This window comes from Eleutherodactylus coqui, chromosome 5, assembly GCF_035609145.1.
Source record: "Eleutherodactylus coqui strain aEleCoq1 chromosome 5, aEleCoq1.hap1, whole genome shotgun sequence".
Taxonomy (NCBI): domain Eukaryota; kingdom Metazoa; phylum Chordata; class Amphibia; order Anura; family Eleutherodactylidae; genus Eleutherodactylus; species Eleutherodactylus coqui.
Genome location: NC_089841.1, coordinates 240,225,379 through 240,513,736, shown reverse-complemented (window position 1 = coordinate 240,513,736; position 288,358 = coordinate 240,225,379).

The following is a 288,358-nucleotide window of genomic DNA, read 5'->3' as shown; positions in this document are numbered from 1 at the left end:
CATCCACCAGCAGCTCCAAGAACTCAATATCTATGAACATAATCTAGCTCTGAGAAAACTAAAGACCTGCACAGCTAATACATGCATACCCTTTATCCACAATACAAGGGATGTCAAAATATTTGACCCCCAAGGCATTGTTGATGTCTTAGCAAACTATTATTCTTTATACAAACTAAATTCTGATAGCTCCACAACCCAACCCACGCTTGAGAATATAACTTCATTTTTGGACAACTTTAATTAATCCACTTTATCTTCCACTGAGCTATATACCATATCCCAGCCATTTAACTCAGCTAACGTCCTTGCACCTGTCCAGAACCTCAAACCCAACGAATCACCTGACTCTGATGGCCTTACCAATGAGTATTATAAAGCCTAAAGATTCTCCCTAACCCCTATTTAACCAGGGTATTTACTAAAATAGCCACAAATGGACACACCACAAGAGATGCTAAAAGCACTTATTATTGCCCTGCCCAAACAGGACAAACTCCCAGACTACCCATCTTACTTTAGGCCTATCTCCCTCCTAAATGTGGACATTAAATATATGCTAAAACAGTATCAAACAGATTATCCAAAATCATGACAAGCCTAATTGGAATAGACTAGGTTGGCTTTATCTGGGATCATCAGACTTCAGACGGCACACATTGATACATTAATATCATTTCTGCAGCATCAACCAAACGAATGCCCTCCCTGCTCCTTACTCTGGATGGAGAAAAGGCATTTGATTGTGCGCACTGGGGTTATCTCAGGGAGGTACTCTTAAGATTTGGAGGACAGCTACTTTCCTCCACAATGGCCTTGTACTCCTCCCCCTCAGCATAAGTATTTGTCTCTGGTACTATCTCTAACTCATTTAAAATTTCAAATGGAACCCGCCAAGGATGCCTGCAGTCGCCGACTATATTTACATTAGTGATGGAGCCATTTGCTCAATTGATTCATTCATCTTTGGACATATGTGGCAATACTATGAGAAATAAAAGAGCATCACATTGGCCTTTTTGCAGATAATGTCAACTCCAGCTTGACAACCCCAGAAACGTCCCTTAGCAGAATCTCTGGAATTATTGGAAAGTTGAGGCAGGGGAGCTATTACAAACTCAATGCCACCAAGTCTCTTGTCCTTAAAGGGGTTGTCCCGCGGCAGCAAGTGGGTCTATACACTTCTGTATGGCCATATTAATGCACTTTGTAATGTACATTGTGCATTAATTATGAGCCATACAGAAGTTATCAAAAGTTTTATACTTACCTGCTCCGTTGCTGGCGTCCTCGTCTCCATGGTGCCGACTAATTTTCGGCCTCTAATGGCCAAATTAGCCGCGCTTGCACAGTCCGGGTCTTCTGCTGTCTTCAATGGGGCCGCTCGTGCAGAATGCCGGCTCCGTGTAGCTCCGCCCCGTCACGTGCCGATTCCAGCCAATCAGAAGGCTGGAATCGGCAATGGACCGCACAGAAGAGCTGCGGTCCACGGAGGGAGCAGACCCCGGCGGCCATCTTCAGCAGGTGAGTATGAAGACGCCGGACCGCCGGGATTCAGGTAGGCACTCTCCGGTTTGTTTTTTTAACCCCTGCATCGGGGTTGTCTCGCGCCGAACGGGGGGGGTTAAAAAAAAAAACGTTTCGGCGCGGGACAACCCCTTTAACGTGAGAATTCCTGAAACCCAGCAAGCAAAGTTACTGTGTCTTTACCCCTACAAGTGGTCAAATGGACAGGTCCTGTATCTGGGTGTCACCCTGACGAATCCCATCAGGCAACGAGGCCCCACTAATTTTAAGTCTTTACTAATGAAACTAGAAAAAGAAATAAAAAAATACATCAACTTATGGATCTCATGGATAGGCCATATTGCCATTGTTAAGATGTTTCTATTGTGTAAAATCCTATATGTCTCGCAACCTTCCGGTGGTTATACATAATATCATCTTAGATCAAATACAAAGCCTGCTAATGAATTACATTTTGCACAATCAGAAAGCAAAGGTATCCTCAAAAGTATTATTCTTCCACCTCTCACAAAAATATTATTATGCTGCATTGCTCAACCAACTAAAAAACTGGTGAATAGATGACTCATCTAAACATTGGATGCAAATCGAATCCAATATCACTGGATATTCTAAACTCTCAAACCTGTTATGGGTTTCCAGATTAACAAAGAAATTCCCCACATCTATCTCCCCCACAGTATCCGCCACAATGTATGGATTCATTAACACGACCATATATTGGCCCAGTATTCACGCCCCCCGGCTGATATACGGTGTCCCTCTCTGCAGGGGGAGGAGGCTGGAAGAGCTGGGAGCAGTGCACTGAGCTCCCACCCCCTCTCCGCCTCCTCTCCACCCCCTCTCCACTCCTCGGCACTATTTGCAATAGGAGGGAGCAGGACGGGGGGTGGAGCTAAGTCTCTGGAACTTAGCTCCAACCCCTTTCATTGCAAATAGTGCCAAGGGGTGGAGAGGAGGCGGAGAGGGGGCGAGAGCTCAGTGCACTGCTCCCGGCTTTTCCAGCCTCCTTCCCCTGTAGAGAGGGACACTGTATATCGGCCGGGCGGGAATACCCGGCCGATATATGGTTGTCTGAATAAGCCCTATATCTGGAAAAAAGTATCCTACCTCCCTGTCTTTCTCCCCTTTCAAAAATTTAATATACCCATAGAAGTCATCCAACTCTTACTACCAGATATACATCTAGATGCATAGCGAGCTAAAGGCATCACCAAGGTTGAGGATTTATATGAAGGACCAATCATGAAACCCTTCACACAACTACATGAGACACACCAATTACTGCACAAAGACCTTTATAGATACTTACAGATACAACATTTTCTCTCATCATTAGATCCCTTGACTACAGCCTTGCTCACAAAATATGAAATCTTTTTATATAACTACGGAAATCAGGCTAAAGGTATTTTCAAAGCCTATATAACCTTATCACAAATCTCCCCATCCACTCTCCAGTTCTAAATTAATTGTGAAAAAGACCTCCAAGAATCTTTCAGTACAGACAAGTGGGAAATGGTATTTCAACTTAACCTTAAAACTTTCCACTGTATAAACCATTTTGACACCAACAGAAAGCTGATGTACAGATGGCACTTGACTCCCTATCGTTTTGCTCAATTTTCACCCAATATTCCAATATTTGCTGCAGATATCAGAAACAAATTGGTACACTGTTACATATATGGTGGTCATGTGAACTTCTTAAAACATTATGGGATCAAGTACACTTAGTATTGTGTTCAATTTTGCACTCTAACCTTAATTGGAAACCAGATGTGGCCCTTTTATCATTGAGTATAGAAAATTGAACCTCCCCCCCCCCCCCGACTTTTCTATTATATCACATGTGTGAACAATGACTAGATATTCTATAGCTAAAAATTGGAAGACCCCTGAGGTCCCAACATTGACTGAGATCTTTCCAGGAGTCCAACATAACTGCGTAATGAAACACCTGATTGCAAACACATTTGGCCAATTGGGAAAAGTTAAAAACTACTGGGCAAAGTGGCTTTTTTTCTCAGGATACTCATGTTAATTTTCTTGCCTCAAAAATGAATCCATTGGGTACAAAAGAAAATATATCCTTAGGCATAGTTGTTTTAAGCATTGCCTCATTTAGGTATTGATTATGATGTAATAATACAGCCGAGTTATTATCCAGGTGGACACTCATGACAGAGTAACCTATTGTTAGGGTCTGTAATACTTGTTGTTCCTTTTTCCTTTACTCTCCTCTCTTCAATAGTATTGTCATATTAAGCTTTGTCCATGCTAGCCCTCGATCCTCACAAAGATAATTGATGGGACCAACACAACCCAATATAAGCATATCGAGCAAAGGTAAACTCTTCCACCCACTTGGGCATGTACAGGTTCAGATTCTAACAAGTTAGCCAGTCAACATCATACCCAGGTCCCATTATATGTTGGAATGTGCACCACATGTTGACTTACTTGATTGTCTATACTAAAGGTTCTAAATTGTGTATTGTAAACCCTATGCACTGGGTAAATTTTACAATATGTAATTTACATGTTCTCTTATTTCATGTTAAAAAATCCAATAAAATATTTGTTGCTAAAAAAAAAAAAGATTTATATTGTTTTTAAAACAAGCAGTACACCTACTGTCTAACATGACAAACATTTTGGCACCTCTACAGCTATTCCTTGGAGTAGGCTGGAGGCCTCCTACACACCAGTGAGAGCGATATCGGGCCATGATTGATGGCCCGATATTGCTCTCGCAGCCCTTAAAAGCCCTGGTTGTCGGGCGTTTTTGCATGTAAACAACCTTGCATCACAACAGGGCTGAAGGAATCTCCTGCTGTGGCTGTCACAGCCGCAGGCGATAGCGATATTCTCCCAGTGATTTTAATGGGACAAGATCACTAAAGGAATCCTCTGCTGCAGCTGTCACAGCTTCAGCAGGGGATTGTGATGTTCTCCCAGTGTTCTCAATGGGGCCAATCAGAGGCAGCGCTCAGTCATATCAAAGAGTGGCTGAGTGCTGCCTCCGATTGGTCATAGTGCTCAACCAATCAGAAGCAGCGCTTTCAGGAGGTGGGAATTTTTCAATTCCCGGCCAGAAGAGATGCAGGAAAAGAGTGTCGGGGATCTGCAAGAAGACGCGTCGGAGATTACAGCGTTTCTAACGTGATGTTTTTTTTCTGCAGCTAGGGCTTATTTTCAGGCTGGGGCTAATATTTCAAGCCCCCTCCATCCTAAAAAAAACCTCACTATGGAGGGTCCCCTCATCAATGAACACTGTGACTGCACTGATGAAGGAATAATCTCCCATTGCTTCCAATGAGCCAGCGCTGCTGCCGCCGGCCCTATTGAAGACGATGGGTGAGATCGCAAAAAGATAGGACATGCTGTAATTTTGTTTTCATGATGCATTGCAAGAGTGAAAACATTGCACATGTGAATGGAGCCATTGGTTTCTTAGTTTTGTAATTCTCGCAGCCTCACATCGCTGTTAAATTGTGCAATTTCGTCATCAGCGTGAAGGCACCGTCATTGTTTTTATCTTGCAGAATTTCTTGTAGAATTAACCCTTTTCAATCCACTGTCTAACCTCTGAAGACATTATGGTTTAGGGCTGTACAGCTCCGATGTAGGAAGGCATCCGCCGGGGTTCTCTTACTGTATATTGCCAGCCTCTCTGCTGTCAGAGCCTATGCAATTTGTCACCTCATGCAATACTGGCTTTGGCCAGCATATAGCACTGTTGTATAATGGCAGAAAAAGAGTAAGCCCCCTAGGAAAACTAGGATACAAATTTGATTGGAAAGGGTTAAGGCAAAGTCAGACAAACAGTTTTTTTTTCCGCAAAAAACCCCACGTCTAATAGAACCATTGGTTTGCTATGATGTGTTCACATGTCCATTTTTTACAGGTGCAAAATACTCACACCTGCAAAAGATAGGACATCTATGCATCACGAAGGTCTGTGCTGCGTTTAAAGATTCCCCGCTGGAAGTCCCCTCATCACTGAACAATGTGATAGCACTGTCCCAGTGTTCAGTGATGATGGGACTCCCCGCGGGAATGAAAGAATCCCCTGCCACATCTATCACAGCTGTGGCAGAGGACTGCAATGCCATCCCACTGCTTTCAAGGGGGCTGGCATTACTGCTGCCATACTGAAAGCAATGGGAGCATATCGCTAACCCCTGCTGCAGCTTAACAGCTGCAGCAGGTGATTCCTTTGATGTGAAACCCCTGCTGTCACATCCAGGGGTTTCACCTTGTTGTCAATGGGCCAGCGGCAGCCCTGCTGAAAACACACAGAGAAGATCTAAATCCTCTGCTACAGCTGTGATAGCTGTGGAAAAGAAACGCAGTGTTCTTCCATTGCTTTCAATGTGTCCATTACTGCTGCCGCTGACCCCATTGAAAGCAAGAGGATGCAGGCAACCCTGTAGTGATTTTCAGGAAACGGCTTTAAATATAAGCCCTTCCCTGAAAATAATTTGTAGCTTTACTGAAAAAAAAAAATCACCTAGAAGCGCTGTGCATCTCTTCTCCCTGTCCCCAGCAGTCTTCATCCATTTTCTGGTTGCGGGAGATTGAAAAATTCTCACCTCCAGAAAGCGCTGCCTCTGATTGGCCGAGCATTGGGACCAATCACAGGCAGCGCTCAGCTGTCATTCAATGAATGGCTGAACGCTGCCTGTAATTGGCTAAGCACTCAGCCAATCAGACTCAGCTCTTTCAGGAGGTGGGGATTTTTAAATCCCAGCAGAAGAAAGAACTTCACAACAGTGATGGGGAGCCAGCGAGAAGACACGCCAGAGCTGCACAGAGGCGGAGAGGTGATGTATATATATTTTTTTTATTTTTTACAGCAGCCGGGGATGATTATCAAGGAAAGGCTGAAATTCACTGTGGGGGTTGCCTTCATCCTATTGCTTTTAATGGGGCTGGCTGCAGTTGCGCCAGCCGCATTAAAAGCAATAGGCATGGAGCTTTTGTCACACGCATTTTTAACATGCATAGAGCGCATTTCTTTTGTGCAAATAGGTGCGCAATAAAAAAGCTTGTCTGACTGAGCCCTTAATTACATTGCTTTTGCACCACACCTGCTGTCTCCCTTGGTGCAATTTCTGATGTAGCGAACGCTACGTGGGCCTTCTTTTATTTTCAGTCTTCTACAATTATTTTCCACTTACACTATTTTGACCAATTTTTGGGAGGAGTACAGTGTTCTCCAGATGTGTGGCTGTATTTCCATGAAATTTGCAGAGCTTTGGCTACATTGTGGACCTTCTGGAGGACAAATTAGCTAACATTATTTTTACTCCCACTGATGTATATTAGCTCATATCATCAATATTACTAGACAGGAAGATACACCATTGGCTAATCATGTCAGAATGTGTCATGGGGGAATACCAATGCCATACGTTTCCAAGGTATTGAAATGCTGAAATCAAATGGAAGAGGAGGGGATCTGGATAGAAGACTTAAGCCTCATTCACACGAGCATGGTTTTAGCGCAGTATAGGTGCGTGAAAAAATTGCATCTAATAGAACCAATGGTTTCCTATAGGAACATTAATATGAAGGAATTTTAGGCTTGCATCTAAGGTCTGTGCTGCAAGAAAAGATAGGATCTGACCTATCTTTGGTGCGTGCTGTACAGGAGTTTCCATGGACTCCTATGGGAGTTGGATAACATGCACCACACAGCTCCTGATTGTGTGAATGGGCAATTTTACTGCTAATTAAGCTCAAGACTTAATAGCTGGAAATCACCTGTTCACGCAATTTTAGAGCTGTATAGCCGTGATCTTTTCACGCGCCTATATTGTGCTAAAACCAAGCTCATATGATCGAGCCCTTACACAAAAGGAAGCTGAGTGGATATATCACATAGATTGTTGACATCCTAAGGGCCTAAATAAAACCCTTTCTGTCATTTCATTTATATCCTAAACAGCTATGCCCCAATTTGATTTGACCCCTGTGAACATATTGGCGCGGTCTACATATCACTATGCATACCATTACAAATCTTCATATATAATGTGTCTCTCGATATCAGATTTGCCCAACATCTATAATAATCTCTGCAATAAGGCAACACTGCTCAGATGAATTGGTTTTATGCAGTTCCCCTTATCCCATCCCCATGGCCACTGTTGTGTAAAGTGGATAATTACAAGCAGGGGAACACTCTCCAAGGCCTTTGCCAGCTTTATGGCTCCCCAGCAAGACTGTGTCACACCTCCCAGTCCAGGCTAAGTCGGAGGGAGCACTGTAAGAAGATGGTGAGGGAGTACGTAGCCGATCGCACCACCGTCCTCCGTGACGCCTCTGCTCCGTACAACCATGGGTGTCAAAGCTGGACACGTGGCCCAAACTCGCGCTGTATACCCTGGAGGTGCTGGCTTGCCCTGCGGCTAGCGTCTTGTCAGAGAGAGTGTTTAGTGCAGCTGGGGGAATCATCACGGACAAGCGTACCCACCTGTCAACTGACTTCTCTTCTCCACCAGCGGACAGCAGCGGTACGTAAAGACCTTTGTCAATCTGTGTATGATATTCGTCCTTCTTCTCCGGCTCCTCCTCCTGAAACCTCACGCAATCACCCAGAATGGGCAATTTTTCTGTGGGCCAAAAGGCTCATATAACTTTTCTAAATAATATTTATCTGTTTCAATTCTCATTAAAGCATTGAAACTTCCACCTGAACCAATTTTTATTTTGACTGGGCTGCCTCCAGGCCTAGTTAAAAATTAAGCCACAGTAAGCTAAGCGATTAATGGGTTTCACCTGCCCTCTGGGTTGGCCATGGGCAATTTTGTCTGGGGTACATTTGTACTGTCGGTACATCAATTTTTTGGGCCCTCGCCTACAATGTAATCCAAGTAATTTTAATGGTCTTCGCCTGCACTCATGGTACACCACTGTGTCTGGGGTTGGCCTACACTTTTGCTACAGAAATGTAACTCTGTTTTGCCTACCTATACTCCTGCCTCAGTAATGCTAGAGGGGTCTGACTATACTTCTGCAACAGAAATGCAACTTTGGTCGGCCGATACTTCTGCTCCTGAAATGTTATCTTGGTTGGTGCATACTGTTACTACTGTAATTTTACTAATACTGGGCTCTGCCCATACTGCTTCAACGGAAATGTTACTGGGGCCTGTCTATACTGCTATAACAGAAATGTAACTAATAGTGGGCTCTGCCCATACTGCTTCTACGTAAATGTTACTTGGGCCTGTTTTACTGCTACTACTGAAATGTTACAAATACTATGCTCTCCCTACACTGCTGCCAGGGAAATGTTTATCTGCTGCTTTGCCCATACTGCTTCTACGTAAATGTTACTGGGGCCTGTCTATACTGCTACTACTGAAATGTTACAAATGCTGTGCTCTCCCTACACTGCTGCAAGGGGAATGCTAATCTGCTGCTTTGCCCATACTGCTTCTGCGTAAATGTTACTGGGGTCTGTCTATACTCCTACTACTGAAATGTTACAAATGCTGTGCTCTCCCTACACTGCTGCAAGGGAAATGTAAATCTGCTGCTTTGCCCATACTGCTTCTACGTAAATGTTACTAGGGTCTGACTATACTGCTACTACTGAAATGTTACAAATACTATGCTCTCCCTACACTGCTGCAAGGGAAATGTTAATCTGCTGCTTTGCCCATACTGCTTCTACGTAAATGTTACTGGGGTCTGACTATACTGCTACTACTGAAATGTTACAAATACTATGCTCTCCATACACTGCTGCAAGGGAAATGTTAATCTGCTGCTTTGCCCATACTGCTTCTACGTAAATGTTATTGGGGCCTGTCTATTCTGCTACTACTAAAATGTTACAAATGCTGTGCTCTCCCTACACTGCTGCAAGGGTATTGTGAATCTGCTGCTTTGCCCATACTGCTTCTACGTAAAGCTAACTGGGGCCTGTCTATACTGCTACTACTGAAATGTTACAAATGCTGTGCTCTCCCCACACTGCTGCAAGGAAAATGTTAATCTGCTGCTTTGCCCATATTGCTTCTACGTAAATGTTACTGGGTAGAGATGAGCGAGCATACTCGTCCGAGCTTGATGCTCGTTCGAGTATTAGGGTGCTGGAGATGCTCGTTACTCGAGACGAGCACCACGCGGTACTCGTCTCGATTAAACGAGCACTGACCATTGAATTCAATGGAGCCAGCAATACAGCCGCCTCCATTGAAAGCAATGGGCTGCCGGCGAGCGCGGGATGAATTTTCAGGAAGGGCTTAAATATATAAGCCCTTCCCTGCAATTCATCCAGAAATGTGTAAAAACAAAAAATATATATATACTCACCCTGTCCCGGCAGACGGAGTTCAGCCGCGGCGGGCAGCAGTTCTCCTGAACTGCTCTCTGTAGTATTCAGCAGCCGGGGATTTAAAATCCCCGCCTGCTGAATGAGCTGCCTCTGATTGGTCACAGCCTGACCAATCAGAGGCAGCTCTCACTCACACCCATTCATGAATTCATGAATGACAGCTGAGAGCTGCCCCTGATTGGTCCCTGCGCTGCGCCAATCAGAGGCAGCACTTACTCACCCATTCATGAATTCATGAATGGGTGTGAGTGAGAGCTCCCTCTGATTGGTCAGGCTGTGACCAATCAGAGGCAGCTCATTCAGCAGGTGGGGATTTTAAATCCCCGGCTGCTGAATACTACAGAGAGCAGTTCAGGAGAACTGCTGCCGGCCGCGGCTGAACTCTGTCTGCCGGGACCGGGTGAGTATATATATATATATATATATATATATATATATATATATATATATATATATATATATATATATATATATATATATATTTTTACACATTTCTGGATGAATTTCAGGGAAAGGCTTATATTTTTAAGCCCTTCCCGAAAATTCATCCCGCGCTCGCCGGCAGCCCATTGCTTTCAATGGAGCCGGCTGTATTGCCGGCTCCATTGAATTCAATGGGCTAACATCATTCTTCTCTGCCACAGCTCTTACAGCTGTGGCAGAGGAGAACGATCTTTATGCTGACAGTGCGGGGGGGGGGTCTCACTCTTGCCGCTATTGTGGCTGAATAGTGGGACCTGGGAACCTGAAATGCAGCACAGCATGTAGCCCCTCGCCTGCCCTATCCGTTCTGTGTCGTTCCCATCACTTTCTTGAATTTCCCAGATTTTCACAAATGAAAACCTTAGCGAGCATCGGCGATATACAAAAATGCTTGATTCGCCCATTGACTTCAATGGGGTTTGTTACTCGAAGCGAACCCTCGAGAATCGCGGGAAGTTCGACTCGAGTAACGAGCATTTTGGTTCTCGCTCATCTCTACTACTGGGGTCTGACTATACTGCTACTACTGAAATGTAAAAAAAAAATGCTTCACCGTAAATGTTACTGGGGTCTGTCTATACTGTTACCACAACTGGAAAGTTACTGCACTCTGTCAATACTGCTGCAAATGAAATGTTACTGGGTTCAGCCTACACTGCTGCAATGGAAATGTTAAAGGGCTGTGTCTATACTGTTACTACTACTGAAATGTTACTGGGGTCTGTCCGCACTGCTGGAACTGAAATGTTACTGGGGCAGGACACAACTAATACTACTGAAATGTTACTGGGGTCTGTCTGCACTGCTGGAACTGAAATGTTACTGGGGTCTGTCAATACTGCTGTAAATGAAATGTTACTGGGGTCTGTCTATACTGTTGCTACTGAAATGTTACTGGGGTCTGTCTCTACTGTTGCTACTGAAATGTTACTGGGGCCTGTCCCTAATGATACTACTGAAATGTTACTGGGGTCTGTCCACACTGCTGAAACTGAAATGTTACTGGGGCATGTCGCAACTGATACAACTGAAATGTTACTGGGGTCCGTCTACACTGCTGGAATTGAAATGTTACTGGGGTCTGTCTAGACTTATACTACTGAACTGTTACTGGGGTCTGTCTATACTTATACTACTGAAATGTTACTGGGGTTTGTCTATACTTATACTACTGAACTGTTACTGGGGTCTGTCTATACTGATGCAAATTAAATGTTAGTGGGGTCTGTCCCTACTGCTGCCAATGAAATGTTACTGGGGTCTGTCCATACTCTTACCACTGAAATGTTACTAATTCTCGGCTCTGCCTATACTGCTGCTACTGCTATGTTACAGGGTTGTGGAAATGGAGGCTTGCCAAAGACATGATGGTGGAGAGGCCACGCTATTAGGTCCCCAGGCGCGTCATTCTTGGCAAATGCTTTCGCAGTGGTCCGTCTGGTGGCAGTCCAAGAATTTCACCTTAAATGACACAATAAGAAAGTCCCCCCCCCCTCACCACCACTACGGCCCACTTAATCCTGGCCACATTCTGAAAACCAAGTAAATAAAACCGCGCTATTATATCAACACTCCACTGCTTCATCCTGGCCACATTCCGAAAACCAACTTAATAAAACCACGCTAATAGGTCCACAGTCACGAACACTTTCCCACCAACGCGGTTACTGGTAAGGTGCATATAACCACGGATACGGGGACAGGACACGTACTGCCTCAAACAATCCCCCTCCTTCTCCTTCAACAATGAAAACATTCTTGGCAAATACTTTCGCAGTGGTCCGTCTGGCGGCTGTCCTAGAATTTCACCTTAAACGACACAATAAGAAAGCCCCCCCATGACCCCCCCGCCACGGCCCACTTAATCCTGGCCACACCCTGAAAACCAACTAAATACAACCGCGGTAGTATTCCGTTATCCCTAGCTGAAGCTTTCAGCCGACTGGTAGAGCAATGGGGGCGTCCAACTTGTTGGTACTGCTAAGTCCAAAGATTAGTGTACAGCTGAGGTCGGAATACAGGTGACTATAGAACACACCATCCCTGCAAGGCAAGGGACTGAGTTGCAGTAGGTACCGACCCTAAATGGAAGCAGGCCAGCTGAGAACTACATACTCCCTGAATGATTTTGGACTGACCGATGATGAGGCCTTTACTTGTGATCATCTTTGGTAATTCCTAAGAAAGATGCTTGCGTGGTAGTAGCCGGAAACTTGGATTGCTATTTGCTAACACTTTGAAATGGACAACGGAAACCATAGGAATGAAGCCTTTCCATTTTTCAGCTTGAGATGAGAAGGAGTGCAGACTTTCAGTACCTTGAGTATTCTTTTCATTGCAACCAAATGCCCTTCTCTTGTCTTAGAAAATACTAGCTTTTCAACATAGGTGTTGTCAATCTGTTTATACTGTTACTACTGAAATCCCACTAATACTGGGCTATGCCTATCATGCTGTTACGGAAATGTTACAGGGTTCTGTCGATACCATTACTACTGAAATGTAACTGATACGGTGCTCTGCCTATACTGCAGCTACTGAAATGTTACTGGGGTCCGTCTATACTGTAACTAAAGAAGTCCTAATAGGGTCTCCCTAGACTTCTGCAACATCACTGTTAGTGGTGTGTGCGTATACCTTAGCTACAGGAGTATTACAGGGGTTGGTGTATACTATGGGTGCACTAAGTGTTCCCATCGCGGGGTTCCACGTACATGGCCCAAAACAAAATTACCCAGTCTGACTAGGGCATGCAGTGTGGGCCGAAGCCCACCTGTATGTAATCTGACGTTAGCTCTGCTGTCCAGGGCACTGCAATGGGATATAGTTATGTACCGCCGGTGGGTTCCAGGGAGCCACCCATGCTGTGGGTCCACAGGGACTTCACATTGGGGATTTGTACCTGCCTGTGTCTATGTATTAAAAACCCCGGTCTGACTGGGGCATGCAGTGTGGACCAAAGCCCACCTGTATTTTATCTGACGTTACCTCAGCTGTGCGGGGCAATGCAATGGGATTTACTTATGTACCGCCGGTGGCTTCCTGGGACCCACCCATGCTGTCGGTCCACACGGACTTCACATTAGGGAGTTGCACCTGCCTGTGTCGACTTATAAAGAACCCCAGTCAGACTGGGGCGTGCAGTGTGGCCCGAAGCCCACCTGTATTTAATCTGACGTTTGCTCTGCTGTCCAGGGCACTGCAATGGGATATAGTTATGTACCGCCGGTGGGTTCCAGGGAGCCACCCATGCTGTCAGTCCACAGGGACTTCACATAGGGGATTTGTACCTGCCTGTGTCTATGTATTAAAAACCCCGGTCTGACTGGGGCATGCAGTGTGGGCCAAAACCCACCTGTATTTTATCTGATGTTAACTCAGCTGTGCTGGGTAATGCAGTGGGATTTATTTATGTACCGCCGGTGGCTTCCTGGGACCCACCCATGCTGTCGGTCCACACGGAGTTGTACCTGCCTGTGTCTACTTATAAAAACCCCAGTCTGACTGGGGCATGCAGTGTGGGCCGAAGCCCACCTGCATTTAATCTGATGTTAGCTCTGCTGTCCAGGGCACTGCAATGGGATGTATTTATGTACCGCCGGTGGGTTCCAGGGAGCCACCCCTGCTGTGGTTGCACACGGAATTCCCATTGCGGAGTTGTACCTGCCTGTGACTATTTATAAAAAGAAACAGTCTGACTGGGGCATGCAGTGTGGGCCGAAGCCCACCTGTATTTCATCTGACGTTAGCTCTACTATCTGGGGCACTGCATTGGGATAAACTACAGGAGCAATACAGCGCTAATGAGACGTGCACAGCTACACTAGCATTGGAGTCTGCTGTAGGCCCGCGACTGCTGAGGGTTTGTGCAGAGGCCTATATCCTGCGTGCAGTGAAAGTCCGCTTCCTGCCTACGATTGCTGAAGCTGTGGGCCGAGACCTATGTCATGGGCGCGGTGCAAATCTGCCATGTTTGGCCGCTCAGATTTATTCTTTGTTCATGTCTTGGGTTTCCTAAGATCCACCTATGGTGTTGGTGCCCACTTAGTTCCCATCGCAGTGTTTGACCTGTCTGGCACAAAGACACTGATTGACTTGGGTAGGGGCCAGAGTGCAGATGGCTTTCCCCTTGTGGTGTCGATTGAGCAATGTGACATCTTGACAGATTGAATACTGTGTGGGCACATGGATTCCCCTTATTGCAATGCCCACGTTTGCAGCTCCTGACGGAGGTGGCACAGGATTGGATTTCTCATTGCCTCTATACAGCATTGTGGGCTATCGCCCCGCCCCTTTTACAGAGGGTCGCTGCCTGGCCCTACCAACCCTCTGCAGTGTGTGCCTCCGGTTCCTCCTGATCGCAGACACACTTATAAATAGACATGAGGGTGGTGTGGCTATGCAGCCAGCGTGTGGCATGAGGGCAGCTGAAGGCTGCGCAGGTACACTTTGGTGTGCGCTGTGGACGCTGGGTTGTGCGGGGGGTTGGGCAGCATGTAACCCAGGAGAAGAGGCAGCGGTGTGTCCCGCAGGCAGTGCTTGCGCTTAGTTGGAGGTAGTGTGGTGCTTAGCTAAGGTATGCCCTTCTAATGAGGGTTTGTCCGAAGTAAAAATTGTTAGGGGGGGTGGCACTCTTGCCGCTATTGTGGCTTAATAGTGGGACCTGGGAACCTGAAATGCAGCCCAGGATGTTGCCCCTCACCTGCCCTATCCGTTTCTGTGTCGTTTCCATCACTTTCTTGGGTTTTGCAGATTTTCACCAATGAAAACGATAGCGGAGCATGGGTGATATACAAAAATGCTTGATTCACCCATTGACTTCAATGGGGTTCGTTACTCGAAACGAACCCTCGAGCATCGCGGAAAGTTCGACTTGAGCAACGAGCACCCGAGCATTTTGGTGCTCGCTCATCTCTAATCGCAATCATTTTAAATGTCTTCTGTGTCGGAAATCCACATACAAAATCCAACCTGTCCATGTGCAGATGGCCTAAATCTGAATTGTCAAAACTGAGATCACGTGACCATCTGAGGAGAAAGAGACCAGGAGTTTCAGATAGAAGAGCATAGCTAACCAAAGTAACACTGGCCAACTTATATATACTGAGGCATAGATAAATAATGAATGAAAATAATAATTGGAGTGCCACCTAAAATGTTTATTGCCATAATATTTGGGATAGATCTTAGCTCTTGGTATCTTATAAAAGCTCATACTAGTATATGATACAAGGCTCAATATCCTAGGTATAATACTCAGAGTACAGCACTTTTTGAAGTTGGTTAGCAGGAAAAAAAAAAATTCTTAATTCTTTGCCACTAGAAGAGCAGGTTGAGAGATGGTAAGAAGGATGTGATATCAAGAACAAGGATAGTAGCGAATTATTGTTATCTCTACTCTGGGGGTAAAATAGGAACTTTATTACCACTCACCTTACCATTTAGACACCTTTAGTAAAGAAGGGTGTTTTTTAAACCTATACCACAGCATGTTTAAGAATATATATGACTATTATTAATTTATTGATTATTTTATCATGGCTCCTCTATTTAAAACAAAAACGTGCATACTCTAATGTATGTATGAAAAGTTATTTTATGCCTCTAATTTTAATTCAGTATTCAAATTATCCAACAAAATGAAATAAGCTATAAAACTAAAGTAAATTAACAGTATTAAATTGCTTACAATAACAAATATAAAAATTTTAATATTTTGCAGCAGAGCTCCCATATGCATGCTTGAAGAGGCTATAGATAAATCAGTTAATGAAATAATTCTGTAATATTAAAGTAGCAGAATTTATCCAGTGAAGTAGAAAAAGATGGAAATATCTATTTTCACTCCAACAAGTTACTGACAAGACCTAAATTTGGAATGTCTTTTTAAGTTCAGTACAAAGTTAAGGCTTAATTGAACACAGCAGAATCTTTGCATGAGATGAGCAGTGGGCGGGCAAACACCCTTTCACCCTTTCTAATTAGACTACACCAGTACTGACGCAAATATTAATAATGTTGGTGGGTTGATATAAATCTGAAAAGAATATACTGTAAATCTTAATAGAATATTGAGATTCAAGTAAATGTAAATTAAACATAAACAGTATGGACTATAATTCATCCAATCCCATTTGTCTTTTGCTCCAACACTCTAGAAGCATGCATGCAAATGTGATGGCTTAAAATGTGTTGGATTTTGATGTACAAGTATAAAATGGAAAATAAATAATTAAAATCATGTAGCTGTAGATTTTATTCAAAAACAATTTTGAAAATATGCTCTAATTGCTGTATATGTAACCAAGGTTATATTCACATGTAGCAAGCAAATTTTCTGCAGTGGCAAAAATACAAAGTAAATCTGTACCAAAATTTATACCATTTGGTGGAAATGTTGGTGCAGATTTCTTGCAGATTCTGTCAACTACCTAGAGTTTTGTATCACAGCAATCTAACTAGTAAAACACAGGCACTTGTACCATTCATGTATTTTATTGAGAATATCGAGAAAACATCCACAGTGCAGGATGAAACTGTAAGTGAAATCTTGAATTTATTAACCTGTGAGTGCAAGTAGAAATCACCTCTACCAAGCATTTGCTGTTGTTGCAAACAAGATTTTCACTGTGAGGATAAATTTTGAACTTTATTTCTTGCAAATGTGTTTCTGTTAATCAGTATTTCTGGGATGCCTTGCATGCACAGCCCTCTTCAGGTCATGTCACAGCATCTCAATATTGTTAGAACTAGTGTTGAATGAACCAAAACAGTTGAATCCAGTTGCACTTTGCTAAACGTTCCTTGTGAACATGAACCTCGAGTAATTTGTCAAGGCCAAACCCACTAAAATGGTTTTCCTCTTCTCCTTCTTATTCTCTCTTTTATATTGATAAGGTTTCAGTTCAGTTCAAACTGAACTTTTTGCTGAAATTTGGCAAATCAGCCTAACTGAACTTTTCAAAAGTTTGATTATCACTAGTCAATACTTTGACTTGGGCAATCCAAAGAACCAAAAGAGGCTCTAAAACAGCAAAGCTGTACAATTGGGATGAGATTTTGATGTTGGGGTGCAGTGTTTTTCAACCAGCAGTTTTGGACAAGGTCTGTTTGTTTTGCAGGGAAAGGACAGTAGAGATAAGGATAAAGCTCATTCTACTATTAAGAGTCTTGGCTTTAAAATAATAGTAAAACCATATTCATAGTTCTTACAGGACTGGAGTTACAGCCATTTTAAGTGGAGTCAAGAATCCTGAATTTACAGCTGTAATTTTTTAGTGTGTGGAGAGGAGAGAGGAAGGGGAGGAGGGACCAGTGGCAGCAGAGAAGATCTGTTGTTCTTCTGTAAATCTCCATGTCCCACAGGAGGGGTCAAATGAAACTTTTGCTTATGTTATTACCTTCCCATCAATCAGAGAGCATATTTGCTCTCTGATTATCACATTTTCCAACAAAAGGAGTGAACTGATGATGACTTGCTCATCTAATCGCTCCTTTACACCAATTAATCCTGCAGATCCTGCAGTCATTGCTGACTTGGTATCTAAAGATTTTCGTAAAAAGACGGTTTTAAAACTTTTTGTCCCTTACACAAGGCTTAAAAAGAAAAAAACTGCACATGATTGGCATCACCACATCTATAACAATTTTTACTATAAAATATTACATTGTTTATCACGTATGAAAAATAAAATAGCCATTTTCTGATCCTCGCACTTCCCCTTAACAGAGATAAAAAAATAATTTAAAATATCGTAAATACCTCAAAATGGTACCAATAAAAAAATGGTTCTTATCTAAACTAGAATTTGTCCCGTTAAATAAAAGATATCATATAGTTACACCTACATAAAAATAAAAAGTTATGACTACTGGAACATAAACGGGAATATGATTAACTGGCCTTTAAGGCTGAAATAAGTTCTATCACTATGGGGTTAAAAATGCACTTATGGCAACTGTGTTCTGCATCAAATATATTTACATTCAAAATCTACCATATAAACAAGTGACATTTTCAGGAGGGTAATTCTAATTTTAACGTGACCCTTGGGGAGGGTAAATAGTTTCACTATTGTTTAACCTGTACAGGTGCTATCGTTATAAGATAATCAATGTTATTAATTTCATTTGTTAGTGGTTTTACTTGTATGGCTGATCATTCTATATATTAAACAAAGCAAAATTTAATTACAATGATTATTTAAAGAATTAAATTATAAAAATCTGTTCAATAGTTTGGTGCTATCATATCTAGCCTGGAGTTTGGAATATTTATACTAAAGCATTAAGTTGATCACTGAGCTGTGGAATTTCCCATTTACCTCCAGCTATGTATACTCGTTAATCCTACATTCATCAATTAACTCATTTATGCCACCTACTAAAGCAATTTCTATGACAGGCAATATCAAAATAATCACAGTATAACTAAAATAGTGCTGCATTTTAACTCAATTTACTTAAACATTTGATTTAAATTTGCTTATTCCAGTTGGATCATTCCCTCTCTATTTATTCAAACTGAACTCCTAAATACACACTGCATCTTATTTTTTACAATAAAACATTCAAGTGGTTCTTTTTAGATCCAGTCAGGAAACACTTTAAAGTATACTTGTTTTGTATTTTAAAAATATGTAGATTAGGGAACCACTTCTGCAAAATGGATATGTACAATTTTGAATGCAAGCACATGCACTAACATCCATTCAGAACCACTGCTCAAAGCTTGAGGGTTCAGATATAAAATATATGGTGGCTACTACAAATATCACTTCCTATTTCTAGTTTCCAGGGCTCCATTGTGACTGAAATCTCTGTACCTGTTATAGCTATATTGACAACCCGCACATGATGAGGAACCAGTTATTTGAGGTTTTACGGTACAAAAGCTGCATTAAAGGGGTTGTCCCGCGCCGAAACGGGTTTTTTTTTTTTCAACCCCCCCCCCCCCCCCCCGTTCGGCGCGAGACAACCCCGATGCAGGGGTTAAAAAAGAACACCGGACAGCGCTTACCTTAATCCCCGTATCCCCGTGCTCTGGTGACTTCTTACTTACCCGGTGAAGATGGCCGCCGGGATCTTCTACCTCCGTGGACCGCAGCTCTTCTGTGCGGCCCATTGCCAATTGCAGCCTCCTGATTGGCTGGAATCGGCACGTGACGGGGCGGAGCTACACCGAGCCCCATTGAGAAGAGAAGAAGACCCGGACTGCGCAAGCGCGGCTAATTTGGCCATTAGACGGCGAAAATTAGTCGGCTCCATAGGAACGAGGACGCCAGCAACGGAGCAGGTAAGTGAAAAACTTCTTATAACTTCTGTATGGCTCATAATTAATGCACAATGTACATTACAAAGTGCATTAATATGGCCATACAGAAGTGTATAGACCCACTTGCTGCCGCGGGACAACCCCTTTAAGTTTTAATACACATCACATACATGTACTTGGCACAAAGGCATTAACAATTGGCACCCAACATCATCTCTATACCAGTGCAGTAAAATTCTTTGATGGGAAAAGCAATCACTCACCTTTTTAGGTACTCTCCTTAAGGAGAAACGATACCATTCCCGAACAAGATTATAGGTCTCTCACTAGCCAAGCCAGAAATGCATGCTGATGAGGGGAAAAAAATCAGAAACAGCTGTCTGTGTATGGATTCTATCTTGGTTTTTAATTCCCAGTCATTGTTATAAGGCTTGTATAAAGAGTCTAACATTGGCACAACGCGTGTCCACAGTCACAGCACACAGGAGGATTAGTCAAAGTGTCTGTGGACCAATATATATTGTAATGATACATTATGGACAAAGAAATGCCAATAGCTCTCATCAAGTCCAGGTCCACACACAATATGTTCCAGTGTCGATTGATAATATATCTTATATATTGGGCAGCTCCATTAAACATAATGATGGTTTATTCAGACTCTTTATCCTGTTGTTAATCATGTAAAAGAGTAGTCATCGCGGTGCTAGACTATGAGGTGTTTGCATGAGGTCTGTTGACTAATTCTCCTCCTCTATTTGCATCTGAACTGCCGACACTATTACCATGATGCTGCCGGTTCTTTTCTTCTAAAATGACTGCGGGTGCTTATACATTGCATCATGTTATGGCATTGCTGTGTGATGCAAAATGCATCCGAGTGTCGCTCTATGACAAAATATCATAGCGCTGCTTTATGTTTGGCTCCTCCTCTATTACAGCTGGACCTCCGATGCTGTGCATCATTACATCATGATGCCACAGGTCCCCACATTCAGGAAGATTGCAGGTTTAGTTATATAGCAGTGACACCCTCAGGTATGTGATCTATCTACTTTTGGGAGCTAACTAGTTCACTTTTATCAGTACTGGCTATCAAGCCAGGTTATCCTCCCACATCTAATTTGTTTATACCACATGGCATTCATTGCCTAAGTAACTTGAGGTGGTGGAGTGCGCTTTCATTCTCTGTCAGATGTTACCGCCCCTTTTGGGTGTAATGAATGCCTGCTATTGAACCCTATGACAAAGCCCCTTTAAGGGGAATTGATTAATTTGGTCTATTTAAACCTGAGCACACATACTTGGCTCAGATGCTACACTTTCTTTGTCAGTCTACTATCAGGGCTGACAGCTAGACTGTTTGTAATTTTTCTATCTCTCTTGTCAGTCTATCATTAGGGCTGACATTTGCTCTATTTGCTATTACACTAGGGTTGATATTTCCACTCCTGCTTTTATAGTTTTGCAGGTTCGTTAGTACTATTTTTATATCAGTAATTCAGGTAGGGATTTTTGGTCCTTTGTAGCCCTGTGACTCCATTATACTAGAACACATACCCTTGGATTGATATACAGTTGCGATTACTAGTCAGTTTAACCATGGATCTAGCCCTATACATTTTTGTACAGGCTGTGACTTTCCACTACAGTCGTGATCGATTTGAGGAGGATGATTTCTTTCTATATCCTATTGAATCTTGGTCCTATTGAATCAAACACATTGAACTGAACTTGAACCTATCCTTTTTTTTCGCATTTACCTTTTAAGCTCTGACTTTTCAGTCAAGCTTTGAACCCAATCAAATTGAACCTAATCCATCTTTCATCATATTTATTATCAAACTTTGAATTTTCAGTCGCTCTTTGTACCCAACCTGAAGTTTTCATTAATAACACTGTGTAACAAGATTTTGTTTAGGTTGATTTTTTTTTGTTTCTGATTCATTAGGTCACCAAACCATGAAAACATCCAAAATTTTATCAGTGAGATCGTTTTTAGAGTCAGGTCGACTTTTCAAAATTCGAGAAAATTCCTTTCTTTTCTTTGTTCAAATTGAATTGTGGTGTTGTATAAAAATATTTAATGACAATAAAATTGCCCAAACTTTCTTAAACATGTAAAATATGCATCAGTGCATGAAAAATCACTTGAGGGTATTTAAATGTCATTAAACACATAATAATAACAACCTCTAAAAGTAGTTTTCCTACTCTTCCTCTATACTGTCCTTGATACTTCCTTTCAAACTCTTTAATGTTTTTGTGGAATGTTTCCCCCTGTTCCTCTGAATATGTACCCATGTTTGACCTGAACACTTCTAGATGTGAGTGGAGAACATGGAACTTGAGTGACATTCTGCATCCCATCTTGTGGTAGTTGTTAAGAAGATTCTGAACCACATTTTTATAACTCTTCACCTTGTGATTGCCCAAAAACCATCTACATCATTAATGAAGCTCTTCCATGCTTTCCTTTCAATTGGTAGCAACCTCTTCATGAATTCGTCATCATGCATTAATTTTCTCACCTGTAGGCCCACAAAAATTCCACCTCTGATCTTTGCTTCTGAAAGTTGTGGGAAAACAGTCTTTAGGTATTGGAAAGCTTCAGAATTAGGGTTTAATTCTTTGACAAATTGTTTTTAGAAGTCATACTTTTTGCAAAGGGCTTTCTATTAATTTTCAGACTTCTCTGCTCTAGTGACTTTTACACAATAAAACCCCTTTTTTAAAATTATTCTTTTAAAATCATCTCGTAACTTCTTGATTTTTCCATGGACAGAGCTCTGTTAGGGCTTTTTTTATTTTTTTAATGACAACCTGTATTTTTTATTAGAAACATTTTGTGGAAGGCAAAATAAACAAAATAAACATTTTGTCTCCATTTTTAAGGTGTTTTTTATTGTTTTTTTTCATGCTGAATAAATAGTGTGTTCAATTTATTGTGCTGGTCATTATGGATATGATGATACAAAATATGTGGGGTATTAATAATGTTTTATTTTTTTCCCATACAAACAGGAAAGTGCACAGAAAGACGGTTTTTGTTTTCTTACGAGTTTTTTTTAAAATTCCCTGTAGGGGACTTGCACTATTAAAGCTATGATTGCTCTGATAATGAATTGCAGTACTTCTGTACTGTAATGCCTTATCACTTGCAATACTGATCATAGGCCACAGCAGGCTGAGACACAATTGTCTGGTGTCCATGGGCCCCCTAGTGGAGTGCCAATGATGTCTTACAATGGGAGCCGGCTGTGACTGATACCCTTTACATGCCATGATGTACTTTGATATCTGCATGTAGGCGGTTAACATCGGGGATTGCTGTTCTCATTGATCCCCACAGTTGCAGCGGTAGGCCAGGTATCAGTCACAGCCAGCTCCTGCTGCAGGATGGTGTGGTTCACTTCTGATCTCTTGCCATCCACAAGACATAACTTTAGGTCCTGTTGCATTAAATACCATACACTCAGGATGTAAACTTACATCCTGTAGCGTTAAGAGTTTAAGGACTCTATAGTGAGATGATCTGTTCCATGGGATTGATGCCTAGGAAATGTGGTGATAATGTTCAAAAAGGAGTCTAAAATAAACCTGGAAACTATAGGCCTCTAAGTTTAACTTATATTCTGAGTTTAAAATATGAATTATTTCTAAGAGATGATATGAGTATCTTAATGGAAATAGTTGGATAACTGCATAGGGTTTATGAGGCATTGGTTCTGTCAAATCAATCTGATATTGATTCTACAAGGAGGTAAGTTCTAGACTAGACCAGGGAGATTCCATGGATGGGATATATTTCAATTTTATCAAAGCCTTTGATACTGTGCCATTTAAAAGGTTGGTATATAAAATGAGAACACTTGGTTTAAGGGAAAAAGCTGGGCAAAACTAGCATGAAAAAGGACTTGGAGATTTCAGTGAACTGTAAACTTAATTGGAGCAACCAGTGTCAGGGACAACTGCTGCCAATGCAAACCGGGTCATGAAGTTCATCAAAATAGGTCTGGAGGCAAATGACAAGAACATTATTGTTCCATTTTACAAATCACTGATCAGATACATGTATAATATGTACAGTATTGGGTAGCACAATAAAGACATCGCTTTAGCTTAATTCCCTGGAGTGCTGCTCTTCTCTATTTCGTTTGGCTACAGTATTGGGTAGCGGTACTCAAGAAAACATATCAGAGCTTGAGCAGGTTTAAAGGTGGGTAACTAAAGTAATAAATATAATACTGTAGGTGAACTGTAGTGTGCAGAGAGATTATTGAAATTAGGGTTATTTAGTGTATAAAAAATGATAAAAGGTGACCTAATAACTACATATACACTACCGTTCAAAAGTTTGGGGTCACATTGAAATGTCCTTATTTTTGAAGGAAAAGCACTGTACTTTTCAATGAAGATAACTTTAAACTAGTCCTAACTTTAAACAAATGCACTCTATACATTGCTAATGTGGTAAATGACTATTCTAGCTGCAAATGCCTGTTTTTTTGTGCAAAATCTACAAAGGTGAATAGAGGCCCATTTCCAGCAACTATCACTCCAGTGTTCTAATGGTACAATGTGTTTGCTCATTGGCTCAGAAGGCTAATTGATGATTAGAAAACCCTTGTGCAATCATGTTCACACATCTGAAAACAGTCTAGCTCCTTACAGAAGCTACAAAACTGACCTTCCTGTGAGCAGATTGAATTTCTGGAGCATCACATTTGTGGGGTCAATTAAAAGCTCAAAATGGCAAGAAAAAGAGAACTTTCATCTGAAACTCGACAGTCTATTCTTGTTCTTAGAAATGAAGGCTATTCCATGCAAGAAATTGCTAAGAAATTGAAGATTTCCTACAACGGTGTGTACTACTCCCTTCAGAGGACAGCACAAACAGGCTCTAACCAGAGTAGAAAAAGAAGTGGGAGGCCGCGTTGCACAACTAAGCAAGAAGATAAGCACATTAGAGTCTCTAGTTTGAGAAACAGACGCCTCACAGGTACCCAACTGGCATCTTCATTAAATAGTACAAGCAAAACACCAGTGTCAACATCTACAGTGAAGAGGCGGCTGCGGGATTTTGGGCTTCAGGGCAGAGTGGCAAAGAAAAAGCCATATCTGAGACTGGCCAATAAAAGAAAAAGATTAAGATGGGCAAAAGAACACAGACATTGGACAGAGGAAGACTGGAAAAAAGTGTTGTGGACAGATGAATCCAAGTTTGAGGTGTTTGGATCACAAAGAAGAACGTTTGTGAGACGCAGAACAAATGAAAAGATGCTGGAAGAATGCCTGACGCCATCTGTTAAGCATGGTGGAGGTAATGTGATGGTCTGGGGTTGCTTTGGTGCTGGTAAGGTGGGAGATTTGTACAGGGTAAAAGGGATTCTGAATAAGGAAGGCTATCACTCCATTTTGCAACGCCATGCCATACCCAGTGGACAGCGCTTGATTGGAACCAATTTCATCCTACAACAGGACAATGACCCTAAACACACCTCCAAATTGTGCAAGAATTATTTACAGCAGAAGCAGGCAGCTGGTATTCTATCGGTAATGGAGTGGCCAGCGCAGTCACCAGATCTGAACCCCATTGAGCTGTTGTGGGAGCAGCTTGACCGTATGGTACGCCAGAAGTGCCCATCCAACCAATCCAACTTGTGGGAGATGCTTCTAGAAGCGTGGGGTGCAATTTCCCAAGCTTACCTCAACAAATTAACAGCTAGAAAGGTGTGCAATGCTGTAATTGCTGCAAAAGAAGGATTCTTTGACGAAAGCAAAGTTTGATGTAAAAACAATGTTATTTCAAATACAAATCATTATTTCTAACCTTGTCAATGTCTTGACTCTATTTTCTATTCATTTCACAACGCATGGTGGTGAATAAGTGTGACTTTTCATGGAAAACACAAAATTGTTTGGGTGACCCCAAACTTTTGAACGGTAGTGTATATTTATTAGGGGACAATACAGGGATCTCTCCCATGATAGCAAGGACTGTAAATCTTCTATGTGTAGAAAAGAAAGATTTTATTTCAACATGGAAGGGTGTATTTACTGGGGTCATCACTTTATTCACATTATTCATCCCCTCCAGTGTTTGCCATGCTACCCTCTGTTGCTGACTGATTTCAGTGTAAGGGGAAAGTGGCCAGTGGAGGGGGCATGAAAAAGGAGATGACGTCATGACTCGAGGCTCCAGCGGCCCAACTCCATGACCTGAGACAGGTCAATTTGCATACATCATGCCACAATATAAATGCAGGTTTTTGATGTGGCAACCATTCTTCTGTGTCATATGAGCATATCTAATCAGGACATATGAAGAGGGCAAGTTCAGCAGTCCAAGTTCAAATTAAAAATAAAAAAACTTTATTCCAACATTTTAAAAAAGCATGTGCACTAATTGAATGATTTATGCATTTCAGCTCAGATGAGTTTTAGGCATCCTTATAGTCTGTAGATAATGGAAGACTCTTTTATGTATCCATCACACCTTTTAACATATACATTGAGGGCTTTCCAGGCATATACTGTACATTAAACAATGGCAAAAATGTGATAGGCACAGGACCTTAGAGATAAGAAAAGAATAAACATCAGTTAAAGAAACAGCTTGTTAGCAAATATTTCCTCTGGAAAGGCAATACATAGTCATGTCATAAGTACACTTATTGTAGATTTAAGGAACAATAAATATAATTACCACTAGCATCAGTCTGGATGTTCCACTTACATTACAGTAGATAATCCAATTATCTTTTTACTGTCTGTTCTCAGAATTTCCCATCTTGTGAAACATCTGGAATTGTTTTTCAGAGATTTCTTTAGAGCAAATAATTGAAGGACTGTAGCAATAGGAAACTCTTCATTTATTTATATATTTTTACTCAGTGTGTTTCAGTACTTGCACTTTCCTTAATTTCACAAATGATTTATTCATAGTGATATGAAAACATGGCAACTGTAGAAAAAACTTCTGGGCTATCAGCTTAGCTAAGGCTCATGGGCCTTGTATAAAAGTTTAGTTTGCCCCCCCCCCCCCACCCCCTTACCTTCACAACTAATCTTCATAGCTACTGACTATGATACTCTTGGCGCTTTCTACTGCATCATTCAGTCTCTTTTAAGTGACCCATTGATGTAGCATTAGCAGCCAAGGGTGTTGCTAGGGTCTTAAAAAAATATCCATTTTACCATTTTAACACAAAGAACTAACAATGGCAAAGGGAAAGACACAGAATATGCTACATTAACTGCTTAAGACTTGACTTTTTATTAAGACAATTCAAATTTATATTTATATTTTTACAATCCCTGGTTTCAGCAGTCTGGAACCATACACTACTGAAGCCAGTGAAAGACTGCAGCAGACATATGTATGTGTGTATATATATGTATATATAAATATATATATGTGTGTGTATATATATATATGGGACATCTGCGTTAAACACAGACTGCAATGCTGGATTGACAGGAGATCAGAATGGTGAGTATAGTTTAGTTTGTTATTTTTAACAATTTCCTTCCCTTTATAAGGGTTTAGTTACACGGGCCGATTTCCTGCATGAAGAAGACGGCCGCACTGCAGGTACGGACGACTCTGCGCAGCGCCGGAAGAAAGAACACATGACCGGCAATGGAGCCAGTCATGTGTTCTTTCTACGCACCTACAGTGCAACCGTCTTATCCTGCAGGAAGATGGGCGCATTGGCGCCCGGATGCACCTGTGTGACTAAGCCCTAAGTCATAAAACCTATTTAAGGCAAGTTTAAAACATCTATAAGGGAGATTTCACACACAGCTTTTTGTGCAGTTTTTCTTCCAGTTTTTTGAACCAAAGCCAGAAGAGGATTCAAAAGATACTGGAAATATAAAGGAAAGACTTATACTTTTCCTTTCTGCTGACTCCACATCTGGATTTGGATTAAAAAAACTGGCAGAAAAACTGCCAGAAAAAAACAGTACATGAAATCACCCTAACAGTGTCTAGATTTTAGGGTCCATATTACAGAACATCTGGCCAGACATGAATATTGTCACCATTAGATGATCTAATTCCCATTAAGTAGGTCTCTCAGGGATGTGATTTAATTTCCATTAAGTAAGACTTCCAGGGATGTAGTGACCTCATGGTTTTATTGGTCCTGACAATAGTACCAGAATAAATATGACATTAATATAATGTATTCATATTCAGTATAGAAGAAATTGTTTACTTAAGTGCATACTGTACATACATGTTTAAGGGCACAAGTCTGGAAACCAGAATTAAAATATTCAATATTATGAGCTACATTTAAATAAAAAAAACAATGATGAACAACTGTACAAAATACTGCAAAGATACTACTTTATTCCTGATTAAACAGGATTTTTGTAAGGCCTTAGTCACACGGGCGTAAATACGCGCGTATATACGCGCATAAAAACCCACGGGCGTATATACGTGCGTAAAAACGCACCTACAAAAGATAGAACATATTGGTGGCAATGGACTTGGTCACGCGTTTTTTTTTACGCGCGTATATACGCGAGTATTTACGCCCGTGTGACTAAGGCCTAAGAAGGATATAGCCGCTTTAATGTAGAACTCTGACATTGTTCATCTATGCACTTACAATATATTGAATAGATTAAATAACTCAACATACAACAAATGGGATGCCTGCTTAGTTACTACATCTTTAAGGAGTGTATTCATAACAGCATTATACTGGAATCAGAAGGTAAACATATGCATTCTGTTGAATCCAGGAATATTGCAATAATTTCCCTTTGTTGATGCTTATTGCTGTAACTCACAAAAAAATTGCTTTTTGAAGGAATGATATTCTCCTGGTATAAAAGTGTTCTTCTTATACTGAAACTAAACTTTAAATTAATAATACTGCAATAGAAATCAATATTGTATGAGGTCCCCAAAATGGGACCATCTCTACTATTGATTGTAACTTGAAATCTGAGTGACAAAATAAAAACTGAACTGCACACTGCATGAGAACACCATGTTAAAATGAGACTTATGCTACAATCTCAACTTAGTCTATGAAAACATTCTGTGAAACATCAACAAACTGTTCATACATTAAATGATAAATAACATACAAAGAATATTTATATGTACATATAACTTTATTTGGTATATATAAATTATTCTGTTCACTGTCACAACTGCTTAACTTCAAAAATGACTTCATAGCTATAACAGTAGTTTTCTAGGACTTTTTTTTTTAATTAAAGACTAAAGATGTGTGAATTTTTGAAAAGTTGATTTGGGACTGTTCAAAATCCAGAAAAAAGTTTGTTTCAGATGAAAACTTCACCAATACCCCTGAAATGTGGTGGCCATGGTTCTCATGTCTCTCTGCATGGATTAAGGAATGTTATTATGATTCATACACCTTTATATGGCACTGCATTAAAAACCTGGCACAGGTTTCCGTGCCACAGGAAGAGCGGAATCGGTTGTCTGATCCCATCCAAGCTCCAGCTCTAAAAACTGGGAGTGGAGAAACTGCCAATCCTAGCTTTTCTAATCTTTGCATGCTACAGTTAATGCTACCACAGTTTATAAGCGGTTGACAAAGGAATGAGGCACTTTCTATCATCCATCAGATACCCACAATGTCATCACAGGATCCTGATAGGGTGCTACAGCACCATGAGACTTGAAGAAGACCTCTTGGTCTACCATCAACAATGCCCTAAGAGGCTCAGGAAAAAGCAGAATCTCATGGGCCAATATTGTACATTACAACTCTGCAGTATTGCAGTGTATTATGGAAACATTCAAAAGTTTTAAAAAATGAAGTCCCTTATTGGGTCTAAAATAGAAAGTTATAAAAATAGCAAAAACTATATTTAAAAGAAAATAAAATTCCAAACCTTTCCCTTTTTATAACAAAAAACCTATATACATATAAAACCCTTGCATATTTTGTATCAACATTGGAAGTGACTTACGTAAAAAGATTAACACATTATTTAAAATTTTAAAAGAATGGCAAAAATAGCTGATTTTTGCCTATCTCTCCAAAAAAATGGTATAGAAAACAATACAAAAGTCTGATGTATCACCAAATTGTACCAGTAAGACATATACAACTTGTCCCACAAAGAGAAAACACTTCACACAGCACTGTTGCAAAAAAAAATGTTAGGGGTCTTTGAATGTGGCGATAGAAAAAAATACATTTAAATACATGTAAAAAAGTAGTAAAACATTTTCTAAAAACTTTATAAATTCACTATTAATGCAAGTATATCTACCCACAAAATTAAAGATATTATTTATATTGCATGGTGAATGCCTTAAAAAAAATACAGAAATGCAATATTTTGTTAATATTCCCCAATATTAGATCAATGAAGACTAGAGCTCATCCCACAAAAAAAAACAAGTCCCTCTAGAGCTCCATCAATGGAAAAATAAAAATGATTCTTAAAACAAAACAGAAGCAAATCTTTTAAAAAATGTTATTCAATGTAAAAAATAGCAAAACCTAGAAAAGCTGAAACTGAGAATCACATTATTTATTCTGCATGCCTAATGCCTTAAAAATGAGATCCAAAAAACAATAGTGCAATGTCCTTATTCCCCAATCCCTTCCAAAACATTTCAGAAAATTATACAATACATTATATGTAGAGATGAGCGAACGTACATGTCCGAGCTTGATGCTCGGGCGAATATTAGGGTGTTCGGGATGCTCGTTACTTGTAACGAGTACCACGCGATGTTCGGGTTACTTTCACTTTCATCTCTGAGACGTTAGCGCGCTTTTCTGGCCAATTGAAAGACAGGGAAGGCATTACAACTTCCCCCTGTGATGTTCCAGCCCTATACCACCCCCCTGCTGTGAGTGGCTGGGGAGATCAGGTGTCACCCGAGTATAAAAGTCGGCCCCTCCCGCGGCTCGCCTCAGATGCGTTGTGACAGAGATCAGGGACAGTGGTATCGTGTTGGAGCTGCTGTAGGGAGAGTGTTAGGAGTTAGTGTAGGTTTCAAGAACCCCAACGGTCCTTCTTAGGGCCACATCTAACCGTGTGCAGTACTGTGAAGGCTGCCTTTTGCAGTGGTGCACATTTTTTTTTTTTCCAAATCGGCCGTGCAGAGCATTGCGCCCTGCAGTAATACTACAGGGACAGAAGTGGTGGTTAGGCAGGGAGAGTGTTAGGAGTTAGTGTAGGCTTCAAGAACCCCAACGGTCCTTCTTAGGGCCACATCTAACCGTGTGCAGTACTGTGGAGGCTGCTGTTAGCAGTGTTGCACATTTTTTTTTTCCAAATCGGCCGTGCAGAGCATTGCGCCCTGCAGTAATACTCCAGGGACAGAATTGTGTAGGCAGGGCCAGAAGACATATATTATTGATTGAATATAGGCAGTGGGCCTTTCCTTTAAAAAAAAGGGGCAAAAATTCTATTTGGCCTGCCTCTGACAGTCCTCAGCGTTCTGGGTACGTGTGTGCTGGGTGGAGAACGTAAAAAAAATCATACGCAGCCAGCTAAGTTTAACAGCAGGCTTGCGCCAATTTATTTCCTGGCTGGGAAATCACCGCTCTGCTGCAGTTAATAACAGTGCAACACTGCAGTTCTGTGACACACAGCAGGGCCACACAACACATTTATTAATTGACTAGCGTACCCGTCGCGCGTTGCTGCGAAGACAGACAGACATACATACATTCGTTTTTATATATCTAGATGACGGCAGCAGCGACCACTGAGGTTTTGTAGGCGGCTGCTTCCCCCCTTGCAGGCTGAATAAAATAGCCGTTGTGTGGAACATCCAATTTATCCGGCTGCTGTGGCTTCTTGGGAAGATAGCCTAGTACATGTTTGCCCACTTCCAACTCCAATGGAGACTGACTGTAAATGGCTGGCGTGCTCTAGTATTTATGGTTCCAAGCTGTACGTGTCATTGCATACAGTCTATCTATCTATCTATCTATCTATCTATCTATCTATCTGGGTTATTGCATACAGTCTATCTATCTATCTATCTATCTATCTATCTATCTATCTATGACATCAGGAAATGAGAGAATTAGATTCCGTACGTAAAATTTGAACGCTAATTCTTTGGCGCTTTGAATTGAATAATCGAGTTGGGACCCATTAACTTTTCCTATTTATGACATAATCAATGCTCGAGCCAAATTTCAAGTTTCTATGACATTGGGAAGTGAGAGAGTTAAATTCCGTACATAAAATTTGGACGCTAATTCTTTTGCGCTTAGAATTGAATAATCGAGTTGGGATGAGACATAAGGCCTTGCCCATAAGCATTCCCCAACCTCCAAGAACTGAACCTACCTACCTGAATGAGATTTTGTAGGCCGCTGCTTCCCCCTTGCGGGCTGAATAAAATAGCCGTTGGGTGGAACATACAATTTATCCGGCTGCTGTGGCTTCTTAGGAAGATATCCTAGTACTTGTTTACCCACTTCCAACTCCAATGGTAATTGGCTGGCGTGCTCTAGTGGTTCCAAGCTGTACGTGTCATAATAGAGCCTTAATGACATCACAATGCAGCTTATGAGAACATGTTGGGGCATGTTCGCGCGTTGCTGCGAAGACAGACATACATACATACTACGTTTTTATATATCTAGATGACGGCAGCAGCGACCACTGAGGTTTACCGCTGGGGTATGTCACTCTTATTACTAATGGGGGGAGTGTCACTATTATTACTGCTGTGGGATGTCACTATTATCGCTGGGGTGAAGGTGTCACTATTACCGCTGGGGTATGTGTACATGTGGCAGAAATGGGCAGGGCTCTTTCAGAATAGACCGGGTGCAGATTTTGACTGCTTTTTAGATGCGGAAATGCTGCAGAATTTTCCACAGAAATCTCCGCTGAGCACATTCTGCAGTATTTCCGCGTCCAAAAAGCAGTCAGAATCTGCACCCGGTCTATTCTGAAACAGCCTTGTCCTTTTTAGAACGACGGGGGTAAAATCATACGTTGTGATAAGCCCCGCCCCCTGACGTGTTGGCACTTTGCGATACATAAGTGGGTTTTGGGTTGTAGTTTGGGCACTCGGTCCCTAAAAGGTTCGCCATCACTGGCCTAGTACATGTTTGCCCACTTCCAACTTCAATGGAGACTGACTGTAAATGGCTGGCGTGCTCTAGTATTTATGGTTTCAAGCTGTACGTGTCATTGCATACAGTCTATCTATCTATCTATCTATCTATCAGGGTTATTGCATACAGTCTATCTATCTATCTATCTATCTATCTATGACATCAGGAAATGAGAGAATTAGATTTTGTAGGCCGCTGCTTCCCCCTTGCGGGCTGAATAAAATAGCCGTTGGGTGGAACATACAATTTATCCGGCTGCTGTGGCTTCTTAGGAAGATATCCTAGTACTTGTTTACCCACTTCCAACTCCAATGGTAATTGGCTGGCGTGCTCTAGTGGTTCCAAGCTGTACGTGTCATAATAGAGCCTTAATGACATCACAATGCAGCTTTATAGAACATGTTGGGGCATGTTCAAGGGCGTCCGATGTTGATGACATCAGTGATGACATCACAATAGCAGGTGGCTTACTTATTCGATCTACGTGGGGGGGGGGCGTAACTTTCGACGACGCTCGCGCGCCATTTATCGTAGGATATTTGTACTATGCCTATAATCTTCCCAGGAGTGTACTCAACAACTTCCCAAAGTTTCATGGCGATCGGATGAATGGTGTAGTAGCGCATAAAGGACAAACACGCACGCAGACACGCACGCACGCACGCAGACAGACATACATTCAATTTTATATATATAGATGGTCACTTTTATTCGTTTTAGGGCTTATTTACACGAAGGTATGTCGGCCAGCATTTCAAAGGCTTCCTGATATGTGCTTGCATCTGAGCAGCCCCCACCCTTCCCTCCCCATCACAGACTCTGTGTCTCTCTCCTCCCCTCCGAGTGGTTTGCAATGGGAGTGGGCAGAGCAGGGCAAAGCTAGGCCCCGCCCCTCCCCAACCCTTGTCCACAGACAGCAATGAGAGTGGGAGGGACAGAGCGTAGCTTCGCTCCACCCCTTCCCACACACTCTCATTGAAAATGCTGGAGTGGAGGAGAAAGGCAGAGAGTCGGTGAGGGGGAGGGAAGGGGGACTGCTTAGATGGAAGTGTATATCGGCCGGCCATGAAAACGCTGGCCGATATACGCTCGTGTAAATAAACCTTAACATGAGTTTATTTTTACGTTAAAACATTTTTATTTACTTTTTACCACATTTATTAGTCCTATTAGGGAACTTGAAGATGTATTAATACACTGCACTACTAATGTGGTGCAGTGTATTACTTTATATTGTCACTTTTTGTTTTGTACATGTTACATCAACATGTTTTTGAATAAAACATATAAATAACTAGCGTACCCGTCGCGCGTTGCTGCGAAGACAGACAGACATACATACATTCGTTTTTATATATCTAGATGACGGCAGCAGCGACCACTGAGGTTTTGTAGGCGGCTGCTTCCCCCCTTGCAGGCTGAATAAAATAGCCGTTGTGTGGAACATCCAATTTATCCGGCTGCTGTAGCTTCTTGGGAAGATAGCCTAGTACATGTTTGCCCACTTCCAACTCCAATGGAGACTGACTGTAAATGGCTGGCGTGCTCTAGTATTTATGGTTCCAAGCTGTACGTGTCATTGCATACAGTCTATCTATCTATCTATCTATCTATCTATCTATCTATCTGGGTTATTGCATACAGTCTATCTATCTATCTATCTATCTATCTATCTATCTATCTATCTATCTATCTATCTATGACATCAGGAAATGAGAGAATTAGATTCCGTACGTAAAATTTGAACGCTAATTCTTTGGCGCTTTGAATTGAATAATCGAGTTGGGACCCATTAACTTTTCCTATTTATGACATAATCAATGCTCGAGCCAAATTTCAAGTTTCTATGACATTGGGAAGTGAGAGAATTAAATTCCGTACATAAAATTTGGACGCTAATTCTTTTGCGCTTAGAATTGAATAATCGAGTTGGGATGAGACATAAGGCCTTGCCCATAAGCATTCCCCAACCTCCAAGAACTGAACCTACCTACCTGAATGAGATTTTGTAGGCCGCTGCTTCCCCCTTGCGGGCTGAATAAAATAGCCGTTGGGTGGAACATACAATTTATCCGGCTGCTGTGGCTTCTTAGGAAGATATCCTAGTACTTGTTTACCCACTTCCAACTCCAATGGTAATTGGCTGGCGTGCTCTAGTGGTTCCAAGCTGTACGTGTCATAATAGAGCCTTAATGACATCACAATGCAGCTTATGAGAACATGTTGGGGCATGTTCGCGCGTTGCTGCGAAGACAGACATACATACATACTACGTTTTTATATATCTAGATGACGGCAGCAGCGACCAATGAGGTTTACCGCTGGGGTATGTCACTCTTATTACTAATGGGGGGAGTGTCACTATTATTACTGCTGTGGGATGTCACTATTATCGCTGGGGTGAAGGTGTCACTATTACCGCTGGGGTATGTGTACATGTGGCAGAAATGGGCAGGGCTCTTTCAGAATAGACCGGGTGCAGATTTTGACTGCTTTTTAGATGCGGAAATGCTGCAGAATTTTCCACAGAAATCTCCGCTGAGCACATTCTGCAGTATTTCCGCGTCCAAAAAGCAGTCAGAATCTGCACCCGGTCTATTCTGAAACAGCCTTGTCCTTTTTAGAACGACGGGGGTAAAATCATACGTTGTGATAAGCCCCGCCCCCTGACATGTTGGCACTTTGCGATACATAAGTGGGTTTTGGGTTGTAGTTTGGGCACTCGGTCCCTAAAAGGTTCGCCATCACTGGCCTAGTACATGTTTGCCCACTTCCAACTTCAATGGAGACTGACTGTAAATGGCTGGCGTGCTCTAGTATTTATGGTTTCAAGCTGTACGTGTCATTGCATACAGTCTATCTATCTATCTATCTATCTATCTATCTATCTATCTATCTATCTATCAGGGTTATTGCATACAGTCTATCTATCTATCTATCTATCTATCTATCTATCTATCTATGACATCAGGAAATGAGAGAATTAGATTTTGTAGGCCGCTGCTTCCCCCTTGCGGGCTGAATAAAATAGCCGTTGGGTGGAACATACAATTTATCCGGCTGCTGTGGCTTCTTAGGAAGATATCCTAGTACTTGTTTACCCACTTCCAACTCCAATGGTAATTGGCTGGCGTGCTCTAGTGGTTCCAAGCTGTACGTGTCATAATAGAGCCTTAATGACATCACAATGCAGCTTTATAGAACATGTTGGGGCATGTTCAAGGGCGTCCGATGTTGATGACATCAGTGATGACATCACAATAGCAGGTGGCTTACTTATTCGATCTACGTGGGGGGGGGGCGTAACTTTCGACGACGCTCGCGCGCCATTTATCGTAGGATATTTGTACTATGCCTATAATCTTCCCAGGAGTGTACTCAACAACTTCCCAAAGTTTCATGGCGATCGGATGAATGGTGTAGTAGCGCATAAAGGACAAACACGCACGCAGACACGCACGCAGACAGACATACATTCAATTTTATATATATAGATTGAATATAGTCAGTGGGCCTTTCCTTTAAAAAAAAAAGGGCAAAAATTCTATTTGGCCTGCAGGCTTGCGCCAATTTATTTCCTGGCTGGGAAATCACCGCTCTGCTGCAGTTAATAACAGTGCAACACTGCAGTTCTGTGACACACAGCAGGGCCACACAACACATTTATTAATTGATTGAATATAGTCAGTGGGCCTTTCCTTTAAAAAAAAAGGGCAAAAATTCTATTTGGCCTGCAGGCTTGCGCCAATTTATTTCCTGGCTGGGAAATCACCTCTCTGCTGCAGTTAATAACAGTGCAACACTGCAGTTCTGTGACACACAGCAGGGCCACACAACACATTTATTATTGATTGAATATAGTCAGTGGGCCTTTCCTTTAAAAAAAAAGGGCAAAAATTGTATTTGGCCTGCCTCTGACAGTCCTCAGAGTTCTGGGTACGTGTGTGCTGCGTGGAGAACGTAAAAAAAATCATACGCAGCCAGCTAAGTTTAACAGCAGGCTTGCGCCAATTTATTTCCTGGCTGGGAAATCACCGCTCTGCTGCAGTTAATAACAGTGCAACACTGCAGTTCTGTGACACACAGCAGGGCCACAACACATTTATTATTGATTGAATATACGCAGTGGGCCTTTCCTTTAAAAAAAAAGGGCAAAAATTCTATTTGGCCTTCAGGCTTGCGCCAATTTATTTCCTGGCTGGGAAATCACCGCTCTGCTGCAGTTTATAACAGTGCAAGACTGCAGTTCTGTGACACACTGCAGGGCCACAACACATTTATTATTGATTGAATATAGGCAGTGGGCCTTTCCTTTAAAAAAAAAAGGGCAACTATTCTATTTGGCCTGCCTCTGACAGTCCTCAGCATTCTGGGTACGTGTGTGCTGGGTGGAGAACTTAAACAAAAATCATACGCAGCCAGCTAAGTTTAACAGCAGGCTTACGCCAATTTATTTCCTGGCTGGGAAATCAAATCACTGCTAATACAGCATGCTGAGGGGTAGGGGTAGGCCTAGAGGACGTGGACGCGGCCGAGGACGCGTAGGCCCAAGTGAGGGTGTGGGCACAGGCCGAACTCCTGATCCAGGTGTATCGCAGCCGACTGCTGCGCGATTAGGAGAGAGGCACGTTGAAACTTTAACTTGAACTACTTTTTCGTTAAACTGGGCTGCCTCCAGGCCTAGTTACCACTTAAGCCACATTAACCAAAGCGATTAATGGGTTTCACCTGCCATCTTGGTTGGGCATGGCCAATTTTTTCTGAGGTACATTAGTACTGTTGGTACACCAATTTTTTTGGGCCCTCACCTACAGTGTAATCATAGTAATTTCTATGTTCTTCGCCTGCACTCATGGTACAGAAAGGTGTGTGGGGTTGGCCTACACTTTAGCTACATAAATGTAACTGGGGCCTTGTCTGTACTGCAGCTACTGAAATGTGAAAGAGACTGTTATCTCCCTAAACTGCTGCAATGGGAATGTTACTGGGGCCTGTCTTGAGTGCTACTATTACTGAAATGGAACTAAGACTGCGCTCCCCCTATACTGCTGCTAGTGATATGTTAGTGGGGCCTGTCCCTAATGCTACCGCTGAAATGTTAATAATTCTGGGCTCTGCCTATACCGCTGCTAATGGTATGTCACTGGGGTGTGGAAACAGAGGCTTCACAAAGACATGATGGCGGCGAGGCCATTTCCCACCAACGCTGTTACTGTTAAGGTGCATATAACCACGGACACGTGTAGAGGACACATAGTGCCTCCAAAACATCCCCCTCCTCCTCCAACAATGAAAACATTCTTGGCAAATACCTTTGTATTGGTCCGTCTGGTGGCAGTCCAAGAATTTCACCTTTAACGACACAACAAGAGAGCACCACCACCATCCCCCCGCCACGGCCCACTTAATCCTGGCCACATTCCGAAAACCAACTACATAAAACCGCGCTACCAGGTCCGCAGTCACCACCACATTACCACCAACGAGGTTACTGTTAAGGTACATATTACCAGTCTGACTGGGGCATGCAGTGTGGGCCGAAGCCCACCTGTATTGTATCTGACGTTAGCTCTGCTGAGTAGGGCACTGCAATGGGATATATTTATGTACCGCCGATGGGTTCCAGGGAGCCACCCATGCTGTGGGTCCACACGGAGTTGTAAATGCATCTGTCCACTTGTAAAGAACCCCAGTCTGACTGGGGCATGCAGTGTGGGCCGAAGCCCACCTGCATTAACCACGACATTACCTCAGCTGTGATGGGCAATGCAATGGGATATTTTTATGTACCACCGGTGGGTTCCAGGGAGCCACCCATGCTGTTGGTGCACACGGAGTTTAACCTACATCTGTCCACTTGTAAAGAACCCCAGTCAGACTGGGGCATGCAGTGTGGGCCGAAGCCCACCTGTATTAAGCACGACATTACCTCAGCTGTGATGGGCAATGCAATGGGATATTTTTATGTGCCGCCGGTGGGTTCCAGGGAGCCACCCATGCTGTGGGTGCACACGGAATTCCCATTGCGGAGTTGTACCTGCCTGTGACTATTTATAAAAAACCGCGGTTTGACTGGGGCATGCAGACACCTTGACAGAATGAATAGTGTGTGGCACATAGGTTCCCCATTGCTATGCCCACGTGTGCAGCTCCAGATGGAGGTGGCACAGGATTGGATTTCTCATTGCTTCTGTACAGCATTGTGGACTATCGGCCCGCCCCTTTTATGGGGGGGTCGCTGCCTAGCCATGCCAACCCTCTGCAGTGTGTGCCTGCTTTTCCTCTGCGAGACGCACTTATAAATAGACATGAGGGTGGCGTGGCATGAGGGCAGCTGAAGGCTGGGCAGGGACAATTTGGTGTACGCTGTGGACACTGTCGTGCGGGGGGGGGGGGTTGGGCAGCATGTAACCCAGGAGAAGTGGCAGCGGAGTTTCATGCAGGTAGTGATTGTGCTTTGTTGTAGCTAGTGTGGTGCTTAGCTAAGGTATGCATTGCTAATGAGGGCTTTTCAGAAATAAAAGTTGTTGGGAGGGGGGGGGGCCCACTCTTGCCGGTATTGTGGCTTAATAGTGGGACCTGTGAACGTGAGATGCAGCCCAACATGTAGCCCCTCGCCTGCCCTATCCGTTGCTGTGTCGTTCCCATCACTTTCTTGAATTGCCCAGATTTTCACACATGAAAACCTTAGCGAGCATCGGTGAAATACAAAAATGCTCGGGTCGCCCATTGACTTCAATGGGGTTCGTTACTCGAAACGAACCCTCGAGCATCGCGATAATTTCATCCCGAGTAACGAGCACCCGAGCATTTTGGTGCTCGCTCATCTCTAATTATATGTACTACAAAATGATTGCACTAAAAATGCAACTTGTCCCATTAAAAATAAGCCCTCATATGGCTATGCTGCTGAAAAAAATAAAAAGTTATGGCTCTAGGATTGTAATGATGGAAAAAAAAGGTAAATTATTTCGTTATTAATGTTGAAATGGACTAACTAATATGGGTTTAAGGCCATCTGTAAGAAAAATAGTAAAACATTAACCCCTTAATAACACCATAGCTAATTTTCACTTTCATAACACAGCCCTAATTTTCAAATCTGAGATCTCTCTCACTCTCTCCCCGGCTAACTCCCGAGCACGCTCGGACAAGAATGCAGTTACTCGCGAAGAGCAAGGCTTGCTTGAGTATTTGACTTATCCGAGCGTGCTCGCTCATCTCTATTAGGGACCATTCCAGTTATGAAATTGCTTTGAGGTATTAGAACCCACCCATATATTACTGCATTTTAAAAACCAAAACACTTAAAGTTTTTAAAATTTAATTTAAGATGGGGGCATGAAATGACTGCAGACCAAGACAGCAGCTGCACACTGAGCTCTGCTCAGATACAGCCTTCATAGCAACAAAAACCAGAGTCCCAGCAGCAAAAGAGAAGCCCTTCCACAGAGAGTCATGATGAAAAGTAAACCTTCTAAAGCCCAGCCGCAGTGGGTTTTGGACTTTTTTGCGGCACATGGTGCCTTCCATGGCCATGCTCCAAGGAACCGTGGGCTGCCAAAGGCTCAGGAGTGAATGATGCAGCGAGACCTGATTCACCTTACCTGTTGTATGGAGCTGCAAGCGCCACTGACAGTATGGAGACATCAGACAGCCACAGACTGGAGCAGTCTCTCCAAGAAGGAGTGAATCACACCATAGTCCCACTGCCCACAGCAAAACTAAAACTCCATTTATTTTAAAAGCAGAAGATCATAAAACAAAATTATCCTATCCACAAGACAAAGTGCAAGAATTCGGCTCATTTATCGCTAAGCTCTATAATTTGAAGGATGACCTATCTGTAGCTCAACGAAATAATGTGATAATTAGCTATTTTTTAATAAAAATGAACCTCACCAAAGTAGATAAAATACATGAAGCAAATAGGCCCCTTTCCACAGCAGAAGTCAATAAAATCATTGGAATTCTCAAATTATAAATACTAAGGCCTGGATGGGTTTTTTAATGAATACTATAAAATCTCCTCAAATATATTATCTCCACACCTTGCCCCAACTTTCAACAAGGCTATGTCCACCGGTAGTCTCCCAGAGGAAATGTTACAAGCCATTATTGTCGCCATCCCCAAACCAGGTAAAGCAACAGATTCCCCAGCAAACTTCAGACCGATCTTGTTACTAAACACAGATGCATAATTTTATAGAATTAGGTTTGCTTGAAAAAAAAGAACCATCATGGTTTGGCAGAACAGTTTGGTACAAGATGCTAATATTAGCAAAAATGTATTTATTTGGTACAATGGCTTGTCCAGTCCCACAAAATGCAATAGAAGAATTCCAGCATCAACTACTGAAATTTGTGTGGGAAGGAAAGAGGCCCAGAGTTGCAGTGGGTATTTTATATCTTAACCGCAAGCAGGGTGGATTGGGAGTACCCAACTTATGGTCTTATTGTCAAGCAAAAAATGTAAATCAATTGACCTTGTGGTTGGAAGGCCCACAATTACCATAATGAAGCTATAGGGAAAGGCATCTTAATGGAAACAAATCTCTAGATTCTCTTCTCCGGGCTTCAATTCTCAATATTTTATACCCAAACCTTCAAATATCCCTAGACTTGCAGTCCCTGTTTTCTCCCATGCTAGCATTTCTTAAAGTCTGGAGTATATATACACAAATTTATAAATGCCCCTGGAAAAAAAACCTTGAAACTCCCCCTGGAGGTGCTTACCTACTTTATTCCTAACCTATCCGTTATGAGTTAGGTTAGACGAGGCATCAAACTAGTCTATGATCTTATAGAGAATCAAAGGAATATTCTATTTCGAACTCTTAAAGAAATATTCAATCTCTCCACTAATGATGTCTATTAATACTGTCAAATCCAATCCTTTACAAACAAATCTCATGTAATGGAATGTACAGTCCCAAGTGGGATGTAATCCAGAGGGCTATCATGAGGAAATGTTATAACACATTTCCAGGAGACATGGAGGTATCAAAGAGGGTCTATTTGCTAATAAAAAATCTTTTTGATCATGAAATCACCCTTTTATTAGGACATTTTGTGGGCGTCATTTCGGGTTTGTAGAGGCTATGATGTGCCAAACAGAAGTATAACCCCTCCAAAAGACTCCAGGTTTGGGAACTATACCACTCAGGGTATTCATATAGATGTGTAAGAAACAGTAGTTTTGTATGGTGTTCTACTTGTATGTCAATTTATGAGGGCATTGACTACAGCATGAAAGGTATTAAAGAGATTAGAGACCAATACTATTTGTCTTCAGTCCCTCTCTGATGCCTGTTGCTATATGGTGGTCAATATGGGGTTAACCATAGCAAATCCGAAACCATAAAGGGATGAACGACTAATTAAAAATTACCATTTTCTAAGTATGCATTAAAATATTCATATACTTAAAGGGGTTGTCCCGCGCCAAAACGGGTTTGTTTGTTTTTTCAATAGGCCCCCCGTTCGGCGCGAGACAAACCCAATGCATGTGTTAAAAAAAAACAACGTTTAGTACTTACCCGAATCCCCACACTGCGGCGACTTCTTCTTTACCTTAGCAAGATGGCCGCCGGGATCTTCACCCACGATGCACCGCGGGTCTTCTCCCATGGTGTACTGTGGGCTCTGTGCGGTCCATTGCCGATTCCAGCCTCCTGATTGGCTAGAATCGGCACACGTGACGGGGCGGAGCTACGAGGACCAGCTCTCCGGCACGAGCGGCCCCATTCACCAGGGAGAAGACAGGACTGCGCAAGCGCGTCTAATCGGGCGATTAGACGCTGAAATTAGACGGCACCATGGAGACGAGGACGCTAGCAACGGAACAGGTAAGTGAATAACTTCTGTATGGCTCATAATTAATGCACAATGTACATTACAAAGTGCATTAATATGGCCATACAGAAGTGTATAACCCCACTTGCTTTCGCGGGACAACCCCTTTAATGCCCTGATGTACGTAGTAAAAGATATAATGAAGCAGGTATATAACCCTTCAAAGTGACTCTATATTAACAACAGAACTGTTTCTTGTAATCACAGGCAAAATTCTTAGATACTAGACCCCATATATAAATGATAGAATAACACATGGTCACTATAAGATTATACGACAAAGTAACAAAAATAGCCCAAAGGTGTCACTATAAAACAGCCACCAGTAATCGAAGGCACTGAAATGAAACATAAAAAACATGCCTATCACCTCTACATATATGTTTGGTACAATCAAATTCATAAACGCAATAATATAGGAGATCGATCACAGTACCTGCAACACTTCAGAGCCTGTAACTCTCTCTTACTGCTATGCAGGAAATCCTAGTGCCAGAATGAGTCCAAGCAAGGAGAGGTAGTACTATTGCACAGTAGTCAGACGCTGAAAGCTAAACAGACCTGAAAAGTAAAGGGTGCATCCCTCTGGAAACAGCAGCCCCATCCGGATGTGGCCGGGGTCTAAAAGGCCTTAATTAACCCTATATCTGTGAGCACAGAAGGAGTATCTTGGGAAATTGCGGCATCGCCCAATACCGGCACATGCACGCCGGCCGAGTAGCTTGTGGTGAATCCAGAGAGGTGAGTATGGGTTCTCGAGGTGGCGCCGGGTCTGATTCTGCTGCGAGATTTCGCCTGCGTAATACGACCCGGCTTTGGGCATGAGGCTTTAAAAGTAGTGTTTTCTGCTATCTTAAAATAATTCAACACTGTAAGCTATTGTCCTTTTCAAAATTTGCTACAGATGGGACCTTTATTGATCAGTTGTAGTGTATGAGGGAGCCTCAAAGCAAGTGTTAAAATTCTCTACAGCACCACCACAAGCATTAAGTAAATAAAGTATTGCACAGTTTCTGATGAAATCAGTGGATTTTCTATGTAATGCACAGACACGTCGGGTCCTCCTCTTACAGTAGCTAGTCTATGCAGTAACTACTGCTAGGGGTTTTCTGAGCAAAGATGTCTTCCCCTAATAAAGTTGAATTCTCTGCACTTTAAACCAAATAAAAACAAAACCAGTATAAACTTAAAAATGTTTCACAGTGAGAGATCTGTGTAAATTTATAACCAGTAATACCCTAAATACATCTTCCTTGGATCCAAAATCAATTGCAAGAGGCAATCTGGACCCGAGATCAAGAAACAAATTACACTTGGTAGGACTGCAATGCAAGGAATGGAAAAGATCTGGATGACAGCTGAGAGCTGCCCCTGATTGGTCCCTGCGCTGAGCCAATCAGAGGCAGCACTCACTCACCCATTCATGAATTCATGAATGGGTGAGTGAGAGCTGCCTCTGATTGGTGAGGCTGTGACCAATCAGAGGCAGCTCATTCAGCAGCCGGGGATTTCAAATCCCCGGTTGCTGAATACTACTCACAGCAGTTCAGGAGAACTGCCGGCCGGCCGCGGCTGAACTCCGTCTGCCGGGACCAGGTGAGTATATATATTTTTTTTATTTTTACACAGTTTTGGATGATTTTCAGGGAAGGGCTTATATTTTTAAGCCCTTCCCGAAAATTCATCCCGCGCTCGCCGGCAGCCCATTGCATTTAATGGAGCTGGCTGTATTGCCGGCTCCATTGAATTCAATGGGCTAACATCATTCTTCTCTGCCACAGCTGTTACAGCTGTGGCAGAGGAGAACGATCTTTATGCTGACAGTGCGGGGGTGGGGAGTGGGGTCTCACTCTTGCCACTATTGTGGCTTAATAGTAAGACCTCGGAGCCCGAAATTCAGCCCTGCATGTTGCTCCTCGCCTGCCCTATCCATTTCTGTGTTTTTTACATGACTTTGGTGATTTGCTAAGATTTTCACAAATGAAAACCTTAGCGGAGCACCAGTCATATACAAAAATGCTCGAGTCGCCCATTGACTTCAATGGGGTTCGTTACTCGAAACGAACTCTCGAGCATCACTGAAAGTTCGACTCGAGTAACGAGCACTCGAGCATTTTGGTGCTCGCTCATCTCTAATCGCGTCAAACCGAAAATATCACTAGAGGGCAAAATCATCAAACAGACTCAGTATAAGGGCTTAAACAGCTTATGTCTCAATACACTCACTTCTGAGCAATTTATTTTGTGCAGTGAGCGAGTGTATTTTGCACACGTGTCTGCACAAATACTGAGCGTATTTGTACAGGCACCTCTTATTCACATGGGAGCAGGATACACCCTGCCCTGATTTAAATGGCCAGTTAGGGCGCCCACCCACTGGCGATTTTTTTTTCTTTGCGTTTTGCGTTTTTTCTCAAGAGCAATTAGAATTGAATGTACTCCTGTCCACTGGCGTTTTTTTTTGCGTTGCGTTGCGTTTTTTAACATAGGAACTGTCAGTTGCATATGTGTCCTTATTTTTCTCCTAATGCGCCCATGAAAGTCAATGGAAATTAATGGAAAAGCCGCAAAAACGCGGCAAAAAACGCCGCTAAAAACGCGCGGAAAACGCGGGAAAAACACCGCGAAAACGCTGCGTTTTTCACGCACGAAAATCGCAAACGCCAGTGGGTGGGCGCCCTTAGCCTAACATAGTGCAGTGTTTGCACACCTGTCATAGACTTCTATGGGGCTCTTTGGGTGCATGCCTGCTATGAGTATTTGCACACCAAAGAACCCTTGTTCATTGTGCAAAAAAGTTGCGCATGAGCGAGCATATTTTGCAATACACTTGTCTAAAGCTGCCCTCTGTGGAAACAATGTTGAACTGCTCTTAAAAATTTGAATGCAGGGGTGTAACTATAGGGAATGCAGAGGATGCAGTTGCACCTGGGACCAGGAGCCTTAGGGGGCCCATTAGGCCTCTCTTCTCCATATAAGCAGCCCAGTACTATGAATAAAGCATTATAGTTGGGGACCCCATTACAGGTTTTGCATTGTGGCCCAGGAGCTTCAAGTTACGCCTCAGGTTGAATGTGTTGGAAAGCTTCTTTAATACAGAGTGGCACTGTCCAAGGATGGAGGCAGACTGCAATAGATGATCATTACAATGGCAATAGAACTGACATTCAGTCACCTGGGTCACCCAAAGAGTGTTCATTGTATCTGTATGCACACACACTTCCCTGCTATCTCTTCTTTGTTGGCAATTCCTTCTTTTGTCACAAGCCTCTCTTTTTTATTTTCCAAACATATAACTTGCCTAGTTTGCAGATGTACAGCAGTTCCAAGGCCGGAATGTACTGATTCTTCAGAGAGAAACTCATTTTCTATTGGACAATAAGAGGTGTTTAGAAGAAAGAAAATAAAAATTTAGTGTAGAGTGCTCCATCAATGATTTAAGAAGTTATGATAAATATAACATTTTCACCCACTACAACAAATATGTGTCATCATGACAAAGGCAAGCAAAATCACTCTTCATTGTAATCCCAACATGCTCTTACATGTTGTATTTGTAAGGTAGTACTTTCTGTTCTCTATTCTAGCTATTTTAACAATCCAGGTTGCATTATGAACATTTCCATAGACAGCTCATGTTGTGTGAAGAATGTATTGAGTCCTACATGGGCAACAATGCAAGTAATGAGACCAAATCCAATTTAAGAACACTGAATGAATAAAGGAAGTTCAGTCTTCTGCTCACAACCCATTACTTTCTATTGATTTCAGCTCTTCATCACAAAAGGTTTTGCAACAAAATAACTTGTTGAACTCATTCAGTACTGATAGTAAAAGTGGATTTTATACTTCCTAAAACGTTGGAAGTAAATAATTATATTTTGTTTCTTACATTCTCTTAAGGCTACTAAAACAAAACAAAGCAACAGAAAGAAAAATTCAAGGGTTTAATTCAAATTGTATAATGCATATTAATTTATTGTTTTAATAAGGAGATATAGTGCAAACACTCTTTTAGGGCTCGTTCACACGAGCGCGTTACGTGCGTTACATTAGTGACGTGTGATAAAATTGCGTCTAAATATAACCAATGGTTTCCTATAGAAGCATTCACATGAAGGAATTTTAGACACCAAAACGCTCAGTCCTGCAAAAGATAGGACATGTGAGTGCAAACTTGCCTGTTGGCTTTGAGGTGCACGCAAATATGGGACATGTCCTATCTTTGTTGCGTGCTTTCCATAGGCTCCTATGGGAGCTGGAAAGCACGCAGCACGTACCTTGGGTTGTGTGAATGGGCTACTACAAGTTGCTTGAAGTAGACCATTCCGATGTTCTTTTACAGCACGGCCTTTTTCCTCAGCCTCCTCCTGTTCTCAATCTACACAGTGCCTATTGGACAAACCATCAGGAGATTTGGCTTTCAGTACCATCTCTATGCCAATGACACCAAGTTATACACCTCTTCCTGTGACATCGTAGCATCATTCCTTCAGAATGCCACTAATTGTCTGTCTGCTGTCTCTAACACTATGTCCACTCTCTACCTAAAACTGAACCTCTCAAAAACTGACCCGGATTTTCTGCCCTCTGCTAACTTACCTCATTCTGACAACTCCAATATTTCCTTTACCCTCTACATCCAATCTGTTGCCCGAACATGTCATCTGCCCCTCAAGAACATCATAAGAATCTACCCTTTTCTCACCGTGGACTCGCTAAAAATGCTCAATGTTGCACTTATCCACTCTTAACTTGATTATTGCAACTCGCTGCTGATCAGCCTCCCCCACACCAGACTCTCCCCCCTCCAATCCATCCTGAATATGGCAGCCGGGCTCATCTTCCTGTCCAGCCGCTACATCGATGCCTCTGCCCTGTGCCAGTCACTGCAATGGCTGCTTGTCAAATTGAATTTAAACTCACCACCATCATCCATAAAGCTCTACACAACATTGTGCTGCCCTACATCGCTTCCCTCATCTCAATCCATTACTCAGCCCGTGTCCTCCGCTAAGCAGATCAGATTAAGTGCCCCTTTAACCTGCCTCCCAGACTTCTCCAGAGCAGCACCAGTCCTCTGGAACGCACTACGCCATACTATCCAGGCAATCCCTGACACACAAAGCTTCAGGTGTGCTCCTCTTCACTTTTTGATGAACAAGTTTAGGCTTTCATTGGTGCTATTTAGTGGTACAGATGACTTTTTGATTGCTCTTTATCGTGTTTTATGGGACCTGAAGTGTACATGAAAATTGAACTCGGACATTGTGTTTTTTTCCACATGATGTTTACCTTGTTGCATAATTAACATGCTAACCTTATTCTGCAGGTCTACATGATTATGTAAATACAACATTTATATTGTTTTTTTTTCTATATTTTACTTCTTTTGCAGAAGGAAAACATTTTATATAAAAATATTTCATTGCCATATTCAGAAATACAAAACATGTTTATTTTTACTTGGAGCTGTGTGAAGGCTTGTTTTTCATAGGATGGTCTCTTTTTATAATCTGATTTTTGAGAGACGAAATTATCAAAGTCAGCAATTTTCAGTTTCTTCTCTTTTTTTTTTTGTCGTATGCACTGATTAAGATAATGACTTTACAGTAATACTAATTTTGTAAAGTGTTTTTGTTTGTTTTTCCCATAGTAAATTGTGTTTTATTGGAAAATGGTCACTTTTATTCATTTTAGGGCTTATTTACACGAAGGTATATCGGCCAGCGTTTCAAAGACTTCCTGATATGTGCTTGCATCTGAGCAGCCCCCCCCCTTCCCTCCCCATCACAGACTCTCTGTCTCTCTCCTCCCCTCCGAGTGGTTTGCAATGGGAGTGGGCGGAGCAGGGCAGAGCTAGGCCCCACCCCTCCCCAACCCTTGTCCACAGACAGCAATGAGAGTGAGAGGGACAGAGCGTAGCTTCACTCCACCCCTTCCCACACACTCTCATTGCAAATGCTGGAGTGGAGGAGAAAGGCAGAGAGTCGGTGAGGGGGAGGGAAGGGGGACTGCTTAGATGGAAGTGTATATCGGCCGGCCATGAAAACGCTGGCCGATATACGCTCGTGTAAATAAACCTTAACATGAGTTTATTTTTACGTTAAAACATTTTTATTTACTTTTTACCACATTTATTAGTCCTGTTAGGGAACTTGAAGATGTATTAATACACTGCACTACTAATGTGGTGCAGTGTATTACTTTATATTGTCACTTTTTGTTTTGTACATGTTACATCAACATGTTTTTGAATAAAACATATAAATAATGGAGAATAAGTGAAGTACAATTTGTTTGTCAAAAAGGAAATAAGTATTCCTAGTGGAGAATAAGCACAACAAGCTTTGATCATCACTATGCAAGAATTACTGCATTTAACAGAAGTTACATACAAAGTAAGGGAACAGTGTTTTGCATAGTAAAGAGTAGAGATGAACAAGCGTACTCGTTAAGGACAGATACTCGAGCGAGTATCCTCCTTTTCGAGTACCTGCTTGCTCGCCCGCAAAGATTCGGGTGTCGGCGGGGGTGAGCGCTGTGTTACGGGAGTGAGCAGGGGGGAGCAGGGGTGGGGGAGAGAGAGATCTCCCCCCCCCCCCACTCTCCCCTGTCGCACCTGAATCTTTGCAGGTGAGCAGGCAGGTACTCGAAAAGGACGATACTCACTCGAGTATCTGTCCTTAACGAGTACACTCGCTTATCTCTAGTAAAGAGGTAAAAATAGAGGAGTAGAGTGTCAACATGGCTGACTGTTGCAGCCTCCAGATTTGAATCACTCAGCCCAGATTTGATGAAAATTGGATTTTTACCAAACCTGGTAGACACCTGTTTCTCTATTGAATAGTTAAAATATATAAAATTAGTTATTTCAGAAAAACGAGTGACTTTTGTATCACTTATCTATTAAGGACGCTCTGCAGTATTTACTTCTACATCGTCATCCCACACCTCACTGATCAATTAGGGAGAATACAGTCTTGGCCACTACTCTTGGCGCCATCTTATGCCAAATAAAAGGAATAACTAGGCTGTGGAAAGTTTCGGAACAACAGGCAAGTGAAATTTTTTTTGCTAACGTCAATAATTCAATTTTGAGCTTTACTTTTTCTTGTCAGCAGTTTAAGATAATTCTTTTGGATATTACTTTGACAGAAGAAGTAGATAAAGGCAATGTAGCTATGTCTCTGTATTACAAGCCTACAGCTACCTATTCGATTTTACAAGCCAATTTCTGTCACTCTGCCAATGTAATAAAAAGTATCCTGGTGGGAGAATTAATCAGAATGAAAAGTAAAGGTACCAGGCCAGAGATGACACAGGCAGAAGTCACCAAAAATAGGATATTCCAGTGGGGCTACCCCAAGTGGGCTCTTAAGAGAGCAATAAATACAGTATCTGACATTGACAGAAAAGATTTATTAGACATGAATGCCGAATCCAGTAGAAGGGAGAATTATGTAGATAATGTCAAATTCTCCACTGCATAAAGCCAACCTTATAATGAGATGACTAAAATTTTTAAAAACTAATTATCTTTACTTTGGAAGGATGCAAATATATTATCTGGAAAGAAAGGGACAAATACAAAAAGAGTCCCCACCATGGCTAGTCTACTATCCTCTAATTTATTTTTGACCAATAGGGAAATACATAAATCATGGCTGCCAACACAAAGGTTTTTTCTGTGTGTTCACAGAACATACAGAGCTTGTCAGATTGTGGACAAATCCAAGACTTTTGCATTTTGTGCTACATGAGAAACATATAAAAGTCAAGATTTTATTAATTGCAGCATATTTCTAATTTCTCATTAATCGCACATTGTTCAATAGTCAGTGTACAGGATTCACAACACACCCTCTTAAAACTCACTTTGCAGAAACACACAACAATGATGTAACCACTTCCGGATTCCAAGGTATTGAATATGTACACTGGCTGCGGAGGGGTGGTGATCACCATAGGAAATTACTGAATAAGGAGAATAACTAGATATTTAATTGGATGTTCATAGGCCAGCTGGTCTTAATGATTGGCTCAGTTCACATCTGTGTTATGGCTTAAGTCATGATTACATTTCTCTGCTCTGTTTTTGGAGTAAAAAAACAGCACTGTCACAGTGTTCAGTGGTAAGGGGACGCCCCACGGGCTTGAAGAATTCCCCTGCCACAGCTGTCACAGTTGTGGCACAAGAGCGCGATGTTCTCTCATTGCTTTCAATTGGGCCGGCACTTCTGCAGCCCCATTAAAAGCAATGGGCTGCTGGCAACCCCTGCAGTGATTTTCGAGAAAGGGCTTTAAATGTAAGACCTTCCCTGAAAAGCATCCCTAGCATGTGAAAAAATTTTTAAAAAAATATACTCCCCTCTCTGCAGTCGCCAGGACTCAGAGCTTCTAGCCACTTGGTCCCCCTGCACTGCTCTGAAGTTCTTTCAGCAGGCAGGGATTTAAAATCCCTTCTTGCTGAAAGGGCTATGTCTGATTGGCTGTGCGCTCAGCCAATCACAGGCAGCGCTCAGCCATTCATTGAATTATGAATTATTTTTCTACACATGCTAGGGTTGATTTTCAGAGCAGGGCTTATATTTTTGAAACCCTTCTCTGAAAATTCCTGAAGGGCTTCTGTCATGCCATTGCTTTCAATGGGGCTGCAAAAGCGCCAGCCCCATTGAAAGCAATGCTTGAACATTGCGCTCCTCTGCCAAAGCTGTGACAGCTGTGAAAGGGGAATTCTTCATCCCCGCGGGGAGTCCGCTTGTCACTGAACACTGTGACAGTGCTGTCAAAGTGTTCAGTGATGATGGGGTTCCCCACGGAGATGAAGAAATCCACTGCCACAGCTGTCAGAGCTGTGGCAGAGGATCGCGATCTTCTCTGTATGCTCTCAATGGGTCGGCACTGCTGCCACTGGCCCTATTGACCACAAGGTGAAACCCCTAGATGTGACAGCATCCAGGGGTTTCACATTCAAGGAATTCCCTGCTGCAGCTGTCGCAGCCACAGCAAGGGATAGCGATGGCACCGCTGTGCGCAGTTAGGTGCGTTTTGTGAATTGCTGTCCTATTCTTTACAGGTGCAAATTGTATTTGCATGTAAAAAATGCACATGTGAATGCTGTCATTGAAAAGCATTGGCTCTAATAGATGTGAATCGCAAACACACCTAACATGCGTTTAAAAAAACGGTCATCTGACAGAGCTCTGAAGCCATAGCACAGATGTGAACTGAGTCTCAGGGCCCTTTTACACAGTTCGATAAATCATTCAGATTCTCGGATTCTGGGGGAATCTCAACGATTATTGTTCAGTGCAAGTACATGCACCGACTGAAGGACAAATGAGAATTTGATTGTTTCTAATTTGGCATTCAGTTTCTGCATGCATAAAACTGAACTATGGATCAGCCCGTGTAAACAGGCAGTCATTCATCTATGAACGACTTCCATATTACTGTGGAGATCAAGTAACTAGATGGGAAGAAAATGGTTATATGAATAATTTGAAAAGGATATCAAGTATTTGGATGACACTTTAAGGAATATGAAGTCAGGTAACATCTAGTATAATTCATTTAGAAATGAGCTCCTTCTCGGTTATAATTTGTTCCAAGAAGTCTTCTCCCAGGATGCCCGTAAATAGGCCTTTGTTGCATCTGCAATTAATTCCAGTAAGGTTATTGCTGGCATGCTTTTACTATGACCCTTGTTGTCCTGTTCTTTGATATAGTCAAGTACATTGTTTAGATGCTTTGGCACTCTTTGAAATGTTGTGATGGAGAGGTCATTGGTGGCACTTTGAGCTCCAATATGGTGAAGATCTTGTTTGATATCCTAAAGATCGTTGGTTATTGTAAGTAATGTTGCTATGAAAGGCAGTTTGCAGACAGGATAATTAGTCATTGCCCCCAAATATTAAGTCTAATAATTATTGTTTGATGGTTCCAAACAGCTTGACTTTACAGACTCATGACTGATCTGATGATGATTCATTGTGATCTAGGAGAAAGGAAGCCAGAAAACAGTGTCAGAGTCCGACAGAATACTGATATTCATGGTAAGCTATGAGCGAAATGATGTGTAGGTCACATTCCTTTACAAGTGAGTAGAGCGCAAGAGGGTTTTGTGTAGTGGCAGAAAAGGAGGATGGGAGACTGAAGACCAAAAGATGTCTTGGGAGAATCTGGAATTTTAGGTCCTCACTCTGCTTTATGACTAAGATGTACTTAAAAAGGACCTGCCACCACCCATGAGTACTAAATTATGGTGCTCATAGGTAGGTTCTGAGGAGACCGGCAATATAGTTTTTTATACTTATTCTTCTTTCCATTCTCACTCTGCACCTATGGAGGTCAGAGCCTGTGGATTCTCCTCTGCAGCTGTGTATGCACACACCCATAGAGCACAGTGTTTGTTTGCACACACGCACACTTTTTTTGTGGGAGTGCATGTGCATAGCTGCACATCAGTATATCATTAATTCTGTCAGATTAGGGATTTTTAAATCAACATCAGTGGCTCTATTTGGGGCCTCTATCATAGATTTCCTCCAAAGTCCAGAAAAAAATAACACTGCATGTAGCGCTGTTCCATCAGGAAAATTTCAGAGTGCAGAACAGCAGCCAGACAGAACCCATTATAGTCAATAGAATCTGTCTAGCTGTGGTTTGGTTTGGCATATGCCAGATCCAGCACTTACAGTCTTAGGCCTTAGTCAGACGGGCGTTTTTAGCCGCGATTTGCGCATGCGCATGCGTCCTGCGATTTTATAAAACCATTGCTTTGCAATGGTATCGGACACATGAGCGCTTTTTATGCGCTCGTCCAAAAAATTATAGAACAAAAAATCGCAGATCGCACCTATCTGCGATCTGCGATTCCTGTTCTCTTCTGTATATGCACTTAATGGGGCCGGCGGCAGCAGCGCCAACCCCATTGAGAACATATAGAAGGCAAATCATTCTTCTCTGCCACAGCTGTAACAGCTGTGGCAGAGAAGAACAATGTTTGCCCATTGAATTCAATGGAGCGGCAATACAGCCGCTCCATTGAAAGCAATGGGCTGCCGGCGTGCGCGGGGTGAATTGTTGGGAAGGGGTAAATATATAAGCCCTTCCCTGCAATTCATCTTAAAATGTGTTAAAATAAAAAAAAATTGTATACTCACCTTTCCGCTGCAGCCGGAGTCCAGCCGCAGCCGCTGTCAGTTCTCCTGAACTGCTTCTCGGCACTATTCAGCCGGCGGGACTTTAAAATCCCCGCCTGCTGAATGATCTGCCTCTGATTGGTCACAGCCCTGACCAATCAGAGGCCGGTTTCACTCACACACCCATTCATGAATTCATGAATGGGTGAGTGACTGCTGCCTCTCAGCGCTGAGCCAATCAGGGGCAGGTCTGACTCACATCCATTCATGAATTCATGAATGGGTGTGAGTGAGGCATGCCTCTGATTGGCTCAGCGCTGAGCCAATCAGGGGGCAGGTCTGACTCACACCCCCTTCACACCCACTGCAGGTCGGCCGCGCGGAGCTCCGGCTGCCGGGAGAAGGTGAGTATACAATTTTTTTTTATTTTAACACATTTTAGGATGAATTGCAGGAAGGGCTTATATATTTAAGCCCTTACCGACAATTCATCCCGGGCTCGCCCGCAGCGCATTGCTTTAAATGGAGGCGGCTCTATTGCCGTCTCCATTGAATGCAATGCGCTGGACAGCTCCGGCCCGTTTCTAATGAAACGCGGCTAGGAGCAGATTTTCGGGCAATTTGCGGGCGACTTGCACGCACCGGTCACGCGATTTGCGGATGCGCATCCGTCATGCGATCTGCAAATCGCGCGAAAAAACGCCCGTCTGACTAAGGCCTTAGGGCTCATTCACATGGGCGTATATCAGCCACATTTTCACAGCTGGATAATAAATGCCACCTATCTGAGCCATTGGTTTCCAATGCCTCAGTTCAGATGGTCGATTTGCCACTGGTAAAAATGAGCAGCCGGCAAAAATAATGCATACAGTGCGCATTCTGGTCAGCTGTTTTTACACCATCCAGGAGAGATAGTTCTGAAACTATCTGTTCTGGACGGAATATGGCGGTCACATAGACTCCTGTTGTAGCTGCCGGAAAAGGGAGGTGGGGGAGAGTTTAGCAGCATGTCTGCTAAGCTCCCAGCCCCTTCCCTCCTCCTCTCGACTCCTTGCTGGCTGTCTGCAATGGGAGGGGGTGGAATAGGGCAGGAGCTAGTGCACAAAGCTCCCCCCCCCCCCATTGCTGACAGACGGTGAGAGGGCAGAGAGGGGGAGGCATATTAACAGAGCTAAACTGTTTCCCCCCACCCAAAGGTACTCTGGGTGCAGCATAAAATAGCCACACTCAGCCATCTGAATGGGCATTAAAATGGGAGTTTTAATGCCCGTTCACACAATTTACGGACGCGCTTTGGCCGTGACACAGCTGTCTGAAAATCTTTGCACCGGTGTGAATAAGCCCTTACTATTGTTCAGCATCTAGTATGGAGCCAAACAATAGGATTAAACAGTGCAAGTCTAAATGAACCCTAAGTACACCAAAAATCCTGGGCTGTTCACAAATCTTGCTCGCCCCCACTGTATCTATAGTCAGCAGCACCTCCTGTTAGTGCACCTTTTTACCTTTTGGTGATTATTGAAGTGGTTGTTTGTTAATAGGAAATATGATGTTCTTACACATGTACATGCACACAATAGTGCTGACATGTCAGTTTAATCCCTAAATTTAGCACAGAGGATCTCTAGAATTGAACTCTCTTACTTTTCCACTTTTTCCCACTGTTAATCAATATAGGGGTTGTGTAGCAGTTTCAAGCAGAAGTGGGGAGCCTCAGGTGTAGCAGCCACAGGTCTTAAGAGTAGTTAGGAAGGAGCTGGAATCAGCAACAGGAGGTCTCAGTTTACAGTACAGATGGATGAGATGGGTAGCATAGTCAAAATGGAAGCCAGAGGACGGCAATGGGAGGTCTTGGTTTGCAGTAAAGATGGATGAGGTGGGTAGCGTAGTCAGAAGGGAAGCCAGAAGTCGGTATCAGGAGGTCTTGTAGCAATCACAGAGGAGCAGGCAGAAGTGGAGCTTGACCAATACTGTGAAGCAGAATAATCATGCACTGGTGCAGTGGCAGGGTCATGCTTTTATAGTGAGCCTGATTAGAAGCAGGGTGGGGCCAGGACAGGGAGGCAGGAACTAGATACACAGGATCATGGAACAAGGCTAGGTTTAGCAGGGCAACCTGTCCTGCAAGTTGGATAGCTCACTGAGAAGACACATCATCCAAAGTGCAGGAGACACCAGGTTTGAGTCCTGACAGGTTGTCCCATTGTAAAAAAAAATATCTGGCTTCAGAATATGTCTCCCACAGCTCCAGTACTTATGATCCTTTTCTCCCCTATCCAGTCAGTGTTTACATTAGAGTAGTGATGAAATACCATACAGATATATTTTTTCTTTAATTTGACTCTTAATTCGACGTGATATCACTATGTGCTTTGTTATAAGTGTGGGTTATTTACAATAGGTTTTGTTGTGTTGAGTTAAGAGAACAATAGCTTTTTAGTGATTAAGATAATTTTTTGCGCTATGCTATCAAAATCAAACTAGAATTTGCTACATCTGTATTCCCATGTGACAGCTGCAGCCAATCACTGATGGCTGTAGAAAGAAATATATGGAGTGATTGACTGCAGCTGTGAAATGCTGCTACGGCATCAGTGTTGGTGCAATGATTTGTAATCTAACCCTTTAGTGACCAAATCGAATGCAGCTTAATGACCAGACCAAATTTTGGAAATCTGTCCTGTGTCACTTTTACATAGAAGAATTCCATAAAGTTTTTTTTAGGCGATAAAAATAGACCAATAGAATTTGTGTATATTTATTAAAAGCACCAAAATTCTTTTTTTTTCTAGAAGCACATCTGTAAAATGTTTAGTTTTTTTTCAGCAATTTAGGAGACGTGCAAATTTAACATTAATTGTTTACATTTTGAGTAACATTTTGTGTTTCTACACCAAGCCAAGAAGGCAAAAGCTCATAGGGATCAGAATGATAGATACCCCACAAATGACCACATTTTAAAAATATACCTCTTAATGTATTCATTGAGAGGTGTCATGAGTATTTAGACCCAACTTTTTTTTTTCAGGAGTCAATTAAAATATCATATATAGATATATATATATATATATATGCAAATACGTCATTTTAAAGACAGGGTATTTTTTGTCACTTGTTCAGAAACATACCCATTGTGGCCCTAATATTATCTGTATGCAAAATGGGGCCCAAACCGAAAGTAGCAGTCGGTAGCTTTCAGAACAGAAATTTTGCCTAAAAGGTGTTTCAGGCCCCATTGTACACTTGTAGAGCTTTGAGCCACCCAAACAATAGAGAATCACACAAATGACCCCTTAACAATTCATATAGGGGTGTACTGCATATTTTAACCCCAAAGTTTTTGAATGAATCTAAGCAAATCTGGAGGAAAAAATATATAATTTTCATTTTTCTTCCAATTACGTAATTTTAAAAAGTTATTTTTTGTACAGCTCACACATGACTGACGACTTGCAACCCAAAATGGATACCCCTGTTTGTCCTGTGTTCAAAGCATACCCATTGTAGCCCCAATCTGCTTATTGGACACATGGCTAGGCCTGTAACTGAGGGAACACCCTTTGGCTTTCATGTTACAACTGAATTAATTCCAGGGCAAAACAAAGAGAACACACCTCACAAATGACCCCTTTTTGAAATCTTGACCCCTTAGTCCATTTCTCTAAGTGTATACTGAACATTCTGACCCCACAGTTTTTTTTGCAATAAATTTTATAAAACAGGTGAACAATAAATACAATTTATTTTTTTCCACAAATATGTCACTTTCATGACAGCTTTCTTTGTTTCGAGCAGGAAAATCTAGGCAGATGAACCCCAAATTTTATGGCACTAGTTCTGTGTTCAGCAATGCCCCTATTGTAAAACCAATCTGCATATAGGACACATAGCTAGGCATGCAATAGAGGGAGCATTATTTGGATATCAGGGCACAAGTGAATGAATTCCAGACTCCATAGCACACTTGTGCAGAAATAAAATTAAAAATTGACTGCCTAAAAATAATCCTTTTTGGCATTCCCTAAAGCTTAGATAAAATTAATTATGTAAAACTGTGTGGTATGTCTCAATACAGGGGTAATTACAGAGGCCTCATCTGCTTTCCTTCTTCATTGCAAGCAGCCAGGATAAGCCATAAAGCCGGCCCTGACAAACCAATGGATTGGACCCTAGAGAGATTTAGACATATATCCCATACAAAAGGGAAAAAAAACAACTATATACAAAAACAAAATAGGAAAGTCCAAATAGGAATAGAAAAGCCCAAAATCAAATATCCCTATCTAAGAATATATTTTATTAATTCTTAGCCCTTAAATTTAGCTTCATTTCCCTGATGAAACCAGACCTCTTGCAAAACATGTCAGGGGAGCTATCTTTCTTTTAATATGCAGTAAAGCTTCAGCAGTCAGTATATAGGCCTTTTTTTTGCTGAAGAGGTCAGGCATTTCCTTTTTTGCTCCCATGATTCTATCAATGGATAATCAGTGTGATGTAATGGGAAGCAATGTTGAGGAGACACACAAATATTGAGGTTATAGCTATTCACAGTGTGAAGGTCTCAGGCCTGAATATGATTCTATGTGCAGGTCTCAGGCCTAAATATAATTTTGTCTTGTCTACCACTTCTTGACACAGCTAAACAGGATTTTCTGGGCAGACTTCTAGCAGTACAACTTAGCAAAATTTACTAAGCAAAATGTACTAATAGCATTTCCTGTTTGACTGGAACCAATAACTAATGTAACATTGGAATGTGAAAACACAAGTTTTTGTTCAATCAAAGATAATATCTCTAACTGACAATGTATGCTTTTGTAAAAACAAGTTCATCAGTCATAAAGCCCACCCTGTGTCATATTACTATATAAGTTGTGACATATGTAATAAAGATAGATTGCTTTGCACATCGACCTGTCTGTGTCACTGCTTTCTCATGGCAGCCGCCATAACCACCTCTGATTTGGAGCCCCATAGCATATTGACGGAACAATTGAATTTCCATAATAACAGAAAGTATGCATTGTCAAGCACATTATGGGCTGAAGAGGTGAATGTGTTTTTAATAGTGCTCTATAGCTAGTTTTTACTATGGGATGTTCTATGTTGGGCTTTCCTGCCAATTGGTAGTTTTATTTTTATTTCACACAGTTGATCCCAGCTTGATGGTGTTTCATGCTAGCAGAGGATGGCGTGATTGTGTGATACTGCCATCTATTGGACACAATTATGTCTCATCTGAAAAGGAAGAGATCTGATTATTACAGCCTTTACAGCACCCACCCTGTGTCCCCCTTCTATACCCTGTTCAGCTTAATTATCTGCACATGAGGTTTGTTCACCTCTGGTTTAGCAGGTTGAGGGTAATAACAATATGTGGGTGTCTAACTTTTAAGATGAAGGATAATTTGGAACCCTTCTGTGGCTTCCTAAACAGCCTATGCTATAATTTGCCACTAATAATTAGTTTTAGTGCACAATGTTATAATTATTTTCTGAATTATCAATGATGCATGAACTGTGCAAACTGATAAAATAATTAAGTGTTAAGAGATGATTTGATGCCTGCATCATATTTATTATTTTCTTATAAAACAAGTTGTATCCTTTTTTCTCTTTACAAAGTATATTAAATTACTACTTTCTGCTCTGTTTTTTTTCTTTCACTAGGTAATGTTTTTTTCTCTTTTAAAATGTCCAAAAAGTACAGGTATAATAAATCTTCCCTGCCCTCTACACAAATGACAATATTGTTATAATTTTGTTATTTGTTCAGACTTGTTCATTTGTACAAAAGTGTAGAAACTAAAGTTTAAACTTATATTGTAGAGAGGATTTTATTAGTCCTATTAACTGATTCATAGCAGAAAAAAAGAAAATGCAGTTTCCCGAGTTACTTCATGTATTTTAATAATCAATGCAGAGATAGTAAAATGGTTAAACCCTGCAAAGGCACTCTAAGATGGCATGTTTCCCAGTATACTAATAGAAAATTAGAAAATAGAAAATCCTCTAGATAAAGCACAGGATAGGTAGCTAGCTACACATTTTGCTTTTTTAGAATTTCTTAGAATCATCTTAGGTTTTTTTTGCAATCACAAGGTTGAATATTTGCTCTAATAGGCCAATCATGATGCCATCTAAAAGTTCCAGGACTATCTTTTGGGCCTGACGTAAAAGCACCTGTCGCTATATTGGGCTGGCCGGGCATTTTTTCCGTCTCTGGAATCCAACGCATCAGATCACAGCACATATCGGCCGGCTGTGAAAACGGCCGGCCTATATGCGCTCATGTGAAAGAATCCTCAAGAAAGAAAAACCTTATTTATTTTAATAAATCTTATAAAATGTTACTTTTTCCCACTAGAGAACTAGAAGCTCCAATCATTTGATTGTGTATCTAATGCTTTGGAATACTATATATAGTATTCCAAAGCAATGCCAATCAGCAAATCTGATAGGCCATGCCTCTGGCATAACCTAATAGGTTTATATATATATGGTAATCCTAGCAGCCTATGTTAGACTCTGGTGTAATGAACATGCCATCATTGTATTGTAAGGTGTCAATAGGAACACACAAAAAAGGGAACCCTCTCTCTCAGTCAAGCTTCTTAGATGCTGCGGTTACACACAAATCTGCCTCAAAATCAGTATGTAAAATATGCAGATTTTATGGCAGATTTGTTTGTAGCATACATTTGTGAGAATTCCCGCAGCGGGATGCGATCTGTGCCCCTGCAGTGACCACTGTGGCTCGCCTCCTCGCGGCGTCTCCCCATTCTGCTATGTGCCAGCTGCCGCCTAGCCGGCACATGCACAGAGCAGAGCCTGCGTGCCACCAGTGACATTTCTGTGTGGGACTCTGTGAGGCCCGCACAGATATAGGACATGCCGTGATTTGTTTACCATGCAAGGTTTCAGATCCAGCTGTCTGCATAGGATTGCATTATCTAACCTATGGCACCATGCACGGGCGGAAATTCTGCAGGAAATACCTCCGCGGAATTACTGCCCATGTGCAGGAGGCATAAGGGTGGCTTCACATGGGCATATTTGCGCAACAAAGGTCCCCATAGAAGTCTATGGGGGTGCACAAATGTGTGCGCAGTATGCAAAGGAATGCATGAAACATTGCACAATTCCATTGGATATGAACACATCTGGACCTCATTAGACTAAATAGCCATTTAAATCGGGCATGCTTGTGCCCCATGTGCAAATGAACATGCCCTGCTGGTGCAAAACATGCTGTAAAATGTCCTGATAAGTGCAGAAAAAAAAATTGTTCATGCCGCTGAGTCGCGGACAACTGTGCATATGCTCATGTGAGGGAGCCTGGAGGGGATCAACTGTCAGAGATCAACTGTCCTCAAAATAATCGCACAATAGAGTGAATGTAAGCAGTAGCTGTTCCATTAAACAGGGTCACCAACAGGTTGAAGAACAATTCGTTCACTACTTACGTTGTTTCACTTCATGTAAAACTAGTTGCTGGCTGATTAATCTGATGTAAGCAGGCATTTCATTTTCGTTCAAGGACTAGACAGTAAGCTTTACAGGTAAGTGTGCTCTTTAATGCTTCAAATATGAGTGACTATCACTCTGTGAAAAACCACATGAACAACAGTCATTTGTACGTTAACAACTTGCTGTAGAGACTATTTCAACAATAGTTCCCTCATGTAAACCCACCCAAAAACTATAAGTTTGTTTCCCCATGTTTTTGTTGTATCTGTATGTATTTTACAGCAAAATGTTATGAGTGGCTGTTTGTAAAAGGCTTCATCACATGGGCGTATGCTCAACTACAGAGCATAGTTGTGCCTGAACAAGGTAAAAATCTTTTTTACCTCTCAAACTCTGCACAAGTTTAAAAAAAAAGTGTGGATAGTTCCTTCTCTATCTTTTTCGCACGTAATATTAACTATGTGTCCCCTCATGGCCATGTTTTCTCCAAGAGGAGGCGTCTGGGGCTAGATGTCTGATCTTAAGTTGTAAATGAGTGAGGTACCATCTAGTTAGTACCTTCAAATGAACCTCTATCAGACTGGCTGATCTCGATGCTTGCTTTGCCCATGTGAAAGACTTTAGCCAATTCTCTATTGCGAAATTCGAGGACAACTCTCTCTCCCAGTTTAGGAGCTTGCAGCCATCATTTTGGGGACTCTGATTGTATAAATGGGGGTTTTCTGGAGAAAGGAGCGTATCTGAAAGTATTTAAATATTTCCGAATGTGGTAGCCCAAATTTCTGAACCAGGGCCTAAGGGAATCTTTCTCAAACAAATCCATAATAAATTTAATTCCTGAATTGGTCCACGTGATAGTTCGTAAGTAGAGATGAGCGAACACCAAAATGTTCGGGTGTTCGTTATTCGTAACGAACTTCCCGTGATGCTCGAGGGTTCGTTTCGAACAACGAACCCCATTGAAGTCAATGGGCGACCAGAACATTTTTGTATTTCGCCGATGCTCGCTAAGGTTTTCATGTGTGAAAATCTGGGCAATTCAGGAAAGTGATGGGAATGACACAGTGACGGATAGGGCAGGCGAGGGGCTACATGTTGGGCTGCATCCTAAGTTCACAGGTCCCACTATTAAGCCACAATAGCGGCAAGAGTGGGCCCCCCCCCCTCCCAACAACTTTTACTTCTGAAAAGCGCTCATTAGCATGGCATACCTTTGCTAAGCACCACACTACCTCCAACAAAGCACAATCACTGCCTGCATGACACTCCACTGCCACTTCTCCTGAGTTACATGCTGCCCAACCGCACCCCCTCCCCCCCACAGCGCACACCAAACTGTCCCTGCGCAGCCTTCAGCTGCCCTCATGCCACACCACCCTCATGTCTATTTAGAAGTGCGTCTGCCACGACGAGGGACCGCAGGCACACACTGCACAGGGTTGGCACGGCTAGGTAGCGACCCTCTTTAATAGGGGCGGGGCGATAGCCCACAATGCTGTACAGAAGCAATGAGAAATACAATCCTGTGCCACCGCCATCAGGAGCTGCACACGTGGGCATAGCAATGGGGAACCTATGTGCCACACACTATTCATTCTGTCAAGGTGTCTGCATGCCCCAGTCAGACTGGTTATATGCACCTTAACAGTAACCGCGTTGGTGGTAATGTGGTGGTGACTGCGGACCTAGTACCACGGTTGTATTTGGTTGGTTTTCGGAATGTGGCCAGGATTAAGTGGGCCGTGGCGGGGGGATGGTGGGGGGGCTCTCTTGTAGTGTCGGTAAAGGTGAAATTCTTGGACTGCCGCCAGACGAACCAATGCAAAGGCATTTGCCAACAATGTTTTCCCTGTTGGAGGAGGAGGGGGATGTTTTTGAGGCACTACGTGTCCTCTCCACGTGTCCGTGGTTATATGCACCTTAACAGTAACCGCGTTGGTGGTAATGTGGTGGTGACTGCGGACCTAGTACCACGGTTGTATTTTGTTGGTTTTCGGAATGTGGCCAGGATTAAGTGGGCCGTGGCGGGGGGATGGTGGGGGGGCTCTCTTGTAGTGTCGGTAAAGGTGAAATTCTTGGACTGCCGCCAGACGAACCAATGCAAAGGCATTTGCCAACAATGTTTTCCCTGTTGGAGGAGGAGGGGGATGTTTTTGAGGCACTACGTGTCCTCTCCACGTGTCCGTTCCATGTAAGCAATAGTAGCACTCAAGACAGGCCCCAGTAACAATTCTGAAGCAGCAGTATAGCGGGAGCGCAGTCTTCGTTCCATGTAAGCAATAGTAGCACTCAAGACAGGCCCCAGTAACAATTCTGAAGCAGCAGTATAGCGGGAGCGCAGTCTTCGTTCCATGTAAGCAATAGTAGCACTCAAGACAGGCCCCAGTAACAATTCTGAAGCAGCAGTATAGCGGGAGCGCAGTCTTCGTTCCATGTAAGCAATAGTAGCACTCAAGACAGGCCCCAGTAACAATTCTGAAGCAGCAGTATAGCGGGAGCGCAGTCTTCGTTCCATGTAAGCAATAGTAGCACTCAAGACAGGCCCCAGTAACAATTCTGAAGCAGCAGTATAGCGGGAGCGCAGTCTTCGTTCCATTTCAGTAGCCTTAGTATAGCCAAGGCACAAGTGACATTTATGTAGCTAAACTGTAGGCCAACCCCACACACCTTTCTGTACCATGAGTGCAGGCGAAGAACATAGAAATTACTATGATTACACTGTAGGTGAGGGCCCCAAAAAATTGGTGTACCAACAGTACTAATGTACCTCAGTAAAAATTGGCCATGCCCAACCAAGATGGCAGGTGAATCGCTTTGGTTAATGTGGCTTAAGTGGTAACTAGGCCTGGAGGCAGCCCAGTGTAACGAAAAATTGGTTCAAGTTAAAGTTCCAACGCTTTTAAGCTAATTGAAACTTATAAAAATTGTTCTGAAAAATTATTTGAGTGAGCCTTGTGGCCCTAAGAAAAATTGCCCGTTCAGCGTGATTACGTGAGGTTTCAGGAGGAGGAGCAGGAGGAGGAGGAGGAATATTAGACACAGATTGATTAAGCAGAAATGTCCCCGTTTTGGATGGTGAGAGAGAACGTAGCTTCCATCCGCGGGTGCAGCCTACGTATTGCTTACGTATCGCTGCTGTCCGCTGGTGGAGAACAGAAGTCTGGGGAAATCCAGCCTTTGTTCATCTTGATGAGTGTTAGCCTGTCGGCACTGTCGGTTGACAAGCGGCTACGCTTATCGGTGATGATTCCCCCAGCCGCACTAAACACCCTCTCCGACAAGACGCTAGCCGCAGGACAAGCAAGCACCTCAAGGGCATACAGGGCTAGTTCAGGCCACGTGTCCAGCTTCGACACCCAGTAGTTGTAGGGGGCAGAGGCGTCACCAAGGATGGTCGTGCGATCCGCTACGTACTCCCTCACCATCCTTTTACAGTGCTCCCGCCGACTCAGCCGTGACTGGGGAGCGGTGACACAGTCTTGGTGGGGAGCCATAAAGCTGGCCAGGCCCTTAAAGACTGTTGCACTGCCTGGGATGTACATACTGCTCGATCTACGCACATCCCCTGCTACCTTGCCCTCGGTACTGCGCCTTCTGCCACTAGCGCTGTCGGCTGGGAATTTTACCATCAGCTTGTCCGCAAGGGTCCTGTGGTATAGCAACACTCTCGAACCCCTTTCCTCTTCGGGAATCAGAGTGGGCAGGTTCTCCTTATACCGTGGATCGAGCAGTGTGTACACCCAGTAATCCGTAGTGGCCAGAATGCGTGCAACGCGAGGGTCACGAGAAAGGCATCCTAACATGAAGTCAGCCATGTGTGCCAGGGTACCTGTACGCAACACATGGCTGTCTTCACTAGGAAGATCACTATCAGGATCCTCCTCCTCCTCCTCCTCCTCCTCCTCAGGCCATACACGCTGAAAGGATGACAGGCAATCAGCCGGTGTACCGTCAGCAGCGGGCCAAGCTGTCTCTTCCCCCTCCTCCTCATCCTCCTCATGCTCCTCCTCCTCCTCCTGTACGCGCTGAGAAATAGACAGGAGGGTGCCCTGACTATCCAGCGGCATACTGTCTTCCCCCGCCCCCGTTTCCGAGCGCAAAGCAGCTGCCTTTATGGTTTGCAGGGAATTTCTCAAGATGCATAGCAGAGGAATGGTGACGCTAATGATTGTAGCATCGCCGCTCACCACCTGGGTAGACTCCCTTAAAATTACCAAGGACATGGCAGATGTCTGCCAACCAGGCCCACTCTTCTGAAAGGAATTGAGGAGGCTGACTCCCACTGCGCCGCCCATGTTGGAGTTGGTATTCGACTATAGCTCTACGCTGTTCATAGAGCCTGGCCAACATGTGGAGCGTAGAGTTCCACCGTGTGGGCACGTCGCACAGCAGTCGGTGCACTGGCAGCTTAAAGTGATGTTGCAGGGTGCGCAGGGTGGCAGCGTCCGTGTGGGACTTGCGGAAATGTGCGCAGAGCCGGCGCGCCTTTACGAGCAGGTCTGACAAGCGTGGGTAGCTTTTCAGAAAGCGCTGAACCACCAAATTAAAGACGTGGGCCAGGCATGGCACGTGCGTGAGGCTGCCGAGCTGCAGAGCCGCCACCAGGTTACGGCCGTTGTCACACACGACCATGCCCGGTTGGAGGCTCAGCGGCGCAAGCCAGCGGTCGGTCTGCTGTGTCAGACCCTGCAGCAGTTCGTGGGCCGTGTGCCTCTTATCGCCTAAGCTGAGTAGTTTCAGCACGGCCTGCTGACGCTTGCCCACCGCTGTGCTGCCACACCGCGCGACACCGACTGCTGGCGACATGCTGCTGCTAACACATCTTGATTGTGAGACAGAGGGGGAGGAGGAGGAGGAGGAGGGTGCTTTAGTGGAGGAAGCATACACCTCCGCAGATACCAGCACCGAGCTGGGGCCCGCAATTCTGGGGGTGGGTAGGACGTGAGCGGTCCCAGGCTCCCAGGCTCTGACTCTGTCCCAGCCTCCACTAAATTCACCCAATGTGCCGTCAGGGAGATGTAGTGGCCCTGCCCGCCTGTGCTTGTCCACGTGTCCGTAGTTAAGTGGACCGTGGCAGTAACCGCGTTGGTGAGGGCGCGCACAATGTTGCGGGAGACGTGGTCGTGCAGGGCTGGGACGGCACATCGGGAAAAGTAGTGGCGACTGGGAACTGAGTAGCGCGGGGCCGCCGCCTCCATGATACTTTTGAAGGACTCCGTTTCCACAACCCTATACGGCAGCATCTCAAGGCTGATGAATTTTGCGATGCGGACGGTTAACGTTTGAGCGTGCGGGTGCGTGGCGGCGTACTTGCGCTTGCGCTCGAACACTTGCGCAAGCGACGGCTGAACGGTGCGCTGAACTACACTGCTGGATGGGGCCGAGGACAGCGGAGATGAGGGTGTGGGTGCAGGCCATGAGGCGGTAGTGCCTGTGTCCTGAGGGGGGTTGCATCTCAGTGGCAGGTTGGGGCACAGGGGGAGAGGCAGGGGTGCAAACCGGAGGCGGTGAACGGCCTTTGTCCCACCTTGCGGGGTGCTTGGCCATCATATGTCTGCGTATGGTGGTGGTGGTGAGGCTGTTGGTGTTGGCTCCCCGGCTGAGCTTTGCGCGACAAAGGTTGCACACCACTGTTCGTCGGTCGTCAGGCGTCTCTGTGAAAAACTGCCAGACCTTAGAGCACCTCGGCCTCCGCAGGGTGGCATGGCGCGAGGGGGCGCTTTGGGAAACACTTGGTGGATTATTCGGTCTGGCCCTGCCTCTACCCCTGGCCACTGCACTGCCTCTTGCAACCTGCCCTGCTGATGCCCTTGACTCCCCCTCTGAAGACCTGTCCTCCTGAGTAAGCGTTGCACACCAGGTGGGGTCAGTCACCTCATCGTCCTGCTGCTCTTCCTCCGAATCCTCTGTGCGCTGCTCCCTGGGACTTACTGCCCTTACTACTACCTCACTGCAAGACAACTGTGTCTGATCGTCATCGTCCTCCTCACCCACAGAAAGTTGTTGAGACAGTTGGCGGAAGTCCCCAGCCTCTTCCCCCGGACCCCGGGAACTTTCGAATGGTTGGGCATCAGTGACGATAAACTCCTCTGGTGGGAGAGGAACCGCTGCTGCCCAATCTAAGCAGGGGCCCGAGAACAGTTCCTGGGAGTGTTCCCGCTCCTGAGCAGGTGTCATTGTAGTGGAGTGAGGAGGCTGGGAGGAAGGAGGAGCAGCAGACAGAGGATTCGGATTGGCAGCAGTGGACGGCGCAGAACTGCGGGTAGACGATAGGTTGCTCGAAGCACTTTCTGCCATCCAGGACAGGACCTGCTCACACTGCTCATTTTCTAATAACCGTCTCCCGCGTGGACCCATTAATTGGGCGATGAATGTGGGGACGCCAGAAACGTGCCTCTCTCCTAATCGCGCAGCAGTCGGCTGCGACACACCTGGATCAGGAGCTTGGCCTGTGCCCACACCCTGACTTGGCCCTCCGCGTCCTCGGCCGCGTCCACGTCCTCTAGGCCTACCCCTACCCCTCAGCATGCTGTATTACCAGTGATTTGATTTCACAGGCAGGAAATAAATTGGCGCAAGACTGCAGGCCAAATATAATTTTTGCCCTTTTTGGAAAACGAAAGGCCCCACTGCCTCTAGTGAATGAATTATCTAAGTTTAATAACTGTGCTGTGTCCCTGCTTATGTGTCACAGAACGTGAGGGTAGCAGAGTTATTATAACTCTGGCAGAGCAGGTATTTTTTTTCCCAATTAAGGAAAGCAAATGGCGAAGCCAGCAGTAAAGCGTAGCTGGGTGCGTATGATTTAGCACTGTTCTTCACGCAGCTCACACGTCTCCACCGCCCGTAAGGACGGACAGAGGCTGGACAAATAGATTTGTTTTCAGTTTTTTCCCACCAACAGGCAGCACTGCGTATATTCAATGAACCTGAGAAGTTTAATAACTGTGCTGTGTCCCTGCTTATGTGTCACAGAACGTGAGGGTAGCAGAGTTATTATAACTCTGGCAGAGCAGGTATTTTTTTTCCCAATTAAGGAAAGCAAATGGCGAACCCAGCAGTAAAGCGTAGCTGGCTGCGTATGATTTAGCAATGTTTTTCACGCAGCTCACACGTCTCCACAGGCGTAAGGACGGACAGAGGCTGGACAAATAGATTTGTTTTCAGTTTTTTCCCACCAACAGGCAGCACTGCGTATATTCAATGAACCTGAGAAGTTTAATAACTGTGCTGTGTCCCTGCTTATGTGTCACAGAACGTGAGGGTAGCAGAGTTATTATAACTCTTGGAGAGCAGGTATTTTTTTTCCCAATTAAGGAAAGCAAATGGCGAAGCCAGCAGTAAAGCGTAGCTGGGTGCGTATGATTTAGCACTGTTCTTCACGCAGCTCACACGTCTCCACCGCCCGTAAGGACGGACAGAGGCTGGACAAATAGATTTGTTTTCAGTTTTTTCCCACCAACAGGCAGCACTGCGTATATTCAATGAACCTGAGAAGTTTAATAACTGTGCTGTGTCCCTGCTTATGTGTCACAGAACGTGAGGGTAGCAGAGTTATTATAACTCTTGGAGAGCAGGTATTTTTTTTCCCAATTAAGGAAAGCAAATGGCGAACCCAGCAGTAAAGCGTAGCTGGCTGCGTATGATTTAGCAATGTTTTTCACGCAGCTCACACGTCTCCACAGGCGTAAGGACGGACAGAGGCTGGACAAATAGATTTGTTTTCAGTTTTTTCCCACCAACAGGCAGCACTGCGTATATTCAATGAACCTGAGAAGTTTAATAACTGTGCTGTGTCCCTGCTTATGTGTCACAGAACGTGAGGGTAGCAGAGTTATTATAACTCTGGCAGAGCAGGTATTTTTTTTCCCAATTAAGGAAAGCAAATGGCGAACCCAGCAGTAAAGCGTAGCTGGCTGCGTATGATTTAGCAATGTTTTTCACGCAGCTCACACGTCTCCACAGGCGTAAGGACGGACACAGGCTGGACAAATAGATTTCTTTTCAGTTTTTTCCCACCAAAAGGCAGCACTGCGTATATTCAATGAACCTGAGAAGTTTAATAACTGTGCTGTGTCCCTGCTTATGTGTCACAGAACGTGAGGGTAGCAGAGTTATTATAACTCTTGGAGAGCAGGTATTTTTTTTCCCAATTAAGGAAAGCAAATGGCGAACCCAGCAGTAAAGCGTAGCTGGGTGCGTATGATTTAGCAATGTTTTTCACGCAGCTCACACGTGTCCACAGGCGTTAGGACGGACAGAGGCTGGACAAATAGATTTGTTTTCAGTTTTTTCCCACCAACAGGCAGCACTGCGTATATTCTATGAATAATAACTGTGTTGTGGCCCTGCCTATACAATTCTTTCCCTGCAGTATCAATGGAGGGTGGAATGCTCTGCAGAGGCGATTTTGAGACCCCCAAAAAAAATGCAGCACAGCCAACAGCAGCCTGGACAGTACTGCACACGGATAAATATGGCCCTAGAAAGGACCGTTGAGGTTCTTGAAGGCTACACTCACTCCTAACACTCTCCCTGCCTATGCAGCACTTCTGTCCCTAATGCCAGGTGCAACGGTCTGCAGAGGCGATTTTGAGAGAAAAAAAAATGCCACTGCTAACAGCAGCCAACACACAGCTATCAGTGGCCCTAATAAGGACCTTTGGGGGGTCTTGAAGCCTACACTAACTACCAATTCTTTCCCTACAGCAGCTCCGGTATAAACAGCACTGTCCCTCATCTAACTCACACCGCATCTGAGGCGAGCCGCGGGAGGGGCCGACTTTTATATTAGGCGAACACCTGATCTCGCCAGCCACTCACAGCAGGGGGGTGGTATAGGGCTTAAACGTTGCAGGGGGAAGTTGTAATGCCTTCCCTGTCTTTCAATTGGCCAGAAAAGCGCGCTAACGTCTCAGGGAAGGAAGTGAAAGTAACCAGAACACCGCATGGTGTTCGTCACGAATAACGAACATCCCGAACACCCTAATATTCGCACGAATATCAAGCTCGGACGAACGCGTTCGCTCATCTCTATTCATAAGCCATGAATGAAAAGTTCCAGCGTTTCTAAGGGAATTTGTTTTAATTGGCAGGATATTGTATTATCTGCGGTCTTTAAGAGATCTCCCCAGGCCTCTAGAGTTGCCAACATCGGCAAAGATAAGGGACGCTTAATTGACACTCCTGCAAGCAAAGGGAATTTGATTTTTATAAGCTTTGCATATATCAGTAAAGATAAGGAACACACTTCCGCTATTTCTGATTCTATAGTAGGCCAGCTAATCCCTAGGACATGAGTCATCCAAGATGAGGACTCTAAGGGGTCTTCCCAGTCAGATGTAGTTTGTTAGCTGTTTCTGAAATTTTGCAAGTATAGCATGAGGAATTGGTATTGGTAAAGTACGGAAGTAATATAATAATTTTGGGTAGAATTACCATTTTATATAGTATTATACGTATGTCCCAACCACGTGCTTTGTTGTTGTTTGAGAGTATTCAATTTTTTTTGTAATTCTTGTAGTAAAGGAAGATAGTTGTTAGGCAATAATTCTGAGATGGGAAAACACAAATTAATCCCCAAATAAGGAATACTTTTTGTTTGCCATTGGAAAGGAATTTCTTGCTTTATCTCTCTCTTTTGCTCCGCATTTACAAATATACCCAAAATTTGTGACTTTCGTATGTTTAGCTTGTAGTAGGAGATTGCAGAAAGCTGAGATAGTACTGAATGAACATTTCGAAGAGAGACTAGGCTTATTTTGTGAGACCTCTTTCCGACACATATACCGTATATTATGGGATGTTGTCTAATATATTCTGCTAGAGGTTCCATTACTAGAGTGAAGATTAATGGGAATAATGGGCATCCCTGGCGAGTGTTATTTGAACTTTGAAAGGAGTCGGAGAGAGTTCCATCCACTAGAACTTTAGCAGAGGAAGTATATAATGCCTTAATTGCCCTAAGTATATTTCCGCCAAAACCAAATTTTTATAAAACAGAAAAGGCGTAGTCCCCGTGTAGCCTATCAAAGGCCTTTTCGGCATCTAAGGCTAGGAGAATAGCAGGTGCGTGTGAGGATTCCAATTTTGATAAAAGATTTAGGGTTCTCCTCGTTCCATCTGTTGCCTGTCTCCCCTTAGTAAATCCCACTTGGTCTGAATGTAAGATATCTGGTAAAATTTTAAGCAGTCTTTGAGCTAGAAATTTTGAATAAAGTTTCATATCACAATTTAAAAGGGAACTAGGTCGAAAGTTAGAAGTGATGGAAGGATCTTTACCTGGTTTGGGTATAGTGATTATTGTCGCTTCGAGCATTTCTGATGGCAACTTGCCTTGTGTTATGCTTTGATTAAATTCTAGGGACATGTGGGGAATTAGGATCTCTGCAAAGTGTTTATAATATTCATTCGAGAATCCATCTGGGCCTGGGGATTTATGAGTTTTTAGTAATTTGATAGTGTCTAAGATTTCTTCGTGAGATATGGGTTCATTCAAAAATCTACTCTGAATTTCTGAAATAGATGGGAGAGTCACATTAGACAAAAAAGTCCGGATCTCTTTTTGTGATGGCTGGGGGGTAGAAGTATCCCTTTTCAGATTATACAGATTCTCATAGAATCTACGAAAAAATTCAGCTATCTGTTTCGGATGGAACACTTTTCCTCCAGGAGTATCAGGGCATGAGATATAAAGGACCTTAGCTTTTACAATTTTCTTTTTCGCTATTTTTGCCATCAGGTTAGTTATAAGATATATAGAAGTTTGCCTGAGATAATTTCCTACATTTATCTAAATTTTCTAGCAGGACATTATGCAATCTCTGTCTCAACATGAATAACTGAGCATGATCTGACTCAGAGGCCAAGGATTGGAGAATCTTTTCCAATTCAGAAATCTGCAAAAGGACATCAGACACCTGTGCCTCTTTCGCTTTTTTGTCTTTGGCACTCAGCTTAGGACCCCCCTTATGAAGGCCTTATGTGAATTCCAGATGGTAGGAGGGAAAACATCCGAAGTGGAATTGATAGAGAAAAATTCTAACAGAGTTTCAGAGATACCTTTAAGATTCTGTGGGATCCTCATCAAGAAGAGATTGTTTCTCCAAGTTCTGGCTCCTCCTGCGCCGTGACCCCATAAAAAGGTGGCTGAGATTGGTGCATGATCAGATCAAGTAGCGGTGCCTATCTGTGCATTGGTAACAAAAGGCAATGACCATCTATCCACTAGTATCAAATCTATTCGAGAGAAAGATCTATGGCAAGCGGAATAGAAAGTGTACTCTCTGGCTGAGGTGTTTAGGCATCTGAACACATCATAGAATGCTTCTGAAGCCAGGGTCGCAGGATATGAGTTCTCCTAGGAAGACTACCGGACGAGTCCATGGTCCCATCTGAAATGAGGTAAAGTCCCCACAAACTATTAATCTACCTCTTTGATGTCTCTGCAGTTTCCTGATAGTCGTATTTAGAAATCTTATTTGCGCGGAGTTAGGCACATAAACATTAAGTAGAGTAAAGGGAATTGAGTTTAAAGTACCGGAGAGGAGTATAAAGCTTACCTTGGGGTCTTGCTCTATAAAAGAGATTTCCATGGCGACAGTGTCTCTAAACGCAATCAACACGCCTGCCTTCTTTTCGGAGGCACAGGCTAGAAAGATGTTAGGAAATTTGTTGTGGAGTACTTTTGGACATGCGGAGGCATCAGAGTGAGTTTCCTGAATACAAACAATATCAGCATTGGATGCAAGGGCTTCTTTCCATACTGCAGACCGTTAAATGGAGAATTTAGCCTATTTGCATTTATGCAAAGCAGCCTAACAGCCATACTTAGTGAATAAAATGCTATGCAATCTCGTGGAATCAGTCGGATGTCTTAAACTCACAAAATAATCAAACATTTTTGAAAACAGAAAATGAGATTCAGGTAAAGAATTGCTGAGAAAACAAAGTGAAAACTACAAGTCAGTGAGGTATAAATTGGGCTTGTGCTTGGGGGAGGGCAAAGTTCAACATATTTGAGAACTCTGTGTGGTGTATCCAAAATCCACCTTAGACACCGTTGTTGATATTTCAACTCCCCAGATCACCAGAGGGAGGATTTTTCTCGTGGGCTCTAGGACGTCTAAAGGGAGCTATTAGAGTAGTCTCCATCAATTGTAACTTCCAAGAAGACAATAGATCAGACGCCTCTTCCAGCTTGGAAAGAACATGGGTTTTTCCATCTTTTTGAACAATCAGCTTAGAAGGAAAACCCCATTTGTATGGGATTTTTTCATGCCTGTGGGTGTTGGTAATAGCGGCAAATTTTCTTCTCGCCTGCAGGGTAGCCTGAGACAAGTCAATGTAAAGACGCACATCTCCATAACATGCTGGTAATTAGTTTGCTTTCCGAACCGCCTGCATAACGACCTCTTTTATATGAAAGTAATGAATGCGTGTGATTACATCTCTGCTATAAATTTAGGTTCAGGCAGCCTGTGAGCTCTATCAATAATTAACTCTGTGGAAGACACTTCTGGGAGAAGGGATTTTATCTGCTGCTGTAGATATTTAGTTATCTCTGTTAGTGAGACCGACTCTGGTATCCCTCTAAATTTAACATTATTACGGCGGTTCATGTCCTCCATGTCAGCTAGCTTAGACTTTAATTTATCCACCGATAAGATCGTTATTTGAGTGAGTTAGCTCGCCCATTTTGTTTTCAGTATGAGTAATCCTCTCATCAAATTCCACCAAATTAGCTTTCAGTGTAGATGTCAGCGAATCAAAGTTAGCTTGTAGAGAATTCTTTAGAGCAACCACCATTTGTTTCATGAAAGTTTCTGTAACCGTTTTTTCAGAAGTGGGCATATCAGATATCATGTCTTCCATATTAGAAATTGATGGATCTTCAGTTTGATCTTCCATAAGTTTCTGCCTTTGTTTAAGCGGGCTTGCAGAAGGAGAGACATGCGGTTGTTTCTGACATCTGGAAGTCGGTCCCGACTTGGGCGCATGTTGCGACCCTTTCTGTGCACCTTTCCCTTTAGAGGTCATTATCTTCTACTTAAAGTCGAACTGAAATTAAACAGAGTGGAGCTTTCTTATGTTTTGTTGGTAATGCTTCCCTGCAGAAAGTTTTGAAAGTGAGGGGTTAAAAGGTAGCTTAGATGTCCCCCAGTTTTGCGCAGAAACCAAGATCTTAGGTTTGGCTGTTAACTGTGGAGAAGTTAAATGATGGAAAGAACAACTCCTCTGAAGCAGAAAGCAGAAATACAGCCTAGGACCTCAAGACCAGCAGTCGCGGGCAGCAAGGGGTTAACAGATGATGTGCACTCACCTCCAGCCTCCGCCAGGTGAGATGGGCTGAGCTGGATCTCCGAAATAGCGTCGGTCAGCGGCGAGGGATTCTCTGATGAGGCAGGCCTCCCTCTGAATTCCAGCAAAGCAGAGATCCTGACCGGGACCCCGGCAGCTGCCGATGGCGCCGGACCCACAGAAGATGAAAAAAGTCGCCCGCGCTCCCAGGACCTGAACACCAGGGTCAGGCTGCAAACACTACTCGCTTCAAAGTTTTATTAGTAGGACCCACAGAAGAGGTAGGCTTCTCACCAACCTCCAGCAGAGCAGAGAGCCCAACCAGAATGCCCAGAGTGGCGGCCGACGGCGTGGGACCCACTGAATAGGCAGGCTTTTCACCAACCTCCGGCAGAGCAGAAAGCCCAACCAGAATCTCTGGAGCAGCAGCGGCTGATGGCACGGGACCCACAGGAGAGGCACGTTCCTCACCAACTTCCAGCAGAGCAGAGAGCCCAACCAGGAACTCGGATGCGGCAGCGGGCAGCAGTGAGGGGCAATCTCACCTCGGCTGACTCCTGGAGCAGGCAACTGCGGCAAGCCTCGGGAAGCATCTGCAGTCAATGATAAGGTATCTACAGGGGCTAGGGAGTCTTCGCTTTTTTCCGGTGGAGCGGGCAGCGCAGACAGGGTCTCAGAAGTGGCAGAGTGTTTGGTGCCGCATGGAAAGAAGTTGTCCTCTAATCGACCAGACAGATGCCGAGCAGACCTGCAGCGATTCATCAGCCAGTAAAGAGGGGTCCAGGGATCCTAATAGGGTGAGAAATGTGCCTCTGGTACTGCTTTTGGTCGCTTTAAATACTGAAAGTTCTCGGAGCTCCAAGATCAGGCGTCCATCTTGGTGCTCAGTTAGGCCACGCCCCCAATATTAACTATGTGTGAGAAAGATAAGGCAAGTCCTATCTTTTCTCGAGCATAGTATTAAGACTGAGAATGCCAATAGTGAAAATAATACCATTGAAATCAATAATTGTGTTTCATCTGCTTATGTGGCCATGATTTTCACGGCTGCATAACAGGGCTAAAAAACGCCCATCTATTTAAGCCCTAAGACTTGGAAAGTGTTTTCAACTATTTCCTCGCAGGCACAGAACAATTTATGATTAAAGCATGCATGGTTGAATGCTCTTTCACTTGTTTAGAATGCTTGTTTCAAAATAAATAAAAATTATTGAAAAAAAAATGAAAACCCAAAGAAAAATATTCTTGCAATTTTCATCACAGTTCAAGTGGCTGCTGCTTCTGAGTAGTTTTCACATAATGTTAATTACTGTACATCATGTAGTACTCAAGTAGATTGATGAATTATGCTTTGCAGAAAGCTGAAATATAAATATATAAGACCTGTTATCCATGCAAAGCAACGTGCTATTAACTGCCTCTAGGAATTAGGCTAACAAGTTACATTAGCAGTCAGTATATTTCCTTAAATACTAAAAATGTTTTCACAGCAACTATAAATGTAAGGTGCTAAATTTTTACATTTGCCAGATAACATATCTTACTAAATAAATTGGCAAAATCTCAAAGCATATACAATATTTAAACATAATTAAAGAAAAAAAACAACAATAATGATGATTAATCCTTACACTTCCTTTTGATAGAGCTTGTTTAATATGTCACTGTTAAGGGCTAGAGATGAGCGAACACCAAAATGTTCGGGTGTTCGTTATTCGTAACGAACTTCCCGTGATGCTCGAGGGTTCGTTTCGAACAACGAACCCCATTGAAGTCAATGGGCGACCGGAACATTTTTGTATTTCGCCGATGCTCGCTAAGGTTTTCATGTGTGAAAATCTGGGCAATTCAGGAAAGTGATGGGAATGACACAGTGACGGATAGGGCAGGCGAGGGGCTACATGGTGGGCTGCATCTCAAGTTCACAGGTCCCACTATTAAGCCACAATAGCGGCAAGAGTGCCCCCCCCCCCCCCCCCCACTGTCAGCATAAAGATCGTCCTCCTCTGGCACAGCTGTAACAGCTGTAGCAGAGAAGAACGATGTTTGCCCATTGAATTCAATGGAACCGGCAATACAGCCGACTCCACTGAATGCAATGGGCTGCCGGCGATCGCAGGATGAATGGTCGGAAAGGGGTTAAATATATAACCCCTTTCCTGCAATTCATCCAGAAATGTGTTACACTAAAAATATATACCGGCGTATAAGGCGACCGGGCGTATAAGACGACCCCCCAACTGTCACCTTATACGCCGGTAATACAGTGGAGAAAAGAATAAAAAGCATTACTTACGTTTTTAGATGATCTGCGGCGCTCCTGCAGGCTGTCACTCCCTCCTGGTCCACGGCAGACAAGCTTTCTCCACGAAAGACTTTAAATCCCTGCCTCCAGAAGCACATGTGCCTTCAGCCAATCACAGCCAATGACAATGATGTCATTGAATGGCTGTGATTGGCTGTGTTTCTGGAGGCGGGGATTTCAAGCCTTGAAATCCCCGCCTCCAGAAACACAGCCAATCACAGCCATTCAATGACATCATTGTCATTGGCTGTGATTGGCTGAAGGCACGTGTCTTTCTGGAGGCAGGGATTTAAAGTCTTTCGTGGAGAAAGCTTGTCTGCCGTGGACCAGGAGGGAGTGACAGCCTGCAGGAGCGCCGCAGATCATCTAAAAACGTAAGTAATGCTTTTTATTCTTTTCTCCACTGTATTACCGGCGTATAAGGTGACAGTTGGGGGGTCGTCTTATACGCCCGGTCGCCTTATACGCCGGTATATATTTTTAGTGTAACACATTTCTGGATGAATTGCAGGAAAGGGGTTATATATTTAACCCCTTTCCGACCATTCATCCTGCGATCGCCGGCAGCCCATTGCATTCAGTGGAGTCGGCTGTATTGCCGGTTCCATTGAATTCAATGGGCAAACATCGTTCTTCTCTGCTACAGCTGTTACAGCTGTGCCAGAGAAGAAGGATTTGTCTTCTATATGTTCTCAATGGGGTCAGCGCTGCTGCCGCTGGCCCCATTGAGCGCATATAGAATGCATCCATAGCGAGCAGCGGGAGGGGCAGACTTTCATATCAGGCGGACACCTTATCTCCCCAGCCACTCACAGCAGGGGGGTGGTATAGGGCTTAAACGTTGCAGGGGGAAGTTGTAATGCCTTCCCTGTCTTTATATTGGCCAAAAAAAAGCGCTAACGTCTCAGGGAAGAAAGTTTAATTTACCAGAACACCGCATGGTGTTCGTTACGAATAACGAACATCCCGAACACCCTAATATTCGCACGAATAGCAAGCTCGGACGAACGCGTTCGCTCATCTCTATTAAGGGCCATTTGCACGGGACAATTATCACCAATGCAAACGAAAAAAAACGAAAGAAAAAAAAAACAACTATTATAATCGTCCTGTGCAAGAACGAAACAATCATTTACTATTTGTTCACTTCTCGTTATCGCTGACTTTAAGCATAAAAACATTGCTGGATTGTGGGATTCTCACTCAGTGAAATGCTCCCCGCTCAGTGCTTCACATAGTATCTGAATGCTCTGCATGAGCGCTAACGACCTATGCGGTGACGTCGGTGCTCGTGCAGTTGTTTAGATGACTCTCGTCTGGCGACATTAATGAAAACCTTGGTAACAGTGATCAAAATATAATTTCAATCTGGATAACCTGTAAAAAAAAAAACAAATCCAAGCAGGAAGGGCAGAGACACTTAAAGGGGTTGTCCCGCGCCGAAATGGTTTTTTTTTTTTTTTTTTTAACCCCCCCCCCCCCCCCCCGTTCGGCGCGAGACAACCCCGATGCAGGGGTTAAAAAAACAAACCGCTCAGCGCTCATTTGAATCCCGGCGGTCCGGCGTCTTCATACTTACCTGCTGAAGATGGCCGCCGGGGTCTGCTCCCTCCGTGGACCGCAGCTCTTCTGTGCGGTCCATTGCCGATTCCAGCCTCCTGATTGGCTGGAATCGGCACGTGACGGGGCGGAGCTACACGGAGTCGGCATTCTGCACGAGCGGCTCCATTGAAGAGAGCAGAAGACCCGGACTGCGCAAGCGCGGCTAATTTGGCCATCGGAGGGCGAAAATTAGTCGGCTCCATGGGAACGAGGACGCCAGCAACGGAGCAGGTAAGTATAAAACTTTTTATAACTTCTGTATGGCTCATAATTAATGCACAATGTACATTACAAAGTGCATTAATATGGCCATACAGAAGTGTATAGACCCACTTGCTGCCGCGGGACAACCCCTTTAATTTTAGAAAGGTCAGTTTCCCCAGGTTTTAGGGCTGCATGTCAGGACATAGGTTGGGAGAAGATATTGCTTTAAATCTACTATTAGTAAATATGCAACAAAAGTTATTGCTGTAGTAACAAGCATAAACAATGAAAATTAAACCACACATGTCAAACAGCTACTGTTAAAGGGCAAATAAAGACAAAAAGGGCATTTAACAAATAAATCTGAGCAGTCAATTTTAGAGTTCCATAAAATCTGTAAAAAGGGATTAAAATTGGCTAAAATTCAAAATGAAAGGCAGGTGGCCAAAGAAAGCAAAACAAATCCCCCAAAATTCCCTAACTCTTTAACTGCAAACGCTCAGTGTGCCCAAGTCAGCTTGCGACGCCTAACATCTTCCATAGATTGCATTATACTACACAGCTTCATGTAATTTTTAAAAATAGAAAGTGTTATAAACCACATATCATTAATAAATAACTTAAATACTAGATGACGCGTCACTGAACCATGTATGAATTATTAGTCATAACTCTGTGAATATGGTCCTTCAGCCAATTTTCATTTCAATTGCAAATGGCACCTTCCAAACCAATAACCCTTAATTTACCCATTAGTCTTCCATAAGAGATTGTGTCAGATGCCTTTGCTAGGTTCAGGAACATTATATCCACCGCCAACCATCTGTCTAGGCTAATACTTAAATCTTTACAAAGACAAACAAGGTTGGTTTGTAATGACAACTTCTGTACTTAGTAAAACTGTTATGGCTATTACTTACATTTTGGCGATTTTTGCTGAAAATTGAATCAAGATGATTCGACTTAGCAAATATTGGCCTGATTTTATAGCTCAGCCGATCGCGCGAGCAACACTATTATATAAAAAGAATAAAAATAGTTTGTATACATTATGTCTACAATGACCCACATTATAAAGTCAACATATAGTTTTTCCTGCAGTGCCATAAAAAAAATTGTTATTGCAAATAATAGAATACAAATTGATTAAAATAACATAAAGTATGAAGCCCCAGAATAGCACCAATGAAAATAAACTCGCATGCAGCTCTGTAGACAGAAAAGTGTAAAATATATATTTTTTTATAATTTTTATTGTTCAAAAGTAGTAAAGCATAAAATACCTATATAAAGTTGGTATTGCCATAATCTGCCTGATCTGCAAAACAAAGTTAACATGTTATTTATACCACAAAGATAATGTTACAAAATGCTCTCAGTTCATTGTGAATGGTAGAAGAGCATAGCTTCGATGACTGAAAACAGCAGGAAGCACAATGAGCATATTCTGTAATCGATTGCCATTGTGTTCCATGTCACAGAAAAATTAATAACTTTGGCATTAATAAAGATACATGACACTTAAAGCATATTTTTGGATTCCTCATCAAAATTCTATATCAGATGCATATGTCACATGCACCCCGTCCAATGTAAAAATACTGACTTGGTTCCAAGATGGCAGCATTTACAGTGGCTGCTGTGTTGGACACCGCCCCTCACAGATTTGCACCCTTCCCCTTAGCAACATGCTGCACAGACTGGCATTCCCAACCACCATTTTCCATTTACTCAGGGGTCTCCATAGTACATAGTGTCAACTTGGGGATTGTTAGTTCATCGGATAGCCATCTTCTTTACACTTTTATAAACCACTTCCAGGCCAGAAGTTTGGTACAAACTTAACAAATCCATCCTTTATTGTGGTACATCAACAGAACTCATATCACAATCTTCACACTGTTGTTATCAGTCACAGTATACCTGAACATGCGCTAGTCCCTGGCTGCCTGGCCACTAAATAACACGGCTTTAGCCTGTCATACAGACAGACCTAGGGCCTCAAACACATAGTATAGTCCATCATCTCATACCCAATCAGAGTGTCATTATAGTGCACCCTCACCCACCCCCATCAGACTCGTGATACATATATTATGAGAGTGCAAGACCAATATTTCTTTTTCTTGAAGGAAAATCATGTCTAGTATCTGTTCATCTCTTTCAGTGAAGGATGGTAAATGTTCTCTTGGCATGCATTGTTTCAATATGCGCTCTGATTCACAAATGAATTCAATCATGTTGTTCTAGAACTGTATGTGCTCTAATTCACAAATGAATTCAGTTTAAAAATGGGATGAACTTTACACTAAAATATCTTAAAACTTTTATGATAACCCTAATTTCTGTTTCATTGAGAGAGAACTATCTCATTCAGAACTTTTTTTTTCCTGCAAAAAGTTATTTGAGTAGCTAATAGGTCCATTTCTCCTTAATATCATGTGCTACAAGTAGTCTGTACTGTAAAATACTTGAATTATTCATGTTACTATTAGAAAGGTTTCTTTTTCCTATGCATTGCGAGATAATAGCATAATAGTGCATCTCATTTGACAATTATGTAAGCATAATTAAAACTGTTATTACTTTAATTTAATTTCTCTACACTATGCCTGTGTATGTGCTTGATTATGAAAATCATGTCAAATGGCTTGTTCAGGATAACCAGAGCCAATATGCAGCTGCTTTCACTGTTCCAGTCAATTAGCATACATAGATTTGCTGAAATTATTTGTAATTATTCTGTTAAATGTGGAATCAATACATATTATGCTTAGCATTGTCAATGCCTCTACATTTCTTTTTTTCTTTCTTTTGCTAAAATAACTCTTCGGGCTAGTTTAACACTCTGTATTTCAACAGGGGAATGTTCATGCTCTGGCTAAAATATTGATTACAATGTGTCCCATGGAGACCGAGAAAGTCATTGGTAGGGATTAGACGCAATTCCCAAAATCTTTAGATCTGTCCAACAATTTTTTCATTGACTAAACAATAAGCAAAATCTTTCAAAAGCGGTGTGCATTTGCATATATGTTTGGCCAGAATAGCTTAGTCCCAACTATATTGAAAAGCATAATCTATTGCTCTATGCAATATAACAGTATATCACACAATATCATTTTTTTAAGTTGAGTCAGTAACAGCAATAAATGGAGGAATGTAATTGTCCTTATTGAGATTTGCAGTAAATTAGATAGATTTTGGAAAATTTATGGAACTTATACTTTTTTTGTTGTTTAGGGATTCTAACCATAGCTTTTTTCAGTTCACTCACTAACTTGCTATTTTTGAATGTTGTAGGTTTAGAAGTTTATTTCTGGGTAATGTAGTGATTTTTTGTATGTATTGTATTCATGGTATCAATTGTAGTCCTGAATCTAAGGCTGCATTCCCACGAACGTATATCGGCTCGGTTTTCACGCCGAGCCGATATACGTCGTCCTCATGTGCAGGGGGGGGGGGGGATGGAAGAGCCAGAAGCAGGAACTGAGCTCCCGCCCCCTCTCTGCCTCCTCTCCGCCTCTCTGCACTATTTGCAGTGGGGAGAGGTGGAACATGGGTGGGGCTAATTCTCAGAACTTAGGCCCGCCCCCGTCCCACCTCCTTTTATTGCAAATAGTGCAGAGGGGCGGAGAAGAGGCAGAGAGGGGGCGGGAGCTCAGTTCCTGCTCCTGGCTCTTCCATCCTCCCTCCTCTGCACATGAGGACGGCGTATATCGGCTCGGCATGAAAACCGAGCCGATATACGTTCGTGGGAATGCAGCCCAATGCCTTGCTTACATGAACCTGATATTAGGGCAGAACAGGCGCATGAAAAAGATCACAGCTAACTGCACAAAATATAGCGTGAACGGATGATTTTCAGCTATCAATTCTCAAGCTTAGTTAGCAGTGAAATTGCCGTTACATTACCGCTGCGTGTTGCATGTTATCCAGCTTCCACAGGAGTCTATGGAGACTCCTACCTATCATGCACCAAAGATAGGTCAGGCCATATCTTTTCTCGTAGCGTGCACCTTACATGAGTGCATTGCAGTCGCATGTCCTATCTTTTTTAGGTGCCAGTTTTATGCTCGTCTAAAATTCTTTCATCCAAACGTTTCCATAGGAAACCATTGGTTCTATTAGACATGATCTTTTCATGCGCCTATAATGCGTTAAAACTATATTCTTGTGAACGAGGCCTGAACTTGAATTAGTGCATGCTTGATTTAACATTGTTACCTGGGATTTCCTAAATTAGTATAAACACTGCAATTAAGACTCATAGTAGCCAGTTTTACTAAACACACGCAGAAATGTATTTAACTTTATAAGCCAACTGGTATAAATGCATTTCTGTAAAATTGAAACGAAATGCTATGAAGCATTTTCCAAAGTGACTAATGTGTGCAACCTTTACTAGATGGAATTAGAGACCGTAACATGAGAAAATGTGAGTGGAGTAAACAAGTACCATGGAGGGAAGCATTAAGTAGATTAAAAAAATGCTTTGTTAAAAAAAAGGTTTTTAAAAAGACTGAACTGCTGAATGCTGCACTTCGCCCCAGACACCTGAGGTTATACATCCTAAGCAAAACTTGTTGTGGCGGCTTTGACGTTATCTTTTAACTAGCAAGCTCCTAAGGAAGAATATAATGTCAGTTTATAATCATTTCACAATATAGGCTCCATTCACACGGGGCAGTTTGGTTCCAATTACAATTTTATCAGAAGGCTAAGGTTGGGAGCCATTTTCTGTGGTTTTCTCATTATCAATAATTGATTAATTTAAAATAAAAATATATAGCCAAATGTTATGATTTATAAGGAATGTACGCACATATACAAATAATTATGCTCTTTCTGTTTTCATGTACTATGTGGCGCCATTATGATGTGCACTTTCTGTGCCCACTGTTCCTGTTTATTTGTCCATTTTATTCTGGCTAAATAAAGTTCCTTTTAAAATGTTACTAGAATTCACAAGGTTTTACCGATGCATTTTTGGTGCGATTTTAATCACAACTGAACTGCCCTGTGTGAATGGAGCCTAAGAGAGGGTTAGCTGTGACTTGTAATCACTGTCTGTCTGCAGCATAAGTTACAGAAAAGCATAAAGACCGAGCAACACTCAGGAACTCATTCAAATCCTTACTGAAGAAAAAAAAAGTTTCTTTATTTCTCTTTATATAAAAATGGTGCAACGTTTCGACCTCGGCATGGCCTTTATTGCTTGACAAAGACCATGCCGAGGTCGAAACGTTGCAGCATTTTTATATGGAGAAAATAAAGAAACTTTTTTTACTTCAATGAAGATTTGAATGAGTTCCAGAGTGCTGCTCCGTCTTTTTGTTTTGCAGTACCATGGAAGGTTTAACCCCTTAGTGACCAGCCCATAGCCTTTTTACGTCCTGCCCAAGTGGGCTTTATTCTCTGAGGACGTAAAAACATGTGTCCTGCAGAGAAGAAAGCTACGTGGGCACTGGACGTGACAGCTCCATGCTGTCGGTGCCCGCAGGTAGCTGACAGCATGGAGCTGTCATCCTGGGCTGCGCCCCCTCCCCCCCCCCGGCATTGTGATCGGCGCTATCCAATGGATAGCGCGGGGTCTTCTGCGGGCGCGTGCTCAGAGGGGCACGAGCCCCGGGAAATTCAAAATCCCTCTGCTCCTGGCTACACATGGCAGCCAGGAGCAGAGAGATTTCACCGGGGACATGATCACTGTTATCCTATAACAGTGATCATGTAAAGTTAAGGAAAAGTGTAAAAAAGTTAAAAAAAAAAAGTTAAAAGTTTTAAAAGGTTTAAAAAAAGTTTAAAAGGCTTACGTTTCATCTTCCCTCACGAATCATATCCATGAGGGAGGATGAAAGTACATACATAAGGCCCCCGGATTTATCCGCGGACCTTACCCCAGCTTCTGCGCACGCGCCCGTTGCCAAAGTGGTGGACGCATGCGCAAAAGCTGTGGATTGCCAGGATAATTTAAATTCTCCCTGCTCCTGGCTACAAAACTTAGCCAAGAGCCTGGAGCTTTCACGGGGGGGGGGCGCGGTGAGCGGTTCCTGGTCACGTGTTCGCCATTATACAATGGATAATGTTGGTCACGTAAAAGTTTTTAAAAAAAATTTAAGTTTCATCTCCCCTCACCGATGCGATCAGTGAGAGGAGATTAAACTTTTTACCGGAGGCCTCCGTATTTGAACCCCGACGCGATCCTCCTTCGTGAACCTTGCCGGATTCTGCGCATGCGACCGCCGACAAAATGCCGGACACATGCGCAGGAGTCGGGGAGCCCAGGAAACTTAAAATCTCCTTGCTCTCAGCGACCAACAGTCGCGGAGAGCCTGGAGCAGTGGCAGGTGGCCTCGTTGAGCGGTCCCCAGTCACGTAATAAAAAAGTAGCGATCTAACATAGGTCGGTCTCACATGACCGGATAGGAATTAGATTCCGCATGCATCTGATCCACGGTATTACGCAGATCAATCGCATTGGATTACACAATTCCGCCCACATTAGTGGGTCGGAATTGTGTAATCCACTCGCAGAAAAGAGAACGCAGCAGGTTCTATTTTACTCCGGATATCCACAACGTAGAGCCCATTGTGCTCCATGGTCATGCATATACCCGATGCCCATACGCAACTACGTTGTGTACGGGCTGCGGGTACCCGCGTCATTGCTAAGCGACGGTGCGGGAAATACAAACAAAAAAAAAAGTGTACTGCGAATGACCGCCTGTGTGAGTAGGCAATTATGCGCAGTACATTACGCGGCCGTACACAGGGCTCACAGCCGGGCTCACAGCTGGGATTCGCTGTGGGCCTCCGCAAGCAGATTCCACCTACAGCTGCGTGAGCTCGGCGTTATAAAGACTGCTACCTGTAATACGTATTTTACAAGAAGCCCCAGGAATGCTTGCCTTCCTGCAGTTACAGGAGCAGCTTGTTGAGCGCCTTCTGTGTGAGACCGCTGCACCTCCGCAAGCTCACGAAGACTCACGGAATGCTGCTTTTTACACCCCATACCCGCCACAGAGGTCAAGAAATGACCCCCAAAAAGCATGAGAGGAGGGGGGATACTGGTTTTATTGCCCCATGTTCCCATTCCAACCAGCCTCCATAATTACCCCTGTCTTCGGAAATACCACACAGTTCACATTATTACTTTTATCTAAGGTTTGTCTTGCAAATCGCGCGAAAAAACGCCCATGTGACTAAGGCCTTAAGCAAAATTTCTGTTCTGAAAGACACTGACTACTCCTTTCATTTTGGGCCCGGTTGTGCACTCAGATATAAGATTAGGGCCACATTGGGTATATTTTTGAACACAGGACAAACAGGACAAAAGATCCATTTTGGGGTGTAAATCCTCATTTTCATGTAAACTATAGAAAAAAAATATGTCTTTAAAATGACATATTTGCAAAAATATGAAATTTTACTTTTTCTCCTCTAAATTGAATTAATTCCGGAAAAAAAAAACTGTGGGCTCAAAATAATCATGACACCCCTCAGTGAATACATTAAGGGGTGTAGTTTTTAAAATGAGGTCATTTGTGGGGGTATCTATTATTCTGACACCGATGAGCCTTTGCTACCTTTTCTTGGTGCAGGAAAATAAAGTGTTCCTCAAATTGCTGAAAAGTAATGTTAAATTTGTACGTCTCCTAAATGGTTAAAAAAACGTAAATGTTTTTCAAATGTCATTCAGAATAAAGTAAATAGATGGAAATATATATCTTAGCAAAAGTTTGTACAGTATGTTTGCACATATTTGATATATTACAATTGAAAATGTGAAAAAACAAAACATTTTTCAAACTTTTCCCAATATTGGCACATTTAATAAATATACACAAATTATATTGGACTATTTTCACCACCTAAATGAAGTACAACATGTGGCGAAAAAACAATGTCAGAATCACTTGGATATGCAAAACCTTTACGGAACTATTCTATGTTAAATTACACATGTCAGATTTCCAAAATTTGGCCTGGTCATTAAGGCGCAAACAGGCTTGGTCACTAAGGGGTTAAGGAGTCAAACCTATTTTAGAGCGTGCACCAAGCTTTAAAGCTTCCCCGCTGATGGTATTTTGGTTGTGCTGCTGACAACTTTTCTTTTTCCTAATCTATGACAGCATGTGTTAAACAAATCTCAGCAATCTATGAATTCTAATATTATATTTGAAATTTTAAGGTTCTTGCTTATATACTATAAATACTAAGATACTAATCTAAGTAACTAATCTAATCAAAGGGGAAGAGACTAATCAATAGGGACCAGTTGTGAATATGTGTGTTGATATTCACCTTTATCTGTATTGGCTTTCTGTTAATGAGAGTGCATTTTGGAACTACTGCTTTGACCACCAGGAGAGCTTTACAAGCCAGCAGCTGACCATCATGGTTGTTTGGCATCGATCTCTGCTGTAGCTCTTTTTCTTTCATTTGGAAGCTGTGACTTTTGCTATAAGATAGGTTCAATTCCGCCAGTACCTCGCTAATATGCTGTCAGTCCATCACTAGGACTGTATGGTATAAGGGAGTTAGCCTTAGGTGTGAGCTGATTGTCCTTTGTAGCTGTTTATCTATAGGTCCAATTTTGATGTCAGCAAATCTTTGGGATGGTACATCAAGAGTACTGTTTTGGTCATCTAACAGTGTGAATGAACCCCTTATTCCAAACAAGACAGCTGTGTATAGGGTGTGTGTTAACACTTACAAAAGCTTAATCTATGACCTTAACCCCTTAGTGACCACTCCATAGACTTTTTACGTCCTGCTTTAGTGGGCTTTAATCCCCAGGGACATAAAAACATGCTTCATCTCGGGATAAAGAGGATGTGGGCTGAGGATGTGGCAGCTCCATGCTATCAGTTACTGGAGGTAGCTGACAACCTGGAGCTGTCGGAGGGGGGCTGATCAGCGCTATCCAATGGTAGCACTAATTGCATTAACATGTAAAAAAGCTTTTAAAAGGTTAAAGATTCAGCTGCCCTAATGGATCAGATCCATGAAGGCAAGTGATCATACTCACCCCCATCCTCCACAATGTCCTGCGGCGATCTGGTCCTCCAGGACCTGACGCCTGACTTCTGCATCTGCTCCAGGCATCATTATCTTAGTCACATGCACAGTTGGCCAGGAGCCCCAGCAAATTTAAAATGTTCTAGCTTCTGGCTACTGAAGGTAGCCGGGAGGCAGGACATGTCACCCGGGACAGTGGTGACCGATCCCGGGCCCTTGATCAGCGTTAAAAGTGGAAAAAAAAGTTTTAAAAAGTTAACGTTTCAGCTGCCATCGTAGATCAGATGCATGAAATGTGGCGAGCTTGCACAGAAGGCTGGAGAGCCTGGCAAATTTAAAGTCTCCCTGCACCTGGCTGTCAAAGAATCTTGTTCAATCTTGATAAAAAGTTAACTATCTCACATGAGCGGATAGAAATAGCAAATTCCACAAGCGTTTGATCCACAATAATACAACGAACAATCAAATGCATTGGATAACACAATTCCTCTCACATTAGCGAGTCGGAATTACGTAATCCACTTGCAGAAAACACAACGCAGCAGGTTCTATTTTACTGTAGATATCCACAGCATAGAGCCCATTGTGCTCTATGAACACGGATATACCCACAGGCCATACGCAACTACATTGTGTACGAGCTGTGGGTATCACATGACTACTAGAGATGAGCGAACGTACTCGTCCGAGCTTGATACTCGTTCGAGTATTAGCGTGTTCGAGATGCTCGTTACTCGTAACGAGTACCACACGATGTTCGGGTTACTTTCACTTTCCTCTCTGAGACGTTAGCGCGCTTTTCTGGCCAATTGAAAGACAGGGAAGGCATTACAACTTCCCCCTGCGACGTTCAAGCCCTATACCACCCCCCTGCAGTGAGTGGCTGGCGAGATCAGGTGTCACCCGAGTATAAAAATCGGCCCCTCCCGCGGCTCGCCTCAGATGCGTTGTGAGATAGCTGAGGGACAGTGCTGTTGGTGCCGGAGCTGCTATAGGGAGAGTGTTAGGAGTTAGTGTAGGCTTCAAGAACCCCAACGGTCCTTCTTAGGGCCACATCTAACCGTGTGCAGTAGTGTGGAGGCTGCTTTTAGCAGTGTTGCACATTTTTTATTTTTTGGTATATCGGCCGTGCAGAGCATTGCGCCCTGCAGTAATGCTCCAGGGATAGAATTGTGTAGGCAGGGCCAGAAGACATATATTATAGATTGAATATACGCAGTGGTCCTTTTGAAAAAAATATTTGAAAAAAAGCTATTTGGCCTGCCTGTCACTCTGCTCAGTGTTCTGGGTCCATGTCTGCTGGGGGTAGTATTTCTCCAAATAAATACGCAGCCAGCTAAGTGTTACAGCAGGCTTGCGCCAAATTATTTCCTGGCTCTGAAATCACCGGTCTGTTGCAGTTAATAACAGTGCAACACTGCAGTTCCGTGACACACACATCAGGGACAGAATTGTGTAGGCAGGGCCAGAAGACATATATTATAGATTGAATATACGCAGTGGTCCTTTTGAAAAAAATATTTGAAAAAAATCTATTTAGCCTGCCTGTCACTCTGCTCAGTGTTCTGGGTCCGTGTCTGCTGGGGGTAGTATTTCTCCAAATAAATACGCAGCCAGCTAAGTGTTACAGCAGGCTTGCGCCAAATTATTTCCTGGCTCTGAAATCACCGGTCTGTTGCAGTTAATAACAGTGCAACACTGCAGTTCCGTGACACACACATCAGGGACAGAATTGTGTAGGCAGGGCCAGAAGACATATATTATAGATTGGATATACGCAGTGGTCCTTTTGAAAAAAATATTGAAAAAAAATCTATTTGGCCTGCCTGTCACTCTGCTCAGTGTTCTGGGTCCGTGTCTGCTGGGGGTAGTATTTCTCCAAATAAATACGCAGCCAGCTAAGTGTTACAGCAGGCTTGCGCCAAATTATAACCTGGCTCTGAAATCACCGGTCTATTGCAGTTAATAACAGTGCAACACTGCAGTTCCGTGACACACACATCAGGGACAGAATTGTGTAGGCAGGGCCAGAAGACATATATTATAGATTGAATATACGCAGTGGTCCTTTTGAAAAAAATATTTGAAAAAAATCTATTTGGCCTGCCTGTCACTCTGCTCAGTGTTCTGGGTCCGTGTCTGCTGGGGGTAGTATTTCTCCAAATAAATACGCACCCAGCTAAGTGTTACAGCAGGCTTGCGCCAAATTATTTCCTGGGGTTCCGAAAACGAAGTGAGCCTCCAACCACAGGCCAATAAGCGGCACATTTAATTACAGCGTTGTGTTTCTGCATTCCTGGTAATACAGCATGCTGAGGGGTAGGGGTAGGCCTAGAGGACGTGGGCGCGGCCGAGGACGCGGAGGCCCTAGTCCGGGTGTGGGCACAGGCCGAGCTCCTGATCCAGGTGTATCGCAGCCGACTGCTGCGGGATTAGGAGAGAGGCACGTTTCTGGCGTCCCCACATTCATAGCACATTTAATGGGTCCACGCGGTAGACCTTTATTAGAAAATGAGCAGTGTGAGCAGGTCCTGTCGTGGATGGCAGAAAGTGCTTCCAGCAACCTATCGTCCACCCAGAGTTCTGCGCCGTCCACTGCTGCAACTCAGAATCCTCTGGCTGCTGCTCCTCCTTCCTCCCAGCCTCCTCACTCCATGAAAATGAGACATTCTGAGGAGCGGGCAGACTCCCAGGAACTGTTCTCGGGCCCCTGCTCAGATTGGGCAGCAGTGGTTCCTCTCCCACCAGAGGAGTTTATCGTGACTGATGCCCAACCATTGCAAAGTTCCCGGGGTCCGGGGGATGAGGCTGGGGACTTCCGGCAACTGTCTCAAGACCTTTCAGTGGGTGAGGAGGCCGATGACGATGAGACACAGTTGTCTATCAGTGAGGTAGTAGTAAGGGCATTAAGTCCGAGGGAGGAGCGCACCGAGGATTCTGAGGAAGAGCAGCAGGACAATGAGGTGACTGACCCCACCTGGTTTGCTACGCCTACTGAGGACAGGTCTTCAGAGGGGGAGGCAAGGGCAGAAGCAGGGCAGGTTGCAAGAGGCAGTGCGGTGGCCAGGGGTAGAGGCAGGGCCAGACCGAATAATCCACCAACTGTTTCCCAAAGCGCCCCCTCGCGCCATGCCACCCTGCAGAGGCCGAAGTGCTCAAAGGTCTGGCAGTTTTTCACTGAGAGTGCAGACGACCGACGAACAGTGGTGTGCAACCTTTGTCGCGCCAAGATCAGCCGGGGAGCCACCACCAACAGCCTCACCACCACCAGCATGCGCAGACATATGATGGCCAAGCACCCCACAAGGTGGGACAAAGGCCGTTCACCGCCTCCGGTTTGCACCGCTGCCTCTCCCCCTGTGCCCCAACCTGCCACTGAGATCCAAGCCCGCTCTGAGGACACAGGCACTACCGTCTCCTGGCCTGCACCCATCCCCTCACCACCGCTGTCCTCGGCCCCATCCAGCAATGTCTCTCAGCGCAGCGTCCAGCCGTCGCTAGCGCAAGTGTTTGAGCGCAAGCGCAAGTACGCCGCCACACACCCGCACGCTCAAGCGTTAAACGTGCACGTAGCCAAATTTATCAGCCTGGAGATGCTGCCGTATAGGATTGTGGAAACGGAGTCCTTCAAAAGTATGATGGCGGCAGCAGCCCCGCGCTACTCAGTTCCCAGTCGCCACTACTTTTCCCGATGTGCCGTCCCAGCCCTGCACGACCACGTCTCCCGCAACATTGTACGCGCCCTCACCAACGCGGTTACTGCCAAGGTCCACTTAACAACGGACACGTGGACAAGAACAGGCGGGCAGGGCCACTATATCTCCCTGACGGCACATTGGGTGAATTTAGTGGAGGCTGGGACAGAGTCAGAGCCTGGGACCACTCACGTCCTACCCACCCCCAGAATTGCGGGCCACAGCTCGGTGGTGGTATCTGCGGCGGTGTATGCTTCCTCCACTAAAGCACCCTCCTCTTCCTCCTCCTCCTCCAACGCAACCTCTGTCTCGCAATCAAGATGTGTCAGCAGCAGCAGCACGTCGCCAGCAGTCGGTTTCGCGCGGCGTGGCAGCACAGCGGTGGGCAAGCGTCAGCAGGCCGTGCTGAAACTACTCAGCTTAGGAGATAAGAGGCACACGGCCCACGAACTGCTGCAGGGTCTGACAGAGCAGACCGACCGCTGGCTTGCGCCGCTGAGCCTCCAACCGGGCATGGTCGTGTGTGACAACGGCCGTAACCTGGTGGCGGCTCTGCAGGTCGGCAGCCTCACGCACGTGTCATGCCTGGCCCACGTCTTTAATTTGGTGGTTCAGCGCTTTCTGAAAAGCTACCCACGCTTGTCAGACCTGCTCGGAAAGGTGCGCCGGCTCTGCGCACATTTCCGCAAGTGCCACACGGACGCTGACACCCTGCGCACCCTGCAACATCGGTTTAATCTGCCAGTGCACCGACTGCTGTGCGACGTGCCCACACGGTGGAACTCTACGCTCCACATGTTGGTCAGGCTCTATGAGCAGCGTAGAGCTATAGTGGAATACCAACTCCAACATGGGCGGCGCAGTGGGAGTCAGCCTCCTCAATTATTTTCAGAAGAGTGGGCCTGGTTGGCAGACATCTGCCAGGTCCTTGGAAAGTTTGAGGAGTCTACCCAGGTGGTGAGCGGCGATGCTGCAATCATTAGCGTTACCATTCCTCTGCTATGCCTCTTGAGAAGTTCCCAGCAAAGCATAAAGGCAGACGCTTTGCACTCCGAAACAGAGCCGGGGGAAGACAGTATGTCGCTGGATAGTCAGAGCACCCTCCTGTCTATATCTCAGTGCGGTGAGGAGGAGGAGGAGGAAGATGAGGAGGAGGGGGAAGAGACAGCTTGGCCCACTGGTGAGGGTACACATGCTGCTGGGCTGTCATCCTTTCAGCGTGTATGGCCTGAGGAGGAGGAGGAGGAGGAGGAGGAGGATCCTGAAAGTGATCTTCCTAGTGAGGACAGCCATGTGTTGCGTACAGGTACCCTGGCACACATGGCTGACTTCGTGTTGGGATGCCTTTCTCGTGACCCTCGTGTTACACGCATTCTGGCCACTACGGATTACTGGGTGTACACACTGCTCGACCCACGGTATAAGGAGAACCTTTCCACTCTCATACCCGAAGAGGAAAGGGGTTCGAGAGTGTTGCTATACCACAGGACCCTGGCGGACAAACTGATGGTAAAATTCCCATACGACAGCGCCAGTGGCCGAAGGCGCAGTTCCGAGGGCCAGGTAGCAGGGGAGGCGCGGAGATCAGGCAGCATGTACAGCACAGGCAGGGCAACACTCTTTAAGGCCCTTGACTGCTTTATGGCTCCCCAGCAAGACTGTGTCACCGCTCCCCAGTCACGGCTGAGTCGGCGGGAGCACTGTAAAAGGATGGTGAGGGAGTACGTAGCCGATCGCACGACCGTCCTCCGTGACGCCTCTGCCCCCTACAACTACTGGGTGTCGAACTGGACACGTGGCCTGAACTCGCGCTGTATGCCCTGGAGGTGCTTGCTTGTCCTGCGGCTAGCGTCTTGTCAGAGAGGGTGTTTAGTGCGGCTGGGGGAATCATCACAGATAAGCGTACCCGCCTGTCAACCGACAGTGCCGACAGGCTAACACTCATCAAGATGAACAAAGCCTGGATTTCCCCAGACTTCTCTTCTCCACCAGCGGACAGCAACGATACCTAAGCAATACGTAGGCTGCACCCGCGGATGGAAGCATCGTTCTGTATCCCCATCAAAAACGGGGACCTTTTCGCTTCATCAATCTGTGTATATAATATTCCTCCTCCTCCTCCTGCTCCTCCTCCTGAAACCTCACATAATCACGCCGAACGTGCAATTTTTCTTAGGCCTACAAGGCTCAGTCATATTATTTTTTCTAAACAATTTTTATACGTTTCAATGCTCATTAAAGCGTTGAAACTTTCACCTCAACCAATTTTTATTTTAACTGGGCTGCCTCCTGGCCTAGTTACCAATTAAGCCACATTAACCAAAGCGATTAATGGGTTTCACCTGCCCTCTTGGTTGGGCACGGGCAATTTTTCTGAGGTACATTAGTACTGTTGATACAGCAATTTTTGTGGGCCCTCGCCTACAGTGTAATCAAATTAATTTTTAGCCCACCTGCCTTACAGCTGACGTTACATCAGCTGTGTTGGGCACTGCAATGGGATATATTTATGTACCGCCGCTGGCTTCCTGGCACCCACCCATGCTGTGGGTCCACAGGGAGTTGTAAATGCATCTGTTTCCACTTCTAAAGAACCCCAGTCTGACTGGGGCATGCAGTGTGGGCCGAAGCCCACCTGCATTAAACATGACATTACTACCTCAGCTGTGTTGGGCAATCCAATGGGATATATTAATGTACCGCCGGTGGGTTCCAGGGAGCCACCCATGCTGTGGGTCGACAGGGAGTTGTAAATGCATCTGTTTCCACTTCTAAAGAACCCCAGTCTGACTGGGGCATGCAGTGTGGGCCGAAGCCCACCTGCATTAAACACGACATTACATTAGCTGTGATGGGCCCTTCAAAGGGATATATTCATGTACCGCCGGTGGCTTCCTGGCACCCACCCATGCTGTGGGTCCACAGGGAGTTGTAAATGCATCTGTTTCCACTTCTAAAGAACCCCAGTCTGACTGGGGCATGCAGTGTGGGCCGAAGCCCACCTGCATTAAACATGACATTACTACCTCAGCTGTGTTGGGCAATGCAATGGGATATATTTATGTACCGCCGGTGGGTTCCAGGGAGCCACCCATGCTGTGGGTCGACAGGGAGTTGTAAATGCATCTGTTTCCACTTCTAAAGAACCCCAGTGTGACTGGGGCATGCAGTGTGGGCCGAAGCCCACCTGCATTAAGCACGACATTACATCAGCTGTGATGGGCACTGCAATGGGATATATTTATGTACCGCCGGTGGGTTCCAGGGAGCCACCCATGCTGTGGGTGCACACGGAATTCCCATTGCGGAGTTGTACCTGCCTGTGACTATATATAAAAACCGCAGTCTGACTGGGGCATGCAGACACCTTGACAGAATGAATAGTGTGTGGCACATAGGTTCCCCATTGCTATGCCCACGTGTGCAGCTCCAGATGGAGGTGGCACAGGATTGGATTTCTCATTGCTTCTGTACAGCATTGTGGGCTATCGCCCAGCCACTTTTAAAGAGGGTCGCTGCCTAGCCGTGCCAACCCTCTGCAGTGTGTGCCTGCTTTTCCTGTGGCAGACGCACTTATAAATAGACATGAGGGTGGCGTGGCATGAGGGCAGCTGAAGGCTGGGCAGGGACAGTTTGGTGTGCGCTGTGGACACTGGGTCGTGGGGGGGGGGGATTTGGCAGCATGTAACCCAGGAGAAGTGGCAGCGGAGTGTCATGCAGGCAGTGATTGTGCTTTGTTGGAGGTAGTGTGGTGCTTAGCTAAGGTATGCATTGCTAATGAGGGCTTTTCAGATGTAAAAGTTGTTGGGAGGGGGGGGCACTCTTGCTGCTATTGTGGCTTAATAGTGGGACCTGTGAACTTGAGATGCAGCCCAACATGTAGCCCCTCGCCTGCCCTATCCGTTGCTGTGTCGTTCCCATCACTTTCTTGAATTGCCCCGATTTTCACAAATGAAAACCTTAGCGAGCATCGGCGATATACAAAAGTGCTCGAGTCGCCCATTGACTTCAATGGGGTTCGTTACTCGAAACGAACCCTCGAGGATCGCGAAAAATTCGTCTCGAGTAACGAGCACCCGAGCATTTTGGTGCTCGCTCATCTCTAATGACTACCTGTGTGAGTACGCAGTTATACGCAGTACATTACGCTGCCGTACACAGGGCCACGCCCGGGCTCACAGCTGGGATTCTACATAAGGCCATGTGAACCTGGCATTTTTCAAATCGCTAGCTATAATGCGTAATTTACAAGAAGTCCCGGGGAACGCTCACCTACCTGCAATTCCAGGAGCAGCTTGTTGAACGCCTTCTGTGTGAGACCGCCACACCTCAGCAAGCTTACAAAGCCTCACAGAGCGCCACTTTTTACCCCCCCCCATCCATGCCACTGATATCAAGAAATACCCCCAAGAAAAGCATGAGAGGAGGAGGGATACCTGATTTTATTGCCCCATGTGCCCATCCTAACCAGGCCCTTCATAATTACCCTTGTCTTCAGAAAAAACATACAGTTTACATTATTACTTTTATCTAAGATTTGGGGAATGCCAAAAAGGGTGTGGAGTGTGTGTGGAGGGGATTATTTTTAGGGAGTGAATTTTTTTCTGCACAAGTGAGCAATGGGGCCTGGAATTTATTAAATTGTGCCCTGAAATCCAATGGGTGTTCCCTCCATTGTAGGCCTAGCCATGCGTTCTGTAAGTAGATCAGGGCCACAATGGGTATGTTTCTGTACACAGGAAAACAGGGGTATCCATTTTGGGGTGCAAGTCCTGATTCATATGTGTGCAGTACAAAAAAACCTGTTTTTAAAATTACACAATTGCCAAAAAATGAAAATCATAATGTTTTCCTTCTGCTTTGCTTAGATTCATTCAAAAACTATAGGGTCAAAATACGCAGTACACCCCAAGAGGAATTCGTTAAAGGGTCTAGTTTTCAAAATGGGGTCATTTGTGGGGGTTCCCTGTCATTTTGGCCGCTCAAGGGCTCAAATTCTGGGCAATGGGGCCTAAATCACCTTCAAGCAAAATTTCTGTACTGAAAGCCACCGATTGCTCCTTTCATTTTGGGCCCTGTTGTGCATACAAAATAGCATTAGAGCCACAATGGGTATGTTTATGAACACAGGACAAACAGGGATATCCATTTTGGGGTGGAAATTTTCATTTTTATGTGCACTATAGAAAAAAATCTGTCTTTAAAATGACATATTTGCAAAAATATGAAATTTATTTTTTTCCCTCTAAAATGTATTAACACTCGAAAAAAACTGTGGCCCAAAATACTCATGACACCCCTCAGTGAATAAATTAAGGGGTGCAGTTATTGAAATTGGGTCATTTGTGGGGGTATCAATCATTCTGACACCTATGAGCCTTTGCAATCTAAGCTTGCTGTAGGAAAGCAAAGTATTCCTCAAAATGTTGATGATAATGTTAAATTTGTACGTCTCCTGAATGTTTAAAAAAAAACAATCAAAAAAACGTTTTTTAAATGTGCATTCAAAATAAAGAAAACATATGGAAATATACATGTTTATCGAAAATGTGTACAGTATGTTTGCACATGTTTGAGATATAGCAATAGAAAATGTAAAAAAGTGACAACTTTTTTAAAAAAAATTCGCTATTTTGGTGCTTTTAATAAATATACACAGGATCACAGAGGCAGTATAGGCTATATTTTCAAGAGGCAATTTAGAGATTAGCGAATGTACTCGTTTCGAGTAATTACTCAATCGAGCACCGCCATTTTCGAGTACTTCAGTACTCGGGTGAAAAGTACTCGGGGTCGCCGGGGGGCGGGGGGAGGCGTGGCAGCGTGGGGGGTAGCAGCGGGGAACAGGGGGGAGCCCTCTCTCTCTCCCTCTTCCCCCACTCCCCGCTGCAACCCCCCACTCACCCACGGCGGGCCCCGAATTTTTTCGCCCGAGTACGGCAGTACTCGAAAATCGCGGTATTCGGGCAAAAAAGGGACATGGCAGAGCACGTTTGCTCATCTCTAGAGGCAACCTTTCACAGATTAGACTGAAAATAAATAGCAAATTTATTTTTTAAATCATTTAAAACTAGAGATGAGCGAGCACCAAATTGCTCGGGTGCTCGTTGCTTGAGTCAAACTTTTCGTAATGCTCGAGAGCTCGTTTCGAGTAGCGAAACCCATTGAAGTCTATGGGGGACTCAAGCATTTTCGTATGGGACCGATGCTCCGCATAGGCGATGACTTGTCAAACACCAGAAAACATTAGAGTCATGGAAACACCACAGAAACTGATAGGGAAGGGCAGGGGCAGCATGCATGGCTGCATCCGCTGCTCCCAGGTCCCACTATTAAGCCAAAATAGGGGCAAGAGTCTGGCATCACCCCCCTAACAATTTACATCCAGCCTCTAGGATGGATGGTATCCAATGTATGGATCCATCTCGCCTCTAGGAGTTTCAATCATTTCTCCCAGTCACCACCTCTGATGTGGTTGGGCACTGAGTCAATTATCTTGTATTTAACCTGGCTCACCGTATGTCCGGTTTCTTTGAAGTGTCTGGGAACTGGCAGATCTATCTTGCCAGTTCTGATAGTGCTCTTGTGGACTGAGATCCTCCTCTTAATCTCAGTTGTAGTCTCTCCAACATAGTAAAGGCCACAGGGCCATGTGATCACATAGATTACGAAAGACAAGAATAATGTCCATTAATTTTATAGATCTTACCAGTATGTGGATGTGCAAAACTATCTCCACGTAGTAGATTATTGCAGTTAGTGCAGTTCAAACATGCAAAATTACCATTCTTTAAAGGGGACAACAAACGTTGTCCGTCTTCGTTATTATGCGTAATCAAATTGTGCACTAGTGAATCCTTGAGGCTCCGCCCCCTCCAAAATGTCATCATTGGTGGTTTATGGAATTCAGCTATATTAGAATGGCATTGGGCTAACAGTGACCAATGACGATTGATAATCTTTTTGCTTCTACCACTAACTACACCAAATGTTGACACAAAAGGAATGCTATCATTTTTTTTTCTGTTTAACACCAGAAGTCAATAGCTCAGCCCTGCTCTTGTCCAGGGCTCTCAGCTTATACTGTTCAACCAGATGTTGTGGGTAGCCCCTACGTATAAATTTCTCACACATAGTAGTCAAACTGGGTTCTACCCATTCTTCATCGCCAATCCGCCTGACTCGAAGTAACTGACTCCAAGGCAATGAACGTACAGTGTCTGGTGGATGATGACTACTGTAATAAAGCAGATTTTTTCTGTCCGTTACCTTGGTATACAAATAATTTCTAAAGGTATTGTTTTCAAGATGTAAAATCACATCTAGAAACTGAACAGAATGTGCCGAATAGCTTAAAGTGAACTTCAAATTTGGTATCAACCCATTAATTTCTTGATAAAACGCAAGAAGTTCATCTTCAGAGCCATTCCATATGAAGAATACATCGTCGATGTACCTCCACCACACCTGGACCAAGGGCCAGGCGGGGGAGGCACGCAGACTATGCGGGGAAGGAAATGCAGTTGACTCAAGTACAGCGTGGTGTTCGTCCCGAGTAACAAGCATCTCAAGTACCCTAATACTCTAACGAGCATCAAGCTTGAACGAGTGAGCTCGCTCATCTCTTGTATTTACACATACGCCCATTTTTTAAGTCCTAAAACTCCAATCTAAAATATTTCAAAAAGCCATGTTCTTATGATTGTCCCATACATGTGAATATGTAGTATTTAATATGCTTGTTTTATAACTGTCATTATTGTAGACATGATTGTGATAACAAGTCTTTATGAACACGACATGCTGAATGCCTTCCTTTTTTTGATATATTATTTTTGTTTGGGAACTTGTCTCTTCTGTAATGTGATATTTTAATATTATTCTATTCAATAAAGTTCTTTTATTGAGGCCTTTGTGTGCTGACCTATTTTTTTCTATCCATTGTGCAGCAGAGCGTGTGTTGATGGTTGTAGTGTATGCAACTTTGATTTATTGTATTGCAATATTTCAAAAATGCTGTCTTTATTTTTTTTTTTAAAGTGTACAGCCAGTATCAAAACCTTGAAATCTTTTCAATTTTTTGGTGCTACTGCAGTGAGAAGGAGCAACAAAAACATAATAGTTAATATATTATTTTAAAATCTCAAATAAAATCCATTGTATAGTATTTAAATCAATAGATTACATTCTGCACCTTCAAAGTTTAGGAAAAACAGCAGTGGATAGGAGACAAACATTTTTTATATTTGCTTACAATTTTTTAAAATTCAGCATCAATTATTTTTTTAAATTTAGCTGTTGCCAACATTTTTTTTTATGATTATCGACATGAAACATAAAGGGAAATAATAGCATTAAACAATTATCTCCCATAAGTCTTTTTAATGCATTATTGATTTCTTCTACCATCGTATTGTATTATAAACTACAGGAAATAATGTTTACATATATTCAGTGGTAAAACTAATGTTGAATGGCAGTCATTTTAAAGATCAAAAACACTTTTTCAAACCTTCAGTAAGTAAATAGTTATTTTTATAGTTGGCCTTTTAAAATTCAATAAAATTGAAAAGTGTAATTATGCACAGTTGTGATTATAATCTGTGCTCAAATGTCACACGTGTAATGAGCAAAAAGGTTAGAACTGCGCGTTATATCAGCATTTATAAAGTTGCACATTTGGTATTTTTACCTTTTATATGTCAGTGAAATAAACATAGAAAAAATGACATACTTAAAATGCTAACCAGTATTATATGAAGTTGGCATAAAGTAGATATTGCTATGTACTGTATATACTACTAGCCAGAGGCATAACTTGAAACTCTTGGGATCTAATGCAAAATCTGTACATAATAACCATGCATAGAGGTGGCCTCTCTCATCCTTCTGCTTCCTTTCACTTTTCTATAGTGGTATAAACAGATTTTTTTACAGAAAAAAAACTGATGCATGCCCTAATGCATGTCAACTGTATAGAGGTTTTCTAGGGATGGATAACTCGACACATATAGTATCTAAATTGCTCTTTCATATGTATAGGGACTAAGGATGAGCGAGTATACTCGCTAAGGCACTACTCATTCGAGGATTGTGCCTTAGCTGAGTATCTCCCTGCTCGTCCATAAAGATTCGGGTGCCGCCGCGGCTGACAGGTGAGTCGCGGCAGGGAGCAGGGGAGAGCGGGCGGGAGAGATGGAAAGAGAGATCTCCCCTCTGTTCCTCCCCGCTCTCCCCCGCAGCTCCCCGCCCCGCAGCGGCCCCCGAATCTTTAAGGACGAGCAGGGAGATACTCGTCTAAAGCACATTACTCGAACGAGTAGTGCCTTAGCGAGTATACTCGCTCATCCTTAATAGGGACCAATTCAAGGTAACACATAAAAAAAATGGCCAACCTCTGCTAGCTATCTATCCTTATATTTGGATGGCACATAAAACTGAAAAAAGTTGCTAGCTGATATTAGATACAGCATATGCTATATCTGGCATTTTAAATCTACAAGCATATTTCAGTTACCAGATTTAAATAATTATTGGGGAAACTTACTTAGATGGGCATTTCCAATGTTAATTTTAGTATAATTGCTCCCCATGCACAATACACCAGATACATGGATGTGCAATCACCTCTTACTGTATTAGGCGCATCTGGCATATCCATGTGCCTGCACAGAAATGTACATGAGGTTGAACCTGGTGTACACTTCTGGTATAGTTTATGCTAGTTTCTGGCGTAAATTATAATACTGTCAGTTTGGGCGGCCACGCCCTTCGCAACAGGCCCTGCCCACTTTTTACAAATGTGGCAAGACTGGCGCAGAGAGAAGAAAAGTTTCACAATTTTTGCACAAGCGGTCTTTGTCGCAAATTTTAAAAGTTTTCTATGCCCCTTTCCTGGAAAAGTAAACTCTATTTTGCGCAATTATTAATAACCACATTGATAGCATGCCAAGGCATGTAAGTGAATATATTTATGTGCTTGGCACTCATACTCAATACTGAATAAATCAAGATATTTTTAATATTTTGTTTCCAATTTTCATCATTTGCACAGCATGTGCTATCAATGCTGTGATTTCCATAATTCCACAACTTTTGCTTCTCGGTGTTGCAATTCCAATGATAAGGAGTGTATTTTTACAAGGCACAACAGGAAAAAAAAATGACATAATTTGTTAAACAATTTTTCCTGAGAACAGAAATGTTCCTTATGTGAACATAAACTTCTGTTTCGGCACACCGAGAGCTAGAAAAGGAAAACACTCAAATTGTCACACACACTTTGCTGGAATAGTTTTTGGCAATCATATTCCATTTGCAGAGACTTTGAAGTATCAGTACAATGAAAACCCCTGAGCATTCATCTAGAAGTAAGAGAAGTATCTGTAAGCTGTGCTGAGTACATGAGGGCATAAGATTTTTGTGGGGTTAGGCATGGAAAGAACACCACAATTCGTTCATTGCTGTAGGCAGTTTTAGATTGTATGCCATTCACCGTTCAGTGTAAAATAGCATCTTATTCTCTGGGTTAGTACAATTAAGGAAAAAAAACAAATTTACATAGCTGTTATGTTTTACTACTTTTTGCATAATAAAAGCATGTTTTATAGAAAAAAATGTCTTTGCATTACCATAGTCGGAGAGCCATAACGTTTTCATTTTTCCATCTATAGAGCAGTTTAGATTATGTTTGTCTGAACAAGCCCTTATAATGAAAGACATGCTAATTCAATCTCTTGACTTTGGTCTTCATCTTATTTTGGTGAATGTAGAAGGTAATGATAATTACACTGTCCTCTCTTCTGGCAGAGGTGGCACCGGCTCTACCTGGTCATGTCATGTCATGTCATGTGCTGATGCACCATGGGATTGATAGCACAGAATAGTGGAAGAGAAAGCAGGGAGAAATCTCAGCATCAAGATGGTGTCTGAGAACCATCAGGTAGGAGGCTGTACTGCATGGAAGTGACTGTAATAGGTATAGCAGACATCCAGAGTGTGACAGCAATCAGATGAGAGGACAGGGATGAAAAAATGTGTTTTCACCAGATCAGCCCTTTAACTTTTTTCTGTGTGTCAATAAAATTATGGAGATACCAAATTTATAGTTTTTCTTAATATAATTATACTTTATTTTGGAATTAAGGCCTGTTTTCACAAAGAGAAATATTGTATTTGCATTATCATTTTCAGAGACAAATATTTTTTTTAAGTTTTTCCATATACAAAGCTGTGTGAAGTCTTGTTTTATGTAGGATGAGATTGTTTTTTATAGTGCCATTTTGGGGTGCATAAAGCCTTCTAATTTTTTATTCTGCCATTCTTTGGGGTATCTGAACAAAAAAACTGCATTTCTGTTATTATGATAATTCACCATCAGGCCACTTTCAGACAAGCGTGTTTTTTGCGCACAAATAGTCAACCAAAAATATCGCTACTTGCGTGTGGAAATATTGCGTGAACGAAACAGAAGGCGCGATCTACATTCGGGCATAATTTACTCGTTCACACAATCCATGTTGCGTGCTGCAGGTTGATCCAGCTTCCATAGGAACATGGGAACTTCTGTGCAAAATGCACCAAAGACAGGTCTGGTACTATCTTTTCTCGCAGCACGCACCTTAGATGCGAACATTGTAGCTACGCATGTCCTATCTTTTGCAGGTGGATTTTGTGCATCTGAAAATCGTTCAGGTGAACGCTTCAATAGGAAACCATTGGTTCTTATAGACATGATTTTTTATGCGCCTTTCTTTGCGCAAAAAGTGCGCTCAGATGAACAAGGCTTTATTGTGTGGTATAAAGGACATGTTTATTCTAGGGGTCAATGCAATTACAGAAATAATTTTTATATGTTTTACCACCTTTGTCCAAAAAAGCCTTTCATTCAAAATTTTGTGTAGGCATAATCTGAGAGTCATAACATTTTTATTTTTCCATCGATGGGATTGTAAGATGGCGAATATTTTGCAGGATAAGCTGACAATATTTTTTGGTGCCAATTTGGGGTACAGAGAACTTTTCAATCACTTATTACTACACTTTTTGGGAGGCAAGAAAATCAGAAACACAACTCTAACATCAGCATGCACAATAAATGACATGTTAAGCGTATTCTTCTGTTCGGTACTATTACAGTAATACCATGTTGTTGTTTTTTTATATTTTACCTAATTTTTTTTTTTTGAATTACCATATTCAGAGACCATTATGGTAATACCAAATTTATAAAGTTCTTTTAGATTCTATTTTTGAACTATAACATCATTTTTCATAGGGAAAAATGCCTCATGATATTCAGTAAGCCTTAACATTTTAATCTTCTCATCTAAAAAGCTGTATATTTTTTTTTGTTGTTGTTGGATACGCTGCTGCTGTTCTCATTAGCACCATTTTCAGTTGCAAACTTTTTTATTGCTTTTTATTTTGTTTTCTGTGAAAAAAATGAAAAATCTCATCTATATGGCTGGCTAATCCCGGAATTAGCGGCCTCAGGCAGATTTGCCGCTGGGAAATTCCGCTGCAAATCCACCCTGTGTGAATCCAGCCTTAGACACATTTTTTGGATTTATTATTTTTATCACAAACTTTATTCAATCATTTGCTTCATTTTATAGTTTATTTGCTTGTTGCTTGTATTCATTGTTTTTTATTGAACTGTATATTGTTATGACCTTTTACTCACCCTTGATTACTTCATGCTGAATTTGTTTATAAAGAGTCAATGTTTTAAAAGGAAATGTTCTACCCCAAAACACACAGTCTACCTAATAAATATGGCATTTAATATATGCTGAAAACTTCATTTAACAACAACCTACATGGATGCAACCCAAATAAGGACTGGGGGGAAAGGATTGGGATAGGGGAACATGCATACACACTGAACACCACAGCAAAGTGAACTGCAAACGGGACTTTGGAGGAGACATCCAGCAATGACTAACAACCACCAAAACACTTTCCTAGAATACCAACATTTATAAACAGTCGAAATAGCTAAAGTACTACAATGTATTGGCTCGTATTTTGGCCAAGATACTCTACGTGGGTCATGAGCCCACGACAAGGGTCCTTGTTGTCTCATGAGTCCCTACTCTAACAAGACAACTTAATCCTGGGACTCCTGCTTACAAGTGGGGCAATCATCCCAATGGGGATGGCCCCTTGTTGGAACCTAGGGGCCTGGCTTGCTCTGGATGGCATACACCATATAGGCTGAGCAGGATGTAGTTCACACACACAAACAGACAAGGGACATACCCCTTGAACAGGGAGCTGATCACACCAAGTCACCTACACAGACAGTGACCATGCCACTATTCACACTAAGTAACAGGAGTGCAAAATATAGAATGGCCAGCAGAGAGCGATTGATAGACATTCTGGCATTATGTTAGGTTCAGCCGACCAAGGTATCATCTTGTCTCCTGAGTCTGATTCTCCTTCTTTCAGCAGTCTCAGGGTTACTGTATCGTTCACCCAGCCTGTGCAGATTTGCAATCATCTTCCTATATAAACCCTTCAAAGTTTTCCCACAATGCGTTGGTGTTCTTACTCTTTCTCTGAGTGATTGTATGCAAGCTGCTAGAAACAGCCATCCTGTTTGTTTACAGTTCCCTGGTATTAGTTCATTTGTGTCTTTGTGTTCCCAGCTCCTTGTCTGTTCTGCCACTGGGACCTGTTGGTTTTTGCCATCTTCCTGCATCTGTCATCTCTGCATAGGACTAGCTCTGGCTTCCATCTTACATCGATTCCTGCAAATCATCCCTTACGTCCATCCATGCGGCTCGGTACACCTGCCTCTGGATTGCATCTTCACCAGGTTTGTAGGAAAGTTTAGGAGCCAGGGTCAGGAATTGTGGTCTGGATCTCTCCACCACCAGGGGTATCTCCAGAACAGGGACATCGAGCCCTCATGAGTTCAGGGTAAGGCTCATTCTCCTTTCCTGTACCAAGCTTCCACTTTTACCTTGCCTTCTCTTCGGTGTCAGCTGTTTATTTTGCCAAGTCATCCCACTTGGCAGGACAACACAGTGGATCCACAACACATTCGGTTACACACTAGAGATTGGAGAAATCACCTATGGGTTTGGCAGGAAGTGAGATAAAAAGATCAGTTCCTGCCAATCTTAGGGGAAGAGTGACAGTGCTGCAGAGCTGAGGTGCTGCAGGCTGGTGGTCCAAGGTGGACCAGCGAAGACCCAGTCCGACAGGGATGACAACCCTGGACTCACACCCAGGTGGGTTGTGGATAATATGGACTTTATTATATGCCATATATGTTTGCTGTGTTGTGAAATAAACTAGCAGGCATTAGATTTAAAAGAACCGGCAGTTTGAGTGTTTCTGCAAGTGTGGTGCCCATTCCTAAGCGAGAGATCAGCGATCTGCAGGTGTGTGCCACAACAGGCATAATGAAATAGCAAATATAACACACTAATAGCTTGTATACAATCACTATCAGACACTCATATTCCATACTACAAATACACTCCACAGACAGTCCGAGAAAATAATATGCGCAAATTGTACTACGACAGAGCCATAATCACAGACAGAACAATCTACCACAAAAGACAAGACATCACACTCATTTACAGACATAACACAAGCACATACATCATAGACATATCCATTCCAAACACTCACAACATGCAAAATACATACACTGAAAAAATCAATAAATACACTGAACTCGACCTGGGAGGTGAGATGCCTGTGAAGAATGAATGGGGTACTTAGTGTGCCTGTCATCCTTTCTTCCACTAGGGTTATGCAACATACACTACACAACAGTCTAGAAACTTTAAATCTAAACAAATCAAGTTAAACATTTAACACATGGTAATCCTAATATGGTCACAAAGTACTAAACTGTGGATTAATTTAAAGCATCAAATACTATGATTGGCTGCAAAGCAAGTGCAATCTATTAACACATCATAGAACATGAATACATACAGCATAGACAGTAGCATGACAAAAACTAAAAGTAAAGCTATCTATAGCTAAGTGTCAAAGGCTTCAAAGCACGCAGTCCCTAGCATAGAAAATTATCTTAATTTTGATAGTCTAAATGATAATGGCCATGATGTATGTCGTGAAAAAAACGTATCAAGGAAGAAATATGGTCATAAATACTATGCAAGTCAGGAAATAGACCTAGCTGTAGCACTGGTAAAATTAACTTCAATTTTGATATATGTAGGTAAATATAAATGTATTTATATAATCACTTAAAGGGGTTGTCCGCCGCCGAAACTGATTTTTTTCCCCCCCATGAATGCCCTGTAGAGGAGAAGTATCACACACTACAGCTTTACCCATAAAAAACTATATTTTGCTCACCTTTTTATTTCTTTCCTTCCCTTTATAAAGCTTGCCTGAAGGATTTTTCAAAGATGGCGCCGCTGGGTAGTTCCCATGATGCACTGCTGCCTTTCTCTCCTCAGTGCGCGCTCCCGATGACACCGGTCACATGACTGGAGGACCGGTGTCATGCATGCTTCACTGCTTTGAATGGAGCCGGCCGGCCCCATTCAAAGTAATGAGAGGGCAGGGAGAGCAGTGCGATCTGCTCCTACTGCTCTGACAGCAGTAGCAAGAGTTTCCTTCATCTCCCCGGCATGTCCCCTCATCACTGGACACTGTGACAGCAGTGTCCCAGTGTCCAGTGATGAGGGGACATGCTGGGGAGATGAAGAAATCTCCTGCTACACCTGTCACAGCAGTAGGAGCAGATCCTGATCTCTAGCGGCACTTTCAATAGCAGATGATGGTCTGCTATTGAAAGTGAAAGTAGCACCAAACATGCCCTACACACACACACACATGTGCCCACCCCCCTTACAGTGCCCCCTCCACACTCTCCCCCCCCTCCACAGTGTCCCCCTCCAGTTCCCCCCTCCACAGCCCCCCCTTCACAGTGCCCACACACAATGCACCCCCCCACAATGACCTCCCCACAGTGCCACCAGCACCCCCCCCCCCCACACTCGGCATCTGACAGCCCGGCCGCCGGAACTACTAGCACCCCCCCCCTTCCCCCGCTGCATCTGACAGCCCGGCCCCCACCAGCACCCCCCATCCCCCCAAACCTCCCCTTCAGGTTCTTACCTTACCAAGAAGATCAAGCAGCAGCACGTCCTCTGCAGGCAGACCAGAGCTTCCCAGCCGCTGAAGCTCTACTGCACATGCGCAGTAGAGAGAACAACCAGGAAGCAGGAAGCGCGTCCCCCGATGTCCCGTCAAGACCTGGAGCCGGCCCGACAAGAAGAACAGAAGACTTGTCGTAACCATGGACAACGGAGGAGCAACACAGGGGGGGCACCCCTAAAGGTAAGTCAATAACTTCTGTTTGCATCATTTTCCATGCACAATGTATATTACAAAGTGCATAGAAATGGGCAAACAGAAGTAATGAGATGTAATGTTTCTGGCCGGACAACCCCTTTAACTTTTCATATAAAATAATCTAAATATGATGTGCCAATTGTTTTTCTGCTGCAGCTTGTTGGTTGCGTCGGCGTTGTTGTACGTTAACCATGATGGGGAGGCAGACTAGTGGCTCTGCTACTATACAGGTTGCTGGTTGACACATTTTATGTGGGGGTTGCCTGCTACTGTCGGTTTCCATAGGCGGTGAGTTCTCCTTCAACCAAAGTCTTCAAACAAAGGCTGGACAAATATCTGTCTGGGATGATTTAGTGAATCCTGCATTGAGCAGGGGCTTGGACCCGATGATCCTGGAGGTCCCTTCCAACTGCACTATTCTACGATACCCCCACAAATGACCCAATTTTTAAAAATACACATTTGAATGTATTCACTGAGGGGTGTCATGAGTATTTTGACCCCACAGATTCTTTTCAGGAATTAATGAAATTTAGAGGAGAAAAAAATAAATTTCATATTTTTTTAAAAATTTCATTTTAAAAACAGATTTTTTTTGTATAGTGCGCATGAAAAAGAGAATTTGTACCCCAAAATGGATACCCCTGTTTGTCCTGGGTTAAGAAACATATCCATTGTGCCCATAATCTTATGTCTGTATGCACAACAGGTGCAAACCAAAAGGAGCAGCCTGTGGCTTTCAGTACAGAAATTTTGTTTGAAGGTGTTTTAGGCCCCATAGCACACTTGTAGAGCCCTTGATGGGCCAAAACAGAGAACCCCCCACAATTAACCCCATTTTGAAAACTAGACACCTTAAGAAATTCATCTAGGGGTGCAATACGTATTTTGATCCCAGCATTTTTGAATGAATCTAAGCAAAGCAGAAGGAAAAATTTATTTTTTTGGCAATTGTGTCAATTTAAAACCAGGGTTTTTTTTGTACACATATGAATGAAGACCTTTACCCCAAAATGGACTTCCCTGTTTGTCCTGTGTTCAGAAACAAACCCATTGTGGCCCTAATCTTATGTCTGTATGCACAACGGGGCCCAAACCAAGAGGAGCATTACACTTCAACTGTTTTTTAGCTTTTACGTGATCATCATTCTCCAAGGGATAATGGCAATCACATGACCGGAGACTGTTCACTGCGAGCCTTGATCACTGCTCCAGGCTTTTGGCTAACTATTGTAGCCAGGAGCTAGGATATTTTGAATTGAATGGGTCCTCCCCACTTTCTGCGCTTGCGTCCGCCATTTTGGCGATGGGTGCATGCACTGATATGGAAAAAGTCCACAGATAAATATCCGATTGGGGAACATCAAGGGGGGGGGGGCTTAGATAAGTACTTTCAGCTCGCCTCACAGTTAGGATCTGTGATGGGAGGTGAAACTTTAAGCTTTTTCTTGCTTTTACCGTTCGCCGTTATTCGTTGGATAATGATGATCATGTGACCAAGAACCACATAACGTTTCCTGTGAGATCTTCAGGCTCTCGGCTACGTTTAGTAGCCAGGAGCAGGGAGATTTTAAATTACCCAGACAATTCGTGGCTTCTGCACATGTGGCCGCCACTTTGGCAATGGGCGCGTGCGCAGAAGCCGTGGTAAGGTCCGTGGATAAATCTAGGGGCCTTACGTATGTAATTTCATCTCCCCTCATGGCTCATATGACACTTAAACTTTTTAACCTTTTTTTTGTTAACTTTTTTTTTTCTTTACATGATCCCCGTTATCCATTGGATAACACTGATCATGTGACTGGGAGCCGCATACAACAGCTCCCGGTGATATCTCACATGTATATCCAAGAGCAGAGGGATTTTAAATTTCAGGGGCCGCGATCCATTTTGTGCACGCGCCCTACTTATGATGTCTGGCATGCATGTGCAGAAGGCGACATATGGTCCTTGAAGACCAGAACTTTGTAGGACATCATGGAGGACGAGGGTGAGTACTTTCAGCTCCCCTCATGGATCACGTCCACAGCCCACGTGGCTTTAATCCCCAGAGTGAGCGTGTTTTATCAGCCTTGCGGATTAAAGCCCACTAAACTATGACGTAAAAACACTATGGGGTGGTCACTAAGGGTTTAAGATGGAAACTTGGACACAGAAGATATTTGGAGTCATTTATGTAGTATTTCAATCCTAGATACAGGGGACGTGCTTATTTTTTGTGACAGAGTAATGCTATCCTTAGCCCATTAGCAATTGCCAATATGTCCTTTTATGGAGATCACTAATGGGCTTTAATCCAAAGCATATGTGTGTCTAGTAGAGCTTGAGCTCAGCTATCTAATGTCAGCAGGGCTGCTGTCCCATTAAGCAAACTCAGACCAATCTCAGCCATTAAGCACTGTAGATGCCATGGTAAATGCTGACTGCAGCATCTAAGTATAATGTAGTTGTGGTGCTCATGCATGACCATAGCTTCATTCACTAAATATTGAGATAACCCGAGGGATACACTCAGCTATTTCTCGTACACCATAAAAGTGAATGAAGTAATAGAGACAACCACAAAATTCACTAAAGGGCCTTGGGGTGTAAAGTTATCATCTCTGGGTATCTTAGCGGTCAAACAACCAGCGATCATACATCTATCACCTATCTTCTAGTAAAGTGATAAATGTTTTAACTTTCTATCTGAACAGAGAATAAAATATGTAATTAAAAGAGAACATTTTATGGAGCAATGTAAATATTTTGTGTAAAGTTGAGCTTCCAATGAAAGCTTCCTTTGTTCTACCACAATTAATAGTAGTTTGTAATGAGTGCTAATGTAGCCCAGGAAATGTATTTAAATATTAATCCATATAAAAGGTATGTAGAATAATTCTAGCATTTTCAAGGTTATGCATACGTAACTTCTCTAGATGACACTAAAATGATCATCATCATTACAATTATTAATAAAACTGATACAAAAGACTGTTATTGTGTTAAAGAACATTAACTTTGTAAAACAGCCTCCAGATGGTTCGCAAAAGATGTATGCATCATTAGGCAACAAATATAATCATCAAGTATTGTACAATGCTGTGCACTAATATTGAGAATTACATAGGTCACATTTGTAACTCAGATGCATTTTTTCTTTCAGTATAGATATTAAGCAGTTTGTTCTTTTCTTAGAAATATATGTAATCATTAGAGATGAGCGAACACCAAAATGTTCGGGTGTTCGTTATTCGTAACGAACTTCCCGTGATGCTCGAGGGTTCGTTTCGAACAACGAACCCCATTGAAGTCAATGGGCGACCAGAACATTTTTGTATTTCGCCGATGCTCGCTAAGGTTTTCATGTGTGAAAATCTGGGCAATTCAGGAAAGTGATGGGAATGACACAGTGACGGATAGGGCAGGCGAGGGGCTACATGTTGGGCTGCATCCTAAGTTCACAGGTCCCACTATTAAGCCACAATACCGGCAAGAGTGGGCCCCCCCCCCTCCCAACAACTTTTACTTCTGAAAAGCGCTCATTAGCATGGCATACCTTTGCTAAGCACCACACTACCTCCAACAAAGCACAATCACTGCCTGCATGACACTCCACTGCCACTTCTCCTGAGTTATATGCTGCCCAACCGCACCCCCTCCCCCCCACAGCGCACAGCAAACTGTCCCTGCGCAGCCTTCAGCTGCCCTCATGCCACACCACCCTCATGTCTATTTAGAAGTGCGTCTGCCACGACGAGGGACCGCAGGCACACACTGCACAGGGTTGGCACGGCTAGGTAGCGACCCTCTTTAATAGGGGCGGGGCGATAGCCCACAATGCTGTACAGAAGCAATGAGAAATACAATCCTGTGCCACCGCCATCAGGAGCTGCACACGTGGGCATAGCAATGGGGAACCTATGTGCCACACACTATTCATTCTGTCAAGGTGTCTGCATGCCCCAGTCAGACTGGTTATATGCACCTTAACAGTAACCGCGTTGGTGGTAATGTGGTGGTGACTGCGGACCTAGTACCACGGTTGTATTTTGTTGGTTTTCGGAATGTGGCCAGGATTAAGTGGGCCGTGGCGGGGGGATGGTGGGGGGGCTCTCTTGTAGTGTCGGTAAAGGTGAAATTCTTGGACTGCCGCCAGACGAACCAATGCAAAGGCATTTGCCAACAATGTTTTCCCTGTTGGAGGAGGAGGGGGATGTTTTTGAGGCACTACGTGTCCTCTCCACGTGTCCGTGGTTATATGCACCTTAACAGTAACCGCGTTGGTGGTAATGTGGTGGTGACTGCGGACCTAGTACCACGGTTGTATTTTGTTGGTTTTCGGAATGTGGCCAGGATTAAGTGGGCCGTGGCGGGGGGATGGTGGGGGGGCTCTCTTGTAGTGTCGGTAAAGGTGAAATTCTTGGACTGCCGCCAGACGAACCAATGCAAAGGCATTTGCCAACAATGTTTTCCCTGTTGGAGGAGGAGGGGGATGTTTTTGAGGCACTACGTGTCCTCTCCACGTGTCCGTGGTTATATGCACCTTAACAGTAACCGCGTTGGTGGTAATGTGGTGGTGACTGCGGACCTAGTACCACGGTTGTATTTTGTTGGTTTTCGGAATGTGGCCAGGATTAAGTGGGCCGTGGCGGGGGGATGGTGGGGGGGCTCTCTTGTAGTGTCGGTAAAGGTGAAATTCTTGGACTGCCGCCAGACGAACCAATGCAAAGGCATTTGCCAACAATGTTTTCCCTGTTGGAGGAGGAGGGGGATGTTTTTGAGGCACTACGTGTCCTCTCCACGTGTCCGTTCCATGTAAGCAATAGTAGCACTCAAGACAGGCCCCAGTAACAATTCTGAAGCAGCAGTATAGCGGGAGCGCAGTCTTCGTTCCATGTAAGCAATAGTAGCACTCAAGACAGGCCCCAGTAACAATTCTGAAGCAGCAGTATAGCGGGAGCGCAGTCTTCGTTCCATGTAAGCAATAGTAGCACTCAAGACAGGCCCCAGTAACAATTCTGAAGCAGCAGTATAGCGGGAGCGCAGTCTTCGTTCCATGTAAGCAATAGTAGCACTCAAGACAGGCCCCAGTAACAATTCTGAAGCAGCAGTATAGCGGGAGCGCAGTCTTCGTTCCATGTAAGCAATAGTAGCACTCAAGACAGGCCCCAGTAACAATTCTGAAGCAGCAGTATAGCGGGAGCGCAGTCTTCGTTCCATGTAAGCAATAGTAGCACTCAAGACAGGCCCCAGTAACAATTCTGAAGCAGCAGTATAGCGGGAGCGCAGTCTTCGTTCCATGTAAGCAATAGTAGCACTCAAGACAGGCCCCAGTAACAATTCTGAAGCAGCAGTATAGCGGGAGCGCAGTCTTCGTTCCATGTAAGCAATAGTAGCACTCAAGACAGGCCCCAGTAACAATTCTGAAGCAGCAGTATAGCGGGAGCGCAGTCTTCGTTCCATTTCAGTAGCCTTAGTATAGCCAAGGCACAAGTGACATTTATGTAGCTAAACTGTAGGCCAACCCCACACACCTTTCTGTACCATGAGTGCAGGCGAAGAACATAGAAATTACTATGATTACACTGTAGGTGAGGGCCCCAAAAAATTGGTGTACCAACAGTACTAATGTACCTCAGTAAAAATTGGCCATGCCCAACCAAGATGGCAGGTGAATCGCTTTGGTTAATGTGGCTTAAGTGGTAACTAGGCCTGGAGGCAGCCCAGTGTAACGAAAAATTGGTTCAAGTTAAAGTTCCAACGCTTTTAAGCTAATTGAAACTTATAAAAATTGTTCTGAAAAATTATTTGAGTGAGCCTTGTGGCCCTAAGAAAAATTGCCCGTTCAGCGTGATTACGTGAGGTTTCAGGAGGAGGAGCAGGAGGAGGAGGAGGAGGAATATTAGACACAGATTGATGAAGCACAAATGTCCCCGTTTTGGATGGTGAGAGAGAACGTAGCTTCCATCCGCGGGTGCAGCCTACGTATTGCTTACGTATCGCTGCTGTCCGCTGGTGGAGAACAGAAGTCTGGCGAAATCCAGCCTTTGTTCATCTTGATGAGTGTTAGCCTGTCGGCACTGTCGGTTGACAAGCGGCTACGCTTATCGGTGATGATTCCCCCAGCCGCACTAAACACCCTCTCCGACAACACGCTAGCCGCAGGACAAGCAAGCACCTCAAGGGCATACAGGGCTAGTTCAGGCCACGTGTCCAGCTTCGACACCCAGTAGTTGTAGGGGGCAGAGGCGTCACCAAGGATGGTCGTGCGATCCGCTACGTACTCCCTCACCATCCTTTTGCAGTGCTCCCGCCGACTCAGCCGTGACTGGGGAGCGGTGACACAGTCTTGGTGGGGAGCCATAAAGCTGGCCAGGCCCTTAAAGACTGTTGCACTGCCTGGGATGTACATGCTGCTCGATCTACGCACATCCCCTGCAACATGGCCCTCGGAACTGCGCCTTCTGCCACTAGCGCTGTCGGCTGGGAATTTTACCATCAGCTTGTCCGCAAGGGTCCTGTGGTATAGCAACACTCTCGAACCCCTTTCCTCTTCGGGAATCAGAGTGGGCAGGTTCTCCTTATACCGTGGATCGAGCAGTGTGTACACCCAGTAATCCGTAGTGGCCAGAATGCGTGCAACGCGAGGGTCACGAGAAAGGCATCCTAACATGAAGTCAGCCATGTGTGCCAGGGTACCTGTACGCAACACATGGCTGTCTTCACTAGGAAGATCACTTTCAGGATCCTCCTCCTCCTCCTCCTCCTCAGGCCATACACGCTGAAAGGATGACAGGCAATCAGCCGGTGTACCGTCAGCAGCGGGCCAAGCTGTCTCTTCCCCCTCCTCCTCATCCTCCTCATGCTCCTCCTCCTCCTCCTGTACGCGCTGAGAAATAGACAGGAGGGTGCCCTGACTATCCAGCGGCATACTGTCTTCCCCCGCCCCCGTTTCCGAGCGCAAAGCAGCTGCCTTTATGGTTTGCAGGGAATTTCTCAAGATGCATAGCAGAGGAATGGTGACGCTAATGATTGTAGCATCGCCGCTCACCACCTGGGTAGACTCCTCAAAATTACCAAGGACATGGCAGATGTCTGCCAACCAGGCCCACTCTTCTGAAAGGAATTGAGGAGGCTGACTCCCACTGCGCCGCCCATGTTGGAGTTGGTATTCGACTATAGCTCTACGCTGTTCATAGAGCCTGGCCAACATGTGGAGCGTAGAGTTCCACCGTGTGGGCACGTCGCACAGCAGTCGGTGCACTGGCAGCTTAAAGTGATGTTGCAGGGTGCGCAGGGTGGCAGCGTCCGTGTGGGACTTGCGGAAATGTGCGCAGAGCCGGCGCGCCTTTACGAGCAGGTCTGACAAGCGTGGGTAGCTTTTCAGAAACCGCTGAACCACCAAATTAAAGACGTGGGCCAGGCATGGCACGTGCGTGAGGCTGCCGAGCTGCAGAGCCGCCACCAGGTTACGGCCGTTGTCACACACGACCATGCCCGGTTGGAGGCTCAGCGGCGCAAGCCAGCGGTCGGTCTGCTGTGTCAGACCCTGCAGCAGTTCGTGGGCCGTGTGCCTCTTATCGCCTAAGCTGAGTAGTTTCAGCACGGCCTGCTGACGCTTGCCCACCGCTGTGCTGCCACACCGCGCGACACCGACTGCTGGCGACATGCTGCTGCTAACACATCTTGATTGTGAGACAGAGGAGGAGGAGGAGGAGGAGGGTGCTTTAGTGGAGGAAGCATACACCTCCGCAGATACCAGCACCGAGCTGGGGCCCGCAATTCTGGGGGTGGGTAGGACGTGAGCGGTCCCAGGCTCTGACTCTGTCCCAGCCTCCACTAAATTCACCCAATGTGCCGTCAGGGAGATGTAGTGGCCCTGCCCGCCTGTGCTTGTCCACGTGTCTGTAGTTAAGTGGACCGTGGCAGTAACCGCGTTGGTGAGGGCGCGCACAATGTTGCGGGAGACGTGGTCGTGCAGGGCTGGGACGGCACATCGGGAAAAGTAGTGGCGACTGGGAACTGAGTAGCGCGGGGCCGCCGCCTCCATGATACTTTTGAAGGACTCCGTTTCCACAACCCTATACGGCAGCATCTCAAGGCTGATGAATTTTGCGATGCGGACGGTTAACGTTTGAGCGTGCGGGTGCGTGGCGGCGTACTTGCGCTTGCGCTCGAACACTTGCGCAAGCGACGGCTGAACGGTGCGCTGAACTACACTGCTGGATGGGGCCGAGGACAGCGGAGATGAGGGTGTGGGTGCAGGCCATGAGGCGGTAGTGCCTGTGTCCTGAGAGGGGGGTTGCATCTCAGTGGCAGGTTGGGGCACAGGGGGAGAGGCAGGGGTGCAAACCGGAGGCGGTGAACGGCCTTTGTCCCACCTTGCGGGGTGCTTGGCCATCATATGTCTGCGCATGGTGGTGGTGGTGAGGCTGTTGGTGTTGGCTCCCCGGCTGAGCTTTGCGCGACAAAGGTTGCACACCACTGTTCGTCGGTCGTCAGGCGTCTCTGTGAAAAACTGCCAGACCTTAGAGCACCTCGGCCTCCGCAGGGTGGCATGGCGCGAGGGGGCGCTTTGGGAAACACTTGGTGGATTATTCGGTCTGGCCCTGCCTCTACCCCTGGCCCTGGCCACCGCACTGCCTCTTGCAACCTGCCCTGCTGATGCCCTTGACTCCCCCTCTGAAGACCTGTCCTCCTGAGTAAGCGTTGCACACCAGGTGGGGTCAGTCACCTCATCGTCCTGCTGCTCTTCCTCCGAATCCTCTGTGCGCTGCTCCCTGGGACGTACTGCCCTTACTACTACCTCACTGCAAGACAACTGTGTCTGATCGTCATCGTCCTCCTCACCCACAGAAAGTTGTTGAGACAGTTGGCGGAAGTCCCCAGCCTCTTCCCCCCGACCCCGGGAACTTTCGAATGGTTGGGCATCAGTGACGATAAACTCCTCTGGTGGGAGAGGAACCGCTGCTGCCCAATCTAAGCAGGGGCCCGAGAACAGTTCCTGGGAGTGTTCCCGCTCCTGAGCAGGTGTCATTGTAGTGGAGTGAGGAGGCTGGGAGGAAGGAGGAGCAGCAGACAGAGGATTCGGATTGGCAGCAGTGGACGGCGCAGAACTGCGGGTAGACGATAGGTTGCTCGAAGCACTTTCTGCCATCCAGGACAGGACCTGCTCACACTGCTCATTTTCTAATAACCGTCTCCCGCGTGGACCCATTAATTGGGCGATGAATGTGGGGACGCCAGAAACGTGCCTCTCTCCTAATCGCGCAGCAGACAGCTGCGACACACCTGGATCAGGAGCTTGGCCTGTGCCCACACCCTCACTTGGCCCTCCGCGTCCTCGGCCACGTCCACGTCCACGTCCTCTAGGCTTACCCCTACCCCTCAGCATGCTGTATTACCAGTGATTAGATTTCCCAGGCAGGAAATAAATTGGCGCAAGACTGCAGGCCAAATATAATTTTTGCCCTTTTTGGAAAACGAAAGGCCCCACTGCCTCTAGTGAATGAATTATCTAAGTTTAATAACTGTGCTGTGTCCCTGCTTATGTGTCACAGAACGTGAGGGTAGCAGAGTTATTAACTGTGGCAGAGCAGGTATTTTTTTTTCCCAATTAAGGAAAGCAAATGGCGAAGCCAGCAGTAAAGCGTAGCTGGGTGCGTATGATTTAGCAATGTTTTTCACGCAGCTCACACGTCTCCACAGGCGTAAGGACGGACACAGGCTGGACAAATAGATTTCTTTTCAGTTTTTTCCCACCAACAGGCAGCACTGCGTATATTCAATGAACCTGAGAAGTTTAATAACTGTGCTGTGTCCCTGCTTATGTGTCACAGAACGTGAGGGTAGCAGAGTTATTATAACTCTTGGAGAGCAGGTATTTTTTTTCCCAATTAAGGAAAGCAAATGGCGAAGCCGGCAGTAAAGCGTAGCTGGCTGCGTATGATTTAGCAATGTTTTTCACGCAGCTCACACGTGTCCACCGCCCTTAGGACGGACACAGGCTGGACAAATAGATTTCTTTTCAGTTTTTTCCCACCAACAGGCAGCACTGCGTATATTCAATGAACCTGAGAAGTTTAATAACTGCGCTGTGTCCCTGCTTATGTGTCACAGAACGTGAGGGTAGCAGAGTTATTAACTGTGGCAGAGCAGGTATTTTTTTTCCCAATTAAGGAAAGCAAATGGCGAACCCAGCAGTAAAGCGTAGCTGGCTGCGTATGATTTAGCAATGTTTTTCACGCAGCTCACACGTCTCCACAGGCGTAAGGACGGACACAGGCTGGACAAATAGATTTCTTTTCAGTTTTTTCCCACCAACAGGCAGCACTGCGTATATTCAATGAACCTGAGAAGTTTAATAACTGCGCTGTGTCCCTGCTTATGTGTCACAGAACGTGAGGGTAGCAGAGTTATTATAACTCTTGGAGAGCAGGTATTTTTTTTCCCAATTAAGGAAAGCAAATGGCGAAGCCGGCAGTAAAGCGTAGCTGGCTGCGTATGATTTAGCAATGTTTTTCACGCAGCTCACACGTGTCCACCGCCCTTAGGACGGACACAGGCTGGACAAATAGATTTCTTTTCAGTTTTTTCCCACCAACAGGCAGCACTGCGTATATTCAATGAACCTGAGAAGTTTAATAACTGCGCTGTGTCCCTGCTTATGTGTCACAGAACGTGAGGGTAGCAGAGTTATTAACTGTGGCAGAGCAGGTATTTTTTTTCCCAATTAAGGAAAGCAAATGGCGAACCCAGCAGTAAAGCGTAGCTGGCTGCGTATGATTTAGCAATGTTTTTCACGCAGCTCACACGTCTCCACAGGCGTAAGGACGGACACAGGCTGGACAAATAGATTTCTTTTCAGTTTTTTCCCACCAACAGGCAGCACTGCGTATATTCAATGAACCTGAGAAGTTTAATAACTGCGCTGTGTCCCTGCTTATGTGTCACAGAACGTGAGGGTAGCAGAGTTATTATAACTCTTGGAGAGCAGGTATTTTTTTTCCCAATTAAGGAAAGCAAATGGCGAAGCCGGCAGTAAAGCGTAGCTGGCTGCGTATGATTTAGCAATGTTTTTCACGCAGCTCACACGTGTCCACCGCCCTTAGGACGGACACAGGCTGGACAAATAGATTTCTTTTCAGTTTTTTCCCACCAACAGGCAGCACTGCGTATATTCAATGAACCTGAGAAGTTTAATAACTGCGCTGTGTCCCTGCTTATGTGTCACAGAACGTGAGGGTAGCAGAGTTATTAACTGTGGCAGAGCAGGTATTTTTTTTCCCAATTAAGGAAAGCAAATGGCGAAGCCAGCAGTAAAGCGTAGCTGGCTGCGTATGATTTAGCAATGTTTTTCACGCAGCTCACACGTCTCCACCGCCCGTAAGGACGGACACAGGCTGGACAAATAGATTTCTTTTCAGTTTTTTCCCACCAACAGGCAGCACTGCGTATATTCTATGAATAATAACTGTGTTGTGGCCCTGCCTATACAATTCTTTCCCTGCAGTATCAATGGAGGGTGGAATGCTCTGCAGAGGCGATTTTGAGAAGCCCAAAAAAAATGCAGCACAGCCAACAGCAGCCTGGACAGTACTGCACACGGATAAATATGGCCCTAGAAAGGACCGTTGAGGTTCTTGAAGGCTACACTCACTCCTAACACTCTCCCTGCCTATGCAGCACTTCTGTCCCTAATGCCAGGTGCAACGGTCTGCAGAGGCGATTTTGAGAAAAAAAAAAAAATCCCACTGCTAACAGCAGCCAACACACAGCTATCAGTGGCCCTAATAAGGACCTTTGGGGGGTCTTGAAGCCTACACTAACTACCAATTCTTTCCCTACAGCAGCTCCGGTATAAACAGCACTGTCCCTCATCTAACTCACACCGCATCTGAGGCGAGCCGCGGGAGGGGCCGACTTTTATATTAGGCGAACACCTGATCTCGCCAGCCACTCACAGCAGGGGGGTGGTATAGGGCTTAAACGTTGCAGGGGGAAGTTGTAATGCCTTCCCTGTCTTTCAATTGGCCAGAAAAGCGCGCTAACGTCTCAGGGAAGGAAGTGAAAGTAACCAGAACACCGCATGGTGTTCGTCACGAATAACGAACATCCCGAACACCCTAATATTCGCACGAATATCAAGCTCGGACGAACGCGTTCGCTCATCTCTAGTAATCATTCCTTTTTTCCACTGGCTAGACACACTAAAGAGTAGATTGCCTTCATTTGCAAAACTCTGTTCAAAAGTAATAATCATGCTTCTGTAGAGAGGGCTATTTAACATAATTGTGAAAGTAGAACAAATGCATTAGAATGTATATAGGAACCAATCCATCATTTACTTCCATTGGTTTTAAGGAAACAAGACTGCAGCACACGGTATTTGCACAGGTTTGTTGTATTATATATTTCACTGTCTTTTATATACAGTTTGTGTGGATTTACCACTATTGCTTTACATGCAAGGATGAGCAAATGGAATTTTTTTTTTCTTTTTTAATACTACAAAAGTTACGCTGAACACATTTTTACCTCTTTGGCGCTAGAGCTGTTCTGGGTCTGATAAGAAACAAATGCTTGAGGAAAGAAACATGACATTAGCTTGGTTAATGGTCTAAATGACTATATGTGTGCGCTAGGGAGAAAAAAAATATGAGGATTCTGAAGAAGTTTGTTTCAAATTTTGCCACGCTCCCAAACTATACAAAGAATGTTTCTTTTCCCTTTAAACTCTGAGTTTTAATGACCCCAAACAATTCCTGCCCGTAAAAGCTTCCTGGTAATCAATCACATGATTTATTATATGATCACAGGTTAATGCAATGGAGAATCATATAGATAAAGGCACTATGGCACATATCACTTTTTCTTTATAAGTGAGTGTTTGCAGTCTGTAGGAACCCTTCACGATTTCCTCAGGACATAAAATGGTAAGATGGCAAATAACCACATTATCCCAAATCGAAATTTTGTTTTGGTGAACCCCCCCCCCCCCTCCCCCTTCCCTTGCCAATGCCAGAAGGCTATACCGTTTAACTAAATGATCTATGGCAATAACTACTTTTTTTATTGCGGAAATATTAAAGGGGTTTAATCAGAGCCCCCAATGTTACCATCGGTACTCCTAGCATCAAGACTCATATCTTGAGCGCCATGATGCCAGGAATTTGGGAACACAATGCTGCGGCCGCTGATTGGTGGCAGCGCTCATGTGCTTCAATGCAGCCATCAACCAGGAAGCCACCCTGGGGCAGCGTGACCTGCTCAGCTCTGCTTTGGGAGTCTAATGAGAGTTGAGTATTATTTATTTTTTATTTTATAACAGGCCCAGCTATTGGAAAAGTTTTCTATATTGATGGTGAAACCCATTTAATTGTATATGTACACCCTGTTAGAGCAGATAACAATAACAAAGGGGACCCCCTGCCCAAAACATTACTTTATTGGCTTTTCGTGGGCACAACTAACTGGCTATAAGGCATTTCAAATTCTTTGAGGCCGAACAGCTGCTGAACCAACAGTTTGTGAGGTAGTTTGTGATCATTGCGTATTGTAGAAAGTTAAAGTATACGTGCAGAGAAACATGGAACGTAGCTCACTGAGTATATTAAGGCTTATTTTTATTTAGGGGAACAGTGTGAGGCATATATCATTCGGGGGGCATGACATAACCCATACTGTATGCCAAATGGGGATAAGGGGACTGACTTATTGAACGGATAATGGTGACGAATATGATGTAGTGACTAGCATCAATTGAGGTTTAATAAAAAAAATTTATGACTTTCTATTCCCTAAATAAGTGCTATGGCAAACAACTAGCCTGGATATTTGAAAATCTTAGACCAGGTTATAGATTTGCTTCAGGACTCTGGGAAAGTGCGCAACAGTATTCTGCACTGGAATAAATAAGAAAAATTGGTCCTTAGTAGAGGTGAGAGAACGTACTCGGTTCGGGTGTTTTTGGACCCGAGCACCGCTCTTTCCGAGTAACTGACTACTCGGACGAAAAGATTCGGGGGGCGCCGGGTGGGCGCCGGGGGTGCGCGGGGAGTGGGGGGGGGGGAGAGAGTGAGAGCTCCCCCCTGTTCCCCACTGCTACCCCCCGCTCCACCACGCCACCCCCCGGCGCCCCCTGAATCTTTTCATCCGAGTAGTCAGTTACTCGGAAAAAGCGGTGCTCGGATCCAAAAACACCCGAACCGAGTACATTCGCTCATCTCTAGTCCTTAGTGGATTAATGAATATTTAATAAAAGTTAAGTTTTATTCCTTCTGTGAGTTTCTCAAGTGAACATAAAGGATTTTTTCTGCCACAGTGATTGGCACTGAGTATATTAAGGCTTATTTTTATTTAGGGGAACAGTATGGGGTATATGTTATTCTGGGTTACAGTGTGAGGCATATATCAGGGGGCATGACATATATCATTCAGTGGTGGGTATATTTTTGTTTAGGGGGCATGACATGAGATACATTTTATTTAGGGACACAATATGAAGTATATTAAACATTACATGGTACATATTTATATTGCAGTAGGCTAACCTGACTTTATTCTAATGCTGTATTTATATTATGAGGTTGCTTCTGGTGCTGTATTTATGTACTGAACTTGGATCTGGGGTTGTGTTCATGTCATGAGCTTGGTTCTAGTGCTGTATTTATGTTACAAGCTTGGCATTGGTACTGTAATGATATAAGGAGCTTGGTTCTAAAGCTGTAGTTACATTATAAGATTGTTTCAGATGCTGTATCTACAGTATGTTGTGTTTGCTTATGACGTTGTATCCATGTTATGAGGTTGGTACTGTATCTACTTGGTTTTGGTATTTATGTTGGGAGCTTGGTTAGGACACTATATTTATGTTACATACTTGGTTGTGGTGCAGTAATTTATATTATGAGTTTGATTCTGTGCTGTTTTTATGTTACAGCACTGTCGGGCCCAATTTCCATGGACTAATTTGAATTGCGGATTTCAAGTCCGCAATTCAAGTCGCTCATAGGCAGACATGGGCATCTGCAGCTTAATTAAAGCATGCAGATTTGTTTTGCGGACCTTCAGGTCTGGAATATAAATTGCAACATGCTCCATTTTGCTGCAGTTCCTGCATGGACAGCTTCCATTAAAGTCAATGGAAGCTGTCCGATCCATGGCCCGTCCGCAATTGAATTGTGGATGGGCTGCAGGTTCCGCGGGAAAGCAGGAGATTAAAAAAAAAAATTCTACTGTGCATGTGTGTCATCGCGCCGTTTGGTACTTCCACACACATCCACAGTGAGGACCTGGACAAGTAAGCACTGTCCTCGGCCGCGGGCAGGGTTAGCTTCTGCTGCAGGCTCCCATATGCAGAATCCGACCCGACCATGGACATGAGGCCTTACTGTGTCAGGACTCAAAGGGGATTGAATGAGATTAAGGACATGAATTAATGTAAAAAAATATTTCCACTCTTTGGAAAAGCACTTTTGCATTTGCCTCTGTGGAGGGATCTGTAGTGTGATGAGCCACCTGCTTCTGAAGCTCATCATCTTCTCTGCTTATCAGAAAAGATGATCAGCAAGCACAAATCCTGTATGCTGTTTTACTTTCTTATCACTGACAAGCAGAGAAGTTGGTGCAGCGTCAGAAACAGCTAATCCACCACGTCAGGGATCCTTCCGCAAACTCATGGAGCAGAAAAAGAAACAAGACTGCACATGTGACCACATTGTACATTTACCAAGGGGAATACAGAGTAGAAACAGCAGGTGGTATTATTTTAACATTATTCCTGGAATATCTGGGGATCTAAAAAAAATGTTTTAATTATATCAGAATGCAGTTCATTAATGAGAACCTATTGAAGTTCCAATGTGGCCCTGTCATGATCAGTCTGTTGAAAGGATTGTCAAAAAAGTAATGGAGGCAGCAAAGTATGTAAAACCACAAAATGTGAGGAATTTACAAGGTCAGGAAGCAAGTCAATGGTTGATATGCACAATGAATCTAAACAAAACTCAATGAAACATAACTGAATTTTTAAAGTGATATTATTACTAGAGATGAGCGAGCGCCAAAATGCTCGGGTTCTCGTTACTCGAGTAAAGCCTTTCGTAAATTTCTAGAGCTCTATTCGAGTAACGAACCCTATTGACTTCAATGGGAGACTCGAGCACTTTTGTATGGGACCCGCCGGTTGCCGAGCTTTTTTTTTCCTGTGTTCTCTCTCTCTCCCTCTCTCCCTCCCTATCCCTCTCTCCCTCCCTCCCCCTCTCTCCCTCCCTCCCCCTCTCTCTCCCTCTCTCTCTCCCTCCCTCCCTCTCTCCCTCCCTCTCTCCCTCTCTCCCTCCCTCTCTCCCTCCCTCTCTCCCTCCCTCTCTCCCTCCCTCTCTCTCTCCCTCTCTCCCTCCCTCTCTCCCTCCCTCTCTCTCTCCCTCTCTCTCTCCCTCTCTCCCTTTCCCCCTCTCTCCCTCTCTCCCTCTCCCCCTCTCCCCCTCTCTCTCCCTCTCTCCCTTTCCCCCTCTCTCCCTCTCTCCCTCTCCCCCTCTCGCCCTCCCCCTCTCCCCCTCTCCCTCTCTCTCTCTCCTCTGCCAAGCCAGCCACAAACTACCGTTGACATGCGCAGCGTCGCAGTGGGGAGGGGGTCAAATCTGACACATGGGGCGGGGTCAAACACGGTGTGATGCTCGCTCGAGTATCAAGCACCATCGAGTATGCTAATACTTGAACGAGCATCAAGCTGGGGAGAGTACGTTCGCTCAACTCTAATTATTACATTCTGTTCTTTGTTTAGAAAGATGTGTTTCATGGTAACAGGTTTTTTTTACAACAACAGAAAATAAATGTTTCTTGGCATTTTACACTGCTTTGCTAGAGTGCTGAATAATTATTTTGCTCAAGTACAGCTTTACCTAGCTAAATATTGTGCAATGAAACAAAAGCAGATGTGAATTCCTAGGATCAAAAAACATATGTCAAAAAATGTGTTATATATTTTAATTCTTTTTACTGGACACTTGGATATGCATTTGTGAAATGTTCTCACTTTTACTTTTAGCTGTGTAAGGCTCCTTAAATACTTGAAATAATATTAATGCACTTGAATTCAGACAAATGGACAGTCTAAACATGGACAATCTAAAAGAAACAATTTAAAATCCATTTTCTTGGCATAACAGAGAAAAAACTGACACTTCATAAGTATGCTCTTGGAAAATCATTCCTGACACCAAGGCTTGATTTGACGGTTTGATATTGAACCTGCAATGCCTGTGGGTGAGTAATGATATTTTTCAATCATCAGAATCCTGGTAACTGGCCATTTCTTTTCTTTCTTGCCCCTTAGAGATCAAATCGTTTCCATGCGATGTACAAAGTTTTGTGTTGTTTTATCTGACATACTATAATCACTTCTTATAAAATCACATCTTTTTCTTATCTATTTTTAATTTTCCACAATCAATATCTCCTAAAGAGTTTACTTATGCCATGAAATTATATCGTTATTGCTAAAACCTTATGCAAAAAATTTGCTTACATACATTAGGTTTTTAAACTTAAAATTTTAAAATCATAACTTTTTAGCATAAATTAGTATCCCATCTCAATGCATGACATATTGCAATAAAACTTAGTGGGAATTGGTATTTTCCTCACATTCCAGAAAACTGTTGTTTTGCTTTCCCTGCCTTCAGGCTGTCTATAAATGTTCAGAAACCTTTTCACTCACGAAAATGTGCATTTACATGAAAACGGTAAATACTAGACACATCCAGAATCTCTGATTGTCTAGGATGGTGAAAGAGTTAATGGATATATCCTTGCAAATCCTGATGCTGGCCTTGAATGACAAGAAATGCTGATTGCACTTTGAGGGCTGTTTTACACAATCATCGTTTTGAGGCTGAGTTGGTGTGTCAAAAAATCACATCTAAAAGAAATCATGATTTCCTATGGGTTCTTTCAGATGAACGTCTTTTTGACGCACCGAAAAAATTGTGCATCAATGAGTTTTTTTAACGCTGAGATTTCTTTCCAACAAAAGATAGGACATGTCCTATCTTTTGACGGCACAGAGCCATCAGCTCTCATAGACTCTTATGAAAGCCAGCCGGCAAAGGAAAGGGAAAGGAGGGAGAGTGGCATACTCGACGTGCTGATGGCTACTATTTGTTCACCTGATTAACGCTCAGACATCCATGCTGTTTTAGAGCGGCTTTAGTGTGGCTATCTGAGTGTTAAAACAACGCTCATGTGAGACTTTTTTATGTAGGCAGAAGTGCCAAAATTTTCTCTCTTGTAAATGTACTTTCAGGCTTGTCTTAATATGATAACCAATGTACTAACTAGCAAAAGTACACATTACATTATTTACCTAAAATGATGGGGTTTTTTTGCTGAAAAATCACCCCAAAGTGCTGGTCTTTGGGGAAGGGGGGAGGGGGTTATTTCCTCCTAATTAGCTGTCTACTGGCTGCTGCCATGTGAAATCTGTCTCTAGTAACAGTGAAAGCAAGACAAATTACACAAAGTTGAGGTGAGTGTTGTATGCTGTCCATAGAAGACTATAAAGAGGTGATGGAGGAGGAGAGACCTGCACGAGGGAGGATGTCATTCCCACTAGACATTTTCTATACTTCTATCACAGGTCTTACCTCTGGGATATTTGAACCTTGGCATTTGTTTTTCTCATGCAATTGTTGATACGTCTGTATGTTACAAAATGTTCCAAGCATAAACAAAACGTTTTATACATCAACAGTAGTTGTGGATTTGATAAAAACATTAAACATATCAATTGGTTTGATTACATGCACAATATACAGTAATACTTCAGTGTTGCAGAACATTATACGTGTAATGTCTCCCTATTAGGCCCTGCCAGGCAGAGATTAATTTGAAGAATTCCATGGCAGGCCTTCACAAGACAAAAAGCTGACATGATAATAAAACAGTACAATCTCATAAATAGAGGCCCTTCTGGGGATAAAGGGAGGGGCCTCCTCTATCAGGCCATTTTAAATGCTGTTATCACTACTGGCATTAGCATCTAAATGGTTTAATGCCCAGGATCCTCAATCACTGCAGTTGCGGCCAGGTGTTTGCTGTGAGATATAGTTGACACCCACACTATATCATAAGTACATGGGCAGGCACAACCACCAGTATAAATCACAATAGTTCCTCAGTGTACCATACGCAAGAAATAATATGCAAAAACATACAAAAGTGTGTAGGGATGCACAGCACTCTAATAAATGATCAAAGGAAAAGCATATCAAAGTCACACACAGAACTTTTTATTGAAACATACATGCTAGTAAAAATAATTAAAGCACTTTAAAATATAAAAAAACACAAAATGGACCAATAATGCTTCCTCCTTCACAATAATGAAGTCAGATGAAAAAACATGTCAAACTCAACTTGCAAAACAGTACATACAAGCTCATATCAATAGGCACATAAAGTGCAAATTAGGGAAAATTCCTATTATAAAATTGAGTTTTCAATAGAGAGAGCAGAGTAAGCTGTTGCTATACATTTCTGATCGCAGCTTATCTCTCTTGAGAAAAAAAGATTCGAGATTAAAGTCAACATAGCCAACATTCAATATTTTAACTGTAATGTCTGACAAACTAACATCAACCAAATGCAGTATCTGGTGTACATTACATGACCTCTCACAAAATTGGCAAGTCTATCCAACCTTAGGGCTTCTTCAGATGGGCATCATTTAGTCCCTTTATGTAGCCGTGATAATCATGGCCGCATAATGGGACAAAACAAAACCATTTATTTTGATAGTTTCATTTTAATTAACGGTATTCTCGCCCATTAATAGAACGGTTGAGAAAAGAAAGAAGTTGCCCTATTTTTCTCGCATTTAGTTAATACTATGTGCAAGAAAGATGGGGCAGGACCTATCTTCTCACTTTTTTTTTTTCAAACTCGCTTGCAATAGCGCAGAGTTTGAAATGTCTGAGAAGAAAACCCCAAAAAACAGGAATTTTTCTTACCGATAATTCCCTTTCTTGAAGGCATCATGACAGCTTACGCTGACAGAGCATAAAAGAAACCTCCCCATCACAACACCAGTGTGTTCCAAATAAACACAGTGACAGAATACTTAACCAGAAGGTGCATTTTTATTGGCATCACACACCTCAGACAATGAAATTATATGCATACACATTACACCATGTGTAAACAAAATAAAGGTAAACATGTCGGTGGGGGGGGGGGGGGCGTATACTGTCATGATGTCTTCAAGAAAGGGAATTATTGGGTGGCTACGAGAGACACCGAGATGGCTGCTGTTGTTTAAACTCCGCTCGGCAGGGCACTCAAAGCCACGAGCAAAAAAAGAGAAAAAGCAACTTAAAGCTCTGTGAACAACCAGGGATGTCCAGGAGAAGAACATGCAGGGATGTCCAGGAGAAGAACATCCAAGTCGGTCCCCATGAGATTGGAGGCATTCTTTGAGGCGCACGGGACCGCTGCAGCAATGGCCGCAGGTGCTTCTCTCCCTCCCAACAGCATGGAGAAGGTGCAGGGCGGCTTACAGAAAATCCTGCCCGAGGAGGTGAGGGGAGAGAATGACTCCGACAGAGCCTCGGGTACCAAGGACAGCGCCCAGCAGGAGAAGGAATCCACAGCTAATAAGAGGTCAGTGGAGGAGAGGGAGCTAAGATGGTGCCGGACGCGTTATTGCAGAGCTGCCCCTCACCCACCAGCAGTCCAGAGAAGCAGAGGCAGAAACTGTCTCACACAGAAGCCACAGATGATTATGCTGGGGGAATGCCTGAGAGAGCTGGTGAAAGAGGAATAGATCAGCTCTCAGCTTCTAATAAACCAGCTACTGAGCTCTACGTAAAAGAAATAGTGATGGCACTCAGGGACACCATACAAGCTGACATTAAATCCCTGTCTTCCAAAGTTAACACATCAGTCCTAGAAGTCAAAAATAGATTGGATAAAACAGAAAATAAGTCGGAGGAAGTGGTCAAATCTCATAATTCATTAACTGATGCCCACTTGGACCTTGAGGAAAAAGTATCCAAATTGCAAAGCAAATTATCTGACCTTGAGGACAGAAATAGACGCAACACCATAAGAATTCGTGGCATCTCTGAAAAAGTCTCCAATGCTGATATTCTGAATTACATCGCGCACTTTTTGGAAAAGCTCCTCCCTAACATGCCGGAACAAGAATTAATGATAGACAGAGCACGCAGATTACCACAACCAAAATTTCTCAAGGCAGATGTCCCTAGAGACATTATTGTTCGTATTCATTACTTTCGCACAAAATAGGCTTTGATAAATGCGGCCACGAAAACGCCATCTCTGCCAAGTCTATATACAGATATCCGCCTTTTCATAGATCTCTCGCAAGCAACTATGGAGGCAAGGAGGGGTTTCGCAAGGGTGACCGCAGCCCTGAGGAATGCAGGCATGTTATACAGATGGGGGTTTCCCACTGAAATCATCGCCTCTAAGGATAATGCAACCCACATCTTCCACAACCCAGAGGCGGCTAAGTGTGCCCTAAAAACTTGGGGAATACCAATGCAAGATATTCTGCGTTCCCACACATCTGTTGGTAGCAAGAACCGTCAATGAAATGCCTCTCACAAAGATTCCATCCCAGAGTGACTGATCCATTTATCTTCAATCTCTTCTCTATGCTGTTTTAAGCCTAATACGGACTCAGTGCCTGCCCATCCAAGTCAGACTTCTCTCCCCCAAATGACCGTGCAAGCGTTTTCTTGCTATGCCGCATTTATATTTTTTGCTGGTTTCTTTCTTCATAAGTCTTTTCTTAGCTACGGCTTATCTCTTCTTTGGAGTATAACTATGCAAATCTTTTGTGCTCGTTTTGTTTGTTGTTTTGTTTCCACAGGCTTCTCCTTTGTCTACAGTGCTCCAGGTCTCCAGAGCTATCTAAGAACGCCACTGAGATGGCTTTGAATTTTTGTCCTTAAACGGCAACGGCTTAAACTCTCCATATAAAAGACACTCGGTATGGAAAGAGGCGGCCTCGTACAGCGTAGATGTTGTATGTATCCAAGAGACTCATTTACTTGATCCGGATAATAAATGTATGTCACACAAGAGATTCCAACAAATTGTTTTTGCTTGTGCCCCCAAGAAACAGGTAGGGGTATTAATTGCTTTCAGAGACAACGTTACTTTTGCTATAGATAAACAAATATGTGATTCCAGGGGTCGATACATAATTTTGGTGGGTATCCTCAACAACACTCTAATTACTATAGTCAATGTGTATGTCCCAAATTCAAAACAAATCACTTTCTTAAACAAACTCAAAAAATAAATCAAGTAGCAAAAGGCCCAATTTTAATGTGCGGCGACTTTAATTTAGTCCTGGACGGAAGAGTAGACACTACTAATCAAGGGTATAAAAAAGGAATCACCTTGGGAGAATGGTTGCACAAATTGGCTCTATATGACAACTTTCGTTGTATTAATGCATCTGCTAGCGAATTCTCTCATTACTCCCCAAGACACAGAACTTTCTCCCGAATAGACTTGTGTTTAGTAGATAGAACTCTTCTCACACTGGTATCCAAATCAGAGATTGGCACCACTACGTGGTCCGACCATGCCCCAATAATAACCCATTTTACACTCAAGGGAAACTACCAATCAAATAGATTATGGAGAAATAACACCGACTTAATGGGTTTGCTAGACCAAAAAAAGGAAATCTATAATGCTTTGGGAGAATTTTTCAAATTTAATAATACCTCGGGAATGGACCCTATAACCCTGTGGAACTCTCATTAAGCATACATGAGGGGTATACTTATAAAAAATGGGGGCTAGATATAAAAAAGATAAACTAAAAAGAACTGACGATCTCCTCGTCCAGATTTCCCTCAAAGAAAAGGAAAGGCAGAGATCTCCCTCTTCGAAGAGCCACGATGAGTTACGCAAAATACGACTTGATCTTTGCAGGATAATACTGAGGGATTTTGATAGTGAGATTAATGCCCAACAGGCACATTTTTACTCATCTTTAAACAATAAACACAATAAGAGCTAACATTCCCTATATTTTGAACTCTAAAGATAAAGAATACAAGCTAACACACCAAAGCATATTGCTGATGCATTCCGTGCATTCTACAGTAAGCTATACAATTTAAAAATGATACACAAATAAAACAACCAAATAGTTCCAAAATAAATGAATTTTTATAAAGGGCAAACCTTTTGTCAGTAAACCCTGCCCAAGTGGCATTTCTAGATCAGCAATTCACCATTCCAGAACTGGCTGAAACAGCTTCTTCTCTAAAAAACAGAAAGCTCCGGGCCCTGAGGGATTCACAGCGGAATATTACCAAAATTTTTGGTCAACATTGTCCCCGTTTATGTTAAACACATTCAACTCTGCTATGCAGAGAGGTAGCTTCCCAGAAGAAATGCTCCAGGCCACAATAGTGGTTTTACCCAAGCCGGGTAAAGACCCAAACGACCCAGCTAATTTCAGGCCAATTTCGTTGCTCAACACAGATGTAAAAATCTACGCAAAAGCACTTGCTAATAGATTACTAAAAATTAGAGAAGAGCGAGCATACTCGCTAAGGACAATTACTCGAGCGAGTATTGTCCTTAGTGATTATCTCCCCGCTTGGAAGAAAAGGTTTGGCTGCTGGCACGGGTGAGAGGTGAGTTGGGGGAGCGGGGGGGGGGGGGGAGAGAGGGAGAGAGAGATCTCCCCTCCGTTCCTCCCCTCTCTCCCCAGCCGCTCTCTGCCCACCGCCGGCAGCTGAATCTTTTCTTCCGAGCAGGCAGGTACTCGCTAAGGGCTATGCTCGATCGAGTAATTGCCCTTAGTGAGTATGCTCCCTCATCTCTACTGAAAATCCATCCAAATCTAATTCACACAGACCAGATTGGTTTTATTAAAGGTAGGCAGGCCTCGGATGGCACGAGGAAAATTCTAAACTGAATACACTTAGTGGAGATCTCCCGAACGCCAGTAACTAATTTTTTCCGGGTTTCTGGCTCCATGTTGGCAGAGAAGAACGATGTTTGCCCATTGAATTCAATGGAGCCAGCAATACAGCAGGTTCCACTGAAAGCAATGGGCTGCCGGCAATCGCAGGATGAATTGTCGGGAAGGGGTTAAATATATAACCCCTTCCCTGCAATTCATCCAGAAATGTGTTACAATAAAAATATATACCGGCGTATAAGGCGACGGGGCATATAAGACGACCCCCCAACTGTCACCTTATACGCCGGCAATACAGTGGAGCAAAGAATAAAAATCATTACTTACTTCTTCTGACGTTCTGCGGCGCTCCTGCAGGCTGTTGCTCCCTCCTGGTCCACGGCAGAGTATTGCTTTCTGGAGGCAGGGCTTGAAATCCCCGCCTCCAGAAACACAGCCAATCACAGCCATTCAATGACATCATTGTCATTGGCTGTGATTGGCTGAAGGCACGTGTGTTTCTGGAGGCGTGGATTTAAAGCCCTTCGTAGAGAAATCAATGATCTGCCGGGAAACAGGAGGGAGCAACAGCCTGCAGGAGCGCCGCAGAACACCAAGAGGGAGTGACAGCCTGCAGGAGCGCCACAGAACGTCAGAAGAAGTAAGTAATGATTTTTATTCTTTGCTCCACTGTATTGCCGGCGTATAAGGTGACAGTTGGGGGGTCGTCTTATACGCCCCGTCGCCTTATACGCCAATTATATATTTTTATTGTAACACATTTCTGGATGAATTGCAGGGAAGGGGTTATATATTTAACCCCTTCCCGACAATTCATCCTGCGATCGCCGGCAGCCCATTGCTTTCAGTGGAACCTGCTGTATTGCCGGCTCCATTGAATTTAATGGGCAAACATCGTTCTTCTCTGCCACAGCTGTTACAGCTGTGGCAGAGAAGAAGGATTTGTCTTCTATATGTTCTCAATGTGGTCGGCGCTGCTGCCGCCGGCCCCATTGAGCGCATATAGAGAAGATTTATGGCCTTAAGAAGGACCGTTGGGGTTCTTGAAACCTAAAATACTCCTAACACTCTCCCTATAGCAGCTCCAACACGATAGCACTTTCCCTGAACTAATGTCAGAATGCATCCGTAGCGAGCCGCGGGAGGGGCAGATTTCAATACTCGGGTGACACCTAATCTCGCCAGCCACTCACTGCAGGGGGGTGGTATAGGGCTTGAACGTTGCAGGGGGAAGTTGTAATACCTTCCCTGTCTTTCTATTGGCCAGAAAAGCGCGCAAATTTCTCAGGGAAGAAAGTGAAAGTAACTCGAACATCACGTGGTGCTCGTTACGAGTAACGAGCATCTCGAACACCCTAATACTCGAACGAGTATCAAGCTCGGACGAGTATGCTCGCTCATCTCTATTAAGGATCCAGCCCAGGTCCCAAAATTACTGAAATGTGGAACTTAAGTGTGACTTCAGAATTGTCTGGAAATCCGCCGCCATAAGGAAATCATCCAAATATGGGATGATAACAATTCCCAGATTATGCAGAAAAGCTATCATTTCAATCACAACTTTGGAAAACACCTGTGGAGCAGAGGAAATTCCAAAGGGTAGGCAAATAAACTGGTAGTGATGGATTACCCCTTCAATTTCCAGCGCAAATCTTAGGAATTTTTGCGAGTTAATGTAGATGGGGATATGATAATATGCATCCTTTAAGTCAATAGTAGCCATTACACTATCCTTACCAATCATTGGGGTTAAAGTTCTAATAGTCTCCATCTTGAATTTTCTGTACTCTATAAATTTTTTAGCTCCTTAAGATTGATTATGTTGCGATGCGAGCCATCTGGTTAAGAAACCAGAAAAAGTGGGGAGTAAAACCCTTTCCCCTATTCCCATTTGGGGACAGGGATAACAGCACCAAGGTCCAACAAGTTCTGCACTCCCTTAAGGAGAGCCTGCTCTAGAATTCCAGACTGCACAGAGGTTAACATAAACCTATTTGGAGGGCAAGATTCTAGCTCAATCTTGTAACCCTCCACCACCAGATATAAAACCCATTCGTTGGTTGTTATATTTCTCCAACTGGTACAAAAATGAGCTAATCTTCTGCCTACTAGGCACGGAGATGTAGACTGAGGGACAACTGTAAGAGCCTTACCCCTTTCTCCCTTCGGCTAAGACCACCTTCCGGTCTTTCCTTTCCCTACGTAAGCCATAACAGATGGATGCAGAGTGAAGGGTCTTTTGGGAGTTCTGATAGCTGGCAAACCCTTGTTTTTGTCTGCTGCCTTTTCAAGCAGGCGATCCATGTCTGGTCCGACAATGCGTAGACCCCGAAAGGGTAAAGTATGCAGTTAGTTCTTGGAGGTAATGTCTCCTGACCATTCTTTTACCCAGACTGCCCTTCTGGCCGTGTTGGATAAGGCTGCCATGCGGGCTCCAAAGCGGACCGACTCCATTGAAACATCCGCCAGGAATCCTGTGGCCATGTGAAGCAAAGGAATTCCGCTCGCAATTTCCTCTCTGGAGGCTTTTTGATCAGTTAAGGAAGTAAGCTGATCTAGCCAAACCGCCATTGAGCGAGCCACAGAAGTGGCCGCAATGTTGGACCTCATGACCAAACTCGACATGGACAAAGCCTTCTGCATGGTCATATCCACCTTGTTGTCCATTGAATCTTTCAGATGGGACGTATTCTCAAATGGGAGCACTATTTTCTTTGCTACCAAAGAGATAGCTGTATCATCCTTCGGCGTTTCATCAAAAAGAGCCACATCTTCATCAGAAAACAAAAGGCACTCCTTAAATTTTTTAGAAATTAACAGAGTTTGATCCATACAATTCCATTCATTAAGAATCAACTGCTTAAGTGTGGCATTTACTGGAAACGTGGATCTACATTGAGGTAACAGACCCGCAAAAATGTCATCCTGCGGTGATCCATGTTAGCGGTGGAGAATAGATATTTTTTCTCCCCCTGCGTCACTTTGCCTAGTGCTTCAAAATCAAATTCCTCAGCTATGTCAGAGTCAGACTCTGACATTGCCATACCTGAACTTTTTGCGGCCCCTGAGGGCCCTGGATAGAGATTAGAGAGGAAGGATTGTACTTCTTCCCAGATGACTGATCGGATTTCGGACATAAGGGAAGACTTTTCTTCCTGCAAAATTTTTGCTGAACAGGTAACGCATAGCATTTTAGCATAGGAATCGTCAAGTTTTGCTAAGCATACTGGACACTTTTTACTTCTCCTCCTAGCCTCCCTAGGTTTTTGAGAATCCTTGTCCTGAAATGACAAGGGAGAACTCTGTTAGTAAAGGGAGTGTCGTTTGTAGGTTGGCCCACAGGTCCTCTTACAGTTTGGAGATTGTCTGGGTCCTCCCTGGCCAACATCCTGCACTTGTGGGTTCAGATTCCTGTCCTTGGAAGCGATCCCCAGCTTGTAGAAGCACCCTACAGCATACTGCTGGTGCAGGGGCTTTTTATTTTAAAGCTGGCGCCAAGCCACACTAGGCCACACCCTCTCCGTGCACTCCGTCCGACGCCTCCCCCCTTGCGAGTGTCTGACGTCATCGACAGTGCCAGGGAGACCCGATGCAATGGCCGCCGCCTGTATGACAGACGTGGTGGTGCCGGAAAGCCAGTCCTTGGACACAGGCCCACGCAGTCCCCGGTTGGCACCCAGGTGAGGTACTTCCCGCTGGGGTAAACGGGGCTGCCAGGAACAATGCCGCCCGCCGCCATGGTGAGTCCTTATCTGGCGGCATGTGACAGCATACGCTAGAGCTCTGCCGCTGCTGTCCTGAAGGGACAGGGAAAATACTGGTGTTGATGGAGGGGAGGTTTATTTTTTGCTCTGCCTCTTCCTGTCCCTTCAGGTCAGCAGGGGAGCAACATCCAGCGTATACTGTCATGATGTAGGGAAAAACTCGTTCATGTGCAACTACTCTCCATAATGGCGAGCATAGTTGCACATATGCCAGTTGATCATATTTAATTGATCCCCAATTGTTCCATAAAATGTAACTTCAATAAAAATTGTGGACTGTATATTATGCCTTGTTGTAATGCGAAGTTCACTGCATGTTTGTACATTTATACAATTTATATTGGCATTTCAAATATAATCTTGTTTGGTAGTGATTTATATTTCTAGGCCATAAGTTTTATTCTGTTTTCACATGGTTTCAAAATGATATTAAAATTGATTACTTTTCCAGCAAATAATAAGCAAAGCAATATTGACCTTAGTAAATGTGACCTTGATATGAATTTCAGTTTGATTAGAAATAAACAAATGAAACTAAATTGTAGGCATAGCTAATAAACTATTGAAACTTTTAGTGTGGTAGTTCTTAACATATAATAGAAAATGTATTTTTTAAACATTTATGAGAAGAAAATAGAAATCAATATCTTGTCGGATTGGGCTTTTATCTGTCTGTGTTTCCATCAGTTTTTTTTGGCATTTTGATGGCAACAGAAGTGCAGTTTGCAGTGCCATTCATGCTGTTAAAAAATCCCAGAATCCATTAAAGTCATTGGGACCCATCAAGATGTGCAGATTTCTGTTCCAAAATGAAACTGGCATATCTTTCATGGCTCTGTGATAGACAGAAGCTATGACACTAGAGTGAAAAGAGCCTTAAAAGTATGGAATATCTTATAATGTTTGGAACATTTCTCTTTTTTGCACTCATTCAAAAACAGTAAAATAAAATATTTACCAAAAAAGAGAACAAATACAAGTAAAAAAGGACAACTGAGAAGACAATACAAAAGAAAAGAATAGAATAAAAAACCCCACACATTGTGCATCTGTATTTGATCAGTATTTTCTTTTGCAAGTGTGAATGTGCCCCACAGTAATTTTGACACTTTTAATTTTTGCATTACAAAAAATATGAAAGGTTATAAATAGAGATGAGCGAACACCAAAATGTTCGGGTGTTCGTTATTCGGAACGAACTTCCCGTGATGCTCGAGGGTTCGTTTCGAACAACGAACCCCATTGAAGTCAATGGGCGACCAGAACATTTTTGTATTTCGCCGATGCTCGCTAAGGTTTTCATGTGTGAAAATCTGGGCAATTCAGGAAAGTGATGGGAACGACACAGTGACGGATAGGGCAGGCGAGGGGCTACATGGTGGGCTGCATCTCAAGTTCACAGGTCCCACTATTAAGCCACAATAGCGGCAAGAGTGCCCCCCCCCCCCACTGTCAGCATAAAGATCGTTCTCCTCTGCCACAGCTGTAACAGCTGTAGCAGAGAAGAACGATGTTTGCCCATTGAATTCAATGGAGCCAGAAAAACAACAGGTTCCACTGAATGCAATGGGCTGCCCGCGATCGCAGGATGAATGGTCGGAAAGGGGTTAAATATATAACCCCTTTCCTGCAATTCATCCAGAAATGTGTTACACTAAAAATATATACCGGCGTATAAGGCGACGGGGCGTATAAGACGACCCCCCAACTGTCACCTTATACGCCGGCAATACAGTGGAGCAAAGAATAAAAAGCATTACTCACTTTTTCAGATGATCTGCGGCGCTCCTGCAGGCTGTCGCTCCCTCCTAATCCACGGCAGAGTATTCCTTTCTGCACGAAAGGCTTGAAATCCCCGCCTCCAGAAACACAGCCAATCACAGCCAATGACAATGATGTCATTGAATGGCTGTGATTGGCTTGAAATCCCCGCCTCCAGAAACACAGCCAATCACAGCCATTCAATGACATCATTGTCATTGGCTGTGATTGGCTGAAGGCACATGTGTTTCTGGAGGCGTGGATTTAAAGCCTTTCGTGGAGAAAGGAATAGTCTGCCGGGAACCAGGAAGGAGCGACAGCCTGCAGGAGCGCCGCAGATCATCTGAAAAAGTGAGTAATGATTTTTATTCTTTGCTCCACTGTATTACCGGCGTATAAGGTGACAGTTGGGGGGTCGCCTTATACGCCGGTATATATTTTTAGTGTAACACATTTCTGGATGAATTGCAGGAAAGGGGTTATATATTTAACCCCTTTCCGACCATTCATCCTGCGATCGCCGGCAGCCCATTGCATTCAGTGGAACCTGCTGTATTGCTGGCTCCATTGAATTCAATGGGCAAACATCGTTCTTCTCTGCTACAGCTGTTACAGCTGTGCCAGAGAAGAAGGATTTCTCTTCTATATGTTCTCAATGGGGTCAGCGCTGCTGCCGCCGGCCCCATTGAGCGCATATAGAGAAGATTTATGGCCCTAAGAAGGACCGTTGGGGTTCTTGACACCTAAAATACTCCTAACACTCTCCCTATAGCAGCTCCAACACGATAGCGCTTTCCCTAAACTCATGTCAGAATGCATCCATAGCGAGCCGCGGGAGGGGCAGATTTCAATACTCGGGTGACACCTTATCTCCCCAGCCACTCACAGCAGGGGGGTGGTATAGGGCTTAAACGTTGCAGGGGGAAGTTGTAATGCCTTCCCTGTCTTTATATTGGCCAAAAAAAAGCGCTAACGTCTCAGGGAAGAAAGTTAAATTAACCAGAACACCGCATGGTGTTCGTTACGAATAACGAACATCCCGAACACCCTAATATTCGCACGAATATCAAGCTCGGACGAACGCGTTCGCTCATCTCTAGTTATAAATAATAATAATAATCTTTGTTTGTATAGCAACAACTTATTCCACAGCGCTTTCAAGCATGGGAGAATACAAACAATACGACAATTACATATGGTATACAATTATTGGGCAACAAACAGGGTGAGGGTGACACGAGAGGTATGGGGGCAGGTGATGAGGCAAGAGGGATGATATTTATATTATGATAATTATAAGGTATACCATTACAATGAGTAGTCACACAGGCTGTAATAGCCAAAAGTCACCCTGTAGCTTTAGCCTAAACAGAGTAGAAAAAAAACAGAATTGCTTTTTTTTTCATTCCAAATAAAAGTCCAAACATTCCCATTTGTAATAAAAACGAAAATACTAAGCTTCTACCCATAGTTTTTCAAAAGTAACAAGAGTGCATTTTTGTCACACATTCAAAGTATATAATATACTAATATACTTTTTTCAACTGGACTGAAAAATGGGCAAGTAATAGAGGTGAGCGAGCGTACTCGGCCACGCCCCTTTTTCGCCCGAGCGCCGCGATTTTCGAGTACTGCTGTACTCGGGCGAAAAGATTCGGGGGGCGGCGTGGGTGAGTGGGGGGTTGCAGCGGGGAGTGGGGGGGGGGGAGAGGGAGAGAGAGAGGGCTCCCCCCTGTTTCCCACTGCTACCCCCCGCTCCGCCACGCCTCTCCCCCCCTCGCGGTGCTCGATCAAGTAATTACTCGAAACGAGTAGGTTCGCTCATCTCTAGCAAGTAATGATAGACAGCTCTTTCACATATATTTAGGTTATATTTTCAGGTTAACCATTAAAAAATGTATACTGATCTAAAAGTACTGGCTCCTACCAGAGATGAGCAAGCATACTCGCTAAGGGCTCATCTCTAGCTCCTAGTGATTTACATTTGAGGTTAAAATTTTCGGGACCCCTGAATATTAAGTACACAGTAAAATATTTCCTGAATGTGTTTACTAAAGCTGCTTGGATATATTGTATACAAATTCATGTTTCATACAGAAAAGCACAAGACAGATATTACAAATAAAAAAAACTTTGCAGAAAAAACATGATACAAAATTGATAACAATGCTAGGACTTGATTCATGGCACAAAGTAAAAAATCAGACCAACTTGTTATTAATTAGAAATTACAGTATAGTCACAGATCTCCAGTTGTCAGTCGTCACATGACTTCACACGTGCCTATGCTTTGATGCTTAGAATAACAAAGACAAGAGGGCTGACTGAGAAGACCAGAAATATTATCACTAAATACAAGCAGTCTAAAGGGCACAAGATGGTCTCCAAAGACGTTGCTATCCCGGTTTCAACTGGTTGAAATGTTATCAGGACATTTGCTACTCATGTAACAATCAAGACTACAGATAAGCGAGCACCAAAATGCTTGGGTTCTCGTTGCTCGAGTCGAACTATTCGTAATGCTCGAGAGCTTGTTTTGAGTAATGAACCCCCTTGAAGTTAATGGGGGACTCAAGCTTTTTTGTATGCGACCGATGCTTCGCATAGATGATGACTTGTGAAACACCAGAAAACATCAGAAAGTCATGGAAACACCACAGAAACGGATAGGGAACGGCAGTGGGACCATGCATGGCTGCATCTGATGCTTCCAGGTCCCACTTTTAAGCCAAAATGGGGGCAAGAGCCTGGCGGTCACCCACCCTAACCATAAACTTGGGGCAAACCCTCATTAGCAAGGCACATGCGCAGGCACATCTTAGCTAAGCACCACACTACCTGCAACCAAGGACAATCACTGCCTGAGGGTGATATCGCTGCCTCTTCTCCTGGGTTACATGCTGGCATTGCTTTCCAACCCCCTGCACGCCCCTGCGTCCACAGCGCACACAAAATTTCCCCTGCGCATCGTTCACCTGCCCTCATGCCACACGCTCGCTTCATAGCCACACCACCCTCATGTCGATTTATAAGTGTGTCTGCGATGAGGAGGAATCGGAGACACACACTGCAGAGGGTTGGCAGGGCCAGGCAGTGACCCTCTTTGAAAGTGTGGGCGATAGCCCACAATGCTGTTGAGAATTGATGATAAATTGACATACGATCATCATTCCAATTCTGTGCCATCTCCGTCACAAAATTGTCAGGAGCCGCAAACGTGGGCATAAAGGTGACACATCTCCACAATGCAGCAATATTCTGTGTGGGAAGCACGTGAGCGGGCCCAGGGTCAGGTTCGGTCCCAGCCTCCACCTTGTGTGACTGGAAGTGCCATGAGTTACATAGCAATGGGAAAGCCATGTGTCCCCACACAATTCATTCTGTGTAGGTGTCAGATAGCTCAACACAGCAATGGGGAGTCTTTGAGTTCCTTGGGCTCACCTATGCTGTGGGTGCACAAAGAGTGGTATTACCCAGGAAGAAATCAGAGTGCCCAAAATGGCAGAGTTTTACCCCGCCAAGGAACTCGGCCCACATTTCTGCCCTAGTCAGTCAGTGTATGTGTATCAGACAGGTAAAACACAGCAATTGGAAGTCTTTGTGCACCTACAGCATAGGCGAACCCAAGTAACTCAAAGATGGTATTACACATGAGGAAATCAGAGTGCCCAAACATGGCAGAGTTTCACCCCGCCAAGGGCCTTGGCCTTGGCCCACATATCTCCCCTAGTCAGTCAGTGTATTTGTGCCAGACAGGTAAAACACCGAGATGGGAAGTTTTTGTGCACCCATAGCATAGGCGGACCCCAGTAACATTTCTGTAGCAACTGCATAGGTGGACCCCTGTAACATTACTGTAGCAAAAGTTTATCTTTATGAGGGTAAGCATGTCGGCGCTGTCAGTTGACAGGTAGGTACGCTTATCCTTAATGATCCCCCAACAGCACTAAAAATACTCTCTGACAAGACGCTAGCGGCAGGGCAGGCCTGCACCTCCAGAGCGTACAGCGCAAGTTCGTGCCACATGTCCAGCTTTGACAACCAATAGTTGTATGGAGTAGAGGCCTCACGGAGGATGGTGATACGGTCGGCTATGTACTCCCTCACCATCTTTTTACAGTGCTCCCTACGACTCAGTCTTGACTGGGGAGTGGTGACACAGTCTTGCTGGGGAGCCATAAAACTAGCAAAGGCCTTGGAGAGTGTTTCCCTGCCTGCACTAGACATGCTGCCTGATCCTCGTGCTTCCCCTGCTAGTTGGCCCTCTGAACTGTGTCTTCTGCCACTAGCGCTGTCAGATGGGAACTTTAGCATCACTTTTTTCACCAGGGCCCTGTGGTATTGCATCACTCTGGTACCCCTTTCCTCTTCGAGAATGAGAGTTGAAAGGTTCTCCTTATACCATGGGTCGAGAAGGGTGTACACCCAGTAATCCGTGTTGGCAAGAATGCATCTAACACAAGGGTCACGGGAAAGGCAGCCTAACATGAAGTCAGCCATGTGTGCCAGAGTCACATTAAGCAACACATCGCTGTCCTCACTAGGAGGATCCTCCTCCTCTTCAGCCCATACACGCTGAACAGATGACAAGCAAGCAGCATGGGTACCTTCTGCTGTGTGGCCAGCAGTCTCTTCCCCTTCCTCCTCGCCCTCCCACTCCTCCTCCTCCTCCAAAACCCGCTGAGATATAGATGTGAGGGTGGTCTGGCTATCAAGCGACATACTGTCATCCCCCGTCTCCTCTTCTAACCACAAAGCATCGGCCTTTATGCTTAGCAGGAAACTTTTCAGCAGGCAAAGCAGCGGGATGGTAACGCTAATGATGGCTGCATCGCCGCTCACCATTTGGGTAGACTACTCAACTGCGGTGGCTGACAACCACTCTGCTGCCACTCTGGTATTCCACAATTGCTCTACGCTGCTCATACAGCCTGGCCAACATGTGCAGCGTAGAATTCCAGTGCATGGGCACGTCACACAGGAGTTGGTGCTCTGGCAGCTGAAACCGACGTTGCAGGGTCCTCAGGGTGGCAGCATCTGTGGTGGACTTGCGGAAATGTGCGCCCTTGTGGCGCACCTTTCCAATCAGGTCAAACAAGTGGGGGTAGTTTTTCAGAAACCGCTGAACCACCAGATTAAAGATGTGCACCAGGCATGGCACATGCGGGAGGCTGCCAAGCTGCAGAGCCGCCACCAGGTTACGGCCGTTGTCACACACAACCATGCCCGGTTGGAGGCTCAGCGGTGAAAGCCAGAGGTCGGTCTGCTCCATCAGACCCTGTAACAGCTCGCAGGCCGTGTGCCTCTTGTCACCTAAGCTGATTAGTTTCAGCACGGCTTGCTGACGCTTGCCCACCGTTGTGCTGCCGCGCCACGCGCTTCCGACTGCTGGTGACGTGCTCACACTTTGCAATTGAGAGGTGAAGGTGGTGGAGGAGGAGGAGGGGGGTTTGGAGGAGGTGGCTGCAGATACCAGCACTGAGGTAGTACCCGCTATTCTTGGTGTAGGTAGCACATGAGCGGTCTCAGGCTCTGATTTGGTCCCAGCCTCCACTAAGTTCACCCAATGTGCCGTTAGGGAGATATAGTGGCCCTGCCCGCAAGTACTTGTCCAAGTGTCCGTGATTAAGTGGACCTTCCCAGTAACTGCGTTGTTGTGAACACAGGAAATGTTGCGGGAGACGTGCTGGTGTAGGACTGGGACGGCAAACCAGGAAAAATAGTGGCGACTGGGAACCGATTAGCATGGGACCGCTGCCGCCATCATGTTTTTAAAAGCCTCAGTTTCCACAAGCCTGTACGGCAGCATCTCTAGACAGATTAATTTGGCAATGTGCACGTTTAAAGTTGTGCATGTGGGTGGGTGGTGGCATATTAGCGCTTTCACTCCAATGCTTGTGTTAGCGACAGCTGATCACTGCGCTGGGGGACATTGCTAGAGGCCATGGAGGTGAGGGTGTGGGTGCAGTCTGGGAGACGCTCGTGCCTGCACCCTGGGAGGGGGATTGGTTTTGTGGCACAGGTTGTAGCACAGGGGAAGAGGCAGTGCTTGGCCATCATATTTCTGCGCATGCTGGCATAGATGAGGCTGGTAGTGGTGGCTCCCCGGCTGATCTTCGTGTGGCACAGGTTGCACACTACTGTTCGCTGGTCGTCCACACCTTTGAACATCTAGCCCTCTGCACGGAGGCTTGCCACGAGGGGGTGCTGTGGGAAACAGTTGGGGATTCTTTTTTCTGGCCCTGCCTCTACCCCTGGCCACCCCACTGCCTTTCCAACCTGTCCTGCTGCTGCACTTGCCTTCCACTCTGAAGCCCTGTCTTCAGTAGGCTTAGCAAGCCTGGTGGGGTCAGTCACCTCATCGTCCAGCAGCTCTTCCTCCGAATCCTCTGTGTGCTCCTCCCTCGAACTTACTGCCCTTACTACTACCTCACTAACAGACAAATGTGTCTCATCATCCTCATCCACAAAAAGCTCTTGAGACAGTTGCCGGAAGTCCCCAGCCTCATCACCTGGACTTTGGGAACTTTCCAATGGTTGGGCATCGGTCACGACAAACTCCTCAGGTAAGAGAGGAACCAGTTTTTTCCCACTCTGGGCAGGAACCCGAGAACAGTTCCTGGGAGTCTGCCTGCTCAGAATCTGTCATTTTCCTGGAGTGACGAGGCTGGGAGGAAGGAGGAGCAGCCAGAGGATTCAGAGGTGCAGTCCCTAGGCCAGGAGTAGTGGACTGCATAGAAGACTGGGTTTTGTTTTACATTGCTGGACTCATTATCTGCCACCGACGACAGGACCTGCTTGCACTGCTCTTCTTGTAATAAAGGTCTACCAAGCGGGCCCGCAAATTGTGATAGTAAGCTGGGGAGCGTAGGTACTTGGCGCTCTCCTAATCCCTCAGCAGCCTGCTGTGGTTCATCCCCCGTACAGGACCTTGGCCTGCGCCCACACCTTCACTTGGACACCCGCCGGCGCATCCACGTCCCCGACCCTTACCCCTACTCCTCATCATGTCAGATTAACGATAGAGCAGGGCCAAAATAAATTGCCCCACCGTATAGTAATGTGAACTGGAGCTAATTTACCGCACTCAGAGACTTGTAGATATCGGAGGCTCTATGCTGTGGCCGGATAAAATTAAACTGCTGTCTTGCACTGATACCCAGGGGTCATTTACCACTTACATAGACTTGTATATAATAGAGAGGCTGTATGGAGTGGGAGAGAACTAGAAAGCCAGTGGATAGTGCTGGTAACTGCGGCAACTTCACCGCACCCAAGGAAAGGGTATTGTGCGATGCTCTACCCAGAGGCAGAAAGCTATACAGCCAGTGAACAGTGCTAATAACTGCGACAACTTCACCGCACCCAAGGAAAGGGTATTGTGCGATGCTCTGCCCAGGGGGAGAAAACTAGACAGCCAGTGGACAGTGCTAATAACTACGGCTACTTCATCCAACACATAGAATGGTATCTGTGAAATGCTGTTCTGCAGTGGGCCAGGAAATATTTGCATACTATTTAGCAATGAGAGTGAGCCCTCTGCCTAAGGCACTGCACACATATAATGGTATAGCTGCAATGATCTGCAGTGTCCCAGGAAATATTAGAGTACTGTTTAGCAATGAGAGTGAGCCCTCTGCCTAAGGCACTGCAGACTGAGAGCTGTAATGCTCTGCAGAGATATATATTTAAAAAACAAAATGGTGCACTACTGCTCCCAGCCAGCCACAACTGTAATGTACACGATGAGGAGTAGCCCTAAGAAGGACCATTGGGGTTGCAGTAGGCTAGGACATTTTAGAGTGCAGTTTCACGGTGAGAGCTGGATGTACGACACTGCAGGCTGAGAACGCTATTACTGAAAGGCTGGGAACAGGCCTAGATGCGTAATACAAAAATTGGTGCACTACTGCTCCCAGCCAGCCACAACTATAATGCACACGATGAGGAGTAGCCCTAAGAAGGACCATTGGGGTTCTTGAAGACAGGATCCTACGCTAACACTATCCCTGTATAAGCAGCAGCACTTTCCCTAACTTCTGCCAGAATGCGTCTGAGGTGAGTCGCGGGCGGGACCAGTTTAAGTACTTGGGCGGTCACCTGATCTCGCCAGCCACTCACTGCTGTTGGTGGGCAGAGAGCTGGAACGTCACAGCAGGAAGTGGCAATGCCTTCCCCGCATGTTTATTGGCTAGAAAATGGCGCTAAACATGCAGGGAAGGGAAATGCAATTGACTCGAGTACCGCGTGGTGTTTGTCTCGAGTAACGAGCATCTCGAGCACCCTAATACTCGAACGAGCATCAAGCTCGGACGAGTGAGCTCGCTCATCTCTAATCAAGACTCTTCCAGGATGTGGTGGAAAGCAAAAATAAATGAGCGAACCCCATAGAAGTTGGTTTGAAATACAGCAAAGAAACCATGTGCAACATCCAAAAAAACTTCAGGCTGAGCTGGAGACATCTAGAGTGACGGTTTCAACCAGTATCATACCCCCTATACTAAACATAATAGGGCTTTGTGGCTAAAAGATCAAGGGGGGCTCTAAAAGAAAGGCACAAAAGGCAACTGAACCTTGCCAAGAATTATACAGACTAACCATAATCCTGCTTGGAAAATGTTCTATGGACAGCTGAAACAAAACTAGTTATTTGTTAATGCAGACCAGCGGTATGTTTTTAGATGACAAAAAGAAGCCTATAAAAAAATCGGCACCCTACCTATAGTAAAACATGATAGAGAATCAATAATATGGTGTGACTGCTTTATTCTCTCTGGGATTGAAGGCTTTGAACATGTTGTAGGAATTTTGGAATGAAAGGATTATCAGATAATTTGAGTTCGCAATGTTCTCTCAAGTGTAACAAAACTAAGTTTAGTTTCAGCAAAATTAGGCCTATAGCAGATAATAAGCCAAAGTACACATCCAAAAGTACTTAAGAAGGAAACATTGGACTGATTTAAACTGGATAGCGATGACTTCTGATCTCAATCCAGTTGAAAATCTTTAGAGAGAGAGAGAGATGAAATCCGTTATTGGTAAAAGGAACCCTGCCAACACTCAGGAGCTTCAGAGTATTGCAGTGGAAGAAGCTCACAGATGTGACAAAAACATTTAGGCCTAATGTTCACGGGTGGATTCGATCTGCGAAACCCATGCGGGGCATCCGCAAATCAAGCAGCCAATAGGGATGCATTAACATCCGCAAAATAATTAAAAGCATGTAAGATGTCATTTTTTCCCGGTGTGTGGATCGCATGCGTGAGAAAAAATTCACAGTATGCTCCATCTTCTGCGAATTTCCACATGGACGGCTTCCATTGAAGTCAATGGAAGCTATCCCATCTGCGGTACACCCATAGCTGACACTGGACATGCCGCAGATCCATGGGAAAGCAGAGCCTTTGAAAAACAAAAGCACTGAGCATGCACGGAGTGTGCCGGCTGGTGCCTGCACGCGTCCGCATTGCAGAAGAAAGAAGATCCAGCCGGGAAGCAGGAGACCTGCATCACATCAGGACAGGTAAGAAACTGTCCATGGCCATAGGCATGGGTGGATTCTGTGCGGGATTCCACTCTCAGAATCCGTGCGTGCCGTGAACATGAGGCCTTAGAGGCTGCCATTGTTGCCAAAGGCTGTCCAAGCAAGTATTAGGAAAAGTGCCTTTAAATCATGTCCATGTCATTTATACTAGGTTTAGCTTTTTCTTCTTTTTAGAAATTATGGCATATATGATAAGTAAAACTCTCTAGTCAATGTTTTTAGACATTCTGTGAAAATATATTAATTTACAAAACTACTATGCTTACAATTTTATCTAGAGATACTGGCTTTTTCACACTTAACATTTGAGGCTGCCAATAATGTTGACTACAGATGTATAAGAATACATCTGAGAGCAACAGTTGCTCAAGAGAGCAACAGTTATGACTTATTGTCAACCACCCAGAAATCATAGTGACTAAAAGTCATCCCCGAAATAAACATACGTATTTAACCACTTTAGGACCAGAGATTTATTACTTTTTTTTATTTTTGTTTTTCAAACCCAGCATTGAAGAGCCATAACTTTTCAATTCTTCTGTTGACATAACCATGACAGCTTGTTTTTGCAGGGTGAATTGTAATTTTTATAGTAGTAATTAATGTACCTTATAATGTATGTGAAACATTTTAAAAATTTTAAGTGGTGAGGAATGAAAAAAAAATGCATTTGAACCACTATTGGTAGGTTTAGTTTCTACAGCATTCGCTGTGCAGTTAAAATATAACATATGAACTTTGTTCTATATATCAGTACAATTACAGTTATACCAGATATATTTGGTTTTTTAATATTTTTCTATTTTTAAAAAGCAAATATTTTTTTTCTGAATTAAAAAATTTAGTTGTTCAGACTTATGTACATAGGTAATACAAAATCTGTGATGTTTTTTAACTGTTTATATATATATATACACTACCGTTCAAAAGTTTGGGGTCACATTGAAATGTCCTTATTTTTGAAGGAAAAGCACTGTACTTTTCAATGAAGATAACTTTAAACTAGTCCTAACTTTAAACAAATGCACTCTATACATTGCTAATGTGGTAAATGACTATTCTAGCTGCAAATGTCTGGTTTTCAGTGCAATATCTACAAAGGTGAATAGAGGCCCATTTCCAGCAACTATCACTCCAGTGTTCTAATGGTACAATGTGTTTGCTCATTGGCTCAGAAGGCTAATTGATGATTAGAAAACCCTTGTGCAATCATGTTCACACATCTGAAAACAGTCTAGCTCGTTACAGAAGCTACAAAACTGACCATCCTGTGAGCAGATTGAGTTTCTGGAGCATCAGATTTGTGGGGTCAATTAAACGCTCAAAATGGCCAGAAAAAGAGAACTTTCATCTGAAACTCGACAGTCTATTCTTGTTCTTAGAAATGAAGGCTATTCCATGCGAGAAATTGCTAAGAAATTGAAGATTTCCTACAACGGTGTGTACTACTCCCTTCAGAGGACAGCACAAACAGGCTCTAACCAGAGTAGAAAAAGAAGTGGGAGCCCGCGTTGCACAACTAAGCAAGAAGATAAGCACATTAGAGTCTCTAGTTTGAGAAACAGACGCCTCACAGGTACCCAACTGACATCTTCATTAAATAGTACCCGCAAAACACCAGTGTCAACATCTACAGTGAAGAGGCGGCTGCGGGATTTTGGGCTTCAGGGCAGAGTGGCAAAGAAAAAGCCATATCTGAGACTGGCCAATAAAAGAAAAAGATTAAGATGGGCAAAAGAACACAGACATTGGACAGAGGAAGACTGGAAAAAAGTGTTGTGGACGGATGAATCCAAGTTTGAGGTGTTTGGATCACAAAGAAGAACGTTTGTGAGACGCAGAACAAATGAAAAGATGCTGGAAGAATGCCTGACACCATCTGTTAAGCATGGTGGAGGTAATGTGATGGTCTGGGGTTGCTTTGGTGCTGGTAAGGTGGGAGATTTGTACAGGGTAAAAGGGATTCTGAATAAGGAAGGCTATCACTCCATTTTGCAACGCCATGCCATACCCAGTGGACAGCGCTTGATTGGAACCAATTTCATCCTACAACAGGACAATGACCCTAAACACACCTCCAAATTGTGCAAGAACTATTTACAGCAGAAGCAGGCAGCTGGTATTCTATCGGTAATGGAGTGGCCAGCGCAGTCACCAGATCTGAACCCCATTGAGCTGTTGTGGGAGCAGCTTGACCGTATGGTACGCCAGAAGTGCCCATCCAACCAATCCAACTTGTGGGAGATGCTTCTAGAAGCGTGGGGTGCAATTTCTCAAGCTTACCTCAAGAAATTAACAGCTAGAATGTCAAAGGTGTGCAATGCTGTAATTGCTGCAAAAGGAGGATTCTTTGACGAAAGCAAAGTTTGATGTAAAAACAATGTTATTTCAAATACAAATCATTATTTCTAACCTTGTCAATGTCTTGACTCTATTTTCTATTCATTTCACAACGCATGGTGGTGAATAAGTGTGACTTTTCATGGAAAACACAAAATTGTTTGGGTGACCCCAAACTTTTGAACGGTAGTGTATATATATATATATATATATATATATATATATATATATATACATACAAAACATAGAAAGGTTTTTTCTAACTTAAAAAATATCTTTTTTAAACTTTTATGTATTATCTACAGTGAACTTGAACTTGTGATTTGATCGCTTGTATGATATAATGCAATACTATTACATATATAATACAATTACCTATCAAACTATGCCTCGGGTAGGACCTAATAGGTATCACTGTGGCAACTCTGGGAGCCTTCATGAGGCTCTGCGCTGCCATGCTAGATCATTTGCACCCTCTGATCAAGCTGCGGGGGGTAGGATAGGGTAAGAGAAGGTAACTCCCTCACTGACTATTTAGACGTGCAGTCAGCTTTGACCACAGCATCTAAACAATTAACTGATGCAGAGTTAACTCTGATTGCAGCAGTTACTGGTGGCGGTTGTTACTAAGTATTTAGAAGAATTGACTCACGAGAATTATAGTTTAGCGGTTCTGAAGTGGTTAAATATTTGCTTCTTAAACGTCACTTTAACTTTACTGATCTAGTCATTTAGGATGAATAAATGTTAATATAAAAGTTAATAAAATCACCAGATGATAAATGGTAAACATAAGCCTCAGCATTAATGAACATTGGTATGATTGAACCACTTTGCTGAGAGATTTTTCCCAATTTCTGTTCTTAAGAGTTCTATTTGAATTATGACTTGTAAAATCACATGTAAAAACAATTTCTGTATCCTTGAAACCATCACTTTTCATAGTTCAGCAAGCAGATCATAATGAAAGTGACAAAAGAAGAAAGATGACCAGGAAACCAGAATAAGCTTTATAAAATCTGCTCAAATAACCATCATAATGGAACTGTCAGCTTTGCTTAACTATGATTTTGGTTAACTAGAAAATGATGGTCACTGACTTAAGCATTGTTTTATGTCCCTGTGCAAACAGTCATCTCAGTTGTTCAAAGCTTTTATACACAAGTAAAATGATAGCTGAAAGTAAAGTGATGAATATAACTGATGTCATTCCATTCTGAAGGCTTTGACATTTAGTTTTTAGTTTGCTTTGGAAATCCAACCATGTTGTTAAGATATTATAAAGCAACAAGTGCCATTACTATTTATGAATACTGTAAGAATTGATTGAAATCGCTTCACATAATATTGCAGAATACAATTTTGACATATTAAAACTCTGAAATATGCCACAAATGTATAATAGGCGTGGATCAAACCTTTAGAATTCCCACTATAGGGGGAATAAGGGTAACTTTAACACAGTTTTCAAGCACAAGATAGTCTGTGGTGGCTGCTAAAAGTATAAGATTCTGCATGTATGCATTCCTATTTATTATACTCAATTAGGCCTCTTTCACATGGCCGTAGGCGTTTTTATGTGCTCCCACCAGCGCCATAAAAACGCATGAATGGGCACATAAATCTAACGTTTGTGTGCCCATTCAGACGTCATGGGCCCAGGCGCATATATATGCCAAGGCCGCAATGCCATTGGGCATGGTGTCTCCCCCTTCCCTCCCCCTTGCTGGCTCACCTTCTATCTCCTTTCCTCTGGCTGTTTGCAAAGGGAGTTGGTGGGATGGGGGCAGAGCTAAGTACCCCCTCCTTGTCCGCAGCCAGCAATGGGAGGGGGTGGAGCGGGGCGGAGCTTAACTCTGCCCACGTACCGCCCCCTCCCATTGCAAACAGCCAGAGGGGAGGAGAGAGGAGCAGAGAAGAGGGAGGGAGTTTAACAGTCACGCTGCTAAACTCCCTTTCACCTCCCTTCTCCAGCCACTGTCATTGGCTCCCATAGTAGCCCATGCAGTGGCCAACGTATTCTGACCAGAAAGATTGTTCGAGAACTATCTTTTTGGCCTGGCCTGAATGCGCCCGGCGCTATATTGGCCCGGCCGGGTGCTTTCATACCGCGAGAATCCGGCCATGTGATCTGATACATTGGAATCCAATGCATTAGATTGTAGTGTATATTGCACGACCGTGAAAACAGCAACTGATATATGCTCCTCTGAAATAACCCTTAGACTAACAACCTCCAAAATCAAAATCTCCCACAACTATCTCCAAGACTTTTTTTGAGTTGTAGCAGTTCTCTTCAGCTGTACCATGACCTCACTGAATGGCTGTGATTGGTTTATTGAGCGCCGGCTGTGGATGGCTGACGCTTGATCCAATCACAGTGCTTAGATCGAGCACCGGCTATGGATGGCTGGCGCTCGATCCAGTTACAGTGCTTAGTTACACAGCACTGATGATGGGGGAATTCAAAACGGAGCCAAGGAGATGACAGCGGGGAGAAGTCTCAAGCAGCTTGCCACACCGCTGGGGAGAGCATCACGTCGGGACACAGACACCGGCTGGGAGGTGAGTATTGCATTTTTTCTTTTACCTAGTATATACTCGAGTATAGCTAGGCTTATACTCGAGTCAATAAGCTTTACCAGTTTTTGTGGTAAAACTTACTGACTTGGCTTATACTCGGAAGGCTAATACTCAAATATATATGGTATATCATATTATTTAATATAACTCTTCTCTGTTTACCCCACGTTTGCATTCTTCCTCAGAAATTCTTCATCGGAACCGACACATTCCGCATGCTCAAAAGCACTTAAAGCACTTCATATCTGTGCACACAAATATACCGGCTGATGACCGACTCAAGTAGCTAAAAGATTCCTATTGTTCAAACTGTTTATTAGTTTAAGGGCGCCCACCCACTGGCGATTTTTTTTTCTTTGCGTTTTGCGTTTTTTCTCAAGAGCTATTAGAATTGAATGTACTCCTGTCCACTGGCGTTTTTTTTTTGCGTTGCGTTGCGATTTTTAACATAGGAACTGTCAGTTGCATATGTGTCCTTATTTTTCTCCTAATGCACCCATGAAAGTCAATGGAAATTAATGGAAAAGCCGCGAAAATGCAGCGAAAACGCGGCGAAAAACGCGCGGAAAACGCTGCGTTTTTCACACACGAAAATCGCAAACGCCAGTGGGTGGGCGCCCTAATACTGTATATAATCTCTGATTTTGCCTGTTCATGTACACTCCAGCTTGTTTAAAAGGGTTGTCCCGAGGCAGCAAGTGGGTCTATACACTTCTGCATGGCCATAATAATGCACTTTGTAATGTACATTGTGCATTAATTATGAGCCATACAGAAGTTATAAAAAGTTTTATACTTACCTGCTCCGTTGCTGGCGTCCTCGTCTCCATGGTGCCGACTAATTTTCGCCCTCCGATGGCCAAATTAGCCGCGCTTGCGCAGTCCGGGTCTTCTTCTTTTCTGAATGGGGCTCCGTGTAGCTCCGTGTAGCTCCGCCCCGTCACGTGCCGATTCCAGCCAATCAGGAGGCTGGAATCGGCAATGGACCGCACAGAAGCCCTGCGGTCCATGGAGACAGAGGATCCCGGCGGCCATCTTCAGCAGGTGAGTATGAAGACGCCGGACCGCCGGGATTCAGGTAAGCGCTGTGCGGGTTGTTTTTTTAACCCCTGCATCGGGGTTGTCTCGCGCCGAACGGGGGGGGGGGGGGGGGGGTTAAAAAAAAAAAAACCCGTTTCGGCGCGGGACAACCCCTTTAATGGTGCAGTATATGTTGGCGCTTTATAGAAAACGTTTATTATTACTAAAATTGGAAGAAAGTTATCAATGGAGTTATCAATTGGAAAAAGAATAATTTAGCAGGGATGCCATATTTATCAACACCCTACATTTGTCTTTACATTTTATGTTTATTTTAGGGTGAATGCACATGGGCGGAAACTCCCCGGCGAGATTTCCTGCAGAATTTCCACCCGTGCATGCTGCCATAGGATTGCATTGGTTTATGCAATCCTATACAGACAGCCAGGATTTGACTACATAAAAACTTGCGCGGTAGACAAATTGCGGCATGTTCTATTTCTGTGTGAGCCTCGCAGAGGCCCGCACAGAAACGTCACCGCTGATGCACCGGATCTGCGAATGTGCGGCTGTACATTAGCCAGCACATCACAGAGCAGAGAGAAGACACCAGAGGAGGTGAGCCGCGGGTCACTGCTGAGGTACGGGTTGCATCCCGCTGTGAAAATTCTTGCAGCAGGATCCGACCCGGCCATCTACAATTACCTTTATAAGTGGTGGTAAATAACAGAACTGTGGTGTGACCATGTTGAGGAATACTGTAAACCATACAGTAAAATCACACATAAGCCTGCCATGGACCATGATGGCAAATTATTTTAAACATATTATTTTGTGTGTTAATCACTACTGTTTTCCAATGTAATTATGTCAGAAACAGATTCAGTTAGCTAAATATGCTAGACCACATTCACTTAATGTGTTACCAATTTCCCCATTAAAAAAAAACGTGATGTTAACCCCTTCTTACTGCAGCCCTTTTTTACTGTCTTCATTTTTTTCATCCCCACTTACAACTAAAATGTTTTTTTTTTATTTTTTTTATTTTTCTAGTGACATAGCTGCTTGAAGACTTGCAAGTGGGGGTAAAATAGTAAGAAAAACACAATTTTGCCCTTTTGTGGGGATGGATAGATGGTGTATTCACTATATGCATCTTGCAGTAAAAGTGACGTTATCTTTTTTCTGTTGGTTAGTAAGATTACAGCAATACCAAATTTAGATAGCTTTAAAAATGTTTAACAACAATATCTCACAGGGGTTTTCTATAGATCACCAAATATAACAGAAGCTACTGAAAATCTATTATTGAAGCAAATAGTTGAAGCAGCAAATCACAATGAGATAATTATTATGGGGGACTTTAACTATCAGGATATAAACTGGGAGGCTAGAACCTTCAGATTTCACAATGGTAACAATTTTCTATTGATTACTAAAGATAATCAAATTACCCAACCTGTACAGGACCCGACTAGAGGAACGGCCTTTTTGGACTTAATATTAACCAACAGACCTGACAGAATAACAGGGGTGCAGGTTGGAAGAAAGCAGCAAAGAAGCACTAAAAACCTGTATGGGAAAAAATCTGATAAAAGCAGCAAAAATGGAGACAAGAGACTTATTGCCAAAGAGTGAAACTAACCCTAAACCCTAAACTGTTCAACTATATAAATAGTAAAAAGATTAATATTGAAAGTGTTGTTCAATTAATAGATAATGTAGGAGAAATTGTAGAGGGCAATGAGGATAAAGCAAATCTATTAAATTGTTTTTTCTGCAATGAATTCACAGATGAAAATTAAATGTCAGATGAGATGCAGAGTGGTAATATAAACTCTCCACTAAGTGTCACTAGTCTAATGCAGAAAGAAGTGTTGTGGATTTACTTTGTGTCCAACAACTTATTCAATTAGGAATGTTTACACCCTTCCATATTAATTCTGAATTGATAATGCGCATAAGAAGTTTTCACACTGACACAGGTTCAGCATGTATAAGCTTCCTCAATTCTGCTTTAATGTTGGGCGTGCAGCCTCTTTTAAAAGAGTTTAACATATCTGCCCATCTGGGCAGGTGAAAGATTACATAGATACAACGTATTGTTAAATTATTGGATAAGCATCTTGCAAATCTTCCATCCTCCGGTCATCTGTGATTGGCCATCAGGTGGTAGACGGGATGAGTGGGTTGTCTTGGACCCACGTGTGGTTCCTTCGATATGATTGGATGTTACATCATGAATTAGTAATTGCACAAACCTCCCATGTTATTTGCATAAGTTTCCAGTAAACTTGCTTGGGTAATTATTGCGGTACCTAAAAGCGTTACTTGTCTCAAGTGCGGTTATCTGTCTGATCCTACTTCTAAATTTACAAAACAGATGGAAAATGTAACATGTTTACACTATATATTATCTTGTCAGCGTTTTGAGAACAGAAGTTTCATTAAAGGAAGTATTGCATATTGCGTAAATGTAAGAACAGAAGGCAAACATGATATTTGGTTATACCGAGTGTTAACTCATGAATACAGGTCCAATGTCCACTACAAAAGGCCCAAAACCCAATATAGCTATATTGGGTTTCCACCACAGACCCCTCTTGAAACTATCTGCTTCACTAAACTCGCCCTGCTCCGTCCCACCCCCACCGCTGACCCTAGACCTGCATTGTGTTGTAGACTGGGGCTATCACTGCCATGGGGGTATAGGATGGTTCGACATCATCATATTCTGGATCCATGATGAGGACGTTTGCGCTGACAGTGGGTTTTTTGTTGGACATCATAGTAAGACAGGTGGACCAGGCAGTCATCAGGGTCGGAATACACTGTATGCAACAACAAACAGGAATTAGGACAATTATAATGGCAAGAAAATATAATTACTAACTTCTTTATCAGAGTAAACTCTTGTGTAGAACGTTTTGAAAACTCAGTAGAGTGGCAGTCTTTCACAACTGTCGCTTAGGCTGTAAATGCCCCTCCGATACCTAGCTGTGGGTTCATGGCAATCGGGTCTTTGGTACATGTGGAGGTCTAGGCTATCACCTGGGATCTCGAGGCATTAGGTTAGGAGAGGTGCGGCTTTTACTATTTTAGGTAAACACTGCATAACTTGTGGAGAACCCGCCTTCTTGACGCTACCTCGATTAATCGACAAAGAGTGCAAAATTAGGGCTATCTAATGCCTGATCAACATGACTGAACCTCTGTCTCATTATTAAGTGCATGATCATATCTATCAGTCTGAAAGGAAAGAGCTACAAGGTGATTATTCCCACTTCCCTTTTCCAGAGACGGCAAGGTAACAGGACCAGGGGCGTTGTAACACCGGCATGTTGCGTGGCATGAGCAGAGTGCACTGCAGATAAAATAAAGCAAAATCTTAGCGAAAACTTATCACAGTGTTCTAAATACACAATGTTTCAAAACTTATTTTTTATATATTTTTTTCCTTCTCCTGTTAGGTACCTTACTGAGGAAAACAGACTAAGGTTAGCTCTTTTTAGTTAGTGCGATCAGCTTCTTAATGGCAACTGCGTCTTTACCTGCGGGTCATGTTTTGTCTGGAATGTAGGTACAAGTCACCCCTATCATCTTACAGACACTCCCCTTTTTGGCTAAAATCGTACTTAGTGCCATTCTATTTTTGAAAAGTCATAGTCGAGGTAGGTCCTATTGGTCGACTAGTCCCTATAAGGCATCTCTAGTATAATTTATAAACCGCTGCTAATTATAATAAACATAATTAATCCAGTATACACTTTTTTAACCATAATGATCAGGAAAATAGACTCGAATCTAGCTTTAACGTGGTCTCTAAGTTTTGAAAACTCGTCAGGTACCCCCCTTGGCTGTCCTATGAGGTCAAGGTACATGTGTAGGTCAAAACTACCACCAGGAGCCTCTCTTCTCACTCTAGTGTGCTGTTACAATGCTAGTAGTGTGCACAGGTACGCACGGCGTGGGACTCCCTGATCTTCACCCACACCAATGTCCCTCCTGGAGATAGCCCAGATGGTGGACACATCCAGGCTGCCTACACTGACCCTACACTACCTAGTGACAACCTGGAAGAAACCGCCGTACCTATGCAGAAAACAAGGATAGACCAACATGACAGGATAACTACAGAACACAGCAGAGTTGGATCGAGATAAAGTAACTATTGGGGGTAACCTCATTATCCTCAATGCTGTCTGACAGAATGTGGAGGAGCATAAGGGCTTTACCAAGGCACACTCCTCTGTCCAATTACCTGCCAGACATGATGTCACATTATTTCACATATGAAGTGTGTACCTTCGTTTACCTCATTCACTTCCGGTACACTGTATCTGCAGATTACCTCATTCATGAGCTTCTGTGTGGTTACCTGCTCATTTACCTTAGTATCAGGGTGGGCCTCCAACCTGAAAAAGACTCGAGCAACAACAAGCACATATTCATACTCCCCAACAGGTGTGAGCTGAATGTGGTCAAATTGGCAATCTCTGAAATGGGTAGAGTGGTCAAGGCAAGTGTTATATGGCCACCTTACTTCTGTCCCGACTCGCATATGGCAAAGATCATGTTAACTGGACAAATGATGCAGCAGCTACAGAGAACCTAGGAGTTCAGTGTCAACATCATTGCTGCTTTTGATTCTGTGTACCAGTTGGGCCATCATGGGGGACAGGGACCTCTGTAGGCAAGTTCTGTTGATTGTTCGCCATACGCCGTCCAGTTCTGTTGCTCCCATCTTTTAGCCCAATTTACTTTCCTTCCTCGTTGGCTTGTAACTGTAGAGTCCTTAGCATATCAATGTCCAAAGTTTTGTCAATGTCCAAAGTCTTTATCAAAGTCCAAAGGTTTTATCAATGTCCAAAGTTTTTATCACTGACTCATGCTGTCAGTATCTTTTCTTCTTTCTTCCACGGCTTGAGGGCCGCTGCCTTTGCTGTGCTGTTGGCGATGGTGTCGTCTCTCGCTTCTCCATTGTAGAAATCAGTGTGAGCTCTCCATTGCCAGGTAGTAGTAGTAGGGTTTTCATGAGACTCTGAACTGCTGCACCATTCTTAATTGGCTGTCCTACTGAGATAACAAGCTGTCTGGCCTTCCATATTGGGCCATAATCATGAGCTATGCCAAATGCATTCCAGGAGTCAGTGTAAAGAGTTGCCATCTTACCTTCTACCACTCTACACGCCTCAGTGAGGGCCTCCGCTTCTTGCCCTGAGACATGCGGAGACAGAGCTTCTGCATTTAGGACATCTTGTTGTGTGACCTCTGCATATCTGGTTCGGAGTCATTAATCCTCACCCTGGTACCATCTATAAAAGAAAACTCAAAATATGCATCATTAACAGTGGATTCTAACAACAGTTTTTGTCAGAATCTTGTTGCACAGAATTTTAAACATTTTTTAAAAAATAGCTGATCTGCCATACTCAGATCACCTATGCCTCCCCTCCCCCGTTTGAACCGGAATACCTGATTAAAAGAAGAGTAGCCGGGTTCAAGGTAGTACAACATCGGAAAGAAATATTGATGGAGGCATGGAAAGAGCACATTGTAGCCAGATCTAATAGGCCAGGGATAAGTGCTTGGGTTGCACTTGCATGAGTATGTTCTGGATGTCATTTGGGGTGTGGACCACTAGGGGGTAGTCCAATACTAACTTAGAAGATTTGTCAGCCATTGCCTGTACTGCTGCCACCGCACAAACACATGAGGGAGCTCCTCGAGTCACTGGATCTAACCTCATGGAGTAGTATCCCAGTGGCCGTGGTTGTCCTCCGTGCTTTTGTGTCAATACTGTCGTATGGGCGGCAGTATGAAACAAGGCCCAGAAAGGTGCGGAATTTGGCAACGGATGTATGTACAGGTATGGTCTGGCCAGGAGAACAACCTTTCTTGCAGAACTTGGTTAGTCTTGGAGGCCTCCAGGCCTTACAGCTTCTGCAAGGGAAATTAACAGTGAAATTGTGGCCGGTCGGCAGTTTTTCCAAAGCATCAGCACCCAGCACCTAACATGCGTGGCTGACCCTTCACCCCCTTTTTTTTTTTTAACCTAGGGGGATACTGTTTGACCCAAGGGTGTGTATCTGGGTCTCGTATATATTATCATGGTGGGTACATTCAATTTCCCTACGTCTGTCTTGTAGGTGGCCCATAATTTGTCAGGAACCGTGGAAAGCTGAGTTTGGGACAGGAGAAAAAAACAAAACTTTTTCTTCTGGCTATCTATGATTCTTACCCCCTCCTTGGATAAGAGACGTATGCATCATCTAGCTCCACCCCTCTGAGTGTGGCTGTATACCTACTTCCTCATTTTCTCATTCAACGTTGTCAGTCCTCGGATACACATCACAACCAAATAAAATCTTATGCATCATACAATTTACATTTTACAAATTACGGGTCAATCTGCCCCGTCCCTCCTGTGGATACCTGGCCTTATTGTTACCTCTAACACAGAATGGAAGAGACAGGATTACAAGGGAGAAAGTGGCTAATTTACTTTTACAACAGTTTTTGTCCCAGACTCGTTCCTGGTCGTCCTTCCGGAGACCGGAATAGATGCAGTCTTAGATGCCAGGCATCTCCATCTGATTGGTAATGTACTGAGTGATTAAGATATTATTCTATCTCCCTATTTACTGAACTGTTATATTGAACGCTGGTGTCTTTGGCATGCATTGGTACTGACACCATTCCAGCCCACCTTCTCTTCCTCTGACATACTATGTTGTAACTTTACGGTCACAACTGTTTGTAACTTTGTATTCTTAAGAGCCCCCTCAGGATGTGAGTGGCATATAACCTTTTACATTTGTATGACGGACGTATAACAAAGATTAGATTACATAACAAGACATACGAACAGTAGTTATTTTTCACAGCACATGAATTTGCTTCGCTTCTATTCAGTGTTACAGCACTTCCTCTTTTTAAATGAAGTAAGCAGCCTTTTTTTTTTTTCCTCACTAAACAAATTCAGTTAACCCTTTTTATACATTCACTTGCGGGCACAAGCCTATACTTTCAACGTTCAACAACTCACAGTTTAGCAGTCCGCTCCGCTGTGTACGGTGCATTAATCTTGGCTATAACCCAGCCAATGCGTTCTCACTGCCGACAATCCCTTCTTACAGTTGAGCAGGACTGATACTAATTCTATATGACAGACAAACAGACTATTTCTATATAAACAACTCAGCAGGATTAGCTCTACACAACAGACAAGCACACAAACTTTATATAAAGGACAGGTAGGACGTTTTGAGCACGCAGAAAGATTGCTTGATTAATCAATGATAACTTGACTCTCCACCCCTTCCACACTTTTTCTGGAGGGTGTAAGAATTGGCCTTGGTAGAGTATTTGTTGCCTTTCAATTTCAATCATGGCAGCCAGATTCATGATTATAGAAGTCTCCTCAGACGCCGGACACAGTATGTCCCGCTCTAGAGTCTCTAGCATTTCTGTCGTTTAGTAATCTACCCTCAGACAGAGGGATCTACTCATGAACGTTCAAACGATAAACAAATATTTGTGGACACACACAAATAGACAGAGCACCAGTACGGCTGGCTTTTTGGCAATTTGGGCAAGACATGGGTGGTGTACCCACACAACTAGACAGACAAATAGACAGAGCACCAGTACGGCTGGTTTAGTCTAAACTGCCCCTCGGGATGCTGTCTGGCAGTTCCCTCTCTCCTAGGTCTCTTACCAGACTTTACCGAAGCAGCGATGCCTGTCCAGACGTTTGACAGTTCCCTGACTCTAAGGTTTTCGTCACCAAACCTGACCCGAGCAGGGCCGCCTGTACAGGGTCTTCCTTTCCCTTAGGGCAACTCACTGACCTCGCCAATCGACCAGTACTCTCAAGACAACAGGCATGTAAACATTCCTTTTATATCTGATGACAGGTTCTTATCGCGTGATCGAGATTTAAAAAATACCTGTCGTGCGGTTCCAAATTGATCGGCCTTGCACGGCACATAGGCAAGCCTGGAGTTAGCCACACAGGTATAGATAATTAATTTATCTTACCATGTTCTGATGATTTTGTTGGGCCCGCCAAGTCCAAGGTTGCCTATGTCCGTGTCTTGTGTCCGAGCTCTTTGGAGCCTAACGATCACGTCCCATCTGGGGTGCCACTTGTCGTGGATTTACTTTGTGTCCAACAACTTATTCAATTAGGAATGTTTACACCCTTCCATATCAATTCTGAATTGATAATGCGCATAAGAAGTTTTCACACTGACACAGGTTCAGCATGTATAAGCTTCCTCAATTCTGCTTTAATGTTGGGCGCGCAGCCTCTTTTAAAAGAGTTTAACATATCTGCCCATCTGGGCAGGTGAAAGATTACATAGATACAACGTATTGTTAAATTATTGGATAAGCATCTTACAAATCTTCCATCCTCCGGTCATCTGTGATTGGCCATCAGGTGGTAGACGGGATGAGTGGGTTGTCTTGGGCCCACGTGTGGTTCCTTCGATATGATTGGATGTTACATCATGAATTAGTAATTGCACAAACCTCCCATGTTATTTGCATAAGTTTCCAGTAAACTTGCTTGGGTAATTATTGCGGTACCTAAAAGCGGTACTTGTCTCAAGTGTGGTTATCTGTCTGATCCTACTTCTAAATTTACAAAACAGATGGAAAATGTAACATGTTTACACTATATATTATCTTGTCAGCGTTTTGAGAACAGAAGTTTCATTAAAGGAAGTATTGCATATTGCGTAAATGTAAGAACAGAAGGCAAACATGACATTTGGTTATACCGAGTGTTAACTCATGAATACAGGTCCAATGTCCACTACAAAAGGCCCAAAACCCAATATAGCTATATTGGGTTTCCACCACAGAAGTGCATGTCCATCTCAAAAAGATTAAAATAGACAAATCCCCACTTATTTTAAATCCAACCACGGGTTTTAAAGGTAATTGAATAATGTGATAAAAAGACCCTTGTTCCTTATATTTAAAGACTCATAAGTGATGGGGTTTGTTCCAATGGATTGGTGCATAGCCAATGTAGTGCCGATATTCAAAAAGGGGTTAAAAAGTGAACCTGGAAATTACAGGCCAGTAAGTCTTACTTCTATTGTGGGTAAAATGTTTGAAGGTTTTTTAAGAGATGCTATCCTGGAGTACATCAAGCAAAGTAGCTGTATAGCTTCATATCAGCATGAGATTTTGAGAGATCGCTCCTGTCAAACCAATCTAATCAGCTTCTATGAGGAGGTAAGTTCTAGACTGGACTGGGAAGGGTCACTGGATGTTCTATATCTGGAGTTTTCCAAAACGTTTGACACTGTGCCGCATAAAAAAGTTGGTATATTAAATGAGAATGCTTGGTCTGGGCAAGAATATGTGTCAGTGGGTAAGTAACTGGCTCAGTGATAGAAAGCAGAGGGTGGTATGTACTCTGATTGGGTCACTGTTACTAGTGGGGTACCACAGGGGTCAGTTTTTGGAACTTTTCTTTTTAATATATTTATTAATGGCCTGGTAGAAAGATGGCATAGTAAAAAATCAATATTTCCAGATGATACAAAACTATGTAAGTAAACTATGTAAAGATATTAACACAAGAGAGGACACATGGTCGATTGCAGGATGGGCAGAAAAGTGAAAAATGAGGTTTTCATTGATAAATGTAAGATTATGCACATGGGCAGTGGAAATATATGTCACCATTAAACACTAAGGCCTTGTTCACACAAGCGGTTTTTTGTTTTGTTTTTTAGCGCATGTGTAGGTGCACTAAAAAAAAAATTGCACATCGCAAGTGTAAGAAAACCGCTTGACCGAAGCAAAAAAATCTTGCATAAATAGTGTGATCTGTATGCCTAGCCACAGCATGGGATTCCTTCGATGTGAAACTCCTCGATGCTGTCACATTCAGGGGTTGCACCCTCCTGTTAATGGGGCCGGCGGCCCCATTAAAAACATAGGGAGAAGATGCGCTCCTCTGTCAGAGCTGTCACAGCTTATATTCTTGTATGTCTATCTGGATTTTTCAATAAAGAGAAAGATTTTTAATCCCACGCTGGATCTACTCTATTTTCTTGCGCATTGACATCAATGGGCTTTATTCTCTGCATATTGCGCATGTACAGTATATTTAGCTTGCACAGAAAAACGCACAAATACAGCCATCTGAAGAAGCCTTTGACCTGATTAAATGTGGCTGTAGGCAGCTCAAGCTCTAATAAAATATCTGTAAATAAAACCACAGATTTTTTTTGTTGCCATAATTGCAAATTGTATATATTTCTTCTATAGGATTATATTAAAATCGCTTGTCATATCATGCAATTGCGATGGTCATATTGCAGCACAATTATGTTTTTAGAATTATTCAAAGGCTTTCACAGTAAATTGTAGGTAAGAGATTGGAAGAGATTGCATTGCTACAAACACATTAAATCCCTTACTGCGGCATCCCAAGGGAGAGATTACCATTATGTTTCAATACTTTTTCTCTTGGAAGTCATAGAAATTCATAAAGAGAGCGAGCGAGAGAGAAAAGAGAGGGATAGACTGTGGTGTTCTATCTACAGACCATTCCTGGAAGTAGTGAAAAAGTTAGACTTGCCGATTTGTACAAATGATCAGTAGTGACACAGAGGTTGGCAGTATGCTATCACTTGCTGATTTGGGAAAATCTCTTTTACATTTCTCATCAATGCATACACTTAGGTCATAAATGCATTCAAAGTAATAGTATCTATTTTACATCTGCATAGAAATCCACACAAATCTGTAATACCCATTGTTCAGTTAAGAACAGACAAAACACAATACTTTATATTCTTTTATTTTCAGAAATACACCACCTAAAAGTGTAGCTACTTCTGAATACTAGATAAATCAAATCATTCATTAAGATACATTAGAGTTTTGTGTAATGCACTAACAATACCTATATAAGCTATTTAAATGGATAGTCAGTACAGCAGTCACATGCATTTATATCACAGGTATGCGCTTCCACTTTATACAGTGATGACAATCTTGGCTCAGAACTACAGAGTATTTACTTAAAAGCTCATTTTCCTTCCTCAGTCGCTAGTTAATGATAACAGATTCTGTAGCTTTTCCTTTTAGCACTACTACAATCAATAGAACACTGCTTCCTAAGTATCTGCAGCTGTAACATTGTGCAAACTATTTTCTTCACATTCGTGCAGCATATAATAATTTACGTAAGAGGTTAACTTTTTTCTATTCCCCTATTCATTTTAAGCATCAAACGGAAGCCATATTTCTGTGCAATTACTTTAATATAACTGTCATTTTGTGGGTTGTAATCTCTATGAAAGTACAGTTTAAATATTATATTACACTGTTGACTTTGCAATACTGCAAGGGCATATACCTTAGAGTATGCGGATACAAATTCACAAGTAAAATGCTTATGTGCTGAAACAGCAAAATACCCTGAAGATGAGATTTCAGGCCAGGCATTAAAGTCAGTTTCTGTAAATTAATATAATTTAATTTATCAAGTAATTTTGGATAGATTGATGTCACTTGTTCGAGAAGACAGTGGAACGTGAATAATTGGGATACAATAGCTTGGCTGCAATGGTAGATAAGGATAGGAAACATTTGAATTCAGTTACATAAAAGTATCACTAGGGATTTTTCTGGTATTAGAGAATGGAGTTTGTTAATATCCAAAATTCTAACATTGTACTGCACTTAGTTGAAGAATTTTAGAGAGAAACTGTCTATACAAGCTTTTTTGTACTTTGGTTTTGGTTACAGTGAGGGTCTTTTTAATGTCTTTTAACCTTTTTCCTATAGAAAATCCTATGTGAAAAAGCTAGAAAAAAGCTAAATAACCTTCTAAACCATGGGTGTGTGTTGCCCACATGTCAACTAGACATGCGTGTACAAAAAGTACAATACTATGCTCAGACATGTGGGCTAATCTATCTCATCGACCGCATTAAGGGCTTAAACAGATGAACGTGTTAGGCTGCGATGTGTTCATTTTTACTTGTTTCTTTTGCGCATGTTGTTTTCGCGTGCACAAAAAAAAAAAACGACCTGCTCTATCTTGTACATGTTTGCGCACTAGAGATGAGCGAACACGTTCGGCTCCGCCTCTTTTTCGCCCGAACACCGAACTTTGCGAACACTTCAGTGTTCGGGCGAAAAAGTTCGGGGGCCGCCGTGGCAGCGCGGGGGGGTGCGGCGGGGAGTGGGGGGGAGAGGGAGAGAGAGAGGGCTCCCCCCTGTTCCCCGCTACTGCCGCCCGCGCCGCCGCGCATCTCCCCGCCCCCCGGCGGCACCCGGACACTTACGCGCGAACACTGCAGTGTTCGGCAAAGCCGGTGTCCGGGTGCGGATGTGTCCGTAACGGACACGTTCGCTCATCCCTATTGCGCACCAAAGAGCCCTATAGAAGTCTATGGGAGGTGTGAAAATTGGAAATCTGCCCACACAGGTATGCGCTAAATGCAGTGCATACTCACGATCACCAGCACCTCTTTAGGCAAATTAGCCTTTAACCCATGAAGGAACAAGCACCATAAATTTACTGCGTTTAGTCCTGGGCTTTAAACCCAGCCAGCAGTAAAATTATGGCAGGAGTTTAAAGCCTCTGCTTCTGCAATCAGACAGAAAAATATCGGATTGTCAGGTGTTAGTCACAGCTGATAACCCAGAGGAGAAAGCAGAAGGGCATTTTAACACTTTCTGCCTTCTCCTTTCCCATGTACACAGCGCTCAAAGAGTGCTATCTACTAAAAAGTGAAAGTGGAAGTATAACTTCCATTATGTGAGCCGGCAGTCACGTGACCACCAGAATCCTCTACTACAGCAGAGCTGCAGGGTCATAGCAGACCCTGATCAGCTCTGCCAGTGACTATTGTCACTACAGGGGATGTTTTTTCCTGTAAGTGGGGCTCCTATGGATGCCCCAGATACAGTAGGAAAGAGTAAAAAAAAACAAAAAAACATGTGCATGTCCCCCAGAGGTCTTGTATGATTTGTATGATTTCATGGGGGAAAAACATGGTAAAAAAATTTTCATAAAGAAGTAAAGCAAAACTACTGAATAAAATAAAAATATATACATAAAAAAGAAAATAATCCAAAGCTGACGCCAACCAAAACAGTCGTCGTATGCACCCTGTAATACAAAACCATACATATTATATATCAAATACTATTGTTATATATTATATTATATATTCTAGCTGTTCAACAATCCTATAGCTTCTTTGCTGGATTATTCATTTCATAATGTTCCAAATGTTTTCTGTTGGTGAAAGGTTTGGACTGCTGGGAGGCCAATTCAGAACCCAAACTCTACTTCTGTGAAACCATGCTGCTATTATGGATACAGTATGCAGTGTAACATTGTCTTGCTCAAATATGCAAGCAATTCCCTGAAAGAGGCATTGTCTGGATGGGAGCCTGCATTCTAAAACCTCTCGTATTTACTGTTCAGAATTGATAGTGCCTTTCAAGATGTGTAAGCTACCCATGCCATAGGCACTAATGCAACCCCATACCATTGGAGATGCAGGCTTTAGAAATGTGCATGAGAACAAGTTGGATAGTCCCACTCTTATTGAGTCCGCAGGACACTTATCCATCGTTTCCGAAAAGAATTTAAAATGTTGATTCATCTGACTACAGAACAGTTTTCCATTTTGCTTCAGTCCATTTTAAATTAGCTCTGGCTCAGGAAAGATGTATTTCTGGATTGTGTTGATTTATGACTTGTTCTTTACATGATACAGCTTTAACTTGCACTTGTCAATTGCATTGTGAACTGTGTTCAAATACAATGATTTCTGGAAGTATTCCTGAGCCCATGCAATAATTTGCATTACATAATCATGCCTGTTTTTAATGCAGTACCCCCTGAGATGCTGTAGATCTCAGACATCCAATATTGACCATTAGCCTTGTCCCTTGTTCACATGAATTTCTCCAGACTGAATGTATTGATGATACATATTATGTACTGTAGATGATGGTATATTCAAAGTCTTCACAATTTTACCTTGTGGAATTTTTTCTCTGAAATTGCTTCACAATATTTAGATGCAGTTTTTCACAGATTGGTGAACCTTTGACTATATTTGCTTCTGAGAAACCCTGCCTCTCTAACATGCTCTTTTGATGCACAGTCATGTGACTTAGAAGGAAATTGAGCCTCCAGCTGTTTTTCATTAGTACCACTTTTCTAGCCTTTTTTTTTTTATCCTTGTCCCAACTTTTTTGAGATGTGTTGCTGCCAATTAAAATTGAGAAGTGTCTCCCTTTCAACTACAAATATGTGTTCTTTTGTTAATAAAATGTGGTTGTATGAGATTTCCAAATCATTGCATTCTTTTTTCTATACATTTATTTACATTTTACACAGCATCCCGACTTTTTTGGTATTGAGGTTGTAGTTCAGACATTGATAACAGCATGAGTGTGCTTCATGGTTATTGTTAAATTGTTTATCAGATGTATACTGGAAATATTTACATCCCGCTTTGCCTTTCATAGCATTAGACCTGTGAACAATGCTAATCTAACACTTACATGCATCACTTCTCTTTGTAAGATGATACATCTCCAACAGAGATACAGCCAAATGTTCGTTATGTCTCAGGACTTTATACTTAAATTTATTCTTTAGAAATTGGCAGGGATCCCAGGCATAGATAACAGACACCTGGTTGATAAGTGTATTCTTCTTGTATTATGAATGTGCTTCTACTGGTGTTAATTGGGCCTCAAAGTCATGTTTAAATGCTGGTGTCAGTCCGAGAGTTAGGTAAGAGAAATAGGTATATATTGTTTTGACAAACACTTCAGAAAATTATTTTTGCACGCCAATAAAATATTAACAGATGTGGATAGACTTTATTAGATAAATTTCACATACATACTTTTTTTCACATTTAATATTGTTGATGTACGCAAGTAAAATATGACAGAAGTCTGGTTTAAGGACACAGGTGAATGGTTTTAGTGGAATACTGCATGTCAGTTTGCAAATTCTGTTAAGTATGTTACTGATCTACTATTTCTTAAAGGTAACCCTTGTGTTCATAAGATGATATCCACCTGTACCAAGATTGGCAACAGAGGACAATAAAGGATCCACACGTATTCCCTATATAGAGACTTTCTTCTACGTCAAACCTTGGCCCTGCAATACCTACCCTCCATGTATGAGACAACATTGCAACATCCATAAAGCTGAGAAATATTGGATAGCCTGAAGAAAGATATTACCACGTCTAGGCCCGGTGTAGTATCAGCAGCCACACAACCAGAACTATCTGTGTGTGTAATGGCTTGGAGACCCCTCAGCAAAGCCAGTGTCCAACTTGGAGGGATCAAGCATGAAAACTGGGTTTCCCTAGGTGCTGCCACATCAGCTCAAGGGCAAACTGGTGTGTGGGAAGGCAGATGCACATCCGTCTACTTGACAGATATACTCAAAGGTTCATAGCTATTACAATTATTGTTTAGATGTGTATTCATCAAGGTCATTTTAGGACACTGTAGAAGGTCACTAAAGAGTAGAACATAATAGCTTAAATCGACACTTTCCAGTCGGATAAGACCATAGATTGTAATTGCATACATGTATAGGAATACTGTAAATAGATAAGTTCCTATATATTAACTAATCTGTAATTTATGAATGACGTGAGCTGGTCATTGATTCGGGCAACATCCTGTCAACTTGATGATGATTGGAAATACTATGTTATAACGCCTTTAAGTCATTCTATTGTAAAATACTATAAAAAGTTACCTGCCAAAAGTACATCAGAGCACTTCTATAACACTGTAACGCTGCGTTTAGACCTGACTGTCATGTTTAGTCAATAGATTGGAGTCTCAGGTTGTAGTCAGCAAGAGTGGGCCACATGGTCAGGTAAGCTGGGGGTTGATACACGGAGATGGCGATGTAGTACATCGCCATCTCCCTGTATCAACAGTATACTCATCTGAGCAAATGCAGTGGGGGGCGGGGGTGAGTGGGAGGAAGCGGGGGGGGGGGGGGTGAGAGAGATCTCTCTCACTCTCCCCCATGTTCCCGTCGCTGCCCCATGCTCACCCCTGCCCCCCACCGCATTTGCTCAGATGAGTAAATCAGCCCTAAACAAGCATGCTCGCTCATCTCTAATCACTATAGTACTGCTATATACTTCCCTTATATACTGGCTTCTTTTGTCAGATAACCTATCATTGTAGCACTGTTTTTTTAAGTACCCCACCAATACTCCATTCCAATACTATCATTTGTATCAAATCCGCAAAATGTCATCACCATACCTCTTATTGATCTGCTTGTGAAATGATGTATGGATCTTATAGCTCTTCCCATACACTTTCACAGGAGTGGGGTGTAGTAAGTTGGATCTGATAGCATCCAACAAAGCTTTGGTCCTTTTCTGATACACTTTTCAAGTACTACCCAGTTACCAGTCTGGAGGTTATGGTTTCTAATAAAACCTTCTGAATCTGGAATAGAATACACTTTGTGTTAATCTAAATCATGTCTATTACTATGAATTCTGATATCTGGTCATATTTGTAGGTATTACAAAAATAATAGCTCCCTTTATTACTTCAGGGACTCCATATTTTACCTCGGCCCACTTGGCAGTATCTGTAATCTGGTAAGATGGTCATAAAGTGTGTTGGGCAGATTCCTATACCATTTCACCTGGGCTACAACAGGCAGAGACAATACTGGCTTGTACATATTTTGTTGCAACATTGTTGAACCCTATGTCAATCCAACCAGAAGACATCATTTCTAGAAGACACTATTTGGCGCAATACCCTTTTGACTGGTGGGTTGGTCAATGGAATAGTTGATTCATCAAAGGATACAGAGTTCTCAGTAGGAGTTCTCAGTTCTCATCAAAGGATACAGAGTTCTCTTATATAATTTCTTCAGATGCTGTCAGCACACCGGATGGCTGCTTTTTCTTTCAATTTTGCTTGCTCACAGTCTGATACCTGCTTTTGCAAAAGGGACAATACAGACAGATCTATCCCTCCTTGTACCTCATGCACAGGTGAAACTTCTTGGAGGAGCAGGACTGCAACCTTTGCCACCTGGTCTGTCAGCCTGTTCCTCTTGGCCTCTGGGGTGTTGTCCTTGATCTGAGCCTGAAGCTTACTAATAGCCACCTGCTTTGGTAGCTATAGTGCATCAAACAATGGGAGCATTGGTTCTGTGTTCTTGATTGGCTTGCTGGAGGATTTCACACAATTTCTACTACACCAAATGGGCCCATAATTGCGGGCAGTGCTCAAAGAGTAGCCAGAACTTGTGTCCAAGGTTCCGGACCTACCTCCAGACAACTTGCAAATGGGTCGGAATTACGTAATCCACTCGCAGAAAAGAGAACGCAGCAGGCTCTATTTTACCGTGGATATCTGCAACATAGAGCCCAATGTGCTTGATGGTCACGGATATACCGGCAGCCCATACGTATACTGGTGCCGGAAATACAAACAAAAAAAGGTGTACTGCACATGATCGCATATGTGGGTTTATGGGCAGTACATTATGTGGCCATACGCAGCCCCACGGCCAGGCTCACAGCTGGGATCCACTGCGGGCTTGTTGAGCGCCTTCTGTGTGAGAACGCAGCACCTCAGCAAGCTTATGAAGCCTCACAGAACGCCACTTTTTACACCCCATTACTGCAGCGGAGGTAACCAAATACCCCACTAAAAAAGAGCATGGGAGAAGGAGGGATACCAAGTTTTATTGCCCCATGTACCCATCCCTACCAGGCCCCCGTAATTAACCCTGGCTTCGGAAATACCACACAGTTCACATTATTACTTTTATCTAAGATTTGAGGAAAGCCAAAAAGGGCGTGCGTGCTGGAAGGGGGGGGGGGGGGGGCGTTATTTTTAGGGAGTTAATTTTTATTCCGAACAAGTGTGCAATGGGGCCTTGAAGTTGTGCCCTGCAATCCAATGGGTGTTTCCTCCATTAAAATCTTTGCCATGTGTCCTGTAAGTAGATTAGGTCCATAGGGGGTATGTTTATGAACACGGGACAAATGGGGGTATCCATTTTGCGGTGAACATCTTCATTTCTATGTACACAGTAGAAAAAAACTGTTTTTAAATTTAAACAATTGCCAAAAAAAATGAAAATTGTTATTTTTTCTTCTGCTTTGCCTACATTTATTCAATTATTGTAGGGTCAAAATATGCGTTACAGCCCTAGAGGAATGGTTCTAGTTTTCAAAATGGGGTCATTTGTGGGGGTTCTTTATCGATTTGGCCGCTCAATGGCTCTACAAGTGGGCAATAGGGCCTGGAATTAATTAAGTTGTAGCGTGAAATCCAATGGGTACTCCTTCCCTTATAGGCCTAACCATGTGTCCTGTAAGTAGATTAGGACCACAATGGGTATGTTTCTGAACACGGGACAAACAGGGGTATCCATTTTGGGAAAATGTAAAAGTCTTCATTTAAAAGTGTGCTGTACAAAAAGCACTGTTTTTAAATTGACACGATTGCCAAAAAAATGAAAATTGTAATTTTTTTCTTACTGCTTTGCTTAAATTTATTCAAAAATTGTAGGGTAAAAATACACAGTACACCCCTAGATGAATTCATTAAGGGGTCTAGTTTTCAAAATTGGATCATTTGTTGGGGTTCTGTGTTGTTTTGGCTGCTCAAGGGTTCTACAAGTGGGCAATGGGGCCTAAATCACCTTCATGCAAAATTTCTGTTCAGAAAGCCACCGACTACTCCTTTTATTTGTGACCCCGTTGTGTATCCAGGCATAAGATTAGGGCTACAATGGGTATGTCTCTGAACATGGGAGAAACAGGGGTGTCCATTTTGGGGTGCAAGTCTTCACTCATATGTGTGCTGTACAAAAAAAGCTGTTTTTAAAATGATAGAATTGCCAAAAAAACAAAAATCACATTTTTTTCCTTCTGCTTTGCTTAAATTCATTCAAAAATGTGGAGTCAAAATGGGCAGTACACCCCTAGATAAATTTGTTAAGAGGTCTAGTTTTCAAAATGGGGTCACTTGTGGGTGTTCTCCATGGTTTTGGCCGCTCAAGAGCTCTATAAGTGTGCTATGGGGCATAAAAGACCTTCAAGCAAAATGTCTGTTCTGAAATCCACCAATTACTCCTTTCGTTTTGGGTCCCGTTGTGCATCCAGACATAGGATTAGGTCCACAATGGGTATGTTTCTGAAAACAGGACAAACAGGCGTATCCATTTTGGGGTGCAAGTCTTAATTCTTATGTGTGCAGTACAAAAAAAAGCTGTTTTTAAAATGACTGAATTGCCAAAAAAACAAAAATCACAATTTGTCCCTTGTGCTTTGTTTGAATTCATTCAAAAACTGTGGGCTCAAAATATGCAGCACACCCCTAGAAAAATTCGTTAAGGGGGCTAGTTTTCAAAATGGGGTCATTTGTGTTTTTTTTTATGGTTTTGGCCACTCAAGATCTCTACAAGTGTGCAATGGGGCCTAAAACGATTTCAAGCAAAATTTCTGTTCTGAAAGACTACTCCTTTCATTTTGGGCCCCGTTGAGCATCCAGACACAAGATTAGGGCCACAATGGGTATGTTTCTGAGCAAAGTACAAACAGGGGTAAACATTTTGGTGTGTCAATCCTCATTGAATCGGCGCTGAAAATGTATACAAAAATTTTAATGGAAATCCCATTTAAGAATTATGTTCAATGAGGCATTGGGTGAAGGTGTGATTGATCAGGGTTTGATAGATTTCCTTGATGTCACTTTTCAAATGGTCTCTGTGCTATATATCCTTCCAAAAATCCCCAAAAACCTAACTAACCCCCCTGGAAGACCTATTGTTTCAGTTTTCCCTTTTTATAAATGTGTCAAGGTTTTTAGATAGGGTACTGAGAAGGTTTGCTGTTTGGTCCACATCATATATCCGGTATACCAGTGACTTTCTTGACAATATTAAGAGCCTTAGTCTTAAAGAACATACGATACTTGGCTCCTTTGACATTGTCTCCCTTTATACATACATGAGAGGGGACTTGAAGCAGTGAGACACTGCATTGAAAGCTCGGACAACTCACCAGGGAGTGCACAATTTGCCCAGTCGCTGCTGGAGTACTTCCTCATTAACAATTATTTTCTGTTTAGGGAAGTTTAATTTTGACAGCGACAGGGGACCACAATGGAGTCCAATGTGGCCCCCACATATGCAAAAATCAACATTGGGATCTTTGAGGAAGATGTGGTTTACACTTCTCCCCAACTGGCGAGGGGTCTGAGCATGGTGGAGGTATATAGATTACATCTTTTTAATCAGGGAGGGTGCAGAGAGGGATCTCCTGACCTTCCAGTCTGAGCTAAATACAATACATCAAGAGCTGCAATTTAATCTGGTCCACTCCAAGGAGAGGATCCAATTTCTCGATGTCATGGTGTTTAAACGGGATGGATGTCTTGATACAGACCTTTTGATAAAGCCTATTGATAGAAATAGCATAGTCTTATACCAAATATAGTATGTTGGACTAATTACTTTGGAGCCAACTCCTTAGGGTTAGATATATAGTAAATGAGCAGTCATTAGATGTGAGATTGGATCAAATGTGTTCCAAATTTCTATTGAAGGGCTACCCAAGAGCATCGGTCTGTGATGCATCCACCAAGGCCAAATTAGCTGTACATGAGGAGCTATTAAAACCTAGAGTTAGGACACATAGAATGGACGGATCCCTTTTGTCTCCACGTTTGGGACCATGAGTGGCAGGATAACCAATATCATCTGGAAACATTGGCTACTGCTGGCAAGAAAATGTAGGCATGCTGCACAATTTATATCTGCCCCGATTATGTTGTATAGCAGGGGTCTAAATCTGAGAGACAAACTGGTTCATTCTGTACATAGAATGGGGTAATACAATAAATCAGACTTTCTTAGCTCCAATGAAAACGGCCAATTTCCTGTTTTCGAACTCTTCCTGCTGTAGCAACCTCCAGAAAGGGGATAGGTTTAGGCATTATTTGACAGGAGGGACCTATAGTACAAAAAGTAGATACATGTGTACATCCACGTATGTAATCTATGTCATAACATGCCCTTGTGGTTTTCTGTATGTGGGTGAGACCACCATGGAGGTTAGATTGAGAATAGTGAAACATAAGAGCACCATCTGTACAGTTAATAGAGAGTTGCCTGTACAGAGATACTTCTTAGAAAGAGGACATTCCATTAGTCAGCTATGCTTTAGAGTAATTGACCATGTACCTGTGCTCACTGGGGGCAGTGATCGGGTCCAGTTGTTGAAAAAGAAAGAAGTGAGGTAGATTTTCACAATGGACACCCTAGCCCCTAAGGGATTGAATCGAGAATACAATGTCCTAAGTTCCTAACATATAACTGACTACACATTATTTTTACTGCTATGCCGAAGTGTAGATCTTGTTTGTCAATGTATGGATATGTGTTACATGTTTTGAATTTTCCTTTTTGTGTATTTTAGAATTATTGGTGAATCTGGGATGTCCATGCGCTCCAACCTTGCTTCCTCTGAGTGATGTCTGAGATTCCACTCTTTTTGTGTTTGGTGTAATTACTTGATGAATAAAATGAGTTTTGCAGCCATAACGATCGAAGATATTGTAAAACGATCGAAGAGAGAACCATATACCATTCATATGGATTGCTGTCTGATGCATGTAGACAATAAAATGATTTTCTTGTAGAAATGGTGTTGCCCATTAGGCCTGCTTTATTGGGTTGGGTGTATCCTTAAAGAGTCTCAGGGGTAATGGATGGGAGTAGAAGCCTATGATTCCAAGACAAGGGCTGTCACTCCCAGATAAATGGTATTACCACTAATTGATAGGTGTAAGTACTCCATGATACCTGTTGGAATCTTGCCCCAGTTGGACTGTCATGACTACAGTGGTGGAAATGCTTGTCTGTTTTCACGGCAACTCAGTACTGCAACACAATAATATATGTATCTATTTAATACCAACTCATTTTACTCTGGTGTAGGTTAGGTTGTATTGGAATAATAAAGGCATCTATTATGGTGTAGCACTCTTGCCCTTGGATGTACATACTATAGATAAGGCATGATCCTGATTGACCAGGTAACTTTGAGGTGAATGTAGAGTGAAGAGCTGAAATCTCGGGAGATTATGACATCTTGGCCGAGACCCGTACATGCTCAGTAGATAGCTGAGAATGCCGGCAGATGCAGCCAGGTTGGACATAAGCACTGGGATCCTGGATACACTATGATTGCAATTATGTAATGTATATTTGTCACATGTTTGGAGCAATGAGCCTTAATGGGTGGTATTGGCATGGGATTGGTGGTTCACTAGTGATATCATGTTCACTAGTGGTTGTTCATGCATATTAAGTTTGAAAAAGACCAGGTAAGATCGAAACGTTACTGTTATTTTTCATGGAGGAATAAAAATCATTGGATTTTATCGCACCACTTATGCTGCCACGCATATTTATTTTCTAAGGACTCCAGGGCTGAGACACAAGGTGCTAAATTGGCACTACACAGACAAGTTGTGAATCTAGATATACAATGTCATTGGAGTGATGCTCAACATCGTTTGCCTGACAGCTTGTCCCATCTAAATGGGGCATATGTATACTACCTTCTCTTGCAAGCCTAACTGTGATAATATTGAGATACCTGCTGAAAAGCTTTCTCTATAGAACAGAAAATAGCAGCCTATTAGGCTCCATGTTCAGTCTGGAAAGTGTAGAATATTACTATTTTTATAACATTTAAATTCTATTAAAAAATGAAAAAAAATACCAACATTTAAAAAAAATATGATTAACATCGAAAACCTGACTTGTGTAAAAGGCTATTATCTGATTACAAATTCCCTTTAACTTTACTTGTGTAAATAATTTCAATATTTTACAAAATTATACAATATTTTCAACATTAGACATGACAAATTAGCCACTAAGGCTGGTTTCACATCTGCGTTGGAAACTCTGCTTAGAGGTTCTGTCACAGATTGGCTCAAAATACTAGACAAAAAAGCACTGCAGGCAGAGCTTTTTCGTCCATCCAAATGTCGGGCAGCTGAGCGGGACCCGAACTGACACCATTATAATCAATAGGCTCTGTTTTGTTTCATCCTGAAATGGAACCGTTCAGCCACAGGGATTCAATGTTGTTCAACAGAAAAAAATGTAAATTACTATGATCACATACAATACTATAAAGGGTAGTGATGGTAATGGATCTCAATTATTACTGTGGTATACAAATTGACGCCACAAACTGTAATATGAACATGAAAAATAAAGTGCTACTTTGTCTTTGAGCTTTGCAATATGCAGTATCCAACAATTTTTATGAAATACAGATGCTCCCCTACTTTCAAACGTTCGAGTTACGAACTTCGCAAGATACAAACTGTCTGTCCTGCAATTATGATGTAATGCTATGACATTACATCATACTGTGCAGCAACTGGACAGACAGACGATCAGGCACTCTGCATAGGCAGCCCTGGACCTTTCAGAAGGCCCACGGCTGCCATGGCAACCGCACAGCCTCCCGCGATCCTTCAGCGAGAGGCCGTAGGGGACCAGCGAACATTGGGTGCAGGCTGTTTCTTACAGCCGACACCCGGCGGCAGTTCTGACAAGCCACGCCGCTCATCAAAACTGTTAATGCTTTAAATGTCGCCGTCAATTCTGACAGCAGCATTAACAGTTCCAACAAGCGGCGTGACTTGTTGAAACTGCTGCTGATAGTTGGCGGCTATAAGAATCAGCCTACACTTGATGCTTGTATGGAGCAGGATCCACCCGCGATCCCCCTCCATACAAGCATTTGTTCGACATACGAACAAAATGCACTTACAATTAGCTTCTTGGAACGGAACCTGTTTGTAAGTGGGGGGCCATCTGTAGTTCACCAACAAGTTTTGGTCAGCTGAAAAAGAAATAAGTCAAATATGCAGAAAAAACTCATGTATGAACCAAAAGGTCTAAAATTAACAGCAAATCAAAGGCAATCGGGGTGACAAGTAGTTCAGTTGCCTAGACAATCATATGACGTCAAGAGCATTCAGCGCTATACAATTGCCTAGAAGTCTGGACCACCTGCTCTTCTGGCTGCTTCTGTAAACGAACTTTGAAACTTATGGTGGCTAAAATTGTGGTTGAAAATACCCTTTAACTTATATTTTAGAACTAAAAATCCTAAAATCATTATTGAACAAATAAAAATGCTAGCTTAAAAAAAAAAAAAAATCTAACTGTAAGTGCTAAAGGACCTATTCACGTTGGAAGACAAGTTAATCAATAATTTAACTGTAGTGATCAGTTAATAGCAACAGACTCAGCTTTGGGTCAACTAAATTATACCCTTGAGGGCTTTTTCAGATGAACATAGTAGTCATGCTGCTAGCAGCGCAAAAAGATTGTGGCTATAGAGCCACATGATGCTAGGTTTGAGCTGCGTGCTTTCAAGGCTCCCATAGGAGCTCATGGAAAGCATGCAGCAAAGATAGGACAGGCCCTATCTTTGCATGCACCTCGAAGCAGACATGTGAGTTTGCACTCGCATGTCCTATCTTTGTTAGGTGACCTCAGTTTCGCGCACCTAACAATAATCCATGGGGATGCTTCTTTAGGAACCTACTGGTTCCTTTTTAAAAGCGTGTTCTATGCGCTGCTAGCAGCGCAAAAACTACATTCATCTAAATGACCCCTTATAGTGCTTATGTTAATTATTATTCCGCCAGTTGAGTAAAGAGACAGTACTCACTTTTTCATAAAACACCTTTTAAGAACTCCAATAGTGTATAATAATAATAGCATCATACCTTATACAACATCTGACCTCTACAATATGTCTACCTGACTATCATTAAAGTTCCTTATTTTTTATTATTAGTAGTCTTCTTGATATAATGGCTTTTAAGAGTCTGCCAGTAGCATTTCAGTACTTTGTGAACTGACAATTACCATGCAATTAAATGATTTTTCCATCCTGCTGATATTTCAAAAAAATGGACAGCGCTCCATGTATGAAACTGGATTGTACACCTCAATAGAATACAAGTATTGCAGTGGTGCAACTATAGAAATGGGCACTAGGGAACTTGATTGCAGACTGTCTGGAAGGGAAAGTGCCTCTACTGATAAATGAGGAGGCAACTGAGAGGGCTTTATAAAAAGGAGATGTGTCTCTTAGAAGATGCTACCAGTTCTGAGAAGAGACAGTCTGTTAACAAGGGTTTGTGGGGGCCTCAGTGAAGGTACATAACCAAACCTGTGGTGATGTTCTTTGGCACTGGGCATGGTAGCAATGGTGCTATGTGATGTTTAGCTAGAGGCCAAATTGCCAGGTGTTTGTTTAACTTTCATCTGATGTGAAATATGGTATACAGTGTGAACACTACTGTGCTAAAGTGAAGCAAATAAAGACTGGTGAAGCCAGATTTTAAAGGGAAATTACATTGTGGTGTGCATTCCTGAGCATGATGCCACCCATCCTAGGAAAAAAATGTTGGTGATCCTGATTTTACTAATTTCCCCAATGCTACAATATGCACTGACCCAGTGTTATGGCAAAACCCACTCATAATCCCCATCATACCCCAAACACCAGTAGAGCTTGTATGTAACTAGAAGGCATCATGTCAAATCTCTTCTTGACATCCAGGCCTAAAAGGTTTTTGGTAGGCAAGCAGAGCAGATAAGAAGAACAAAAAATACACCAGCACTCAGGAGCGTACTTTTTAAAATTATTTCACCCTCTCACTTTAAACTTAGTTGGAATTGTGGGTAGTTGGAATCTGCTCTCCATTACCTTCATGGTTTGCTTCAAGAAGGGTATTGCCTGTACATCCACCAGGACACCAATTAGGATTTTATGAAACCATGTATAATTTTAATGTACTAGACAGCAGTTATGGTCCTTTTTACCCTAAAATCATTCGCCAGTCCATTCAAGCTGTCCCTCTTTCTTACTTATATATCTACAGACAGACAAGAAAATGTTTGAAAAACATGTTGATCCGAAATGGTATATTGTCAGGAAATTGAAGATTTATATGCATTCTTAAGGTATGTCAATTAGACGATTTTAAAAGTGACTGGTGACGTAGATGCCCCCAACCTACTCTAAAAAAGTGGTCCTGGTCTTTGTCTTATTGGAGAGCCGGCAATATCTACACAGTCAGCTGTCATTGAAACAATAGCAATTCAGAAAACTTGCCTATTTCCATATCCACACTTCATTTCAGTGGAGACTGAAAAGTCCTCACACAATGTTAGCTTAAGATATGTCTGCACCTGCAAAAATGACATGGAGATAATGGGAGGGAGATATCACATATTTATGACATTTCACAACTACTGGCTCGGCAGAGTGAAGAGACTTACATTTTTGTCTCTTTTAACCTTCAGAGTCCCTATTAGACTGAATTCACACATTTGGATTTTGAATTCACTATATACATACATTCATCATCATTACTATGGATCATCCCTTGTTTCTGATGTTTCATGCATTTATTTTATTTTATTTAACTTAATCTCTCCTAGACTCAGAAAAAAGTAAAATAAGAATAATTGTTATATATTTTCTTATTTGATCTTTTTGTAAGGTCAATGGCATACATTAAATTAACTAGCTAGCAAATTCCCTAGTCAAAGCAACTGGTTAGGGAAATATTGTGTTTTGGCTCAGCATATCACTTTAATATTTTATTTTTTTCCATAAAATATATATTGTAGAACAGTTAGTAGTAATACATTTTTTAGTCTGTTGAGTACATTTTTATGTTAAAATATAAACCCAGTGAAATCTTTTAAAATATTTAAAAAGCTAGTTTTTCAGTAAATCCATCACAAAAAATACAGAGTTTCTCTAACCTAAATCTTACATTTTGAAAACTGTAGAGCATCTGGGTATTTTTGATAACAGGCATACTGGCATATAATATGTATGTTTTTTTCAGGGAAAACTAAAAACATTAAATACATTTCTAATTTTCATACAAAATAATTTAAAATTAATTTATCATTAGCATATTTAAACCCTCAAGTACCAAGCGTATTTTGGCATTAAGGTACAGAAGAAGTCTATTGATTAACTCGGTATTTCCTAACTGTTTCAGCATTAGGGCACAGCTGTAAAAATGTTTTCTTTGCAGGGCTCCCTACCAAATGTTTGTGTCATCAGGGGGTGTGGCTAGTCACATAACTTATCAAAATGTATTTTAACTTCATTATTACAGTTAACCCTGTAGCAATAGCACCCCATGGCAGTGGCCCAAGTAGTAATGATGCCCCCCTTCTATGCCTTCATCCGCAATAATACTCCCTCTTATGCCGAATTCACAAAATTTCATTTAAAAAAATTATCAAGGATTTACCCTATGCATATCCTGAAAGTAAACTATCCGTACCACTAGATATTATATTTATAAGAGATCTTTGGTACCCCACAATTGGACTAGATAGGAGGCCTACTAACCTCCATCGAGACACGATTGGGTCCGCCGCGATTCAGTTGAAGATCTCTCTGGTCAGAATTTGGGTGACTCAAGGTATAAATCCCCTAAAATCGCACTGTCCTTTAGTCCTTGTGCATTCCACATGAGACTACTACTCATCTAGGTGCAAAAATATCATCCAGTGGGGACATTTAATCTTGAAAGATCCCTTATATCACAGATGGCTGATAACCCAGCACAGCCTCAGAATCTTTGTCTTGTTGTTGTTAGTATGTTTATGTGTTAGCGCAGAGTTTTAATATTTTCAATAAAGTTTCCCTCTAATTGCCCAATCATTAAAATGCTTCCTTTGTTGCCCCATCATTTTTAATGCCACTCTTGTTGCCCCATTATTAAAGAACTGCCCCTTGATACCCAATCATTAATAATGCTGCCATGTGTTCCCCTTGTGAGTAGTAATGATCCCCCTTATTGCAAGTTTATTAATAGTGCTTTACCTTTTTCCCAATCAGTAATAATTCTGTACCTGTAGCCCTCCATTAATTAAAACACTACCCCTTATTTCCCCCGCCAGTATTAATGCTGCCCCTTGTAGCCCTTTATCATATAAAAGCACTCTCGCAAAATGTGACAAATAGAACCCATTGATTTTAATGGGTTCATTTTCTTTAGCGTGTTGTCCGTGTGCACGTAAGAAAAAGTAGAACCTGCCCTATCTTTCTGTGTTTTACACAGCAAGCTGCCATAGAAGTGTATAGCAGGTTCAAAAAGCAAGGGGAAGGGTGTGACACTGTGTAAAACACATGGAAAAGACGACAGCTGCGCTTATTGGGCTTTAAATAGCCATTTCATTCCACCCCAAAAAAATAATAATCTTTATTTGTATATAGTGCCAACTTATTCCACAGTGCTTTCAAGCATGGGATACATGCAAACAATACAATTACAATGTGAGGTACAATCAGTTTGAAGCAATTAGGGTGAGGGTGGTACAGGAGGTACGGGGGGGGAGTGAGGCATGGGGAACACAGGCAGTAGGGGGATTCATGTGAAAATCAGTTATAAGAAAGCATACGGGGTGGGGGAGTAAGGAGGTGCAGCTGTAGGAGTGATGACAAAAACTAAGAACATACACTTTCTTGTGTTCTTTAACCCCTTAGTGACCAAGCCTGATTGTGCCTTAATGTCCAAGCCAAATTTTGAAAATCTGACTGATAGAATTTGTGTATATTTATTAAAAGTGCCAAAATTGGGAAAATTTGGAAAAAATTATCATTTTTTCAGATTTAGAATTGCAATATTTCAAATATGTGCAAACAGACTGTACACATTTTTGATAAGATCTACATTTCCATCTGTTCACCTAATTCTGGATGCAGATTTGAAAAGCTTTAGTATTTTTAACCACTTTGGAAATGTACAGATTTAGCATTAATTGAGGAACACTTTGTACACTTTGAATCTTAGCAAAGCAGAAGGAAAAATTAACGATATTTATTTTTTTGCCAATTGTGTCAATTTAAAAACAGTTTTTTTGTACAGCACACATATGAATGAAGACTTTCACCCCAAAATTGATACCCTGTTTGTCCTGTGCTCAGAAACATACCCATTGTAGTATGGCTAGGCCTATAATAGAGGGAACACCCATTAGATTTCAGGGCACAATTTAATAAATTCCAGGCCCCATTGCTCACTGGTGCAGAAAAAAAATTGTCTCCCTAAAAATAATCCACCCCCTCCTTTTTGGCATTCTCTAAATCTTAGATAGGAGTAATAATGTAAGCTGTGTGGTATGTCTGAAAACAGGGGTACTTACGGGGGCCCAGTTGGGATGGGCACATAAAACCAGGTATCTCTCCTCCTCCCATGCTTTTTGGGAGGTATTTCTTGACCTCAGTGGCAGGGATTGGGAGTACAAAGTGGTGCTCTGTAAGGCTTTGCAAGCTTGCTGGGGTGTGGCAGTCTCACACAGAAGGCACTCAATGGATACAGCAGTCACATCTCCCTGCACTCAGTTATCTATGTAGAGCTCCTCCTCCTCCTTCTTTCTCCTCAATACTAATTATTTAATAATAATCACCTTTATTTATATAGTGCATACATTTAGTGAGGAAGATACATAATGTCATGGTTGTTCTTACTTTTGCCTTGCAGTGCTTGGGTCCTGGGTTCAATATTTGCGTATTGTGAGGGCTCAAATAAATCGACGTGTTCTTGTCCTATTTTGCGGCCATGAAAATCATGGCCACAAAATGGGACAAACCAAAACCATTTATTCTCGTGCATTAATACTACCCACAAGAAATTATAGGTCTTACCCTAGATTTCTTGCATTTAGTTTTTCTACATTAGATACAAAAGATCGGGCAGCACCTATATTTTTTTTTTCAAATTTGCGCGCAATAGCGCAGAGTTTGAACAGTCAAAAAAAAGACCTGCTTCATACTCAAATATGCTCCATAGTGGTGAGTGTATTAGCATATCTGCCCATGTCTTTAAGACTTTAGGGCAACCACACATGGGCATAAGCGCATGTACGTTCACTATCGCAAGACATACATGCGCTGTGCAGAGCGCACAATCGTGTGCTATAGTGCCGGGTATCAGTACTTTTTACTGTACTTTTTTGCCCTGCTAGCACTGCTCACCACCACCAGCATCGCTACTGACACATCTTGTACTACCTGCTTATTTTATGAGGTTTTTTTAGTTCTTTTTTTGTTTTAGTTTTAAGGGCAGTTTTATGTAACTTTTCAGCAAATTTTGTAGTTAGGCAGATAGCAGTGGTTTTCTGCAAAGTCAATAAAGGCCTATTGCCTGTAATTAGCTACATTGTTCAGCCACAGACTCCTCGTGGAGAATTCAGCACCATGGACAGCAGACACAGCATGCCATCTTATCAGCCTAATGCCACTGCTTATTAGCTGTTCTGCTGGCGGGGCTGAGAACAGCGTATGGTCCTGCTTATCAGCTGTTCTGCTGCATGACGGTTTTCAAGCAGAACTGAAAACCGTTGTTTGGCTAAACAGTGAAAGATGGGCAATTTTATACACAATGATTATCAATCGAAAGGTGGCTTTTGAGTGAATTTTGAGTGATAATTGTTGTGTCTAAATGGGCCATAACACACACTATGCTTTTTGCTGTTTTATTGTTTGGAGTTTTTTTTGCTTGTTTTATATTAACAAACAAATGCCACAAACTAAATATGCCACAATCCCTGCAGGATATGTAAGAACAGAAGGCCACATAGTATGGCTTCTAAATTGTGAACTGTCCCTGTTTTGCGTAGCACAATTTAATTCCCTTCACCCCAGGTAGCTGCATAAGACCTGCACATAGTTTGTAGTTACCAGATTTGCAACATTGAACAATGTTTGAGGCCACAAACACAGAACTGCAAAGTGAAGCTTGTCTCTCTGCTTTGTTGCCATATTCAGTGATAGCAGCAAAAAATATCCTCTGCAGAACCTCTCCTAATGTACAGACAACTTTTTGCATAGGCATATAAAGGTCATGCAGCTTCATTCTCTAGTACCTCCAACACAACCCTGTTTAACTTCTTTGCTGGTATACAAGCCTTGTCAACACCAACAATATATCCTTGTCAAAATAAGAACACACCACGTTTTATATAAGAATATAAATGTGGTGCAGCTTCTTTCTCTAATGCCTCCAATACAACCCCCTTTAAATTATCTGCTGGTGTGCAAGCTGGGTACAATATCTCTCTTTAAGTGCAGACCATATTTTGTATAGGCATGTAAAGGTGATGCAGCTATAAAATGGTTCCTGATTAAACTGTGTCCATATTATTTATGGCTCAGATTATGTGATGCAGGCGTCCAAATAAACTGTTGCCTACATGCAAAATGGACACATTTGGTGACATCATCAATGCACCCTGGCATTCTATAGCAGGCATTCTGGGAAATTTGAGTTTCCAGTGATTTTCATTACAAATTCGGTCGGACTTACTCTCTCTGATTTTTTGCGAAAATCCGGGCGATTTTACAGTCCAGCTGAATATGAACGAGGAACACTACTAAAATGCCTCATTTATGAAATCCATTTTTTCTTATTGATCAATTCCAAAAAATCACCTAAGAAAGCTAGAGCTTTAATATAAGAAATCCATTATGAACATGATCAACAGACAGCATCCATTTCACTTGGCTGCCCTAAGAAATGTATGCCCTCTACTACATCCTGTATCTCCTGTAAGATATATGGTGCTGATTGACACAGAAGAAAAGAACTTAATCCACAGCTCTTTCCCTATTTGTTATTTGCATACAATATTTATTTTGTAATAGCACCCCAAGTGAGAATTGAGAGAACTGCACAGAGGGTTTGTGTTGCTTTTACCCTGATATAAGATTATAGATTCCTTATAAGTTAAGCAAAAACTTTATTCTTAGAATGTATATACTTTGGTAATATTTTATACTATTATATGTTTTTCCAACTTCTTATTTTGACATTGCTTACGATTCTATCTACAGTGTCCAGTTATATTTTACTGTTTCATTTGCTCCTTATGTTTCAAGTTATATTGTAAGTGCGATACAATATTCCTATAAAGAAATAAACACAGGGTCTCACACATTGTAGTAACATAAAATATTTAATATCTTTGCTAAGATATTCTTGCAAGCTATATTACCAATGGAACTGCGGCTGTAAATATTTTGAAGACATCTATTCTGCTTTTATTGCTTTCATTTCTAAATGCTGATAAAACATAAAGAATTGATTAGTGAGAAATAAAGCAAACAGTTTAAAAGAAGCCATGAAACAGTCATAGCATTTTATGTCATTTAAATAAATGTTAGAGAAGGTGGTGCTTCTACAAGAGGGCTGAATTTATTTACAGAACAAGCATGAGCCAAAAGACTTTTCTATTGCATTCATTTAAATGTTTTAACTACATCAGCTGAATGCACACAAGCGGAAATTCCACGGCGAGATTTCATGCAGAATGTCCGCCATTGCACGCTGCGATAGGATTGCATTGGTTTATGCAATCCTATGCAGACAGACGCAATTTTGATTGCGGAAAACTCACGCAATAACAAAATCGCGACATGTCCTATTTCAGTGCGAACCTCGCAGAGGTTTGGGAGTCTTCCATGGGTGGATTGCCAGTGGTGGGTCTCTGTTAGAGGGATTATTGATTTGGAGGCTAGTAATAGAAGTATGCAATCTCAGCAGCCATGTGCAAGAGGAGGAGACACAACGAGGATTGACTGCTTCTAGATCCTGTGACAGCAGTGAGATCTCTATGATAGTTGCTCATTTAAACATGTTTCCCATTGCAAGGGGCTCCCTGCAAATTGAGTCAATGCCTCAACCAGATGCCCTAGGTCCAAATTTTGAACCTCAGTGGAGGTAGGCAAAATAAGCCTCAAAATTTTCTCCAGTGCCTGTTGACTAACCGACAGATTATATTTTCGCAGAGGCTCGCACTACCACGTCATCGCTGATGCACCGAATCTGCACTGAGCATGTGCGGCTGTGGGCCAGCCGGGACATCTGCACAGCAGAATGAAGACACCAAACAGGTAAGCCACGGGTCACTGCAGGGGCACAGGAATGCATCCGGCTGTGAGAATCTCACAGTCGGCATTTGCCTTTCGTAGTAGTGCATTTAAGTAAATAAAATCATTAAACTTTCGATATATTAAATAACATCATAAACATATGAAAATAAAAAGAATTAACAGAATTTGAGTATTATGTAGAAGAACAATCAATTGTTACCTAAGTGCTGAAGGAAAAAACAGTGGAGTAAATCCTCCTAGATGTGTGACAGAGTTTAGATGCCGAATAATGAACTTCTCTACAGACAAAAATAATTCAGCAGAGTCTACAACACCCAAAGCCCCAATCTAGAATATAATCAGTCCTGGTTAGTCAACAGGCTCTGGAGAAAATTTTGAGGCCTATTTTGCCTACCTCCACTGGGGTTCAAAATTTGGACCTAGGGCATCTGGTTGAGGCATAGACTCAATTTGCAGGGAGCCCTTTGCAGTGGGAAACATGCTTAACTGAACAACTATCAGAGAGATCTCACTGCTGTCCCAGGATGTAGAAGCAGTCAATCCTCGTTGTGTCTCCTCCTCTTGCACATGGCTGCTAAGATTGAATACTTCTATTACTAGCCTCCAAATCAATAATCCCTCTTACATCGACCCACCACTGGCAATCCATCCATTGAAGACTCCAAAACCTCTCCAGTCAACACAAGCAAACATTAACTCCCCTGACAATTGTGGCACACTTGACAAGCAGCATAGTTGTTCTGCCTATATACACTCAGTAGTTTTTCATACAGGTTGCCCATCAGCTGCCTGTACTGGAGGGTTCAGAAACACAATTTAGGATGATTACTAATGAGCATGATTTCATTTCGGAATTGTAGACTAGTCTGTTTCTGCAGCTGGGGACTTTGCAGTCTCCCAGGGGTCCGAAGGTTCATCTTACTCATTGCACCCTATGGAGATAGGCCTTCAAACTAAAGATGATCACCACCCTCCATGGGGCCAGAGTAGTGTCAACTGTCAAATCCAGATCTGGGACTGTCTACAATAAGCAGCAGGTATTAAGGCCATAAGGTGCTATGCACACCACTAGCGCCAGTCTCTAGCTGCTGGGAATTCACTCTGTGTTCCTCAATTGAGGTTTCCTCAGACCCATTGCTACACATTAACAGCACTGGCCCTTTACTCATTGTGTCAGGTCTACATTGCCGCTGTAGGTTGCCTTCTACTGACACTTTCACTAAACCAGGCTTTGCATGAACCTTTTTTATGGTCTGATCACTTTAGAATAATCCCACATTAGCATAAATTGACCTACCTTTACCTTGCTCCAATTTTTACTGAACTAATCTTTTATCTGCTTAAACATCTGCAATTTAAACATGAACTAATAGATATGTTCCCCCAGATTCCTTAGGACCAGGCAAAGAGCAACACATCTTCTAATGTGCTAATATGGTGAGGGACAGAAAGGACAGAGCAGCATCATCAACAGCTAAAGCTAAACAACATCACACCCAAATTGACCTAGAACAATGTAATTACAAAAAACTAATATGATATGCAGTCTGAAAAGCTCTAAAATTCCTTTCACACTGCAAGAGGATGAATCAGATGACTCAGAAGCAGATGAAGAAACTAAAGATGAACAAGTGTTAAAGAGCTAACTTATATGAACACAGTTCCACACTACTTTTACTCTACATCACAATAAAGCAGGCATACAGATCCGTGTGTCCCAAACCATCTGTTTCTCTAAAGAATGTCATAGGGTTGCAAGAAAAAGTAAGTGAACTGCAATTCTAGACCAAGAGCAGCTTATAAGGAAAACTAGATAGGCTGAATGACTTGAATATGAAAGCGCATATATTCATTTGTACTTGGATTTAGCTGAGTCTACAGTTTATAAACATTGAATTCTGAAATCATTCATTGATGAACTCTATAAATGTCATCTTCAGTTTTAATGGCTTTTCCTGTCTGTAATTGCATTTTCAGTGCAAGGCAAGTACTTTACTATCAGATCACCAATAGAGATTCCTATGGTACACAAGGAGTTTGGCATGCAGCTATATCTAAGACCTGATTGTCAGCAGGTCAAACTGACCTCCTCTCTACCTTCACTGCTTGATATTTCATCACGCAATTATAGTTACCTTTAAATGGCAATACCGTCGGGCCCATTAACACCGACGAGCCGTACCAGCGACTATCATTCCTACGTTTTACACAGGTGGAGTGGGCTGGGGATCACTCTGGCCGCCTGCCTCCATTCACTGTAAAGAGGAGTCGCTCAAAGATTGGGTGACTCCTGTTTACACGGTCTGACAGTTTGTTTTAGTTCTGCTAATAACCAAGCGACTCTGACAAGTGAGTGATTTGTAGCTCAGTGCGCTGTTGTCGGACGCTTGAACATAGAACAAGTATTGCTCGAATTTACTGTTTCTAGCAATAATTCGGGTGATAATCAAAACATGTAAATTAGAGATGAGCGAGCACCAAAATGCTCGGGTGCTCGTTACTCAGGACGAAATTTTCGCGATGCTCGAGGGTTCGTTTCGAGTAACGAACCCCATTGAAGTCAATGGGCGACCCGAGCATTTTTGTATTTCGCCGATGCTCGCTAAGGTTTCCATTTGTGAAAATCGGGGCAATTCAAGAAAGTGATGGGAACGACACAGCAACGGATAGGGCAGGCGAGGGGCTACATGTTGGGCTGCATCTCAAGTTCACAGGTCCCACTATTAAGCCACAATAGCGACAAGAGTGCCCCCCCCCCCCCGCACTATCAGCATAAAGATCGTTCTTCTCTGCCGCAGCAGTAACAGCTGTGGCAGAGAAGAACGATGTTAGCCCATTGCTTTCAATGGAGCCAGCAATACAGCCGACTCCATTGAATTCAATGGGCTAACATCGTTCTTCTCTGCCACAGCTGTTACAGCTGTGGAAGAGAAGAATGATTTGTCTTCTATATGTTCTCAATGGGGTCGGCGCTGCTGCCGCCGGCCCCATTGAGCGCATATAGAGAAGAGAACAGGAATCGCAGATCGCAGATAGGTGCGATCTGCGATTTCTGTTCTATAATTTATCGGACGAGCGCATAAAAAGCGCTCATGTGTCCGATAAAAATTCGCCGGACGCATGCGCAAACCGCGCGAAAAACGCCCGTCTGACTAAGGCCTTAGTCAGACGGGCGTTTTTTTGTGCGCTTTGCGGATCGCATGACGGATGCGCATCCGCAAATCGCGTGACCGGTGCCCGAAAATCTCCCGAAAATCGGGCGGAGCTGTCCAGCGCATTGCATTCAATGGAGCCGGCAATACAGCCCGCTCCATTGAAAGCAATGCGCTGCGGGCGAGTGTGGGATGAATTGTCGGGAAGGGCTTAAATATATAAGCCCTTCCCTGCAATTCATTCAGAAAAGTGTTAAACTAAAAAATATATATATACTGACTTGCTCCCAGCAGCCGGAGTTCCGCACGGCCGTCCTGCAGTGGGTGTGAAGGGGGTGTGAGTCAGACCTGCCCCCTGATTGGCTCAGCGCTGAGCCAATCAGGGGGCAGGTCTGACTCACACCCCCTTCACACCCACTGAATGGGTGTGAGTGAGACCTGCCTCTGATTGGCTCAGCGCTGAGCCAATCAGGGGGCAGGTCTGACTCACACCCCTTTCACACCCACTGCAGGACGGCCGCACGGAACTCCGGCTGCCGGTAGCAGGTCAGTATATATATATTTTTTAGCTTAACACTTTTCTGGATGAATTGCAGGGAAGGGCTTATATATTTAAGCCCTTCCCGACAATTCATCCCGCGATCGTCGGCAGCCCATTGATTTCAATGGAGTCGGCTGTATTGCCGGCTCCATTGAATTCAATGGGCAAACATCGTTCTTCTCTGCCACAGCTGTTACAGCTGTGGCAGAGAAGAATGATTTGTCTTCTATATGTTCTCAATGGGGTCGGTGCTGCTGCCGCCGGCCCCATTGAGCGCATATAGAGAAGAAGGACCGTTGGGGTTCTTGAAGCCTAAAATCACCCCTAACACTCTCCCTATAGCAGCCCCGGCATCAACAGCACTTTCCCTCAGCTAAGTGAGAACGCATCTGTGGCGAGCCGCGGGCCGGCAGATTTTAATACTCGGGTGACACCTAATCTCACCAGCCACTCACTGCAGGGGGGTGGTATAGGGCTTGAATGTTGCAGGGGGAAGTTGTAGTGCCTTCCCTGTCTTTCTATTGGCCAGAAAAGCGCGCAAATTTCTCAGAGAAGAAAATGAAAGTAACTCGAACATCGCGTGGTACTCGTTACGAGTAACGAGCATCTCGAACACCCTAATACTCGAACGAGTATCAAGCTCGGACGAGTATGCTCGCTCATCTCTAATGTAAATGTACCTTTAGTCACCAACCTGAAAAGCTTGAAAGCCAGACGCTGGTTGCAAAAAGTGCCTGCAGACACTTTAGAAATTTATTTAGATTGAATGTATCATGAAAAAGAAACAACTAATATAGTGTTACTAAACTGTAAACAAATATCAAAATATACTCATACAAAGCAAGTGCAAGAAGTACATGTGTATATAGAGACGCATCAGGTATCACTTTAACTACTTAGTGACCAGCCTATTTTGGAGCCTAGTAAACAAGCATTTTTTGTTGTTTCTTCATTGCTGCACTGGAAAGAGTTATAACTAGAGATGAGCGAGCACACTCGTCCGAGCTTGATGCTCTTTCGAGTATTAGGGTAATCTAGATACTCGTTACTCGAGACGAACACCACGCGGTACTCGAGTCAGTAGCATTTCCCTTCCCTGCATGTTTAGCGCCATTTTCTAGCCAATAAACATGCAGGGAAGGCATTACCACTTACTGCTGTGACGTGCCAGCCCTCTGCCCGCCAACAGCAGTGAGTGGCTGGCGGGAGCAGGTGACCGCCGAGTACTTAAAATGGTCCCGCCCGCGGTTTGCCTCCAACGCTGCATGCTGGCAGAGGTTAGGGAAAGTGCTGCTGCTGATATAGGGAAAGTGTAAGAGTAGGATCCTGTCTTCAAGAACCCCAACGGTCCTTCTTAGGGCTACTCCTCATTATGTCCATTACAGTTGTGGCTGGCTGGGAGCAGTAGTGCACCAAATTTTTTTTTAAGCAGCTCAGGCTGTGCAGGCCATTTCAGCTATACTGTTCTGTGTGTGCAGTGCATTAGGCAGAGTTTAGGGACAAAGCTGCTTATATAGGGAAAGTTTTATAGTTGTGATCCTCTCTACAAGTCCTTCTTAGGCTACTTCTTACCGTGTGCATTATAGTTGTGGCTGGCTGGGAGCAGTAGTGCACCAATTTTTTTATTACACATCTAGGCCTGTTCCCAGGCTTTCAGTTATAGCATTCTCAGCCTGCAGTGCATTACACCGAGGTCTCACCGTGAAACAGCCCTCTAATATTTCCTAGGCTACTGCAAACTATTTCAGTTATACCGTTTTATGTCTGCAGTGCATTAGACAGAGGTCTCACTGCTAAACAGTACTCTAATATTTCCTGGGCCACTGCAAACTATTTCAGCTCTGCCAATGTGCAGAGTGTCTCACAATACCCTTTCCTTGGTGGGGTTGAGATAGCCGCAATTACCAGCACTATCCACTGGCTTTAGAGTCTTCTCCCACTCCATACAGCCTCTCTTATCTACAAGTCTCTGTGAGCGGTAAATCACCCCTAGATATCAGCGCAAGACAGCGGGTTAATTTTTTTCAAGTCACAGCATAGAGCCTCCGTGATCTACAAGTCTCTGTGTGCGGTGAATTAGCCACAGTTGTCAGCGCTGTCCAGTGGGGTAATTTATTTGGGCCCTGTTCTATCCTTAATCCACCTTAATAAAGAGTAGGGGTAAGGGTCGAAGACGTGGACGCGGGCATCCAAGTGAGGGTGTGGGCACAGTCCGAGTTGCTTGGTGGGGTGAATCACGGCCGGCTGCTGAGGGATTAGGAGAGAGGCAAGTTTCTGGGCTCCCCAGCTTCATATCACAATTTGCGGGTCCGCGTGGTAGACCTTTATTACAAACAGAGCAGTGCAAGCAGGTCCTGTCATGGATGGCAGAAAACGTGTCCAGCAATGTATCGACCACCGAGTCTTCTACGCAGTTCACTACTCCCGGCCTAGGAACTGCAACTCTGAATTCTCTGGCTGCTCCTCCTTCCTCCCAGCCTCCTCACTCCATGAAAATGATATATTCTGAGCAGGCAGACTCCCAGGCACTGTTCTCGGGTCCCTGTCCTGAGTTGGAAAAAACGGTTCCTCTCTCACCTGAGGAGTTTGTCGTGACCGATGCCCAACATTTGGAAAGTTCCTGGAGTCCAGGTGGTAAGGCTGGGGATTTCCGGCAACTCTCTCAAGAGTTTTTTTGTGGATGAGGATGATGAGACACAATTGTCTGTCAGTGAGGTAGTAGTAAGGGCAGTAAGTCCAGAGGATTCGGAGGAAGAGCTGCTGGATGATGAGGTGACTAACCCCACCTGGTTTGCTAAGCCTACTGAGGACAGGGATTCAGAGGGGGAGGCAAGTGCAGCAGCAGGACAGATTGGGAGAGGCAGTAGTGTGGCCAGGGGTAGAGGCAGGGCCAGAGCGAAGAATCCCCCAACTGTTTCCCAAGACACCCCATCGTGGCAAGCCTCTGTGCAGAGGGCTAGGTGTTCAAAGGTGTGGATGGTTTTTAGTGAGAGCGCGGACGACCAACGAACTGTGGTGTGCATTCTGTGTTGCACCAAGATCAGCAGGGGAGCCACCACTACCAGCCTCACCACCAGCAGCATGCACAGGCATATGATGGCCAAGTATCCCACAAGGTGGGACGAAGGATATTCACCATCTCTGGGTCACACCACTGCCTCTTTCCCTGTGCCACAACCTACCACACAGATCCAATCCCACTCCCAGGACGCAGGCACGAGCGCCTCCCGGCCTGCACCCACACCCTCACCTGCAACGTCCTCCACTCCATCCAGCAATGTCTCTCAGCTGTCGCTAACACAAGCGTTGGAGCGAGAGTGGAAATACGCCACCACCCACCCACATGCACAAGCTTTAAATGTGCACATTGCCAAATTAATCAGCCATACAGGCCTGTGGAAACGGAGGCTTTCAAAAACATGATGGTGGCAGCGGTCCCCAGTCGCCACTATTTTTCCTGGTGTGCCATCCCCACCCTACACCAGCACGTCTCCCGCAACATAAATCGTGCCCTCACCAACGCGGTTACTGGGAAGGTCCACTTAACCATGGACACATGGATAAGTACTGGTGGGCAGGGACACTATACCTCCCTGATGGCACATTGGGTGAACTTGGTGGAGACTGGGACCGAGTCAGAGCCTGGGACTACTCGCATCCTACCCACACCCAGAATAGCGGGTCCTACCTCAGTGCTTGTATCTGTGGCATTTTATGCCACCTCCTCCAAACCTCCCCTCCTCCGCCACCTCTACCTCTCAATTAAGAAGTGTGAGCACATCGCCAGTAGTCTGTAGCGCGCAGCGCGGCGGGCAAGCGTCAGCAAGCGGTGCTGAAGCTAATCAGCTTAGGTGAGAAGAGGCACACAGAGCTGTTGCAGGGTCTGACATAGCAGACCGACCTCTGGCTTTTGCCTCTGAGCCTCTAACTGGGCATGGTCATGTGTGACAATGGCCGTAACCTGGAGGTGGCTCTGCAGCTCGGCAGCCTCACACACGGGCCATACCTGCCCCACGTCTTCAATCTGGTGGTTCAGCGGTTTCTGAAAAACTACCCTCACTTGTCTTACTTGCTCTGCAAGGTGCGCCGCGTCTGCGCACATTTCCGCAAGTCTACCATGGACAATGGCACCCTGAGAACCCTGCAACATCGGTCTCAGCTGCCAGAGCACCGACTGCTGTGCGATGTGCCCACAGGCTGGAATTCTACGCTGCACATGTTGGCCAGGCTGTACGAGCAACGTAGAGCAATAGTAGAATACCAGCTGCAACATGGCCGACGGAGTGGTAGTCAGCCTCCGCAATTCTTTACTGAGGAGTGGGCATGGATGCCAGACATCTGCCAGGTCCTTGGAAACTTTGAGGAGTTTACCCAAATGGTGAGCGGGGATGCGGCCATCATTAGCGTTACCATCCCGCTGCTTTGCCTGCTGAGAAGTTTGCTGCTAAGCATAAAGGCCGATGCTTTGCGGTTGAAACAGTAGATGAGGGTTGACAGTATGTCGCTTGATAGCCAGACCACCCTCATGTGTATATCTCAGCACGTTTTGAAGGAGGAGGAGGAGGTGGAGGGGGAGGGGAAGGAGGATGAGGGGGAAGAGACTGCTGGCCACACTGCAGAGGGTACCCATGCTGCTTGCCTTTTATCCGTTCAGCATTATATATAGTGTTTTTCATCAAATTTTGTCATGGATGGACTAAAAACAAAGTTTCTGGCATTGTATTTTTTTCAGCTATATTATCTTAATATTAGGACCGGGCTATTTTGTACCTTAAGCACCAGACACTTTTTCACAGATTTTTTTCCCGTTTTTAGTTTTTGCCTTTGTAATCCACATCTATATAGAACCAATGTTTTTCAATGTCCGATTTTTACATGCGCATACAATTCGCACCTACAAAAGATAGAACATATGGGTGGTAATGGACGTAATGACGTTTTGTTTTTTTTCCGTGTGCAGTGCAATTTTTTTTACGCGCGAATAAACACCCGTATGAGCCCTTATAGTTTTTTAAATTAGTATATTTACGCTAAAATAAATTATGGAAATGGGTTCCTCATTTTGTTTCAGATGTTTTGATATATAATATGTATGGTTTTGGTTTACAGGGCGCATACGGTGATGGTTTTGGTTGGCGTTGGCTTTGCGTTATTTTTTTCCCTTTTGTATATATTGTTGTTTTATTCTGTTATTTTTATTCACTGATGTATGTAATTATGTTTTTTACTATCTATATCCCCCATGACGTCATATAAGACCTCTGGGGGACATTCACATGTTTTTTGTTTTTTTTACTTGACATTTTTTCACTGTATCTGGGATCCTTAGTACATCCCCTGTAGTGACATTAGTCACTGGCAGAGATGATCAGGGTCTTCTGGGACCCTGTAGTTCTGCTGTAGCAGGGAATTCAGGTGGTTATGTTTTTCAGTACACAGCGCTCATTGAGCGCTGTGTAATCGGGGAAGAAGAAGACAGCAAGGGCTAAAAACCCCTTCTGCCTTCTCCTCCAGGTTATCAGCTGTCAATAACAGCTGACAACTAGTCCTGCTTCTGATTGATTGCGGAGATAGGAGGTTTGAATCCACACCATAATTTTACATACGGCTGGGCTTTAAAGGGGTTGTCTCGAGGAAGCAGTGAAATTTTTTTTTTGCCCAGTCCCCCTTATTAAGCATACATTACTAATCACCCATGTAAATGACTTTTATAGCCGGTTTCTACTTACAGTTCCAGCGTTTCAGCAACTTATAAAAAGATTCCCCAAGATGGCCGCCAGCTCTTTTCCCGTCGCTTGCTGTAGCCCGACGTGCGCGCTCCCGAGACGCTACCAGCTGTGTCTCCCTGACATCAAGACGCCCCGCAGCCGCCGACTGGACCCACCGCGGACGCCGACCACGGCACACGCTCTTGGGCCACAGTCACCCACCGCCAGGCAGCAGGTAACCGGCGCTAGGCCCCGGCTCCCCCGCGCTAGGTCCCGGCTCCCCCGCGCTAGGCCCCGGGGCCCAGCGGTAGGCTCCGAGGCCACAGCGGTAGGCCCCGGGGCCCAGTGGTAGGCTCCGGGGCCACAGCGGTAGGCCCCGGGGCCCAGCGGTAGGCTCCGTGGCCACAGCGGTAGGCCCCGGGGCCCAGTGGTAGGCTCCGGGGCCACAGCGGCAGTCCGTCACTCGTCACCCCAGTCAGTCCGTCACCCATCACTTACCTGGGCGGCTGGGCGGCTCTGCTGGGCGGCTGGACGGCTCTGCTGGGCGGCTGGGCGGCTCTGCTAGGAGGCTCAAGTTTCTGCACCTTCCTCTAAGAGAGGATGGTAGCAGAATGGCCGCTCCAGCGCGCTCCCGAGAAGTTACAGCTCGTCTGCGCATGCGCGCGGTGACACTGCGCGTCTAAAAAAGCAAGCTGCCAGCGAATTTAGACGGAACCATGGAGACGAGGATGCTAGCAACGGAGCAGGTAAGTGAATAACTTCTGTATGGCTCATATTTAATGCACGATGTACATTACAAAGTGCATTAATATGGCCATACAGAAGTGTATAACCCCACTTGATTTCGCGCGACAACCCCTTTAAGTCCTGGACCAGGTGCTGTAAACTTACAGTGCCTGGTCCAAAATGGGTTAAAGCATTTACCATGCAGAATAAATAAAATGCTGATGTGCAGTTATTTTTCCATTAAAAAGAATCTCCCATAATTTTTTTTCCCTAGAAAACCCTCAAAAAACAAAACTGTAATAAAATACATATGATCTTGGTATGGATTTGGCATTGTAGAATTGCCTGTGGATTTCCACAGCAAATCAGACCCGCACCTTTATTATTACCGAAGCAAACAAAACCAATATTGCAATCATTTATTTATTAGGCAACAAATTATTCAAAGCCTACATAGAAAAGAGTGCTTATTAAGTTATCTTAGATCATAGTAATTGTGTAATTCAGCTATGTATTTTCTCAGAAAAATTGACTTAAGACTGTTTCAGACAACGTTTTGGGTGGTTTCACACAGCTTTAAAGAAAAATGCCTTTTTCACAGCAGTTTTAGTTACATTTGTTTTGTGTCAGAAGCTCCTGGGCCAGATGTTACTAGCAAGTCAATACGAAGTTATGAAGTGCAGAACTAAGTTTTTTCTTTTGGTGGCGATCTATGGCAGTTTTTTTTCAACACAGTGCTTGCTAATAATTTGCAGGCTGAAGTTACGTGCCCAAGTGCTGCCTGACAATTTACTGTAAGGCCTCCTTCCCACGAGCGTGACGGGCTCCGCAGCGTAATATTCCGCTGCGAAGCCCGTCACGGCGCCCCCCAGAGCCCCTATACTTACCTGCGGGAGATAGCGTGAAATCGCTTCCCCGCCCACCGCCGCGCGTCACCGCCCACCGCCCTCGCGTCACCAGCCGTGTCACGTGCACAGCCGGCCGTGTCACGTGACGCGGCCGGACCGCGTCATTTGGAGTCATATGACGCGCGGCAGTGGGCGGGAAAGCGTTTTTTCACGCTATCTCCCGCTGGTTGACTGCAATGGAAGCCGTCAGTGCGTACAGCCCGTCCTCACCCGCAGAAAATAGAGCATGCTGCGGGTGAGGACGGGAGAAATCGCGGTGCGTAATTCCGCGGTGGAATTACGCATCGTGAGCATTGTGCTATTAGGTTCAATAGAACCTAATAGCTGCGGGCAACGCAGCGGATTTTCGCCGCGAATTACGCGGCGGAAATCCGTTCGTGGGAAGGAGGCCTAAATGCGAGTGTTAGGCTTGGCTGCTAGCATTCATGTGATGTCACCTTAAGCAGCATTTTCATTGCAAGATCTGGTAGGACACACCTGTTGCCAGCACTTCTACTTTAAGGGCAAAAACACATGGGTGTGTGCACTAATACACTCGTCACTATGGAGTGTATTAGCAAAAGAACCAGGGTCTTCTTTTTTAACTATTCAAACTCTGCGCTGTTGGGGGAAGATAGATCCCACCCTATCTTTCTAGCACATAGGAAAACTACATGCAACAAAGATAGGTCAAGTCCTACTATTAATGTACAAGAATCCCGATAGTCAAAATGAAACCATTGGAATCAAAGGTTTTGTTTTGTCCCATTATAATGCCATGAAAAACAGACAAAGCAGGTAGACAGGACAAGATCTAGGAACAGGGTCAGCATAGGGACTGGGAAGAATGTGCAAACTACAGTATGGACAGGATACAGAACATTGGAAAAATAGACAACACACCTTTTAGTTCAGGCATCACATAGATGTTCAGAGGAAGACTATAAAGTGAAAGGGATATAGAAGCACAACTTCTAATGCAATGTCTCCTTAAGGGCAAAAAGACAAGGGCGCATGAACCGGGGTTTTTTTTTTTTTTTGGACTATTCAAACTCTGCGCTATTGCTATTTGAAAAACAAACAAACCAAATAAACAGAAAATAGGTAAACTATGCACTAGAAAGATAGGGCAAGTCATATCTTTTCTTTCGCATAGTAATAATGCGCAAGAATCTTGATAGTGAAAACGAAACCATTGCAATCAATGGTTTTGGTTTGTCCCGCTTTGCAACTGTGATTAGAGATGAGCGAGTATACTCACTAAAGGCAATTGCTCGAGCGAGCATTGCCTTTAGCGAGTACCTGCCCGCTTGAGATGAAAGGTTCGGGTGCCGGCGGCGGGCAGGGAGCTGCGGGGGGGAGCGGAGCGGAACGGAGGGGAGATCTCTCTCTCCCTCTCTCCCCCCGCTCCCTCCTGCTGACAGCCGCTACTCACCGCTCCCCCGCGCCGGCACCCGAACCTTTCATCTCGAGCGGGCAGGTACTCGATAAAGGCAATGCTCGCTCGAGCAATTGCCTTTACCAAGTATACTCGCTCATCTCTAACTGTGATTAATATGGACGCAAAACGGGACAAAAAACGCCTATCTGTTTAAGCCCTAAGCCAGAGAAAGTAAGATATGTATTTGACACTGATAAATAGCAACAGTTAGTTGGTAGCTAAACAAACAGCTATACGGAAGCATTTGTGACAAAATATTTGTTACTTTGTCATTGAGAGTTAAATGTCTATTACTAGAGAATTAAAAATCTAAGTTATATAATATTAAATCACAACAACATTTTCACACTCAAGTAGCAAATATATTTCATACATTACTTGTACTGTACATTCTCTTTCATTGCCATTACATAGTATAGAGATGTTAGGAAATAATTTACACTAATCTTTACCGCTTTGTGATTGCATGACCTTCACTATCTTTTCATTTTCTGTTCCATTAAGCAGGGATGTATGTGTACTAAAATGAATAATCAAGAAAATATATTCATTCCATTTATATTTTATGCTCAGGAAGAAACAAGAACACTACAAGTTCATGATACTCCTGGGTTATCAATCCAAAATAACAACATGAACACTTAGGATGTTTAAATTTAACAGGAAAAAACTACATGGCTTTATAGCATTTTCTGGATTTTTTTGTTGAATTTTTTAATGGCAAGAAATGTAGTGGTCAAATGTTATCTGCAGGTTGTTAGGGAAATATGAAATGCACTGCATATGGTGCAATTTTAGGTCATTGGCCTTTTTTAGAATTGCAGCAGGTTGTTCATTTGGTGGTTTTCCATAGGCTGCTCTTTTTTTTATTTTTATTTTTTTACATTTTTCTTTTTTGTACATTTTTATTATCTTTTTTTTATACTATTTGTGTCCCTCTGGGGGACTTAAAGCACAGCACTGATGATCGCTGTGATGAGGCATGGCAGGACTTCTGCTCTGCCATGCCTTATCGCTTATACAGCGAACACAGGCTCTGGCAATACAGGACGCTCCCTCTGTGAACCCTTCCCATGCCGCGATCTACATAGATTGTAGCAGGGAAGGGGTTAACATCGGGGGGCACATCTCCGATGCATCCCCGCTGTTGCAGCGGGAGGCCAGCTATCACTGAAAGCCGGCTCCCGCTGTAGGATAGCGTGAGGTCTGTCATGATCTTGCGCTATCCCTATGACGTAAGGGTACGGCATTTTGCGGGCAGTAGCCCGCTCCCATGACGTACCCTTATGTCATGGGGAGGGAAGGGGTTAAGGACCAAGCACTGTAAATTTACTGTGCTTGATCCTGGGCTTTAATCCTTGCCCATAGTAAAAACACGAGCGGGATTAAAGCCCCTGGTCGGGTTGTCAACTATTAATCACAGCTGATAACCTGAAGGGAAACAGAGAAGTGGTTTCTGCCTTCTCCTTTCCTTAGTACACAGCGCTCAGTACTTAATGTGTTAAAACAAGCCTGCTATATTGCTTAGCATAATTTTGTGTTTGTTCAACAGCTTTTTCTTGGAGCAGGCCCATCCTTGAGTGATGTGTTCACCTGGTAGAATCTGTCCTTGAAAAATGTATAATGTTTTCAGTGAAAATAAGAAAAAGATGTCTGCGCTTACACTCGTTTGGTAGAGGAGTCAAGGCAACCGTTTGGCTCACCTGAATGCCGGGATATGGACGGATCTGGAGGTTCTCCACTACTATTAAGCTGACCTGGACTTGAAGGTGCTAGTCGGGTACTCCTAACCAGGAACCCCACTAGGCACCGGATAAGTCCCTGCATTATTTATATACATCTATATATGCTAATAAGCACAAAAGCAAGCATGAGGCGCTGTCCAAATTATTTTATTTTTCTTGAAAAATTTATGACATTGTTTTTAAAACAAGCACCATACCTGCTGTCTTGCTGAGGCCTCAGTCAGACGGGCGATTTTTCGTGCGATTTGCGCATGCGTCCGGCGATTTTTTAAAACCATTGCTTTGCAATGGTATTGGACACATGAGCGCTTTTTATGCGCTCATCCGATAAATTATAGAACAGAAATCGCAGATCGCACCTATTTGCGATCTGCGATTCCTGTTCTCTTCTCTATATGCGCTCAATGGGGTCGGCGGCAGCAGCGCCGACCCCATTGAGAACATATAGAAGACAAATCATTCTTCTCTGCCACAGCTGGAACAGCTGTGGCAGAGAAGAACGATGTTTGCCCATTGAATTCAATGGAGCCGGCAATACAGCCGGCTCCATGGAAAGCAATGGGCTGCCGGACAGCGCTGGATAAATTGTCGGGAAGGGCTTAAATATATAAACCCTTCCCTGCAATTCATCCAGAAATGTGTTAAAATAAAAAAATATATATACTCACCTTGTCTCGGCAGCCGGAGTTCAGCGTGGCCGGCCTGCAGTGGGTGTGAAGGGGGTGTGACTCAGACCTTCCCCTGATTGGCTCAGCCTGAGCCAATCAGAGGCAGGTCTCACTCACACCCATTCATGAATTCATCCCACGCAACAATTCATCCCGCGCTCGCCCGCAGCGCATTGCTTTCAATGGAGCCGGCTGTATTGCCGGCTCCATTGAATGCAATGCGCTGGACAGCTCCGGCCTGTTTCTAATGAAACGCGGCTAGGAGCAGATTTTCGGGCAATTTTTGGGCATCGGTCACGCGATTTGCGGATGCGCATCCGTCATGCGATCCGCAAATCGCGTGAAAAAACGCCCGTGTGACTAAGGCCTTAGTGTAATTTTTGCTACCTCTGTAGCTGTTTCTTGGAGAAGGCCCATGCTTAAGTATTCTGTTCACCTGATAGAGTTTGTCCTTTGAAAAAAACTGCACCAAAAAAGTATGCATGAGGGCTTTTTCACATTACCATATTTGTGCATGTTTTTGCACACATAAAATAAACACGCACAAAAAACACAGAGAATATAATCCATTGATTTTGTAGGACCTGCTCTATCCTTATGCGTTTTGTGCAGCAAAGGCCCTGTAGAGGTCTATGGGGGGGGTGAGCAAATATTAGTTAAACATTGCACAAAACCACTGAAACAGATCTAGACCTCATTAGGCTAAAAGCCTTTTCATTCATGGAACTGGCCCTGCGTGCGCAAAAGTACAGAACTATGCGCAGACATGTGCACAAATGTACCTCATTCAACCTCGTCCAAGCCCTGAAGGAAATCTTGGGGTGTGTTTACATGGCTGAAAATTGCAGCAGATTTGATATGGAATCCGTGCAGATTACATATCTTACGGCCCATATACACAGGATGGTTATTCCTTACAATTGTTTAAATTCCAGCTTTCTTACATCAGGTGAAAAAACATTCTGGACTTTTTAAATAATTATACCTTGTTAAGTGTAAAATATGTATTACATATTCTGTAACAGAGAAATTGTCTTCTTTTACAAAGCAAAAGGAGATGTGTTATTGGTTGATATTTTTTTACTTAAACAATAAACACTTTTTGGGTTACTTTTATATCTAAAAAAATGGAAAAATGAGATTGTTCAGAAAATGTGCATTTTTGCACATACAGCATATTGTAATATCAATATAAGTTTCTGTAATGAACTTCCTTTGTAGATTTTGTAGGAATTGTAGGAGACAGTTTAAGTAAAACATTTCTAAAGAAAGTGTTGTTATAAATCTGTAGAATAGCATGCAGATTTATTATATCTATCTGCAGTGGTTCCCACAAGGGATTCTCAACGTCTATAGCACAGGCTTTTAATTAGATGGCAAGTATTCCTTATGAATAAAACACATTTTCTTTATAGATAACAAGACTGGTCTTTTGGAGAGCTATTCCATATGGAATGCATCTTGGAGACAATTTATACATGATTTAAGTACCACTTAAGACCTCTCTTTTAGTCTTAAAAATATTAAGTGTAAAACAACATTTAACAAGGCATGCCCTGCTTGATTTTCCTTCAGTTTTCATATTGGTTGCAAGACTGTCATCAGTTTTCACTAAACACAAATGTATCTACTATTAAATAGATCTCTTAGACCTGATAAGGCTGATGAACATCATGCCAAAGTGGCTGTAAAATCCTTCTTGAAAGTTTTCCCACTTGATATTAAATTATATTGTCAAGCTACTTTCAGTGTACCTCCTTCCCTGCTGCTGCTGAAATCTCACAAACTCAAGGAGGCCCACCTTCCATCAGGAGTTTCAGTGAGGAATTACAGCTTCTAATTCCATCTGCTGTTTTTTTGTAATTGCAGAGCCAGGAAGAATACAGCCACAGGAATTAGGTATAATAAGAGTTTTTTTCACACCATTGAAATTAGCTAATAATGCCACTTGTGTATTTTTATGCAAAATTGAAAATTTCTGAAATCTGCTTGTAAATCTGCATCAAATTCTACAGTTAGCCCTGCAGATTTTGGTGAAAAGTTCTGCAATGGCAGCTTATATTGAGTCTTGCGGTGTGTTCCGGTGGAATAACTCCACCTATGTGAAAGCACCCTGAAAGGAACTTGTCAATTAAGCCAAGTTGGCAGAAATTGAGTTTGGCGTGTGAATAAACTGGTCTCAAATGCACACAAAGATAGAGATTGTTGCTTTTTTCCCAAGCACGCGGAATGCACTTGCAAATACACATACTGTGAAAGAGCCCATTCAAAGACCGTAGAGTATTTCATGACATATACTTTAAACAGATGCCTAAATGGTCTAGGAGTAATGGATGGCACTGTTTGTCATCTGTCACAGGTATCCATCCCACAAAGAACAAGCCCTCATATGGTTATGTTGACGATGAAATTAAAAAGTTATGGCTCCAAGAATGCATAGAAAAATAACTAAAACTTAGTTGGTCATTAAGGCGCAAACAGGTTTTCTCACTAATAGGTTAAAGTAAAGAATCTTGGCTTTATATTAGACCAATATCTTTCCTGTAGCCACAATAGAACTGGAGCTGCAACCATTTGAATCAGAATGAGTGTTCACCCCAAACTGTAATGTCCTTTCCTTTGAAGCTTGGGATAATCTGTAGGAAAGTTAACCCCTTGAAGACATGGCCTATTTTGGGCTTAAGGATGCAACGATTTTTGGTCGCTATTTTCATCTCCATATTTCGAAAGTGATAACTTTTTTACTTCTCTGTCGACGCGGCCGTATAAGGGCATGTTTTTTGTGTGGTGAACTGTAGTTTTTATCGGTGCTATTTTGGGGTACATAGACTATATTGTAAAACTTTTATTATTTTTTTTATGATAACAGGAAGAGAAAACGCATCAATTCTGCCATAGATTTTTTTTCTTTTCTACAGCGTTAATCATGCAGCATAAATGACACAATTAATTTTTTCTGCAGGCCGGTACGATTACAATGATACCAAAATTCTTATATTTTTAAAAAGTTTTTCCACTTTTCTGCAATAAAAACCCCTTTTTTTAGGAAATCTTTTTCTATTCAAAATCCCTGCATTCAAAGTCCTATAAGTTTTTTATCTTTCTATGTATAGAGCTCTGTGAGAGCTTATTTTTTGCGAGACCAGCTGTAGTTTTTATTGGTACCATTTTGGGGTACATATGGCTATTTTGATCACTTTTATTGCGTTTCTAGGGAGGCAAAACGCTAAAAATTAGCATTTTGCCTCCATTTTTTTCGCTTTTTTTTAACGTTTTTTTCCGTGCACAGTGAAAAGCATGTGCAGCTTATTGTATGCGTTGTTACGGACGCGACAATGCCAAATACGTAGGATTTAAATTATTTTTTTACCTTTTTTTATGCTAATATAAGAAAAAGCACAAAAAAGGGGCTACTGCCCTGCCATGCCTTATCGCTGATACAGCGATCACAGGCTATGGCAATACAGGACGCCGGTATCTGGCGTCCTGTTGCCATGGATTATATCGCGAGAGCCCGACAACTTCACAGAGGGAGCGCGCTCATTCTGTGAACCCTTCCCATGCCGCGATCTACATAGATCGCGGCAGGGAAGGGATTAACATCGGGGGGCGCATCTCTGATGCTCCCCCACTGTTGCAGCGGGAGGCCGGCTCCTGCTGCGGGATAGCGCAAGATCACTTATGATCTTGCACTATCCCCAGGACGTAAGTTTACGCCCTGTTGTGGGAAGTACGCCCTGCTAGGACGTAAACTTACGCCCTGGAGCGGGAAGGGGATTAATATACATTGCCAGAACTGAAAGGTTTGTTCTCATGAAGGTTTTTTGCGTGCATTTTTTATGTTATAGCTCCTGCTCTATCTTTCTGCGTATTGCACAGCAAAGGCCCCCATAATAGTCTATGGGGGTATGCAAAATGCAGGAATATACACAATACGCTGCGCAATTTCATGAAAAAGATAGCACATCTGGACCTCACTAGGCTAAATAGCCTTCCAAATCAGAGTGGAAGTGTTTTGTGGATGTATGTGAACAGCCTCTGCTTAAATCTGCCTCCTCAGTCTCGTTCACTGAGCAAATAAGTTGCGCTGAAGCATTTGCAATTGTGCATAGAGACATCTGAAGCCGCCCTTAGGATACAATACTGGGAAACAAATTCTATATCTATACCTCTTTGCTTCATCCACATCTTCTTCCATTCTCTTGAACTTTAAAGACATGTTTTATTTTAAGCATACTAACTACAGTATATAATCATGTGTCCCCCTGAAACTATCGATTCATTTGCAAGGTTTGCAGATGATCTGCCTTAATATTTTATAATTCCCCGGAGCCATCCTTTCATGTGCATATAGTGCTTTGACAGAGTATCAACTATGAGAAATATAACATCTTAAATGTCAAAACTTCTTCAGACATGAAACTTAAAGTGCATTCATGGGCTGGATACTGTTATTAAGCAATGATTCAACTACACACGTCAATGAGCTAAAAAAAAAAAAGTAGCCAAGTGAAACAACTACTTTTAATCTCTTGGATTAGTAGAAACAAGCTACTTAATACACACATTCAATTAAAATGCCATTCAAACAATTCCCATTCATATTCCCACTTCATTTTTTCTTGAACATTAAATGATTCTTTACAACAATGGTTCCCAAAGGTTTCTCGTGGAGCCCCAAAGCGGGACACAGAGTGTGGTCACGGGAGGCGTTAGGAGCGTTGCTTATCCCAGCATATTATTTTTACCTCCATCGTCATAAAAAAGACAAGGCCCTTAAAAAGAAAACTAAAAAAAAAAACAGGGAGGAATGCTGAACACTGGATGGGCTATTGATATACATTATATTTAAAATTAACATGCTGTGGAATTAAATCCCGCACCATATGTCAATATCCACACGGGTTTTATGCAGATTTTTTCCACAGCGTGTGGATGAAATTTTCAAAATCTCATCTACCTTGCTGCTACAGCTACTGTAAATTCTGCAGCAAATCCACCCAGTGTACTAATAGTGAGCCCCAATATAAGTAGCAGTGGCTCTTTGGCCTCAGTAGTAATAGCGATCCCTTACATTGGTGGCCTCAGAAGTAGTAGCTTTCCTTATATTGGCAACAGTAGTAATAGTAGTAATTGCTGCCTCAGTACTAATAGCAACCCCCTATTGCTGCCCCAGTTGTAGTAGCAACCCCCTATTGCTGCCCCAGTAGTAATAGCAATCCCCTATTGCTGCCCCAGTAGTAATAGGCTTCCCCGTTAAGGCCCCAGTAGTAATAGTGTCCGCCATTGTTGCCCTATTAGTAATAGTGTCCCCCATTGCAGCCCCATTAGTTATATAACCCCACGGTGGCCCCAGTAATAATATTAACCCAAAGCCTCAGTAATATTAACCCCACAGTAGCCTCAGTAGTAATATTAACCCAACAGTACCCCCAGTAATAATAGCCCCCCCCCAACCCATATACTTACCTCCTCCTCTTCTCAGCACTGACCCCGGTTGCACACTAATGTCAGTTTGTGAGCCCGGAACATATGGTCCGGGATTTAGAACGATTTCTCAATTCAACGACCCAACACTGCATCTGCCTGTATAAATAGAGTGCACAAGCAAACAAGCTAACAATGACATTCGTCGCTCATTCAAATCATAAATCAGCTCATCTAGAAGTACCTTACTGTAATTCATAAACCTTAATTAAGTATATAAGAATTTTTTTGTCTCTTCCTACTCAAAGGACCAAAGGCTCAAAGGACCATATGAGATGCCCAAATGTACGGTGTATTTCTTTACAAAGCTTTATTTGAACCTACAGATCTTTGTTATATGAAGATAAAAACGGATCCATATCATATCTAGAAGAGCGGTATGCTACCATTCTACCTTTCTAGAAGAGAGATAGACATGTTGCAACCGAATATTCCCATTTTGAACTTTTGTAGTAGATGCACAAGATATGTCATGAAAATCTGATAGATGCAGCTCTCATGCACATGCAACTGTCTTGAGATCAGACCAGGTGTACATGGTGGTTGGGGGCGGTTAGGTATTATGGAAACAGTCGAGTGAGCTCTCTAATGCTGGTTCCATCATCCCCAGATTTATAGAAACAATGTAGTAGCGCGAGCTGCATAGACTGAATTACGTAAACAGTGAAGCTCACTGTGCAACACTATTTCCATAATGCCCATTGAGTTTAATGAGCATTATGGAAACCACCTTCTCAGTTGTTTCCCCAATCTTGGCCACTGTGGTCATGGCGTAGAAAAAGGGATTATCATCAGCCAAAATGTAACCACATTAGTATTATGTCTTGTTATCTCACCCCAGAGCTTAAGTATATGTGGCTTTCAATTGCTTTGTTCATTTCTTTAAATGTAATCTACTCTCAATGCTGATTATGACTGCTTAAAAAATGTAATCTCGTTACACTGGCTCAATAAAAACCACCCTCTGTAACTTATTGTATGCAATCCTTTCTAAATTTATAAACTAAAAGAACTTTCTAGAAGTGGTAGAAATACAGTCTATTGTCAGACCATTCAGAAACCTTGCACAGAGTTTAAATAAAAAATCAGATGCTTATCACTTTATCTTACTTTCCAAGTCTTGAAAGGTGCTAAATCCATCTCGTTTATAATTTATGTTATGTCTTCCAATTCTTCTGATCTGTATTTCAAAAAATTTGGATGTCATGTGAAGAAGCCCATAAAACATTGGTACTTTGTTGATTCCTTGCTGATTTGTTGCTCTTAAACTACTGTCATGTCACATGCAACCTGACACTGGCGTGACAATTGTACTTAAAGCATTATTGCAGGACTTGTATACTAGACCTACATTTTACCCTGTAATTACAAGTATATACCGTAATTCAATAATTATTCAAATTAAAGTTTACTTTTTTTTTCTTTTCCATGAAAAGAAATAACCAAAAAATAAGATTATGTACAGCTGTTGGAACTAAAGTTTAGGGTTAACTATTTTAAACAGACCACAAAAAAACTGCAGTGTGTTAATTTTCTCAGTATCACTGACTTCTTCCTGAATATATGCCTTTACTCTGAAGTTAATCAACCCCAATACCTCATAACTATAAATTCTAGAAGCCTGGTAAAGTAAAATTTATGAGAACACAGATGACATTCATAACCTTTATGAATCTTTTTTTTATGTTTCACTTTGTACTATATTTCAAATGCATGAATAGGCAAAGAACTTAAAATGACTAGAACAAGTTGGTGGATTACTAATTTAATGAAGACTGCGAAAAATTAAATAAAATAATGATAGTAAATAATAATGATAAGAATAATGTAATTATTAATTATTGTTCTTATTATATCTATTTCAAATATGTCGATGACTAGTGTTGTTCCTTGTGAACAGCCATGCAATAAAATCACCCAGATTTTAACCAAATCGGATAGGGTCTCATCTGATTTTTGCTGCAAATCATGGGAAAGTTGAATTTCACATAATGCCTGGTACAGACATCAAAGTGCAGCCAATCAGCAGCCACGATGCCTTGATAATGTCACCAGATGTGTCCTTGACTTTACATATAGGCAGCAGTTTCATTGGCCGCCTGCATCACATGATCTAGCCATACATAGGATAGGCACTGTATTATTAGCTGCCGTTTTACATCGGAGCATAGGAGAAAATGTGATCTGTACTTATGGAGAAGTATTCTGCAGAAGATATATTGCTACAAGTGTGAAAAAATGTATACGAACATGGAAGATAAAGTGGGTTTTAAGGGAGGGACCAAAGAAAGAAGCTGCATAAACGTTATATGCCTATACAAAGTACAGATAATCTGCAGAGCGTACATTTCTGCTGTGAGTGAATGTAGCTGCAGATCAGACAGACAAACTATGCTTTGGCATGGTGAATATTACAGTCCTCTCTTTGTGGCCTCAGATGTTTTTCAAAGTTGTGAATCCAGCCAATACAATATTTTCAGGCGTTACATAGCTACCTGTAGGCTGAGGGGAAGTAAGGTACGCTGTGCAAAACAGGAACAGTACTAAATATAAAATACATATTCTCTAGCCTTCTGTTCTCGCTTACTGTACTGCGCTGCAATTGTGGTATAGTAGATGGGGGTGCTTTTATGTGAATGCATAACCAAAAAAAAATCCCAAACGGGGAGACAGCAAATACACACAGTGTATGTGTGTTTGTGTCAGCAAAGCAAAGCAAGGACAGTTCAGAATATACAATATATACGCTCTGGCCTTCTGTTCTCTCGTATTGTGCCACATTGGGATTGTGGCCTAGTAGGGGTTGGTGGGTTTTTGTGAAATAAAAAGAAGGCAAGCAGCGAAAAAAATAGTGTTTGTTTGTGTCCTCAGACATCGGTCAAAGTCGCGAGTGTGGACAATACTAATTATTTGCAGTTACGCAGCTACCTGTGTGTTGAGGGGAAGTAACCTCAAGCTCCACAAAACAGGGACAGTTGAGAATACAACATATAGTCTCTGGCCTCCTCATCTCACATGTTGTGACACCCTGGATTTGTGGGTTATAAGGTGACATTGTTTTATTAATATAAAACAAAAAAACCCCTCCAAACAGAGAAACATGCAAATACACGTAGTGTGTGTGTGTCAGCGGGCTCAGATATTGTTCAAAGTAACAAGTCCAGACAATACTAATTATTTGCAGGCATTACGCAGCTACCTGCTAGGTGAGGGGAAGTAAGTTACACTGTTCAAAACAGGGACAGTTCAGAATATACAATATATACTCTCTGGCCTTCTGTTCTCACATATTGTGAAGCCCTGGGAGGGTAACCAGGTAGGAGTTGGTGAGTTTTTATAAATTTATAAAAGTAGGGAAACGGCAAAAATACATAATATGTGTTTGTGTCTTCAGATATAGTTTAAAATCATGACTATGGACAACACAGATTATTAGCATATGTGATGTAGCTGCCAGTGATTTTTTTTCAAGCTACAGAGTGAGATGAAAAGTTAAGTATCACTAAAATGAAAACTAAGCAAAAAGCAAAAAAATAAATAAAACATGAAGAAAACAAGGGGTAGAGGATGTGTTGATAGTCGCTGTGGTGGTGATTGTGTTAAGTTGGCACTTTAAGCGTTTCCTACTGAAGTAATGTCTCAACATTCTGCAAGAGGCAAGGCAAGCCTGGTGCTATACCTTAGAAGTGGTATTGCTTATGTGCTACATGTACAGCATGCAGAAGAGGTGGTACAGAGGATGAGAGCATGTCTTAACTACTACCAGTTCCTCTTACTCCCAGTCGCAGGCATAGTGCAGTCAGTCTGCACCACTTGACCATGACCATTTCCCCCTCTACTTCACCCCACACCAAATCCCCACACAGTGTGAAGGAGTCCACATGAATCAGTCTGAGGAGCTGTTTGATAATTCAGTGTCATGAATGTCAATAGTGCAGTCCAAAGACCTCCAAAAAGAAAGATGAGGGTGAGTCAGTTCATTTAGTCACCCCTCCACAAGTAATGTATACAGGAGGATTCAGAAACAGAGGTGTTGGCTGTCAGCACTCATAGTCTACTCAAGATGAGAAAGAGGAGGTGGAAGAGAATGATGCATTTGAAAAGAGAGTCATCATAGCAGCTTGCAGGGTGAGGAGGGAGAGGCGGACATTGCGGGCAACACTCAGGCAAAATAACTTAAAGACTCAGTGGTGTAGCTGCTGCTCTCCTTACCCTATTTCCACCATGTTTCCTCCTCTTGCTACTTGCCTAAATTAAAAATGTCTATGTGAAATATGGAGCTATAGCTGTTGTGTTTCCACAAGGAGCATACTCTGTCCTCAAGGTTCTGTTGCTGTTGCTAGTGTTTTGCAATGTTTCCACCTCATCCTCATTCACCCCAAATAAAAATGTTCTAAAGCACAAAAAATAGCTGTATTTCTATAGCTTTTCCTTGGAGAAGGTCCATGCTTGGTTGTTCTGTTCACCTTGTAGAAATTGTCATTTACTAAATGTATGACTTTACTTTTAAAGCAAGAGGCAAAACTGTTTTTTTCTTGCTTAGCATAATTTTTGGTAGCTCTACAGATGTTTTTCTTTTTTTTTAAGTCCATGCTTGGCTATTCATTTCCCCTTTTACAAAATTGTCTTTTGCAAAATGCATTACATTGCTTTTTAAACAAGCACCAAACCTGCTGTCTCCCTTGACATAATTTTTGATCTAGGAGACCCTATGTGGGTCTACTTTTGATTTCAGTGTCACCCTTGGGCTACAAGTTACTCACACCACTATGCACTATTATTACTAATTTGTAGAAGGAGCATAGTGGTCCCCAGATGTGTGGCTGTATTCCCATGCAATGTTTGGGCTTGTTGCTGCATTTGAGGACCTTCTGGAGGGAAAGTAACTTCCTTTGAGTTTAAAGGAATTTGGAATCGTCTGTTCCAAATCACAATGATTTTGTTAAATCGGTCTGATCCTGCCGCAAACCGATTATGCCACTAGTTGCTCATCACTAACGATGATGCTTATGATGATGATAATTATTCCTCTTTCTGATCCCTACAAGAGATAGTAGTATTTGTTGCCACACTACATTTTATGCACAGCTAAACTTGAAGCATTTCATGCATTCATTCATTCATTTGATTTTTGTTTTTAATTGTAAATTGCATATAATGATAGATATACTTTGCATGTGTCTCAGTATTTACTAGTATTCTCTGTCTTCTTACATTACACCTAGTTCATTAATGATAAAGGGTTCAAATAGTGTTGTTTCATGTGATATATGATGAAAAATACCACGTTTTAATAGTGAGAAAAAAATATTTTTAAATTGATAAATTATCTAAAGGCTAAGCATATTTTAATAGAAAATAATTATTACAATTCGTTATATTATCATCTTCATCCAACCTGTTAATTATATTTCAAAACAGCAGAATGAAAATGAGACTGGAAGAAGAAAAAAAAATTCCATGACCAGATAATATTAGTTCTTTCTACTATCTGTACCAGTTCATGAATAAAAGTGAATTAGAGAGAAAGCCTCTTTAGAGATAAAATAATTGTCTTCTGTGGTTTCTATGTCAGTAACCACTCTCTGTCTTTTGGTCTTTTTTCAAATAAAGCGTTAATCACAGTACATTGTGCTCCTGCAGAATGAGTTATTATCCCACATGGATACCTGAAGGTGAAGGTCTCCCATGTGAATACTTAACTTTCTCTAGAGTTAAAAATAGGATGAACATTGGGTTTTCTCTAAATCAAGCACATTTATTTAAAAACACAATTACTTCCTAAACCGTCTAGAGATAAATATAAAAAAGAAAGGATTATATCCTAATGTTTAACAATAAAATAGATACAAGGCACTGAAAAGTGCAGTTGAAAATTGGAAAATTCTGCATACATCCATTGAATCCAAGTATTTTCTAGGAACAGTAATCACAAGGCTACTGTTTCATCTCTATTTCCTTACAGTTTCAGTTAACAAGACAGCAGTGCAATGGTTTAATAATAATAATGTTATATTCATAGTTTTTCATAAATATACATGGCTTCTTAAGATTCCACTTTTTATTTTCTGTTCCTCCCTTTATTTTATAATAAACCAATAGTTAATACTATGGTGATGCTTTGTTTTTTATATGGGAAGTATAAAACAATGCAAGAATTTTGAGTTAAAACTGCAATTAATGTTAATAAATAACTGTATAAGGAAATTCAAGTTTAATGCAATCCTCTTGTAATTGTAATTGCAATTGCCAATTACAACCAATCAACCAGTAAGGAGGAGTGGAGGAGGAAGTGGAGAGTCTCAGGTGAGTCAGCAAGACAGAATACAGGAGATACAATCAGGGTGGACATGGGACATCTGGTTGTATTAATGGAAGACTTCCCAGCGATTTGGGACACCAATGCAGAGGAATACAATGAACATAAAGGACAGACAATGGGAGGAACTCTCTGCCAAAATGTATTGCGCAACATGTACGACGGCCACCTTAATTGTCAAAAAGGAGCTCTGTAAGAATTGTGGTACCAAGAGTGTTATCATGCTTTTGCTGAATATTAATAATTTTTTTTCAGTGAACGAGCTTAAAAAAATGGCGGAGTGCCCAGGACCAGTTCCGGAAATAGTAAACCACGGTGCCACATAACGGGTTCTCTGGGAAAAGAAAATGCAAACGCATGCACTTTGATCGCATGCTACATCAGCGCATAACCATGGGAACTCGTCTGCAAGTATAATGTCATAATTCATGTATGGTGGTTTGTTAGTAAGAGGAGTGTAGTCATTGTATTGTCTGTTAGCTGATTGTGATAAGGAATAACTGATAAGGGCAGTATGAGTCAACAAATCACTGAGGGCTGTTTTTCTTTCTCAACAGTGTGAGTGACAACACAGAGGAGACCACAGAGGCGGAGAAGGGTAACTAATGGGAGCCGGTTACTTCCCACTATAATGTGTCCACTGAGGCCAGTGCCAGTGCCACTCCTTCCATTAGCTTGGGGGCTGCAGCGGAGATGACAGCATCTCACACCCCAACTGTACGGCTGAGAAGACGGGTTAGACTGGGACAGCCAGACGCAATAAACCTGCAAATACAAATGTAGCGTGAGGTGCTGTCATCTCTGCAGTAGTTGCAGTCATCACGAGACAGCTGTGACAACTTTGGGATGCTAGTGGCGTCACAGATGCAGCAGGTTCCTGAGGATCAACGTCTCGAAACCCAAAGTCTCATGCTCTATGTCATGCAAATGGCGACTCTGCCAATTTCGCCATCCCAGCTGCATGCTGTTATTGACAGTAGTCGGCACAGTCACATTCAGAGTGTGGTTGGTAATGTTCAGCCACCTCCACCACCACCTCAACCAACATCAAGCCAATTCTCATAGCACCTTCAACAGCAAAGATATTTGCCTACTGCCGCATACATAGATGCAATGAATGTGATATACGGTCCAATAGGATTGATCACAGAAGCAGGGAAGTCTATATATAGTTTATAGAACAAAGCGGTTCATTAGAAAAAAAAAGAACTTTTTTAAACCAACAATTAATTTGGAGAGAGAGAGAAACGATGTTACATCCTAGCATACAAATATAACATCAGAAACAAACTATTAATATTTTTCTAAAGATTTTGATAATGGTTTTGGTCCAAAGAAAGGGCCACTACGTGGCAAGCCGCCGTTTGGCTCTAATCATTTCCCTGCTCGATGGTGGAACTACCTGTCGCTGAAAATGCTGCAGCAGTAGGACAAGATGGAACTGCTGGCTCATATGCTTGTCCTATTGGGCCGTAGCCCTTCACAGGTATAGACTAAAAGATAACTTTTAATTATATTCTTTAAAACAACATATATGGGCCGACAGACAGACTACAAGTAAAAGACAAGGGCTAAGGAAGTACACTTTTTTAGATTGTTTCTCATCAACTTAAATATAACGGGATGAGAGAAACAAATATATTGATGCTGTCTCTCCTAATATAATATGTGTACGCAGGTCACAAATGGATTTATAGATATCCAGGTAAGGTATGGTAAGATGTCAGTTTCTCGTATGCTGAAAGAAAGATAAATGGATAAGAGGATCAAGGTACATGCTAACAAAAATATTTAGACATTCCAGAACAAAGAGAGAGGAGCAAGGATAAAAATGCTACAATAAATAGACATGCAGAAAGAATAAAGGAAAAGTAAGGATACACTAAATACGAAAAAAAATTCCTAGAAAGGGAAAGGCATTTAGAGAAAGGATCACACAAATTCACTTACCGCAGGGTGACCAGCAGAAGCACCTTGGGTGAGCCTCAAATTGGTATTACTGTAGGTAAGTCCGGACCACAATTCCTACAGCAATTTGTGAAACGTACCCGCTGACATGTGGGTAAAGGCATGGAACTTGTCCGTGTGGCAACGCAAATCCTGATAAAGGCTTCCAAAGTACCCTTTTTGTTGCTGCTGTGCAGTATAGGGTGCACCCAATGATAATGCCTTTTTCTGGTGGCCTCTTCCACCTCCACTGCCATTTGGGAGGACCTTGAGAAAAAAGTGGTATAGAGAAGCCAGGTCCACAATGCTGCTTTATAGCTGAACATACTGCAGAGACTAAGCAGCTTCCAGTAGCAGAGGGACAAAGAGACTGTATACTGGTCGTTGCCTTCTATATATGCTGTTTTTCAAAGGGTTTCGCAACTTTCCAGGAATTGATTACTGTAGGGGGAGAGCTTGTGTGTTTTTCACACGCAGATCTTCTGCTGTACAACAGTGGAAATACACGCGGAAAATCACGACCATCCGCAGACAATTGCAAGCACTTTTTGTTTATAATCATGTATTTCGCAATGCTCGTGGGCATGAGCCCTTATACTGAGGAAATCCAGAAAATATGATCTGTTGGGGTGCCCTGGGGACTAGAGTTGGGAAACACTGACCTATTTTATTGCCGTCTTGACTTCTAGCAACTACCTCTGTCATACGGTCTTACTATCACTTGTACCCTCCCTACTCTTTACAAGTTGTTTTACTAGAAATACCTTTGTGGTCCCACTTGCTTTGAAAGTCTTTTGGCCTCTATTTTTGTCAACTGTGTGTTCTCCAAAATTGTACTTTTTAAAAATTTTATTTTACAGTGTTCTCTGACTTTTGACAGATGAAAAACGCTGGTATGCTACATGCGCAGAGTGTGATTGTTCTCAGTAAGAGAAACGACGTAATCTTGTAGATATGATACCTTTTAATGGCTAACAAAAATACATGATGTAATAATAGCGAGCTTTCGTACCAACGCAGGGGTACTTCTTCAGGCTTAGGGCGCCCACCCACTGGCGTTTTTTTTCCTGCGTTTGCGTTTTGCGTTTTTCCTGCACAGGCATAGAGATAACATGTGTTCCTGTCCACTGGCGTTTTGCGTTGCGTTGCGTTGCGTTTTTTAACATAGGAACTGTCAGTTGCATATGTGTCCTTATTTTTCTCCTAATGCACCCATGAAAGTCAATGGAAATTGCCGCGAAAACGCGGCAAAAAACGCTGCGAAAAACGCGCGAAAAACGCCGCGAAAATGCAGCGTTTTTCACACACGAAAATCGCAAACGCCAGTGGGTGGGCGCCCTTATGGATTGGATCTGAAGAGGCATGCATATTTATACACACTTATAACATACATACTTATGACAAGGCACAGATATGGATGTGATTGGTTCGCACTTAAAAGGAATTCTGCAACAGCAAACAAACTTTTTTTGTCTAGGCACTGATAGCGGAGTGAAAGTTTTATGGTCCCTAAATTACTGTTGGAGGGGGGGAGGTCATCAGGCTTGACTTTCTACAAGAGATACACAAACATTTTTAGCTAAGCACTGATAAGGGAGTGAAAGTTTATGGTCCCTGAATTACTGTTGTTGGGGTCTTATCTGTGCAATCAAGTCTCACACTTCCCATTCACGCATAAATCCTGGGGAATAATTTAACCCAGTATTCAGCGTGTCAAAGGTTGTTATCAATTTAAATTCCCAAATTCTTCTGTGGTTTTGTGACTTGAAACCACCCTTCAATATCAAAACTCTCATATCTCCTATGTTATGTCCATGGTTAGAGAAGTGCTCGGCCACAGGTAATTCTCTTTTTCTGTGTTCAATTGTATGGCGATGAGATCTCATCCTGGCTTTCAGTTTCTGTCCTGTTTCCCCAACATAAAGACCCCCAACAGGACATTTACTGCACATGATCAGGTACACAACATTGGACGAGGAACACGTAAATGTCCCTGGGATCTTATAGTCCTGCTGTGTGTTGGGGATCCGTATCCTGTCCGCAGTCAGTATATGTGAGCAGGTCTTACAGCTCCTTACATTACAGGGATAAGTTCCTTTTTGTGTGTCAGAGGGTAATGCACTCCTGATTATAAAGTTCCTCAAGTTAGGAGGCTGCCTGTAACACAGAAGCGGAGGGTCCGGGAATATGGTTTTCAGACGGTCATCCTTGTGCAGGGTATGGTGGAGTTTTCTTGCGGTTTTCCTTAGTATCTCTAGTTGCGGATTGTAGGTCACTACTAGAGGCACACGATTGTTTCTTTCCTTCTCCTTGTATTGGAGTAGTTGATTTCTGGGTATCCTGGTGGCTCTGGTGATTTGGTCATCAATTGAGGTGGGATGGTAGCCCTGATTTATAAATGTTCTTTTAAGATGGTACAAATGTTCCTCTCTGTCCGTTGGGTTGGAGCAGATCCGGTTGTATCTGATGGCCTGGCTGTAGACAATGGACTTTTTGATGTGTTTAGGATGGAAACTGTCCCATCTGAGGTATGTGGGCCGATCAATCGGTATAGGGATGTCTGTATTGAGTTGTTTGAAATTTTTATGGTGGTGTCCAAAAAGTTGATTTCTGTATGCGAGTAGCTTAATGTCAGTTTTATGGTGGGGTGGAATGCATTGAATCTTTCATGGAATTTTATTAATTCTTGTTCGGTGTTGGTCCAGATGATTATGATGTCATCAATGTAGCGGAAGTAGGCCTATGGTTTGCTGGGGCAAGAGGCCAGAAAGTCACTCTCCAGTTTTGCCATAAAAAGGTTGGCATATTGCGGTGCCATTTTACTGCCCATGGCAGTCCCTGTGAGTTGCAGGAATTTCTCTTTGCCAAAGGAGAAATAATTGTGTGTGAGAATGAATCTTGTGAGTTGCAGCACTGCATCAGAGGCGACCCCATTGGCCTCAAGGTATGCCTGGCAGGCAGTCAGTCCATCCTCGTGTGGGATGTTGGAATATAAGGATTCCACATCCATAGTGGCCAGGATGGTGCCATTGGGGAGGGGACCTACGGTTGACAGTTTGTTCAGTAGGTCCGTGGTGTCTTGCAGGTAGCTGGTTGTGTTTCTCACCAGTGGTTTGAGGATGCCTTCCACCCATCCTGAGATTCCTTCAGTGAGGGTTCCCACACCTGAGATAATCGGCCTTCCTGGGTTGCCAGCTTTGTGTAGTTTTGGAAGCATGTAGAATGTTCCCACCTTGGGGTCCTTTGGTATCAAGTCCAGAAGTTTTGTGGAGCCCACAGACAGGCTTCTAATGACCCTTCTCAATTCCCTCACATATTTCTGAGTCGGGTCTTGATTCAGTTTGGTGTAGTATCTGGTGTCCGTCAGCTGTCTGTTTGCTTCCTTTTTGTAGTCCGATGTGTTCATGAGGACTATAGCACCACCCTTATCTGCAGGCTTAATGGTGATTTCCTTGTTGCTCTTAAGAGCATGGATGGCCCTTCTTTCCTGCATATTGATATTAAATGTTTCACTTCCATGCTTGTCCAGTATAGTGGATTGCACCGCATGCCTAAAGGTGTCTATGTATTTGTCCAAAGTGCGATTCCGGCCAGGAGGGGGTGTCCAATCAGACTTCTTTTTGGCCCCAAGTTTATCCTGTGTTTGTGTGCTTGAAAGGACTGTGTCCTCTTTATCATGAAAGAATTCTTTCAGTCTTAGTCTTCTGAAATATTCCTCCATGTCACTACAAAGTTCTGTTTTGTCAAGTGTTTTAGTGGGACAGAATGAAAGTCCCCTGGAGAGGACACTGAGCTCCACCTTGCTTGGGTTGTGAGATGACAGATTGATAACACAGCTGACTTTACCTTTGTCCGTGTCCCGTTGGGGGTTCTGTTCCCTCCTGCAAGACTCGGGGTGCTCCTGATCCGTGTTTGGGACCATAAAACTTTCACTCCGCTATCAGTGCCTAGACAAAAAAAGTTTGTTTGCTGTTGCAGAATTCCTTTTAAGTGCGAACCAATCACATCCATATCTGTGCCTTGTCATAAGTATGTATGTTATAAGTGTGTATAAATATGCATGCCTCTTCAGATCCAATCCATAAGCCTGAAGAAGTACCCCTGCGTTGGTACGAAAGCTCGCTATTATTAGATCATGTATTTTTGTTAGCCATTAAAAGGTATCATATCTACAAGATTACGTCGTTTCTCTTACTGAGAACAATCACATTTTGCTCTACTGGCTAACACGGTACCAGATCTTTGTTTTCATTATACATGCGCAGAGCAAATGGCTGGGGCAGGATAAAACAACACTTGATTGCATGATCTATTTACACACAATAGGCCTCATTTATCAAAAGTGTCTAAAACTTTGTAGCTAATCAGAGCTCAGCTTTTATTGCTTAAACTGATCTGGCAAAATGAAAGCTGCACTGTGATTGGTTGCTTATAGTTACTCACAAATACAACTTTTGTTTTAGACACTTTGATAAATGTGCCCCATAGTTTGTTAAAATTAATATTATGGTTTATTGCTTTAGAATTATCAATTGATATTGACAACAGTGCATGCCTGCAATTCATTAGATTGAGCTGCCAATACTGAATAATGTCTCGATTTTTTTTACTTTTATTAAAGTTTTAATATAACCAAAAGAAAAAACAAACAGAAAATAATAAGTCCCACATCTTTAGATAATTACAGCTACACAGAGCTAATAAAATCCTGTAGAAAAGAGAGATTGTGAATGATAGAAAGCAAACAAGAGTAAACCAGAGAAGGGGAATAGTATTATTAATTTAATTACCTAATAACTTTGACAAGAACAAGGAACATGTACAACTCTTAAGGAAAATAAAGTAAATAGAGATCAAAAAGCTAAAAATATGAGTAATTATATGTTTAGTACTAAAGATGAGCGAGCATACTCGTCCGAGCTTGATGCTCGTTCGAGTATTAGGGTGCTCGAGATGCTCGTTACTCGAGACGAGCACTGACCATTGAATTCAATGGAGCCGGCAATACAGCCGGTTCCATTGAAAGCAATGGCCTGCCGGCGAGCGCGGGATAAATTGTCAGGAAGGGCTTAAATATGTAAGCCCTTCCCTGCAATTCATCCAGAAATGTGTAAAAAAAAATATATACACTACCGTTCAAAAGTTTGGGGTCACATTGAAATGTCCTTATTTTTGAAGGAAAAGCACTGTATTTTTCAATGAAGATAACTTTAAACTAGTCCTAACTTTAAACAAATGCATTCTATACATTGCTAATGTGGTAAATGATTATTCTAGCTGCAAATGCCTGGTTTTTTGTGCAAAATCTACAAAGGTGAATAGAGGCCCATTTCCAGCAACTATCACTCCAGTGTTCTAATGGTACAATGTGTTTGCTCATTGGCTCAGAAGGCTAATTGATGATTAGAAAACCCTTGTGCAATCATGTTCACACATCTGAAAACAGTCTAGCTCGTTACAGAAGCTACAAAACTGACCTTCCTGTGAGCAGATTGAGTTTCTGGAGCATCACATTTGTGGGGTCAATTAAACGCTCAAAATGGCCAGAAAAAGAGAACTTTCATCTGAAACTCGACAGTCTATTCTTGTTCTTAGAAATGAAGGCTATTCCATGCGAGAAATTGCTAAGAAATTGAAGATTTCCTACAACGGTGTGTACTACTCCCTTCAGAGGACAGCACAAACAGGCTCTAACCAGAGTAGAAAAAGAAGTGGGAGGCCGCGTTGCACAACTAAGCAAGAAGATAAGCACATTAGAGTCTCTAGTTTGAGAAACAGACGCCTCACAGGTACCCAACTGGCATCTTCATTAAATAGTACCCGCAAAACACCAGTGTCAACATCTACAGTGAAGAGGCGGCTGCGGGATTTTGGGCTTCAGGGCAGAGTGGCAAAGAAAAAGCCATATCTGAGACTGGCCAATAAAAGAAAAAGATTAAGATGGGCAAAAGAACACAGACATTGGACAGAGGAAGACTGGAAAAAAGTGTTGTGGACGGATGAATCCAAGTTTGAGGTGTTTGGATCACAAAGAAGAACGTTTGTGAGACGCAGAACAAATGAAAAGATGCTGGAAGAATGCCTGACGCCATCTGTTAAGCATGGTGGAGGTAATGTGATGGTCTGGGGTTGCTTTGGTGCTGGTAAGGTGGGAGATTTGTACAGGGTAAAAGAGATTCTGAATAAGGAAGGCTATCACTCCATTTTCCAACGCCATGCCATACCATACCCAGTGGACAGCGCTTGATTGGAACCAATTTCATCCTACAACAGGACAATGACCCTAAACACACCTCCAAATTGTGCAAGAACTATTTACAGCAGAAGCAGGCAGCTGGTATTCTATCGGTAATGGAGTGGCCAGCGCAGTCACCAGATCTGAACCCCATTGAGCTGTTGTGGGAGCAGCTTGACCGTATGGTACGCCAGAAGTGCCCATCCAACCAATCCAACTTGTGGGAGATGCTTCTAGAAGCGTGGGGTGCAATTTCACAAGCTTACCTCAACAAATTAACAGCTAGAATGTCAAAGGTGTGCAATGCTGTAATTGCTGCAAAAGGAGGATTCTTTGACGAAAGCAAAGTTTGATGTAAAAACAATGTTATTTCAAATACAAATCATTATTTCTAACCTTGTCAATGTCTTGACTCTATTTTCTATTCATTTCACAATGCATGGTGGTGAATAAGTGTGACTTTTCATGGAAAACACAAAATTGTTTGGGTGACCCCAAACTTTTGAACGGTAGTGTATATATACTCACCTTGTCCCGGCAGAACGATGTTAGCCCATTAAATTCAATGGAGCCGGCAATACAGCCGGCTCCATTAAAAGCAATGGGCTGCCGGCGATCGCGGGATGAATTGTCGGGAAGGGGTTAAATATATAAGCCCTTCCCTGCAATTCATCCAGAAATGTGTAAAAAAAAATAATATATATATATACTCACCTGGTCCCCGCAGTCGGAGTTCAGCGCGGCCAGCGGCAGTCCTCCTGAACTGCTCTGAACAGCTGTGAGTAGTATTCAGCAGCCGGGGATTTAAAATCCCCGCCTGCTGAATGAGCTGCCTCTAATTGGTCACAGCCTGACCAATCAGAGGCAGATTCCACTCACACACCCATTCATTAATTTATGAATGGGTGTGTGACTGCTGCCTCTGATTGGCTCAGCGGGACCAATCAGATGAGAGGCAGCAGTCACTCACATTTCTGGATGAATTGCAGGGAAGGGCTTATATATTTAACCCCTTCCCGACAATTCATCCCGCGATCGCCGGCAGCCCATTGCTTTCAATGGAGCCAGCTGTATTGCAGGCTCCATTGAATTCAATGGGCTAACATCGTTCTGCCGGGACAAGGTGAGTATATATTTTTTTTATTTTTACACATTTCTGAATGAATTGCAGGGAAGGGCTTATATATTTAAGCCCTTCCCGACAATTCATCCCGCGATCGCCGGCAGCCCATTGCTTTCAATGGAGCCAGCTGTATTGCCGGCTCCATTGAATTCAATGGGCTAACATCGTTCTTCTCTGCCACAGCTGTTACAGCTGTGGCAGAGGAGATCGATCTTTATGCTGACAGTGCGGGGGGGGGGGGTGTCTCACTCTTGCCACTATTGTGGCTTAATAGTCAGACCTGGGAACTTGAGATGCAGCCCAACATGTAGCCCCTCGCCTGCCCTATCCGTTTCTGTGCCGTTCCCATCACTTTCTTGAATTTCTCAGGTTTTCACAAATGAAAACCTTAGCGAGCATCGGCGATATACAAAAATGCTCGAGTCGCCCATTGACTTCAATGGGGTTCGTTACTCGAAACGAACTCTCGAGCATCACTGAAAGTTCGACTCGAGTAACGAGCACCCGAGCATTTTGGTGCTCGCTCATCTCTATTTAGTACACATCATTTCTCCCATTACGTGCATTAATTCAAGTTCTATACTGATGAAATTTGTGTTTTCTATTATAATGACTACATTTTCAAATCTCTCCTTAAAAAGGAATAATTGTTTTTTTTTATTTTTAGAAATAACTTCATAATGTTTCTGTGGGAGGCCTATAGGGTCAGCATTAAAAACAAATGACCAAGGGGATAACTTAATAGTTGCATTCAGTTTAAAACTGAGGAGATAGTCAACCCTCTTCCAATGAGATCTGGCAAAGGGATGGAACCATCAGAACTGAGCCAAAGTATCTACCTTGTTGAGGTAATGTAAATTTGGATAAAGTGATATAATTTTGACAGCCCCTCTGACATGAAGTACTACCTAGTGAGAAGTTTGTAAGACGTTTCTGTAACATTGTTTGACCAAGAAGCTGATTTTATCATCTAAAATAGTCAGCTCTTTAGTGTACTGTTTTATTAGATACAGTTACCATATGTTAGGAAAACATTTTGAAATGTTGCTAAACAATATTAGCATAGATCCATGTAAGGGATCATTGAAACAGCTTAATTTTGATTGTAGCTTTAGATTAATGAAATTCACTCTACTTCTTATACCTATTTTTACATGAATGGCTTTTACATCTGTATTACTCTTGAAGCTTTTTCTATGCTACTGTTATCCCCTGTCCACCGCATACAGCTAGGAAGAGGTCAAGGGGTGCAGAAGTGTGACCCTTCTCTATCATACTTTTAAGGCATATCAGTTTTTTCTAACTGAAATGCGATGTAAGAATGTATAAGCAATATACATAAGTAGCATTAGAACCATCTTCAGTCAACAGGGGCATGCTTTGAATTATTAAATAAGTCAATCTAAGCATTTAAAGTAATCATCAATCATAACGTAGGATATCCCATGCTTCTGTCTTATGAGTAATAAATCTTGTTTTCTTTGTGCTCTTTATTGAATATAACACTGCTGAGAACTCTATTGTTGACTATACATAGTGAAAATGTGTCTGCCATGGATCATGCTGCCCTGAGTGGGATGTTAGCTGTCGGACTTCATTTGTATCTTTGTCACTTTCTAGCTTAGCACTGACAGAATCTTCTGCTTTGCATGCAAGTAAATAAGACATTTGGCAGATCCAACCAGCTGAAGTAAAAGACTGTTCAGATATTTAAGACTATTTGAGAAATAATCCTTGTAGCAATGTAAAGAAACTAGACTATATAAGGGCATTAGTGGATTCTAATCTTTTGTTAATTCAGTAAAAGAAAATAAAAATGAGAATTGGCGATATGCGTTTCAAAGTATCTTTACATGTAAGCAGGATAGAATATCACTACCCTTGTCATAATATTCAGAGTACAAAAAATACTTTATTGATCAGCTTAGGCATCTGTTGAATGAATTTCAGTAAATGGACCAATAGCACTTATAACTAGAGATGAGCGAGCACCAAAATGCTCGAGTGCTCGTTACTCGAGACGAAATTATCGCGATGCTCGAGGGTTCGTTTCGAGTAACGAACCCCATTGAAGTCAATGGGCGACCCGAGCATTTTTGTATATCGCCGATGCTCGCTAAGGTTTTCGTTTGTGAAAATCTGGGCAATTCAAGAAAGTGATGGGAACGACACAGCAACAGATAGGGCAGGCGAGGGGCTACATGTTGGGCTGCATCTCAAGTTCCCAGGTCCCACTATTAAGCCACAATAGCGGCAAGAGTGCCCCCCCCCCCCCCCGCACTGTCAGCATAAAGATCGTTTTCCTCTGCCACAGCTGTAACAGCTGTGGCAGAGAAGAACGATGTTAGCCCATTGAATTCAATGGAGCCGGCAATACAGCAGGTTCCACTGAAAGCAATGGGCTGCCGGCGTGCGCGGGATGAATTGTCGGGAAGGGCTTAAATAAATAAGCCCTTCCCTGCAATTCATCCAGAAATGTGTTACAATAAAAATATATACCGTATATACCGGCGTATAAGGCGACGGGGCGTATAAGACGACCCCCAACTGTCACCTTATACGCCGGTAATACAGCGGAGCAAAGAATAAAATTCATTACTCACTTCCCCAGGCGTTCTGCGGTGCTGCTGCAGGCTGTCGCTCCCTCCTGGTCCCCGGCAGAGCATTGCTTTCTGGACGCAGGGCTTTAAATCCCCGCCTCCAAAAAACACACGTGCCTTCAGCCAATCACAGCCATTCAATGACATCAATGTCATTGGCTGTGATTGGCTGAAGGCACGTGTGTTTTCTGGAGGCGGGGATTTAAAGCCCTGCGTCCAGAAAGCAATGCTCTGCCGGGGACCAGGAGGGAGCGACAGCCTGCAGCAGCACCGCAAGACGCCAGGGGAAGTGAGTAATGAATTTTATTCTTTGCTCCGCTGTATTACGGCATATAAGGTGACAGTTGGGGGTCGTCTTATACGCCCCGTCGCCTTATACGCCGGTATATACGGTATATATTTTTATTGTAACACATTTCTGGATGAATTGCAGGGAAGGGCTTGTATATTTAAGCCCTTCCCGACAATTCATCCCGCGCACGCCGGCAGCCCATTGCTTTCAGTGGAACCTGCTGTATTGCCGGCTCCATTGAATTCAATGGGCAAACATCGTTCTTCTCTGCCACAGCTGTTACAGCTGTGGCAGAGAAGAATGATTTGTCTTCTATATGTTCTCAATGGGGTCGGCGCTGCTGCCGCCGGCCCCATTGAGCGCATATAGAGAAGAGAACAGGAATCGCAGATCGCACATAGGTGCGATCTTTGATTTCTATGGCCTAAGAAGGACCGTTGGGGTTCTTGAAGCCTAAAATCACTCCTAACACTCTCCCTATAGCAGTTCCGGCATCAACAGCACTTTCCCTGAACTATGTCAGAATGCATCTGTGGCGAGCCGCGGGAGGGGCCGATTTTAATACTCGGGTGACACCTAATCTCGCCAGCCACTCACTGCAGGGGGGTGGTATAGGGCTTGAACGTCGCAGGGGGAAGTTGTAATGCCTTCCCTGTCTTTCTATTGGCCAGAAAAGCGCGCAAATTTCTCAGGGAAGAAAGTGAAAGTGACTCGAACACTGCGTGGTACTCGTCTCGAGTAACGACCATCTCGAACACCCTAATACTCGAACGAGTATCAAGCTCGGACGAGTATGCTCGCTCATCTCTACTTATAACCTATCAACAGCATACTCCGGGAACACTATTCACTCATCCTCACTGTTATACAAGTAAGGCATATCTTTTAAGGCAATTCGCATATCTATATCTTATTGTATCTTTTCAGATAGAATTGTACTGCATGTTTATAACAATGAGGTGGGAGATAACTGCTATTTTATGCTGGAGGATGAAATAAAAAAATTAATTTGCTACTTAATCTTTAAGAGAGCAACAAAATATCATGTTCAGACTGAGAAAAGACTAGAGGCTCATTTACATGCAATGATTCTCACTCAAAATTTGTTAAAACTATAGCATTTCAGCGATAATCATTGTGTTAAAAAATGCTACCATCGTGCTCATTTTGTCTGAAGGACGATTTTTAGGGGAGTTTAAAAACTATTGTTCAGACCGCATGCTGTGTTCTCCATGGGAGCTAGAGGTAACATTGTATTCTCTCTGCAGCCTGTGCAAGAAAACAGACCCTATGCTGTGTTCTGCACGGGAGCAGCTGATTACATTTTATTCCTGCTGTCAACCCGTGACAGCCCATGAGAGAACAAAAGAGCTGATTGCAGAACTCAGAACACCTGCTGAATTTTGCAAGCAGCTCCAAATGAAGCTGATAAGGTACTAATGTGCATCAGTGCCCATTAGTACTTTATGCAAAATGATTGCTAAAACTGTCAATCTTTCAATCATTTGAAAGATTGTCTTTGCATATAAATGAGCCCTAAGACAAAGTTGTCTCTGATGTCATGAGCTCAGGTCAGTAGACCTGCGGTCGGGCCGCGATACAGTCCATATTAGGGAAGTATTGTCTGAAAATTGCCTGAACTTAATATTTCATATATATAATAATTATAATATGATTATTCAGGTAAACTTATTTTTAATTTTTTTTCTGCTACTTTGGATTTGAAGTTACAGTGTTTTCGAAAATGCACCATAGGGTGGTTTCACATATAGCATTTTTCAGTGTTTTTCATAAGTGGGCATTTATTAAAACACTGCAGTCAGACGCTGGCTGCATGTCAATAAGTACATATGAAACACACTTCAAATAGTGCATTTTTTACTTTTTTTCTAAAAATGCTGTATATTCTATGAGTGTTTATTTTCATGCACTTTTCTATAGGATTATCTTAAAAAATTAAAAATGCATGTAGAAAATGTGAATAAAATATGCCACCAAAAGAAAACCCATGAAAAGCGCATGAAATTCTGTGGCATTTTTTTACAAGCGAACCTCCTTAAGCCACAAAAAGTTGTATGTGAAAAAAGCCTCATGATGATGATTTCATGGCTATTTCAAGAAATTTTGCATGGACATCAACATATTTTACTGTACTTTTTGGGCCCCGCAAGGCACGTTCATTTGCGTGCAGTGAACAAAGATGCACAGATTGAAATGGTTAATTAGTTTAATGAGTTCCAGATGTGTTCTTTTTCCTGTGCAATTACGCAGTATTTCACGCATCTCCTAGTGTATTTTGCATACATTTGTGCATTCTCATTGACTTCTATGCGGACTATGGATGCACAAGTGCACAGTAAATAGAGCATGCTGCGGGGTTCTTTGCCAACAAAAATGCGCAGGAAGAATATACGTGAGTGAAGCCAGCCTAAGCCAGATGTTAGCTGCAAGTCAACAAAAAATACTAAACAGTGTAGTTAAAGGGCTCCTGCACACTTGCATTTTTCTTGCTCGTTTTTCACGCAACATCGCTGCATTTGTTTTCACACGATTGTCAATGAGACTTTCTAATGTTAAAAATGCATCACACAAAAATTGCAAAGCACCAACTTTCAATGCGTTTTTTAACATTAGAAAGTCCCATTAACTATCACGTGAAAAAAACGTGCAAGAAAAATGCAAGTGTGCAGAAGCCCTTATGTGGCTCTTTTCAATCGCTTGTTGAGCTTTTTTGGATCAAATGCATTTGTTTTTGCAAATAAAGTAGACTACATTTTTCTCAGTTGTTTTGTCATATGCTTCTCTATAGGACAAAATTGCTGAAAATACTACATGTAAAAAATGTGTGAACAAAAAAGAAAACACTAAGCCCAAAAATAGTTGTAAAAAATTCATTACATGTTTTTAGAAGCCCCATAGAATGCAAAAAAAGAATTAAAAAAATACAAGGCGTGTGAAGGAAGTTTTAGAGCACTTTACTTTTAGTAGATCAATGTAAGATTCTATGTGAACTTCGTGATGCCAATAGTTTGTGTTTTTCCGAACAATGCTGTGTGTGAAGCCACTCTATGGGCTTATTCAGACGTGTGTATATCGGCTGGGCCAATATACGCTGTCCCTCCCACTCACTGGCTCTCTGCTTCTCTCCTCCCCTACGAGCAGCTTGGATTGGGAGTGGGTGGGATTGGGGAGGAGCTAAGCTCCGGCTCCCTCCCCACCCCTTGTCCATAGCCAGCAATGGGAGTGGGTGGGACAGAGCAGAGCTTAGCTCCACCCCCACCCCCCCACCCCCTCTTATTGCAAATGCAGGAGTGGAGGAGAGACGCAGAGAGTCGGTGAGTGGGAGGGAAGGGGGGACTGTTTAGATGGAAGCGTATATCGTCCAGCCGTGAAAACGCCGGCTGATATACGCTCGTGGGAATAAGTCCTAAGGATTTTAAACCCATAAAACCAGGTTTGGACAGGTTAATGAGAAGAAACCTGGCTGGGCTACAGAAAAAAAAAATTCTGTAAAATTCCTGCTAAGCTGATTCTATGAAAACATGCCAAATCAGCAACAATCAAATTTCAACATTCATAATCCCAATGTATATTGAGTGTATATTGAGTGATCTGCTTTACTAATATTGGGAAAATTGGCAGTCTTTCTTAAAGTTGTTATATATTTTTATTTAATTGAGCTACAGCAAGCATAGAAAACCACAGTTTTCCAATAGCTCTGTTCAAGCAGTCACCAACAATGAAATATGTATATTTGTGCCGTTAAAGCTTTTCTTTAATTGTCATATGAGAGATTTAAAAAGCATTAGGACTTTGCCATTCATACGTAAAATTTGCTCTGTTAATCTTCATTTGTTTCCATACAGCTCCATATGTTGCCAGGTAATGGCAATAACTTAGTCATCTACCACCCACTGTAACAACTCCTGTTGCTTTAATGTTCAAACAGAGAAAAGCGCACAAATTGTCACAACGTTCCTTAATTAAAATTGTATACAGCAGTGCTCTTTTGCAGGTGTAACTTATTTTCCAATGGACTGATATTTTAAAGAAAAGTCATGCAGATTTCTTATATTTCTTCATGACATAATAATTAGGAAGACACGGAAAGTCATTGGTTGCACTAAGAACATCTGCTGCTTTATATTTTTAGTTAGATGACATGTAAACTGCTACAGCAGACCCAAGTTTGTCTTTTATTGCAACTCATCACAATATGTCATCAATAATGTTCAACAGGATTTCAGGTAAATCCCGAGTTATCACCATGCAAACACACAACAGAGGCAGTTAATTGACACATTCAGCTGCTACATCTGTATCAACCTTAAATTCTCTAAATGTAGTTGGGATACAGAGGACTTTGATCATGAAAACTGACCCGTGTTCACAGCCTGATCTGAAGCGGCCCAAAGAAAGCACAGCCAGTGGCAGCTATAGCCCATTAAAGTACCAAGAGTAATTAAAAAACTAATTCATTTCTGAATATGTCGATATTTGGATCTGAATTCCATTGGGACAGGCAGCCGTAGGCACATATAAACAAGATTTTCTACATTGGAAATGGAGATCAAAATAATGGTGAGCACAATGCACTAAAATAGCCAGAATAGTCAGGCACAGGAAGTCCAAGACTCAGAGTTTAAGCAGAGCAACAACTGCTGTGATTGGCCACAGAGCAGATGATGTCAATAATCTCTGGATGCAATATACATATCTTCTAATATAAGAAGAGCCTACAGGCTTTTTCTTGCACCACACTTTGACCCCTTTGTGTGACCTTTAGTGGATGATTTTGGTGTCATTAGATTTATTCCATCCTCACCACTGCCATAAAATCAGCCAACAGCGCCACTAGGGAGAGTCAGGGCTCCTTCCCACTAATGAGGGCAATATCGGGCTGTGAATCATGTCCTGATATCACCTTCATAATCCCTGTGGAAATCCATGTGTGAGGCGTTTTCAGATGCAAACAGCCTTACATCCCTGAAGGGCTGAAGGAATCCCCCAGTGCGACTGTCACAGGGGATCATGATTTTCTCCCATTGTTTTCAATACGGCCGGTGCTGCTGCAGCCAGCCCCATTGAGAACAATGGGTGATATCATAAAAAGAAAGGACATGCTTGGCTCTCGCAATCCATGTTGAATTTCCTGGATGTGAGCCGTTTTCACATAGCTGAGGGAGTCCCCCTGAACAGCTGTCACAGCCTAAGTAGGGGATTGCAATGTTCTCCCATTGTTTTCAATGGGGCTGGTGCTGCTGCCATCAGCCCCATTGAGAACACTGGGCAATATGACAAAAAGAAAGGACATGCTGTGATTTCTTTCCCCTGCATAACATCGCAAAGCGGTGCCATGCAGGGAAACATCACAAATTTAAATTAACCCATTTTATGTTCACGTAGCTAACATCTTGTCAATCTAGTATATAAAAAAAACTGGATTAGGGAAGACAAGGTTTCAGATAGCATGATAACCAAAGCTGTAAGACCAGACCAAGAAATATAGAATTTAAGTCCTGGCATGATAAAATTCTGACAGTGCTTCTGTACCTGCTACGATGGGTTCTTAATTTTTTTCTACTGAGACCTCAACATAACATGGAAACTCCTAAGTCTGCTTGGTCATAGTTCATTCCATGGTGTTTTCATTAAAAATGGAGAAGTCATTCTCATTTTACTTCAGTGCACAATATAGCATATGTATGTATGAAAGGAGCAAGGGATTAAATATCTATGAGGCAGATGTGAATACAGATGTAGCAAGTTGACATTTATGATACTAAACTACAATCTACTATCATGATGCACTAGTTCTGTTGACGATTGCTACATCTCTTGCCAACCTGCAAGCTCGCTTTAGAGAAAATGCAACAATGACAATCTTCAAAGGAGCATGTTGCTCATGAACAAGCAGTTAGTGGGGTGTATATAGAGTGTGGAGAAGTCAGAGAGACCAGGCAAGCAACTGGATTAATGTAGTGAATCTCAGAAATATCAGCCCTACTAGAAACTGCTCTTCATAACAAGAACAGTAGAGCTAATAGCTGAGCCGATGGCAATTTAGGTAGAGCGAATTGTATATGGGATACTATAATCAGGAAGCTGGTGTGGCTATCTTTGTTTCTCCAGGCTTGGATAGTCACTTTAATGGATGGAAAAAGGATTTGGTGAAAGTTCGGACATGTTGCAAAAGAGAACAAAATATCAAATCACAGCTCCTGAAAAGAAATACATTCTTAATTCAATCTTCACCATGACTTTAGGGGCAAGGATGGCTAAATATTAACTTGTGGATCTGTACAGCTCTACAGCAATATGCCCAACTTAAGTAGCATGCATGCCATGCCCCAAAGGAAATAAGACATTATAATGCAGAATTTCTCAATAACAAAAATGGAAGATTTTACAAAAGCGCACAATGTTTTTTCATGAATGTACAAAACCCTTTGCATCATGTTATGCGCCTACATACTTGGGATGCTATGTATGGCTTTGTTTTGTTATATTTCTTTTTAATGCTGCTGTAAAACTGCAATTGTATTATTCAAGTAAAAAAAAAAATACTCACACGTGGAACCAACGTGCCAGTATAAATAGCTTGCCAAGCAAAAAACATTATAAAGTGCATACAATGCATTTTGTAAGCCTCACTATATACTTTTTCTCCATTTAAGATCCACTGCTGGCTTTGGCTTAACAAAAATGTCAAAGACTACGCCAAATTGTCCAGTATAAAATTAGGAAATTGGATATGGGGTTAACTGCAATTATATCTGAATTTTCTCAGTTTGAGTGTAGTTATATATTAACCACATTTTATATTAAGATTATGTTATCAAACGGTAGACAAAGATATGTGTATTTGCCATTGATATTGATTTGTTATGGTCAGATTGTTATGGGTAATATTAATCAACTTGACAGTTGTTCTCCTTTTTATGAACCAGATATAGTATTTGCAAGCTGTTTATTAAAAACATAATAAATAAGTAATTGAAGAATTATATTGTACGACCACAGATGGCAAGTTCCTAGAAGCAGAATATATTATAGGTTTATTACATATTCTTTCTGGGTCTCGTTTTTTTAACCCTTCAATGTTGAAGTCTTCAGAGTTTTTAATGATTGAGATAAAAATAATTAGAAAATAAATCAGAGGTAACTTTAGTATTTGATTTACATAATGTTTGAAGCATACACTTTAGGAATATAAAAATATATAGTAAAAGCAAAATCAATCAAATCTTATGCAAACTATATACAATATTTTCTTTTTTTTGGCTCGTAGGCCCTGTCAAATCGAGGGAGAAATTTAAAATGAGGTAAAACATAAGAGAAAAAACTACCTTGATGTCATGTTGTGCTCCTGGGACCTGTAGTTTTATGGGTTTCCAGGAGCACACTGATGCAGGTGTGATTGATTTGACTGGCTGATGATGTGGAGTTCTCTAGCCAGTCAATCACCATTGGTCTTATGCACAAAAATACTAGCCCCTCCTACTACATTATCACTTTCCCTCTCTGAATGTTGGTGTTTGGGGTTATGCATGCTAATAATTTCAGTTGTTTCCCCAACCTTCCCTGAGGATGGTCTGAACACTTGATCCCCTTGTCTGCATGTTATGCGGGCCCCCACTCCCTGCCCTTTTATCAGGTGTAGCCTCTAGACATCTGATGTCATGTATGTTGTCAGGTGAGTAATATCTCACTACACTTGGTGGGAACAAGGTCCTGTTCAGTGTTATCTGTAGGTGTGGACTATACTTGTTGTGAACAAAGTCCTGTTCAGGGTGTGACTGTAGGTGTGGACTACACTTGGTGGGAACAAGGTCTTGCTGTTTGGTGTTCCCTTTATGTTGCAGTCATTTAGGTTGCATTCTGTGCATGTCTATAGGTGTGGACTGCACATGCACCTGATGTGAATTGTCCTGTTTGTTGTATTTACCTTGTCTGGTGTTTCTGCCTGTTACCATCTAGGGCAAGCCAGGACCCTAAGTTGCAGTGTGAAGCCATCCGTATGGGGAAGATCACTCTGCTTGTAGGCAGAAATCCCTGTTTGTGGTTTTAGCTGTCTTGTTAGAGTAGGCCCTTCGCAGAGTAGACATAAAAATTAAAAACTAATTATTTTATTTGAAATCACACTATTGGGCACATAGGGTGAGTGCACCAACAACAAAAAGACAGTACACACACTGGAGCAGACTGACAAAGAGTAGCAAGTGACTCCTATTTCTTGAGTCCCAGATAGATACTATGTCACCAGAACTAGTATGTTCAAATATATAACAAATTACACTGTTTTTATTTAGCAATAACTGGGCTAACATGCAGAAGCAGTGTGTGAAAAATGAAGTAATCTTGTGAATCTATAGAGTGTAGAACCACCTTTAGCAACAATAACTTGAAGTAATCATTTTCAGTATAACTTTTAGTCTCTCACATTGTTGTGGAAGAATTTTGGCCTACTCTTCTTTACAACATTGCCTCAGTTAATTGAACCATACTTGTCCAGTCTTTTTCTAATTGTAGCATCATGAATGTGAACACTTAATGTGTAACTAAGCCCTATAGAGTCTGAGATATAGTTATTGTTTTTTTTGCAATTTCTCTGAGCATTGCATGGTTTGACCTTGGGGTGAATTTGCTGGAATATTTACTGCTGGGAAGATTGAAAACAAACTTGAATGTTTTCCACTTGTGAATAATGGACTCCAAATTGTTTTTTAACCCTGATCTTATAACCCTTATCAGATGAAAGGACATTAACAAATGCTTCTCTAAGATCACTGCTGATATCCTTCCTCCTTGACATTGTGTTAACACTTCAGACTACCAAACTGCTAAAACATCTGCTTTTAGAGAGACGGACACACTTGCTGATGATCAATTAATCAAGGGCATATAAATATGATATGATTGACTCTTATTGCCATCTTAGCCTTCATGGATTCTGAGAGTCAGGGAGACCCTGACTCTCAATGATCTCTCAAAATTCACTCAAACGGCAGTTCCAGTGACAGTTTTGAGTTATCACTTTGCATAAACTCTTAAGTAGCTAATTAGCTACTTAAGAGTTTATTAGCATGTAAATGAAGGCTCCTGCTGTATGCAGATGACAGCAAGAGCGCTGTTATCCACAGACAGCTGCTTTATTTTCACAGCTGTCAGCGGTATCCCACTGAGAACTCTGAGCAGGATACCAGCTGAAAGAATACTATCAGCGGTATCCAGCTGAGATCTCAGCGTGCAACGCTGATAAGGCTCATCACTGACTTTAAGCTTGCTGGAGGTCAGTGATGAACTAATAGTGCATGAAAAGTGCATGATGGGTGCACATTTACACACAACGATTGCCGCTCAAAAGATAGACTTTAGGTTGAATCGAATCACAATAATAGATAACCAGGTGTATGTGTACTAACATGTCTGTCATCCTTGAACACATTTGCTATAACAATTGCATTTCAGTGGATAGGTTTTAAGGAATCAGTGAAAACATACTGCCAAGGACAATGGGTACTCAAAAAGAGAGCTTCTATGAAAAATGTTCAAATTTGGCCAAGAATGTCTGCATGGAGTTTGTATACTCTCTCTGTGTTTGTGTTTCTCCGCCGAAGGAAGATGTAGCTTGTTGGCTCAGTGGTTAGAACCTTGTGGTCTAGGGTCCTAGTTTCAAAACTGATGAAGCATAACATTTGCATGGATTTTTAATGTTCTCTCTGTTTCTTCTATTCCTTTTTCTTCTCCTCTTCTGAAGGAATATTTAGAAGGAAGTAACATGGTGAGTTAGTACTGTTGCATTGCAGTGCTGGGGTCCTAGGTTCAAATCTGACCAAGGACAATTTTGTATGCTTTTGTAGTGTTTCTGCTCCTTCTTCCTCAGAAGCATGGTGGTCCATTGGTTAGTACTGTTGTTTTGCAGTGGTGGGGTCCTAGCCTCAAATCAGACCCAGGACAACATCTGCATAGAGTTTGTATGTGTTTTTCGTGTTCCTTCTCCTTCTCCTTTGAAGGAAGAAGAAGAAAGACATAGTGTAACTCAGTGGATAGCACTGCTTCTTTTGTCCAAAATTGGCATTGAGTTTGTATATTTCCCTTGTGTTCCTCCTCCTCCAGATGAGGAAGAAACATGGTTGCTCAGTGGTTAGTTTTGTTGCTTTGTAATGCTTGGGTCTCAGGTTCAAATCTGACCAAAGACAACATCTGTATGCAGTTTATGTGGGTTTCTTCATAATGATTAGAGATGAGCGAGCACCAAAATGCTCCGGTGCTCGTTACTGGAGTCAAACTTTTTGTAATGCTCGAGAGCTTATTTTGAGTAACAAACCCCATTGAAATCAATAGGAGACTCGAGCATTTTTCATGGTGACCCATGCTCCACATAGGGGAGATTGTGTGAATCACCTGAAAACATCAGAAAGTGATGGAAACACCACAGAAACAGATAGGGAACAGAAGGGGCATCATGCATGGATCCCAGGTTGCACTATGGTCACCCCCCCTAACAATTTTGTTGGGACAGACCATAATCAGCAAAGCACACATGCTGGCACATCTTAGCTAAGCACCACACTAGATGCAACAAAAGCCAATCACCCCCTGCAGGTGACACCACTGTCTTTTCTCCTGTGTTACATGCTGGCATTGCTGTCCAATCACCCCCAAGACACAGGCATGAGCCTGCATCCACAGCATACTGAAAATTTTTCCCAGTGCAGCGTCCAGCTGTCCCCATCCCAGACGGGGTAAGGCGCACCTCTTCACCTACTTTGCCGATGGGAGCTACGTGACATCGTAGGCCGGTCCTTCCGGCTCCTGATGTCCAATGGACCGATGATGCCCCCACTCTGAGAGGCACACGAAAGAGGAGCTGCCCTCTCCTCTCGTCCCAGGTGTTCGGGTCAACCTGCGTTCGTCCGGGAGTACTGGTGAAGAGCTGGCGGTCTTTGACCTATTTTCTCAAAGCGCTGAGGAGTGGGGATGTGCACACTGGAGTCAATTCACCGCAGTCACCCCTCTGCCGCCTCCCTTTGGGACAGAGCCATGGAGTCCCCACTCTGCTTGTCCGGCTGCGGCAGCTGGCGGGCAGCCGTCCGACCTGGGCACCTCCTCCGAGCGGCCGGGCACACAACGACACCTCTGGCAGTTGAGGAAGCGTGCAAAAAGAAAAGAAAAAAATCTCTCCCTGAGGGACTTGTTAACCAGTGCCCCAGGGAAAGACAGCATAGACCATAAAGAAATTAGTGGCAAACCAGGCACTGTTTCACCCCGCCCAGGACCTCGGCCTCTGCCCACACCCTCATTCGGCCTCCCACGTCCACCTCCTCGTCCTCAACCCTTACCCCTAGTCTTCGACATGTTATATAATGCACTGCATCAAAATGCTATGCAAACTGTGAGGTACTTTGGGTACACTTTAAGCCAAAAATAGACAGTGTAAAATGTGTACAGTCTTGTGTGTCCTCTTGATCTGCATTATTTAACACTTGGGTCTATTATGCAAATGCTTTCAGCCAAAACAAAAAAAAAAGGAAATGCAATATGACAGGATTTTTGTTAGTTCCTATATAGTCTGTGTACACCAGTAGCAGTACAGATAGTCCCCGACTTGCGAACATTCGACTTACGAATTTCGCTAGATACGAACTATCTGTACAGCACAGTATGATGTAATGCTATGGCATTACATCATACTGTGCAGGGACCGGGCAGGCTTCTATCAAGCCTGATGGAAGCCTGTCCGGTCACATCGCGGTTGCTGGGCAGCCGGGGGCCTTCTGAAAGGCCCTAGGGCTGTCTATGCAGAGCGCCTAGCAAGCCGTGCGCTTGATAGGCACTCTGCATAGGCAGCCCTGGGGCCTTTCAAGAGGTCCCCAGCTGCCTAGCAACCACACAGCGTCCCGCGATCTCATCGTGGGACGCTGTACGGGCCCCCTGAACGTCGGGTGCAGGCTGTTTCTTACAGCGGGCACCCGGCGGCAGCAGTTCCGACGAGCCGCGCCGCTTGTCAGAACTGTTAACACTTTAAATGCCGCTGTCAGAGCGGTATTTAAAGTGTTAACAGTTCCGACAAGCGCCACGGCTCGTCGGAACTGCTGCCGCCGGGTGCCCGCTGTAAGAACAGCCGGCACCCGACGTTGTATGGAGCAGGATCCACCCGCGATCCCCTCCATACAACCATTTGTTCGACTTGCGAACAAAACGGACTTGCGAACGGGCTCCCGGAACGGAACCTGTTCGCAAGTCGGGGACTAACTGTATACTGTATAGAACCAGTAACAGAATGCAGTATACAGCCGGGATGCTTGTGAATGCTTTGTGCGCACTACTGGTCCCAGGCAGCTAAACTGATGATGCACAAAAGTGGAGTTCTATTCCTAAAAAGGACTGTTGGGCTCCAATAATTTCAATCCCATGCCACCTCCGTCACAAAATTTCATGAGCCACAAACGTGGACATAGAGGTGACTCGGATGCCAGTACTTATGCACATCTCCACCATTCAACAACCCATTCGAAAACAAAAGATTTTTTTTACCCAGAGTGCAGGTGAACCCGTAAAGCATTTGTTTACAAACAGTGTAGGCCAACCCTTGAAAGATTTGTGTACCAAGAGTATAGACGAACCCCTGAAACATTTGTTGACCAAGAGAATAGGCGAACCCCTGAAACATTTGTGTTCCAAGAGTATAGGCAAACCCCTGAAAAATTTGTTGATCAAGAGTATAGGCGAACGAACCCCTGAAACAATTGCTTTACCAAGAGTATAGGCAAACCACATGAAAATTTTGTGTTCCAAGAGTATAGGCGCATCCCAGAAAAAATTGATTTACAAAGAGTACAGGCAAACCCCTGAAAAATTTGTATACCAAGAGTGTAAGCGAACCCCTTAAAAATTTGTGTATCAAGAGTATAGGCAAACCACTGAAAACTTGGTTTACTAAGAGTATAGGTGAACTCCGGAAAAATTTGTGTACCAAGAGTATAGATGTACTGAAAAGTTTTTGTTTACCCAGAGTGAAAGTGAAACCCTGAACATTTTTTTAAACACAGATCTCGTACTTGCTTAATTTGCTAACAGAGCCTGGAGGCAGCCCTCCGAAAAAAATTTGTTCTTACAGAGCCTTTTGGCCCTCTGAAGAATTGGCTGTTCCGCGTACTGACATGCTGGTATAGGAGGAGGAGGAGGAGGAGGAAGATCAGAGAAGGATAGACCAAGCTACTTCTCCCCTTTTTTGGGGTGATAGAGGGTGCATGGTTCTCCTGTTCCAGCTTAAAGAATCTTTATGTTATGCTGCTTTCCACCTGTGGAGAAGAAAAGTCAGGGGAAATCCAGGCTTTGTTCATCTTTGTTCATTGGCGCTGTCAGTTGACAAGCGGGTACGCTTATCCGTGATAATCCCCTCAGCAGCACTAAACATCCTCTCTGATAACACCCTAGCGGCAGGCCAGGCCAGCACCTTCAAGGTGCACAGCGCAAGTTCGTGCCATGTGTCCTGCTTTGACACCCAATAGTTGTATGGAGCAGAGGGATCACGGAGGAAGTTGATACAGTCGGCTATGTACTCCCTCACCATCTTTTTACACTGTTCCCTCCTACAGTGGTCTGGCAATTTGTATCCACTGTGTGTGGGAGTATACACCAAGTAGCCACCCCCCTCTATATCAAGAGGTAGTGTGAGTGGCTGTCTCATCGGTGTCCTGCACTGGTGTAATTCACGCCCCCATTTGGTAGTCAGCTACCTGCATGGTGAGAGGATGCATATATATGGACTCCTTACTCAGTAAGTAATGGCCGTTTTCTGTGATTGTTTTTAATTTTTTTTATATTTCCCTTTCTGTGATGCGTTCCCTCCTACTCAGCCTAGACTTGGGAGTGGTGACACAGTCTGGCTGTGGTGCCATAAAACTGGCAAAGGCCTTGGAGAGTGTTCCCCTGCCTGCTCTGGACATGCTGCCTTTTCCCCACATCTCCCCTGCTAGTTGGCCCACTGAACTACGTCCTCTACCAGTAGCGTTGTCAGATGGGAAGTTTAGTATCAGCTTTTCCACCAGGGCCTTGTGGTATTGCCTCATTCTTGTACTCCTTTCCTCTTCGGGAATGAGAGTGGAAAGGTTCTTCTTATACTGTGAGTCGAGAAAGGTGTACACCCAGTAATCCTGTTTGGCCAGAATGCATCTAACGCGAGGGTCACAGGAAAGGCAGCTTAACATGTAGTCAGCCATGAGTCCCAGTACGCAACACATCGCTTTCCTCACTAGGAGGAAGACTTCTCAGCAGGCAAAGCAGTGGGATGGTTACGCTGATAATGGCCGCATCGCCGTTCACCATTTGTGTTGACTTCTCAAAGTTTCCTAAGACCTGACAGATGTCAGACATCCATGCCCACTCCTCTGTGAAAAACTACGGAGGCTGACTACCACTCCGATGGCCATGTTGCAGCTTGTATTCAACAATGGCTCTATGCTGCTTGTAAACACTAGCCAACATGTGAAACGTTGAATTCCAGCACTGGCACATCACACAACAGTCAGTGCACTTGCAGCTGGAAGCGATGTTGTAGTGTCCTGAGGGTGGCAGCATCTGTGGTGGACTTTCTGAAATGTGCGCACACGCGACGCACCTTGCTGAGCAGCTCTGATAAATTGGGGTAGTTTTTAAGAAAGCACTGAACCACCAGATTGAAGACATGGGCCAGGCATGGTGCATGTGTTAGTCTGCCAAGCTGCAGAGCGCCACTAAGTTACGCCCATTGTCACACATGACCATGCCTGGTTGGAGGATCAGTAGCAAAAAGCCAGAGATCTATCTGCTCCATCAAACCTTGTAACAGCTCTTGGGCAGTGTGCCTCTTGTCACCTAAGCTCAGGAGTTTCAGCACGGCCTGCTGACGCTCCCCCACAGCAGTGCGGCAGCGCCTAGAGGTACCGACTAAAGGTGTTGTGCTCACACATGGTAATTGAGAGTTGGAGGAGGAGGGGCAGGGTGTGAAGAAGATGGCATAATAAGCCGGAGAAACCATGACCGAGGTAGGACCCACAATCCTCAGTATGGGTAGCACGTGAGCGGACCCAGGGTCAGACTCAGTCCCAGCCTTCATCAGGTTAACCCAATGTGCTGTCAGGGAGATGTAGTGTCCCTGCCCGCCAGCACTTGTCCACGTGTCGGTGGTTAAGTGGACCTTCCCAGTAACCGCATTGGTGAGGGCACGGTTTATATCCCGTGACATGTGCTGGTGTAGGGAGGGGACGGCACAGCAGAAAAAATAGTGGCGACTGGGGTCCGAGTAGCGAGGGACGTCCACCGCCATGAGGTTGCGGAAAGCCTCTGTTTCTACCAGCCTATATGGTAGCATCTCCAGGCTCAGCAGTTTAGAGATATGCACGTTTAGCGATTGTGCATACGGGTGGGTGGCGGCATATTTCCGCTTGCGCTCCACTGCTTGGGTCATGGACAGCTGAATGCTGCGCTGGGACACATTGGTGGAGGCAGTGGAGGACCATGGAGGTGAAGGGTGGGTGCAGGCCGGAAGACGCTCGTGCCTGCGTCCTGGAAGGAAGAATGCATCTCAGTGCCAGGATGTGACACCGGGGAAGAGGCAGTGGTGTGACCCGCAGACGGTGAATGGCCTTCGTTCCACCCCGCGGGGTGCTTAGCTGTCATATGCCTGCGTATGTTGGTGGTGGTCAGGCTGGTAGTGGTGGCTCCCCTGCTGATCTTGGTGTGGCACAGGTTGCACACCACTGTTCATCGGTCATCCACGCTCTCATTGAAAAACCTCCAGACCTTCGAACACCTAGCCCTCTGCACGGGAGCTTGTCGCGAGGAGGTGCTATGGGGAACAGTTGGGGGATTACTTGCTCTGGCCCTGCTTCTCCCTCTGGCCACCCGACTGCCTCTTCCAACCTGTTCTGGTGCTGCACTTGCCTCCCCCTCTAAAACGCTGTCTTCAGTCGACTTACCAACCCATGTTGGGTCAGTCACCTCATCATCCACCAGCTCTTCCTCTGAATCCTGAGTCTGCTCCTCCCTCAGACTTACTACCCTAACAACAACCTCACTGATAGACAACAGTGTCGCATCATCATCATTATCCACAAATACCTCTTGAGAGACTACTTGGAAGTCTCCACCCTCATCATCCTGAGACTGTGAATGATGCCCAAAATTAGGGCATCAGTCCCGACAAACTCCTCTGGTGGCTGATGAACCGTTTTTTTCCGACCAGGGAAGGGACCCGAGAACAGCTCCTGGGAGTATGCCTGTTCTGAATCTCTCCTTTTCCTGGAGTGACCAGGCTGGGAAGAAGGAGGAGCAGCCTCAGCATTCAGAGGTCCAGTGCCTTGGCTATTTTGAGTGGACTGCATAGAAGACTGGGTGTTGGATAAATTACTGGACACGTTATCCGCTATCCGCATCATCACCTGATCACACTATTGTGCTTTTAATAATGGTCTACCACGGGGACCTGCAAAATGTGAGATGAATCAGCCAGCCAAACTGCTGATGCACACAATGTGAGGAGTTGTAGTCTTAAAAAGAACTGTTGGGTTCTTGGAGCAAGGATCCCTGCCTAATTGCTACCCTACACACAACTTTCCCTGAATACCAGCAGCTCTGTCCCTCAGCTAATGCAGCATGCGTGTGAGGCGAGCCTCAGGTGACCAGAGTTTTTATACTCGTAGGTCACCTGATCAGGCCAGCCAGTCACTGCTATAGATGTGCACAGGGTTGGCACGTCATAGCAGGAGGTGCCAAAGCCTTCCCTGCATGTTTATTGGCTAAAAAATGGCGCTAAACATGTGGGGAGGGGAGGATGAAAATTTCTTCACCGCGTGGTGCTCGCTCGAGTAACGAGTACCTTCGAATATGCTACTGCTTGAATGAGCATCAAGTTCAGACGAGCATGCTCGCTCATCTCGAATAACGATCACTTTATAAATGTATTGAATAGAAATACAAACATAGGGTGAACATACAAATGTTCTCTTTGGTCAGATCTGAACATAGGACCTCAGTGCTGCAAAGCAATAGTGCTAACCACTCAGCCACATTGGATGACCACCTCCTCCTTTTTTCTGCATATCTCTAATACAAATATATATAAAACAATTGGATTGCACAGGCTATAAATGGTGTATGGTAAGTTATGCCAAATACCAGAGTATGTTTGCAAAGGTCCTTGCATCTGGATGATCGAGAAGGTCATATAGAGGATTGTAAAAGGTTAAAATTTTTTTGTAATGTCATCTATTTTATTAACAAATGTGCCAGAAGAGGTTCTAATCTCCTCAATAAAGGAATTTTCCTTGCATATTTTAAGCAGGGCTGACATGACTTTGAAGCTTTTATCACCATGAGCATAAAATCTAAATGAGCATCTCTGATACAGTCTAGCCAAACAAATGTTTAACAGATCTTTCAGCTCCCTTCTAAGTTCTGTTAACTCCTCCTGCACTTTAGCCGCTCATTAGAGCTTGCAATGCTCTCCAGTGCAGAGATTTGGGATAGTAAGGAGTTTAATTTAGCTGCACATTCTTTTTTATACTTTGTGCCAAGTGTGATAAATTTCCCTCTAATGAAGCCCTTATTCATTTTCTAAAGTAATTTGGGGGAGATATTGTAAGTTTCATTAGAAAAGAAGAAATCTTTTACTGACTCCTTTAAAGAAGCTACATTGTGGGAGTCAGTAAAGCTTCATTCAGGTCCATGTCCATGTTCATGAAAGAAGGTTAGATAGAATTAGGGAGAATACAATAGAAGCATAATCTGAAAGAGTGATGCAGCCAATACAGTGAGGCCTTAGTCAGACGGGCGTTTTTTCGTGCGATTTGTGCATGCGATTCGCGCATATATAGAACCAATGGTTCGCTATGGTATCGGTCACATGTCCGCTTTTTATGCGGATATGCGATAAATTATAGGACACGATGATTCGCAGATCGCGCCTATCTGCGTTCAGCATTTTATGTGTGCACCAAAATCATTTACTGCAGCTAGCTGCGTTTTTTTCGCCGGCCAGTCTAAGTTTCATGCGCATTTTGATGCGCACGGCGATTTTACTCCGGTCAGATGGGCGTTTTGCTGCGGCAATTAACGCGGCTAGGTGCAGATTTTTCCCTCGATTTTTCGCCCCCAGTCACGCGATTTGCGCATGCGCATCCGTCATGCGATCCGCAAATCGCGCGAAAAAACGCCCGTCTGACTAAGGCCTGAGAGTGTACAAGAATCAAATCTCTCTCATTGATAAATAGGCAATCTGTGATGAGAGTTATGTACTTACGAGAAAAAGGTAAAGTTTTTGTCCCTTGTGGGGAAGGGGTGGGGTAGGGGGTGCTTGCCAAACTTCTCTTAAATTCAACTGAGAGATTGTTTCAGTAGACAAACTTCTGTTTAGTTTCCAAGAAAGATGAGGCAAAACAATGTCAAAAATTAAATTTTGTAATAATAAGCTAAATAAGGCATCCTGTCTACCTAGATAAAACTGCGCATAAAATTGGGAGCAGCATAAATAGTAAAGCTTTACTAAAGCTTTACTTTCCATGACTTTTATTAAAAAAAAAAAAAACACACCTCCAAGCAGTAACTATGAAAGTCTTAAATGTTCTGAACATGTTGGAGAGAACATAACTATTATGAGCTGTCATTGTTAACCAATTAAGACGTATGTTTTCCAGAATACTTACAGACCTTAGCACTCTTAGCGAACCATTTCCCAGAGGATGGGAGGAACAATTGTTGGTAGATTCGTGAGATCTTGATTTACATTCAGGAATGTCCAAGTCATCAATTTTTAGGGAAGAGTAAATAATAGCAAGGTCAGCATGCCTACCAATCAGAAGTCTCTTTTTATCAATGTCCAAGGAGAGACCAAAGGGGAATAGCCATCTGCAAGGGACAATTTTGCTCCTGAGATTGTCTGTGAGGGGTCTGAGAATGCTTTGTGTAGAAAGAGTAATTCTAGAGAGATCTTGACATATGGATAGTTTATAGAGATGAGCGAGCATACTCGTCCAAGATTGATGCTCGTTCGAGTATTAGGGTGCTCGAGATGCTCGTTACTTGCGACGAGCACCATGCGGTACTCGTCTCGATTAAACGAGCACTGACCATTGAATTTAATGGAGCCGACAATACAGCCGGCTCCATTGAAAGCAATGGGCTGCCGGCGATCTCAGGATGAATTTTCGGGAAGGGCTTAAAAATATAAGCCCTTACCTGAAAATCATCCTAAAATGTCTAAAAATAAAAAAAAAATGTATACTCACCTTTCCGCTGCAGCCGGAGTTCAGCCACGGCCGGCGGCAGTTCTCCTGAACTGCTCTGAGTAGTATTCAGCAGCCGGGGATTTAAAATCCCTGCCTGCTGAATGAGCTGCCTCTGATTGGTCACAGCCTCACCAATCAGAGACAGCTCTCACTCACACCCATTCATGAATTCATGAATAGGTGAGTGCTGCCTCTGATTGGCTCAGCGCAGGGACCAATCAGGGGCAGCTCTCAGCTGTCAATCAGAGGCAGCACTCACTTACCCATTCATGAATTCATGAGGCATAGGACTCCCAGACTTTGAAATATACTGGATTGCGTCACATCTGAATCGCATGGTGGACTTATCCCGCCAAGCAAGTTCTAAACTGTGGGTGGAGTTGGAACTTTCCTCCCTAAACAACGATCAGAAACTCTCAATGTGGTCCACCCCACTTAACAAAACATCATTGAAAGAGATCCAAAACCCTCTCACCCGGCTTACTTTGAATATATGGCATAAATCTAACAAAAAACACAAACTGGTACCTCAGATTAGCGGTTTTACCCCACTTCTGCGGTTAATTCCCAACAAATTCAGAGTACTTAAGCAGAAAATTAGAAAAGATACCTACCTAGCCTCATTGCAATCCCGTTGTCTCATAATAGATGATTCCGTAGCACATGATTTCCAATTTTTAAACCAACAAGGAGATACTATATTTAATGACAAAGAGTTATGTATCATTAGGGATACAATCAGGTTCCATTCTCCAGATATTGTCGACACAGATCAGAATCTGCTATTCCACAAATTATTCTGGAACCCCCAACCCGTTAAAAACGCAATCTCCAAAATCTACAAGACCCTGATACAGTATGGGCTGCAACCCTCCTTTATACCCCAATGGGAGACCGACCTAAACACTAATTTTACTACTGATGAAGTAAAAGATATCCTCCGCAATTCACATTCGCCCTCCTCCTCCACTAGGTTTCAAGAATTAAATTATAAAATTATCTCCAGATGGTATAAAACACACTCTCATTTTTACCCTGAAAGGTAACGCCCCTTTTTATTCAAATTTCCTACCCAGACTGAAGGTTGCAGCCCCTTGTTATACTTAAAGGCATACTCCATCCCAGCAGTCCATGTCCACTTCCTTTTGTACTTTGCAGCCTTTCAATACATACGACAGTCAGTTTTATTCCTGTCAGTATATACTCATATTTCTAAATGCGTTTTGTTTTGCTGAGAAGATAACTGTCTCATATATTGCGGGGTACAGATATGTTATTAGTTACATAACATAGGAATGGTCATGCCAAATTTCAAGTTTGTGCAGTACAGGTGTGTGCTATTAGTTACATTACATAGGGGGTCACTTACTTTTATGCATAGGATTGAATAATCAAGTTGCAACCCTTTAAATTTCCAATATTTAGTACGCAAAGAATGGTCGTGGCAAATTTCACATTTGTGCGGTACAAATTTGTGTAATTATTTGTGGCATCGGCAAGCGAGAGAATTAGATTACGTACGTAAAATTTGGACGCTAATTCCTTTGCGCTTAGAATTGAAAAAATCGAGTTGGGACCCATTAACTTTACCTATGTATGACATAATAGTCAATGCCTGCTGCAAAGCCAATTACCCTGAATAGGTGGCACAGTTAGTCCGCAGATCTCCGGTGCCTTCCAATGTCACCTCCCTTGGAACTAGGTTCAGCTGCAGCAGCAGTGGGAAGCAGACCATCCCTACACATGATCCAGAATGTCTGCAGAAGCATAGGCAGGCAAAGAAGAATCCGATATCTAGTGACAGGTAAGCATGGTTTCTTTGAGGAGAGTTCCTCAATGTTCATAGCGACCATCTATCGCGTTAGACCCAGTATGCAGTGGTCTAGAGAAGTGTGTAGGGGGCATTAAAATCTGTTAGTTGGACTGTGGGGATAGTCTAAAGGCAGCTCTAAGTCCTATGGCAATCCCGATCTAGCAAGTTGTGCTTGAAATTGCTAGGAATTAAAGACTGGAGATAAAGCCCATCAGACATACATTTTCTTGGTTTCTCATCCTTTTTCTATTAGCATGGACAGCCAAGATGAACTGTCCAAAGTTCAGGGTCACAGCAGAACAAACTTTTAGAGAGGTTCAAACCAAAGCAAAGTTCAACTGTTTTGGTTTGCTCAACATTAGTCCTTAGTATTTTATTACATTGAGTCAGAAAAACAATATAAATGACTTTGTTTTGGATTTCTGGCGCAATATAATAAAATACTAAGGACTAACGTTGAGCAAGCCGAAACAAATGAACTTTGTTTCATGTATATAAAAGACTTTTTAATCTCACATTGTTTCAACCAAACCTTTTACTAGTCACTTGCCCAAGGTTATGAGCCGCAACAAACCGAACATCTAGCAAAGTTCAACCTGAAACAAAGTTCAACTATTTCAGTTTGCTATATTGGGCAGATGACTAGTAAAAAGTTTGGTTGCAACAATATCAGACTGAAAACCATATATATATATATATATATATATATATATATATATATATGGCTTTTCTGATATTGTTGCAATATTGGCTTACATCACTCTCTGCAAGTACAACTTTCCTCAACAGTACAAACTAAAATAAATTATATATTTTATCCATATAATATAATCATATTTTTTTCTCCAAAATTTGCAATTTCTTTATGACTTATTGATTAAAAAAGAACATTCTTTTTACAAACTCAGACAAGATACTTGCATGTATAATGAACTACCTTCTGGCAATGGTCTCCATAGGTTTCTACTTTGCATATGAATTGCTTCCATGACTGCCATAAACAAAAAACTTTTTTGCTATAATGATACTCAAAGGATTTTCTGAACAATTTAGTTTGCAAAATAAACAGGTCAACTCAAAAACCTGGAAGAGTAATGTCTGATATATGAAATATAGCTCTCAGCTCAAAAATTAAAATAGACTGTCATTCACTGGAAAAATCACATTCATATATAGAAATTTGAATACAGAAAATCTTATGGTGCCTGATTGAAAACAAAGTAAATTTATTTGTGTTGTTCCTGCTTTTAACCCTTTTCTGACATGTACCATACATTCATAACATAATGGTATAGTAGGTCTTACATCATACTATACATCTACGGTCGAAAACCAGAGCAGGAATGTGGTTGTATCCTTGAAATAGGCCATCAATTTTTAAGCCTGGATAACTACTTTAAAAAAGAGACTTAAAGGGGTTGTGCAACATAATTTGTATTGTAATAACAGGTGCCCCATGCTGGAAAAAAAAACATCTAATATCTCTCTCAGCTCCCCATGTGTTCCTATGGCATATTGTTTACAGGCTGCAGCAGCCTGTGTATGAGATGTCACAGGCTGCTGCAGCCACTCATGGAAGTAGCTTGAAAATATTGCATTTAGGTCCCCCTATACATAATTTTGTTTAAAATAAAAAAGGCACCAAAATGCTTGTATAAAGGCTATCGAGACACTTGAAGTTCATTGTTTATTTTTCATATTGAAAAGCCAAGCTAAAATATTGTACCCATTAGCCTTTTGTTATTGCCATCAGACTAATCTGTTTCAACTTATAACCTTTCTTGTGTAAAAGAGTAATTTCATTATTACTAGAGATGAACGAGCACCAAAATGCTCGGGTGCTCGTTGCTCGAGTTGAGCTTTTTGGTATGCTCGAGAGCTCGTTTCGAGTAACGAACCCCATTGAGACTCGAGCATTTTCAAGGTGACCCATGCTCTGCATATGGGAGCTTGTGTGAATCACCTGAAAACATCAGAAAGTGATGGAAACACTACAGAAACGGATAGGGAACAGCAGGGGCAGCATGCATGGATGCATCTGAGGCTCCTAGGTCGCACTATTAAAGGGGTTGTCCCGCGAAAGCAAGTGGGGTTCAGCACTTCTGTATGGCCATATTAATGCACTTTGTAATGTACATCGTGCATTAATTATGAGCCATACAGAAGTTATTCACTTACCTGTTCCGTTGCTAGCGTCCTCGTCTCCACGGTGCCGTCTAATTTCAGCGTCTAATCGCCCGATTAGACGCGCTTGCGCAGTCCGGTCTTCTCCCTTCTGAATGGGGCCGCTCGTGCCGGAGAGCTGCTCCTCGTAGCTCCGCCCCGTCACGTGTGCCGATTCCAGCCAATCAGGAGGCTGGAATCGGCAATGGAACGCACAGAGCCCACGGTGCACCATGGGAGAAGACCTGCGGTCCACTGTGGGTGAAGATCCCGGCGGCCATCTTCGCAAGGTAAGTAAGAAGTCACCGGAGCGCGGGAATTCGGGTAAGTACTATCCGTTTTTTTTTTTAAAACCCCTGCATCGGGTTTGTCTCGCGCCGAACGGGGGGGGGGGGGGGGGCTATTGAAAAAAAAAAAAACCCTGTTTCAGCGCGGGACAACCCCTTTAAGCCAAAATTGTGGGCAAGAGCCTGGTGGTACTCCCCCTAACAATTTACTTGGGCCAGACTATAATCAGCAAGGCACATGCGCTGCCACATCTTAGCTAAGCACCACACTAGGTGCAACCAAGGCCAATCACCGCCTGCGGGTGACACCACTGCCTCTTCTCCTGCGTTACATGCTGTCATTGCTGTCCAATCCCCCCAGAATGCAGGCACGAGCCTGCATCCACAGCGTACTCAAATTTTTCTCAGTGCAGCGTTCAGCTGTCCTCATGCAACATGGTCGCTTGAAAGCCACACCACCCTCATGTCTATTTATAAGTGCGTATTGGATGAGAAGGAACAAGAGACGCACACTGTAGAGGGTTGGCAGGGCCTGGCAGCGACCCCCTTTGAAATTGTGGACGATAGCCCACAATGCAAATAAAACTTGCTGATAAATTAACGTACGATCATAATACCAATCCCATGCCACCTCTGTCACAAAATTTTATGAGCCACAAGCGAGGGCATAAAGTGGACTCAGATGGCAGTACTTCTTCCCATCTCCACAATTCAGCAACGCATTCTGAAACAAAAGATTTGTTTTAAGCAGGAGGTGTCAAAAAAGTTGCCACCAGAGGTATAAAGTGAAACTGTCAATGTCTCATGAAATCAGTTACGCTTCCTTTGATTGCTACAAGGACAGTGGGACACATGGAGAAATTTGAGTGGCCAAAGCAGGACAATTCATTCTGTCTAGGTGTCAGATAGCTGGACACTGTGCTGGGATATATTTGTGGACTCTGTGGGCGTATGATGCTGGAACCAGCACATTTGCTGAACTGTAATGGTGAACCTCTTCAAAATTGCTGGTGAGAACCTGGAGGCGGCCCTCCAAAAAAATTGTTTTGACAGAAGCTGGAGGCAGCCCTGGTTAAAAAAAATGTTTTTAAAGAGCCTATGGGGCTCTGTGAAGAATTGGCTGTTTAGCATGCTGACATGCTGGTTTACGAGGAGAAGGAGGATCAGAGAAGGAAAGACCAAGCTACTTCTATCAACGGGACAAACACTTGGGCCTATTATGCAGATGCTTTCAGCAAAAATAAAATAAAAGAATGAAAAATGAGGAGTTTCGTTAGTTCCGATATAGTTTGTGTACACCGGTAGCAGTATATTGTATGGAAGTATAGCGGTAACAGTAGGCAGTATACAGCCGGGATGCTTGTGAATGCTTTGTGCGCACTACTGGTCCCAGGCAGCCAAACTGATGATGCACACAATAAGATGAATTGTAGTCCTAGAAAGGACTGTTGGATTACAATAATTCCAATCCCATGCCACCTTCGTCAGGAAATTGTCAGAATCCACAAATGTGGCCATAAATGGGACTCAGATGTCAGTACTTTTACACATCTGCAGAATTCAACAACCCATTCTACAACCAAAGAGTTTTGTAACCAGAGTGCATGTGTACCTCTGAAACATTTGTTTTTCCAAGAGTATAGGCGAACCCTTGAAAGATTTGTGTACCAAGAGTATAGGCGAAACCCTGAAACATTTGTGTACCAAGACTATATAGGTGACCCCCTGAAACATTTGTTGACCAAGAGTATAGGCGAACCCCTGAAACATTTGTATACTAAGAGTATAGGCGAACCTCTAAAAAATTTGTGCAGCAAGAGTATAGGTGAACCGCTGAAACATTTGTTTACAAAGAGTATAGGTGGACCCCCCAAAAATTTGGGTACCAAGCGTATAGGTGTACCCCTGAAAAATCTGTTTACCCAGAGTGCAGGTGAAACCCTGTAACATTTTTTTTTTTACTACAGCTTGTACTTGCTTAATTTGCTAACAGAGCCTGGAGGCAGCCATCAGAAAAAATTAGTTTTTACTTTTGGCCCTCTGAAGAATTGGCGGTTCCGTGTGCTGACGTGCTGGTTTAGGAGGAGGAGGGTGAAAGAAGGATAGACAAAGCTACTTCTCCCCTTTTTTGGGGTGATAGAGGGTGCATGGTTCTTCTGTTCCAGCTTAAAGAATCTTTATGTTATGCTGCTTTCCACCGGTGGAGAAGAGAAGTCAGGCAAAATCCAGGCTTTGTTCATCTTAATGAGTGTAAGCATGTCGGCACTTTCAGTTGACAGGCAAGTACACTTATCCGTAATAATCCCCCCAGCAGCACTAAACACCCTTTCTGATAACAAGCTAGTGGCAAGGCAGGCTAGCACCTCCAAGGCGTACAGCACAAGTTTGTGCCACGTGTCCAGCTTTGACACTCAGTAGTTGTATGGAGCAGAGGAATCACAGAGGACGTTGGTACGGTTGGCTATGTACTCCCTCACCATCTTTTTACACTGTTCCCTTCGAATCAGCCTAGACTGGGGAGTGGTGACACAGTCTTGCTGGGGAGCCATAAAACTGGCAAAGGCCTTGGAGAGTATTCCCCTGCCTGCGCTGGACATGCTGCCTGTTCCCCATGTCTCCCCTGCTAGTTGGTCCTCTGAACTACGTCCTCTACCGCTAGTGTTGTCAGATGGGAACTTTAGTATCAGCTTTTCCACCAGGGCCTTGTGGTATTGCATCACTCTCATACTCATTTCCTCTTGGGGAATGAGAGTGGAAAGGTTCTCCTTATACCGTGGGTCGAGAAGGGTGAACACCCAGTAATCTGTGTTGGCCAAAATGCGTCTAACGTGAGGGTTACGGGAAAGTCAGCTTAACATGGTCAGCCATGTGTGCCAGAGTCCCAGTACGAAACACATCGCTGTCCTCACTAGGATGACTCTTATCCTCCTCCTCTTCAGCTCATACACACTGAACAGTTATGAAGGAAGTAGCATGGGTACACTCTGCAGTGTGGGCAGCAGTCTCTTCCCCCTCCTCCTCCTCCTGCAATACACGCTAAGAAACAGACGTGAGGGTGGTCTGGCTATCAAACGACGTATTGTCACCCATCTCCTGTTCTATACGCAAAGTGTCAGTCTTAATGCTTAGCAGCGACCTTCTCAGCAGGCAAAGCAGCGGGATTGTTATGCTGACAATGGCCGCATCGCCGCTAACCATTTGTGTAGACTCCTCAAAATTTCCTAAGACCTGACAGATGTCTTCCATCCATGCCCACTTCTCTGTGAACAACTGCGGAGGCTGACTACTACTTTGATGGCCATGTTGCAGCTGGTATTCAACAATGGCTCTACGCTGCTCGTAAACCCTGGCCAACATGTGCAATGTTGAATTCCAGAGCGTGGGAACGTCACACAACAGTCAATGCACTGGCAGCTGGAAGCGATGGTGCAGTGTCCTGAGGGTAGCAACATCTGTGGTCGACTTTTGGAAATGTGCGCACACGCGATGCACCTTGCTGAGCAGCTCAGACAAGCTGGGGTAGTTTTTAAGAAAGCACTGAACCACCAGATTGAATACGTGGGCCAGGCATGTCACATGTGTTAGTCTGCCAAGCTGCAGAGCCGCCACCAGGTTACGCCCATTGTCACACACGACCATGCCTGGTTGGAGGTTCATTGGCGAAAGCCACATATTGGTCTGCTGCATCAAACCTTGTAACAGCACTTGGGCAGTGTGCCTCTTGTTACCCAATGTCAAGAGTTTCAGCACGGCCTGCTGATGCTTCCCCACGGTAGTGCTGCAGCGCCTCGAGCTACCAACTGAAGGCAACGTGCTCACCTGTGGTAATTGAGAGGTGGAGGTGATGGAGGAGGTTGGGGGGGTTTGGGGGAGGTAGCATAGTAAGCCGGAGAAACCATGACTGAGGTAGGACCCGCAATCCTCGGTGTGGGCAGCACGTGAGCAGACCCAGGGTCAGACTTGGTCCCAGCCTCCACCAGGTTAACCCAATGTGATTTCAGGGAGATGTGGTGTCCCTGCCTGCCAGCACTTGTCCACATGTCGGTAGTTATGTGGACCTTCCCAGTAACCACGTTGGTGAGGGCACGGTTTATATTCCGTGACACGTGCTGGTGTAGGGGGGGGCCAGCACACAGGGAAAAATAGTGGCGACTGGGGACCAAGTAGTGCGGGACGGCCACCGCCATGAGGTTGCGGAAAGCCTCCGTTTCTACCAGCCTATATGGCAGCATCTCCAGGCTGAGTAGTTTGGAAATATGCACATTCAGCAATTGTGCATGTGGGTGGGTGGCTGCATATTTCCGCTTGCATTCCAAAGCTTAGGTCATGGACAGCTGAATGCTGCACTGGGACATATTGGTGGAGGCAGTGGAGGAGCAAGGAGTTGCCTGCATCCTGGGAGGGGGATTGGATCTCAGTACCAGGATGTGACACTGGGGAAGAGGCAGTGGTGTGACCCGCAGGTGGTGAATGGCCTCCGTTCCACCTAGTGGCGTGCTTGGTCATCCTATGCCTGCGCATGCTGGTCAGGCTGGTAGTGGTTGCTCCCCTGCTGATCTTGGTGCCGCACAGGTTGCACACCACTGTTCGGTTGTCCACGCTTTCAATAAAAAACCTCCAGACCTCCGAACACCTAGCCCTCTGCACGGAGGCTTGCCATGAGAAGGTGCTTTGGGGTACAGTTGGAGGATTATTTGCTGTGGCCCTGCTTCTCCCTTTGGCCACCCCACTGCCTCTTCCAACCTGTGCTGCTGCTGCACTTGCCTCCCCCTCTGAAGCCCTGTCTTTAGTAGGCTTAGCAACCCAGGTGGGGTCAGTCACCTCATCATCCTCCAGCTCTTCCTCTGAATACTCAGTCTGCTCCTCCCTCAGACTTAATCCCCTAACAACAACCTCACTGACAGACAACTGTGTCTCACCATCATCATCCACAAATAGCTCTTAAGACACTACTTGGAAGTCCTCAGCCTCACCACCCTGAGTCTGTGAAAGGTCCAAATTTTGGGCATCGGTCACGACAAACTCCTCTGGTGGCTGATGAACCATTTTTTCTGACTCAGGGCAGAGACCCAAGAACAGTTCCTGGGAGTATGCCTGTTCTAAATCTCTCCTTTTCCTGGAGTGACCAGGCTGGGTGGAAGGAGGAGCAGCCTGAGGATTCAGAGGTGCAGCCCCTTGGCTAGCATGAGTGGACTGCGTGGAAGAATGGGTGTTGGATAAATTACTGGACACGTTATCCGCTATCCACATCAACTGATCGCACTGTTGTAATGGTCTACCACGCGGACCTGCAAAATATGAGATGAAGCTAGGGAGTGTAGATACGCGGCGTTCTACTAATCCCTAAGCAGCAGGCACAGTTTCACCCTGCCCAGGACCTTGGCCTCTGCCCACACCCTCATTCGGACGCCCACGTCCAAGTCCTCGACCTCGACCCTTACCCCTAGTCCTCATTATGTTGGATAATGCACTTCAACAAATGCTTGACAGCACCCAGACATGGGTATATAGCGTACACTTTCAGCAGGCAAAAAAAAAAAAGTAAAGTGTGAATAATGTTGTTAAATAGCGTAGATTGACAGCACCCAGACATGGGTATATAGCGTATGCTTTCAGCAGGAAAAAAAAAAAAAAAGAAAAATCATAGGAGTTTTGTTACTTCCTATCTACTCTCTGTACACCACTAGCAGTATACTGCTTAAGGGCGCCCACCCACTGGCGTTTTTTTTCACTGCGAAATTCGCAGTTTTTTTTTTTCTGCAGGGGGTCTATGGGACTTGTAATGTAAAAATCGCGATCGCGCAAAATCGCGATTTACCGCGATATCGCGATTTTGCGCGATCGCGATTTTAGCTTTGCATGTCCCATAGCCCAAAGACCCCTGCAGAAAAAAAAAACCGCTGCGAATTTCGCAGTAAAGAACGCTAGTGGGTGGGCACCCTAAGGGCGCCCACCCACTGGCGTTTTTTTTCCTGCGTTTGCGTTTTGCGTTTTTCCTGCACAGGCATAGAGATAACATGTGTTCCTGTCCACTGGCGTTTTGCGTTGCGTTGCGTTGCGTTTTTTAACATAGGAACTGTCAGTTGCATATGTGTCCTTATTTTTCTCCTAATGCACCCATGAAAGTCAATGGAAAAGCCGCGAAAACGCGGGAAAAACGCGGGAAAAACGCCAGTGGGTGGGCGCCCTTAAACTGGTAAAAGTATGCAGTATACACCCGGGATGCTTGAGAATACATTGTGCGCACTACAGCTCCCAGACAGCCAAACTGCTGTTGCAAACAATGAGAGGAGTTATAGTCCTAGAAAGGACTGTTGGGTTCTTGGAGCAAGGATCCCTGCCTAACTACAACCTCTATCCTTCACTATCGCTTTCTTAGGGTGTCCACCCACTGGCGTTTGCGATTTCCGTGCGTGAAAAACGCAGCGTTTTCGGCGCGTTTTTGGCGCGTTTTCCGCGGTGTTTTTTGCGGCGTTTTCACGGCATTTTCGCGGCTTTTTCGCGCCATTTCCATTGACATTCATGGGTGCATTACGAGAAAAATAAGGACACATATGCAACTGACAGTTCCTATGTTAAAAAACGCAAAACGGACCGAAAAAAAAAACGCCAGTGGACAGGAACACATTCAAAACTAATTGCTCTTGAGAAAAAACGCAAAACGCAAAGGAAAAAAAAACGCCAGTGGGTGGGCGCCCTTATACTGTTGTTAGATAGCGTAGATTGACAGCACTTAGACACAGGTATATACCGTACGCTATCAGCAGGCTCAAAAATAATTTAAAGTGTGCATACTGTTGTTAGATAGTGTAGATTGACAGGACCCACACACGGGTATATAGTGTACGCTTTGAACCCCAAAATATACACAATAATCAGTGTATACTGTTGTTAGATAGCGTAGATTGACAGCACCCAGACACAGGTATATAGCGTACGCTTTCAATAGACAAAAAAAAATTAAGTGTGTATACTGTTGTTAGTGTAGATTGCCAGCACCAACACATGGGTATATAGCGTATACTTACAACAGGCAGAAAAACAAAAAAAATAAAAAATGATAGGAGTTTTGTTACTTCCTATCTACTCTCTGTACACCACTAGCAGTATACTGCATAAAACCGGTAACAGTATGTAATCCTAGAAAGGGCTGTTGGGTTCTTGGAGCAAGGATCCCTGCCTAACAACAACCTCTACCCTACACTATCGCTTTCCCTATAGCAGCAGCTCTATCCCTCAGCTCATGCAGCATGCGTGTGAGGCGAGCCTTAGGTGACCAGAGTTTTAATACTCGGAGGTCACCTGATCAGCCTAGCCAGTCATTGCTATAGATGTGCACAGGGTTGGCACGTCACAACAGGAAGTTGTAAAGCCTTTCCAGCATGTTTATTAGCTAAAAATGGCACTAAACATGCGGGGAGGGTAGATGAAATTTTCTCGAGCACCGCGTGGTGCTTGCTCGAGTATCAAGCACCTTCGAGTATGCTACTACTCGAACGAGCATGCTCGCTCATCTCTAATTATTATCTATCTATTCTAGGCACTGATTCCAAAATATCTGGATCATTAAAGGAGTTGTGCCATGATTGAAAGTTATCCTCTATTTACAGTAGGGGATAACTTTCAGATAAAGTTATTTTACCCCTCTCCATTGTCTTCAATGGAGCCGCGGTTGCCGTGTCCCCCGCGGGGATGAAGAACACATCTGCCGCATGCGGCAGATGTTTCCTTTATTCCCGCTAGTAAAAAGAATTCCCTGCTGCTACATCTGCCACATCTGTGACAAATGCAGCAGAGGAATTCTTCAATTCCCTACCGCAGCTGTCACACATGACAGCTGTGGTAGAGGATCCTGTTCCCAACACCCCCGTCAATGGATTTCAGATAAGGGCTTTAAATATAAGCCCTTGCCTGAAAATCCAGTAAAAGTAGTGTAAAAAAAAAAAGGTACACACCTCCCTTCAGCTGCTGGGGCTCAGTTATGTCTTTTCTGCACTGTCCCGTGCTCTGTAGTGCTGTTCTATCAGCAGGCGGGGATTAAAGTTCCCCGCCTGCTAAAAGAGCTGATTTTGATTGGCTGAGGCGCTCAGCCAATCACAGACAGCTCTCGCCTGTCATTCATTTTAATCCCCGCCTGCTCAAAGAACAGTACTACAGAGCCGGGGACAGCGCAGAGAAAACGCAGCTTAGCCTTGGCAGCTGAAGGAAGGTGTATATCTATTTTTTAAATTTTTTTACACTACTTTTACTGGATTTTCAGGGAAGGGCTTATATTGAAATCCATTGACGGGGGTGCTGGCACACATGAGTGACAGCTGCGGTAGGGAATTGAAAAATTTTTCTGCTGCATCTGTCACAGATGTAGCAGCAGGGAATTCTTTTTACTAGCGGGAATGAAGGAAACATCATGTGTTTGATTAGTTGCATCAGGTGTGCTTGAGACATATACTTCATCCTTGCGGGGAACACGGCAGCAGCAGATACATGCAATTAAGCGTCACACTCAACAAAACCCTGGCCAGTCTAGGAATTTAATGTGTTTTATTAGTTGCATCAGGTGTGCTTGAGACAACACCTGATTTGCTAATGTGTAGTCTTATGAGGGATTTTATTCAGTTGGCCGAATAATTCTGAGATTACAGTAGCCATAAAATAGGCATTTTGTATTGAAATGTTGTCGTTTGATTTAATGCAAACAGCTGAAATATTATGAATTTGTCAAATATACCTAATTTGCAATGGCGAATGAAAAAATTGTACTGCAATTGTATCTCTAGCAGTCTCATAGATATAAATAGAGTGGAAGTGTACATGTGCAACCTCTACTGTCTTGTGCAAGCTCCACTTCAGAGCCTTCTTTTCAGGATGGGTGGGGTCCTTTTATTCTTTAATCTGTGGATAGGGAATAACCTTCAATTGTGGCACAACCCTTTCAGTGATCCATATATTTTGCATTTGATAGCTCTGAGAATATGCAAGTAATAATGAAATTGCTCTTCTACACAAGAAAAGCTATTACTGTGAAGTATGTATACATACCAAAAGATTCCCTACTAAAAATATATTATTTTCTAAAAATCTAAATACATTTCCATACCTACCGTATCTACAAATTCATTTAACTTTATTACACTTGTAGAGCATATGAAGCAAACTTCCTGTGACTTCTTTATACTTAGGACATTTTAGATCTTTATTTTTATCCAATTTGGAGCACTTATGCTGGGTATACTGCACTCTGTGAATATAAATATCTGTCCAGGTACGGTATTGTCCAGTCTATTGGTAAGTGAGAAATACTGCTTAAAATCCTTTTCTGTTTTTTCTTGAGACGAGTATTTTTCGTTTTTCTCCCACCTTGTGAAAAGCTTACCAGAAAGGTTCCCTTTCTCTTTTTTTTTTCATTAGTAACAGTGGTTCCCACTGACGAAGTTCCCTCATAAGATGTTTTCCCACCTAAGAAGTCGATTTGTATCTTCTATAATATCAATGTAATTTTTTCCCACCTAAAATGTTTTTGCTTAAGACATTTTCCCACTTAAGAAGTGGCATTTTGTAGGTTCTATGTGGAAAATTTTCCCATATAAAACATTTTAGACCAATTTTTTTTTTACCAATGAAATCCATAATCACAGCTACACAAGCATTTCTTTTGGTGTTGCCATGTTTTATATTTACAGAGCCCCTTGACTGGGCAAACCAATGGGAGAAGAAGGTCCAGCTGGTGAGTACCTAGCATTCTCCCAGATCCGCAAGCTTTTGACCTAGAATGCAGCGATTACACTAATTTAACTGACCACATCTCCTAAGTAACTCTCACTAGCATTATTCCCTCAAGGAAAAGCAGTTAGGACTGTGAATCTTAACTTAGAGCTAAGTGCTTTCCTGTAGTGCCATACTTGCTACAAAGTTTATGTTAACTTCAGTACAGAATGGTGGCAAAATTCGGGATAAAACCAGAAAGACAAACAATGCTGCATTGATTTCCTGAAGAATGGCTAAACTATGTAAGGTGTTGTCACCTTTGTAGTGTCTGTGCAGCATTCTTTATTCTTTTATTGAACTATTTCATGCCCAAAGTACTGTTTATTGCAGTAGTTTAAAGACACTTTAACCAATGAAGTCTTATTGTTGCCTTCAATGGTAATTTTTTTGGCATTTCCAGCTTAAGAAGTTTATTTTATGAATTATCATTAAAAACATCTTAAGAGGGACTGTGTCTAATAAGTTTTCCCTCTTAAGAAGTTCAATATGCTTGGTCTCCTGAAAAATGTCTTAAGTGGGAATCACTGTAGCATTTTATATTGTATGGATATTAAAGGGATTTTCCAGGTCTTCAAAAAGGTCGCAAGCTCTTCATTTAAGTTGAAGCCTCTGAGTTGCTGAGTGGTCATGTGCACAAAAAGTCACATGATTGCCTGCTGCTTCTTCCAGTTTCCATGCAGTGTGCACCTGTGCTACAGTGCTGGATGGAGAGCAGCAGGGAAAGATGAGTATTCCATTTTTTTTGTATTTTAAGGCTATTTAACCTTTTTATTTTTTTTGAAATCCCAGAAAACCTCTTTCTGACCATGACATTTGCCTGACAAAATTTGCCTGTAGTGAAAAAAAAATGATGTTGTAACATAGCATTCTTCTCTTATAGTGGAAATAAAAAGTTACACACAACTGTAAAAATGCCACGTTAAAAGAAAAAATCAGATAAAGATGAATCATTTCAGATTTATTTCCACCTTCAGTGTGACCTATTATCTGTACAATTTTAATGAAAAACAAACTGAAATATTTTAGGGTGGAGGTAAAAAAAAACTATGACTTTATGACAACATTCAGTCTTTTTGATAGGTGTCTATCAGCATAGAACATCTTGACTTGGCAATCTTTGCCCACTCTACCTAGCAAAAGTGCTCCAAATCTGCCAGATTGCAAGGGCATCTCATCTGTACAGCCCTCTTCAGGTCAATCCACAGATCTTTAATGGGACTCAGGTTTGGGCTCTGGCTAGGTGATTCCAAAACTCTGATCTTCTGATGGCGAAGCCATTCTTTAGGTAATTTGGAGGTATGCTTTGGGTCATTGTCATGCTGAAAGGTGAAATTCCTCTTCATCTTCAGATTTTTAATAGAGGCCTGGAGGTTTTGTGCCAAAATGGTTGATATTTGGAATGGTTCATAATTTCCTCCACCTTAACCAAAGCCCCAGGTCCAGCAGCAGAAAGACATCCCAAAAGTATAATGCTGCCAACACCATGCTTCACTGTGGGTATGGTTTTCATTTAGTGATGCACAGTGTTGGCTTTATGCCAAACATGCCTTTTGGAATGATGGCCAAAAAGTTCAACTTGGTCTCATCAGACCATAATACGTTCTTCCATATGTTTTGGCATAGCTGGGATTAGATGTTTTTCTTTGTTACAAGAGGCTTTTGTCTTGTCGCCTTACCCCACAACCCATATGTTTGAGATGGTTGCTGTATACACTACACAACTGGTATTTTCCTGAAATTCCTGTGGCTCTTTTAATGTTGCTGTAGTCTTCTTGGCTACCTCTCACACCAATTTTCTTCTTGTCCTTTCATCAATTTTTTAGGGATGTTCAGTTTTTGGTAATGCCACTTTTGTGCCAAATTTAATCGACTTCTTGATGACCATGTTCGCTGTGTGCCATGGTAGATGTAATGCCTAGGAGACTTTTTGGTACCCTTCTCCTAAATTATACCTTTCAACGATCCATTTGATGTGTTGTAAGCTCTTTACAGACCATCTAAGAAAATGTCAGGAAACTTGTAATAAAAGTGCTGAACTTTATATGGGGTTAATCAGAATCAGGCCTTAGTCACACGGGCGTTTTTTCACGCGATTTGCGCATCGCATGACGGATGCGCATGCGCAAATCGCGTGACCGGCGCCGAAAAATCGGCCCAAAAATCGCCCGAAAATCTGCTCCTAGCCGCGTTTCATTAGAAACGGGCCGGAGCTGTCCAGCGCATTGCATTCAATGGAGCCGGCAATACAGCGGCTCCATTGAATGCAAGCGCTGCGGGCGAGTGTGGGATGAATTGTCGGGAAGGGGTTAAATATATAACCCCTTACCTGCAATGCATCCTTAAATGTGAAAAAATTAAAAAAAAGGATGTACTCACCTGCTCCCCGCAGCTGGAGATCCCAGCGGTCGGCCTGCAGTGGGTGTGAAGGAGGTGTGACTCAGGCTTGCCCCTGATTGGCTCAGCGCTGAGCCAATCAGAAGCAAGTCTCAGTCACACCCATTCATGAATTCATGAATGGGTGTGACTGAGATCAGCCTCTGATTGGCTCAGGCTGAGCCAATCAGGGGCCAGTCTGAGTCACACCCCTTCACACCCACTGCAGGCCGACCGCCGGGATCTCCAGCTGCCGGGAGCTGGTGAGTACATCCTTTTTTTTTATTTTTTCACATTTAAGGATGCATTGCAGGTAAGGGGTTATATATTTAACCCCTTACCGACAATTCATCCCGCGCACGCCGGCAGCCCATTGCTTTCAATGGAGTCGGCTGTATTGCTGCTCCATTGAATTTAATGGGCAAACATTGTTCTTCTCTGCCACAGCTGTTCCAGCTGTGGCAGAGAAGAATGATTTGTCTTCTGTATGTTCTCAATGGGGTCGGCGCTGCTGCCGCCGGCCCCGTTGAGCGCATATAGAGAAGAGAACAGGAATCGCAGATCGCAGATAGGTGCGATCTGCGATTTCTGTTCTCTAATTTATCGGACGAGCGCATAAAAAGCGCTCATGTGTCCGATACCATTGCAAAGCAATGGTTTTAAAAAGTCGCCGGACGCATGCGCATGCGCAAATCGCGGCAATAAACGCCCGTGTGACTAAGCCCTCACTGTAAACAATTGCAAATGTGTACTGACTACTATTTAACATGAGTTAAAATGTGATTGGATAATTCTGAATACAACCACATCCCCAAATATAAGAGGGCATTCATACTTATGCAACCACATTATCTTAGTTTTGTTTTTTAATTTTTCCATTCTCAATGATTGCAGTTTGTTTTCCAATGGAACTGTAAAGATAAGAGGTCACCCTGAAGGTGAAAATATTCATCTTTGTCTTATTTTTTAACATGACAAACACCTGGTATTTTAACAGGGGTATGTAGATTAATTATATCCACTGTAATTCTCCATTTTATCTAATCACATTACTGCTCGAATACTTGAGCTAAAATTATATTCCATGAAAACATCTAATTCCCAAGAAATATATTTCCACAAATCAGTACCTAACACCAGAACCCTGTTAGGTCCAGAATTCTATTTTTCCCCCCACTTCATTGCAAGGTTAAAATAAATTTTTATTGGTGTTTTATCATTCTTTTTGTTGGGAATATAGATTTAATGAAAAATTTTCTAATTTATTAAATAGTCACTCTGGTGAAAACACATTTTTCTATCCCTGTCCCTCTCACTTCATTGCTTGTCATACAATTGTCATACTTTTTCAGTTTTGCGCTGCTTCTTTCAGTTGTTTGATATCCATGCCAGTATCATCTCTGACAGTATCAGTGATCCTTTGGCGGGCAAGTCTTCTTTTGCCACTGATCTGCCCAAGCATTATAGATTTTTCTAGCGACATTGCTAGCAATATATGGGCAAAATATGTGGGTCTTATACGATTCAGGACTTCTCTGTTGCTCTTGCTGTCCATGGTATACACCGCAGCTTTCGCCAGTACCACAGCTCAAATGGATCAATCCTATCAGCTTTTTTTGCAGCCCAGCTTTCACATCCATACATGGCTATGGAGAAAACAATGGTTTGTACTATCCTGTGTTTCGTTGCTATACCAATATCGCTACTTTACGAGATTTTGTCCGTATTTGCATAGCACTTCACCCCAATGCTATTCTACGTTTTATTTCTGGCATAGTGTTATGTCCATTTTGCGCACTAAAGCACCATGTCTCAGTATGGATGCAAGATGGTGTCCTAATAAAACTGTAAACACCACTCATGGTATTTGCACTAACATACTCATACTACACCTCTCCAGGCAATGATGGAAGGGCACCTGTCCTTTACTAATCAGGGAAAGTGGGGAGCCCCTGCCAAAAAGCAGTGTGATTGTCCCGATAAGGACAGACTCACTGTCTTCATCTGGGACCTGGGGATCCCTGATTTGGAACCTGGAGAGATGCACAAAACACACAACACTGTTTACACAATCTAAACACAGAATGTGACAGTTCACACCTCATGTCTGGCCACCTGCACATACATACAGAACAAGTTACTGTTCACACCAACACACAAGGTTTTGCATTCCACATAGAACAGAAACCCCACCCAGAACTCATATTCATCCAGATAGCAAACCATAGCTAGTCCAAGTATCCTCACACCAAGGGGATAGAGAGCCAGCCACCATGCTGACATACAGGGAACATTAACAGGTATCACCCCCCCTGACACATACACAAGACATCAGACGTCTGGAGGCCACACCTGCCAAAGAAAAAGGAGAAACCTGTGGGTGTATGTACCTGCATAGTCACCATACCACACACTACTTGATGCACGCACCCCAGAACGCAACAGCAGGTGTCCAGATCCTCCTCAGGGAAGAGACATTTCAGACAAACATGCATTGCACCAGCTCTGAGTGGGTTTACAACAGAGTAAAACAGTAAAGCACTAAAATGACCAGCATCTACTACCAAGAGATGCTGGTTTTTATATGCAGCAGACAAGAGGGGATTGGCTGGAGAAACATTACACCCAGCCAGCTCAATTAACCCTCACCTGTGCAGCTGTGCTCATGGAAACCTGCAGAACCACAGGTTTCAAATGTACAACCAACAACATAGATTCTCCATCCTGGTGAATTTTCAAACCAAGGAAGATGAAGTCACATATGCATTCTATGACCTCATTGTCAATTGTGATTCGAATTTGATCATTTTTTGCAGTTGTCATCATTTTCGTTCTTTAAATTCAAGTAGAGGCCCATTTTTTCACTTTAAGTTTTAATCTTACATATCAGCTGATTCAGACCAGTTTCCGTTTCTGCAAGCAGAGTTGTGTCATCTGTGTAAGAGAAATTGTTGATGTTTCTGACACCTATTTTCACCCCAGTTTCCAATTTATCTGGACCTATTTTACACTTGATTGCTTCCACATATAGGTTAAACAAGAAGGGTGAGAGGATGCAATCCTGTCTGATGCCTTTGCTGATTCCAAACCAATCTGTGTTCTCACAGTGGCTTCTTGATTAGACTAGATGTGCCAATGCACCCAACTCTTCTATGGCATGCCACAGCTTATCATGGTTGATGTAGTCCAAGACCTTGATGTACTTGATGAAACATGAGATTCTAACGCTTTTTTCATGGTTCTTCGCAGTTTTGCAATATGGTCACGGGTGCTGCATTCTCGCTGGAATGCCTCTGCGCATCAGGGAGTGCCGCTTCGACTAATGATCTTAGTATTTCCTGTATGATTTTGAGAAGGATCTTGCTTGCATGCAGAATGAGGGCTATTGTTTGGTAGTTGGAGCAATTCCAGGAGTCGCCTTTCTCTGGCAGAGGAATGAAGACAGATTTTTTCCTGCCCTGTAGCTATTGTGTGGTTGCCCATACTGCTTGGCAGCACACCATGATGCTTTTCACTGGTACTGGCAACAATAGCTCTGCCGGTATGTTATCAATGCCTTGCACTTTATTTTTGGCTACTTATTTAATTGCCATAATGACTCCTGACTCTTTAATGGGGGCTCCAAATCTACAGGCTCTACCTCATGAAATGGTCAAGGCATGTGGTTGCAGGCATATAGCTCCTCTGTACATTCCCTCCACCTATCCTTGTTAGTATTTGTCATTTTTGCATTACTTAGTACAAGCCCGGCGCCCATCATTGTGTTCTAACTAAACATTATTTTGTTTATGGTTAATTAGAGGACGAGCCCGGTTTGAGGTTGCTCTATACTTGGTTGCCTAGCGCTGGTCATCCTCATTGCAACGTAATATCCACACTGCACTCCATATAGTTACTTCCGCATCACGGTGGCTTATCCCGCTGAACGCCATGACGTCATCCCGTTGGAAAGCCACAACGTCATTAGGTTTGATGGTGTCGGGACACCCAGTATAATCATGTGACCTCTGTCACTTGACCGGCCCCACAGATCGCGCTGCCTATTCAGCGCTACCATAGGGGCCTTACAGTATTTCATATTCAATGATACTGTGACATCCAACACGGCCAGGTGACTTTAGGCACTGGTCCGTTATTGCAGATAGTATTATTTATTTTAATTTCATTACGGGACTATGGGGGTATACAGGGCCTGTACCATGTGCCATAATGACGCTGTATGCGTCATCAATAGCCACACCCCCACCCAGACGCCGGACTCACAACGTGGGCTGCACATGTGAAAGGTATACCTTTTAGATGTATTGTGTATATATATGTATGTGTTTGTTATTGATATTTATGGCTTGAGAAAGGTGCATTGTTGTGCACCGAAACGCGTTGCCACAATAAAGTATTTACTTTACTCTACACCTGGATGCCCGTGTACCTTGATATCGGTGGATGACACTCAGAGGAGTGGGCTTTTGTACATCATACCCCCCTCCTTTTCAAGTAAGTGTCTGTTTGCTACCATTGGTGTGGGATTTGCACACTTTTCTTGGATTTTTGTTATTCTCTCCACGTGAGCACAGACTTTTTTCTGATATTGTGCTACTCCACCTATCCTTGACGCTCTGTTGGTCTTTCAGTTACTTTCCATGTATATATATAGGAAAAGCATACTCATTTGTAGTTTTTTCTAAAAGGCTGAAAAAATATTGCATGAATGAGCCTTTATGTTTTAATCTGCTTAAGGCTGGAATCACATACAGCATTTTGGGGCACTTTAGTTCATTTTTTAAGAGCTTTTTTTGGTTGAAAATGTGGTAGACAGATGTTACTTTAAAGACTGTAGCAGTTTACATAACAGCTTTTTATGGCTTTTTTTGAAGTTTGTGACATTTATTTCAAAAAGCAGTATGGTCTACGTATTTTTTTCTGGTACCAAAAATCACGTAATAAAATGCCATGAAAAAAATTAAAATTCTTTGTATTTTTTGCCAGCGTTAAAAAAAATTGTGTTTGTAAAGAACCCTAGGGATATGTAGATTTTTTTAATTATAGAAATGTCTACAATATATCTGCCATGATCATAACATAATTAAGTGATCTCTTTAAAGTGGTTTTCTGAAACTAAATAACATTGGCTTAAAGGCACGTACTAGTGCAATAAAATAAAATACGCATTTTTTTAGGGAATGAATTCCTCACTACTTCAGTGCTGCCCCTCCTTTACTCCTCAATAGATTTTCTTGTATACCTCTGAGGTCTGTGATTGACTGCATTGGTTGCAAGTTGTCAAAGTAATGTCACCACTGCATCCCTATAATGAAAGACTGGCAAGGATTAGTGGAGAGACAGTGCTGGGTTGGTGAAGAATTCACCTAGTAAGGCATGCTTGCTTTGTTACTTTGCATCATCCCCTGCCTTTGCCCTAATGTTACCCAAACTCAGACAACCATTTAACCCTTTAAGGACCAGGGTGTTTCAGTCCTGAAGGACCAGACACTTTGTAGGGATTTACCTATGTGGGGATTCACCTTACTGCCCTTTTTTTTGTTTCTTCAACTAACAAAATTACTTCTGCTGCATGTTTTTCCCGTGACATATAAAGCTATTTTTTGCATTGACTTTTTTTCCAGTTTTTTTTATTGGGGGTAAAAAGCTAAAAAATTTTTTTTATTTATCTATGGTTGTTTATTTTTAAAACAAGTATATTTACACTAAAATAAAGTACAGGAATGGTTTGCACATTTTGTTTCATACGTTTTGATTTATCATTTGTATCGTTTTGGATTACAGAGCGCATATGGGGACAGTTTTGGTTGGCATCAGCAGTGGGTCATTTTATTTTTTTATTTATATATTTTTTATTCTGTAATTTTTTTAACTTATTTTTTTAACTACTTTTTCTTTCATATAAGACCTCTTAGGGTCATTCACATTTCACTTTTTTTTTTTTAATTTCATACTTTTTCACTGTAGCTGGCGCATCCAGTGGAGCCCAAGTTACAGTGAAAAACATCCCCCTGTAGTGACAATATTGTCTGCTAGGACTCGTCAGCTCTGCTGTAACAGAGGGCACCCGACAGTCACGTGATCACCAGGTTGCATAGTGAAAATAATACTTCACTCTTTAGTACATAGTGCTCGTTGAGTGCTATTTAACGTGGAAAGGAAAAGACAGAAGCGGTTAAAAAATTCTTTTTCCTTCTCCTCCGGGTCCTCAGCGGTGTCTGACAGCCAATAACCCGACTAGTTCCTGATTGATTGCAGGAGCAGAGGCTTTAAACCTGCGCCGTACTTCTGCTATTGGATGGGATTAAAGCCCAAAACCAAGCATCATATATTTACCACGCTTGGTGCTTAAGGGATTAAACTACAGCATGTAGTTGGACATTATATACAACATAGATGAAGGATTATGTCTCTACACAGTTATGCAGTTATGTAGATTAAAAAAAAAGTTCAACATGACTGTTTTATGTGAGAGGTCCATGGCAGCAATCTAAATCCTCATAAATCCTACAGCAACATTTTACGTGCTAGATTTTCATATTTGTAATTGTTATTACAAATTGTTGAAGTTTCTTCTCTTTACGGATCATTGCTGATTTGTTTTCAGTTGATACTTAGTTTTCCAGTTGTGTTCTGTTATTCTTAATGATTAGGCAGCTGGCGTATTTAACTCCCCAGTGGGAGCATTACCTTTATGGCATGATTTAGGGTTGCTCAGTCCAATACATGTCAGCAGTTTTAGAAAACTAACATCTTGCTGAATTTGTCTCCTTTTTTATCTTAGACTATCTAGTATTTTAATCAGCTATGGAGCTTTAAAAAACAAATTTTGCAATTGTTTGGCTCATGATTTTAGTGTAGAAACAACACTGTGTTCCTTCATTATAGAATTAAGATTAGGGATTCACAAAGATATTAAGTAGGAACACATTAGACGAGCAAGAATATTACATTTTAAGCCCTAAATCATCAAGTTCACCAGAGACATTAGGACTTGAAATATAATATATGATCTTAATTCACCATAGACCACAAAAAATGATTTTAATAATACCAAATCCACAATAAACCATAATGGATAATATATAAACTCGAAGTGTCAACTAGTGTTGCAGATCATGAGTCAGACCTGAATTTTGCCAAAAATCACTGCAAATTTTCCCATAGTGCCAGTTACAGAGGTTAATAAACAGTGCTGCATGTGGTAAACGCTACCATGCTGTGCTAAAACTCATATGTCTAGGGGAGCACAGTCAAATCCACTTCGCTGAAGAGCTATTGATGACTCTGCAAGCCCAGGGTGACACGTGGCTAACTCCACATAAGCTTTAGCCAAGCAAGGCTGTGTGCGATCATGAGGCCAACCTGCTCACAGCCCTTCACTGCAGAAAGCTTACACATGTACGTTGCCTAACCCACTTGATGAACCTGGCAGTCCAAAGCTTCCTAAGCAATTGCTCAGGTTTACATCTACTGTTAGAAAAGGCAAGGAAACTGCTTGCACTTTCAGCGTTCTCTCTCTCTCTCTCTCTGATTTTATGCTGCAGTGCTTGCAAAAGACCATTGCATAGCCCACATTAAAACATCAGATCAGTCCTGGCTGGCCACTCACCTTGATCCCTGCTAAAATGTCAAATCTCATGCCAGCAGTGGAGAAAAAGCTCAAAAGCAGCAGGACAGACAGTTAAACAGCTTGAGCAGAACATTTTCCCATGGCGGCAGGGATGCATCTGCACCGGAACCGTTCTGTGGCTCATGGTGCCCATGCAGGTAGCCGCCACAGTAGCACCACCACCAGGAAAAGTCTAATAGAGGTGTGGCATATTTTTTTTAGCCCATTGCAGCCTGTGATAACACAAGATTGTACTTGCAGACACAGGCAGCATTTATCCATGATGGTCTAGGACTATGTCAGCTCAAGTATAGATGTACAGGTGTACGTGAATTCTGTAGTTGTGACTGCTGTGGCAGAGGATTGCAATGTTCAACCATTGCTTTCAATGGGCTGCCGGCAACCCCTGCAGTGATTTTTGGGGAAGGGCTTTAAATATAAGCCCTTCCCTGAAAAATCATCCCTAGCATGTGTAAAAAAATAAAAAATATATATACTCACCTCTCCGCCGCTGAAGGGGCTTGCATTGTCTGGACGCTTGTCTCCTAGCACTGCTCTGAAGCTCTTTCAGCAGGCGGGAATTAAAATTATCTGCCTGTTTAAGGGCTGTGTCTGATTGGCTGAGCGATCAACCAATCACAGGCAGCGCTCAGCCATTCATCAAATGACAGCTGAGCGCTGCCTGTGATTGGTCACAGCGCTTAGCCAATCACAGGCAGCGCTCAGCCACTCAATGAATGACCAATCACAGGCAGCGCTCAGCTGTCATTCAATGAATGGCTGAGCACTGCCTGTGATTTGCTGAGCGCTCAGCCAATCAGACACAGCCCTTTCAGCAGGCGGGGATTTTAAATCTCTGCCTATTGAAAGAGCTTCAGAGGAGTTCAGGAGGCCCAAGCAGCTATACGCTCTGAGCCCCAACAGTGGCAGAGAGGTGATTATATATATTTTTTATTTTTTCACACATGCTAGGGATGATATTCAGGGAAGGACTTATATTTAAAACCCTTCCCCGAAAATTACTGCAGGGGTTGCAGTTTTCAATACTCACTTGCAGGTTGTCAGTCTGTATGCTTTGACAAATTGCAAAATGAATATGCATCAATAGATGAACCCGTCGGATACTTTCAAGTTTTTCTTACTGTGGATATAGATATTAAGGACATAAATGTATTCTTTGTTGTTTTTTTTTACACCATAAGCCTTCAATTCAAAACATTACATTTTTTTTAATGTATAGCACATGTGAGTTAAATGTTAGCTTACTATTTGGTAAAACAATTTTATAAAGTTGTTTGTCTACCTGATAAACACCCAAGACCCAACTGTTGACTCCTGGCATCCAATGTATGGCATAATTTTCTCATATGGTCAATGAAAAGGATGGAACAATATAAGGCACATGTGCTGTCGAAGGGAGCATTGGTTCTATTCTTGAAGGAATGCATGAAAACCATAAGCAAAATCACCAGGTTGACATCCAAATTGCTCACTGATGGAAAAAAATTATGTAATTTGTCATATATTCATGATGAATAGATGTGTATAGAAACTCCACATCATAAGGGCAAAAACACACGGGAGTATGCATTAATATGCTTGTCGCTACGAAGCACATGAACTGGGGCTTTTTCAGACTATTCAAAACCGTCCTTAGTGTGCGCGAGCTTAAAAAAATAGAGGGAAGATAGGTACTGCCCTATCTTTCTAGCACGTAGTATTACTTCGTTCAAGGAAGATAGGGCAAGTGCTATCTTTTCCTGCCTGTAGTATTGGCGTGATTTTGTCTTGTGATTTTCACACATGACTGGACAAACAAAATCATTGATTTCAATGATTTTGTTTCCACTTTCGGGATTCCTGCACGTTATTACTACCTGCAAGAAAAGATAGGACTTGCCCTCTCTTTCTCGCATGTACTTAATACTGTGTGAGAAAGATAGGGCAGGACCTATCTTCCCGCTTTTTTTTTCAAACTCGTGCAGCATATCGCAGAGTTTGAAAGGTAAAAAAAAAAAGACTTTTACTGCGTGCATGCGTAACTATGTTCCAAAGCCTTGAACGTAGTTACGCATACGCCCATGTGAAGAAGCCCTAAGTGAAACTGAACTCCCCCTGGTGCTGTTACAAAAGATATAGTGCACTCTGTATGATATTTTCTCTTTGCATCCCCCCATGATCGAGTGGCAGGTCACCGAATAGCAGAAGGAGGAGCCCCCTCCACCAAGCTACCTAGCCTCCCTCTCTTGGCTTTCTTACAAATGCATATCCTACCTGCTCCTGCTCAGATAGTTGGGTCTCCTATTATTCTAGTAGTGAGGACTGCAGTTGCAAGTGCACAGAAAAGCCATACAGCTTCATTGCTGGCAGAAATGTGGATTTCAGTAAATTTTGCTAATAAGATGGTAAAGCACTATGTTTTGTAATCCTTATCCTATAACAAGGCTGAGAAATGTTGGCCACTGCGGAAAACTAATTCATACTCAAGTAGATGATTTGTTCTACCTTGTTAACATTACAACACTACCAGTATTATAGTGATGTCCACTTTAGATAATTTAAAGCGTATCTGCTTTTTATGAGTATTAGTGGGATAAATGTCACTTATTTCATGTGAAAACTGTTCAAGGTTTACTGTATACTGGTTTACTAAATTCATTGTAACTGAGATGCATTATGATTTAACTTTTTTTCCTTATCCAGTACACTTAACCCCTTTCAGCTGCAGTTCTTTGTGTTCTTTTGATTTCAATTTTCCATCCTCACATTCAAAAAAGTCACATAATGTTACAATTCTTCCTAAAGAGCTAAAGGGGGCTTGTTTTCTGCAGGACGATTTGTAATTTCCAGTTGTAATATTTAAAATACTATAGAAATGTATTGTAAAACTGTTGAAAATTGTTAACTGGGGGAAATGGAAAAAAAACCCAGAATCGTACTATTTTGGGGGGTGTCTTGTTTTTGCATAATTTATGATGCAGTAAAGATGACATGTAATCTTTCTTCTTGCGGTCAGTATGATTCGAACAAGCATGAATTTATATAGCTGCAGTGCTTAAAAAATAAAATATCTTTAAGAAAAAACAACTGTTCTATGGTGAGTGATTAGAATTAGGATGCATCCATATTGCATTCATATTCTATCCATATTTCATCAGCCTTCCATCACTATTTCTTCCGCACTGCATTAGTATTTGCATTTATATGTGCATTCATTGTTGTTACATATTTCCTATTGAACAAAAATTGATCCATTTTTGCACAGTAGAGAAAAATACTTATGATTTCAAATTTTGCTGAAATACTAGTGCAACACTGATGGGTTTTGTTTAGAGATGAGCGAGCACCAAAATGCTCGGGTGCTCGTTACTCGAGTCGAACTTTCAGTGATGCTCGAGAGTTCGTTTCGAGTAACGAACCCCATTGAAGTCAATGGGCGACTCGAGCATTTTTGTATATGACTGGTGCTCCGCTAAGGTTTTCATTTGTGAAAATCTTAGCAAATCACCAAAGTCATGTAAAAAACATAGAAATGGATAGGGCAGGCGAGGAGCAACATGCAGGGCTGCATTTCGGGCTCCGAGGTCTCACTATTAAGTCACAATAGTGGCAAGAGTGAGACCCCCCCCCCCCCTGCACTGTCAGCATAAAGATCGTTCTCCTCTGCCACAGCTGTAACAGCTGTGGCAGAGAAGAACGATGTTAGCCCATTGAATTCAATGGAGACGGCAATACAGCCGGCTCCATTAAAAGCAATGGGCTGCCGGCGAGCGCGGGATTAATTTTTGGGAAGGGCTTAAAAATATAAGCCTTTACCTGAAAAAGAAAGATTTTAGTGTAAAAAAGAATAAAAATGCAGGCATTCTCTTCAATGGAGCCGCTGCTGCTGCCGGCAACTCCATTGAAGACAATGGTCCGCTGGCACACCTGAATTCTTTTTCAGGGAAGGACTTTACATATAAGCCATTCCCTGGAAATGAATTAAAAGTGATTTAAAAAACAAAAAAATAGATACTCACCTCCCTTCAGCTGCCGGGGCACAGCCTCGTGTTCTCCTGCTGTCCCCTGCACTGTGGTGCTGAACTGCTGTCATTCAGCTGAGAGCTGCCCTGAGCCAATCAGAGGCAACACTCACTCACCCATTCATGAATTTATGAATGGGTGTGAGTGAGATCTGCCTCTGATTGGCTCAGCTGAGCCAATCAGGGGCATGTCTGACTCACACCCCCTTCACACCCACTGCAGGCCAGCCGCGCTGAACTCCGTCTGCCGGGACAAGGTGAGTATATATATATTTTTTATTTTTACACATTTCTGGATGAATTGCAGGGAAGGGCTTATATATTTAAGCCCTTCCCAACAATTCATCCTGAGATCGCCGGCAGCCCATTGCTTTCAATGGAGTCGGCTGTATTGCCGGCTCCATTGAATTCAATGGTCAGTGCTCGTTTAATCGAGACGAGTACCGCATGGTGCTTATCTCGAGTAACGAGCATCTCGAGCACCCTAATACTCGAACGAGCATCAAGCTCGGACGAGTATGCTCACTCATCTCTAGTTTTGTTTCATGATAAATTACAAATTTATTACAGACATTTGCAAATATGCTTTTGTGAACCAAGCCTTCAGGGCTGTTTCACACGAGCATAGCAATTTTCAGTTGTCTGTGTCACGGCCACAGCGCAACAGAAAATCGCGTGAACGGGTGCACAAATTGGCTGTGTGTGCTGAGGCTGGACTGCCATTGGGCAGGGTAAGACAATTTAGCTCTGACACAATGTCCCCCCCCTTCCCACCCCCTTGCCGGGTCTTGGCTAGGGAAGGTGGCGGGATGGGGTGGGAGCTAGTATGCTAAGATGCCGCCCCCTCTCTGCCCCTTGCCAGCTGCCAGCAATGGGAGGGGGTGGAAGCTTAGCAACTAGCACCCACCCTGTCCCGCTCCCTCCAATTGCAAACAGCCGGCAAGGGGCAGAGAGAAGGAGGGAAGGGGGTGGGAGTTTAGCTGACACGCTGCTAAACTCCCTCCCACCTCCCTTCTCCGGCAGCTATTGCAGGCTCACACAGGAGTCTATGAAAGCCTCTGCCGCATTACGGCCAGAAAGATAGTTCCCGAACTATCTTTCCTAGGAGACATAAAAGCACCCAGCCAAAATGTGCTCCTATGTGCTATCTTGGCCGGCGGGGCACTTTTATGCCATGGGAATACGCCAATCTGAACTGAAACATTGTAAACCAATGCATCAGATGGGCAGCGCATATCAGCTGGGCATGAAAGCGCAGCCGATATATGCTCATGTGAAAGAAGCCTCAAACTGTTGTTACATATATATATTTCTATATTAGTGACTTAAGCTATTTTTACTCCTGTGTGCTGTCCGTATTTGCAACTGACTGCACATGGACAGCATACTGACCCATTACAATTAGGGCTTAAACACACGAGCGCATGCACAAATACGCTCACCATTAGAAAGATAGGGCAAGGCTTTTCTTTTCTTGTGCGGAATATTATTGTCTGAGAATCACATTAGTTAAAACAAATCCATTGAAATCAATGGCTTCATTGTGTCCCAGCTTGCAGGCGTGAATTTTACAGTCAGGTGTTTAGCCCCCTAGGGCTCAGTCAGACAAGTGTTTTTTTTGCACACTCCTTTGCGCAAAACGCATGTGCACAAAAATTTGCGTTACCAAAGCAGGTGTCACGCTGAAAAAAATGCAATTCGTTGCGTTCAAAATTCACAGATAAAGTGCGTGCTATTCCCTGCTGCGGCTGTGACAGCTGAAGCAGGGGATTCCTTGAATGTGAAACCCATGGAAGCTGTCACATCCAGGGGTTTCCCCTTGTGGCCAATGGGGCCAGCAGCACTAACAACATACAGAGAAGATCGCGATCCTCTGGCACAGATGTGACAGCTGTGGCCAATGATTTCTTCATCTCCGTAGGAAGTCCCCTCATCACTGAACACTGTGACCGTATTGTTACAGTGTCCAGTGACAAGGGGACTCCCCGTGGGAATGAAGAATTTCCCTGTCACAGCTGTGGCAAAGGAGCGTAATGTTCTCCCATTGCTTTCAATGGGGCCGGCGCTTCTGCAGCCTCATTGAAAGCAATGAGCTGCCGGCAACCCATGCAGTGATTTTCGGGGAAGGTCTTTAAATATAAGCCCTTCCCTGAAAATCATCCCTAGAATGTGTAAAAAAAAAAATATATATATACTCACCTCTCCGCGGCTGCCGGGGCTCAGGCACGTCCATCCACTTGTCCACCTAAACTGCTCTGAAGTGCCTTCAGCAGGTGGTGGATTTAAAATCCGAGCCTGCTGAAAGGGCTGGCTCTGATTGGCTAAGCTCTGTGACCAATCAGAGGCAGTGCTCAGCCATTGAATGACAGTTGAGCACTACATGTTATTGGTCCCTGCCCTCAGCCAATCAGAGGCAGGACTCAGCCATTCATTTACCGGTGCAAATTTTTGTGTGCAGGTAAAAAAACAGACATGTGACTGCTTGCATTGCAAAGCATTGGTTCTAATAGATGCGAATCACAAACGCAAAAAAACATGCGCAGCAAAAAATGGCCTTCTGACTGAGCCCTTAACTGATCATTACCAAACAATTCTAGAAAAAAAAACTGTGCCTCCTTTTAGTTTTTTTTTTGTGAGAGCAAAAAAACAGATGACATACACACATGTACATAAAACACATGTACATAAAAGGCATACAGATGTCACAGACACATGCACATGCATTTAAAAAATTAGTCAGTTTTTCATGCACTAAAATCGGATATGCTTATGAGAATAGGGTCTAACTTTTTTTTTACAAATAGCATTACGGGCTTCTTCGACCATATTTGTGCATGTTTTTGCGTATGTAAAAAATACACGTGCAATGCGTAGAGAATAGAGCACATTGATGTCAATGGGTTTGTTATCATGAGAGTGTTTTGGATGCACATTTTGTGCGCATACAAAAAAATAGGTCCTGTTCTATTTTTCTGCATATTGGCCTACTAAGGGTACCAGAGAAATATATGGGAAGTGTTCCAATATGCACTCAAAGTGCACACAAATGCTGCACAATTCCATAAAAAAACAACATATTTGGACCTCATCAGGCTAATTGGCCTTTTAAACCATGCAGCAGGTGTGTCACGTGCATTGTAAAGTGGACCTTCCTGTGCAAATAGTATAGTACTTTGCGCAGACATGCGCGTAAATCTGTCATCAAACCTCATTCACTGCGCTAATATATTGCAATGAGGTGACTGCATTTACACAAACACACGTCTGAAGCCGCTATTGATTTTAATAGTTTTGTTTTGACTAGCGGGATTCTTGCATGAGAAAAGAGAGGCCTTGCCCTAATTTTCTCGCACATATTTTTTTTTTACGTGCGAGAAAAGATAGGGCAGGCCCTATTTTACTGCTATTTGTTTTTTGCAGTGCGCAACAGCATGAAATTTAAATGGTTAAAAAAAAGAATTTGACTTGCGCAAATTCTTGTTCATGCACAGATATGCTCTGTTGGGGCAAAGCGTATTAGCACATTCGCTCGTCTGTTAAATCTATTAGTCATTTTAATGACTAAGTAGACAGGATCTTTCAACTTGCGTCTATGATGTGAGTAAATGGGAAGTGATCCACTGTTTATACGGCTGCAGCTACAGCTACCATTTAATTCCAACTAGAAGGTTTGGTCATAAATAAATGGCTTAGAAGAAACAATATACAGAAATACTTCCATTCAACCCTTTGCACAATCTATGAAATCGAATGTGTGACATCTACAAAAAAGATTGCAAAATATATAAACCAAATTTATCATTTTCAATTTTTAGGCTATTTTAAAGCCTTGCAGCCTTGTTTTAAAATAGTTACAACTAAATTATGTGCTAGGCAGAAGGAACTAGAGACTGATTTAATTATGGCAGTAAAACAAATTCCTAGAGGCACAAGTGTAGATTTGTGGAAGATACTCAACTGACATTTCCCAGCTGAAACTAAGGTATGAATTAATATTTGTTCCCCTGATTCTGATTATTGAAATAAATTAGAGAAATGGCAGCACTAAATGCCAATGTTCTACAGGTGTTCCACCACATTAATGATCGAAAAATAAATGTCATGCTTCCATTTTGCCTTAGCGTCACATATATAAGAACAGTAAAACAAAATGTTTTGTGGTTTAAAAATGTTTCCAGGCTCAAATAATAAGAAGAACAAAAAGACTTTAAAGATGTTAAACTCTGCTAAATAAATGCATTGTTTGTGATTGGAAGAAGGACACTGGCAATGATTCAGATACAAGACATTTAACTTTATCAGTTTCCTCTACCTGCTTTTAGGAGATACAATTAGTTTATACGGCTGTGGAAATAGTCATTTCCTCTAGGTCAAGGCTTAAAATGGACTCCAATGGTTACTTTCATAAATTGTCACATTTTATTTCAGCTGAAATCTATCTTCTGTCTGTGTAGAAAATAAAGGCAAAAACTAGACTCAACGATTACACTTGCAATATTGTATACAATGTACTATCAGTGAGTTCCTAAAGAAGGTGAACTTTGGTGAACATACTTGAAGTCTAAAATAAAATGCTAACTGCTTACTACTTGTACTCTCTTCTCTTAATTCCTCAATTTCATGTGCTTTCAACTGGAGTCGAGGACAGGACTAGCCATATTCTTTACCAAGCAAATTCTCTCTTGGACCACTACATTTGAACATACCCAGTTCACCTCTTTCAATTCTGTACAAAAGTTCCTATGGGTCCCAGGTCATCCTCCCAACTTTGTACACAAGGTCCTGAAACTAATGTAAAATGTAGTGTGCAGAACTCAGCTCAATGATCCATGCGGCCCCCAATAATTTTGGCTGAACCTGCCTTTTCCACCTGACAAGTGCCATGCCACAGACTGTTCCACATCCCTCTCTTACAGCCCTGAAGTGAGCTCCCCTGATAACCTAGTGAATTCAAAAAATAGTATAATTGAGTCCACTTAATAGAACAGACTCGTTGAAATGTTTTTGCACACCAGAGGATCTGATGTTACTGCTGTGTAGGTGGGTTGGCTGATCTATGATGAGAACTGATATAGCTTCTCTGGGGGCTGGTTATTGGTCCCTACAGAACTTATGTCAACCTCTACAAATGGGCTGTTCTGGACCATAGTTTTCAAATGGTTTCCTGTGCGTTTTAGTTAGAAAAATATTCCCATCCTCAGAATGAGCAATTATTTAGATGTAGGGTAGCTTTACACATAATGTTTTACTGCAACTACTGTACATCTTAGCTGTAGTTCAACAGAATTTATTAAACACAGAAAAGATATTGAGGATTTGAGGCGCTCTTCCTCACTTTTTCTTCCTACAAAGGGTCTGTAGTGTTTTTTTTCACATCACAGTCAACTCTATGTTTGGTGGTAGGTTTTTTTTCTCTTCTTTTTTTTACTTTCCCTATAGAAAAAATACTTGTCTAAAAAACTGCATTGCTGTATAAAAAGAAAGCCACCCTAAAAACCTTTGTAAAAAAAACATGATATGCATGGTGTTTTTTACAAGGCTAAAAAAATGCTCCAAAAAAGCTCTGGGCAGAGGAATCTTTAAGTAGACTATTGTGCATGTTGATAAGTTTTGTGGACTCCAACCACGCCTACTATTTTCTTAGGAGCTCCTACCTACACGCTTATGTTCATAACGCCCTTCAATTAAATAATATTTAGAAACTGGGGATGGCCAAAGATGTCTTGGCAGGAAACTCTGTAGTTGTCAGAAAAATTGGGCTGCATGGAGAAGATGTAAGATAATGTCTACAATCAAAGAAGCCATGACCTGTCAGTTATAGTAAATCCTTGTTTTACCTGTGAAATGACAATTCTGCAGCAGATTTACTTAGAATCTGTGATGTTTCAAAGTTTTTTCTCCTTGAAATCCAGATGAGACATATGCATTTTGGTGCGGATTTACATGTGGTGGAATTTTCTGCTATGACTGCAGATACCTTAAAGGGGTTGTCCCGCGCCGAAACGGGTTTTTTTTTTTTCAATAGCCCCCCCGTTCGGCGCAAGACAAACCCGATGCAGGGGTTAAAACAAAAAAACGGACAGTGCTTACCTGAATCCCCGCGCTCCGGTGACTTCTTACTTACCTGGTGAAGATGGCCGCCGGGATCTTCACCCTCGGTGGACCGCAGGGCTTCTGTGTGCTCCATTGCCGATTCCAGCCTCCTGATTGGCTGGAATCGGCACGTGACGGGGCGGAGCTACGAGGAGCCGCTCTCCGGCACGAGCGGCCCCATTCAGAAAAGACGAAGACCGGACTGCGCAAGCGCGTCTAATCGGGCGATTAGACGCTGAAAATTAGACGGCACCATGGAGACGAGGACGCTAGCAACGGAACAGGTAAGTGAATAACTTCTGTATGGCTCATAATTAATGCACAATGTACATTACAAAGTGCATTAATATGGCCATACAGAAGTGTATACCCCCACTTTGTTTCGCGGGACAACCCCTTTAACTAATTTTAACTATGGTGTAGCTCTGTGGTTCTATAGCAATGACACAATTCAGTGAATTGTTAATAATTTAGGAATAAACCTGCTAAAATATTTCAGGAGAATCAACAGATACTCTAATGTACTGTATTCTGTTACATAGTCTTCAGCATGATAATACTTATCAGAACACCAGTGTAGACCTAATATGAGACCACTATATGGTCACTGCATTGTGCTTATATAGTGGTAGCATACACTTGTTCCTCTCGGGACAGGAGGGATGTATTTCTTCAGTAAAGATTTATGAAAAACCTTATGAATCCTCCATGACTCTGGTAATGCCAACTCAAAGGCCACCGGATTGATGACTGGTAACCAGGAAAGGTCCCACAAACCGTGGGGCTAATTTCAATGCCGGGACCTTCTATCTAAAATTCTTGGAGGATAGATACACCAACTGACCAAAGGAGAAAGAATCCGAAATGGTGCGTCTACTAGCACCACCCTCTAACATAACTCTCCTGGCCTGTTCTAAATTCCAATGGACATCACCCCAAACCTCTTGAAGCTTAGCAATTTTAGCATTAGATGCAGGATTTTCAGAAACTCAAGAAACTCCCAAAGAACATCTGAGGTGATAACCTGCATTACAGAAAAACGGTGAGGTTCCAGAGGCGCCCACTACTGTTGCCGATTGCTCACATAAAGCCTGAGAGACTGAATAAGTTCTTGGTTCATGCGTTCTGTCTGCCCATTGGATTCACAGTTAAAGGCCGTGGAGAATTCTTACAGAACGCATGCCAAAAACGAGCCACAAATTGTATTCCCTGATCAGACACTACTTCATCGGGAATGCCATGCAACCATACCACTTCCTTAATGAAAATGGATGCCAATTCAGGAGCCGATGGTAACTTCTTCAATGGAACAAAATGAGCCATCTTAGAAAAACGGTCAACTACTACCCATATTACAGAAAACCCTTGAGAAACAGGTAGGTCGGTGATGAAATCCATGGATAAGTGACCATGGTCTGGATGGAACCGGTAATGGCAGTATAGGTCCCTCGAGGCATCAGTACAAACGTCTGCATAATCCTAACGTACTATGGATACCCGGGTGACCCCCTAAGACTGATGTATGGACCTCCTCCAGTACCTGCAACCGCCAGGCACTGGATACAAAAAGCTTCCCTTCAGGAAAGGAGACTGGAGCATTAGCCTGCGCCGCAACAATCTGATTGGATACGTCTGACGTCAAGGCCGCCACCACTATTCCAGGTGACAAGATCCCCTCAGAGTGGGAATCCTCCTGCTCAGGAACTCCAAAACTACAAGATAAGGTATCAGCCATAACGTTTTTAGACCCTAGAATATATGTAAAGACAAAATTAAAACGTTAGAAGAACAAAGCCCACTGGGCCTGCCGCACATTTAGACATTTGACTGACTCTAAATATATCAAATTTGATATATTTTATGATCAGTATGATCTTTTATGATCAGTAAACACTCTAACTTGATGCTTAGCCCCTTCTAGAAAATGTCTCCACTACTCAAACGCCCATTTGATGGCCAATAGTTGTCTATTGCCAATATCATAGTTTCTCTCCGCCGGACCAAATTTCCTGGAAAAAAAGGCACACGACTTCAATGTACCTAGAGAGGCGGAACCTTGTGATAAAACATCACCCACCACATGTTCGGATGCGTCTACCTCCCCCACGAAAGGCAGGTCAAGATTAGGTTGTACCAATACAGGAGCTGACGAAAATGCCTTCTTCAAAGATACAAAAGCCTCTATTGCCTCAGGTGACCAGTTAACTAAATCAGCGCCCTTCTTGGTTAGGTCCATCAATGGTTTGGCCACTACAGAAAAGTTCCTGATGAACTTATGGTAAAAATTTGGGAAACCAAGAAAGTGCTGAAGTGCCTTTGGACTGGTCGGTTGGCACCATTCAGTTATGGCACGAACCTTATCGGAATCCATCTGGATGGTGGAAGGGGTTATCACACAGCCCCAAAACGACACTTTATGCACCCCTAGCTGACATTTTTCCAATTTGGCAAATAACTTATTGTCTCGAAGACGCGAAAGAACAACCTGCAAGAGCCTCACCTCACATGAGATTCCCAATCGGGAGAGAAAATTAATATGTCATCCAAATATATCACCATGAAGGCCCCTTTGATATCGTGAAAAATGGTGTTCATGAAGCCCTGAAAGACGGCCGGAGCATTGCATAATCCAAACAGCATTACTAAACATTCAAAATGTCCAAACGGCGTATTAAATGCAGTTTTCCATTCATCCCCTTCACGGATTCTAATCAGGTTGTAAGCTCTCCTCAGATCAAGCTTGAAGAACCATCTAGCTCCCACAATCTGATTAAGTAAGTCGGAAATTAGTGGACGTGAGTATTGATTTTTTAGAGTAATCATATTTAACGCCCGATAATCAATACAAGGACAGAGACTACCATCCTTCTTCTCCACAAAAAACAGACCGGCCCCAGCAGGAGACTCAGTCCATATATTTCAGATCTGTGGATGCTACAATTAATGTCTACTCTTTGTGGCATACAGCTATGCCCGAACCCAGCTATGGCTTTACTAAAGTAGATGATCAACTTCCCCATAATGTTCATACCCCCTTATTACATGTCCTGATAGTTATCAGGATATCTATCACCCAATTTTTGAATGGTAATTTTATTCCTTGAATAACAGGCATAATTAAGGCTGTGAATAAATATAGTTGGTTTTAATATATGCATTTCTGCACATTAAACAGGAAAGGAAAATTCATGAAGAATTGGGAAGTCTGGATCTAAAGCAATTTCTGCTAAATGCCAAAGTCCTATCTGCTTTGATTGTCCTTTTTCTCCTTTTAAGTAGTAGACCAATGACTTGATCCAAAAGTTTCCTGTTCTATAATGTTTAAGTTGCACATTCCAACCTCTTTGTAAGAAACTCTGAGGACCAATTCAATGAGGTTTTGTTATTTGTTTATTTTTATTTCTGTAACTACATGGAAAAACCTTTTTCAATAAAAATTGAATGCCACAAAAAAAAAAAAAAACAGCAACATTTGCTAGAGCAACATGGACCCTTCAGTGGAGTACATGGTCAAAGAAGGGCATTTAACTCCCCTATATACCCTTGTTAACGACGACCATGGTTTAACAGGAAGTTGGGCTAATGTAGGGCATTCCCTTTGACACCCCTCAGAATATTTGTGGTGTGCCAATGGGCTTTCTTGGCAGTTAGGAGCCTAATTAAGACCCCCTAATCTACATGTATTAGGCCCAAAATCAGGTTCTAGAAGGGGGTTTGTTAGCAGAATGCTGACAGGCATAATTTGTTACTTTACATAAACATTGCAGTGTATTATAAAAGCCACATAGTCAATTACCTTAGTGGTACCAGAAAAGTGTAAAAAAAAAAAAGTTAAAAATGAAGGTTGAAACTGGCTGTGTCATTAAATATTAAGATCGCTTAGGGGGCATTCAGACGAGCGTGTGCTGGTGCATACATACGTGCACAAACACTCATGAATGTAGGCCAGTGCAACCATTGAAAGCAATGGTCTGCAAGCAACCCCGGCAATAAGCCCTTATCTGAAAATCATTCCTATCTGGTGTAAAAAATATATATACACTTTCCCCTCCACTGCTGTCGGAGCTCAGGCGCGTCTAGCTGCTTGGGTCCCATCACTGTAATGAAGTTCTTTCAGCAGGAGGGGATTTAAAATCCCCACCTGCTGAAAGGGCTGCGTCTTATTGGCTGAGTGCTCAGCCAATCACAGGCAGCGCTCAACCATTTATTGAATGACAGCTAAGTGCTGCCTGTGATTGGTCACAGTGCTCAGCCAATCACAGGCAGCGCTTGGCAGCACCTGAGCCCTGGCAGCAGCAGAGGGGTAAGTGTGTATGGGTTTTTTTTTTTTAAACTCAAAAGGATTGATTTTCATGGAAGGGCTTATATTTAAAGCTCTTCCTTGAAAATCACTGCGGGGGTTCCGGCATCCTATTGCTAAATCAATCAGGGAGCTTTGTGATCCCCTGTCAGAGCTGTAACAGCTGTGGCAGGGGATTCTTTACTCCCTGAGGGAAGTCCCCTTGTCACTGAACACTGTGGCATTGCTGTCACAGTGTTCAGTGATGAGGGGACTCCCCATGGGGAATATTGACACGTATCACGGATCTATGGTGCACGCATGTCCTATCTTTTACAGGTGTGCTTGTTTGCATGCCTGTAAAACACAGACATGTGAACACATCATATGGAACGAATGGCTCTAATAGACACGTGGTTATTTGCGCACCTATGTACGCACATAAACACACTCGTCCGAATGTACCCTTGGACTGTATATAATTAAAAGTTATGTTTTAAGATTATTTTGCCTCAGTGAAATTTTACAAACCCTTACATATTTGCTTCTAATAATGCAGTAAAATGGCTCGTGACACTGTTTTAATTAAAGGTGATTGTTCATCTAAAGAGGTTTGTAAATCTGTTATAGCACAATGGCAGACGATTTATCAGAACTGGGGCCTCTCTTACTCAGAGGCTCTTAATTCTGGGAACTATGGGAGGGTCCAGAGCAAGAAACCCTGCCCTATGACATTCATATGCCCTAAAAGTGCCATCTTGGCACAATCCCTTTAACTATAGTTCTGAAGGAAGCTAATTAAATAAAAGAATAACTGGATTTCTAATCAAGTTCTGGAGTTTTAATGTATTGTGGATAATAATACAATATATATGGAAGTTAAGATAAATATTAGCCTAAAGAGTGTTACTGAGAAACAGTTTTTTTTTAAAAATGCAAATACTGCTGCTCTGTTCAAAATATGACATAAAAGGTAGTAAACACAATATGAAGTTTTACGCCATATAAGCACAAAGAATAATACTGAAATAAACACTTGAGTGCAACAATCAGTGCACAGCATTACCTTGAAAGTGTGTAATTTCAGAAAATGTCCCTGATAAAAATCAGAAATCCTTTGAAGCACATAAATAACTAAATGAAAGCTTTAATAACAAAGTAATTCACATAATGAGTTCAAGGAGATGTGACCATAGCAGTATGATACTGGGATGTGGATGTATCTTCTAAACAGTTCTACAGTTTGTTCTGTAAGTATTATTAAGCGTAATTTCAGAAAATGTCAATCACTTACCAAGAGTATAGTTAAATACATAGGTAGAACATTTTCTGCAATGAAGATAAAATCCTGCGTAAAATCATATTTTAAAAAAAGTTCCAGCAAACTGTAGCAAAATTTACTGAGTATATGAAGTGTTGGAACTAGTGTGGGCATGAGCAAATGAGAAGTTGGAACTAAGCCTCTACAGCACCAGTTATTAGAAGACAGCAATTCCTGCAAGTTAATATCCAAACTTTTAACAAGCCTTGTAACAATGCCTTGGAATATAAGACAAAGCCAAATTCTTCTTCAGAAGAGATAGATAAGCATGTACAAAGACTGTTTTAGGTGTTTTCCCCCTCATCAGTGTACAGTAGGTTGGTACAAGACCTGTTAAAACTTCAGACAAAGACTTGCAGGATTGCTGCCTTCATTGATGGCCGTGTCGACGCATTGTTGCATCTATTCATTTGCATGGATTTCCCAGAGGAGCATGCATGGTTTTATAAGTCTCTTCCCACCTCCTTGCCATGAGCTATTTTACCCTTTATGAAACCTTTTTTTACAGTGTAGTGTAACCCTAAGATATTGTAGGGTTTCCACCATGCTGCTAAATTCCATGTAATTTGGGGGAGTGCAATGTTCTTACCTCATAATGATCGAAATCAAAGGAGGAAAGGCTGAAGATGGTGCCCCGCCTGGAAGAAAAATCACAGAAAATTGAATATCTCAAAAGTAGACTTACCGACGAGGATGCTCACTGTGATATCACCACAACAGAATGAACTTGTATAGGTAAATGACTGTGGTTTAGATAGTAATACAGACTTATGGAAGTGAAAGATGCCAGTGTATGCCCAATGTCAAGATATTTCTTGAACAAAAGCTTTTCCAAGCAGTGAAGAATTTGTCTGGCATTAAAGATTATTTGAAAAACAGATGTGCTCATCATTAGCTTATCTCTAAAGTGGTTAAGTTCTATCCTAATGGAATCAAAGGACCAGCACTGCTAACTCATATTACTGAATACAAATGCTCCTTGAACACCTGGAACCCATATATTAGTGCTTTGCATGGATCATTCAATATTTTCAGCACAAGAGAAATGCTTGCAGAACTCTGTAGTTAAAAAGGTTCAGTTTATTTCTTTACCTTTTAAGCATACAGGCTCAAGGACACAAAGAGCATGGTTCACAGCAAGTCGTTGTCTGCTGTGAAACATGCTCCCTGCATACTGAGACTGTATGTTTTTAGAGTAAATACATTAGATATGGTACAGCAATGTACAATAGCAGCTGAATTCAACTCTTTACTTTCCTTCTTAAATTCTGTTTGGGCAGTGGTAGATGCTTGGTACTTATTAGGTTTATCTTTGCTTGATACTCTGGAATCTAGATGCATCATTCATGAGCATACAGTTGTGATTGTTAAACATTTTCTAAGTTCTGTATTTGAGGCTTGCCTTTGTTAGGTGTCCAAGTTTTGTTAAAACTCCGTTAACATTCTGTGAAAAAATTCTTAAAAAATAATTAATAAAAAAAGTAAATAAAAATAACCTTTCAAGTGGTGAATGCCACAGGCTACACTCTTCTGTTAAAACTGCGATTTCTCCATTAACCCCTTCAGAGGCAGGTTTAGGAAGTTTTCAGCACATTTCAGTGCAGCAAGCCCCGGAGATTTTCCAGGCGTGTTATTTAAGTGGGTAAAACCAATTCAACACAATTTCTTGAAACTCTTGAACTCTGCAATTCACAACATAACTAGTTGGTGGCCACGTAAATCTCATATTTCATAGAGATCTCATGATAGAGTATCTGAACATATCCAGACAAGAGGAAAGGTAAGGAAGTTCACATCTGTATCTATCCCATGCAAATAGAAATTAAGGCAGGAGTCTGAAGTTGTTTTAACTATTCATTAGAGATAAGAGAGCACCCAAATGCTCGGGTCCGCGTTATTCGAGTCGAGCTTTTCGTAAAATTCGGGAGCTCTACTCGAGTAACGAGCCCCATTGACTACAATGGGAGAATAGTATGTGGGACGCCGGGTGCCGAGCTTTTTCTTTTTTTTTTCTCTCTCTCCCTTTCCCTCTCTCCCCTGCCTGCCAGACAAAAAATTTGCCCATGACACGCGCTGCATCACGGCAGGGAGGAACCAAAACAGGCACGTCACAGCGGGGAGGAGCCAAAACTGGGGCGGGGTCGAACACGGCTTTATGCTTGATCGAGTAACGAGCACCATCGAGTACGCTAATGCTCGAACGAGCATCAAGCATGGCAGAGTATGTTCACTGAACTCTACTATGCATATTTCATCCTATCAAAACAAATTAATACTTTCCATGTAACTGAAAATCAACATAATTGCAGCAGGTGAACAAAATATGAGAATCAGGTGTATTACAAAAACAAAAGCAATCCTGATGAATGGGATCTTGTTGCTCGGGCAGATGTTCACTATTGCCCAACAGCATGTGTATCAAATTACCTGCGCCTAAAATTGATCTCCTACATGTCTTATTGCAATATGATTTATAATCCCAAATAATTGAAGACATGCATTTTGTATGGTGTTTCCATATTTTTGTCTACCCACTGTACTTCTTCCACTACTATGAGTAGTGGTGAATTAAAATCTACTGAACATTTAGCTTATGTTAATGCATTTAGCAAACACTGATGTGAATCAGCTTTTTGCTGGCTGTTGTAACATCATGAAGAGATGTTAGTTGGAACTAACAGGAGGGGAAGGAGACTCTTCCGAAGGACACAGCAGTATAGGAATAATATTCCCCTTTCCAATGCCCCAGCTGCTAATTTACTATTGCATTCTTCATTTCTGTTTTCAGATGGGACAGTATGTTTCTGGGGAATGAGTATACTGTCTGTCCATGGGATATGAACAGATGTAGCAAAAATTAACACTTAAAGGGATTTTCAAGTAGCAAAAATAAAAATTTTTCTTGTCATGGAATAAGCTAAAAAAAAAAACAATTAAGGTATGCTCACTGTTCAGAGGCTCCCTTGGTTTAGTGCAGTCCCTGTATTTCCAGAAGAAACCAACTATTGTTTTATTAGTTACATTCCCTGGTGTAACTATAGAGCATTCAGGGGTTGCGGTTGCACCCAGGCCCAAGAGCCTTGGGGAAACAATAAGGTCTTTCTTCTCCATATAGGGAGCCCCTTACTACCGTGTTTCCCCAAAATAGGCCCTACCCCGATAGTAAGACCTCTCAGGTTTTTGGAGGAGGCTTGAAATATAAGACCTCCCCTGAAAATAGGACCTAGCTAAAGCGTACCCGAAAAAAAAATGAATATTCACCTGGTCTGCGCCATTCTGATGGTTTCTGGTGGCGCTGCGGTAAACTTCATTCCCCTCATCTCACAGATGAGCTTCTCCTGGTGACGGGGCTTTGAATACCCTGCCTCCAGCAAAGCAAGCGCTGTGATTGGCTCATCGAGAGCCAGCAGCCAATCACAGGCAGAGCTCGATGAGCCAATCACAGCCATTTAGTGAATGAGATCACTGAAGATAACGCAGAATTTAGGGACACAGCCACTTCTATAGGGAAAGCTATTCAGTCCTGATCCTCTGTGCAAGAACCCTAACGGTCCTTCTTAGGGCTATATCTGACCGTGTGCTTTAAATTTGTGGCTGGCTGGGAGCAGTAGTGCATCAATTTTTGTATTACACATCTAGGCCTGTTCGCAGCCTTTCAGTAATAGCGTTCTCAGCCTGCAGTGCCATACAACCAGCTCTCAGTTATACCAACTACTTCAGTTATACCGTTCTGTGTGTGCTGGCATAACGCAGAATTTAGGGACACAGCAACTTCTATAGGGAAAGCTATACAGTCCTGATCCTCTGTGCAAGAACCCCAACGGTCCTTCTTAGGGCTACATCTGACCGTGTGCTTTAAATTTGTGGCTGGCTGGGAGCAGTAGTGCATCAATTTTTGTATTACACATCTAGGCCTGTTCGCAGCCTTTCAGTAATAGCGTTCTCAGCCTGCAGTGCCGTACAACCAGCTCTCAGTTATACCAACTACTTCAGTTATACCGTTCTGTGTGTGCTGGCATAACGCAGAATTTAGGGACACAGCAACTTCTATAGGGAAAGCTATACAGTCCTGATCCTCTGTGCAAGAACCCCAACGGTCCTTCTTAGGGCTACATCTGACCGTGTGCTTTAAATTTGTGGCTGGCTGGGAGCAGTAGTGCATCAAATTTTGTATTATGCATCTAGGCCTGTTCCCAGCCTTTCAGTAATAGCGTTCTCAGCCTGCAGTGCATAACGCAGAGTTTAGAGACAGAGCGACTTCTATAGGGAAAGTTATACAGTCCTCATCCTCTGTACAAGAACCACAATGGTCCTTCTTAGGGCTACATCTGACCGTGTGCTTTACAGTTGTGGCTGGCTGGGAGCAGTAGTGCACCAACTTTTGTATTACGCATCTAGGCCTGTTCCCAGCCTTTCAGTAATAGTGTTCTCAGCCTGCAGTGTCGTACAACCAGCTCTCACCATGAAACTGCACTCTAACATTTCATAGCCTACTGCAAACTACTTCAGTTATATCGTTCTATGTCTGCAGTGCATTAGACAGAGGTCTCCCCGCTAAACAGTACTGTAATATTTCCTAGGCGACTGCAACCTAGGGTTGAGATAGCCGCAGTTACCAGCACTATCCACTGGCTTTAGAGTCTTCTCCCACTCCACACAGCCTCTCTTATCTACAAGTCTCTTCAAGCAGTGAATCACCCCTAGATATCAGCGCAAGACAGCGGGTTAATTTTTTCAAGTCACAGCATAGAA